General features: G+C 39.9%; 1 protein-coding gene across 2 annotated transcripts; it reads left to right on the top strand.

Annotated features, from left to right (window-relative positions):
• The first annotated feature begins 61324 nt into the window (after positions 1-61324).
• Positions 61325-265622, top strand: MED13L (mediator complex subunit 13L). 2 transcript variants are annotated; one of them, XM_087768384.1, is made up of 31 exons: positions 61325-61457; positions 81459-81696; positions 156973-157057; positions 162016-162099; positions 208272-208417; positions 209807-210001; positions 210387-210578; positions 215560-215722; positions 216541-216645; positions 220066-220794; positions 222053-222275; positions 223275-223380; positions 223795-223919; positions 225334-225433; positions 228989-229209; positions 232473-232678; positions 235105-236051; positions 236708-236887; positions 238548-238771; positions 239384-239576; positions 241544-241988; positions 243455-243674; positions 247082-247270; positions 250131-250354; positions 250812-250954; positions 252686-252844; positions 253864-254040; positions 256312-256466; positions 259768-259929; positions 262047-262159; positions 263425-265622. In XM_087768384.1, the coding sequence occupies exons 1-31, from the start codon at positions 61386-61388 to the stop codon at positions 263555-263557; spliced, it is 6654 nt and encodes a 2217-aa protein (XP_087624510.1). In that variant the 5' UTR covers positions 61325-61385; the 3' UTR covers positions 263558-265622. The 2 variants fall into 2 exon arrangements, with proteins under 2 accessions (XP_087624510.1, XP_087624511.1); XM_087768385.1 differs by lacking the exons at positions 256312-256466; positions 259768-259929; positions 262047-262159; positions 263425-265622 and adding an exon at positions 255718-255918.
• Positions 265623-288358: the final 22736 nt, after the last annotated feature.

Here is a 288358-nt window from a genome sequence, read left to right as displayed (position 1 = left end):
CCGTTAGGCGTGATGGAGCCCGGCTTCCCTGAGAATGGCTGAACACCTGCCTGCCCATGGGAAGGAGGGAATGAATTCCTTGTTTTGCTTTGCTTGTGCGCACGGCTTTTGCTTTACTTATTAAACTGTCTTTATCTCAACCCACAAGTTTTCCCACTTTTACCCTTCCAATTCTCTCCCCCATCGCACTGTGGGGGAGTGAGCAAGCGGCTGGGTGGGGCTTAGTTGCCAGCTGGGGTTAAACCACGGCAATAAGCAAGTTTCTTTTCTGTCTGAAGTTAAATCATTGGTACATTTGCAGAGAACACTAACTATTAGAGCTAATGTCTGGTGGCCAGTACTACAATGAATATTCTGGTATTGTGTTACAGTAGAGAGACATAATTTGAGGGCGTTTATTATTGATTATTATTATTTAAGAACTGTCATTTTTGATCAGGCAAGGCAAAGATAGACAACATGGTGGTGGGTTGCAAAGCGCCAAGGAGGCGACAGTGAGCTGGAGACTCTCAGTACAAAGTGGGGGGACCAGTCCAAGTGGCATGGGCTGGCAGCGTGTCAGGTAATTGCAGGTTGGTTTGCCTCTGAATCTGGGAGAACCCTTAGAGGGGAAGTAGTTTCATTTAAAGAAAGCTGTTGGTAATAAGCAGAATTGGATTTTAATGGGGTTCATACAGATAGAACAGAAATCAAATTTGAGTCTAATTGGCATACACAAGGCGGAAAGAGAAGCGGAAAGCACAGAGCAGCAATGGCTGTCTTGAGCTGAGAGGCTCAGCAAGCAGTGCTTAGGCAGCCGGTCTCCATTAAGATCCTATCCATAATTCATGAGGTTTGGAAACCCAGGGGACTGTCCAACAAAAAGGGAAGAATCCTCCAAACTACCCTTCAGAAAGTGATGGGTACGCTGTCCCAGAAGGGGCCCGTCTAGAGAGCACTTTTAGTAAGTAATGGTTCGCTTTGGCAGTAGAGGTGATAGAGCACTAATGCACGACAAGCCAAGTGCTGGCTTCCCTTCCATCGCACTCAAATGCTCTGCTGTTCAAGGATCGCTGCGGAGAAACAAGGCTTTTTTTATTTCATCAAGATTGCTGTTATTTTTATTTTATTTTGAGCAGGTTGCAGGCAGTAATCCCTGCCTTAAATTTTCTCTCGGATTGGGAATACCAATGTCCTCATGATTACTCAGTTAAACCCTTAAACCTTTAAATGTTAACCCTTTATTACTCTGGTGTGGGTCTAAAAAAGTTAGGTGTCTATTTCAATAATTCTGAGGTTTAGAAGAATTCACATTAAGGATTTTGATTCAAACCATTGAAGTACTAGAACAGAGTGGCTAGTCTGAAAACGTGGATTTGGACTTTTCTTGAGACACTGTGATTTGGTCCTCACAAATTAGCCTGTCTTTTCAGCTGAAGTTATGGGCCAGACCTACTGTCAATCACTGCAGTCCTGTTTCTCATTTCCAATTTGTGGGGCCTACGGTATTATTGAGTGTTCCAGTTATGTTTCGTACCTACATCAGAAAAAATCCTTACATTGAGCATTTCTAACTTCTTTTCAGCACAAATGCAGTATTGAAAAAGCAGAATTATTAACTGAAATTTCTTCCTCCTTTCAGTTAGTTCTGCTAGTTCTAGCTGCAACATGCAGTGATTGGAATGACTGACTAAATGGAGCTTGGTACTGAGAAGGTCTTTCTCAGCTTTCCACGTTTTATTTTCTCTGTGGACTTTATACAGTAACATAGACCTGAGACTGGCCTCCTGGGTCTTCACAAGGACTGTGGTGTATGGCCTTTTCCATCAAAGAGAAGAGGGAGAATCTGTCTGCTCATACATGCCCAATTTATTTGCAGCAAACTACGGAATTGTGGAGAATAAAAAGCCTACGTCCCAGACACCACAAAGTTTCCATCTACGTTACACTTTGGCAGGCAACTGAGGGAACAGCTGAAACAGCGGGGATCAAAGTTGCGGTACCATAAACACCTTTGCCTCCACTGAAATCAAACTCAACAAAGTATAATGGTGAATTCGCTTCTCGGGCCTGAAAGGTATCAATTCCTTCTTCTTTCCCAGTGAGGCCTCCTGCATCCTGCATGGGATTCAATTTGACAAGTAAGATTTGTAGAGATCTTCGTGGTCTTGAGCTGATGGAGTGTGCTCTAGGGTGAGACAAGGAGAAGACACCTGAATGTTCAGTGGAGATTTGTAACTCAATAACTTGAGAGAGACTCTGCAAATAGCGTTGGTCCTTTTTCTGAAGCAAAAGCAGAAATAGAATTCTTTGTCCAGCTACGAAAAGGACCTGATATTAGTCTTTGAGTACATAAAAGGCTGGTGTAAAGAGGGAGGGGATCCATTTTTCTTCAATTCATGGTGGATAGAACAAGAAAAAACAGTCTACAGTTGGGCAAGGAAGCCTCAGACAAGATTTTTAGGAAACCTTTTCTAATGATAATAAAGCACTGAAATAGATTTCTTGGGGAAGTTGAAGGATTTTAGAAGAATTTGTATAAGCACGAATTCATCTTGCTTCAGAGCAGGGAGAAGGACTAGATGACAAGGCTGTGATTGCATGATTTTATACTAGGTTATAGGTCCTGGGCTTGTGGTGCATAATTTGCTCTGCCTCATTTCTATCCATCTACCATTGACAGAGTGGGAGAAGGCCAGGAAAGTTTATTCTTGTGCATCTATCTTTCTTATTCTTGTGCATCTGTCCACTGAGACACAGAGAGTTCTCGCTCCAACCTGGAATCCAAAGCACGACTCAGTGAGATTAAGATGACTGAAATTTAGAAAGGGCTGTTTCTAAACTACTTCGATGACACATTTGGCCTGTTCCCATACTGGCACATGCTTCTGTATGGATCCTGTGAAGCCAAGGTAAATGCTGAGCAAGTCTTTCTCAACCTTTGTGCCAATACACGGGAGTCTGGCAGTAGTCTTCAGTGAAGTACCATCCATTCAAATGTGTTTGATTGGCAGTATATGCCGGGTAGTTCAAGTTGCACTCTACACAGCACTTGTCGAGTGAAGTTAATATGTAAAATAGTGGTGGACTTAATTATACTTCCTTTTAGGTACAATTTATTTCTTAAATGCATGGTTGTCCGTGTCCTAGACTCTAGGGTCTGAAGAATATATGACCTATGGGTTTATGTTTGGCCCATAAGAATGATAGATGCTTTCTACCTGTTTACATACCTGTAGAGTCCCATGTGACATTTGGTTCATCTGGGAGGTAGTTTAATATTTTTTTGCTTCAAGGGGGCTTCATTTAATATGTTATAGGAAAAGCTCCTCAGTCTTTGGTAGTTGCAGCTCTGTCTTTAATGACTTTCTCAGCTGTGCTGTGCACTTTCGCAGAGATCGTGTTACTTCCACTTCACAAGAGCAGGAGGTCACCTTGTAGGAGCAGCCACTGCAGCCTGTGGACACTGACCTACCAGGTGATGTTAATATTAGGGAAGTTAGTAACGTTCCTAAACCATACTCATACTGCATTTAGTTAGTAACATTCCTAAAACATACTCATACTGCATGCATGCCTCTTTTATAAAGCCACTCAAACCAGGGATCAACAACACGGACCATTTTCAGAACATTCCCGGATGTACGTAGAAGCTCACTGAATGTGGATGTCTTTCAGATTATCATTGAGAGACCGGTAGTCAAATTATGTTTGTTTCCTTCAACTTCAAAATATTTTCTAGACTTTCCCAGAAAAGCATCAGAAATCCTGAGGAAAGCTGACTTCTGATGGTATCTGTTAAGGAGATGAAAAAAGCAATTTTAATTTTAAAAGACTCCTTAAAATAATTCAGTTTTTATTTTATATCTTTCCACAATCTTTCAGTAATGCTTCATGCCATCCTTAAAAATGTGCATGTGTCAGGCCTGGATTTTGCTCTGCTCTGAACAGAATGCATTAGGTCTATTTGTCATTATCATAACCTTTGTCTCTAGACGTCTCTTTATGGCACTCAGGTTTTGTAGCTACTGGAAGCTTTTCTGTTATTATTGATTGTTGTAGCTGACCGCTCTTTCAATGTGACATAATAATTTTTCTTTTTACCATCTCTGCATACTGCCATTTGGAAACAGACCACCTAGGAGGAACAGATGCGAGTTTTAAGTGATTTGAAGGTGTTAATTGATTCTTTTTGAGCTTTCCGTTCTCTCTTTTATCCACCACGTTGTCTGTACATTTTGCCATTGATACTGAGAGAACATTGTAACGGGTTTGTGTTCACATCTCTTGATCCAAAGTCTTTTATTCCAGTGTTGCTGATACTGACCTGACAAACCCCGAGGAGGGCTGTCAGTGTCTTCGCAATGTTAGGAAGGTTTCAATAGAAGGTGACCTACTGTGAGACGGAAGGTCAGTGCTTCTTGCATAGTCATGTCAGGAGATTCCCAGACTCCTATGCAGGCAGCCCTGGAAGAATTGGTCTCGCTGTTGGAGATGGCAGTTCTGTGGAGGATCATGAAGAATAGCAGAAATAAAACCAGACTCTTCTCAGCCAGATTCAGGGTGAGTACAGGATCCTTTGAACACTCCAGACATGATTTTGCAGAAAACGCAGTGTTCAGCTTGTTTTGAAAGCAGAGAGATACTTGTCAGCAGTTATTGCTGAGCTAGGGAGAGTACAGTTAAGATAGATAAACTTGTCAGCTGTGTCAACTGTGATGATGGAAGAGCAGAAGGGCCAGCTGTAAGGCTGAAAAAGACCTTTGTATTTTAGATGCAGATAGTGAGGTTGTTCTTGCATAATGCTGCAAAATGGTTGAGAGTGTCCTTGTTTTTGTATGCACTAATTCCACAATTATTACGGAAAAAAGAGCCATGAATGATGGGCTAAGAGGGTTGTATTATCACCAGGAATCATGTTTGCTGTTGGCAACGTTTTTTTGTAGGCCTGCATGACAGACTTTCAATTTGACCTCCCCTTGCTATTCAGAGGATTAATTGGTCTCCTCCTTCTACATGCTTTTGGTTTGCTCATCATCCATCTTTCATACTTATCTCCTTAAAATTGTAACTGTTGCTGATTTTCTCCAAAGGATCTTCATAGTCTTGGCTGACAGCTATGTCAAATGTACTCTTTGTCTTGTAAAAGTCTGATGGTGTAAGATTCTCACTATGACATAAAATTTGAGACCGGCAACGAATACATTGAAGTGTTGATTCTGTTGGGCTGCTAGACTTTGGCTGTCTACATGACTGGTTAGAACCCCTGAAGAGTGACTTGAAAGGCCCAGGGAGACGAAAACGTTCAAACTTGCAAAATGCGTTATTTTTAGATAAAAGTAATAGTAAACACATCTCATTTTTGTAGGACCTAAACAAAATAATACCTTCTGCTCTGATGCCTAAGAGCCAGCAGAGGGAGTGAAAGTTAACTGCTAAACCACCTTGGGCAACGCTGAACTGAGACACCGAGGAAAAACCTTGTGCACAAAAAAAATGGCACATCGTATTCCTTTCAAGTCCCATTAGAAATGAAGACTAAATATCAGTCTGCCAAACAGAAAAATATGATAGTAGTAACAAAAAACATTTTAATTCCATGCTTCTAAGTGGATATTAGCAACAATAACATTAAACAAAATTAAACCATAAAAAAGGTACTCAAGAGTATCGTATTCATAGTCAGCATATAGAACCTGATGAGACTTCTGATATGTTCTCTCCATTATAGATGCTAGCGTGAAGGAAGTGAAAAATCTGTGTGTTGCCCTTGGCTTGTTCAGACTGTTGTTGTGTTTATTTCTATAATATTACCCTCTCTCTCTCCCCCTCCCGCCCCAATAACTTACGGGTTTCAAACACTGTTTTGCTCAGTCACAGTGAAAGATGTTTAATGCATCTTCATTAATATACATGAAATGCTGTTACTGTTTTCTGCTGAGGAGGTGACTGTGGCTTTTTCATCTCAGGTCTCAGCTGTGTGTGCAAGAGTGAGAGAGACAGAGAGAAAAGGGAAGGGGAAGTGGAAAAGAGAGTTGTTTTGTGTACATATGTAGGTAGCTTTAAAAAAAACCCACAATCTTTTTTTTTTCTTGTAGAATACATATTATATGACCAGAAGACACTCAAAGCAGACTCCTGTCAAGCAGGGTGAGAGGGAGAGCTTTTTTCAAATTGTTAACTTTTGAGGCCTATCAGCCACCTTTTAATCAACTTGGTGTATGTCATGTTGGAATGCATGTCATGTTCTGGCTTCTTAATCAGAATTTCGTATTACAGAAAATCAAATGTCTTCTACAGACATGAAACTGGAGTCGTGGCCCTTTTTTCCCCCCCCTCTGTTTGCATGACACAGATCACACTACTACTACACTACTACTACTACACACTACTAGAAATCAGCGAGTGAGGTTCCTGTGTATTAGTATATCAGTAATGATAATAAAGGAGTAACAAAAATAATAGGACATGTACATGTATTATTAATCAATCTTGAAAGTAATTACAGTTCATCAACTGCTTGGCCTTGTCTAGACCATTTCTTATGTTAATAAATGGAAAGATTTTTGCTATCAAAATAAATCCTAGTGTTTTCACTTCTCAAAACAGGAAGGTGAATACACCAGCAGGTTCACTTTGAAATTATAGCGATGTGGTAAGGATAAACTATCTAATGAAAACAGAACATCTTTTTCAGTGGTACAGAGTCAGGAACATTGACTTCTTCTGAAAAAGATTGTATTCCTTTTCATTTGCTCCAGTCAGATCCCGTCCAGTGATTTCCTCCCTAAAATGTATGCATTGTAGTCTGTGTATAAGTTCTAGTATAAGAAAGATTTTTACAAAGTAGAGGAAATTCATATCGGCATCAAATCAAAGGATGAAATATCTGGAGGTTTGGTTCATGAAGGCAAATCAAAAGAGTTTTTTATGTGCAGCTTGGAAGAGAAATGTAGGAGAGAAATGGTCTGATAATTTAAAATGTTTCAGAAAGTCACAAATGCTGTGAGGTTGCAAAATAAAACCCAGAACATGCAGCATAAAACCCTAAGGAAAAACTCTGGGGAAAAACCATTAAAGATGATACAAAGGAGTGTAATTTCTCGAGGTAAAATGAGATGATGAAATTTGTTCTTGACTATGAGTCAGCGTACAGAGGAGCGCATTTCTAAGAAATACGATAGAAGTACAGTCACTGACTAAGACTGAATAACATTCTTAGAATACTCTAATTGCTGCACTGATCAGGATTAGGGACTAGATAGTCTCTTCAGTCTCTAATTTTTGTAATTGTATGGATTTGTTCACTATTTCAGTACATGGCCGATAATAGTATTTCATACTCTTGCAGCGCCTTTCAGCAAATGATTTTAAATAGCTTTAATACTTAAAATTCCCCTTTGTGATCAACAAGTGCTCTGCTTCTTACACACAAACTGATAAAGTGAAATGAGTACGAAATGCAGCTCTGTGCAGATGGGCCTTTGCAAGATCTGTGCATTACTTAGAGTCACTGCTGCCAGAAATGTAAAAACACCTGATCTGTGTAGCTGAGTAGCTCAGCCTGAATTGTATAGATGAACTGTCCACTGAGACCTGTCACCAGATCAAGAATTATCCAGTGAATAAGTTTGCAAATTATTCTGATAAAAATACGTTCAAGAATTTGACATACAATATGTGAAGAAAGTGAAATTAATTGGAAACTTCTGCTGAGCTGTAGTAGACATTTGTTCAGCTGTAGTTGGCAGGGAAGACTTCTTACCAGATGACACCTCATAAGCATTACTGGGTCCTCATTTTATGTACTCCAGGTAAAACCCAGAGTACTGCAGCGAAGAATGCTATGACTTGATACAGAAGCAGAGAATATCAGAACCTGAATCAATGTTTGAAAAGAATCAAAGGCTCTTTTGTCTACTTTGACACCTGATACTCTGCAGCAAAGATTTCCATTTCCACTGAATAAAACTGCCGTAGGCCTTGTTTCCTACTCCAAATATCCAGGGAGTAAATCTTTCAATTGTTCCAAACTGCATCGATATATAGTATCAGGAGGAATGTGCATCAGAATGGTTATAATGTAAAAAATCTACAAGGCTGAAAAGAAAAACTAAACAACCCTCTGATCTGCACGCATAATCCCATGGTGCAGCTGACCCAGAATTGTAATGCAAATATTGTAGTTCAATCAGGCTATTTTAAGACAGGATAGGAATGAGGCTTCTGCTTTCCCCAGAAGGAATGTACATCATTGCCTCTTCTTTAATTTGCTTTTGATTAAAAAAATATTAGACTGTCTGAAGAGTATGTGCTATCTTTTCTGTGTGTTGAGGGAAAGAGAAAAATCAAAAGGAATGAGAAATACAGGTGAACTTGTCAATTCAGGTTCACTGGGAGAAGCTTAGAACTTTTTGTTAGATGCTTTTTATATGATTTAGTTTGACTGATGAGGAAATTCAATTTCTTTCCTCCTTTCTTTCTAAAATTCTGAAATCTACCACTGAGATTCTAGATAAGGAGGGGACAAGGGGATATGAGTTAAGTTTCTGTGCAGTTCTTCCCTCACCAATTGTTCACGGTTTATTTATGTAGCCATTAGTTCAATGGTTAGTGAGATACGAGGTTTTGATACCTGAAGTACGCTGAAGCTGAGCTTTAGCGTTGCCCTATTTATTGCAGCCAACCAAAATATCTGGTGGCAAAACCTTTATTTTTGAACTTGGATTGTTTTTTGAGGTTTGCAAAATATTTGCAAAATGAAAGAAGGTCTTAGAAAATTTCCAAATGGTTTGCTATGTTTTATTTAACTGATTGTGATGGCAATTTTCCACGTATTTTTTGTCCGCTTTTGAGCCAAATGGGTTAGCTTGTTGTGGATGACATGGGACTTTGAGCAGCTGCCAGAGCCTTTGAATGGCTACCGGCTAAACCTATCCAGTCCCAAGAGATTTAGCAGAAACCATTTTTACTGTTTTTCACGTTCTCTAAAAAGTGTTTGGGAAATGTCAGTTGCAGAAAGCATCCTTTAAATGACTATCCCGTATAAGATGGGGAGAGCGGCTTGTCTTGGCAGCATCACGGAGACACCAGAGAACAGAACAATATTTCAACCAAAAAATACTAGATGATAGGTTTCCTATTAAGAAGACAATATCAAAGGAGGTTGAGGAAAGAGAACTGCTGACACAGAGAGAGCGCTATAGGCTTTATCAGGAATATCCTTAAGCAACGGAATGTTGAATTAGTTGAAGCTCTTGAATTTCTGTTTTTGTATCTAGTTTTACTGTCCCACAGCTCGTTTGCATTGTGTAGCTGTCGAATGGCAATGGGAGTGAATATGGTGCTGATGTAATAATTTTCCGTGAAGATTTGCATGTGGTAGATAGTGGAAAATCAGACTCTGCACTGTATGAATATACACATACATACAGGTAAAGTGATGCATAAAACTTTTTTCATCCCTGACTTTAGAGAGCCTTTAAGTTCTGTTGAGGTTTCTTCTCTTTAGTCTCTAATATTATGTAACAGTTGCTATTACTTTGTGTGTTGATCCGTCACTCCCGCACTTCTCTGCTAAAGCCAAAGACGGTTGCCTTGCACATGGAACTTGAAAATGTGAAATGTTAAACTCTTCACCGATTTCAGAAACTGATCTCCCCTCCCAAAGGTGATCATTCCATTTGATACAAGCTATAGAAATTTTCATGGATTTTAAAGCTTTGCAGTATTAATTGGAAGATGGAGGAAATTCTTTATGCAGTTCTGCGTGTGGATGAAGGGAATAAAATCTTTGTTTCAAGAAGTCTAGGTATGCCTAGCTACTGCAGCGCTAGGTGCCACAGAACAGGTTGGCGCAACAATTTACATGAATTTAAGCGACGGTGTCCTGAGTAAGATGACGCTGGTACTTCCAAACAAATAGCCATAAAACTGTGCCTGCATGCTTCACCTTGTGTTTTTTGGTTTTGTCAAGACACTTCCTTTCTTTGGTCTTTTATCATTTTTAAGGCTTTTTTTTTTAGCTTCTTTTTAGCTTCTTCCTCTCTTTTGCAATGCATTAGTTACTATAGTAACTATGCTGTGAATGGTATAGAAAGAGGCTAGTGTACCCTAACAGTGAAGTATAAAGCTACTTTATATAATAGTTTGAAATTTATATCATGGTTTTGAAAATACAGAAGTTTTTGTGGTGGTTTCCATGACCACGTATGTGGTATAAGTATATATAGCACTCTTAGGTCATCACTGGTAATTACCCTCTTCTGCCAACATCCGAAGGATGGTAACAGCCCTGCCTGAAATTCTACTCCACAGACACAGCATTCCGAAATACACATCCGAGCACTTCACCACCATCCGTTTTCACCTCCTGAATATGTTTAGTTATGGAAAAGTAATCTGTACCTGTAGCCATAATGCTATATTATAGTTAAATTAACTTCCACTTACTAAATAGATGGTTGGTGAGGGGTTGTATCTGGGCTAGCCACTATTTGCAGTTGATCGAAATACTTTGCATTACTGTATTACATCCCACTAGTATAAAAGCCATAGTGTTTGTGCCGTGATCCTGTTGTCTCCTAAGCTGCCCTGCTCTGAGTCAGTATTTTCACAGACGAATGCCAAACATTGCAGAAAGCAACGGCAGAGTAGAAAGTATTCCTGAAGCCAGTTCTGACCTGTAGCTTCAGCATAGCTTCGGGAGGCACTGAAGTACAGGGTATCTGTTGATAATGATGTATTACACACCTGGTAACTTTTGCCTCTTCTGGTCATAAGAGACACTTCTTTTTTTTTTTTTTTTTTTTTTTTTTTTTTTAACAGAGAGCATATTTAAGCCCAGCCTGGTGTAAATTCATACTTCAGTAATTGTGTTCTACCTATCCCTGGACTTTTGAGTGAAAGCGTTACCATTCATTACTTCCTGTCCTAAACACAGTGCTGCCAACTCTCATGATTTTATTGAGTCTCAGGATAGTTGTTGTATTTTCAAAAAGTTCCAGCTCCTGAAGTAATGCAAATATGTGAAATCTATTTCATTACATAAAGGGCACACTTCTAGTTTTCTCAGCTGGGGAAAAAGCTTGAACTAGCAACTCAGTGCACTGTTAAGGCTGGGGAAAAAAAAGTAATTTAAAAATATATTCTTTTTAATATAGTCTCTAATTTAAGCAAGTATCTTTTCAAGTTCTTGACTCATAGATTTTGGATGTTTGGACTTGACCATAAGGTATTGTTTGGGATTTTTTTTCCTGCCATGCTCTGCTTGGGAGCTTGAATATATCTCTTACTGGTAGGATGTCCTTTGCATTACCTCATAAAAGAGTGAAGTCTAAACTAGAAACACATTTAAAAATGTTTTGAGATCCGTGGATGGAAGCTGTGAAAAACACATCTGTACTCTTAAATATGCATTAGCATATAAAGCACATTAAAAATTCACTTCTTAAAATCTTATTCACATGACCCGAAAGTCTGCTGATGTCTCTCTCTGACTAGTATGGCAGATTCTTGATGAGCTGGCTAATTCTTTATTTAAACTCCATGAACCATTTAATAGATGCCTGATTCTTAGGGTACAGTGAGTAAAAGACAATAGTTCCAAGAGGAAAATGGCTAGGTTCTGCCAAGGTGTAGAAAAGGAAAAAAACAGTATGTGTATGCATGCATGCGTGTGTGTGCGTGTGTGTGTGTACATACGGTTGCTGGCATAGTGCTTTTGAAAGTCACGTTGACCACTGATCAGGAAAAAACCAGTAAGCAGATGATTTCACGACTACCTGCTCTCTGCAGGTTTTCTTGGCTCTTCCCTTTGAAATGCCTGGAACTGACCACTGACATAACATTTGGCTGACAATCTCATCTCATCTACTCTACTCATCTACCTTGGCAATGTCCTGCATTTCATCATATAGCAGATGCAAGCTTGTATTTCTTCCTTGCAAAGCAAGTTGTTTAAAGTATTCTTCACTGTGTGGTAGTAGGATGTTTGTTTCAATAACACGAACTGTTGGATTTCTGTAACTTGGAGCCTAGAGAAGGGGAAAGAGCAGGAGAGAAACTGGAACGTTTCTGTACAAACCTCTGGCTACGGAGCCCAGTAACCTCTCCAAAGCACTGTCATATTTCAGCCAAGTTATAGAAGGAGTTGGAAGCTTGCTCGAAGCAGGACTAGGAGGAACTTGCATTGTTCACATTATTGCTGGTATTCTCTGTTTGCTGGACAGCAGCCAACAGGAAATTCCTGGGACAAATCTTTCCACTTTTTTTTTTTAAATAAAATATTTAGGGGGGGGAAAAGGAAAGAGAGTGAAATTAAGTCTTATGGAACAAAGAAGCCAATATCAATCTCAAATCACAAATATGTAAAGTTTTGGGCCTCCTTTGTTATTTTATTTTTTCCTCTGAAGGATTTATGACCTCACACGCCTTGTTTCTGTGACATCAGATGGTGTTGCCGTGGGAACCATTTTATTGTCAAAAACAAAAGCATTTTGAAGAGTTCCTTAGCAGCACAGGACACAGAGTGCAGAGTATAAAGAAACTATTTTTATCTAGATGATAAATCTGTTTTATTAGGCCCATGATTTTTCAGCTCTGTCCTGCTAGAAGCAAGAATAAATCTGGCAAAAACAACAACAGTTGCACCTGTTAATCGGGGGCTGAATTTGTCCCTACATGCAAAATCTTGGGATTTTCCTTTCTTGTCTCCCTCCCTCCAAATGACTGATAGTTTCCAAATGCTTTAACATATGAGAAAAAGCAACAATCTGCTCATACGAGCTTTACAGGAGCAAAAGCTTGGTAAGTAACAGGAAGTTTGTATTGCTGTGATTTTGGTTATTTTAAATTGACAACGTACAATACCGAATGCAATTCATGCAGAACGAAGTATTGAGGATTCACATTTTGCTTCCATAAGACCTCCAAAACCAAAGGGCATGAGAGATTTGGTAGTTTATTTTATTAAATACAGAGCGCTCTAGTTTGCACTGAGATATGAGGGTGAGACCTGCTGTCCTTAGCTGGAATGATGGATACTCACCAATGGACCCATACGTAAAAAAAGAACAAAATGTTGTGATTGAGCAGAGTTAAAATGTGGAAGAATGTTCAAACCCTCGCTGAAAACACCACGGGATAAACCTGCTAAAACCGAACTGTTAACATGTAGCGAATGCAGGAGGTTTATGTCCATAAAAATAGCAAGTGTGTGTGATGTAAGTAGGTGCATACCGATAACATGTACTGATAAGTCTTACGATCCAATCTGCATGCGTATCTACACACAGAGTTTATCATATAGTAACAGGGGAACAGCCTAATTTTCCTTAAGAAAAATATCAACATGGGTTCCTGAAGAAAGCTGTTAGAGGAAATTTTAAAAATTCCTTTCACATATGTATCCTGCTCTAGTTAAGATTCTGCAGCTGCTGCATTTAGTGCCCCAGAACTGTTGCTGTATTCCAAAAGACAAGTGATCTCATTGCCATATATTTGCTAGAGTAAAAGTAATATACACAAGGGGATAGGTAGGTTAAACGCCATATGGTTAACCCCAACATTTCTGTTTTAAATGACCAGCATTTCTGTTTTAAATGATTCCCTGCGTTTGGCTTTATATCAGCATTTTGCAGTGTTTTGCTGATCTTTTCTTTTGTAACGAGGTAACCTGGGGAGGGAGAGAATGATAGTAACTGTAATTACTACCGATTTCTATCTGTTGCCTGTCCAATCCACCTCTACAAATGTATTCCTGTAGACCTAAGCAGCTTAGAAGTGGATCTGAGGGAATATCAAGGATGCAGAATCCCAGCATGGGAAGGAGAAGGAAAGTGCTGCTTAAACATTGACACATTGCCAGATGTAGTGCTTTTTAACATTGGTGTGGGCTTGTTCACACTTGTCAAATCATACTGTGCTTGCTAATGTTGCATTTTCATCAAATATATTAGCTTGCTCTCTATTCCCACTCTTCAGCAATCCTTTTCATTTCTCCTTTCGTCCCTTCGTTCCACTGTTCTTTGTTTTCCCTTTTATCCCCTTATCTTACGGTTATTTTCTTTCTTTCTTTCTGCCTGACTCCCCCTCAGCTGAAAAAAAATCAGTCTGACCCAATCTACATTTTTTTTAGCACACGCAGGTTAAGCAGATGCCTGCCTGGAGGAATTTACAGTCTCATCCTGATGTACAACATGCAAGGAATATATAGGCTGATATACAAGAGTGGGAGTAGTTAGTTGTTAATCAGCAACTGAAGGATACATGAAAGAAACATGTTTGGGATTTTCTTAGGGAAAAAAAAGGTATAGCAGTGGATGTCTGCCCTGAAGAAAAGGGATGCTTTTTTTGGTGTACCAGTGGGTAGTGTCAATGAAGCAATGGAGTTCAGACCTGAGGAGCATTTTGTGAGGAACACTAGGATGCACCAGAAATAACAGATTACAGTAGGTGGGAGTTTCTTATAGGTGAAAAAGAGGCTCTTAATTTAGTTGTGGAAAATAGCTGCGGTTTATGAAGGGATTTAAAAAAAATTACATAGAGTAGCAGAACATCCCCTCTTCCCTCTCGTTTTAAATGTACACAACAGAAGAAAGTATTCTCATTCCTTTGCCCCCTTAGCTCTTCCCCATTTCCCTGTGTGATGTGGACGGATAAAAAGATAGAGCATTGAACTCAGAGGGTCTGATTTGGTTGGACAGGAGAAATACTGAAAAGATCTTTGCCGAGGGCAGATCTGTAGACAGCAAACAGGGGTGAGTGGAAAGGAGTTGTCCTGAAAGGCACTTATCTAGGTTCTCATCTCATTTCATCCAAGTGGGGGATGTCTGACAAGTACAGACAGTTAAGCAAGGCCGGTGTTAAACCAGACCGTTCCCTTCAGTGGTTTGAGAGCTGCTGCTGGAGGGAGAATGTTAAGCAGTACAAAATCCTGAAGGATCACTAAGATAGCCTGAACTATGTAGGTTATGCTGTCTAGCTGGTAGTGGATGCTCTCAGGAGCAGGTATCCTGTTATAATCTTCTTTCTTTTTTTACTCTGGGCTGTAAGTCTTCGTATTCTTATGGTGAAAAATGCTAATGGATCTAAATCTTCACATAGACAACCTTTTACAAACCTCAAAAGGAGATTTTGCCAAGGAAGGATTTCCGCTTGTGGTCCCCCAGTTGTGTCTTGTGCAATATAAATATGCACATTTGCCCAAAAAACAGCAAAGGAGTTGCTGAGGAAGCAAAGCCAGCGAGGACTCGGTCCAAGTTGTACCAATGTTTTCGTGGACCTGGCACCTTTGCTGAGTGGGTCACAAACTGGGGTTTGGTCTTTGCTACCTTGCTCAGAGTCTGTATAGGCCAGCTCTTCATGTTGCCATGGGGCAGTTATTCATCATAGTCAGGGACTAAAGGTACTGACTTTGGTAGGATTCACATGGGCACTGCTCTGTTGGAATCCCAGGGAAAATTCTGATCCGATCAGTTATGCCGTAGAAGCAGAGCAAGTTCCTTGATCCGCCAGTATTAATGGAAGAACTACAGATCTGCTCTGCCTTTGCATCTTGTTGTCCTTACAATGGGTAATCGCTGCTTTTGTGCCAGTTTAGTGTGTCGCGACCACACTTGATGCGATATAGATTCCTAAATCCGATAGTTATCAACCACAGCCTAGACTGTGATGTTTTGGAGTCCTCATATCCTATGCATAGCAAGGGACATAACCAAATATTTTTAAAATAGTTCTGTTTCTTCCTGTTGTTCAGGGAAGGGATATGATATGTGCAGACATAGGCTTACCACAAGCCATCCATGTTTCCACTGTATGTAATCTGAGGTTTTTCTGTGTTTGGGGAAAGATTTTTGCGGGACTTAAGTAAATTAAGGATAGTTAGAAGATACAGAGCTGCTGGTATTCATTGTAATGGCTGTAGGTATTATAATGAACCCTTATAAGAATGCCGCTTGCCTGAGATCTTGCATCAACGATTACTTTTCATCTGAAAGAGGCTTTACCTGAATTAGTGTTTTGATTTGGAGCAATAGTGCAGTTTTGAAGTGAGCCCCTTAATCACCTCTACTTCCCATGCTTTGGAATGGTTTTAGAATGCATTACCTAGGTTTCTTTTGGAGGCACTTAAACAAAGAGCCCCGCAACTCCCAGTTGGGATATAAAGATCCAAAACAATGGCTGATCTCATGGATACTCCTGAACCAAATATACGGCAGGGATATTCAGTCCATGGAACCAGGCTAAATCTAGTCCAAAGCAAAACGCCAGGACTGCATTTAGTGTACGCTTTGATCTACTAATGTGCTCCTATTGTACAAAATTACTTGCAGGATGTAGCCAGAAGTGGCTGCAGTTTAAATGTCAGAATTAAATGTAAAGATGAGAAACAGGAGAAACAAGAATTATTCCCATGCCAATACATCAGTTCATCCCAATAGTTCACACTGTGAGCAGCCCTATACCTGCCCCCCAGCTTCACATTAGCATCAGTAGATAGAGCAAGTTCTGGTGGTCTTTGCCTACTAAATCCCTACAGTGAAGTCAACCCCTCTTTCCCCCATATGGGAATATGACTGTCAACAGAAGATTTGTGAAAATTCAGTTATCAGAGAAGGACTAAAGCTAAAACTTACCATCAAGAAGCGAGAAGAGTAAATGGTGTATGGGAAGTCATTAGTATGTCCTACATGCCTACGCATTGCACTGCAGATTGATCTCCCTGTTGTTCAAAGGATAAGGATACCTGAGACAACCTCAGGGAACTTTAATTTTAAATTCCCTCCCTTCCCCACAAAAGTTAGTCTTATGAAGAGGGAAACTGGAGGTAAGTGTTCCTGCTTTTCATCTGTGGGGTGGGGCAGCAATTCTCAGCCCATGGCTGCATGCCATCATTTTTGCGACTATTCTAAAAAGGGAAAGATTTTAAAACTTTCATCTTAGAATTAGAGAACAGCTGGGGTGATTCAAGCACTCTGTGCCCTGTGGCTGTCTGTAATTTCCTCTTTCTTCATGACTAGCACAAGCATAATTGTTTGGTTCTTTGGAGAAGGGAAGGTTGTATTTGTTTCTTTTTAATCGTTAATATGCATCCCTTAGACCCTATATTGGATTTTTGGTTAGAGAGAAGAAAACCACTGTGAATGTGGGTGCAAGAATAAAAGATCAAGGCCTGGTACAGCCCTGAGACACGGAGAGAGATGGGACGCAATGGATTCACGGGCTGAAGCAGTACTGAGGGCAGGAATCCTGTTAGAGGACAGGGGGGTTCTGCCCTATGGAATGGTTCATACGGGGTGAGGAAACAAAGGAATTCTTACAGAAAAGTAGCGCTGACATTGTTTTCAAGTTAAGCTTTTTATTCTCATTAGTCCTATGAAATTTCATGGTGAACCAGGCTAAAGTATTACCTCCTAATGCTATTGTTTCTTGCCTTGTTTTTGTGAGACTGTTATAAATCTTGATTTTTATGGTGCTTTGCTTGATAATGCATGGATGTTTGGCCACATGATTTCCAATGTTAGTTGGTGTGGTTGTTAGTATTATGTTATCTTTGTCTTAGAGCTGGCAATGTAATTAAAATACATTGACTAGGCTTCAGTGTTTCTACGTTCTCAGCTGAGAGTTTGAACTCAATGTGCATAGAAATAGAAAGAAGGAGTTTTATGCACCCTGTGTGCATGTAGGAATGATTTCTGGAAAGTGCTGAACATTTTAGCTTAAAAATTCTACAGGAAAAACCTAGAACATTGCAGTTTCACTCCTTCATAATGCTTTATATGCCAAATCTTTAAAGGAGAGGAAGAACTCCAGCTTCATTTCTTTATATGACTATGGACCGTTCACAGTGTACAAAAGTCATAAAGCAGATCCCAGAAACAAATAGATTGTTCTAGATTCCTTTTACTTGCTGGATGGCCTTTAGGATTCAGTTTTCCAGACTTTTCTACACATTTCAGAAACTATCTTCTAATTGGCAGGGAAGACTGGTATGTAATTTCTTGATTCCAGGAGCTGGGTCTTTGTGAGAAATACAAAATAGTGCAAGACCAGCCCCCCCCCCCCCCCCAAGTGATGTTTGTATATATCTGGGTTATGACCGTCTTGGTTGTTGTAATCTGATGTATTCTGTACCAACTTAAATAGGAATTTTTTCTGTTTGCTGCACCTTGAATTCTTCACTGTGATCTGGTTTTTACACATTCGAAATAATAATTTTTCCTCCAGAAGAGTAATCAGGATGACATAGGTCTGGGGAGGAAAACACAAGGACAATACAACGGAAGTCTTCCCTTAGATTTAATTTGGGTAAAATTAGTTTTGACGTTTTCTTCCCTATCTTATTGCTTCTCTTCTCCTGTGAAAGGGGAATGAACGCTAGGATTTCCAGGTCAGAGCACAGGAACATGAATCAGACCAGAAGACTGTGGGAAGCTTGCCAGTGCCTGCCTACTCTTCACTTTTGTCTGCTACTCTGTAATATATATGATCCCTAAATACTACTCTAAAATAAGGAGAGGAGAAAGACAGGTCTTTCTCAGTGTGGAGAGGGGTAAAATGAGAAAGCAAGTGATAGAAAGCCCTCCCAGACACAATGCTTTAGAGATTCAGATTTGATTGCAGCTACTTGCATTACATTCATTTCAACCCACTGGGCAACATCAGGTTTTTGCCTTAGTCCCTAACTCCATCGAATAATGGATCCGTCCCTTTGTGGGCATTTTCAAGGAATCTGCTCAAGAGCTTTGCAGTGTGTGCAAGAGAAACAATTTTGCAGGCTGACCTGCTCCTCTTTGCTGAATACTACCGTCAGAAGGCCAGAGCTCTCCAACAACTGTCCCCACTGCGCTACCAATCTTGTTCTCTCTCGATTTAAACAGGAATAATTGCATTTGCCTTATAAAGGTGCAATAGCCATTTGAGATGAGCATCAAGTCCGTTTTTTACATTAGCTCTTCCTTCCTCACTTGCTTTTAACAGGAGTTGTGCTGGCAGGTAAACTCATTCATCCTGTATACAAAGAGCTTGACAGCTGATTTTGTGCTCCCTCCGCTTGTGCTGCCATTTCTACACGCATGGCCCTACCGGCAGCCCTGCGTGTCTCCTTAGTTGCAGGTTAGAGGCAGAAAAATGTCCCCTTTCTGTCAGTAAATAGCACTCCTCAGTGTTTCTCAGCTGGTAGCCCCAGTCCCCTGCAGCATTTTCATCGATTTTGCACAGTGCAAGGAGGGTAATTTTTACCTCGGAGAGCGCAAGAGCCACATGGTGTTCCTCCAGCTTGGGAAGGGCCAGCTGCACGTCAGATTCCTGCTACTCGGATCCTTCAAGAGAGGCTGTCGACTTGACTTCAAAACTGCCTCAGTTTAACAAGCCTGTTGTTAGACTGTAAATTCAAATGTAGGCCTTCAATTTTTCTGCTTTTCTGACATGATTCTTTTGTTATATGTATCAATGCAGACTAGAAATGCAAGCAGGTATGTTGCATGTATCATTTGGGGCACAGAAGCTGTACATGATGCCTCTGGGCTTTTCTCAGAGCTCCCATCCACCCACTCCTGCCCTCAATCCGCTGTGGAAATGACCTCTTCAAAAACTGCATGTGCCCGAAGGCATCCTTAAATATCGATGGAACAAGTGCATTAACAAGAGGCTTCTTCTAACTGCCTTCGCTAAAACTCTGGCAGCCCACCCCTGACTCTGGTTATACCAGATATTCAGACTGAGAAATGAAAGCATCAGTTCATTGGAAATGCACAGAAGCAGTTCAGGGGAACATCAGCTTGACTGATGTAAAAGGGCAGGAGATTTTGTTTGTCACCACCGCCTTTTTTGGAAGGAACTCAAGAGGAGGTGACTGGTACAAGGAAATCATTCACTCTGGAAAGGGAGAGAGTGGGGCTGCAGTCTCGGGGCTATAATATCTTCCTGAGAAGGTCTCAGAACTGCTCTAGGGATATGCTGGGAATCCTGTGAAGTCAATATTTACTGTCTTCACTTTGTAAGGGAAGAAACAAAGTCACAGATGGGTTTATCTGTGGCAAACAGACTGTGTTCCACAGGCCCGTGAGGCTGCAACACCTTTCTGCAAGCGAAGGAGAAAGACGTCTGCGGTATTTCATTTTTGTTCTTCCTATCTAAAGAGCACAGTCCATCAGAAAAGAGATCCTACTTCTTTTGAAGAGGAAGGTGAGACTTTGAGAATGTTTGAGGTCACCTTTGTGGTGCCCCATTTACATGCTCACAAACCTAACTGAAGGTTTTTGAGTGCTCGGTTGCACTGAGCTGAAGTCAGTGCGAGTCAATTGTGCTCAGTGTTTCTTAGTTGAGCTGAAGCTGTCACAGAGCCACCCCAGAAGTCTCCCCGGTTTATAGAATTGTTTCTTGCAGGTTTGTCTCTCCCTTGAGAACTAATTCCTGCTATTGTGTATCTCTCCATTCATTGGCATGTTATGTGAAATATGAATTTGTTTTTATATTACACTTCACTGGGCCACCTAAGTTACATAATATTATGTCTGCTTCCCGAGTGATACTTTTTAAATGGGATTATGGCAAGGACATTTAAAAAATGAATTAAAAAACCCCATGGGATTAATGCAACTGCAAGTCTTTTGGTTTTGCTTTTCTCACTGTTCTCCACAACAGGAAAAATCTAAGAAACTTACTTTTTATTTTCCTAAAACAAAGGTTCCAGACAGTCATGTGGCCACAGAAACTAGGGCTTTAAGAAAACATTACAAAACTGTGAGATTCATTACAAAATCTTGAGAGTGGACAAAGCATTAGCACTCACCCACATGCAACAGCTCTTGTGGTAGGCAACAAGAAAAACAAAAAACCCAAATACCACACATCATGAACGCTCGGGAGAAAATTCACCATGTTTTTCACAAAAACCCCACAACACAACAAACAAAAACAAAATGAAAAAAAACCCCAAGTCATTTATTTGCATTATTGTCCTCTGGCTGCTTTCTGACTGGCTAATTTTTCTGAACTGCTTTGAGATCCTAGGGTCAAACACAAAATGCGGAATAAAGTTCAGGGAGTCTAGGAAAAGTGAACTTTACTGTATATGAGAATAATTAATAAAAAATTGTGGCACTAACTGGTTTATCTCTTTCACGGGACTCTTGCTCTTCTTAACATTGTGTCTCTTTTTCTTTTCAGAATCTAAATGTTTTTATTAGAATAAATGATGTGACTCTGAGGATAACCTTGCTCTGTGGCATTATTTATAAGCAAAAAGGAAGAGATTTTTGTCCATTGGATATAAAGTTGCCATGTTTCAGTTTCATCCTAGCTTTATCAAGCTGCTGCAGGTTTCCCAGGAGGCCACATGCACAACCCTTGCTCTGCAGGAGCGTTGGCACCGCACTGTCGCTGAAGCCCTGAGATTTGGGAACTGCTCTTCTCTGCCTCGTAGCAGACTCTTTGCTGGACTGCCCTGGCATTTCTTCTTCCCATGCACTTCATGCTGAGCACGCTGCAGTGAGGTTTATAATTAATCTCATTGTCATTTCAGGTTATGGAGCTCTGATCTTGTGCTGTTCTTTCATAAACATCTGCTCTGCATACTTGCCATTTGCGTTAACCCGCAATTCCATAAATGTTAGAGTAAACAACTGGAGTGGCTGCACCATTGCAATTGTTAGTCTCCTTTTGCGCTGCAGTATACACCCACTGCGTATTGTTATATATTCAGTCCACAATCATAAAACCCATTCAGAGCTTAAGGCATTTTCTTTTCCTAAGACCACCTCAAAACCCCATACAATGAGTTACATGTAAAACTGTTCCATTTTTGGCAACTGATTTTGTTGGCTCTTTCCTTTCCTTTTTGCCTTCTGCTGCATCTCACTCTATTTTTAATATCTTTCCTTGGTTTTGCCTTTTTTCCCAAAGTTGTTCTGTAGAGTGGCATTGTCCTGCAAAACCAGCTTGCTGGTGCACCCTCAAGGTCCCCAGCTATTGTGTGAAGAAAGCTTATGATGTTTTATGTGAATCTTGTAAGTTTGGGAAAGGTCTCCTGTCTGCATCCTGATGTTTTTGCTGTCTGTAACTTTTCAAAAGAAGTTAATGAAAAATGAATCAAGTCCTGAGTCTACCTTCAGCTCTTTGGTTACTACAAGTTAATAACCATCTGCTGACCTTTAACGTGAAGGTGCCAGGTCCTTTGGTGCCTGAAATAGAGCATAAATCTGGGGCTGCTCAATTCAGTTCTGCCCCTTGCTTTGACTGCTGCGGTTTTTCCCTTCTCTTTATGTTTTTCAGTATCTTTTCTGTTTTGGACTTTGAAAATGCTTAGGTCATCAGTGTCTGAAAGCAGAGGATACAAGAGGCTGTCCAAGCTGAAATCTGATTTACGGGGAATTCAGTATCCAGTATAGGATTCACTTGTGACAAGTACTGTGGGAATGTGTTTGCTAACAGCGTACGTGATAATGCAGGTTTCCTGTGGCACCGTGGCCCTGCTCAGGCTCCAGCTAAAGGAGCTTCATAATATTCAGGACTGGGTCTGAAGTGAATGTTTTTTCAGCCAATGGGATTCCTTGAAGTTATTTATTTACTCCAAAAAAGAGGAATAGTCTTCCTGAGGCTGGCTGCTTCCAGGGTTCCGTATAAAAATTGCCTTGTTATTTCAGATTTTGGGGGGAGTCTGTGGGGGTGTCTGTGTGAGGGAGAAACAATGTCCATGTAGCTTTTGTACCGTGTGATGTGGAAGTTGCTCTGGCAACTACACATGGCTTATTGAATGCCAAGGTAAATAATAGCAAAAGACATGCATACACTATTATTCTCATAATTTCCTGCTGCCCTCAGGCAGTAATAACTTACACACCCTATTTTCCAAATGTTTCTAATTTATTTCTCATGAGCAGAATTATCTCATAAGTAAAACGCCTCCCCTTTGCAACCAGTCCTGCCTCTTCTTTTACAATTGCCACAAATGAGGTGACCAGTCAAAAGAAAAGATTACAGTTATCATATTTACTGTTAACTAGCGAAACAGAACGGCTGCAGCACGCTTAAACTCCTCACGTCGTTCTGCTTGTTCATCTGCAGCTCTGAAATTCTCTCTTTTCAAGTATTAATTCTGCATGCGGTGCTGCCTGCAATTCTGCAAACATATTTCATTCCTTATCATCCCAGATGATGGTTCTCATACAGCTTCTGCTTTTATATCTGAATCTTAGACTGTGATATCCTTGTTATTCCAGTCCCACGTCTGTCATGTGCAGCTTGAGCTTGATTTGCAACATGCCTTTTATATCAGCTACTAAGCTTCTCTTGAGAAGAGCAACAGAGGGAGGAAGTAGCCAATTTTGTTGTTGGTTTTTTGGTTTTTTTTTTTTTTTTTTTTTTAAACATTAAGGCAGCAACATAGTTATAGGCCTTCAATTTTCCTGTGTTGAGGGGTATCTTTATTTTTTCAATACTTTTTCCCCTTTATTGCTATTTATATTGACTTTTGAATTGGTTTTGAGAGTGCAGCAAATGATGTGCAGCGATGACTACAAGATAATTGAAAATGTAGTAGAAAACACACCTCAAAATTAGATTTTGAAGATTGGTTAAGCAAATAAAATTACTCAAAAATACCATAAACTATTTCAATGAATGCTTAGGTTAAACTGCAGGTTGAAAAGGATCTCCCTAGACTGGACTGTAAATCCCACTCTGTGACTCCACTCCTGCCTTAACATCCTTTAGTATGAAGCTCAGCAGCAATTTCCAAGCTCGCGAGTGAGAAAATTGATCTTAGGTGACTCTGACTCCTGAAAGTACATATTTAAATTTTTGGTCTTTCTTTTTAATTTTTGGGGGCTCTGAGAATAAACTACTTACGAAATATATTTCACATTTTAGTTTTGTATAGACTCCAGTGAAAAAGCAACATTTCTCCATACGAGAGCACCATGTGTACGTCTCCTCTATTAGTTTGCAGCGATCCTTGAAACAAAAAGGTTATTGTGCTGCCATGCCCAGCCAAAGTTCTTGGAAACTAAAAAGGTACAGTACCCAGAAAGAAAGACGCTGGAAATTTGTAGCCATGCTACAAATTGTTACAAAAATTAATTTGTTCCTACAAATTTATAGCTAATGCAATTTCTCTGTTGTAATCACGTAGTTTAGGCTGTGAACTGGTTAAGGGAACTAGAAAGCAGGATTAGTTGGGGGTTTTTTTGACACATTTTCACTTTCTTAGTCCCATGCACTAATACAATATTATGGTAACTGGATTGCAAAACACATCTGAGATGTTACTTTTCTCAGGAGTAAATGAAGTAAGCAGTTTTTATTAATGTATTGGAAAGTAATCAAGAAAAATAAGTTTTCTTCCTCTTTCTATGCTATTTATTGTGTACCCTACCCCATTCTCCCCCCTTCAGTTTCCTGCGGTGAGAGACGTTACGCTGCCTGGTTCTGCTGCCTTCTCTGCTTACAGCCCAAATAGCTCTGTTTTTTCTCTGTAGCTGACCGGCCAAAATTGGTGGCGGTGGCATGGCGGTATGAGAAGCGGTGAGGGAGAGGGAGGGATGGTGAGGAGCAGGGTGGTTACAGCGTGGGCTCTGTGGTCACGGGAGGCAACCGTGGCAGGCAAAGCTGTTTGCTTCCTGCAGGGCTGCCTGCCCAGTGAATGGCGTTTCAGCGGGGTGGTGGAAATGGTGGCACGGCAAGTGGGATAAATCCGTGAGGGTCACATCCACTATATGGAACTGAGAAGAAAATTTTAATGTATTTTTTTTAAAAAAAAGCCTTTTTCCAGTTCTATTCAGCTTAGGCTTTTATAGGACTCTGTTTTGTGTGTCGTCCCCCCCTTCTTTTTGTGACTAAGTTTTTATCCCGCTTTTTTGAGTGGCCATTTTCAAGGAACTCATTTACAAGGGTTTAATTTTGATCTAAGACAGTTGCTTCTGTGCTAAATAAAGCAGCAATTAATTATTAAAAACATACCTTTTGTGGCTGAACATTCTCCCTCATAGCTGTTAAACTCTAAGACATGTTTTGCTTTTTAATTATTCATTTTTTAAAATTTATTTTGTGAGTATACAGTAAGTGCTTTGCGGGAGACGGGGAGAAGGATGGTCTGGCTGCTGCTTAAGACTGCTGTGTGACCCAGGATCGGTTCCCAGCTCTGATACATGCTTCCTGAATGGCTGAGCACATACCTGGATGTATCATGTACGTCTGCCTCAATGCTTTTGTAAAAACAGCTGTCAGGTTATTAGTGATGAGCTTTAGTACCTCCTCTTACAGGGCTGAGAAGAACATTGCCCATCAGTCTGTTCAGGGAGCTGTCCCAGAGGTCAAAAATGTACTGCAGCGCCAGAATAACTACAGGCCAGTAGGGAACCATATACGCTAATATGGAAAGTTGTATATTCTCCTCCTCTTTCCCCATTGATAACGCACAAATAGGAACAGTACAAACCCAAGATTTTTGTATGAACTGAGCCACCGTAGCTTTGCCCTGAGAAAAACTGGTTCTGTATGACGAGAAGAATGGCAAATTTATTTGCTTAAGGTTTAGAAGATATTTATGAGCTTTGGAAAGGAGGAAATTTCATCTTTGAACAAAGCCTTATGCACTAGATTCTTTGTGAACCGCCTCAAGCCCTTTTCTGTAATTATTCATCTGATCTGTACAGGGTGGATTCGGCACAGCATATTCCTCCTGACAAACTACCTCTGCATGTTACAGCGGTGCTCTTTAAGTCTTTGCCTCTGTGCTGGAAACACCGCAGGAGCCTGCAAAGGGTAGATCTAAACTCAGCTGGTGCCAGTAGTCTGTGCTGTTACAGTGTGGGAGTTACGGTGGCGAAGCAAGAGCATTAGGAAATGTATAATGGGACCAGATAGGCAGCACTTCTCACTGGCGCGTTAGAGCGTCTTGTGCTGCTTTGAAAGGGCCGTATTTTTTCTAATGAGACTTGAAGACTGTAGTTCTGACCTCCCATTGCGTATTAGCACTTTCTGCAAGAGATGAGAAATTTGGTAGCTGGCCAGATTCCAGCCCGCAGTAAGTTCTTATATTTTGCCTGCCGAGATTCCTTCTGCAGTTTCAGGTACACTGAGTGCCCTACTCTCATTGTCCTGAACAGTTTTATCTCTGTTAGCAATGTATGGCAACTTTGTATGACTACCACTTTCCACTGCAGAAAGGACTGTACTGCGGTGGGCAAGTCCTCCCTCACTGAGCGTATACATGTGTAAAAACGATGGATGAAATACTAGAGTTGATGGAGAGGAAAAATTTATCCTTCTCTTCTCCCACAGTAGCTTGGAATCTGAGGGAATGCCTGCTCTTTTGAGGCAAGGATGATAATGGTCCCAAACAAGGAATTATTTTCGTGCAACGTTATTAGGAAGGTGTAATTGTGCCCCTGCAGCCAGCTTTGGATACCATTCCTGTGGAGGGAGATTGTCTCCAGGGTTTTGAGGCCAAATCATTTAATGATTCAGACAGGGTAACTTCCATTTCAGCCCCCAAGTCTATTTAGTGTGAAGAGCCAAGCACTTACGAGGAGATGGTCTGGAGGCTCTGAGTGAACAACTGTCTAAAGATAGCCTAAGGATCAGTAAGTGCAGGCACTTCAGTAAAATAGAGGCTGTGTGAATTTGTTCCTTAGGGCTAGATATGATAATAGATTTTATTCGCTAACTGATTAATATGAACTCGGAGAACAGTCCTGGAAGCAGAGATCAGAGCCCAGAACTCCTTCCAGGTGTGTGTCATAATGACTAGGATGCACAAACAGGCTGTCCCTTTCTAGCCCAAAAAATCTTGGATTATTTCTGCGCAGAGGTACAGCAGAGACAGGCTGCTCTATGGGAGGTACTACCTGTCAGAACTAGTGAGCACTGTTATTAAATAAGAGTCCTCTCTGCTCCATAAGAAAAAAAAAAATGGCCAGAAGAGGGGCTGCCCGGTTACAGGTCCTGGAAGTGCCTTTCCTTAGCTCTGAGCCTGAATCTGGGACATGAGCATCAGAAAAGGGATAGAGTCCATCGCCTTGCTGTTCACTGTTGATTGGCATTAGGCGGCATCTTGTTCTTGGACTGCGGAGGAGGCAAATGCTTGGGTAATTCAGGTTTCTGGCATCCGTCCTGAGCAAAATCCCTGGGCTCCACCTGCAGTCTGGGAAGACTAGAGAGCAATTCCGAAGGCAGAGTCAACCGATCTAACTTAGATGTCTTTCTCGTATCATCCTGACTTATATGTCTGGGCTAGGACAAATTAATCCCACTCTGGAAAGCTGAGACTTAGGGATTTAGGCTGGCTTTTGACACAACAAAGAGAAATGGAGGAAAGATTTATTTTTTTTTATAGTTTTGGAAACCAAGAGTAAATAGGAAAAAATATTTTGCACAGAAGATAATAAAGTGCCAAGGAAGGCACTGAAGCAGAGAAAGCAAGTATCTTCAGGAAATACCTGCTGTAGCTTTTGTTTTTAGGAAATGTATTTAGAAAACGGAGTATGCAAGTAGGGAACCAGGATTAAGAGCAATCAAACTAGGCAGATCTATGGTCGAGGATAGCCAAGCTGTTTTCCTGAAATTTCAAACAGGATTTTTCTGTGTTACTAACATTTGAAGTGCTAAGAATGTATTTAATGAATCAAACATAGTCGTTATTATAATGAAGGGGCCTGAGCAGTCCAAAATTGGGCCCACTGAGTGAAATCAAAATAGTCGATGGTCTCTGTCCAAAGGAACACATAGTGGATAATAAGTCAAAGGGATAAAAGTAAAGTGATGAAGGAAGGCAATGGCAGCAACTCATGCTTGTTTATGTGGGCTTTTTGTTTGTTTGTTTGTTTGTTTGTTTGTTTGGGTTTTTTTGCGTAGAAGATCTCTGGAAGTGAATCAGAGGTAGGAAAAGGCAATTGATAGGAAAGGAAGGCAGGGACAAGTGGGAAATGAGCCTGGGGTGTAAACACTGAAAATCTGGGTGTGAAGAGTGACCAGGCAACACAGCATGAAGGAATGTCTGTCAAACTTTGGGAAATACTATCTGTGTCGGTTTATTGCTGTGTATGCTTTTCCTGCCACTTTTCTACAGGTTCCTCTCTGCAGTTTCTCTCCATGGCTAATGTCTTCCTTCTGTGTTGGTAGTAAGATGTGTACTGTTCATCAGGCAATTTTTTTTAACCATCAGAAATAATAAAACCTCTCCATTCTCTTATCCAGTCCAACAAGGGATCTTTGCTAACAAAGTAGCATACCTGTGTGCTCATCTCCAAGGCCACTTGTCTTGCACACTGGATTAGCAGAGGCATGCTAAAAGCAGCAGACTCAGGACTTCGCTGGAGGTAATTCATTGCATAAGTCCTCTTCTTGTGCCAATATTCAATGAGGCTTGTACATTCGCGGACTCATTAAAGGGTATCCCAATAGAGGCAGAGGAAACATGGGCAGTATGGAGAAAATTCAGGAACTCTTTCATTACCTGATGGCTGATTCAGGATAGTCCTCAATACAAATAAATAATATTAGCGATAATTACTTTTTGGGTTCCTACAGTAACATGAGGGATGGATAGCACTGCCTTTGGCACTGAGGAAGAGTTTACCGTGCAGGTTTCCCTGAGTAGTTATGTCAGTGCGTATCACATTCGACTTGTTACAGCTTCTCTTCCAGGTTTTGGTTTCCAGCTCACGTTTCCAGCTCAGGTCTTCTCTGGAGCAAGATTCTGTCCTTCACCAAAATGGGCTCTTTTCATGAAGTGCACAAGAGAGAGAGCTAGGTGAGACTGCTGCATCCAGTTTTTAGTTCAAATATATAAGATGTGTTACTTGATCTGTTTTTTTTTCTAGTTGTGAAAAGATGAAGAATTAAGTCACAGTGGTGTGGCAGCAGTGGCAGTAGTGACATTATTTCTGGGCCGTGTGCTTTCCGAACAACAAAATGGGCAATCTGTCTTGAAGGTTTTATAATATGAGACAAACAGGCAGGCAGAATAAAGAGAAGGAAGCACAGCGTACAAGTTCAGCAGTCAAACAGATGTCCAGACTCTTGCTAATAATAGGGATATGTAGATTACCTTGGGCTAAGAAATGTTACAAGGAAAACATGATGCTATGGGTGTTAGGAATTTCAGAATGAGGTATCCAGCCCTATGCCATAACTTTTTCATTATTGAACTATTGGGACAAATTTTGTGAAAGTCTTGGGAGCTGGAACTCATCACACTACAGCAGGCCTCTTTTGGTTAGCTAGTTTGCTTTCTCCTTTTCTTAAAAAAATGTCTACTCCTAAGTCTGCTGGGACAGCTACATTGTATCCCAAACCTCCCTTCAGGAGAGCAGTTAAAGATTAGCATGACTTTTCACAGTGCCGACTCTAGCTTTGGGTGCTGGAGACTCTGGTCAGGGTGTACTTGGTTTTTTGTAGCATCCATTTTGCCAATCAGACATGGCCTTCCTGATGCCAGCTGAGCTTGAAGAGCACTAGAGCTTCATGTTGCCAACTCGTCCCACACATCATGTGATGCCAAAATTACAGAATCATCCTGATTTCCAGATCAGCACAGTGACATGAGATAACCCATTTTTTTTTTCAGATTAAATGTTTGATATTCCCATGAGTTCCTCTCCATCCACCCTTTGGTAGAACTGCCTAATGTGACTGAATTTCCATACGTAGGATCTCCTTGGCGTAGGTTCCGTCCATTTAAATGGTTTTATTTCCCTTCTGTGTGTGCCTGATTTTTAAGATCAAGATCTTTCTCCTTGGGAAGACAGAAGACTTTCTTTACATTAATTGGGAAATGCTTTTGAATGTATATTCTGGAAAACAACACGTACCTCTTAGTGTAAATGGTTCTGCTACACTACATCCATTCAGAAGCAGTGTTGTTTCATATTATGGGGGCAAGGGGAGACATGGGGTTTAGTTAAAATAGCACACTGAATTTGGCAGGAACGTACGGTGTAGTGCTGATCAGACTGCTTATGAGAGCAGCAAGTCTGGAATGTATGCTGTGGAAGCAAAGAATAAGAGAGATTTCAGCTGTCTTCAGCCCAAATTAATTAGCATTATGTAAGTGGAGAGAAAAGCAAAAATTTAAAGGGGAGGGAGACATCTGTTATGTCTCTGGGTTTTCAAACTTGCCTGCAAATACAGGTCTCCTGGAAAGACAGAAGTATCTCCATGCTTTTGAAACAGTGAGGGGAGTAAGTGATGAGGAATCACTGGCTAAAATCCAGCAGTGTGGTTATTGTTAATCTTTCTTACAGGGGATGGTTTGCTCTTGCAACTCTTTGTGATTATTTATTATTATGTTATGACAAGGATTATATAGCAGCAAAGTGTGAGGATGAACTGAAACCTCCCCGTCCTCTCCCAGCAAATCTAAGCAGAGTGACAGTGTCTATCAGACTGATGGATAAAATTCCCAAACACTCTTATCTACAGAATAAGGAAGTTTTCTGCAATATCAAGAAATTCTTACTCAGGAATGTGTTCTGTTTGCTCTAAGGTGCTGCTGGCAAAGGCTTAGTGGCTCAAGAGTACTCTTGAATACGTACCAAGCAAAGAACTGATTACAGTGGCGAGGTGGGAGGTAATGTTCCAGCAATTTGGAAATCACTGTCAAGAGTTATAATGTTTAATTAAGGAAACACTTCTCTGAAGTAAGACGTTAAGGCAGACTGACTCCTTCTTCCCCCACTGCTTTCCTCTGGTGGATTCTTTTAAAGTGTCTCGGGAGGAATAAAAGGAGCGAGGTCAGGTCAGACTGTGCGGCAAGGAAGGTCAGACAGGGTTAAGCAGGTCAGGTCACATTTCTGTGTCTTCTGTGGTTCTCCAAGAATTTGGGATCACTGCTTAGAAACTGTGCTATTTGATCAGCTGTTGGTAATTTGAGCATTACACAAGAGCAAGTGGAATCGAAGATGATTCTTGAAGGTGAATGATTGGAAAGAAGGAATGAATGGAACACTCTTACACTGAAAAATTAAATACGCCAATCCTTTATTTTATTCCCATTTAAAATAAGCTGTAATGGTTGGTTGACCTGGAAACAAGTACTGCCTGGCCAAGCAGCCAGAAATGTGTATTTCACTGTGCTTAAGAAATAAATGCAGAAAAGGCCGTGTGTCTGGGAAAGGAGGAGATGCAGCTGAGACATGTGCATAAGGTGGTGTTCTGCTGAGAAAATTGACTTGTCACTTCAAAAGTGGCTGGGCACCAAGCTTGGACAAAAGCTACTTTGAATATCTGGTAAGAGATGGAATCGTGTTGAAGGGCTAAGAATAATCTTTATCCAGTAATTGCAAAGTATTTAATAACTTTTCTTTTTAAAGTATATTATCACGAAGCAGTTTTCATCGCCATTCATCAGACTGGCAAATGGAGACATTCAGAGGTTAAATAACTTGCCTAAGGTCACAGCAGACCAATCGCAGAGCTGGCGGTAGTACCTCGTGCTAAGCCATGCCTGCTGAAATTAGTCTCCAAAAGGAAGTAAATTCAAGGTGGATAAATTAACTTTTCATGAATGATGAAAATGTCAGTAGAATCAAGTAAGAGGAGTAAAAGCCTGGTGTCAGCAGCTTAGAGAAGGTAACTTCAGGATGGATTTTCTGTTCCCAGGGGAATGGAAGAAGATAAAGGAAAACTATGTTTGTTTGGGTTTTTTATTACTTTTTTTTCCAGATCATGTTGTTTGAGTTCTGGATAAGAATTTGGCTCGGGTGTTCCCAAATCTCTCGCTCTTTGTAGGCCAGTCTTCTTATAGAGTAATATTTTCAGGCCTAAAAGTGGCAACATACATAGAAAAACAAATCTGCTGAGACTGTTAGCGTGTTAGTGAGTTCTCCTCTAGCAGTTGCTCTGTGCAATGAGAGATGCGTGTGACTCTCTGTCCCCTGCCATCCTTGTCTTGAATCTCCCTCTCTCGAGTTCCCCAGCCCTGGGAGTGGCTCTCCGGCACACAGAGATAATGCTGAGAAAGAAAATGCCTATCTAGTGGGGAGCAGAGGGAGTACCCCAGGAAAATCTTGTCACCGAAGGAAGAGTTTATTTACAGCCCAGCAAAGGAAAGTGAGTTTCAAGGAGACATATTTTATGGCTGCTTTACGGAAACTATAAAGACTTACATGCACTCACTTGTTGTGTCACTCCAGAATTTTGTAATCCAGCTCAGAGTTCCTACTTCTCCATTTTCCTCTACCCACTCCCGCTTGGCAGTTTTTTCCTCTGAGCATTGGTTTTGGACCCATGACAGATTTCTGAACAAAACAGCAATCTCGCTGCACTGTGATTTCCACAGTGTTCTCTTATGTTCAGATGTACCTGCGCCCCCACAGACTCTGAACATTTCATATCCCTTTCTGCAGAAATGGTTACTTCTGAGTTAAGCTATAGCTGGGGCAGAAGAAGAAAGCCTAGCAAACAGTCATGTCTTTATTGAAGCATTCAATGAACTTATAGTACAAGTTAATTGTGTATAGCATAAAATTGAAATACTGCAATAGTTTTATAGGGATTTAAAATCATTTAAGCCTAAACACATTTAATTGATGACAGATTTTCCAGTTTTTGGGTCCTGAGAATACTACTGTTGTTGTGGAGAGCAAAGAGAGAACCATAGAGATGACACTACGAGAACTTTTTTGACTTCTCATCTGCTACACAACAAGGGAGCAGCCTTGTACGTGTGTGGATATTTGGTGATGGAGGGGCTTGAAAAGCAGGGTTAGAGAAGTAAGACTTTCCAAGAAAGGCAATCCACCACCTTGTCCTAAGCCATAGAGCTCCACCAGGCACTTCTCCATGCTAAGGCAGCCTCTCCAGTCTGCTGTAGTTTGGGGTCTGTGCTCAGACCATGCTCTGCTGCTAGAAAACACCGATGTGAATTCTTTTCTCTGATGTATTTGAGGAAGAACAACACAAGTCAAAAGTTGGTGACTAATTCTGGCGTTTTCTACATGGCAGTAAAACAGCCATTTGAGTATTTTCCTTTGGGTTATGAAAAGCCTGAAACATAGACGCTCCAGTTACGCTACCTTATTTTCAATGGCTTAGGGTCTGGAGCACAAGTCTTATGAGGAGCGGCTGAGGGAGCTGGGGTTGTTTACTTTGGAGAAGAGGAGGCTGAGAAGAGACCTTATTGCTCTCTACAACTACCTGAAAGAAGGCTGTAGCGAGGTGGGGGTTGGTCTCTTCTCCCCAGTAACGAGTGATAGGATGAGAGGAAACGGCCTCAAGCTGCGCCAGGGGAGGTTTAGGTTGGATATGAGGAAAAACTTCTTCACCGAGAGGGTGGTCAAGCACTGGCACAGGCTGCCCAGGGAAGTGGTTGAGTCTCCATCCCTGGAGGTATTTAAAGAACGGATAGATGTGGTGCTCGAGGACATGGTATAGGTGGACCTGGCAGTGTTAGGTTAATGGTTGGACTCGATGATCTTAAGGGTCTTTTCCAACCTTGACAATTCTATGATTCTATGATTAATAATGCGTACATTTAGTTTTCCTCCGTAACACATGACTCCATATCAAGAGCAGCTCATTTAAAACAACGCATGAGCAAATGTATCCTTACTTTTTATAGCAGGAGGGAGAAGGATGAGTGTCAGTCAGTCAAGACTAGTTCCAAATATGTCTCCAACTAGGCCTCCTACAGAATAAGTGATACTGGCCGGGTGCCATCTAGATTACTCAGGGCTATAGCTCTTTAAAGAGTGTTTGTTATGGATTTTTACCAGGGAAGAACAAACAGCTCCTGCTACTGTGTTTCCTTGTGCTTTATAGAAGTGCTCTAAACTGTTTACAATGTTGCCTAATACTGTTTAGATTAGTTTCACTTTCTGGGTGTTGTTTCATCCTGCCCTGTGTTTAGTGTGTGTGGGGATGCAAACTAGCTGCAACAACCCATCTAGTCCCCCTTGGTACACCAGTGTTCCTGCAGAATCTCACAAGGGGCACTCCTCGTAGCACTGGGCCAGGGAGTTAAAGCATCCTGAGGGAGCTGGGGTTGTTCAGTCTGGAGAAGAGGAGGCTGAGGGGAGACCTTATTGCTCTCTACAACTGCCCGAAAGGGGGCTGTAGCCAGGTGGGGGTCGGTCTCTTCTCCCTAGTAACAAGCGATAGGACAAGGGGAAACGGCCTCAAGCTGCGCCAGGGGAGGTTTAGATTGGATATTAGGAAAAATTTCTTCACTGAAAGTGTTGTCAGGCACTGGCACAGGCTGCCCAGGGAAGGGGTTGAGTCCCCACCCCTGGAGGTATTTAAAAGAAGGGGAGACGTGGTGCTTAGGGACATGGTTTAGTGGTGGGCTTGGCAGTGTTAGGTTAACGGTTGAACTTGATGATCTTAAGGGTCTTTTCCAACCTCAACGATTCTGTGATTCTAACTCGCTTCAAAACTGTGACTGTGGAGATGAGCCAGGCTTGGAAGTGCTTTAGCCTGCCCACCCTGCCCACCAATGATTTCATTTTCTGGTTTGGACAAAGCCTGGGAAATTTATCTTCAGGACACAACCATCCTGAAAGCTTTCACGCCTGTTCTTTGGAGCAAGAGTGTTGGGATTTCATTGTACCGTCAGAAGGTGGTATGAATTTCCTGTCCTTGTGCTTGAATGATACAGAAAGCTCAGTGTAAACTAGAGGATGAATTTCACTTGATAGTCATTTTTTTATTTTATCATAACCCCAAGATGTTTGCCTTAATCAGAGATTTCTGGTATAGTTGCTTCTCTTAAGGAATATTCCTTACAACTTTTTCAAGTTTTACATAACTCCGTAGTGCCTCAAGCAATTATTCAACGTAAAACACGAAGGGACAAAAAGTTACTGCCCATTGACAAAACCAAATATTTTAATCATTTATAGTGTTATTTTAAATATGCATATAATTATTCTTTTGGGCATCTCCACGTGACATTTGCCATTTTTAAAGACGCTAGGATGATTTATTCACATATGAAGAGCGACGTAGGGTTTTTTTGGTTCTGAGGGGACAGAGAGATGGAGAGCAGTTGTGGCAGTGGAGGGACGGGAATTGCAGGGACTGAACGTGAGTGGTGTTGCCTGTGGGAAACATGGCAGAAGAAAGCACAGGGGGAAGAGCATGGGCTAAAGGACGAGGGCAGGGGGGTTCAGGCTGGGATGAGAGGGACTGCAAAGGGGTTCAGAAGTCCAGCAGGAGATGCAGGGACCGTATAGTATTAGAGACTGGAGGAGCTTCTGGGGAAGAAAGAGGCATCACGTAAAACAAGATGAAAACTGCGTGACTGGACGCTGTAGCCAGTGAGAAGATGTCCCTGCACAGGGAGTCTTCGGCCTGGCCTGGTGCTCAGTATTTGTTTTTCTTTTCCCTTCTTGTTAATTGTTGAGGCCAATGGCCATTAAGGCAGTGGACCTCCTGCTATTGGGTTTATCACTACTTTTATAGTCCTGTCAAGCAGCAGTAATGTAGATAAGCTGCTAGATGGAAGCCGTTCAGACACTAATTAAAACTATACTGAGAATTACAAGGAAAAACTCAGCTATACTGATACTGAGAAGAAACTTAAAACGGAAGAGATGTCAGTTCAAACCTGCCAGTCAAATGGCAATGCTTAGCTCTGCTGGGTCAGCTCTTGCCTGCCTGACTTAAAGATTTAGACAGACCTATTAAAATATCTAATAAAGATATGGCTGTGTCAAGAAGAATTCACTCGTTGCATAATGTAGTCAAAGCAAGTCCCCATATAAAACAGTGCGTGGCTGATCGTTTCATTCTGTCAATGTAGTTCCACTAATTTCAGCAGGGATATTATTGACTCGAGCATCATGCTTATACAGTGGCACAGACACACGCACTCTCTGTTTTCTAGCCTGCATCATATGTGGCAATGTGTTATGTTGTAAAGCGTCTGTAGCCTTTGTCTGAATCAGAAGAGGCTTCTGTAATCTTTCACTGGAAATTTTGACACAATCTATTATTTACAGTCTGGTTTGTGAAAGGAATTCAAGAGCTGAGGCCAGCAGAAGTAAAGCAATCCAGAAGGGTGAAACTACTACCTTTCTTATGGTGTATCGTACTGGGTAAGTTCAGTCTTACAAAGAGCAAACATACCAGTTTCATACCTATGCCTTGCCAAAGGCAGGACCACAGTGAATGGCAGCACTCATTAGAGCATTAGGTGTCTGAAACGATGAATTTCAGAGGCCAGGGCAATTTGAGGACAGCTGACATTTAAAAAGGTGTATCCATAGACAATGGGAAGAGTTGGAGTTCATCTCTGAACCAGGTAGGACGGAAGATACCTCACTGTAAAGGTAGTCGTTATTCTGGTAGTTGCATGTGATACAGACAGTACCTTGCTGTTCATCAAGGGCAGAACACAGGTTTGCCTCTGGAGAAGGGCATACGCATACTAATCCCACAGGAACAGCTGGTTAATTAATAAAGCCATGAGGAAAATTCTGTTTAGCTTTGTTCTGTCTTTTCTGACTTCAGGGTTGATGAGTCTGAGGAACAGAGAACTACACAAACACTGTTTACTGCAGTGTCTTGGGACCTTCCAGCAGCAGAGAACGTGCTTTTTAATGGCTGTTGGAAATAAGTCGTGCATCTGTACAGAGTTCATGAGCACTGTTCCATTACATGCAAGTTTTAATGTGGCACTTGAACAGTTCCTGCCACATAAAACTACAACACTGAGTAGCACTTGGGCCAGCCATATCACTCTGCAGCAGGAAAACATACTAGAAAGTAGGTCGTGGAAGTAATCCTGCTGGTTCCAGTAATCAGAGTATACAATGGGGTCGAAAGTTCAGAGTGAGCTGGGGAATGCAGTCGGAGAGTTTCTTCTGCCTGAGTGCTGGACATGACGTATTCTCTCTGAGGGCTGCTGGAAGGAGGATTTCTCTTAAGTGGGACGTAGCCATCAGCTGGGCTCGATAAAAAATGCAAAGTTTACAGAACCATTTCTTCCCTGGAACCTGGTGTCTTCCTTCCTCTCTGAAGAATGAAGTTCTTCAGAGCTGAGAGTGGGAAGAAAAAACTTGCTATGTCTCTATATTCAGTTGTGTCAGTTCTACATACTGGAAATGTATTATCTAAGTTTCTGGACGGCTCTGTGATGGTTTGTTCATTCCCACTCAGAGAATTTAGACACAGGATGAGGGAGAAATGGGGAAAACTGATGTGGGTCAAGTTTAAGATTCATTTGGGGTTAGAAACTGTGAATAAAAAAATTATTATTTTTTGGAAAGTGATTAAATTGTCTTGGAATTTCAGACTGATTATTCCTGTGGTATTTTGGCTGCTCCTGCCCCAGGGCCAGGATGCAGAGTCCAAAGCCATGCTGTGGACTTGATTCGGAATCTAGACCTCCTTCTGAGGTTTTCATATAGGGATTTGTATCCATGATTATCCCTCTACTCCTAGGCAAAGTGGGAGCTCTGAAAACGCAGAGCTGCTCACCTGGCTTCTGGGCATGTATGGCACCTGAATAATATGAAAACAGTAACTGTCATTCTGGGTAAACTAGAGCTGTGTATGGGCTGTGCGTAGGATAAAGTCCTACTTTTATATCCTCCTGGCTCCTTGCAATTGGTAGTTTATAGCGTGTCCTTACATGAGGGACACACATAAGCCATCATGTTTAAAAATGATCAGTGCATCAGTCCTCCATGAAATAGTTTAAGCCCTTTCAAATCCTATTGCCTCTACAATGTCCTGCATCAATGAATTCCACAGTTTCAATTATGAAGAAAAATCTTTGTTTGTCTGTTTTTAAACTAATTTATCAGATTTCTTCACTGTGGCTCCTTGATCCTTGTAATGTGAGAAAGAATAAATAATAATATTTCATCCATTTTATCCGTAGCACTCAGGCTTTACATCTCTCTCTCTTCATTCTCTCTTCTCTGAGCTGAAGATAACTAATTAATACAACTTTTGTCACTGCTGCAGAGTCCTTGCGTGGCTCCGCTCTTCAATTTCTGTGCATGTGAAATGAGGACAATACTCCCTACACCGTAAGATACTTGGTGCTTGTAAAGAACTTAAGAACTACTATACAGAAAAGGTATTATCGTAGCGTTCAAAATGCTGTATATAAATTAATTCACATTATGCATACAGGTGATGAGTATAAATTTGGTTGTTCTCATTCACAAATCGCCTTTTTTAAAAAATACAGATATCAATTACAGGCATCAATTTTTGCAAACGTGGCCATTATTTACTAGAAAACACTCCCAAAATTATCTTGGCTCTAAAATATTAATATTGCTATGGAAGAAAGGTGTACAGTGAGCCCATTCAAAACATTAATTGGTATTAACTGAAAGAAGAGTCCCCCACACCTCCTTATTCATTGCCTCTCTCATGAATCACGATTCATGTAATACATCTATCATTCCTGGACTAAATGAGAGATACAAAATCCTATGTAAGTATTTCTTAAGTCATTTTACCATAATTAAATTTTGATTTGTCTCTTTCAAACCTTTTTTTCCTTGCTAAATCTTTGAGAGAGACATTACCTTAAGAGTTTAAATGGCAACTTTTGAAGTTGTTTATAGCTAGTTTCTTAATCTTTAAAGCGTGTTTTTCCCTTTCAGATTGTCTATTCAGATCACTTTGTTTTTCTTAATGTAAATATTCCAGCAAATTTCAGAGCCAAATAGTGATTAGAATCAGAGCTTTGTTAAGTAGTATGAGGAGATCCTTTATTTCAGCAGGGGAGATATATCACCTCTGTTGCAAATTATATCATGCTGACAGAGTGAAATGTACTGTAACCTGATGAAAAAAGAACATGATCTAACTATATTGATACAGGAGGAAAGAAATGCACCCAGTGTTCAAAACAAGTATGTAGGAAGAGTTCGGTTTTTTTCCTTGTTTTCATTTTCTGAAGCAGATAGTGAGGTAATTGTTTCTCTGGACAGAAATGTACAGCCAGTGCCTGGTTGATAGGTGAGTCTTATTCATTTGTTCGTTAATTGACAGTTTATGGTATGTGTAACAGGGACAATCGCAGTAAGAAATGATGAAGAGCCATCTCAAACAGAAAACATTACAGGATCCTGTCTTGTGAAATTGTACACTGAACACTTTTTAAAAACCTTCTTGCAGGGGAACAGATGGATTGTTTACAGGCAATAATTAAGACCATGTCCCTTCCCTAAAATGCTTTTGATGTCAGGGCCAAATTTCATTTACTGTTACATCAAATCTCAGATTAAGTCATTATCTACTTCATCCCAGCCAAAAGAGACAGTCTGGATTAATATAGGGGTTGTTGGGAGGAATATCTACTTAAAGTACATATATAGCAACAGAGAAAGGAAAGCCCAGTGGTGAAAAGCAATATCATTGAGCACTAATGTGAAGCAAAATTATTTGGGTCTGTAGTCTTGTTTGGTTCTTTGCTGGATGCACTGGTTTGCTGAATAGATCTCAGAATAAGTTGCAATTCACAGGCTCAAGTGCCCATATGAAAATCTGTTGAGATTTCTTGAGGTCAGGTAGGGGGGCAGTGTTCATAGATGGCTGCTCACACACAGGGTTTTATAAAGATGTAAATAATATCATTTACCATTGATGCAGGTTACAGGCATCACCATGTTCAAACCAATGAAAAAAGACTGCTTGAAGTGTTGCCTTGTGTACACAAAACCAGGCTGTCCCTTGTCAGTCTTCTCAAAGATTTTTTGATATTGCAGTTGAGGTTAAAGCTCCTCGTATGGACTCACTACATTCAATTTAAAAAAGAAGTTTATCTGCGAAAGCAAGTTCTGAGTCCTGAAGTCATTGACACTGCCAAACCTGTCTGTTTTACTGCTCCATCACTACACTCTTCATTCTAAGCCACTGCTACAAAACATATTTCTACTGAAGAACCCCATTTCCAGCTGAAATACAACACACAGCTTCCACTATACTTACTTTGTAAGCAGAGGTACCTATTTTTCAGATCATCAGGTGCATCAGTAAACGTACCTACTGTTTGTAAGTGTTTGTTAAACCTATACTTAAACTGGGCTTGGAAATGGCAGAAAATTGCGTGTCGGATTTATCATTAAGGGGGGTGGCGGAGGGGACAGAAGGAAAAAGCATTGTCTAGTGTATGAATACAAGAACAAGGAAGCTTTTTATTTTCCCGTCGCTCATTTTTCAAACACCAGAGGTTGCAATAAAGATGGAATGAAATGTCCCATGGCCCCTGTGATGGTCTTGACCGGAATTTGAGTGAGGGACAATGTGCTTACCCACATCTAAATTCTTGTCTATAATTTCAATGTATAAGTTTTATGTGGCATTCTTTTCTTCTCTTTCTAAACTGCCATGAAATGTTGCTAGACTGATATGACTACACACTGTTCCAATCGAAGTAAAATCTCGGCTAACTTAGTTGGTTATCATTTGTTCCTGAATGGTGCTGTCTTTCACCACATCGATACTGAACTCTTGCACATTAGCTTAAGTTTTCCAAGTTGGTTTGAAAATTAGTAAATAAGTAAATATTATAGTAATAATATAGCAAGTAAATAAATAGATATGCCCTACGTTGTTACTGTCAATCTTACAAACACGTGTGGGAACAAAAATGTTTTAAAAAATAACTGGAAAAATTAAATATTTTTAAAATACTTTTCAGAATGGCAGGAAGGTTACTTTTTTTTTTTTTTACTTTTAAACTACTCAGTTCTGTATTACCCAAATGATCATTTTCTGCACTTGTATAAAACAAAAATAGTTTTGCTTTTAAAAGATGAGATTTGGCACTTAGGGCAAAATTTTCCTCTGCAATCTGCAATGCAGATGCCTTCGCCGCAGAGCAGATTTCAACTGCCTTTCTGCATTCATTTCATGCATAAAACTTCCAGTGACGTCTATGGGAGCTCCATGCATGGACTCCGTTCAGACAACACAGAACAGGCCAGAGGGAAGAATATTCCCCTGATTTACCTTGAATGCCCAGGACCAAAACCTAGACAAAGATTGAAGTCGTGCCAGTAGCAAGCATTTTAGGATGGTTCTTACATGGTCAGAAAATTTTCTTGGAACAATTGCGAGCAGGCTGTGGTCTGTTGGAGAAGCTGATATTTTGGCGAGGGTTAGCACAGTTCTGTGACTAGTTTCTCTTTTCTGAGTCGAACAAGAGGTGATAACTTGGCAAACCTACTAGCTAAAATTTGCCATTAAAACCAAATCATTGCAGTCTAGGTTATGTGCAGGGCTGTTACCAGCATGCAGGAAGAATTAATTTCCCTACAGTGCTGCCTTAAAGATATCTGTGTCTCCTTCCATTACCAGGTCCACTGGAGTGGTTGGCTGGTGAATCTAACTACCACTGTCCCTCCACAGCATCCCTTCTGTCACGTGCTTAAGATGATAATGTGCAAAAATTCTACAGGGAGGAGACCCTCGGGATGAAGTGGATATGAATTCTTTCGGTGTTTGTACAGGGGAAGGTTAACTTTTCCTTCCCCTGTGTAGGAAGAATGTGTTAAAGCCAGTACCAATTGCTGTTTCTGTGTGCCTTGAGGCAACGCAAGCAGGATTTTCTCTTTAAATCACTGCTAATTAGAATGAATAAATCTAACGGAATAGCAGCAGTGAATATTAATTGAAATAAACCCCCAAATCTCACCTAGATGTATTTTGAATTTTTCTGTTGTTTTTTTTTCTGTAGAGAGTCATACAAATACATTTATGTATGTGTGTCCACGCTTAAGAAAGTGTGAAAAAGCAAATAAAAAATCACAGGCACCAGTGAAAATGTATTTTGGTAGAAATTTCCAGCAGAAATATTTATTGAGCCATGTTCAAATCTATTTCCTTCTCCTCCCTAAAACACTATATTTGAGAAAAAGAGGGGGAAGACGACAGTCATCTAGTTCAGATTTCCATGCTAGATGTGGCAAATAATATGAGGGTGAAATTGTGAAAAATGCTCTTTGTTAAAATGAGACCTGAGCACCTAGCAGTCCTCCTGAAAATGAGGGGGGCTTGGACACATTCGTCGTTTTTGAAAATGGTATTTTAGTAATTTTGAAATGTTATTTCTCCTGTTGCAAGGACTGAAGTTGGTTCAAGGGAGCTCATGAGACAAATGCACAACACTTAGACTCCTCATGCATTGCAAACAGGAGAAAGGGCTAAATCCCTGTAGTGAACTGGTGCTACAAATGGTTGCTGAGTGCTGCTGTTTGCATTTTTCCAATAACAAGATCTCACCCTTCTGTCAGTCTTGTACACTTTAGTCTCCTTTGATTGCATTGAGGCCATGTACGTGAGCTTATTGTATTTGCAGATCCAAAGATACAGTGATCTTAACGGTAAAATATACAGAACAAAACCAAAACGGATACATTTTACCTGTGTTTAAATGGTGCGATAGAAGATTCTTTCACCTAATTGCAGCAAAGGCAGTTGCACACAGTAATTACACTGGGTGGGATTAAGGAGAATAAAAAATCTTTTTGGAAAACAGATATTATGACATAAACCCATAGAATTTTTGTTCTGTAGGAAGAATAGGAAGACTTTCTTTGCATCTTATTACTGGCTTACTACTTAAATTTCTGGCTGACTACTTAAAATTAATTTCCTTTATAGAACAGAAAATTGAAAACATAGTATCACATACACATTTTTCTGGAATTGGATCTTTGTAAGGATGTTATTTTTAAATTTCTTAGATGGGACGAAAGGCCTTTCAGTTTAAGTGCTTGACTTGGTTCTATGGATTCTGTGTTTGGTTGTTTCTCTCATTCTTTTCATAACCTTGGGCAAGTCACTTCATACCTGCATTTCATTCAAAGCCAGATGGGATGCCAAGAGCTAGAACCTGCCTGCTAACTTTGCCCTCTTCATAGACTTGAAGAGAAGCCTCAGTAAGAAGGAAATCGGAAGATTAATTATTATCACTTGTTTTGGCATTAATCATTCACTCAAAAAATTGTATATAAGATACAATGGGATTAAATGGTCAATGTTGATTTAAATATGTGAAGTGGATTTTTTTAAAAAGAGGAGGTGCTGTCTCAACCTCAGAAAAGGTTCTGAGAGGTATTGCTTTGCTTACATGATGTATATGTATTTTTCAAATGCATTATCGATCTTTTCCGTTCAGTGGAAATGCTGGAAGAATCAAATTACCCTTTTCAATTATAAAATAATACAAAAGGGAACACAATTGTTTTAAACCTTTCCCTTTTTAAGGTGTAATCAACACCAAAACTAGAACACATCTCAGACTGTATACTCTGCGATTTGCAAAATTATCAGTTCCAGTGCCCCCAAGCCAGCTCGGAGCTGTCTTGTCTGATATTCCAGGGCAGCTTATCTCCTGTGTAATAAATTTAGTGAAAATTCTTGCGATCAGTGTCTCTATTAGTGCGTGTTTTCCCATCCCCTGCCTGTTACTGCATTACACAAGAAATCTCCAATTTAGCCTCTAATCCTGGCAAGCATTTCTTGGACCATATCGCTATCCTTTCATGTTGGCCAAGTTTAAAGGGGGAGAAGGAGGAGGAGAAAGATTAGCCAGCTGCTTTTAAAACCCATCAGTCGATACTGTATTTACTGAGATGGGTAATAAAGACAAGCTTTGGTCCTCTTGTTTGCTTTTTGGATAAAGACTGTGTTATGTTTGGGGAACAGAGATCACGTTTTCTTGTGCTTGTGTCTTGTCCTTAGTGTATTGCTTAAAGACTATGAGGAATAAACTTGTGCTCCAAAGGAAGTTGGCAATAAAGTTTACTCTATAAAAAGAAACCTGCAGTTAGGATACAGTTTCCTATTCTGAGTCAAAGCAGGGTGTCGAGTCAGAAATTCCGACCCAGCGGGTCAGGAAGGATTCCAGGACTTCTTGAATCACAACTGAAATGTGTTCCCTTCCTTTCACCCTTTTGGCCCAAGTCCCACTGGGATTACTACTCAGAATTATTTTATTCAATTCACTGTGTGACTGGTGCTTAATGTGAATTCAGACTGTGCCTTCCCCACGCTGTAGCTTCTCTTCCTGTCTTAACTGACCACTCTTGTTTCTCCTCTGCGTACTGTCCGCATGACCAGTTTCCCCCCACCCTATTTAGAAGACTTTTTTATACCTAAAAAACAGGAGATGCTGAACTCTACCCTAAACTGATGAAGGTAACTGCTCTTGCCGTTTCCAGTGTCCTTGCTCATGGTATTTCACCTGTAAAAGAAAAGCACTAATGAACTTATAAGCTATTTGGATAGTGATTTTATTCCATACTTATTTTTTCATTAGAATTATTTTGAGGACACACAACTTTCTAAATGAAGATTTTTTTCTCCTTTAAAAAAAGCTTTGAACATTTGAGCAAAAGCATGCACTTTGTTTCCGTATCATCACATTTACGATGAAGACGCTGCACAAAACATGGCAGTTTGTTCTGTATTGACTGTGGTTTTGTGGACACGTTTGTATTAGGAAATTTTCTCACCTATCTTTCTCTGCTTGTATATATGCTTGGCAACCTAGATGGAGAATAGGAAATATTTCTCATAGTTGTCATTCTCAAGTGGTACTGACTCCCAAATATAAGGTCACAAAAATAGTATAAGAAACCATAAATTATATATACCATGTATAACACGTGGTTCTGTGATACTTTATGATGTGAAGAAGTGAAAATTTCCCATCAGCCTAGAAAGAAGGCAAAATGTAAAATGAGTGAATCTCTTATAATGTAGAATAGCTTAAATTTGATGAAATGGAGCTAGTGGGACATACTTACCTGGATGGTTTTACTGAGTTTGATCATTTATTGTATCCCATCCTCCTGGTTTTCTTCCCCCTAAGGGCACACTAAATGAACTGACGACATGATTTCTTTCTCTCCACCATTATGCAAGCAGCACATACTTGCATGAAATGTTCAGATGTAAAGATAATGCAGTAATTAGCAAAGACAATAGGTACCTAAAAAAGAGAAGAAAATCTAAAAGGTGAAATAACAACATTAGAAGGGAAATTAACTTGTAGGTAAGTGAAATTCATGAGATGAGCAAATTCACTGAAGTTTTAGTGGTTCTGTGGATCAAAGAGCATGCTTTTGCAAAGTGCCTTACGTGATGTCATTAGGTAAAGCAAGTGGTAAAACAAGGCAAAATAAGTCTGTGCCTTAATCATTAGGCTTTAATAATTCTCCTTCTCTTTTGCCCAATGTGTCTTTCACGCTGCTACACACTGGACTATCATCAAAGGGTGGGTGGAGAACACTCCACCTAGAACACCCTGTAATTTAGTAGTTAGGTCATTTTCATGGGAGATGTGGGGTTGAACCTCCGTAGGCAGATGTCTCCCGCTTCCTCGTTTCTGTATGAAAGGGGACATTACCCCAGCATCTTAAGAGAACATTTTCTAGAAGGATGACCTTAGGTACCTAAACTTGAGGAAGATGTTCTCAGCTGGGATCCAGTTCTGTCGGAGGTGAGCAAAGGTGGCCATGAAGGTCAGCAGTTTGTATGTGAGAACCAAGAGGTATAGAGCCTTGCTGAAGGAAGAGACTTCATACATTTGCCTTGCTTCAGTGTTTTCCACTGGCTGGGCTAGGGGCAGCATGTTGTCTTCTGTGACTCTCTTGCTGAGGAAGCAAACTTTCTTCATGAGCATAGGAGCTGAACACCATTCTGGGAGAACGGTGCCTTCCTTCGGACAGGATGATGCGTCAGCCTAAGTCCATTGCAAATCTATCCCTCAATTCTTTTCCTGTCAGATTAACACCTCTGATAGCTCTCAGGTTTAGACCAAACCCACTAAATATGATGTCGAAGTCATGCCTCAAGCTCTTGATCCTTCTCTGCTTTTTAATGGGAAGGTATGAAGTGGTCAGGAATCAAAGACATATTATTCTACGTTGACTTGGCACAAGTATAAAGGACAGAGTGTTTGGATAATGGAGAACCTAGCTCTGATTTTTCCTCAACATGAAAAAGTCTGTATCAAAAATCCAATGCCATGCTGCAAAGACTATCTCAAGTTCCCTTCCCATTCAAGACGGTGGCAGTTGTTTATCTTTCTTATTTCTCCTTTGCTATGCAATAGCCTACAAGGCTTCAAACTGTGAGAGCGAGCATGGAATGGCAGTCTTTACTGCATTTGCTGAAGCACATGCAGGTTATTTTAGATGATGATTCCTTTGCAGGAGAAACAATGAACTGTATGAATCAAACATTTTCACAGCAGTTGAAAACTATAGCTTGGCAACGAAGGGGAGCGGGAAAAGATTAAAGACAATGTGGTAATAACAGACAGGGAAGAAAGAGAGAGATGGGGTAGAAGATAACAGGGTATTGGGTAGAGCACACAAGCTAAACAGGAAAAATGAGATGAGGAAAGGAATGTGAAAAAATGGGGCGGTAAAGATTGAGAAATCTGTCCTGCCAGGTAAGCAAGCTGTGGTGCAGCACTTTGAAAAAAGGGAAGGGTAGAACTGTTGAGTGACCTCCGATGAAATATAGTATGTATTTTCACAACATCTTAATAATAGTAGTAAAGTAATTATATTGCATAATGGTCTGAGAAATGGATACTTCTAACGCTGATTTCTAGCACTCTTACTTGCTACTGTAACTGCCAGGACACCTTACTCCTTCTCGCAGGACAAGCTGATGCTTTGTCTTGCAGGGGTACCGCAAGTGCCATACCTTTGTCTTGCCCAGGGCAGGCCATGCCCGAGCATCAGGTGAAAGAAAAGGTTTGGTGTCCAGCACTTGGAACATAATTGAAATTTCATGGCTTGAGGCTTTCATATAATTTGTTCAAGGAGTTTAAGGCATGTGGCCAAACACACAGCTGATCTGTGTTTTGGTTGTGTAAATGTCCCTGTATTGAAACCTGAAGAGGTTTTTTTTTTCCCTATTCTTATCCTGGAAACTACTCCCAAATCTGTGTCCAACAGGCTTTTGCAACGGCCTCTCTATGTATTCCGAGACAGACTTACAGCTGGTTGTGGGCTGGGCTGACCATCCTGCAAAACCCCGAAACCAACTGCATATTTCCCAAAGGCAAAGCCCGACGACTCACAGTTTGTGGGCCCATTTTTGTGGTGTGCGCCTGTGGTGAAGGATCGGACAGATAGCATTTGCTTCACAAGTGATACCAATGCACATGCCTAAGCACCACCTTTCCCGCTGAGCACTGCTTTCCTTCATGCCTCCTTTACATCACATTTGCCTTTTCTACGTTGTTTATTTGGGCGCAAAGTCTCTTACACATGCAGTCACTTTGTAAGTCCTGCAAAGAATAGCCTTTTTTTCCTCCTGAACCTGAAGGCATAATGTCGCGTTTCACAGCCACAGCCTTACTGATCTGAAAACCTGCTGGTGACACTCACAGGCAGTTTGCCCTGTAGCTGAATTAACCCAGGTCTCGAGGAGAAAACCACAGACCTTGAGCTACTCCGCATTTTCCTTATGTGATACCTAAGCCGCTTTAAAACATGGCAAATTTATAATGTGTGGTGTCATCTCACAGACTCTGCCAATGAATGTAAATGGCATAAAGAGCATGTGGAACAGATGGAATGAGACATGCACGTAAAGAATTAAAGTATTTGTGAGGGAATTTGGCAAGGATATTGGAATGCTTCAAGCACCGTGTACGGGGGTGGAGGGAGGGAGACCGGGATGAGTGGTGGGGGGCTGTATGCTGGTGATCCATTTTCTTCAGAAACAATATGTGACCTATTTCTGTAATCATGCTAAGCACAGCAACAAATATTCCTTTTTTCCCAGCTTCCTTCAGGAAGCTTGACAACTTCTTTAGTTGGAGAAAAATGTTTCCTTGAGGAAGAGCTATGAGTTGTTTCGTTTTTCATTGCAAATATTCGAGCAAATGAAGGATAGCAAAGAGAAAAAAGAAAGCGTGGGTGGGAATGGAGCGACTTGTTGCAGTCAGTAACCGTGCACTTACCTGTGCTCCATGAGACTAAGCAGTGAAGAAAGCATGACACTAATGCAGTTGTTAAATTTACTCATGTGAAATGACTTAGGGTTTTAATTTTAAAATGTCCTTATGTACTGGCTTAGTCTAATTATTTTAAGTGACTTTTTAGGAGATTTTATACACACACACACAGAGTGAGTTTTTTTCAGCGGCTCACCAAATTGGAAATTTTATGTAGAAGTCACCTAAAGAAAAGCCCCTGGAAAATGGAATACAAAGCAGTAGGCTGCCTCATCATGGACTTCTACAGACCCTTAGCTTTTGCAATTCCTCCAAGCAAACTTGGGGACCAACGTTTTTGATCAGCTCACTGCATAGCCTTTTTCTCGGAAGGTACACTTGGAAGTTTGTGATCATAGCTTGGATTTGCTTTGAGTGTAGTCTTGCAGGGAGCTGCTTGATCTGCTGCACGCCACTGGTGCCACATTCACACAGATTATGGTGACATCCCAGTCTTCAATCCAATTTTGTAATCTTCAGTCTTCTTTTCTCGGTGAGGGGTCATAGAAGCCCTAAGTCTGTGGATAAATGTTCTTGTTCACTGCTCAGACAAAACATCTGAATTCATACATGTGAAAGGAAGGTTTCTTCCAGCCACAGGAAAAGCAGATATATTAACTGAAAAGATTTTTGAAAGAAAAAAGTGAGGCTTATTTGAGCAATGCAGACTAGCAGTCTTCGGAAAAGGTAACACCTGATGGTTTTCATTAAATCACTAACATGGCTTCTAGTGGTGCTACTTGACTTTAAAGGAAGCCCCCAGCCAGTTAGTTTGCCGAAAAAGAAATCCTGAAACAACGATGTGAATAGAAGAGACAAGGCAGGTTTCCCCTGATAATCATAAAGGGCTCAAATTACCTTCCTTTCCATCCCCAAAGGGGGCATAAATACTTCATTTATGAGATTGTTTGCGCATGACTAATCTATTTCTACTTGCTAATTGTAATGACTAATGCATCTTACAAGACAAATATTAGCTTGTAATAATACCTGAACAAGAAGATTTATAAGCGTTAAGCAAAAATACAAATAATTAGCAGAAGCTGACTGGTATTATCTTCTAATTAACTGTAAAGACACTTTCTATTTAGAAGAAAAAGTATGAAGATTTCTCAAGAAGCTGTAGAAATAACTAGGCCAAGCTACTGTTCTCTTGAAAAAAAGGCAGTAGTCAAGTAATATTTAATTTTCATGGGAGCTGAATTCAGTCATACTTCCCCCACTGACGTCAGTGCGAGAAAAGCACTTTCGGCCTGTTCCTACCTGCTGGGACCATATGTCCACTGGGAAGAATTTGGCAGACATCGCCAAGTAGAAGTAATTACAAGAGACAGAACGGCCCAGATAGCCCAGTTCAGGAGCTATTTCTGCACTGCCCACCTAACTGACCACCGCTCACAGAAACTGATCGGAAAGAACGCTGTGACCAAATACTAGGCTTGATGCATACAATACTTTTGACTTGGGCTGTTGCGCTTTGTTTAAATAGAACATTAAAACTCTGCAGTGATGTTACACGTCATTTATGAAAAGTGAGTTCTCTTTAAGTGAGGTGGAACATCAGAATCATTATGGGATGTATCTCTGAGTTTTTGCAGTTGATAGGCACACAGAACACCAGAGTGATTTTCTGACTCTTCAGATGTAAAGTTTGTGTACAGGTTAAAGCACCACAGCTCATATTATATTTGAAAGTTGGATTTAAAGGAACTCTGTTGACTTCAGTACCTCCTGAATGCATGCTTGAGTACTCACAGGGTATCGTTACCTCAAAAACGGTATTCTCGAGTAACTTTTTACAATAATAATGTAATCCTTCACTTAAAATCCGTGAGTATTACCTAAAATATTTGACCTGTATTACAGACAGTCATCCAGAAGCCAAGTGGCTTGCCTAACGCCACAAAGTGAACTGAGGATAATGCTAGAAATGTTACCCAGCTCTCATGCTCCCAATTCCTTTCTTCAGTTTTGATATCTTCCCTGTTTTTTAATATTCTGATAAGTGATCATAGTAGTGCACACTGAGAAATAGGATGGGGAGGCTCCCTTTTTGGCAGGCGCTACCAGCAGACGCGAGTGCTGTGCCTAACTTTTCAGTTGCAAATAATTACAAGGCCAAACCATAGACTGGGAATGTGCTCAGCCTGCAACTCAGTGTTGAATCTTCATAAAGATTTAGTGTATTTGCAGTGGTAAACAACAACAAAATAATGATTTATGTGCATTCATACAGTCCATCATACTGGCTTAATATTAAGAGACCAAACCAGAGATTCAGTAGAATTATTACACCGAAGTTTCTCATTTTACTCAAACTACACAGCTATGATTTTAGTTTAGATTTTATATAAAAATATTTCTTCCAAATACAAATTTGGAACACCAACTGTGTTTTGTCAAATACTGTATTAGCTTGGAGTTCTAGAACAGAATTTAGACACTGCAGTGTGCTGTGACTTGTAGCTTTGTCAATCATTTAAAAAAATCTCTGTTAGCAACACTCACTATACTTCTAACTGAAAAAAACTCCACATTTCAGAATAAGTTTGTATCCATAAAGTCCCAACAAATGTGGAATAATCAGCAAGTACAAACACCACTTGTTTCCTAATATAGAAGGGTTTGTTTAAATCAGCAGAGTTGATCTTTGCCCAAGTTAGGTCCATGTGCCAGAAAGCTGAAGGTCATCCCTGATTAGACTAAAACAGGATCAGCTGCGGCTTCAGAAAATACAGTTGCTAATATGAACTCCTGGCTCTTAGTCAAAGTGGGCAGTGGAAGGTAAACCACGAGAAGGCAAGCACAGCCACTTGTTCTGGACCAGAACGCATGCTCCTCTGGTGACCAGGTCACTGTTACTCTTTCCATCAGGCTTTGCAAATCCGTTCCAGTTTTTAATTGCTCTTCTGTATAAAATCTCAGTCAAAGGATTTTCAGCACCAATTCTCAACTGAGTTGATACGTAGGTATTAGTTATGTTGTATGTCTTGCGTGAGGCCAAGAGGCTTCAGTCTCCACATAGAAAAACAATAAACATCACTGTGTAATTAAGTTCATTATTTGTCAAGCAAAGACAACCACTTCAGTTTCTTCCTGAAATGAGTGTCAGAAAAATCCAAAACAGCAATGTTCACTGAGATGCAGAAGAGCAGAAGGATGAACAGATATCTCTAAGCTTGCCTAGCAATCTGAAAGATAAGTTCCCTTTAAATAAACATTTCAAGCCATGGCTAGTTTCTTGAGTGACCAAGAAAGCAGTTGATTAAATTAAAAGCAGTTGAAACATTTTATTATATATGAGTATAACTTCTTACAAGGCTAATATTTTAAATTTTTGGTAGTAGGAGTGGTAGTAAAATAAATAGGATTTGCACCGTAATTCCTTTTTAAATTAGGGCTTGTGAAACCTTAAAATCTCAGAGAAATGAGTTCTTTCATTTAATAGGGCTTGGAAACAGGGATGTCAGCACAGGGCATCCATGTCTCTTAATTCTTTTATTCCTTCTCATAATTTCAGCAAAAGCTTTCAGCATAATGTTTATCTTCAGTTGATGGATCGCTGAACGCTTACAACTGAAGAAAATGAGCATCAAAGATATCCAGTAAATTATCTTTCACAGAGCAAGCTTCACCTTTCGTACGTTTTGTTTTCTAGAAAAATACAGTTTACATATGTTTTAAAGGCAGAATTTAGCCATAGCTTACTATTTGCTCTGATTTACATTTCTTCTAACTGCGCTGTGAGTGAACTTGACAGCTTTGTGGCCAAAGGGAAGTCCTGATACTGAGGTTCCAGAACAAAAGGGCCTTAATGAGGTCAGAGTGGTAACAGAATGTAAACCAGAACATTTCTTACTCAATCTCATTATTACTGATGAGCCTCCAGTGGGTCCTCACTAGTTGCTCAGACTCCCAGTTTGGAATGGGGTGGGGGGAAGGAAAGACAAGAGAGAACAGGCATAAACTGTGAATAAAATAGAAATTATTATAAATATTGAAATGCGTGTGCCTGTTCAGAGTGAAATGCATGGACATAGCCTTTGCATTTTTGTCAGTACACCTGCGACTGACTTGCTTGTTTCGTTTTTAGATGAGTTATTTTTTTTTAGATGGTCAAGTCCATGACAATGGCATCTACTTCAGACTGGTTTCTGTTCATCTCATAAATGCTCAGTGACTGCTTGTTTTGTGTAGGATATGGCAGGAACAGCTGGACACCCCTCTTCAGGTCCAAAACTTGTTTGGTGTTTTGTTCTCGTATCAGTTTGCAACATAACTTTTTAGCCTCAGAAATCTAGAAGTACAAAATTGGGAGTGCAACAATAACATGTACTTTTAATGATAAGAAAAACAAATCTAGAAGAAAGCGGAGAGGGAAAAATTGGCAATTCAAATGTAATAGTGCCTATTAGGACTCGAATGTGAATGATGGGTGTATGTACGATAAAATATTAAAAATTATCCCTTATTTACAAAGAATCTGCACACTGGTTGCTCAAGGCCTGAAGTTCTAGAGCTGTCGTCTCGAAAGAGTTTATCGTACCTTTTCAGGTTGTGGTAACTTTTTCCATATTTCCATATAGAAATGCTCTAGCCAAGGCTTTGATAGCGTGGATTCTCTGTTCTTCTGTCTTCTGAAGGATCCTGTTTTTCTTTCTTCCAACAGTGTGTGAAAGTTTTTGCACCAGAGTACAATCAAAAAAAAGCCAAACAATTACAAGGATGTGTCAAAATCAACTCTCACAGAGCTTTTATTCACTTCTAACTGCAGGATCAGGCCCCAAGAATAATTCCATGTCATCAGTATAAAAGCAAAATAACCTGTAACTGAGAGTTATCAGCTCCTTTTTCCAGATCATAATGGTAACATAACATTTTAAATGCAAACCTATTTGGGTGGTTTTTTTTTTTTAGTTTCTTCATAGTGCTTCACTTTGCAGAAGGATTGTGGTATCCATTAGATGAACTTAAAACTACAGCTGGGAAATTGCACAGTTTGCAGCAAGAGGAACAATAACTCTAGAAAAGAAAGAATGAATATTTGAAGGGGGAAGAGTTGGAAGAGAACAGAAGACAGAGAGCTACATTAGTCCAGGCTCTAATGCAGTCAGTGATCACAGACCATAAGCCATAGTTTTTATTCATCATTTTTTTTTTTGTAATGGAACTTGAGCATGATTTAAAAAAAAGCAAAGATTTCTTAGGGCTTACAACAAAAACTTTATCTTATCTTTTCCCACCAGAGCAAAGCAAAATGATTTTTAAAATTAAAAAAAAATTTTTTTTGAGTGATATACTTAATTTGCCACTTGCCTGTACGTTTACTACACTTTGTCTAGAAAGGCCATACTGTCCCTGGCAGATTTTTTTTCTGTTTTAATTTTAAGCTGCAAAGTAAACCTTGTAAGCTTGGCAGGAGAAGTCCATATATATTTCAGGGCAATATTTTGCAATTCTTGTTTTTACAGCCATAAACACCTTCTAATGCCAAAGGGGAAGAGGACTTTAATCCAGATAAAATAAGATTCTTAAACACTGAAAACTGTACTCAGATTTATGGGCCAATTTTAATATTTGAGCTCCCATGCCAAAAGCTGCACATTCCACATGTGCAGCATGGGGTGTTGCCTGACTGGCTGCTTCCAAGGTCATAGCACATCAAGCTACATCATCCATCCCGAGTTACCCTAAAATCTATTCCAATAAATAAACTTGGAGTTTTGTTCTCAGAATGTGCTTGCCAAATGTTATTTCCATATTTACTTTGCCTTTTACCCTTAAATCTTTTCGTTTTTTTCTCTTGTAGTATTTTTATCCTGTATCTTATTTAACACCTTTTAATAAGCTGAATTCTTACCAAGCGAGCACAACAACATCTGAAAGATGAGATCTATCTCTTTGATGGTATGAAACCATGACCCAACAGGCCCATCCTCTGCCTAGAGGGCTAGTAGGAGCTTCATGTTAGATTATTAAATCCTTCAGAAACTCAGGTATGTTTATTCATAATGCAAGGTATCTAGCCAACATCACAATTCTTTCCTCTTTTGAGTGCAAAAATAATTTACAATTAAAAAGCATTTGCCATTTTGCTCTGCCTAAATCATGCTCCCCTTTTATTCCTGAATAGTTTCAGTTGTCATTTGCTTCTTTCTCTTTTTCCAAATAGCTCATTTGCTTTGGTTCTACAGAATATTTAAATGAGAATTTACTAACTGTGTCTCACAGAAACCAACAGGACATGCTGATGCACAAAACTGTTCCTTACCTCTAACTAAAATGAACACGTTCCTTCGTCTTCCTTTGGTAGCTGTCTTTGCAAGATCTTGCTTGGCCAGTTCGCTCTGCACTGAAACTTAGGCCTCGTACACCTTACGTTCTCAAAGGCCTCTGTGACACACAGAGCGTTCTCATTCTTTTTTTAAGAAAACAAGTGAAAACTTGCTACCACAGCGGTAGTGTTTTGACTGTCAAATGGGACATCATATATGGGACTGCCTAAAGCTTTATTTTTGACTCTTATCTATAACTATTTTCAACAACTTTTAGTTTTAACGTTACATTTTCTTGAAAGTAACGGTTTGCATTTTGCTATTTGCTTCATCCCTACCAGTTAACCTGAAATGTCATCTAAATATTGCCATGATGTGGGAAAGAAATCAGTCTACTTCTCTGCTCCTGAACTGTTTTTATCCTTCCATCCAAAGCCACATTTCTAGAGACCTTCCTTGTCTTTTCTTGAACTGGTTGCTGGCAATTTAAACTTCACACAGCCAAATTTAGCCATCCCTTTTTCCTGCCTCCCTCACACTTCCGTCGCTAGTGAAGGCACCATGCTACTAGCATCAGTCTTTGTAACTAGCCTGGCACCTTTGGTGCCTTCCTTCCTTCCACCGTGCACTGTTCATTCCTCTGTTCATACCGCTCTTCGCTGCTCTCACTCAACTCCTGCTGCTCCTTCATGCGTAACAGTAAGAGATGACCTTTCCTCTTTCCAGACAGTAAAAGACCTTGTCTGGGCTCCTCTTGCCTGCCACGGCTTCCTTTCCTGCCTCTCTTCTATCTTTTACAATCCAGAGAACAAGGAGCTACTAAGATAATTTGCCTGTTTTTTGATAAAAATATAGAAGCACTTACCTTTTAACTCCATGAACAGCTTTACGTCTGCTTCACCAGAGTAAGCTTAAATGTCTCATTCTTGTCATTATGACTCACCTATTCACTTGAACTTTTTCTCTTTTCACTTTCCTAATGAGATGACCTTCAGTTAATCTAAGTCCTCTACAACAGTTTGCAGATTTCTTTCAACGTTATCTTGTAGGTGTGAAAAACTTGCCAAAATTGGCTTTCCAGGTCATTTATCTTTCCTCAAACTGTTCCTTAATAGGTACTGTTAGTATAATATTCATAGGAGCAAATAAAATAATTTTCAGGGAATTTTCATGGGTGTAAGTCTCCAGAGGTGTGTTGAAACACTGACCTCTGCCATGCGTGTGCTTTTCTGAACCCCTCCCAGTCCTGACCCCGAAACAGTTGTGCCTTGTGAGAAGCTTGTTCATGTAAGTAGTCCCAGTGCCATCAACAGATTTAGTCAACTGAAGCTATTTATTTGTGAAAGGCATTTGCAAAATCCCCGCAGTATAACTACTGTGGGGTCTAGCATCGCATCTGGCAGTAGCCTGCATTTGGTCTTGTCTTCATCCTGGAAAAGGAAAAGGAACAGCAACTCTGTGAAGTCCCAGCAGACCATCCCTGCCGCCGTCGATTGCAAAGGACAATGCTTAGGTACCGGTGAACGGTAGCACTACAAAAACCTCAGGCAGCATCAGCTGGGAAGGTTTGGAGTCATATGGAATGTGTTTGACTTGCTTTTGTTCACTATAAAATAATCCACGTAATTCATTTTGATTAAAAATATACTCGGTTTCTATAGCTATTTTCTATAGTTGGGGATGGTTGTCAACGGACTACATAGATCTGTCATGCAGTATTTATTGATAATGATGGTGAGCCAGGATGACTAATTCGAAGACCGCAGTCTAATCGCTACCAGGACTTAAACTATGGGCCTCATGAACAACTTGTCCAGAAACAAAGCTTTTACTTAACGTATTTATTTTCCTCTTATATAGAAGTGCCTATCCCTTCAGAAAATCAAGATCTTGTTTTAAAACTCAGGTAATGGTTTATCTTTACTAGGAATAGATAAACTTACTAATGTAGCCATTCCTGTATCTTAATAAAATTAAAATGAAAATGTTAGTTTACGGGCAATCTGTAGATTATCAGTGTTTAAAAAAAACCCCAACTATTTAGTATGGATTTAATGTGTGAAAATTTTTTATTATTTTTTATATTAAAATTAGATGCTGTTAATTTCTTTATGCCAGTGAACTAGCTTGGTTGTTTTAGGGGTTTTTTCCTCTTAAGTCTTCAATTTGTGGAAGTAAAGGGTTTTTGTTTAAAACCGAAATCATTACGAGGTCTTATTTATAAACACTTGAACAAAAAAGAGTAATTACTGGATAAATTAAGAAACGCTTAAGAAATTAATGCAACCTCATAAAAAGTAGACAATGAGACCACTGGAAACATATCTGAAATTAGGCTGTTCGTCTGCGCTCTATTACAAGAACATGCAATGACAAACTACATAAATCATGTGCAAAGAACTTCTAAAATTCTTTGAGTTTTAGTAATCGTCAATGAAATTACTTACTTGAGTGGAAGAAAATTATTTTCTTTGTTGCTTTTTGATATGTAGAATAGTTAAAGACGATTTGCTTGTATTATATTCATAATTTGAGTCTCATATCGTTCTCCCCCACCCTATCCTTTTCATTACTGGCTATTGTAGGCAACTGGAGAGGAAAATTTAGAAAACAGTAAAAATGACACTTGATTAAAGTAGACGCAAGACAATCATTACTTACACTGCAAAAGCTGAAATTTGTGCTAGTGAATAACCATCATGTCTAACTCAAATATGTGGAAAAATAAGTTTTACCTAGAAATGAGTTGTCTTTGACGTGAAATGTCAAACACTGCATCTTTTTGATGCTGACAAAACTGGGCTGAACTCCAGTTCTGTTACTGGTGTAAGAAGGGCCAAACTCTCCGCACCCAGAGTTGGGAGAGCCCTGTCTGAATCCAGCGCTCAAGCCAATCGTGTTCCTCAAGTAAATATTCTTTTCGTAAATGGGAGGTACTTGAAAGTACAGCAGATCAGACATACTTTAAGACAAAATAAACCCAAGGAACTGCTTGACATTCTAGCTTTGCTTTAGCCTCCTGACAGCTTTGTTTCTTCCTCCATGTTTAGTTTGAAGCATAAGCAACACCTGCTGGTGAAAACAAAGGCTACGGAACTGCTGAGCCGTCCTCCTGGAAGAACAGGTTTGATCATTACTGTAAGCTCTGGGTAAGTTGTTCTGGAATAAAATAAGCTTGCCTATCACTATTTGGATTAATTTTGTAAGGGTAGGTAACGGGCTCCTTCCCAGAGTGCTTCTCAGCTCCGTATGGTGAAGGCTAAGTGTGACCCAGCTGATCTCCAGGAGCCCGGAAACTCCTTTCTGCATCTGAGTTTTGGAATCGCAGCTTGCAAGTTAATGCATTGGCAGAATTAATTAAGAAGTTCCTGTATCTTGCTACTCTGGATAAATGGTTATTTTGTTAAAGCAGAAAATCCAATGCTATCGTTCATGTTCATCGATCAATTTTTAAAAAGAAGGAAAAGAAACGAGGGAATAAAACTTGAGTACCCTGAGTTGGGAAACACGTTCTGCTACATACCATCTACGATAATTATGCATGAGCAAGTGTCACTTGTGTATGATGTCTGTAAGTGGAACAATTTCTGTTTTAAGTAACGCTATTGTCAGAAGACAGCAAGGGAACTTTCCTAGTTTGGTACTGTGAAGTGAATGGTTAGATTGTGATGATTTCTCTTGTCTGTGATCACTGAACAGAATATAAAGCCAAGTAACTGGCAAACTACTTAAAAGAGATGCTATCTTTTTTCAGTTTAAAAACAAAATGAACTTTGCGATGCAGGAATGTGCTCAAAATGTTTGACCGGTAGCCTTTCACAAGTGCGAGCAGCAACTCTTCAACTTCAGAACATTGACCCATTACAGGTAATTTAATTATACTAACAGATTTTTAATTTAAAGAGTAGTTAACGTTCATAAGAATCCTGAAAAATGGCCAAAGCAGCACAGCGTGAGTATATTAACATTTATCCCCGTGAAAATGGATCTCAATCATGTGTTAGACCCCACATTTTCATGAGAAAGTCAAGCATAATAAGTCATCTCTACTTGGAAGATCCAGAAGAGGAATGCTGACAACTGGAAATACCATTTGGAGGGTAAGCAGCATATGGAAGAAACACGAATTCTGCAGTTTCTAATTCTGCACAATATTGTTAGCTTTCTCCGGGATAACTAATAATGTGATTCTCAATTTCAAAATATTTCTATAATAAGAAAATCATTTTTTTATGATAAGGGATGTTCTTTTATTCCAGAAATAGAATGCATACTTCACCAAAGGGTTTGTTGTACCCTAGGCATCATTTAGTGATGGGATGGATAACTGATGCTGCAGTGTATTTACAAAGAGCGGTACTACTATAATGCGGAAGGATGTGTTTTTTGGTTGGTTAATGCATATTGCTTGACATATTTACAAGTGTCAGATTGTGTTCTCTGTTCATAAGACTTGTTGACAAAAGGGAGGGGAGTGATACGGTCCAAAGTACTCCCTTGGGTCTGGGTTGCCAGGCTGTAGCAAGCAATTTCTGGACTACGGCAGTTTGGCTACGTTGTCAGCTTTGCGCCTTACCAGTTCGGGGCTTTTACAGCATCTTTGTGCTGCTTTGATTCTCCTAGGTGAACTGAAGGAGGATGAAAGTCTCTCCCTAGGGTGAGTCTAGGCTTTGTTTGGCTGACTAAGAGGTGTAAAAAAATAAATAAATTGTAACTGAATGTGAATATATGATTTGTGTTTGAAAACACTTTTCCTCTCACTAATATAGGCCCAGTCTTTGCAAGACAGAATTCCTGTCCGGTGTGACAGCGAAGGGAACGGGGCACGATGGATCGGATTTGTCAGGCGAAGAATGCGCATGGTAAGAACACCGGTCTTGGTGGAAATTTTATTTTAGCCTAAATTCTGTCGCACTGTGTATGTAATTTAGCTAAATGGCTGTGATGCTTGTTTGTGTTAGAGATTTGTTACTATGAGGTAAGTCCAAACAGGCTCCATTCGGTCATTAGAATAGATGCTAATCTTAAATTAATACAAAGAAAAGTAAATTGCAAAAAAGATGCCTAAATAATATCACAGTCATGATAAGGAAAGCTGCCATTGAGCACCAAGGGAGAACTTTTTCCACTGAATCAGATCATTGAAAACGTGCTACGTTTCTGTAGTAAACGTTAAGCTGAATTGGTAGTCTTCATCTTTTAAGCAGCAATATTTGCTTTATATCACCTGTGAAACACTCCTGTCAGTGAGAAACTGAGGCAGGCGCGCTTTAATCTGCCTGGGCAGATCAGGCTCCCGCTGGTTGGAATCAAAGGTCATTATGAGCAGTGAAAAAATTATTTGTTACGAATGATATATTTTAAACAAAGTAGTTCATATTTATTATTTTGCGTCTGTCCTTTCTTCTTCTCCAGACCACGGCTGTTACAGGAATGAATTTAATTTGTTTATCTAACTCGGGTATTTTCGAGTTGCTTTTATAAAAAAATAACTACACACGCTGTCTCAAAAGCTGTTTCTAGCGGAACGAACGCGGGGCTGTTCGGGATTCCAGCGCAGTCGTGTTTCATGCGCTCTGCAGAACTTGGGGTTGCACTTGACGTTTGAAGGGGGGCTCTCGGGGGAGGCCCTCACTTACAAAGGCGAACGGAGGCGTTTGGAAGGCAGCTGCAAGCTGCTCGGGAGGTTGGCGGGCGCCCGGGAAGAGCCCGCGGGCCGTCTGGCGGCGGGGCAGCGCGGCGGATCGACCGCCGGGAGCGGAGCGGGAGCGGGCTCGGGCTCGGGCTCGGGCTCGGGCTCGGGCACTGCCCCCGCCCCGAACAACTGCTTTTAAATAACGTTTTCTGGCGGCGAGCGCCCGAGGCGGGGACGGCAGAGCCCCGGGGCCGCCGCAGCGGCAGCGCCAGCCGAGGAGAAAGTTTGTCCGGTCCTCAGAGGCGGCGGGCGGGACCCGCTCCCCGGCAGCGCCGTCTCCGGCGGCACCGGGGAGCGGCGTGGGCAGCCTGGCGCGGACGGCCGTCCGTGGGCAGCCCCCGCCGTGGGCAGCCCGGCCCCGCCGCAGCCTCCCCCGGCCCCGCCGCAGCGCCGCGCCCGGCCCCGCCCCCGCCCCGCTCCCGCGCGCCCCCAGCGGCCCGGCGGGCGCCGCGGCGGCGGAGGGAGGGGCCGGGGGGGAGCCCCAGCGCCGGGCCCCCGCCCTCCGGCGCGCGTCACGTGGGGCGGCGGCGGCCAATGGCGAAGCGAGCTGCGGCTGGCGGCCGCCATTGCTGTCAGAGTGGAGAGAGGCAGAGGCGAGTGTGTGAGGAGGAGCGGGTGAGCGGGGCCGCTGGGCGGGCAGCGCCAGGCGGAGGGGGGCGAGGACGGGCAGGGACAGTGCTCCCTCTCTGGGCCGGGGCTGCCGCCCGCCGCCCGCAGCACCGGGAGCCCCGCACGGAGCGTAAACAAGGCGGCGGCGGCGGCAGGAGGAGGAGGAGGAGGAAAACACCATCCACCCACAGCCAGCGGCGGCAGCAGCGAGGGGCGGCCGGGCGGGGAGGGGAGGGGACACGGCCTCCGCCGGCACGCGAGACAGCGCCCCCCGCCCGCCGCCGCCGCCACTGCCCGGGGCCGGGACCGGGACCGGGACCCTCCCCCGCCCCGCCCGGCCCGTGTCCCGCAGGGGCCGCCGCCGGGCCGCGGGAGGAGACCCGCTCCTCTGCTTCCCCTCCGCCCTTCGTCGCAACGTGTGCCCTGCCCGGGGGGGGGCCAGACCTGGACGCGGAAGGAGGGCCCCGGGCCCCCCCCCCCTTCTTCTCTTCGCCCCGGCGGTTCTGAGGCGGCCTGGAGAACCGGAGGAGGCTTCCCCGCCGCTGCCTGCTGAGGCCCTTGGACCCAGACCCCCCCGCGCCCCGCCGGAGAGGCCCCCCGCCGGACCGGGCCGCGCAGCCTGAGGACTCCCCGGCCGGGGACGGGTAGAGAGGATCGCGCCCGCCCCGTCTTCGGCGCCCTCCCGGCGGCCGGGCCGCCCCCCCCCCGCCCGCGGCGCGCCCCCTGCCGGCCGCGCTCCCCCGGGCCGCCCGCGGCGAGGGGCCGGACGGCGGCTGCCGCCCCGGCCAACGGAGGCGCGGGCCGCAGCGAGGAGTGCCGGCTGCTTCTCCCCCCCCGCCGGGCCCGTCTCCTCAGACATGCCCCGCTCTGGCGGCCGGGCTCGCCGAGGATCATGACTGCAGCGGCGAACTGGGTGGCGAACGGGGCCAGCCTGGAGGACTGTCACTCCAACCTCTTCTCGCTGGTGAGTGCCCGGGGGTGGGGAACGGAGGCGTCAACGGGCGCTCCGCCGCGCAGCGAGTTTGCCGGGTGGGTGCAGCTGCCGGGGGCTTTATAGTCGGGGCCCGTGGGGCTGCTCCTCCGCTGGCCCCTCCCCCGGCCCGGCTCCCCGTGTTTATTTTGCTCTTTAACGTGGTTTGCTGCGAGTGCGTGTGCTGCTCTGGCAGCTGCGCTCCTCCGAATGGGAGAGCGTAGAGGCAACGGGTTGTGTGTCCCCTGCCCTTGCTGCCTGCATGTGCGACCATCTTCTCTGGTAAACAGTCTTTTCTCCCCGCCTCCCTTGGCACTCCGTGCCCTGTGTGCTTTGTGCCTACCAAACTGGGGGGTTTTTCTCTCCTTTCACAATGACAAACGCCATTTCAGCAGCAGCGAACAGTCATGTACTGTGATTGTTTGTCGGACTTAACGCTCTGGGCTCTTGTGACTACATGTCAGCTGTTGTTACGGCGTGGTCTCCTCTTTGCATAGACCGTGCTTGGGGGCAAGAGGTAAAAAAAACCCCAAACCTTTTTCATTTTTTTCTTCTCTGAAGACAAACAGTGGCTGAAAATGTAGTATGCTGGATAGCTTGTTTGCATAGATGCTGTCTACCCATCTTACTGGTAATCGACAACTTCCTACTCGTATTGCATGGTTTAATGTTGCAGAAATGACGGTATCAATTTTGGCTAGCTACAGACTTGTAATTTAAATTTAAAACAAGAAAACAATTTGTGTCTGTGTAAGGGCAAAGTCATTTGCAAATACCTTGCTTTATTTTACCTGACACATACAGAAACATTATCCCTTGTGGCTGGGCAACAGCAGAGTGAGCGAGAGGACTATTTGATCATCAAGAGCCTTCTAGTGCTACCAGGGATAAAGTCGGAGGGAAGGAGGGACTTTTTTAGTGCGTGGTGCAGCTAAAACGAAAACTTGTAATGCAAGTTTGGGGATAGCATGTGTGAAAGATTTCTGGTAGGTACCCCCTCCCTGCATCAGAGCTCTGCCAGAATTGGAGGTGGGTGCATAGGTTGTTCCTTTTGAAATACAAAGAAAGAGATTGTTGTTAGATGTCTTATAGGAATTAAGGGGGAAAAAAGAAAATGGATTAAAAATGCAAATGATCGAGCTCTTTGTTTTATGTTTTTTACCTGCTGTATATTCGTTATTTTGCCTCTGGTTATTTTTTCAATGTGTGTATGTTTGGTTTTTATTTTGCTCATACCTATTAAGAATCTGGGACAAGAGCCGTAGTCGCTTATGCTGCTAGGAAACTCGCCCAGAGATTCTTCCGTGAGAATAAATGCTATTCTTACTTTGGCTTTTTATTGAACTGTTAGGTTATGTAAGTTTGTATCTATGCTTCTGTTTGATAACATTTTCTGATATTTATAAATATATAGCAGTGCTATATGTATCGAGATGCACGAATTGTTATGCTGATCTTGAATACGTTGCTCTTACCCAGTAAGAAAAATAAAACAGTAAGCATGAGGGAGACAATCGTATCTGATTGTAAGAGCAGGGTAGTGAATGATTTGTCCTTTACAGAAGGAGAGTTGTGAAGTCCCCGTTTATTAATGGAGAACTGAGCAGGGTGTTTTTGAGAAGCGTGACTTTTCATGTAGTTGTAATCTGCAAATCTGTCACTGGTAAAAATAATCGTTGGCATGCAATTAGCAAAAATCATAAAGTGAAGTTATTTCATAGTTACTGTGGTTTGGTCTCCCCCCCGCCCCCCCTTCCTAGACTAGGGAAATGTTAAATTTTAAATAGGTGCGTAATATCATTGAAATAAGTTTAGCAAAATTCTTTTGCAAGTGGGTTTAACAATAATAATGAGTTTAATGTGCAACCCTTTAATCTCCCGTGTAATTTTGTGGGAGCTATCCGTACCTTTAATGTGGTGCTATATATGAAACTATAATGGTTTTATTGTTTTCTGGCTCTACTTGCAAAAAAAAAAATCCAATAAAGTAGTTTTTTTTAAAATATAGCGTATATACAAACACACAGTAACTGTAAGGGTGATTTATTTTAAATTGCATTTGTATTTGTTAGGATTTATGTATCAGTGAAAGATATTGAGAAAGGAAATACTGACTAGAAATATGTGGCCAGCACCATTGACCCTTTAACCTCAAATTGTCATATTCATTTCAAAATTTATGAAGTGTTAAAGCTACAGTAATCTGGATTACTAATTAGAGAAACTTTTGCTAATCATTTACTTTTTCAGTGCAACAGAACAAAAACATGCACAGAATAAATCAACTGTTGATGGGAATTCATTCCTTCTTTAGGAGTGAGGTAGATTACAAATCTTTTTTTTAAACTGATTCTGCTATTAGAAGTTGAAAATTAAAATTTTTTTTTATCGCAGGTTTTGTGTTGGGTGTGAATCAAAAAGAAATGTTCTTGACTGGAGAATTACAGTTCTGTGATAGTTATACTCTACTGTGATTATGTTTAATATTTCTTCCCACAAACATTTGTTTTGTTTAAGAAAGAATGCTATCTCGCTACCCCAGAGAAGCCAGAGCTCTGTGGTGAGTCTGTCTGGTTGCTGTAGTAGATTCGGGTTGGTTTAATAGTTCATGATTTCCAGCTTATTTTTCTGTCGACTGTAGACAGTCTTCAGAGGTTAGGTCCTACTGTTTCTTCTGAATCTCTTTGGGGAAACTGTTTTCTGAAAGCTTTTTAGTAACTGATTCTCTTTTATCAGTGATGCCCAGAAAGTATAGAGGCCCTTAGCGTTCTTAGCTCAAAATATTTCGCATGAGGGGAAGGCACAGCCTTAAGGTTTTAAAGTTTGCTTTGAATGCCCAGATGCTGAGTGTGATCTCAGGCTTGCACAGTTGGGTTTCATGAAGTGTCTCAAAGGGCGGTTGTCTGTAATGGGTATCGCTCTCTAACGAAGCGGGAATCCAGTGCTGTTCTAGAAAACGGGTTAACGTTTGTATGCTCTGTCAGGCAAAAAAAACCGCGAACAACCTACACAAAGAAATCTAGAATTTTACTCTAAATGTAAAGCATTTCTGAGTAAGATGATATAAAGGCCAGTTTGCATATTTGTCATCAGAATACACCCCAGATATAAACTTGTATGTACTGGCATACGCAGCAGATTAATAGGCTTGCTCATTAAAAACACACTTTCTGTCTGAAATTGCTGTGTTTCTAGCACAGCGGTAGAAGAAACGATACTTACCCTAACTCTGTTTTTGCAGTAGTCAAAATGTCTGCTGCTGCTTCTGAAAAAGAACGTCTGTTTATCGAAACAGTGTTTAATAAGCAATTGTTAAGGGCCAGTTTATTTAAATACTAATTAAGAGTCGTCTAATAACTATTTGGAGACAAAATGTTCTGAGGTAATATGCTTTGTATTAAAACTTCAGACCAAGCTGGCAAACAGTCTTTCTATGAATAATCCTTAATCATAAAAGTATTCTTACTGAAATGAATTCGATTTTTCCTGTGAGTAAGGGTTAATCATATGACGGTGAGGGCTTGCATGAAATATGAAGATGTTTCCTCAGCCGTCTGGCTTAGCTGCCGTGGTGGATCCAAAGGCACAAGTCAGTCTCTGAAAACTGGGATGAAGTTGCATAACTGGAAAAAGAGTGCCGCGAAGGGTGTCAGGAATGACCTAAAATTGGGAGTAGCTTTCGTGTAGTGAAAGATGAGATACTGCAGGAGTAGGAGTCTTCAGCCTGGAAAAGACAGGATTGTGTTCTTGGAAAGTGAGACCTATTTATAGAGGACTTTATAGAAGCTGGTATGGAGGATGTCGTGAGTACTTGGTTAAATGCATTCTTACAGAAACCTGCTGCTAGAAAGGTCCGGTTAGTAGGATTTGTGTCTTTGTTCCAGCTAATGTTCAAAGGCAAATTTACAAACTGTAAAGGTCATTGCTGCTGTTACTTTTTTCAGTTCACAAACAGGAGCAGAAGTTACTGCCTTCGATCAATGAGTTTTGTTGCCATTTTTCATAATGAAACTGAAAGGAGTCAAGGAAATCTGAGATGGCATTTGAATTATTTTCCTAAAGGTTTTTCATGGCATCAGAAAGCGAAGACCTCGGGAAAGCAAGCATTATGGGTGAGGTTCTCTTGGTGTTGCATAATTGTCAGTAAAGGACTTAATAGTAAATGGTTGATTGCCCAACCGAATCCGTAAGTAGTAGTAAATGAACTGGTAGTCATTCTTGCTTATTGTGTTATCATAACTGCAGTGCTCCAAGCAGTAGGCTGTTATTTTGGTATGCGGGATGTTACATCACTACACGGTAGATAGTTTTCCTTGTTGGAAATTTTATGTAGGTGTGAATTTACATGTATATATATTTAAGAAATGGAATTAACCTCTCAAGTTTTCCAAAACTATTTGATTCTTTAGTTATCTCTATCCTGAATTTTATTAGGTAACAAGATAGAAGTAGAAAAATTACATTGGAAAGCTTGCTCACTTCCTGCTAATAAAAGATTATTTCAGGTTTTAAATCACCTCAGTGGTAGACTTTTATTATGTCCTGTCAGAGTATTCGACAGTTTAATGGTGTCTACTAGGGTGTGAGTTTGAAGAAAATAGACCCAGATTTGCAAGGAGATTGGGATGGAGCGACATTCAGTTAGCTTGCCTGGCTTTGGGAGCGGAATTAATGAGCCTGTGTTAGGTAACTAACCTCTTCCGAATGTTGTACAAAGAAAACCGGCTGCGCAGGAGCAACATTTGCAGTTCGGGACAAAGAGTGCTGAAGAATCCTAAGCTAGCCACTAAGAAATATTTGAGTGAGGTTTTCTTGGATGCCGATTATCTTCTGAACGTGCACACGTACTGGGGCTGTGAATCCTCCTCCAGTGACTGTGTTCTGATTTTGGTGACAACACGGGTCCTTCGGTGAAATGGCTATTGCGAACATCAACGTGATTAAGAAAATACTCAAATATTAGGCTGATGTATTAAAAAAAATCCTAGGTAACTGCATCTTAAGAATCATAATTTTCACTTGCTGTAATACTCTCTGAAAAATACACATTTCTGGATTTTTCTACGTAATTAGCGCAGTATTGACATCATAACCCCAGTTCTCAAAACCCCCTAGATTCATTTGATCTTGAATTCTTTTCCCCTTCTGCTTCTGAGAGCACTTCCTCAGGTGAAAGAGGGTAGAGAAGGAACTCTTTAGTCTTATAGGGAGACCTTTCTTCTATTATTTTCCTTCTTGACAATGCAATTCTGTTGAAAAAATCTAAAGGAACAGAAATTTTTGAACTTCAGTGGAAAAAAAAAATTGTGCTGCGTATGAGATATATCTGCTGAATGTGTTAACTTGATTAACTTTGGTCACTGGATGAAGAAGGAATTTTTATGGATTTTGTTTTCATTTTTTAATCTCTATTCAAACATGTTAGGCCTTGGTAAAGGTGCCTGTGTGTGCAGATGCGCTGCTTTTTAAATACCTAAAAATATTGGTGTTCCTGGAATGTTATTTCTTTGTATTTCAACGTTGTATGAAGTTGAACATCTATGTGTGTTTGAAGCTTTCTGTTTACTGGACAAGAGCACTTAACCTGTCGTTTCCAGTTTTCCTTGATCACTATAGGGAATTACACCCCACCCCACCGCCCCCCCCGCCCAGTCTTCACTTTGACATCCTTAGTTATGGCAGCATCCTTTTGTCGGGGTTTGACTAAAACGTCCCTGCTCATATCAAGAATGCTGCTACAAATTTTCTCTCGCATCCCGTGACTGGGGCCCTGTTGCGCCTTTCTGCATTCTTTCATTCTCTTCCTCTGCTGTTACTTCTCCTCAAAGTTACTGTGCTTTCACTTCCAAAGCCTCAAACCCTATTCCTTCTCTGCCTTTTATTTTTCATTCAGTACTGGCCGACTCCTGACTCTAATACACACCAGGATCATCAAATTATAAATTAGTGGGTTCTTTTGGTTTTTTTTTCTAGTTGTTCCTTTGTATTTGTGGAAGGTTACCACTTGATGTCCACAGACTTACTACATTGCTGTCCTACAAACCCTTTTCCTCATCTTGTTTGTGGGATCCTACAGACAACGTAACAACACTGAATAGGTGGTTGGTCTTTTCAGATTGTTGCCTTTAAGGCTGACAAGTATAGTTTTCCGTTTTTCTAAATCTGTGTGTATTCATTTACTGTTCTGTGGGTGAGCAGTGCACGTTTTTGTGTAGAGTCTAGCACAGTCAGATTTGCGACTTGTTGGTGCCATAGTAACACAAATAATATGAAAAAAATACTGCTCTGACGAGAAGCAAGCTTGTTTTGGTATTATCTTGCCAGTTTTAAAAGTGCACAAGTGTTTTCAACAGAAGATCCCAAATCAAATCCAAAAGATTTGTTTATATGGAATAAGTATTTACATGGGGGCATCCTTCCTCCTCAGACCAAGCTTTTATCCTGCTTTCATTTTAAGCTCTAAGTATTGCTTTAAGAATAGGTCCTCTTTCCCTGAGTTCCCCGATACTGATAGTTTCAAAGAGAAACCAGCTAATAAAAATATTCTGCTCTAACAGACCTCAAAATATTACTAAAACATTGTGTTAGATTCCCTCTGTACACAGTTGTGAAGTATATACCAGAAGGATAACAGGCCTGTGATACTAAGAATGACAGCTTGCGTCGTTTCCTGCTGTGGCTTCAGCTAGTTACGTGGTCTTGCATTAGTATGATCGCTATACGGTAAAACGATAATGACGTCTGAACATAAACCACTTTGGCACCATATAGTAAGTTTAACTTTTCAGATCGGGAGGTTCTTAGCATTTGACTTAGGAAGATGATGCCTGTTTTTTAGTATCTCACAAATCTGAAAGGTTTAAGCAGTCTTTCCTTTGGCTTTTGCTGGGAATTTTGATTAATTTTGATAAATCCTGACTCTCGCTTCCTACCTCAGTCAGTTAAAAAATGTTATTGCTCATCGAGTCACGTGTGGCTTAATTCACTTGCCTGAGCAGAATTGCAATAGTGCATATGGAAATGTGACTTGAGCTTTCAGTGGCATTCTCTCTTTTGTTTCTTTGAGACAGGAAATTTTATTGTGTTGCTGTTGTGTAATGTGCCCCAAGGCAATATTTATGTTTATGTGACTAACACAGATGAGCTCAAACATACACAAAGACCTGGTCCCTATACTAAGGAACGTATTTAATCAGCTTATGAAAATGGAGAAAAATGGACAGTCTTCTAAAACTAATTTTTAGTATAAGATATGACATGCTTATTTCTGTGTCACTTCTCATTAGGCACTTACCTCTGCTTTCTTCAGTCAGGCAGTGTTGCAGTGTAGTGTACTATTCTTGTTTATGAAAAGAAAATAATACTAATTACAGAATAAAAGGTGGGGTTTTTTTTCTCCCTCCCCCTTCACTCTTCTTCCATCCCTTGGTGACCCCAAAAGGATTCATAAGCTTATCTTTAAGCCTGGATCAGGCAACTGACCCAGGGAGAAACTTCTCCCCTTCTCGCTTCTCTGGCCAGTTCTGCGTACCTCTTATTCCTCTCTCTCCCCACCAAGTTTTGGCAGCGGCACGGATTGAAGCAAGATCAAAGTGGCGGAGTAACCGCAATCTGTGTCTTAGAGAAGGGAATTTAAAGCTTGTTCAGTAAAACTTTATTTAATTAATCTTTTAGTTTTAAAAGAGCTATGCTGTGGTCAGTGCCTTGTTGTTGCCTTACAGCTCTATGTTTGCCCATAAAATACAATATTTTGTGAGAACAGAGGATTGAAAACAAAATTTAGAGGAAAACTGCTCTGTACCCACGGACCAGGCATTGGCAACCTTCTGGTTTTTGGTAATGATGCATTCACAGCTAACAGCTATGAGACATAAGTTTCAAAATGTATTGGTTTGTTACAGTATAAAACCATGACTTTTTTTCTTATTGGAGTCTCTGGTTTACTAGGAAGTTTTCATATCTAGTGTAGTGTATCTGCAATCTCTTAGTGTCACGTTTTTGTGAATCTCAGTTTGTGCATGTCCACAACATTACTGAATTAGTAGGCAGTTTTGGATGAGTTATAAAATCCATTCCAGGAACATCTTGTAGTGACTGTGTCAAGTATTTTTATAAAAAAATAATTTATTTGCTGACAGAATAGGTTAATTGGTTAAATTATTCTGAATTTGCTGGTTTCATTTTTAGCCCAGTATTTCTGGTTATTTAATTTTGTGTGTGTATTTTAATAAAATTATGACTTGAGTTCTCTGTGAATTTCCAGAATTTCCTTCTGGCAGGAGTTGCTGGATTCTTGTCTTTGCAGGAATGACAGTAAGAAAGCTGGCAAAATGAATCTACATGACCAGTCATGTAGTGGATTTATTTACTTCTTTCTATATTAAGGAAGATTCATACGAAAGAATTCTTGAGGTGGTGGTTTTTTAAAGGGTTAAGGGATTTTGGCAGACTGCCTAACAACGTGAGCTTTATTTGATGTCACTGGTCGAGACAAGGTTGATGTTAAAGAAGCAGGGCTGTCTGATTGTATTTCTGCACTGTTACTGCCTTCCTAGCCTGGAGCCAGGAATCTGCGCCAGGGTCCATTTGGGCGGGCAACGTAGTTTGCTTCGCAGCTCAGTGACGGACACATGCGTAAAACGACTGTGTGAACGGTGGTTAGTATTCACTAAGCAGTTCTGCTTAGATGTGGTGTGCAAAAATGTTCTAGTTCTGAGCTCTTAAAAACGGGTTTTTTTGTATAAGGGAAGAAAAGGAACTGCATTCTTTAACTCAGTGTGCCAAAGTTTACTCTGCTCGGGTTGTTACTTCCTCCAGCCCGCCCCCCTTTTTTTTTTCCTGCCCATATGTCAGATTACTTGGTTTGGGAAACATCTGATATTCCATTGTATGACTCTGATGTTTGACATTTCCTTCCTCCTTCAGTTTAAAAAAAAAAAAAAAAAAAAAAGTTAAAGTTGGGGGAAGAGAGAAGATTCCTTCATTTACTTGCAGGTTTGCTTTTGACATGTTTTTTCATGTGTTGGACTACTAGGGGATTTTTTTTTTTTTTAATTTGGAAAATGGGCAGTTAGTTCTGATTCTGTCTTTTTGAAGGGGACTTGCAAACCTAATCATTCACCCTGTTTCAGAATGAGGGAGGGATTCTTTGGCTAGCAAGTCGCACATTTGTTTGCTTTCTTTTGTGTGCTATCTGAAATGTGCAGCGGTAGTTTTCATTTTATTATCTGTTCTCAACCACCTACTCAGAAGTTAAAATATAATTGATTCCCTTTTGTAAAGAAACGGGCTGAAGTGTCCTGGCACTCAGAGGCACCTTTTAGCGTGCTCTGTAAAATAGTGTCTGTAACCTGACCTGGAGGGTAGTTCGCTACCTAAACCTGGGGTTTGTTAAAATGAAAAGAATGTATCCAATTCCTTCTGTCTTTTGTCTTGGAGACGGCATTTTGCTTCCAGGCATTGTATGCTTCCATTGCATACAGCCTCCACTGGTATACGTACAGTTCTGACGTGGGTAAACTTCATTCCGCTTCTTCCCCTCTTCCTCATAAAAATGCCCAAAGCAAATCAAAACCCACCACGTCTTGTTTTTAAATGCTTTTGTCTGTCTTGGCTTTACTGGGTAGGTATGTTCTCCAAGTACATGGATAGGTGTTGTGCAGTAGCATCCTCTGAAACCTACTTATTCAGTACCTGTTTTGTTGTTCAGATTAGCCTTTCTGTTTCCCTTTCTCATGCTTGGTGGTGAGACTCTAGCATGACAGCTTCCCATTTCATGTGTCTGTGTTGGTGCAAAAGCCAGTAAGTACGAGTGTGTGGAAGTGCATACCTATGTGAGTTTGAATCACATGCTGGCCTGCGAAGATGTTGCTGCCATCTTTCAGGTTTCTTACATTTTTGTCTTGAATATTTTTGATTTGAAAGCCTATTCTCAAGTCATGGCTGAATCTCAGCCCTTTGGCTCCCAGCCATGCTTATCACGTTATCCTTTTACATCTCTGTCTGATGAACTTAGCTCCAGCCTTTACAGTGGAAGAGAGCTGACGAGCCAGGCGCCGGTTTGGAACCGTGTACTGAGATTTGCAGAGTTAGTTAAGGGACTGGAGATTTGCTAGCCAAAGCCATTCCCCAAAGGTGAAAGATGTTGATGTAACTCGAAGGTCTTCTCTCAGAAATGCCTTCTTTTTTTTTTGTTGTTGTTCTTTTATAATGAATTTTTTTAAGAGTTCCTGGAGTTGGTCCTGAATGACCATTACTGTTTTATTGATGGACGTTTGGTACTGACTCGAGGATGGCAGGTCTGAGAGCTATTTTGAGGGTGATCATTGACGCTGCTCCTCATGTGCTGATAAAGATTTCAAAGATACCAGTATGGTACCTGGCTAAACGACACGGCACGGGCACAGCTCTGTGGCCAGTGGTTGTGTCACCTGCAGGATTTAATGAAGTGGTGTGTTGGTGCTTATCAGTTCAACAGCTGGTATGTTGTCAGTGACAGCAACCTGTGTTACATCGCTTTTTGTATTTGGGAAGTCACCTAGAGGCTTGCTATAGCCACTCATGGCAACGCTGTGATTTTTCTGGGAGAAGAACAGGGGACCCAAAAAATCTGTTTCAAAAGTGCGCTCCCCCCGTAAACATTAGCAGTTACCTGGAGAAGGATATGAGATAGGTCAAGGACATAGTAATACTTCCCTTGAATCATCTCCCAGGATCTATATATATTTGGTTGAGGTATTTCTTGAACCAGGTAGATATTTACTAGACAATTTTTAAACTAGTCCCTAAATTTTTATCCTGACACAAAAAGTTCAGCCATTTCATTTTGGTTTGAGTCTGCATTCTGCTAATTTAATGTGATACCTGGAAGACACAACCAGCAGCTGTTCTCTAGAGACCCTCATAGTTTCCCTTTTTTAGACTTGAACAGTCTTAATCCTTGAATGCTTTTTGCTGTATGGAATATATACTTTTTGACCATTCCTGTGATTTTTCTGTTTTCTCTACTTTTTGATGTGGCAAAACAAGAGCCGCAGTTAGCGATGAAGGTGCAGAGCTACACGTGAGTCGTGATGCGCTAACAATTTCTGTGTCACCTTCTGTTTCTTTCATAAGAATTTGTAACATTTGGTTTTGTTTTGCCAACCTGTTTTTGCAGTGCACTCTAGGAAAGATACTGTTTCTCTTTCAGTATGCCAGCATTCGCTCCTTTTCCTTCCTTCTGCTGTGTTTTATTTCAGTCTTTTACCTTAGTATTTAACCTTGAAATTCTGTGACGGGTGGGATACATATCAGCAATTTGGGCCCTCTTATCAGATTACTCTTTCTCTTATGCTTGCCCCTCAAAATTTCTTTGTTGGTAGCTTCTGCATCTGCCAGAACTGCTGGAATTCAAGCATTAATATTGGAGTCCTTTTGTATTTTCCACTGGGAAAGATGGTACTTAGTTGCCACCTCAAATTTCTTTTGAGACTAGTCTGACTTTTGTTTCTTTGAAACAATCTGTTAATCTTCCTGGCTGCCTCCTCTCCCACATAGGCAGAAATCACACAGACATCTAGGAGAGAGATGTCTGTCAGTACTGTTTACTTTTTAGGCATAACAGCTCATGCTATTAGTTTGTGGCTTTTAATAATGGTATATGTGGACTCAATTATTTTAGAAGTATCTTGGTTTTCTGGTCCTCGGTACTGTGATATAGTATCTCAAAAGTCCCCAGGTACAGAAGTCCATCAGGAAGATATCTGATAATACGATTTTGGTTACAGCTAAATCCTTGCCTGAGACTTGGCAAAGATAAAAGATGACATACGAAAGCCCTGACACTGTTGCTTGTCACAAACAGCTCTGAAGTAGTAGCATTTAGATAATCTGTTCCAGGGGGTACGAAGGAAGAGGACAGCATGGTATGAAGAGATTTATCCCGCAGAAAGCCGTTTTGGGCACCCATGCTGCATGCAGTGGTGTGCTCAGTTTCTTGCTGGTTTTAAGAGCAAATGAACAACAACAAAGAGAAAGGTAATTTTTTTTCATCCTTCATTTTTAAAAGATTGCTAGTGGCCGTCCTTTATCCTTTTTTTCCAGCCACTTGACTCTGTGCTTATACAGGGAAAGGATTAAAGTCAAACATGTCATTCTGCTGTTGATCAGTTCCATATTAAGAAGAATGATGCTCAACTCAGCTGGTCGTTCAGCTCTTTGAAGAACTAAGCATGGCACAGTTTTCCTGTTGGCCATGTGAGTCCCATTTCAGAATTAGATTTTTTAATGTGTTGTGTTTTTTCCATTCTTGAATTCAAAGTATGAAAAAGTTTGAAGGACTTTGTTTATGCAGTTATCGCAGTGCTTGTCTGCCAGTCGCTTTGCCTGACAGAAATGTCACGTTGAAGCTGAGCCGCGGCTCGTTCAGCGCACGGCGAGGCCTCTCTCCACTGCCATATGGTTCCTCCCTTTTTAAGGGACAGACGGGATAGGCCCTGAGGGAAGGGAACACAAACCATTCCCCCCCTTTTTTAAGTGGATAGGATAAAGAGGGGAATGTTAATATGTAGTTTACTAAATGATCTGATTTCGGGAGACTACACAGGGTCGAGTTGGTTTTGGTTTTTTAAACCAAGAGAGTTATAGACCCAGGAGTAAAAGATAAGAGTGAGTGTCTGTGTACAGGTGCTTGCTCTGCTTCTTCAGTCTCACCGTAGAAAGCTGTGCTATCCGAACAGGAATCTTTCTCAGAGTGTAGAAATAAAATATAGCTATGAAGAAAATATTTTTTTTTTTTTCGTTAAGCAGTCTCCTCTGTTCCTTGATGCGTTTTCCTTTTTTTCTTGCCTCTGTTCTTTCAACTCACTTGACAAGGCCTTACGCAGATGTTACTAAATATTTTATTTCAGTGGGAGCGGGGGACAAGAGTTCTTGTCAGCCTCTGTGTCTGCCTCCCCCATAAGCACACGTCGTTACGGAGTATTTTTCAGTCCTCCTGTCTCCATCCTTTTGTCCTTCCTTCCTAGGAGGTGTATCAAGATGACATAATTTTTATCTGGTATTTAAATGTCCTGAGTAGAGTGTGAAATGCTATTTTGTTGCTGTGTGAGGATGATGTAGTGAAATGAAACACTGTAACCAAAACAGATGGTGCTAATCTTGACTCTGTCTGCAAGATCTTACAGCATTTAATTAAAATGGTGGTGTAATTCCCATGACACCTTTAACTACAGTTAAATTCTTGGACTATGAACTAAGGGCTTTCTTATGCAGATTTTTACTCATGTGAGTAGTCCTTAGTATGAGTCTCTAGTGGCTTCAGAATAGCTACTTACTTGAATGAAGCTCTCTAAGATGAGACTCCAATAAAACTGGCATATACATGGCATTTACATTTTTTTATGTTCTAATTTGAAGCATCAATTGTAGACTAAAGACATTTATCAACTACAGTATCCTACATAGAAGCAAAAAAAAAAAAAATCTAGATTAGAGAGATTGTTTAGATTGCGCCTAACTTCAGAGGCTGGTAAATGACAGCGTTTTAAGATACCCAGACAACTTAACATCTTCCCCTGGGTTAGAAAGGCATATGATGAAAGCTGCTTCATTTTTATATTCCCTTTGGTTAACTGAAACTTGTTTGTAGAAGTAGCTGGCTTAAGTGATGCGGTGTGGTTTGGTTTGGTTTTTTACAGTACTTGCTTCTTTTCTTTAGAGAACTAGAGAAGCTTATGTTTGAAGCACTGTGCAGACCTGAAATTGTCTGAGTAGCACCTTTTGGACAGGCAATTGGGAAGTACTCTTATACCTGGCTTTTGTTTTGTTTCAGGTAGGAGAACTGAGAAAGATAAATGACTGGAACAATGCCACGTTGAAAGTCTTTGAGAAAGTCAGGGTTGGAGCTGAGGGCCTGTCTGATGCATATCTAGTTCTTTTGCTCATAAGATCCTTCACGCCTTTTCTGTAGATCTTTGCCTCCTTTTCAAGCATATCCTTCCGATTTTGGAAGTACTGGGGAACTGATTTTCTACGCTGAGGCCTGAATCTGCCTTAGCTTTTCTCACCCTTCTGTACCTGTATGAAGCAGAAAATAACGTGATTATGTAATTTTAGCCATTCTTTTTAATGTAGAGACGTACAATAATACAGAAATAACTCTGCTTTACACTTGGGGTGGCCAAATACAAGAATTTATCACACTTTTGATGCTCTGCCTTTTTCTGTTTCTGCTGTGTCTTTGTGGATTAAAATGGGTGGAATCACTCAAGTCTTCTGGAGAAGTTCATTTAGAATTGGTCTGTCCGTTTCCTGTACAACGTATATAGTACAAAAAGCATTTGATGGAGATGAAGAGCAAAAAAAAAAAAGAGGAGGTGGAAGATGTGTTTTGTTTGTGTTCCATCTGTGAGGACTGCAGAAGAGGAAAATAGTCACAGTGGCTACACAGCACTAATTAAATCTTTAGGGTTGCTGGTAGGATGCCAGAATCAAGTTGTGCAGTGTGAAATGTTACTGGGGAATTGTGATTTTTAGCAGCCTAAGCTCTGCCAGTCTGAATGGAGCGCTGGGAGATCAGCAGAAGACCCTTCCTGCCTGTCTGTTATTCTGATTTAAGCTAGGAGGGGGGAAGAATCAGAGCTTAGGTTTTATCTCTACTAGGAATTTGCAGTTCTGGATGCTGTCCTGGAGTTAAAATGGCTACAGCCCTCAGCTGGTGCAGATAGATGCGAAGGTGTCTGTATTTAGGGCAGCAGACTAATGGTTGTAAGAGAAAGTGCTAATTTGCTTTCTCTGTGTCTTCTGCTTGCTTATGTGTACAGGGGAGATATCAGAGGTTTGAATACTCTTAGTTTGTTTTGTTTTGTTTTTTTTAAGCCGTTTCACTCTGCGGAGTATAGCGGTTAAGATAGTCACCTAGGAGGAGGGAAACCTATGTTTGCACTCCTTTTCAAAGGACTATGTGGGACATTCTTTCTATGGCCATGTTTCTGAAGGAAAGCATTGTCATGGCTGTGTTTTCATTAACGCCTGTTTCTTTGGTATGGTTTGGGTGTGCTTGGATGCCTACATGGAATTTCGGGTTTGAACGCGCTCTTCTACCCTGATGACTGCTTTTGGATACGTCAGAAAAAGATCTTTTTGTGTCTTGGGAATTTTACTGTAAAAAGTTGAATGTTAGTAAAGATTTTGGGTATTACTGTTAGACATAGAGATCCGATTTCTCCATTTCCTTACAGACTTGGCCGAGTGCCTTTAGAGCAGGCGTCTTACAAACACTTTATTCTGTATCCAATTGCAGTTAACTGAATTTAGGAAAAAAAAACTTAAAAAAAGCCCCTGTTATCTGAGAAGTCGAACCCCTAACAGCACAGTCCTCCAAAACATACGTTCCTTTATAAACCAAAGCAAAAAGTCTCTTGCATAATGCATGATTTACTAACAATGTTGGTTAATAGTAAGTATTTGTAAGTTCCTTTATTGTCAGCCTTTTTAGTGTTAAGAACATTGTAGCAACCATAATAAGCCAAGACTACACATATGGGAAAAGATGCAAGAAACACAATAGATTACATCACCTGGCAAGACTTTTGCTTTGTTCTGCCTTCATTTCTAACCGGTTGTGAGTTAAACAGCATGTTCACGGTTTTGTCCTCAGGTTGGCAATCCTGGTTTCTGTCTCCGTGAGTACTTCAGGCTGCTCTAAAACCAGCAGTCTTACTAAAAGGAGCAGCTCTGCCCTCCCTGACCTGCTTTGCTGTCCTCTTACTAGTACAAGCATCTCTGTGGCTATTTAATGAATCAGGTATGGGGACTGATCTGAGTAGAGGAAAAAAACGTTTAATATACTACTTGCGATTTTTAGTCAGTTCACCTCAGTATGAATCTATGCAAACAGCAGCACCGCCGGAAAGCAGAAGTGGTGGTGAAGTCAGGAGCAGATGACTGATGCCGGGAAGGCAGGCCAGTCCAGGGCTGCCTTTGGCACCAGTGCTTGCTTGTGTTGGTTTAAGGTGTACACTAACAACAGCCTCTGTGCGCAGTTTAATGTTCTATTTTATCTGATTGGAGCTGTCACTGAAAGGGGAGATCCCACTCCACTGCTGCTCTCCGCTGTGCGTTCTCCCTCCTGCTCTTCTGTCTGCTCTAGTGATTCGGTGGCTGGAGGGTAAGCTGTCAGTGTGCTGATCTGATAAACGCTTTTCTTTTTGTTTCTCATCTTTAAATTGGTGAACTGATTCCATTCACCCAATGACTGCATGATCACTAGATCTGATGTCAGATTGGGAGATGGAAATGCGTGGCTGGGGATGAAGAAGAGGCTGCCATTTTGGTAGCAGCCCGTGTTCGCTGCTGATTAAACACAAATGAAACCACGTTTAGTTCTTCAATACAGTCACCAGAACCACCGGCCATTGGCTGTCTTGTCTGTAAAAACCCTGCTGCAGATTGAGGCCTTTTAAAACTAGTGATGTTTGTTTGTTTAAATAAATTAATTTAAAAAGAACTCCATGTGGAGGCAGATATTCTCCCTGTAGTGTGTTAAATACTTTATGCAAAACATCTGTAGAGGCGTAGAATATAGGTAAGTGTTCCTGGTGCAATCTCCTCTTGTGTACTACTTCTGGATTCAGATGTTATTTTGAGTTCAGTTTTAATTAACATGAGGACAAAATCTAGAAGTTCTGAGGGATTAGTATTGATGCTTACCTATTAAAAATTTAAACAGAAACAGACATAAAACTAAATGCACTGAACCGCATCTTTGCAACTTTGACTGGGAAATGATGCGTGGGATCTCGTTTTATGCTGCTACTAAGTCCAAAACCCCCAATACTTGTCTCTTCCTTTTCTTGGGAGTCATCATCTGCGTGGGTGGTCACTACTGATCCTGGTTAGCTCTAGTAGTTCATCATTCCTCACAGTCTGTGGAATTAGACACTCCAGAAGTTTGTTAGGGTAGAATTAAATTGGATGCAGCTCTGATTTCTCTATGCTTTTCTTGACTATATTTCATTTGTAATACGGTTGGGATGTTACGGGTTGATACCTCTGAGCTGCCAGAAAGCTGCAAGAGCTTGTCTGCTGTTTCAAACAGCTCTAGTTATTGCTGTGTTGAGTTACTATCCCTAGTTACTGCTGTGTTGATCGAGTGAGCGGTGCTGTTGAGTAACCTTTTTTGTTCCGTTGGGTTTTTTGGTTTTTGTTTTTGTCATCCTCCTTTTCCCTGTTCTTTGTGACTTACCGTATGTTCCTTTTTGATGAGGACGTAAACATTGAATGTGATTTTTTTTTTTTTTTTTTTTTTTTTTGTAGGTTGCCTATGCTGGCGCTAATCTTTGGTGTTTTGTGATTTGTAGTCATATTCATTATACTATTTCAGAAACTGAGCACGTTCCTTTTCCAAGTTATAGATAGAGATCCATGTAGAACAGATGTAGATGTTTTGGAGGAGCGTGTGTAAGTACTTTCTCTTAGAATATTTTGTAATGTGTAAGGTATTCCAGCTCTACACCGCACCCTACTGTGAAAAAACAATTTTTATCCTTCCCTTTTGCCTCTTCTTCCTGCGCTCCCATGCCCTCTTTTGTGCCAAGAATATGGCATATGCACTGTGCACCTGGGCCAGTCTTGATTATCCTTTCCGATTTGCTTTTCTGTAGTTCCCCAACACTTGGCATGGATGATCAGCATTTCTGTCTGAGTGCAAAAGCAATAGTGCTGGCTGTAGAAAGTCTTCAGCAGGGATAATCCAGTACTATCTGCGATTTCACCACCACTGGTATCCTGCTGACATGATACAGGACGGTAGCGTCGCTTCTGCAGTGTGGAGCTGAAGATGGCTGGTGCTTCAGGGGCATGCAAAAAACCAGAAACAATTTCACTGCTGTTCAGTGTTTTGTCAGATTTTTTCCCCTTCCCAGTGGAGGTCTGCTACTGTATTCTTGTGTGCCTGGTGAGGCCTTGTCAGAGGAAAATGAAATAGGCAACAGTAAACTGCATCTGGGTAATTCGGTGTTTGGGGAAGTAGTCCTTGAGGCATAGTCACGGGCCAGAACCCTGCTGTGCTAGGCCATACACAGGCAGAATGAGGTGAAACTGTTTTAGAAGATATATTTATAAGATAAAAGATACAGAAGTATTTTTTGCTTGTGGTGTTGGTATGACGAACGTCACCTTTAGCTCCTCAGCAGTTAAGCAGCTAGCTCTTGAACATTTAACAGCCTATTTCCACTTCTTGTGGTGAAGGAAAGTAAATTTTAGTGTTTAAACTTCCAAATGAACTAAGTTTGTGGACTTGAAAAGGGAGATCCTTCTGTATGTGAATTGTAGCATGGTTTTTGGAGGAGCAACGTAGGCCAATAGGTTAAATGGCCTTGTGCAGGTGATGAAAATGGGAGGAATATATGATCTGCAAGTCTTTTGTTTTCTTTAGGAGCAAAAATTCACCCTTTTTCTTGTTGATATCTTCTATATGTACTGTCCAGAGAAAGGAAAGGAATGTTTACTGTGCGGATACCGCTTAATTTATTACTGGGCGGGGGTTCGGCATTCCTACAGCTAGGGTTTCCACTGCTGCGTCTTTCCTCTGCTCCCGGGCAGTGACTTTTCTTGTCAGAGGTGTAGATGCTGTATTTGAGTGTTTGCAGCTCGTTGCTGTAGACCAGCTGGCTTTTCCTGTAGGACCACTTTAGAGCTGAGCACACCAGCTATTTCTGAGCAGCAAAGTGAAGATGTGAATACTGTAAGTGAAGCAGTAGAGGTAATAACAGCAGAGAGAAGGTGGTAACATGGGTTAGGAACTAGAATACAAGCCCACTGTGAACCCGGAGTATATACATATACATACAGCTTTTTTTATTTGATGATGATACTCCCACTAGCAGACGAAAAGTCAGGCGAGTATTCCCCCGTGTGTCCTGGGCCGGCTCCCAGAGCCAGTGGAGGGTGGAGAGAAGGAGGACACAGCAACAGTCATAGGGCAAACTGGGAGCGGAGGAAAAGCGGGAGGGGGGCCCAGGCAGCAGGCTGGCGAGGGGAGGGAGAGTGTGATGGGAAGGGTAACAGAAGGCGATAAAAAGGTAGCAATCTGGACATTTCAGAGAAGAAGGGAAACTGCATGTGACAGCTGTGAGTATCTGCTGTTAAAGGTGAAAAGAGAACAAAAAATTAGAACCACTGCTCTGCTGACCTGGTTCTAGCTGCCAGCTCTTTCATGGTTTGAGTACTTTGGCGGCTTCTTCCTTGGCAATTGTTTATTCACACTGCTATGCAGTGGGACACCTACATTCCTTCCGATCTTTCAACCTGTGTAGAAGAAAATCTTTCCAAAAGCCTGGGTAGCCATTTTCTTGTACTTTTTATTCTTCCCTGATGGTTAATAAGAAAATTCTGTCTGGTCAAGAGACAGTAAATGGCAACTTTCCTTGTTCTGTTTTTGTTCATTTGAGCAGAATAAAAATAAAAAGCATGTGTGATAAACCTGTAACATCACAATATGAAACTCTATTTCACCATTTTCAATAAGTCACTTGTTTTCTTAAGTCCTGTAGTGCTTTCTGTTTGTGACTTTCAGGTGGTCAACTTTTGGGCTGACACTGCACTCACTTGACCACCAAGCAGCATATAGGGAGTGGGCCTTATTCCTTCTCCCTCTTTGTTTGGCGTTTTGTCTTTTTGGTTTTTTCCCCTTCTAATTTGTAAGATTACAATAAGATAACAGTAAGGTTAAAAATGAATGAATCTGCTGGAAATGAGTCAGGTTGTGGTGAAAAACCTAAATGCAGGGGTAAGCCAGGTTTACTCAGTGCTGTTTCTGAAGTTGTTTTCCTTTTTCCTTGAGGTAGAAAAGAGGAAAATATGGGAATAGAAGGATTTTTTCACTGTGGCTGCTTAGAGCTAAATTCTAGGAATTAAACAATGAAAATGAAACAAACCAGTACTATGAATATAATTAAATGTTGAAATAGAGTGATTTAATGGCTTTTTTTTTCTTCTTTTTTTCCCCCGTAGGCTGAACTTACAGGCATCAAATGGCGTAGGTACAATTTTGAAGGTCATGGGGACTGTGGCCCTATCATTTCAGCCCCAGCACAGGATGATCCAATTCTGCTCAGCTTCATCCGCTGCTTGCAGGCCAATTTGCTTTGTGTGTGGCGCCGTGACGTCAAACCGGATTGTAAGGAACTGTGGATATTCTGGTGGGGAGATGAACCAAATCTTGTAGATGTGATACATCGTGAACTGCACAGTAAGTTATTCTCATTCTTTTTTCTTGATTTATTTATATTTTTTTTTTTCCAGTTAAAAAGGAACTCTGTCGTTAAAGGCTTTAGCTTGGTACCATATGTGATTTTTGTTACAATTTATGTATTAAGACCTAAAGAAAAAAAAAGCTTGTAGATTTGACATTTCTGCTGCAAGCGATCTGCAGATAAATGCAAAATAAAACTTGAAAGAACTTAGGAGACCTATATCCAGCGTCATTACTTAGATGTTTGTGAAATCTCAGATGCGCTGTAAGAGTAAATTCTAGTTCAGAGGATAATAATAAAGAAAAATTCTGGCCTGGGGTAATACCTGACTGCAGTATAGGTGTGTTATTTCATCAGCTAAACTCCATGGCACCACAGGTAAATCTGCAAGGTCAGAACTTGCCATGTTGGTCATGCTACAGGATTTGAGCATAAATGGAGGCAAGTTGCAACAAGTGAATGTAATAAAAGGAAGGAAGGGGAAGGTAGGACAAAAATAATTTCATGTGACTGTAAGTTTTATGCACCTTGATTGTCTTCAGTGCCTCCAGAACGTGTAGCCTCAAAATCATGCAACAAAACTAACTTTATCTGTTGTGATCCTTTTTGGCTGTGACTGTCCACTATATATTAATTCCTTTTCAATGATGTATTGTTGCTTTGAGTAGACCTAGTTTCCCTGAAAACTTTAACGTTTAAAAGGTATTTTATTAGACTGCATGAATACTTGTCTCTTATTTTACCTCTCATGTCTTGGATGAAAACAATGAAAGTTCTCTAATCCTGGAATAATAATAGTAGTAAAAAAAAACCAAACCCAAACCAATAATAAGGATCAGCTCCTTGGTTTTTGCAATAAATTTTCATCCTTTAGACCTTCTGGTTACTTGGTGATAAAATGTGTATGCCAGTTCAAATATATAGAATATTGTATTTGTCAAGTGTGCTTTAGTTGTCCTTTATCTCCCTACCTCTACCACCCACCGTTTTGGTCCTGGGTTATGCTATGTTCATTTTCTTATTGTTACCCTGTTCTAACCACCTATCTTCAGACCATTACAAACTTCATACTTTCATGAATACCAGATTGTTTATTTGGTAATTATAGCCTGTGAAATCACAGATAAGAAACACTGTGTATCTTTAGGCGGATTTCATGCAGGTAGCTATGTGATCATGTATAATTAAAGAGATGGCTCAGAAGTGCTGCACCGAGCCATTCCACTGACATAAATTTTTTATGAGGCACCTGTTTTGAATGAAGGTGTGGGTAATATTTCTACTTACCCAGCAAAGCTTTAATAATATATGCTTTTCTCTTTGTGAAATATAGTTTATTTAATATTTCAAATGCAGTATGTGGGACTTAAGTGTCTTTTTATTTGAGGGGAGTTGCAGGTGATAGCTTCTGTTTCTGTTGTAAATTGATGTAGCTTGTTTATATCTAGCATCTTGGTTACACCATATAATGCTACTTCCAGTGATAATGGTCTGGCGAGGCATTTAAATGTATGAATGGGTGAACCTGCTCGAGTACAGTATGGGGCAGAGTATAGCAAATAGAGAATAGCATCACTTCGATGCTTTTTTTTGCCTGGCCCAAAATTTTATGAAGCATCTGGGCTGGAGCCTTCAGTACAACAATTTTTAAGTGGAATTAAATCTGAAAATTGTCTGCAAGAGCACTGTTTTTTAAATGTCAACAACAGCAGTATCACACTGATAAAAAACAGTCCGAGCGTAGTGGGTTTCCCAACACTGCAGCCAGCTGAACTGAAAAGATAGGTCTGCCCTGGTACAATAGCACTGTCATTGAGTGATCCTTATTTGCAGTGCTCTCTCAAATTAAAGTAAGGAAGTCTGAAAGAAAAAGACTGCGCAGAGGGATGTGAAGAGATGCAAAGTTGAGTTTGGAGATGGAGAAAGGAGGACTGTGCGTAACTCATTTAGGGGAATGAAGTACATGGTAACTGAAGGAAAAAGGGATATGCTCCCGTGAACTGTCAGGACCCTGCAAGAATTTGGGAAGTAATCTCCTTTTCTTCTCCCTTCCACTGCAGGTTTTGGAATTCTTTGTAACGTGTCTAAATCGTATAATGATAGGTTTACTCGTTCCATATTAAAAGCACATTGAAACGCTTGCAGTGACTGATCAGATAATAAAGTGAGAGGTAATTGTAAAAGTGTTATAAAATCTACTGTTGATAGGGTTGTCTTGCTCTCCTCAGTAGTTGTTTTTACAGTTCAAACATCAGTATTGACAAAATATTGAACATCAAATTCTGCCAGAATGAAGCATTTATGTACATTGATTCCTTGAAATACGAGAGGACACTGTGTTCAATGTTTCATGCAACAGCAAGGCAGAAGAAACAAGGTTATTTTGCTTTTTATTGTATAAGCAGACCACAGTACTCAAATATTTGATAATTGAAATTAGTTTCCCGAGTTTACATGCTCTTGAAAATATAAAGGACTTTGCATGTGCGCATACAAACAGAAAATAAGTAAGCTACTGAAGCACAGTAATTTACTTGCCTGCCAGCTGAGCCACCGTAGCACGCTGCTTGTTTTGGTGTAACCTGGTTGTGAAATGAGCTGCGTTGGCTTAAAATCTCGTTCGTAGGGGTTGGATTGTCACTGGGGTCGGTAACTTGGAGTTCAGTGACCAGAGCTTTGCTTTTGCGTTTGTACTCAGGCTTTTAGGAGCGCGAGTCCCAGAAGTCTGACACTGCAAATCCAAGTGGAAGACTAGAGTCCATTCGACACATTTTCAGCTTTACAAATCCTGTCTTTTGAGATGAACTTTAGGAAATAATGGCTGTTAATAAGATCATGAATTCTTACCAAGTATGAAGTTGCTCACAGTGTTTTGGCTTTCTTTTTTCCTGCCTAGGACTTGTGCTTTAAAAGTGAAATTTTCATTAGCATAATAAAAATTTAGTGGCAATTTAAATTTAGGTCTTTATCTTTTATTCATTGAAGTCTAAATTAGAATTATTGATTTTTCTGAATAATGGAGTCACTCAAATAATATTGTATGACATTTAGTACTTTGGTTACCCAAATGAGAAGTCTAGACTGAGACTTTTCTTTCAGAAACACTTTTTAAAGTTTTGCATATGAGCTGTGTGCATTGCCTTATCTTTAAAACATTCAAGGTAGATGATTTCGGAAACAACAATCTGCCTTTAATAAAAGAATTTCAAATAGTCATAGGGAAAACAACTTAGTAGTTATAAACAGGAGGTACTAGGAACAGTTGTTTATGTAGTAGCTTTCCAAAACTGTGTTGATAATTAAATGCTGTCATGGGAGATTAAGTAAAAACAATTATTTGCAGAACAGCTCTAGATCAGTTAAGTAGTTAGATTAGCTAGACAGCTGCGAATTTCATAGGTGTGTCTCTTGCACACACTCCTACATTTCTTTCTCCTGCCAGCCACAGCTGTGGTGTTCTGGTTTTTATTATGATTGGATTTTAAATTTGAAGAAAGGTGGAAGATCTTTATTCTGTCCCAAGTGAAAAAAGCTAATTGGTATGGGGTCACTGAGTGGGAGAAAAAAATTGAGTGATTTTACAAGTTTGAAAAAGCTGGGAGTGTTCTGGTTATGGAAGTTTTGTTTTCTCAAGGATAAGTGCTATTTAATGATATTACTGCCTGAAGAGGTTTGACAAGTGTTACAGCTGCTGTACCTTCTCCCATAAAAATATTTTTTTTGGTAAATTCTACAGAAGCAGCGGAATGGAGAGGAGGTAGTATCTTACTGTTGGCAGGTTTTTTGACAGGAAAGTTGTAGATTTGCAAGTTGCAGTGATCTCATTTGCATTTGGTGACCAAATACCATCTGGAGCACCGCAGAGAATTTGTACTTGACTCTCGGGTTTTTTCTCTTTTCTCCCACCCTACACTTGTACCCTATGCATTCTATGCAGATTATGAGCAGGTGATATCTGTTCCTTAGCTGCCGCCTTTGCTTTTGCAAAGAATACTTATGTCTGACATTTTAAACAACCTTTTTGTCGGACAGTTTTTTCTGTAAACTTGTAATCTGCATATTGAGCTTACGGATATATTCAGCTTTCTCTGTTGCACCTGTGGGACAGAATACTTGAATTATCAGGAATAATGCAGGCATTCTGATGTGCGTTGCTACTGAGAATATCGTCTTGACCCTGGAGGTGGACTCTGGAAGACTGTCAAAATGTTAGACAGCATCTTGAGAATGAGTAACCAAGATTCTGGGCGTTTGATAGAAGGATGCCGTTTCGTTTAAAGAACGATAGACTTGTTTGCCTGAAATTACTGATTCTGGTAGGTATTTGGGATTGCCATCACATTTGTTCCTCTGCGAATCTATGGAGACAAGACAAACGAACATGAGGAACTTAGGGCATCGGTGAGAAACCCCAGACCCCCGTCTGTACCCTCCAGCTGTTATTGTTGGCCTAAGCAATGCATGGCACAGAAGTGAAAACCCTGTATTGTGACAGGTGCTTCATCATGTAGTTTCAAAATAGAAGCTTAACAGTACAAAGCTTGTTGAGAGAAAATAAATACAGTTTTAGCATTTTGCTGCTCTTGGGACGATCATCCTTGAAGTGTTGGTAAAGTTGCAGTTAACTCTTGACTTGCTCTCACTTTAAAATTCACTTAAAGAATTTTTTTCCCCTTAAATAGATTAGATTGACAGTTGTTCCCATGCAACCTTTTTGTTGTAGGGGGAAGGGCTTGTGACGGAAAGGTGGTATATATAATGTTACTATTTTTCTGTGGGTCGAATTCTTTTGAGCCAAAGTCTTTGTTTTTATGTATTGTCTGGTATACTGCACTTGATCCATTAATTTCTGGAGGTGCTTCCCCCAAAAAAGATGCTAATAACCTTTGTACTATACTGGATGTAGAACATCAGGATTTTGATGGAAACTCTTCTGAAGAATAGATTATCTTGTATTAATTCGGTGAATCTTTCCTGAAAGATTATTGTTAAGGATATTCACAGCTTGGTAGGTTTAAAAATGTAGTTAAAATTTGTTCCATGACAGGAAGAACATGGAGCTTCAGTTCATTCCTGTTTATGAATTCCTGGCATGTGGGGCTGATGCAGTTGTAATCCCCAAGTGCTGATAAATGTCGAGGGGAAAAAATGTTAGCTGTAGGAAGGACTTTTTGCAAGGCATCTACGTTAGATCATATAGTTGTGGCCCGGACTTAATTTCTGCTCTTGTTTCTCTACCTGCAAATTGCTGCTGGGTAGATTTTCACGTAGAGGAAAACACAGCATGCCAGCTATGTTTTCAGGCATCTTTCCTGAGAAGAATAACTTGCCAGAGCTCAATTTAGGTAATTTTATTACAACTAAATAGGGTTCTTGATGCTCACTTATTAACTTCCAGATTCTGAATTTTATTTTATCAGTTAAGTCCTCTAAATCAAGTAAACGTTTAACCTATAAATGTTAAGTAGATGGTGCTTTTCAGTATTTATTAGGGATTTATAGAAAAATAATGGCAAACTTCAATTTTGAAAAAAAAAAAGAAAAAAAAATATTTTTTTGTTCTGCTAATGTAAAAGAAGATAAAGAAGGAGTGAAAAGGCTCCTTTCCTTTCCATTTCAATTTAAAGTAGTCTTATTTAAGGTTCTTTCAAGGTACTGTGTTTGATGTACTGTAGTTTTAAGGAATTGGGAACTCTTTCAGGAGATATGAAATATGTTCTTAGCTGCCATGTAGTGAGATATGTTAATTATTGAATGAGAAGCTGTTCCTGTCCGTTGAAATGGACTTTAAGTGTGTGAAGCAATGCGTAAAATCAAGAATAAGCACCCCTCCCTGTGAAACGGGTATACAAATTAATAGTATTGCTTTTAATGAAAGTGCTCTTAAGTCTTTCGTTCTATTATAAGATTATGAAAGTGGGAAAGAAGGGCATGTTTTGCTGCTGAAATTTCATTATGGCTAGCTTTGATACTTTCTTGAAATTACCAAAAGGTTATCTCCTTGTTTCCTGCTTTGACAGGCTTAGTTGAAGGGTGTACAAGCATGGAATGTGCATTACAACAATTTGTTTTATGTACTCTAGGTAACTACATAAAACCCGTAACTGTTGTCATGCTCAGTATTGTTTAGAAAGAGACCAGCTAACATATGGAAAAGCAGTTTACGAACGAGGAATAAAAGGAATCTCACAGGAGCAGAAATGGAAGCATTCTTGAAGGCTTTCAATTTAAAAAGAAGCTACGAATATCAAGCAGCTGAGTACCACTTATTAATAATTTGAAGTGAAATCTGAAAATGGTTAATTGCCAGTTCTTGAGTTAAGAGTGGAATTAGCAAGTAGGTTCACATGACAGAAGACTTTATTGGAATATTAAGTTACTGAAAAGTCTGTTTCTGGGTTGATTACTTTCAATAAGTCAAGTCATTTGCATTTTCTTAATTGCCTAGCATAGATTATTTCCAAAGACATGAAAACAAAGTTAAACTTTTACGTTCTTTTGGAAAAAAGATAGAATTTAAAAGTGAATTCTTACTTTCTCGTCTTGCAGAATTGTTCTGTGACCCTTATATTTGACACCGTTAATTGGTGTCCAGTGATTGCCAGTTGAAGTTCAGCTTAGACAAAATAAACTTTTTCTTTTAAGGAGGCATATTAAATGAGGTTATTATGCCATCATTTGGGATTAAGGAATTGCTTCATGGGAAAATGCCAACTCCTTTTATACACATGAGGTTGACAAGAGCCTTATTGTGTCTGGGCAAGACGTCTTCGTTTTATTTTGTTTTCTTTTTAAAATAAATATTGTTCCCACCATCCCAACTTCTTCCCTCTTTTTACTTTAAAATTGGCTTACGGTTATAGACAACAAGGCTATGAGTTGTTAAAAAATAAAAATCAAATCTGAGTCTCCCTTTTAGAAGCCAGATTGCGCTTACCTTTTCCTTAATTCTTCTTTTCTTCAGTGTTTTTTCTCTCAACCCCAACAGCGAATCTCAGTGTTCAGAGTAGTATCAAATGAGCACCCATGGCATACACGACTTCATTATCAATTCTAGTTAATGACGTACCATTCTAACATACTGCTTTTTCCCCCCTTTTTACAGTCTGTGACATCTAAGTCTAAAAGGTATCAAAAAAAATATAAAATCTACCTGAGGGTCGTATGTAAGATAGCCTAATGCTTGCTTGCTTTTTTTTTTTTTTTTTTTTTTAATCTCCCAAGAATTAAATTAACATTTAAAACCTTATATGTGGAAATTTGGAGGCTTTACTGTTAATTGCAACAAATTACCTTCTGAAAATAGTTTGAAGGAAAGACACTGATGGAAGGTAAAGCCAAGAAATTCTCTACTGAATACCATACTTCTTCCTTTTAATCTTCCTGCTTTCAAAATATTAGCTTAGTTCAATTGAAATAGTTGAAATGTTGAGTAATTGATCTTTAAGTTTTATTGGCTACACAACAGTTACTGTTTTTCTGTTTGTGTTTTTGTGGAAAAATGAATTCATTGTGAAATAGTAATAGCTGCATTCTGTAGTGAGCGTTTAATGATTCTTTTGCAGAACTCTTCCAGTAAGACTCGACTTCATAGCAAACCGCGTACATTTAAGGGCGGAGTAGAATTGGCGCTACAAATGTGGTACTGTACAGAAAGTGTGGAAATCTGAAACAAGGTTATAGTAGCTCAGAGTCCTTTTCAAATAAAAGCTAGAGTGAGGTCTTACTAATGAATTGGAGAGAACTATTGTATAAAATGTGCCTGGAATTAACTAGAGTGTTGAGACCAAACCGAAGTCCAACTTTTGAATGTAAATAAAATTGATGGGTTACCACAGGCAACTCGGTGAACCACGTAATTAGGTTTTTTCCATGAAAAATGAGACATTATACTGCAGCAAAGCAGTATGTAAAGGATTTATATTCTAGTTACATGAAAATTAAACAATCATTAAAAGATTGTATTTTTAAAAGTGCTGCTTGAGGGGGGAAAATGAAAAAATCCAATCAGTAGAATTTATTTTTCAGCAATGTGTTGGGCAATATTATCCACAGTAGTTGATGTTTTTTGCTTCAGGGAATCTTTTTTTTGCAGTGAAATGAACTCACTTAACTGTGTGAAGTAAATCTAAGTTAGCTTGAAGTGAAATCCGCGTTAATAGATCTCATTACTGATGTTTGTATTTTCATGCACTGAGTAATCCTAAGAACACAGGGTAAGCTCTCGTGGTAAATCTCATCTTTTCAAATAGAGGAAATGCCATCTTCAAAAAATAATAATAAAAAATTCACATACAATTGCATTTTGGTAATGCCATATATAGAATAATCAATGAACTTCTAGTGACGTACACATGCTACTGGATTGCAAACAGAAAACACAGAAACATGACTCTTCTAAAGTGAACCCATAGCTTCTCTTTAAGGAGGTATGTTTTCCATTACATAAAAGTTACTTTATTTTAATGCTCCTATTAAAGGTTATAAATCTTGATACAAAATTCTTATACCCCAGTCTGGAGGCTAGTTTCATTTTAAGTGGACTTAATTATACATATGCACTTAGTTATCCAAGGCTTTAACAGTAATCTGTATTACAAGTAGATTGGATACCTAGAAACGTGTACATATGGCAATTTAGAATAAGATTTGATCTATGGTTCAGTGTGTCAGTGATCGGCCGTGACATTTAAGAAGCAATATGGTACACTGAGAACGAAGGTTTTGAAACGTGAAGTCTGTTTCCTAATGTTTATTTGAAACTACAGGGCATGCTGAGGTTGTAAGATGTCATTTCCAAAAGAGGATGCCATAAATATGCAAGCAAAAAAATATTCTTGCATAGAATTAAGAGGAGGAACAAGTGCAAACCAAAATGAGCTGCAGCACGTGGAATAGGTTAAGAATGAGGTTGAATTCTTACCTTTGCTCTTTGCCCATGGGAATTGTGGGTTTCAAAAGGAAGAGTGTGGAGTTTTGCTGTTAGTTAAATATTAGTTCCTTGTTTAAAAAAACAAACGGCTGTGTGTTGCAGTCACTCATATAATGACAACTAGAACTTGAACTTCCAGTGAAGCAGTGTTAGATTGATTTATCAATACGTAACATTTAAGTAGTTTGAAGGAAAAGTATACGCTAGAGGAAAGGCACGCTACTGAAAAGTTTTTGTATTCTCGTGATCTAAATCACACTTTAAATTTTTTCTCGTTCAACTGAGCAGTGTAAGCATAACTTGTAACGGATCTACCTGGGCCCAGTTTGTCCAATATCAGAAAATTGACTGTCGTGTTCCCTTTAGCCATAAAAATGCACTTCAGTTGTCTTCGTATTCTCTTAGTTCAGGTACAGGCTGGCGTGAGACAAGTCCCTGTTTCAGGTTCTGTTACGGCCGATGACAAGGTTTGGAGCATCGCAGCCCCCAGCTCGCTTAGTTTGCTTCTGCCTTTTACCATCTGTAATTTTGACTTGGAATGAGACCACTGCTGCTTCTGTGATCTAGCACAGTTAAACGCAGGTGCCCCTCGTGGCCCATTGCTGCAGGTTGAAGTACCTGCCTCTGCGTGAAAAAGCCGTGGCCTGAAAACAGCCCTTCTTGCTAAAAGACCTTTGCAGTCCTAATTTTTGTTTTCTACTGGTACAGTATTTGCCAGTCTTTTCCTGGATTTTCAGAAAATCTTGGGGCATTTTGTGCTTTGGAATGGTCGGTGGGACAAAGGGGTCAAGCGGAAGTGCTACAAATTCGTATAAGAAATTGATGGGTGGATAGTAACAAATAACCGGGCAAAGTTAGCGCCTCAAATTTCTGGAGAAATTTAAGTGTGACATTTCTATATTACGGAGCGTATAGTGATAAACTTGGTCTCAGAAGGAAGAATTGAAGATGGCAGGTATGGCAGTTTCTAAGCAGGACTCCAGGAAATAAACCTCTCTTTCAAGAAAACTTTCCTTTTTTTTTTTTATAGTTCAGCTTGTTCCATGACATTCTAGTTGCTCTGTCTTTTCCGTAATACCTTTTCTACAGCCAAGGGAAACTTCAAATCATAGGTGATGAAAGTATCGTTGTACAGTGGTTTGGTTTTCTTTTTTTTTTTTTTACCTGAACAGCTTTAAGAATTTCATATGTATTCTTTAATGCTCTCTAAAGAGATGAGAAGTATGAAAATCATTATTGTGTCTACAGGGGGAACAGGAGGGCTTATAGTCTTATGTGTTTATGGTTCTGGAGAGTTGGTTAACCAATTGGGGCATGAAAGTTAAATCTCTTGGCCCCTTCGGAGTTCAGTAAAATTTATTCTGTGCAGTATTTTGCAACAGATGTCAACAAAATTCACTGGAATCTGTTCTCTAAGGCAAATGAGGGGGGAAGTGTGTGTGGGTTTTGTCTCCTGTGTCTTTCCCCGCCACTCCCCCCCCCCCCGAAAAGGATGCTATTTCTGCTAATACCAGGGTAATAAGCAGTGTGATTATAAAGCGCATATGGCTTCTGTATTTGATTGACGTTCTCCGCTCTGGTTACGCAATGGATATGATGTCGGACTATGTTGGGTCAGGATAGAATGACGAAAGGCTTAACTGAAAATCCTGCTCTTTCCGATGATTCCTGAATGTGCCTGGGAATTCTGCCACTTTAAAAGGCTGCTTATCAAGAGGAATATGTGCTTCTGACAAAAGTTTTATAGGTTTGCTTTAACGTGCAATTGGCTTATTGAAAGATAACATTTTATTTTGTACTAGCGTTATATTTTGAATAACTTAAAAATAACTTAAGGATTCTGTTGCCGTCCTTAGCAGCCCTCGATTAGTAGTCCAATTCAGAATTTCTTTAAAAAGCAAAGTAAGATTTTTTTCATTGCTGCAACATAATAAGAGCAATTATGAAGACAAGAGGTTTTTTTTCATTGTTGCAAAAGAAACAGATGCAGCTAATTCAACACCTGGAATGTAAAGGTGGTTCTTCTTTCCTTGTTTGTTGCAGTAATAAATGGAAAGAATATAAATAACTAAAACTAAAACTGTGAAGTGGTATCAGCAATCGCTGCTGCTTCTTTTCTGCTGGCTTGCTGGTGCTTCCAGCTTTAAGGTCCCCTGATCCTCTGTCTTAGACTCTGCACAAACTCAGAGCTAGAGTTTATACCCAGAAGAGTTTTGCAATCCAAATGGAGGAGTTCCCACTCGTCTGTTCCCTTTCCCATTCTATGGGAAATAATTTCTTCAGGAGCTAATCAGCAGATGAGGTAAAGCTGAGAGTAATAAACAGCAATGTGTTTGAGGTCTCTCTAGAGAGACTTTGTACCTGGAGAAGCTATCCATTGAAATGTATAACTTCTAGACAGATACACGCTGTCCCAGATGTATGTAGAATTATTGCTCGGTCCCCCCCCGCCCCTGAGCCCTTTTCCTAAACTAAACCAGATTGTAGTAAGCATTATTTTATTCATTATTATTTCTTTTGCTGTAAACCACAGTTAAGGCATGGAAAGTGGGAAGAAAAATGTTTTGCCTGCGAGACTGTCACTGCTTAGCTTCAAAAGAAAGACACTATGGCACTCAAATTCCTAACGCCTCCCTTTTTGGTGTATGGGTTCCTGCCTGGCCTTGTCCTGGAAGTTTCTCAGTAAGCCCGAAAAACGTGTATAATTGGTGAGCAAACATTACACATAAGCGCTCTTCGTTGTTTACTTGCATGGCCTGTCCTAGACGGCTGTCTAAACTTGGTGCCACAGAGAGATGCTCAGCTTTTAGTATGGCTGATCCTGTGTTTTAGCAACTTGTCAAATTAAAGTGCTCAGATTATTGTGTGTTAACAATCTAACCAAAAGATCGTAATGCTTATAGATTCATTAAATATATATGTATAAAAACCCCATTACTATCCTTGAGGAGGTAACTTTTGAATTGAATGGGAATCTACATGAGTTCAGTTCTCTCTGTGGTTTTACAATTATTTTACATTTTTATTTATTTATTCCCCAGTAGTAAACTTAGCAGCAAACGTGTTATATATCCTCTAGGAAAAGATGTTTGTTTGCTTTTTCTTTCCTTCTTCAGTAAGTGAGTACAGTTTACATCTTGTCTGTTAACATAATGCACTGAATGGGAGTTAAATAAGTTTCTGAACTCAAAACTGGCCAAAATACAAAATCTGTAGGAGGGCCATGGTAGATATATTAAAAGAAAAAACCAAACCCAGATTACCACTTGCTATCTCTGTAGGCCTCCTGCTTATGCTCCCCTATCCTTCCCAAATGTCGGGAGAAGCAACTGACTTTTTAGGATTTTCATCTGAATTTAATTGCTTAGTTTAATTGGCATGTAATCACTGAAAAAGTAGAGACCTTGGATTACTCATACATTGGAAAATCTATGGTAGCTATTCATTATTAAAGATACCATTTTATATAGCTGAATGGTATATACAAGAAACATGATGCTGATGAGGCTGAAATAACAGAGGGATGTGGAAGGAGCTGCACACTGATAAGGCTGCGTGATTCATTATGATGTTAGTTCAGAATCTTTCATTGCTCAAACTGCTGAGCTCTGTAGTTTTGTACTGTCATTTGTCTTTGTTTTAATGGGATTAAGTAATTATGTGTGCATTTTCTTTCAACTAACTAGCCCGATAAAAGCATGCAAAACTGAATAGCCTATAAATTGTCAGCTCTTCTGTTCTAGAAAAAGTGCTTTGATTGCACTGCAGTTTTTAAATCTTGGTGCATATATTTAGATGACCTACTGAGGTGGGTAAGACTATAGAAGTAGTTTATGTAACTAATGGGCTGAGGGTCTCCCCTTGGGACTGTGGCTAGGGGAAAGCAGATCTCAGCCTCCAGAACAGAAATTTTAAGAGAACAACCCACAGCATTTTAAAGCAGAAATAAGGGATAGGTAACCTAAGGCAGCGTCGTAAGTCACTGTCACTTCAGCTGTCCTCCCAAACAATGGAATAACTCTTCATTGGAATGAATCATGGGTGGTATTGACATTCACACTTTGGCTATATCAGTAGTAGTTTCAAGTACAAATTTTCCTGCTGCTTTGCAAAATCTCTGCCTCTGTCCTGCAACTCTTAAAGACTTCCACTAGTTTTTTGTTAGCTTGATATCCGTCCGATTTTCTCAAATATTAACTGCTCGTCACATATCACGTCATATGAAAAGGGGAGTGTTTGTGTTTAATGAAATCGTCAGGTGTTCGGTATGTGATATCATCAACCCACTTAATGCTTTTTATAACTTTATGCTTTCTGTATGGCACGTTTATACAGTCAATTTTATCTTTACTATTAATTCAAATTAAGTCTTGTTCTGAGAGTTTAGGTAATCACTTTAATGAAGCGGTTGTGTTTGCTTGCTGCTTCTTCTTTATTTTAAATATTGGTCTGGGGAACTAAAGGTTTTAATGTATTCAAAGTGATAACTAGTAGTAACTACGCAATAGTCCTCTGTTAATTCATTTTTAAGTGATTCACATATAAGAAGATTTTTGTACTATTATGCTGTCTCATAATTTCATGCTAGAACAAACTGCAGTTAATTGGCATTAGTGCTAGTCCATATGTGTCAGAGCTATAGTTTTTCATTCCTCTTCTGGCTTGAAGTTATGTTGTCAGCAGATCCATTTCTTCTTTTCTGGAGTTTGCATATTACACGTGACAGTACAGTGTCTGAATTTTGTGGAACTGTGAACACTTAGTCCCAGGTAGCCATTTAAATTAACCTGTTATGATGAATAATGAATGACTGTAGCCGAAAAATGATGTTTCTTGTTATCTGTACAATTTGTCGAAAGGCTTTCTGTGATTGTTTGTATCAGCATTGCACATATTAAGCAGTCTTGGCTTAAGAACAGTAACTTGTAGGACCCGTGATAGAAATGGACAACTTTCCCAACACCGGTCTTCTGAGATCTGTGGAGGAAAATAAACCAGTTCAGGCCACCTTGTTTGCCTGTTTGAAAATGGAATTGTTTGTATCCTGTTTTCCTAATGGAATGGATAAGTGCTACCTGAATGCTGAATCTCTCATATCCTTATACTGGCTCTCATCTGGCTGTTTACAGTGGTTTGTAAACTCTTCAGTAGGTTGCTGTGAGACTAGACGATACTCTTGCTTTGGGATTTTTAGCTGCCGAGCTGGTTGTAACCAGGAACTGCTTTTGTATTTAGCATTTCCCCCTTGGCCACCCCATCTAAGTTGCCTCAGCACTTTAATTTGTGAAGTTATCCTGGATGTGTATCCAGGACGTCAGACCGAGGAGGAGGGATTCTGGTCCGTGATTGCTTTTATGTGCTATGATAAACAAGTAGGCAATGCAGATGGTAAATGAAAGTTAAGGCTTGCTTGCTTATCGCTTCACCTTGTCTTGCTGTGTTCTGGTAGCAGGGGCAAATTGGGAAAAGGCATTGTTTAAAAATAGCAGGTATCCAGTATTGGTGTTTTGCTGCTCACACTACTGCCAGCTAAGTCTTCATGCTGACGTTCATGTGATTAAGAATGTTGGATGATGACACAAAGAACTCTAAAAAGTAATGCTTAAGGAAGATATCCTGCTGTGTGCATTTGATGCCCCATCTGGGATGAGATTATAAATTAAAAAAAGAAAATACAACCCTGAAACCCCATGAACTGTAACATTTTAAAAGCCTTTGAATATATAGAGCTTGAAGAAAATTGAAGGAGTTAAGGTGTTTTGTTTACATACATCAGAAAAGAATAGAGAGTGCTTTCAGAGTACAAAGACTCAACTTTTATTTGCCAATATGTAGCAAACCAGCAAGTATTGCCTCAGTCTGTCACTGTAACATGTTGAGCATTTGCAGTTGTAAATCCCTGTCATTGTCAGAAATACAAAATTTTGCAACCAAAAATTTGCAACCAAAAAAAAAAAACGCATACAGAAACTTTGGATACACAAAACTTTATGCCATCTACCCTAACTTTGGTTGTCGCTTCTGTTCAGTGTTGCAGCTGGCCAATGTATAAAGGGAGTTTTCAAAAATGTATGTACTGTGAAAATGTAGCTATGTTTATGCAATGATAGTTTATTTAATGGAAGCTTTGCAAAGAATTTGACTGCCCTGTGCAGTGTCCAAGTTAAGAGGGTGAGACACAGGAGAAGTGTTAGGGCACAATCATCTTAAACAGAAATTACATTATCAGATTTTTGTGAAAGTAGATTAAGTTTTTCAGAGGTGATGTCTATATTAGTAAGTGATTCAGCAAAATAAAAGCAATTCAGTAGATCGAAGCAGTTGGTTTGAAGGTCCTGTACCCCACACTATATGAAATCCAGGGGTTTGTTTCGGCTGGACCAGAAGCCCTCACCATGCATGGCTTTGAATTAGTTTAAACAATCAACCTTCAGTTCAGACCCTGTTGTCCCCTTTTGGGGTTGGGGTGTATTTCCGCATGTATGTGGAACAGAGATCCAGCTTCATTGCTGCCAAAAGGAATCTGGTTTGCATATACCAGAACTGGCGGAGCGATAGATCACAGGTGATCAGAGTTGCCCCATATTTATGCTTTTGTTTGTTATTTGTCTCCAGCAGGTGTATTGCATGGATGGCATTAGTTCCTAGTGACTTTTTCCCTCAAGAGACACCATTTGTCATGACGACATGTATTTGTGTTTGGTTTGAGTGTGTAAGAGATTTGCTGCATCTTGGACTTTGTGTGCAAGTAGAGAAAGTCTGTTCGACACGTGTACAATAAACCTGATGAAGCCAGGGCGCGTCGAATTGGTTGTATACGTGTTACTCTGCTGCTCTGCTGCAGTGTTGGCTTATGGGGGTCATTCATGTCGACTGCCAAATGTCTGGAAATTATACACAAATGTTGAAAGTCCTGTGTTTCAGGTGCAGTTTCTAGGTATGAAGAGACAATGCAGCCACTGGAGGTGTGCAGATTGTTGTTGTGGATTTACGTTTCCCTCGTGATGCCACGCAAGCTTTCCTACTCTGAACGTCAGTATTGTGCTTGTATGTGAGGAGGGCCGGTGTTCCCGGCCCTTTCGTTAAACTGTAAGGTCAACTACCCTTCTCTTTTAAAGTTACTAAATATTTTAACATTTCATCAATATTTATTAAATATTAAAAAAAATGGGCACCACTACTGAACTAAGATCCAAAAGCCCCTTTACATTTTATCTGGTCAATTGAAATAGAGTTGGGAAAAGACAAGAAGCCTTTACTCTACTGGCTCTTGGATTTCTCTTGGATTTAGTCTTGTAAGTAATGTGGTAATGGCTGGTTTCATGTTGTTCTGGATTAAAACTAAAACATCAGAGTATATGATTTACATAGTTTAAAGTATTTTGCTATTATTATATTTACATTAGTCTTTCCTTGTATTTTTGTTACGCAAATTAATTTCTTGTTAAATATTTGTGAAGCGAATTTCAAAATACTGTGATTAGTTCTTTTATTTTGAAAGAAATAGTTAACAAATAGGAAAATGCTTTTGGAGTGCTGAATTTCTGGCAAGTACCATTGGTACAGAGTGTACTGAACTGTAAATGTTGCAGAGTTAGCACAAACTGTCTGATATAAAAAGCACGTTTTTGTTATAAACACTGGCTGGTTAACAGAGTTGTTGGTCTTACAGAACAGCTTTAAACAGTGACTGTTGCTTTTGAGTAATATTAAATATTTGTCTTTTGGTGAATGTTGTCTTAGGAAAAATCACTGTAGCTAACAAATAAACCAATCCTTTTATTATGCACTATAAGTGCATTTGAACTTTCTTGATTTTATCCAGACTGTTTCAGTTTAATTTATATGTTTTGGGGAGGTTATTCTTCACTGGAAAAAGTTTCGGGTTTTTTTCTTCAAAAAACCCTATTTGTACAGGTGTCTTCTGGCTTCAGAATTGGCTATGTTCTTTCTAAGCTTTCTCTTGTTTTCCTTCTGGCTTTGTACCGACGCTTTAGGGTGTCTGTTATTGTAGTGTTTCAAGTGACAGGGGTTGCAACCGTAATGGAAAATATCAACTGAAGCAAACATTTTCAGGAAGTATAAAGCGGTGCGAATGTGTAAACCTTTCTGAGCTTAAACTCCGTAAAAACGTTCTCTAGAGTTCTACCCTGAGAATGACGGGCTTGTAGTTTTATTTTCTGTGGCTCTTTTTAATATTAAATGCTATGAACATATGGCATGCAAAGTGTCTCTAGACACTGTGCTTTGTGAATGATCTGGAGTGTATTAACTTATAACCAGGATCAACTGCCCTTTTTATTATACGGTGTGAGTTGTATATTCTGAATTCTAGGCTTTACGTCACCATTCCTTACTTGATCCTGTAGCGTATATCTTTTTTTTTTCCAGCTGCCTCTGTGAACTCAGTTGCGGGAGGTGATGCTTTCTTTTTGTGTGTGTTTGAGGACAAAACGTTAATTTGACTTACTTATCTTTTTAAAATAAAAATACCCATTGTTTAATTTGGCTTGTCACTTGAAGTGCATGCTTGTTATTGTACCAAAATTTTTTTTTTTAGAGCTGTGGATGGCCCAATTTAATCTTACGTGTGTTTGCTAGACCTAACGGAATGGATATCTTCTGGGATCTTTGGGAGAAAGAAAACAAAGCTAAAAACCTCTTACCATTCTGTATAAAGCATTTATATACCTTTGTTAGTAGAGCAATATTCTTTGATTTATAGTCATCTTCAATAGAAGGACACTCTTCACAGGCCTGCTAGATGCTTGCCTATACCTTAAAGCATCTCAATACCTCTTAAAATTGGCTTTTAATGCAGCAACTCATCTTTTGAGTCTCATACAATACTAAAGGCTTGGCTTGAAAGTCATGAAGGTGTGCACTGAATGGCATTTTAAATACCTGGAATGTTACATGTTCAAAACTCCCACCCTGAGACTTGGTGATTCAATAATGAAAACAGGGCTCTGATGAGGAGCAAAAAGGCTTATTACCCTTTATCTGATGACTGTTTTTCCCTTTTGTTCTAGCAGCTATGTTTAATATTTTAGGAAGATAAATTATCGTAGAATTATACAGTAGTTGAGGTTGGAAGGGACCTCTGGGTATTTAGTGCAACCCTCCTGCTCAAAGCAGGGTCAAGTAGAGCAGGTGGCCCAGAATGACATCCAGTCATGTTTTCAATATCTCTGAGGGCAGACAAAAAAGTAAAAAAAGGTAAAAAAAAAAGGTAAAAAAAGGTAAAAAAAAGTGATTTCCATTTGTGCCCATTACCTCTTATCCCATCACTGGCTCATATTGAGGAGTCTGGTTCCATCTTCTTTACTCCTTCTCATCAGATATTTAAACACAACAGAAGATGCCCCGAGACTTCTCTTCTCAGGGCTAAACAGTCCCAGCTCTCTCAGCCTCTCCTTGTATGACAGGTACTCCCGTCGCTTAATCGTCATCATGGCCCTTTGCTGGACTCGGTCCAGTTTGTTCATGTGAGTCTTGTACTGGGGAGCCCAGAACTGGACACAGTACTCCCAGTGTGCTCTCTCTGGTACTGAATAAAGGGCAATCATGAAGGAATCGCCCGTGTAATCAGCTGTAGTTCCTTGCAATAGCTGGGAACCATGTAAGAGACATTTAGGTCGCAAGCGTCCAGAGAATATCCACCATTCACTTATCTTACACCACAAGTCTGGAAGTGCTCTTAACACAGTGTACCGTACTTAAGCTGTAGAAATCAAAAGACCACAACCTGCAAAAACTGCAATGTCGCAAAAATCAGGCAAGAGATCAAGAACGGCACCAATGTCTTGGGTTTTTGTGATTGCTGAGAATTTTCTAGGTGGAATAAGCTCAGATGATCCTAGGAAGGGAGAGTTCAAGCATTATAGGAGGCCAAAGTAAAATATAATTTTCCCTTTTTAGGTACTATTTGTGTGTTTTGTGCAAACTTAGTTTCTTAACTTGGTTTTATCATCTTTGTAGCAAATTTAGTCTGCTGTATTAACCAGAATCCCCTGTCGATTTGGGCACTCCAGAGTAAATAAGGAAGTGCATCATCGCTATTGGATTTTGAACCGTAGCAGTCCCTTTGTCTTCATACACGATAGTTGTTTCTTCTCGTCTTGAAGAGGCTGATGAGAGGCGCGGGAGGTTAATGTTGTTGCTGCTGTTGGCATGCTGATTCTTTAGATTTTATTCTTGCTGTCCTTCATCCTCAATGAAATGTAGGTCTGTTGTGTAATTCATTAGGAATATATCATGTTTTGTCATCCTGCCCCCCCCCCCTTTTTTTTTTTACTGTGTTTATCTTAATCTAAGCTTGGAAATTCCTGGGGGACAGTAGGTGCCTCTATCCCTTTTCTGGTCTTTAAAGATGAGCCCGGCGCCAGTCGAAGCTGCGTAGGGAACGAGTGATGGGGACAGGCCCTCTTCAGTCAGCAGGAGAGGAGGAGCTGCTTGTGTTCACGCCATTGCTGAGCATGAAAGAAACTAATAACAAGTAACCCATTTTTTTTGTATCAGTCATCTCCTAGTGTCCACTTAGAAGAAACACTTTGGTGGGTAAGGGCGGGGGGGGGGGGGCAGATTTGGTTTTAGATCATAAATGAGCAACCTGTTTATCCCTTTTTTAACAACAAGGAAAATCTAATTAATGCTTAACGAACGAGCCAAAGCAAAACCTTAATCCAGTCTGTTTCTCTTTAACAAATTAAGTGTGCATGTCATTATTTAAATATCTAATGAGATTCTGGAAAATTTGATTAAACCTACTAAGAAAACATTGTGAAATGCAGCAGAGATGAAGTAAGAATTATACTGCAATTGAGCGTAAATAATTAGTTTTACCGATCTGATGGTGTCTATAGCAGTGCTCACTAATGGTGTATATGATTTTTTTTTTTCTTTTATTTTCTTCTTTGTTTGCTTGTTTTGCTGTGGGATTTTTTCTTGGTTTTTTTTTGTTTTGCTTTGTTGTTGTTGTTTTTTTTTTTTCCCCCCTTCTGTAAGCGTCGGTCTCCTGCTGTCTGTTCTGGGAATTCTGTTGTAGTGGGGTGCTGTGCAGCCAAACGCTTTTAGAGTAAGGAAAGCAGGAACTTGTTTCTTGCTGATAACCTGTCCAGACATCAAGGGATGAAAGTATCAAAAGGAAACTTTTTTTGAGCTGAACAAATTTTGATTGGAAATGCAAGATTTGGAAATACAAGACCGGTTTGAAAGGAAGTTGGAAACTTGACAACCTTCCTGTAAAATATGGGCTTTTTCTCTTTGCATGCTAAATTTTGTGAACCTACAAATCTTGCTTGTTTTTCCTTGCGTCCTTATCGTGCATAGATTCATATGCTTATAAAACAACTGAACTTGCTTTGTCACTGGGTAAATGATTAGCAATGGAAGAATGTTAAACAAGAAATACTTTGGAATGTTAATTGTAAATCTAATGACTTCCTTTTAAAATGAACCTGAAGCAAAATTCTAGTAACTGTTATTAGGAGGGAAGAAATGTGGGAGTATAAACTAGATGAGGCTTGCAATAATTGAAAGGGGATCTGGCAATTTGGGCATAAAGGGGACTTTCCACTGGCATTTCCAACACATTTGGGTGATATTTTGCAGCTTGTAATGGAACTGCTGCATGGGATCAGGTTGTGAAGCCGATGCATTTCTCCTCAGAAAGAGTTTTAATTTCAAGGCTTGAACTTTGGATAAAAATATCTGTTAGGAGAAATAAAGCAAATTCAGTTTTGGATTACTGAGTCTTAGTAAGAGAACATGCTGGCAGCAGTACCTCTTGTATGTAAGTGGTTATTTAGGTGGTTTAGAACTTAGTTACGTCTTACAACACCGAGTTAAAAAAACAAAACACAAAAAGCTCACAAAATGAACAGCAACCCCCTCCCAAGTCACACCTGGCTTTAAGTTTTCAGCTCCTATCTTTTTTTAATTTAAGTATCTTCAAATTTAAGGCCACCGTAATATAATTTCAACACTAACTGTGATTCCGTGTGTGACTGTAAGAAATGGCTCCCAAAAGAACTGAGGGAAACTATAAAGTTAATAACAAAAGTGAAAACCAAAAATTTCAAGCGATGTGTTCTGTCAAGAAGCAAAAATGTGGGTATCTCTTACTGCAAGTTCTCTTGTTTTGCTACTAATTGGGAGTCTCATTTGCTGTTTTCTAAAATGGATGAGAAATTATACAAGTAAGGACTTTGCAAAACAGATGTGCTATTCTGCCAAAACATAAACAATTGCTTATTTATTTGCCTGTAAGTGTGTCCGCAGAATTGGGAAGTGAGGATTATTCTTCCTATTTAAAGTAGGGCATAAAACTTACACTACTGGCAAAACTGCTGGATCATTCTTGGTGCGAGTGGCACGGTGCAATGTGGGGAGCTGTGCCGCAGCCTGCAGTATCTGCTGAATTCTTCCTTGAGGATCTGGAGCTCCCTGTATGGCGGTGAAGGCGTACGGCAAGAAGTACTGATGGTAACGGAGAGGAAGAAAGATTTTCTTAATCCCTCCCACCCCCTTTCAGTATTTGGTATATAAAGAGAATATGGTAGAAGATCTCTTCACTCATTCTGCCACAACAGACCACAAGAAAAGAAGTTGTTTAAGCTAGATGACATATTTAGTAGTTGCCTTGCCAAAAAAACTTCTTCCTTCCAAACTGTAAATAGTTTTTTCGTTCTGAAATAATGATCTTTTTATCTGCATTGCAATTTTTCTCTACAGCTAGTCCCTTATTCGTAGAAGTTTATTTTTGTAAGGGTTTTCCAGATTTGGGAACTGCATTTGATGACTCATAGTATTATTTTTTTTTTTTTCCTTTGCCTTATGCCAGGTAGGAGCAGCTGTGTACTTGATAATTAGCTTACTCTCTGCCTTTGCTTAAACACTGCATTCTTTTCAGGGTGTTCTGGCTGAGGGGGGAAGAATGCTGAATTTTTCTCCTGTTTGCTTTTTGTGTCCAGCCTACAAAAGCCAGTTTTACTAGGCTGTTGAAGCAGCCAGAATATTTAAATAGAGCATCTAAGTAAAAGGAGGACTATAGAACTGCTGTAAATAATCCTTTTTTCCCCTCCATGTTCACTTTCTCTGAACACCATGATTCTGGATAGTATTGTAAAAGTACAGAGGCAACAAAAAGCAGATGGTTTCTGTGAATGAAGGCACAGTCTTACTTGGCTGAAGGTATTTTCTAATTTCTGTCATCTTGCCTGACATTCATGAAAGGCTTTTATAAGCGCATTGAAGTAGTGACTATTTTCATATATCATTTGATCTTTTTTACCTATAAAAGCAGAAGTACTATCTCTGATGTTTTTAAGTACATCCTTATGCTAACGGTTTTATTGCCGCTATGGTTTACTCGTAACTGCCTTCAGTTCTCTTGAATAGCAGAACTAGTTTCATTACGCTGTGTCAGTCGCCGTCCTCCTAAAGTAAATACCTCCCCCATGGGATAAAAGACAGCTATAACTTCAGGCGGAATTTTATTCACCTGAACTTCAAAAAAAACCAAGCAGCAGCCATAGCTTCCACGTACCGAGTTGAGGTTAGGCTATGGGAAATCATCACAATTAGAACTGCGGAGAAAGTGATTAGACGACGTTTTTCTGAATCTGCACTATCTGTATGTATGTCTGTGGTCATCTAATAGATGGCGTTGATAGATGTTACGCGTGAACCCGTGTTATGATAAAATAGACACGTCAAAATATGAAAGGGATTCAGTTTGCCGTTACTTTATTAAACGAGCATCTGCCCCGTGAAAGTCTCTTTATTTTTAAGCTGATGTTACAGTGGCTAAATCTGAATTTTCTTTGCAAATTGTGTAAAACAAAACCGTGTCCTTGTCTATATGTGGATTCTTCTGTTGCGAGATCTTAATGTCTTTTGTGTAAAACTTGCTCTGCGCTGCCCAAATGCCTTGTCAGGTCTGTGACAGCCGATTCAGTAGCTAAATGTTAGCTGTGATCCCCAACAAAATTCCTGTCACTTAATGAGTTCAGGGAGGAAAAATTACTCAGCAATAGCCTGATGGCACCCCCGCCCCCACCAGCATGAAGAACTCTTAGAAACTTCTGCCAAATAGAAATTGCAATATATAGGCTTTGCAATATCAAGAACATTTTTTTGCTTGATATTTAACATTGGAGATTGAAATAAGTAGGAAAACTTTTTTTCGGAGGAGAGCTTAAGAGTTAACATAAGCATCCTCAAGTGGGTCTGTGCATATTGCTATTGTTAGATGCACGTGGACACGCGTTGTTCTAATTTCTGTTGTTGCTGTTGAGCAGAGTTTGACAGAAATTATCTATATTGGTGTGCCTTGTAGGTAAGCGCGTGCATGCAAGTACATTTACTAGTGTGGAGGAAGACTATTAAAAATTATAGCTTCCATTGTGGTGATCTATTTTTTGATTTAAATTCCATGAGAGCTTCATGAAGCGTGCATGACTTTCTGAGAACGAAGTACAAGAAAAGTTTTGTGCTTTAGGTTTGTTAAATTTTTTTCCGTAAATTGGACTTTGTAGATGTCGTGCTGCTTTTGCACACCCTGGGCCTCTGTGCCCGTTTCTAAACGTCTTGTCAGGAGTTTGGCATCAAGGGGTAAACAAAAAAGACATTTTACATGGTTTTTGACTTCTCTGAAGGTGTGGGTATTAGGAGGAGATTTTGGGGGGTTGGTTGGTTTGTTTGTTTTCTTCCCCCCCCCCCCCCCCCCCCCCCCCGACACTTATCTTCTCATTGCCTAATAGCTACCCTCTTACTAAAGAATTTACAACAGAGCTTTCTGACCCCTGGCCTGCCAGCCCACAGCACGTTCTGTAAGACAATATCTAGTGCAACATTTTATGCGCTGCATAGTGTTGTAGTAACCGGTAGGCTCTTGTGAAAGAGGACTTTTGTGCGGAAGCCATACTCAAGATAAAAAATATTTTTCAAGTTTAGAAAAGCTTTCATTATAAGTTCAGGTGTTTTAATCAGAAATGACATTTCCTAAGGGATCACTGAATTGTTTCCTCTCTGGAATTGCTGAGATTAAGCTCATGACTTAAATACTTACATTTGGGGAACCAGAAACCCTCTGGCTGATCTTTTTTTAGTTACTTTGGGTAACTGAAGAGTGAGTGTATGTATACACACAAATATATATACACGCAATACATATGAAAAACAGCATTTGAATGCAATACTAAGCATCTTTTGTGCTTCAAATTCAATTAGCAACTCAACATCTTCATAAAGATACTCAGGACTGTTGACATTTAATGTGTATTTAATTTTATTAAGGTGCACACAGGGGGTGTAGGTGTGGGCCTGTGAATCAGGAACATACTTGGAGTTAGCTAATTGCACCCTATTCATACTATATTATAAAGTAGCGATCTTAGTATTTCTCTGTATTGTGCATCGTGACTTTGGCATTTGTGAGGTGCTCGTTTTGGCAGCATGACAGTTTTCATAATTTTTTTCAGTATTTGAATTGGCATGTAGAACCAGAGAGGAGTAAACAATCCCAACTATTTTAAACTACAGTTAACATTTGTTTTTTAAGACTGGATAAAATTTCAGCTTAAACCTCCTTTGTGCCAGCATTAGAATAGCAAGTAAGAAAATAATTACCATTTAAAAAAAAGTGAATGTGAAGAATCCACAAGTGATTTTTTTTTTTGATGTATTGATACCACCTTGAGCTGATTGCAGTTGGTTGGTTTGTTTGTTTGGGTTTTTTTTTGGTTTTGGTAAAATTTATCCCTTATTTTAAGGAATAGATTTTTCCTTGGTAGGTGTTACTGTGACTGTTAGTAGTATTTTTTGCTTCAGAGAATTGTCAGTTGTGTTGTCTTTCATGCACTCTGTAAAATGCCTGCATAATTTAGCGTTAATCCACCTTGATTTTTTTATTTTCTTACTCCTATAAGAAAAGATTAAGCAACTAGAATAGTAATTAACATAGGACAAGTTGCTGCTCCATAGGAAAATGCAAGCTGGGAGCAGAGAATCACAGCAGGACGGGCAGAGGCAGTGGCCTCACCAACAAGGTCACAGTATCGCAGTACTGGATCAAGAAGAACTGGCGGACCATGAGGTGGTGACCAGCCAACAGCCCAGACCACCAGACAAGTCCATAGTGATGAAGCAGGTCCGATGTCAAACCAGAAAGCCACATCAGTGGCTCGGGATCAGAGTCGGAGAGGTACAATACCAGGCACAGGTAGGCATAGACCTACCTGTAGCTTAAGCTTAGGCTCCCACCCTTAAGCTCTGCCTGAGCTGCAAGCAGCAGAAGGGGGACAAGCCCCTGCTGAGGCTTCTTGTAGCTCTTGGTTTCATGCTTGGATGGCTGCACTGTCAGAGTTGGCCTGAGCACAAGTATTTGAGCCCCCAGGAGTGGGGAGATTTGTTCAGGGATCTGACAGAATTAGGTCAGAGCAAAGATCCATTTAGTATCCTGCAACTGATAATGACCTAGCAAACGTCTGGGGAAAGGATGCAAGAGGAGAGGAAGAACACAGTGCCGTGTCCTCCAGTTTGTCTCCAAAGTTCCGGCAACCTCCCGCTTAATGATGTTTCTTAGCCAGAGGCTGTTTCTTTGTATCTCAAGTCCTTGCTTGTTCTGCCCCCCAAAATTTGTCAGACCTACTTCTTGAGACCCCATTAATTGCTGACATTAACAGTTTCCTGTTGTGAGGTGTTCCCCGTTTGAACTCACTCACGAAACCAGCTTCTCTTTGAGCATGCTGCCTGTAGATTTTGCCAGGGTCCCCCTAATCCAAGGTGGTCTCAGTCACAGCTAATTCTGTAGGGAAGAGAAGGTTCTGCCCCTAAGCCGCTTGTCGCTTTGTGCTAGCGAAAATATTTTGTAGTTGTCTGTTGAACTGGACTGAGGAACTGGCTGGGTTAAAATGGGAGGAGAGGAACTGAGAAACTGGTTGGGGACCAGTTCTTGGGAAGAGATGCTGTATTTTATATTCTTGCTTAATGTATGATTTGAATGATGCAACTTATCAGTTGTGGACTTGGAGTTTGTAAAGGCAGAACAGACAGAAGGCAAAACTGAGGAAGGCTTAGAGAGGTGAACTGATTCCATACAAGATGGAAACTACCACTTCTAACTGAAAATTAATCAGTTAATAGAAAATCTTGCTTTTAAGTCTTGTTTAAGCTTGTTGGTTGTTTTTTGTTGTTGTTGTTTGGTGGTGGTGTGGTTTTTTTTTTTTCTTCTTCCTCCCTGCTAAATACAACTGAACCTTGGACAGAGAGGTTGTGTGCAACCAAATCCACCACCCTCTAACCAGGAAAACACAGCTTTCTTTTTTTTTTCTTTTTTTCTTTCTTTTTTTTTTTAATTTTATTTTATAGAGGTAGCTCTATCACCTGACATTTCCTTACTTAGATTACTTTTTCATATCTTTTGGCTATCAAGAAAGGTTGCACTTATTTCCTAGATTAATAATTCTTCCTTTGGTTTATGTCTGTTTTCACTTGGCTAAAATTTAAGTTAAAGATGTGAAACAAAATTTGTAGTCCTACAACTAATTCTATCCTAAATATGTTAAGGACTTACAAACTAGATCAAGTTAATCTCAGCGTCTCCTGCCTTGAGACTTTACCAGGTGCACTTTTAAAATTTCCCTGTTTCTGGCAGTCATGCCTTAGCACTGTCAATCTACAAGTGTCTTTTATTTTGCATCTAATAATTTATTTGATGAATAAGTATTTATGAGCACATTGATTGTTTACTTTCCTCTTCTGATAGAGTGGATAAATTGAAAGAAAGCAGGCATCTTGTCTGAGACACTGAAGGCATTACAGGAGCGATGGAAAGAGAGCCATAAAAGCTGCAGCTATGAAAGCCAATAGAGAACACTTTTTTGGGGATGTAGAGAATCAGTGTTCAAGTCAAAGGCTGGAGTGGCAAGAAGACGTGGGGAGAACAACCGATGCTTCTGAATTAGGGAACGGAGAAGAACCTGGTGCATCGTAGGTAAAAACCTACAGAGATTTTGGTGGTTGTCTTGAATTTTCCACCCACCCCTTCCTCTATCTCTCAAAATTTGGTTTTAATAAATGCCTTTTACAGCTTTGGCTAGAAGCCAGGTGGACACTTCTAAGAGAAACTAGTGCCAGAACAGGAAAATCTCACCAAGGATTACTACTTGTAGTTAAAAGGTTGGTTGGACTTAAACACTGAGAAGGCTTTGTGCAATCTGTTGTGAGGAAAATGAATGATTCAACAGTGTTTCCATTTAAGAAAGTTATTAACTATTTCGGGCCTCATCCCTTCATCTTCAAGGAGCAGCTGTTCAAATCAAAACAGGCAAAACTTTAGCAGCTTATCTAAACCAGGTGACATAAAAGTAACTTCAATCTGTAGAAGAAAATAAGTTTTGTCTCTAGGCAAACAGATTGTTGCCGACTTTATCTGTGACTATGTTCCTGTAGACACTGATATCAGACAGGTTCACGCGTTATGGTAACTATCAAAGAAAGTTGGAACAGAGTCAAGAAGCCCGTTAATTACCCAAAATAACAACATAATGCTTTATCCCAGATGAAAATTTATGATACGGCTTTTGAACAATAGACCTCAATAATTCTGCTTTAGCAACAGCCCTTTCTTTTAAAGGAATCATAAGTCGTTGATATTCAGAATTTGTTCTTTTACTTTAGAGATGTTCAGACTTTATTCCTGGCAGACTGGGGTAGGGTGGAGCAGGGAAGGCTAATGTGACTATGGCTGTGTAATGCTCTATGTGAACTATTATTAAACCTTGCCAGCCTGGCTCAGATCTGTACACCCCAGCCCTAACACACAGAAATGAATCAAATTTGTTTAGTCTGCTTGAGCAACTAGCATTCCTGGGGTCAAATAAAAATTCTCCATGCAGCAGATCGAGCAGTTCAACCACTAATTGGCCATCTTTCTTTTGATTTCTACAGTTAACTTTTTTGTGCAACATTGCTGTAGTTAAAAAAAAAAATGCAAAAGAGAAAAGGAAATTAATAGGTATTAATCTAGATTCATAAACAAGATAATGAAATAACACTGTTTTGTTCAATATCGTGATATTCCTGATACCCAGAAGGAAAAAGAATATTAAGGAAAAGTCTAAGATCTGCAGGAGCTTCAGCTTTTTTTGTACTTAGTTATGCAGTGGATACGTCCAAACCCTAAACATCTTAATCTCTTACAGGGTGACACAGGGGTTTTCCTATTGTTAAAGCCTGGAAGGCCTTGATGTTTATGAACTTAAGGGGGAGTAATTGCAAGGCACTGTACTGTATGTATATTGGTCTTTTAATAAGTAATAAAAATAGAGATGGACCCTGATATGGAAATAACTTGCTGCAGGAAAAATTCCTCAGGATACCTGATTATTCCCAATATCTACTGCTGTAATTTAGTAAGGAAAACTGTCCAACAAGCAATGTCTGATGTTAAGGTTGTGCTCTCTTCCTGAGTCTACTCTTTAAAGATCTGTGATTGAAAAAAATGAAATAATTTTTAAAAGCTGTTTTGCTTACCATTTCAGAGGAAGCTTAAAATTGATAAGGGATTGGGGTGATTAGGAGGCTGTCATTACCTGTAATTTTCAGAGTGTTTATTTGAAAAAAGCATTTTGTGGCATAATCTCTTTTTTTTTTCCTTAATGTTTAAATTTTATTCAGAAAGGTTTTAGAAAGTGAGTAATACTAGGTGTACTTTTCTGATGACTTCTCATGTTCATCTAATAAGTGCTAGAAAAATCACTTCAGTATCCGAATATAAATTAAAAAGCAAAATAACTAGGCGTCTGTCCTCCTGTTTACAGCTGAAATTCTAAAGTAGTATGACTTCTTGAACAGTCACTACAAAAATAAAAGGTTTGGTTTTATGTGTTACCCAAGAATTTTCAAAAGTTCAGTTTTTAGCACGGCAAAATACTTTTCATAGAAAAGTCGGTTGTACGCTTCTGGAACTATGTTGGGGTTTGTATTTCTGCTTTAAAACGCGACAGCAGTACTTTGTTCTTCTCGGTAACAGTCTCATCTCCAAGAGGCACGGCCAGATCGAAGATAAGCATCTCCACTTACCGTATTTCTGAACCCTTGGCGTTACCTCATTAGTACTGCCTGCATTTCGCATTGAATTTAATGGCTGCTGCCTTTTGTAATAATAATGATAAACTACCCTTTTGGTTTTCTGTTGTTTTTTAGATTTCTGTGAATCCATCATTTCTGAATGGGTTTTACATCTTAATCTAATTATCTTTACTGTTGCTTGCTGAAGTCATTTGAACAAATAGAGCTGAACAATTTATGAAAATTATCAAAAACCGGTTCATTTATGATATTTTTGACCTTATTATTTTTCCTGAACTTATACTTTCTTTAATGAAAATGTGTATGAAGCATTCATAAATAAATGTAAAATATAGATTGACCTGCTTAAAATTCTGGATCGCCAAAATAGCATTAGACTTTCAAAATAGACTTTGCAGTCAGAAGAGCGCTGTCTCCTAGTGAGCTTATTATTTAAGATCTTTTCGCCACCTAGGGCAGCACAAGTCATTTTCTCTTACAGGGAAAGACAAAAAAAAAAAAAAATTATTTAAGAAAAAACCCTGTTGTTGAAGCCCAAAAGTTACCTTGTTAAGAAGTGCATTTTTCAAAAAGCTGTAATAGTGAAAACCAATTTCCTTTACCTTTGGTTCCATTAGATGGAAGTCTTTGGTTCAGCCCCGGTTTTCCTGCTGTGTTATTCTGTGTTCTCTGTTCTTCAAAGTATTGTAGGTAAATGGTGTTCTGTGCTCACATGTGAGGATTAAGCTGATAGAGGAGGTGTTTGGGACTTCAGTGTTCATAGTGGAACTTTTTTTCCGTAACAGAATTATTGGCCACCCCTGAATGCCTCTTTCACAGCTCACTAGAAACTTCTATCAGTCAACAGCCAGAATGTGAGCATTAAAATATTTCCACTTTTATGGAGTGGACTAATGGATGTTTCCTCATCCCACACCAAAAGAGAGATGGTGGTTGGATATTGTTTGAGAAGTTGCTTTCAAGTATTGAGCCTGGCAGGAGATTATTTACAGTGAGAAGCTGGTAGCAATAAATTCCCCGATGCATTCCCACTGGTCTTTTTTATTTGTGTTTGTGTGTTTGAACATTGTTCGGCTTTCTTGACGCTTCTGAAATGAAAAGAAATTCCTAGGGCAGCATAAATATTGACCTCTCTCAGGATAAAATACCGTTACGTAAATTGGTTTTCCAGCTGATCCATACGGCGCTTATGGTAGATACCCTGGCGCGTGGGTAACCCTTCCTCCTCCTCCGCAGCCGCTGTCCCGTTGTGCTTCAGCCGCATCTGTTGCTGTAGAGGGAGCAGTCGGAGGCTGCTGCGGGGATCTGGGTTGCTAATAAATATTATAGCAGCACTGTCTGATGGTGCTGTGGTCTCAATGAATGCGCTGGCAGTCTTCCCCATCCCGATGAGCATTTTTTTTTCCTTCAATAAATTCTATCAACCTTTTAAACTGCTTTAGAAAGAGTCTTCCCAGTCATTTTATTGCTTCGAATCTCTTTTTCTTAAATCTGTATTTTGTCAGGCCATTGTTCCCTCTTTGCTTTTCTTATGAGGGTGAAAGTACAGGACAGTAGATATCCTCACAGCTCTAACCCTGCTGTTGGATTGCTCTTTTTATTTTCCAGTACTGATGAAGGCAGGTTACAGAGTTAGAAGAGCAGCCCTGGTGACCTTTTGTTTCCTTTTAACCAGAGTTTACAGGTTCTCCCATCAGTAACAGGGGATACACTCCAAAGCTAAATTTATATTTGTTGTTTCAGGAATTTGAGCAGATAATGCTTAAACATGGATTGCTTTTGTAGATTTGTTTGTGTAGGTTAAGTTTACTCTGGGGTGGGATTCTGTTGGCTATTGGTGCTGCTTACCTAATCCAAGTAACAGTTGATGCTTTTTTCTGTCTATTTTTTGACTGTTTGCTTATTTGTTCTCCCTGTCCACTTCAGTTCTCATGTTGAGTGAGGAAAGAACTCTGTCAGCTGTAAAAATATTTTACTGTACTTTGAGAATATGTTTATTTGTGGAAACTAAGAAATACTGTGACTAGAAAAAAAATGGAGTGGAAGCTGATGAGCATGAGTGATAGATTGTGGTGTTTAGTCACATTAGGGGGCTTTATTTGTGGTAGGTGAGACCAAAATTTTAAATTATGTAGTTTATGTGGTTTGTAGATCCTATTACAGGAACTGCTTTATTTTAGCCCTTTAATTTGGAAACAAGTTATGTTAGTGTTGATAATAAGATAAATGTATTTAACTGTCTAGCCTAAGTTGTAGGGTAACATTTATTGCAAGGAGGCTGGGGTTTGTTTCTTTGTTTCGAGCAGAAAAATAAAAAGATTTGTAGGTTTTGTTGGGGTCCCTTCTTTCCTGTGCAATTGCTTAATTTTGATTCTGAATCCCCTCGCTACAGAGCCACGTAGAATTGATTTCATTTCTGGCAGCAGTGAGACTTGTGACTCTCAGTGTGATGGAGCTGAAGTGAAACTGCTGCTGCGTAGCAAAACTGCTGTAATGCACTGGAGGTGCGTGCCTGTGTACGGACATGTCTGTATTATTGCAGGTATGAGTTCTGGACGGGGGAGCGCTGGGGTTTTTTTGACTGCGTACTTGGTCTTTGTTTAATCCAGGCTCGCTGAACTGCTGCCGTTCTCTGCTGCAGGTAAGCAGTATGGATCCTGGACCGTGGACGGAGGTTCCCTATCCTCTGTAATGTCTTCCAGGGAGGAACTGGCACTCCTCTCGAAGTGAACCAAAACTGAAATAGTAGCGTCATTATTTGCATTCTTAGTTATTTGTAATAATCTCTGGATTATGTGATCACCATATTCGTCTTAAGTGCACTCAGCTTTCAGTATCTATTGGTAACTTCTGGCAAGTAATTAAAACCCTGAATCTACTGAGTGTTAGGGATTCCTTACTCCCTTCTCTCCATTCCCTCTCCCACTTTAAAGGAGAAAAGTAAGATAACTGATTCTATACGTAATGTCAGTCTTCACAGGTTTCCTGCTGTAGTTGGCACTTGCTAGTCTCCTAGGGCTCCTGGATTTTATGTATTAATTTTCTGTTAACCAGTGCTGTCTGTATATACATATATAGCTGTCCTTCATTACGTAACGAAGACTGTTACCTGGGTGAGATGGCTGATGTGCTTAAAATGCCAACAGGCGGAGGTTTATACAAATCTGTGTTTAAAAAAAAAAAAAGGTAATAAATAAGAAACCCATTAGATGCCAGGAACAGAAATTCTTAATCATACTAATTGTTCGAGGTTACTCCTAGTTACAGCCCAGATGTATAAATCCAGAGATATTATGTAAGGGAAAACTTGGTATGACAACTCGCTACTTAAAACGGGAAAAATAGGTTGTTACTTAGATTCTAATAGCACTTGTGAGTTCTGCTCCTGAAATAAAGCCTCATGGATGGCGTAAGGCACTCTACCAAAAAAAAAAAAAAAAAAAAAAAAAAATTAAAACAATCTTTGTACTGAATAGTAGTTTCTAGAATTGCATTAAAGAGTTACTTCTGTAATCTACATAATTCTTGTGTTAAATCTAACACTTCATCTTTTAAAAAGAATTAATGAAAGTGATTTGAAGGGATTCACTCAATATAATGGATACCTGATAGTGGTGGGAATAGGGAAGCATTGTGATTTGCAAGCATTCTCACCACCGGCAGAAATAGATGACCGTGCATTTAGGACATGTGAGGAACAAGGCACCAGGGGGAAAAAATACTTCTAAATCAGACTTGGAGTTGTCTTTTTTCCCTCTAGGAAAACACAGATTTGTGGGTTGCTACTGCTGTGAACTTTAAATTCTGAAATGCATCTTGTCCGAAAGGCACTATGTAAACACTAAGACAAGACATTGAAGTAAATAACCATTTCTTGACATAAAACGCACTTATTTGAAATTCAGTTCAAAGGATGCCTGTAAAGGGTATTACTAAAATGGCCAGGAAAGTATTATGTTATTGTTTTATGAAACTGTATTTATTTATTGAATAAGTATTTATTACCTGCTTTTCAATAGGTATTCTAAGTGTTATTGCTTTCAAACTATTACGAAAATAAGGTGCAGAAAAAGTCGTGGCTTAAGTACCTCCGAGGAATCCCTTTATTAGCTCAGACCAAGTAATGTCGTCTTACATGGGATGAATTTGGCTTGTAATTTTAAACGAAATTACTGAAGTTTTGGAGTGTTTTGTCCAAGGGCAATAAAGGTGAAAACCAGATTTGATCACCACACCTGTTCAAGGACATATCTTGCAGACAGTAAGCAATTGTTCGATTTAATGGGATCTCTTTAGTAGAGAGAACAGTAAGTGCAAACATATGGAACTTATTCCCTTGACAGGCCATGCCAGGTTTATTTGTATACATAATGAGCTGTGCGTAGGTTTTGAATTGCTTGCATTGTAACCATTGCTGTGACTTTGCTTCTTTTTTTTCTTCTTTTGCTTTTTCTTTTCTTTTTTTTTTTTATTTGGAGCCAGATGTGGGCTTAGATAGCTCAATAAAATACGTGTATCAAAGTTGTGTGGAACATTTTTAGATTACTGAACGTCCTGAAGGGCCGTAAAGCTGACTCTTTGTTGATCACTTGAAACATGACGATTTTCTTACAGTTCGAATGTGGTGTGCGTACTTCCCCACAGGCCTAAGGCTCAGTATTACACACGATATACTAGTTTATAAATATCTGTGTAGTTTAGGAAGATACATTAAAAAAGCAGAATTATTTATTTTCAAATTAATTACAGAAGTGTTCTTTTCCTCTTCCATACCTATGGGATGGTATAGTCTAATGATATTTTCATTCATGAGAAGAGGTATTTCTAGAAGCCGTCATGAGTCAAATATTTTTGATGCAAAAAAACCCGTTGACCTTTCTCAAAAATCAGTCTTTGCGGAGACAGAGTAGGTGTTGGTGAAAGATTTTTTTTTTTTTTTTAATAGGACAGCTTAACAATCAAGAAACCAGAATATTTTTAAGGGATGATAGATTTCTTCATTCCAAGTATCTGAGATCATAAATAACCTCAGAGATAATCTTTATATTTTTGATTTCCTGAACTAAAAAATCTGATTTGGTTGCAAAAACGAAAGACACTTGTGTGTTTTCTCCCTAGTCCCCTTTCCACTTGCATTTTTTGAGAATTTGCAAAACCTTAAACAATTTAAAGATACGCAGTCACATTTAGGGGTGATTCAATCCAGTACTAAATCAGAGCTCCTGACAATTTTCGGTGCCTAAAACCCTTCCAGACTTTGCAGCGTCTTTACTACGGACGTCGTATCCCCTGTCTGAGTTTGAAGAGTGCTGTGCTAGTAAGTTTGCTAATCTTGTAGAGACACTTCAACTGAAATCATACTTAATGAAGCTTTTTATATATTGATGTTGGCAGTAGTAATACTAACGCTGAGCTTAATATTAACCTATGTTTGGGCTGGCTTTAGAGGCAATGATCTGCCTTTGGCCTCCGTGCCAGAAAGACTTGCCATCGCAAGGCTGGAGAATGCCAGCAGGCTTTCTAGGCAGGTAGGAGGTCTAGGCAGATACACTTTTTTTTTTTAAAGTGGTCAATTGATTTGAAAGCCTTCCGAGTTCCTGAATACAGACTGGTTTCAGAATAATGCAAGGTTTCAGCTCACATGTGTCGGTGTTAAGGAGGGGTGAATCCCGTCATTGGGGAAACCACTTGGGAAATGCACTGCTTTCCTGCTGTAACTTCACTAGGTAACTCGGTAAATACCCTCTTTGCCTTCTGTTCTGAAGGTGACTGAAAGTTAAAGCAAATTATTGTGCTTTTTGTTTTTAACGTACTGATTTTAATTCCCCCCCTCCGTGCTCTTTAATTTCATGCTGATCATACCATTCTCAAGTCAGTCTTCAACTAGTCTGAAGCGTCCTCTAGAATTTCTGCAACTTCTCGTAACAGAAATCTTACATCGATAAGGCTCTCCTCTGCCAGGCTGTCCTTCCACAGCGGACTTCTCGCCTTTTAATTGTTGCTGCCATGAACCTGCATTTTAAGAACGAAAAGGAGGCTTTCACTGTAGAAGAAATTCAGTTTTGCGCTACTGGAATGGCAATCCAGGGCTTCAATGAAAGAATTTGACGAGATTAAACACTGCTGGCTAAGGTGCAAATTCATTAGGTAAACTACCCTTAGTGTTACATAGAATAACCGCTTTAATGCAGTCTTGGCAATACTGTTCTTTGGGAGCTGTTTCTTTATTTTTATTGCATTGAACTAATGTTGTCTGGTAAGCATTTCTTAAGGATTTTAAGCATAGTAAATTGCTTTCCTGGCCCCGAGAGCAGTATACAGATACTGCTACTGAGTTCCCTGTCATTATTTCTTGAAGCTCAGAAATTCTGCTGCCATTATTTAGCTGCAAAAAAAAATCCTGGAGATAGAGGAGTACAGCGCTAACTTTCACTATAGGTTTTCAGGAGAAGCCACATACTAAACTATCGTATTATTTCTGTTGTACATTGCTCGGGATTTGTGAAACGAGTGCAGAAGTGCTAGTATCACTGTTGGATTTGACCCTCTCCTTAGCTTCCATAAACGGAATGCTTCATGGCTCTGAAGCGAAATCCCTAATGAGTTTTCAGTACGTTGTTCTTACAGAAGTTAAAATTTGGGTAGGTAATATTTGTATAAAATAATGGTTGAAAAATAAAGCAAGCATACATATTTGAGATTGCATAAATCAAATTGAAGTGGCCAACAGTTAACTTCATGCTGTTAGGTCACCTGCTTCAGATGGTCAGAAATAGCTCTGAATGACCTGAACCTACAGGGTGGTTTTGGTACGTCTGGTTTTAAAGATGATTTTTAGCACTAGGACAAAGATGGCAGTAAAATACTTCTTAGTCGTGTTGGAAGCTGTTGAACTTTAGGTTTGGAGATAGGAGCATAAATCAGTTCTAGATTGGGTAATTGATGGAAAAGTACAGAGGTGGAAATGCCTTCATAAACAGCTGGTCTAGAGAGAGTTTTCTGACAGCTATGGGTTTAGGTGGGAGAGTATTGGATAAAAGGGTAAGAACTAACACGTGATAAAATAGAAGAGCACATAAAAAAGGAATAGGGTATCTTCTGCACTTCAAACAGTGGAAGTGCATCAGCAACCTTTATTTAATTTTTTACCATCCGTTGGCACATCACAGTTAATCTAAACTTGTGTGGGTTTAGGGTTAACGAGAGGAAAGTGTTTATAGAAACATCGTTTGTCTCAAAGGTGCCTGTGTATTCTCGAGCTGTTGATTGAATAATGTTTGTAGAAAAAATTGGAGCGGGTTACCTGTAATAAATACAGTGATATAATTTACTAGGAATTTTTTAAGTGTTGCTCAGTGTTAAAATTGAAAAGATGAGTTTGAACAGGCATGGACTTGATTAAAGCAGTTGGATCATCTTTCAGAGTTAGCAGATATTGGTCATGTGTAGGTGGACTCTTTAAAATGTAAATCAGGATAAAATGAGCTGTTAAAAGCATACTGTGAGTAGGTTTTGTTGGATTTGTTTGTGATCAAATAATGCCAGCAGGGTTTTGTGAAACATAAGAAGCAAAAATTCCTTCTTTATGGATAGTTTTTGATAAGCAACCAAAAAAGCAATATCTACTCTAAACCTTCCCCTCCTGTAGCTTTTAATATTGCACACCTGTAGTTCAGTCATAGTTGTAATCCAGCGCAGGTATCCATATGGATAGCAAATCTTTTTTTAAAGGCTGAGAGGGAACAAAAACAGTTTTCCATTTATCTTTATGAAAAGTCAAGTATTGTGCTTGATGATCCCGCCGTTACGAAAATTAACTGCAACCAGATGGGTTTTGCATTTTATAGTAAAGCTGTTTAATTATCTGACTTTCTCCTGCCTTTCCCGGCTCAAAATGTGAGCGTTTTAAGGCATTAAGTATTTTATTAGACTGACTGTCATTATTAGTGGCATTACATGTCAGTTGGTGCTTTTAAATCAAACCTGCTGGTTTCACAGTAGTTGTGCTTAATGCTTTAGAAGAGAGGAATGAGGTGAAACTAAGGATAAAACCTACTGCTTTTAGTAGTTTTAGAAACAGTATCCTTGGTTGGGTAAGAAATAGGAAGGCGTAGTAAGCTTGACATTCACGTACTGTTGAAAATCCTATGCGTTGTGCTAAGCAATAAACCAAATATGTTTGCTGTGGTATTAACTACTACAAGGAGACTTGAGTGTTCTTAAGAGTGGTGTACGTCTGTGCTGATACAGCAACTGATGTGACTCGATTGCTCTATATGGAGTTGAAACAACTACGCTTTTCAGTGCTTTGTCTTACAAGATGTATGCAGTTGTTACTTTTTAAAGGTTTTACAGTGCTCTCACCTGTGTGGCTGAGAAGGAATTTTAATTTGTGACATTTTGTTATTATAAGGATTCTATTTTTTCATCAAAAATAGTCTAATTTCGGTGAATGTCAGAAGTTAACGGTCACCTGTGTTGCTGTTTCTATTGGTGAATCTGTGTTTACAGAGACTCTTTATTTGATTCTTTTTAGAACACGCTTTCACAGCATTTCAACGACTTTCTTGCCAAAATCGGACCCATCTTCTGCACTGCTGTACAATGTTACTTGCATTTATTTAGACATCCTTGGCTGCTTCTGTTGCGAGTTAACTTATCAAAGTTTATATCTGCCACAGTGTGTTTGGAAATAATGGTATGTGTTGAACAAACACGATAACTGCATTGTGTAGTGGGTTTTTGACAGGACTCCACATGAAACAATTGAGGAATAAGTTAAAGTTGGAATATTAATAGTGTCCAGAGCAAGCAGTTGCCTGTGAATTGCAATTTAATGTAAATGGTGTCTGAATTCCATGAACTGTTTTGATAGATTCACCTAAAAATCTCTTCAAGCCTATAATAATATAATAGTAATGGTAAAGTACAGTATAATTATTTCGTTTTTATTTAAATTGTGTATTGCAGGTGTTGCTTCGTGCACAAGATTAATTGCTTCATAGCGATAATTTTCTCTAGCTTTAATGTTCTCCTGATAAAGAGACTTTTTATAGGTGCACCAACCAAACTCTTTGCTCTTGGGTTATGTCTGCTTTGAGGCTGGATGCACTTGCTGTTTGTTGTGGATTGGACGAGCGGGAATGGGTAGGTGATCGGCGCACCCGCCATTTCGGCAGGAGTACCTTTTTTTTTGGAGGCTATTTCACTTCTGCTTTAGCTCATACTTTCATGTTTCACAGTTTCAGAACTGTTGTTGACTCCCTGACAAAATAATCGAGGCATGAGTAGTTGCATTTTCTACTTCAACAAAAACTGCAAACAGGTATGAAAATATTAAATGCCTCTCTTGCTTGCAGGGAAGGCTATGTGGAAGTACTTGAAACTCTGCATTTCCTACCAGGGGTGGTTTGTGTACAGTTTCTATCCATGACCTAGAAGATAAAGTAGTTCACGAATTGTCCAAAGTGTAGTCATTCTCCTGGCTTTGTGCTTCTGTGCACCAAATGCTTCCTTTTCATATAGCTGCAGCAGAGCCTTTGGAGGAGTTAGTTGCCAGGTCAACTTTCCTGTTTGCTGCTGCCTGTTCTGGGATCCAGAGTCTGAACTCATGAAGAAAGCAACTTATATTCCCTTACGGAGATCTTAGCAGAGATGTAGCCTTCATCGTGCTTGATGGTCGAGGTTCATCTGCCTCCTTTAGGCAGCGGCTGACAGTTTTAGGGAATATGTATTTGGATCAGTCAAGGCTGAGTTTCTTCTCCAGCGATCCCTGGAATTTAAGTCATTCATTTCTAGAGTAGCAGAAATTGTATGGTATAGCACACTTTGCAGTCCTTGTTCTGTATGTAATTATTGGTTTAAATATTTCCTCCCTGAAAGCTGAAAACTCCATGTTAAGTAAGATGACATCTGTGAAATTCAGTCGGTTGATAGCACGGTGCTAATGAAACTTCTGAAGCTATGGGCTTCCCCATTTCGAGCTGTCCTTTCTCAGTTCCATCAGCTGCTACAGATTCTGAGCTTAACTGATGAGGTTTTAATATGTACATCAGACTAATTTGCCTCAACTGTCATGTAGGACTGATGAAAATTATTTCTAATGTTTTAGCTGTCATACTATGCTGTTCTTCTTTAGGGTAAAGCTGTAGCAGGCAGTTTTTTAGTATAAGCACGATTCCTTCCAGTAAACTGGTCTGCTGTAACCCCACTTCCACATTTTTTTGTTGGTGTCCTTAGAGAGAATGACAAAGGAGATGCCTGGAGTGCCATGCAAACAACATAAGACCCTGAAGGCATTCATTTATTCATTCATGATTTATGGGCTTGGAAACAAAGGTCTTATCTTTCTGCAGAAGTAAAAGAAAACAAAATGAACAGAAGTTCCAGAAAATAAACAGTAGCATATTTCTGGTTTTAAATCAAGTTACAAATCGAGAAAACAAAACATTTAACACTAATCTAGAAAATGGAGTTTCAGTCACTCTTAGATTCCTCATTTATTATGCTTCTGTTATTATTATTATGCTCTTATTATTCCTCATTTATTATGCTCCATAAAACAGCTGAAAAAACTATTTTCTCTATGTGGATTTTTTGATTAAGCTCTTTTAACCTATTTTTTTCTTTTGCTTCCAAAACTTTACAATTACTTTTTATAAGAAAGAGACTTTCTTAACTGCTGCTGGTTTGGTTGTGTTTTAGCTTATTTTGTGATATAAATATACCAGCCTTTCCAGTCCTCTTTGTACTTATTTTTCTTTAGGCAGTGCTTAAAAAAGTAAAAATGTTATTGTTTGAAGTGTTTCAGCTAGGAAGAGTTATTTCTGGCAGAGAATGTGCCTTCTCTCAGCCAGCCTGCATCTGCTGTTCGGTAACCGTTTCCTGCCAGGAGGCCGGATCCACGAGCTTCTTCCTCCCCGGGCAGGTAGGGAATTAGGGTGAACGAGAACTATCCCCAGGATCCGCACGACAGGTAACGTGGAGTAAATGAATCGGTTCGTGGGTTTGTTTAAGTAGTACTTCCACCTCGCTTAAGCGCCACCCTTGTGGAAACTTGAGCATGAGGTCCAAGGCAGGTGAATGACCTCATCACCGGGAAAAAAGGGCAAATTGTGCGTTCCCACTTCTGTTAGCTCCACAAATTTGGAAAGCTTGGTTGCAGCACTAGGCGTAGTTCACTTCAGGTATTGAATTTGTAGTATTTATGTGTATACAACGTAGGTATTAAACTGTTTTAATAGGCTTTGGTAATCTGGCGCAGAGCGTTGGAAGTGAGTACGTGGGAGCTCCACCGGCAGGTCTGAACCAGTCCTCGTTCTCGTGCTTGTAATTGTGAGAAGCAGCCGAGGACAGTGACCTCTGGCACAACTGCATGGACGTATATCCACAGCGACAGTGAGAAATACGAGGGGTTTTTTAAAGCAGCCAGAATAGAAAAATATATGAAATTATCTCATTATCAAAGTATTTGGAGAATTTTCAAATTGCTTTACCTTCAAATTGTGTTACCTTCAGTATTGAACACCACTTTCGTACCTATGTTTTTTTAATGGATCTTGCAGATTTTTTTTCTCTTCCAAGTCAGGCTTTCCTTTCTTCTGCAGGAACATGTGTTTTTAATATAATGAAGTGTTCAGCTTTATTCTTCTTCAGAGCCATACTCTATTACAAATATCTTAAGATATTTTCTACTGTTCTGTAAGAAAAAGTTTGTTGCGTTTTATAGAAAAATTCCTCTGCAAGTTTCGTTTAATCAAATCCTGAAAGCTTTATCTGACAGCCATGATATTCAGTCATTTTCTATTTGAGCTATTTTTATTGGTTATTCTTTCAAGAATTAGGCAATGGTTACTACTCATTATGGGAGGTTTTTTGCATAACATACAGAAATTATAGTATGTACTTTTACTGCAATTCAGAGAAGATAAACCTCTTCCCAGACTTTTTTTTGCTTAAATTCCGATTAATTGGCCGTGGTAGTAGTTGTTCTTTTAATGATTTCTAACAAGGTCATATATTGAACAATAACATCTATAAAAGGTTGCAGCAGCCTTCTGAGATGGTGTACTTCTGTAAGGTAAGCATTTTGTGTGAAAGGTAATACACTGGAGACAGCAGTGTTGTACATCATTCTAGGCATGAAAAAGCTATTAAATACATTGAGTGAATGAGAAATGTGGCGCTGTTGTTGGCACTCTCCTGTTCTGCAGACTTGCATGTAGGCAGGGCAGACTCTTTTCTTGCTGTTTTCAAGAGGCCATTTGCTGGTTTTTGTCAAAAAGAAAAGCCTCCCTCCCTCCTTCCCTTTTTCTTTTTTCTTTTTTTTTTCTTTTTTCTTTTTTTTTTTTTTTTTAAGCAAAAGCTCTCCAGGCCCTGTGAATTATTAAGATCTGTTAGCACAGTTGCTCTTTCTTTGGGAAATTGGCTGTCAGAAGTAGCAAGAGAGCTCTTAGGAGTCTCTTTGCTTTTGATTAAGTGGAACAGTTGGATCGGTAACAGATTCCAGATTTTATATGACAGTTACTCATTTCTACGCAACCTGTGCGATTAGAGCGAATTCTCCGAAATGTGCATGTGTAGCTCCATGCATATGCATATGTAAATATAAGAATTTGCCCTAATCATAGGCACTGTGTGTATATATGCACACAAACAGAAAACGTGACGTGCTTTAGATTAGCATAGCATTCTCTTTGCTTTTCTTTGACCACAAAATGTTCAAAATGTATATGGAGATGGATATCACACTGGCTGTTTTCTGCTAAGTAGAATCTACAGCGATATCATAAATATTGTGTAACTCACAGCGTAACATAATTTGTATTTGCCACCTATTAATAACATTACAGTACAAATTCTTTAAAATTCTGAAGTTTTGATTTTGAAAATAATCTTTGGAAGAATCAAAATACTCAGCTTTCCATCTTTCTAGAGCCAGGGAGGCTGGCAGTGTATAATATTTCTGGTGCAGTCTGTCTGTTTTCTTTATCTTCTTTAAGGAGAAGAGGATTTCTCCTGAACAAGTCCGTCTTGTCCATCAATTATGGACAAATGGATGCACTTGATTCAGTGTTCTCTTGAGCCCATTTGCAATGTACTGTGCTGTGGTACGTTCATGTCTGGGAGGGTAATGAATATGTATTTCAATGGAAAGCTTTTTTGATAAATGTTTTGAAGTTTACCTCTTCTTGAAACAGGTTTTCAGCTCTGAGGATTAGCTTACTGAACTGTTAGCATATATTAGCATATATAACTTTCTGTATGGTGGAAGGAGATTTGTTTGTGGCACTAACATCATATGAAATATGTTTGCATCGTTTAAAAGGAATATTTTGCTCTTACCAGCCAATTCTGGCCTGGGCCGGTTTAAAAAGCTGGAAAGACCACAGAGTGAGCCTTCTAAAGGGGCAACAGGATTTAGAGAACTTTGAATTTTCTGATTTCAGTGCCATCTTCTGGACTCTACTTGGACAAACTTATGCCTGCTATTTGAATATTTTTGATCTCTGTAGTGGAGAACTGGCTGAGCTGAAATGGTTAGTGGTTCAAGGTCCAACTGGCATTCTAGGTTAGCAATGCTGTTTCTCGAGAGTTAATACGGGATTTGATGCAAAAAGTTGCACCTGAGAATGAAATAAAATCATGCACTGACCATTACAGCCTGGGGCCAACAAAGCAGCTTTGTAGAAAATGATCTGGGGTCCTGGTGGGCAACAAGTTGAATATGAATTAGTAGCAGTGCCCTTACGGATAATGGCTTACTACTCTGGGAATTGATTATTCCTTCCTATTAGGCACTGGTGAGCCTGCCTCTGGAGTACTGGGTTCAATTTTGAGCTCCTCAGATGGGCAGACTGGGGTGAGGCCTGCGGGAGGCAGCCAGAGCACGTGCGCCAGCGGGAGGCTGGGGCCGTGTTCTCTGCAGTCTGGAGAGGAGAAGGTGAAAGCAGGACCCGACGGCTGTTGCTGGCTAGCTGCTGGGTGGCTCTGCAGGGGGAGGAAGCAGACTCTGTCTCTGTATGTACCCCAAAAAATGAAAAACAACAGAAACAAGTTACTGCAAACGGGCAGAAAATTCAATGAGGTATCAGAAATTTTTTTTCTGGAACAAGTTGTCCAGAGAGGTGGTGGAATCTTCATCATTGGAGATACTCCAAACTCGTCCGGGAGCAGCGTTACCTAACTTATGATTTGGTCCTGTTATGACCAGGGAGGTTACAGGGGTTGGCCTCAAGAGGTTTTCAGTCTAAATTATTCTCTGACAGGGGAGAGAAAATATAACAAAAGGCTCGTGGGTCGAGGTAAGGGCAGGGAGAGATCATTCACCAATTACTGTCACAGGCAAAACAGACCTGACCTGGGGAAATTAGTTTAATTTATTACCAATCAAATCAGAGAAGGGTAATGAGAAATAAAACCAAATCTTAAAACCACCTTCCCCCCTCCCTTCTTTCCAGGATAACTCCCGATTTCTCTACCTCCTCCCCACCAGCGGCGCAGGAGGATGGGGAACAGGGCTTGTGGTCAGTTCATCCCCCACTGTCTCTGCTGCTCCTTCCTCCTCAGGGGAGGGCTCCTCACACTCTTCCCTTGCTCCAGCATGGGCTCCCTCCCAGGGCAGACAGTCCTCCACGAACTTCTCTATCATGAGTCCTTCCCATGGGCTGCAGTTCTTCATGAACTGCTCCAGCGTGGGTCCCTTCCACAGGTGCAGTCCTTCAGGAACAGACTGCTCCAGCGTGGGTCCCTTGTGGGGTCAGAAGTCCTGCCAGCAAACCTGCTCCAGCCTGGGCTCCTCTCCACAGGTCCCGCCAGGAGCCTGCTCCGGTGTGGGCTTCTCACGGGGCCACAGCCTCCTTTGGGCATCCACCTGCTCCAGTGTGGGGTCCTCCACGGGCTGCAGGTGGATCTCTGCTCCGGCGCCTGGAGCACCTCCTGCCCCTCCTTCTTCACTGACCTCGGTGCCTGCAGGGTTGTTTCTCTCATATATTCTCACTCCTCTCTCTGGCTGCAATTGCACAGGATTTTCCCCCCCCCCCCCCCTTCTTAAATATGTTATCACAGAGGTGCTACCACCATCACTGATGGGCTTGGCTTTGGCCAGCAGCAAATCCATCTTGGAGCTGGCTGGCATTGTCTCTGTTGGACACACGGGAAGCTTCTAGTAGCTTCTCACAGAATCCACCGCTGTGGCCCCCCTGCTACCAAAACCTTGCCACGCAAACCCAATACACCTGAAAAGCACGTGGTCACCATTCTGTAATACAGCCTTAAAAGAAGCATACAGCGCTTGCCACCTCTCTATCCTGTCACACTTGTTTTCTTCCTTTTTAATGGGCCAGAGTTGCTTTCTGTTTGAAATATAGCAGTCAAGACTCCAGATGATGTAAATTGAACAAAAAGAGTATTTTATGCCGAGTTGTAGAAAAGACATCGAAACTAAAAGACTGGGGGCATTGACAAACCTGTGTTACACATGCGTGAGCCAGTCCTAGGCTGTCTTGTGGATTTTACTTGGTCATCCGCCTGTCAGGGATGCGTGCACTTTGTTAGATCTTCTTTTTCTCTATGAGAATGTATGGTGTAGCTGCATTTAACTACCTCCTACCTTCCTCTTCTGTATTGTAATTTGAACATCAGAATATTCGGTGACTTTCTAATGGAACATATTTAATAAGAAAGATATTTTGAGGGGACCTTATTCTTAATGAAGGCGTGCTGTTTTGGCAGCGGGGAGGAGTTTGCCTGTGTGAGATCCTGGGTGCCTGACACGCTGAGTAATCCGCTCTCCACCTAGAAATTACACTTTAGAAAATTAGAGGAAGTTGGTAAGAGGGAGTGAATAATTTGTGAGATATAATCAAGCTATTTTCTTTAGCATGTTATCTGCTTCCTCTTTTAGGAAAATATTTCCTCCAAACTATCATCATATAAAGGTCCATCGTGCGACTTTATACTCTGAAACCAAAGGCTGCTGTTGGGGAAGTTGCTAATTAGGCAGAAATGAGATTTAACCTGTCTTATCTTTAAAGGCCAGTTCATCCTGTCAGATCTACCTTCACTCGTGAAAGCCCAAGCGTAGTATCTTTTTAATACACAAAGTCAAATCCTGACTTTGTTGTGTTGAACAACATTTTCACTAATTTCTATGGGCCAGAACTTGTTCCTTGTTTTCAGACACATTATCGAGTATCTGAGGAAAACTGGTTTGCTAGCTACGGTATGATTACTTGGCACACGTCTTTGTGTTGACAAGTTATTGAAATTGGTAAGGAGTGGGGCTGGGTTTATGTAATAGCAGCCGCAGAGTTTAAGTGAAGGCAAGATTAAATAAAACCATATTTATGTAGTAATAAAACTGGATCTACACATACCCAAATCATAAAGATTTTGGTAAGGCTGAGCAAAAGCTACACCAAGCAAGGTGAAAGATTTCCCATGAAGTAACATTGCAATTGCAAAAGCCGGCGTACTGATTAGTGACTCGGGTGTTTATTTTAGAGAAGCAGGAGAAACTATCAAAGAAGTTGGGGCAGGAAAACTGGAGCCATGATCAGAATAAGCTTTGGAATGGAGCCGTAGGAAAACCTCAGAAACTGTTTAGATCATTTGTTGTGTAGAAGGAAAGTTGGAGCTGCGGCCAGAATTGCTATTTCTTGCTGTTTGATTTCAGCTCTGTTCCAAGTAACTGGAAAGAATCTAAGCGTGGAGCCTTAATCTCTTCTTCTGTGATTAAAATCTTCTCAAGATGGTGTGCCTAGATTTGAGTCTGGCTTTCTAGGGGCAAAACGTACAAATAAAGCCGGACTCAAGTTTGAATCCCTATTGCTATGATAAATAGATAACATCGTTTAGGAAAGCTTTTGTTAAAATTTGCGGTTACTTGTATATCCTTTTGTGCCTTGGAGGAAGTTGGAATGGTTTGTTGGGTAAAGCACAAGACTGAAAACTAAAGAAACGTTGGATTTCATTGTTAGCCAGCTTCCAGTAGGAGCTATGGCGTCTCCTTCTTCTTTTTATGTTCTTCCTCACAATTAAAAAAATAAAAAAAGACAAGATACCACCTCCCTTACAGGAGTGCTGTGTTTCAAACCTTTCCTGCCTGCAAGCTATTTGAAGGACTGTGTGTTTGAAAATATTATTACTAATAACACGCATATAAACTATTTAAAAAAAATCAGTATACTTTACATAGGTATAGTGCATTCAACTTCAAATTAAATTACTTAATAATTAGGTAAGGGTAACAAAATTCAAAAAAAGGTATTTTACTTTGTTGGTGTGACTCACACAACAGCTCCAAACAGTTCTGAAACCTTCAGAATTATTACAAGCTGATTTAAAACAAACAAACCAACCAACCGCTACCCCTTTACTTTTATGAATGTGTTTGGCTTCCTAAAAAAACACGTAGAGGTGATACTGTGAATAGTGTTTAAAGTGGAGTTTCCATTCCAAAAGCATAGAACATAGTAAGCACACATAATATTTATACGAGGGCTTAGACCATTTCTCTTTCTCCCTCTGTTTCAGCTTTTTTACCAATTTTGTTTCCTGGAATCAGTTTTTCATTATAGCTGTAATGTGGCATTGCGAAACTCCACTGAAAATACAGTAAAATGTGAGCGGTGTGCCTGGTTTTTTTGGAACCTAAGGTAGGGGAAAGCTGAAAATGTAACTTTGAGTAATGGTGCCTCTCAGTCTCACACTTACAGGAATTTTGGATGTACACAGCGGCATGAGATAGTGGTGATGATTTACTGTTTGTTTATTTATCTCTTTTCTGTAGGTAAGCTTTAGATGAGATATGTAGGGAATGTTTCTTCTGTGGATTGAGACACTGGTTGCACTTGTTTTATGACCCATGGGGGGTGTCTACAGTATCTTTTGATTACAGAAAAGGCTGTAAAGAATTTAATGAATTAAGATAAGGAGTAGAAAACACAAAGTAAATACGATGGCGAAACTTCAAAATAATCCATGAATAACCTATAAATTTAAACTAATGTGAATAGTACGTGCCTACATGAATGGTAGGTTTGAATTGCAGCACTAGTGAAAGGGTAAAGGTATAAATACATGAGCCATTTTTTTCTTGCTCTAATTTAACATCCCCCGAAACTTGCCTAAAACTTTGATTAATGGCGCCTGGTTGTATAGCTGGCTGCAAGAGGTAAGGAGGCTTTTGGTGTGATTGCAGATGGAATTGTTGCACGTTTGCCTGACAACCACCAAAATTAATTTAATAACTAAAAATAATTTAATAGTTAAATTTATTGTTTCGGTGGAAGAACACTTCTAAGTCATTATGGAGTTGAAGAGTTCAGTATATCTGGAATTTATGAATTGCTTCTGAGCTTATAGGTATTCCACTTTTTCAGTGGTACAGATGTAGGTTAAATGACAACTTAAGACATGTTTCAGATCTCACTAATAATGCAATTATTCCTATAAGAAAATGCAAGGCAGCCACAATTAAATGAAAAGTTTACTTTTTTGCTCTCCAGCAAAGAGAGTGTACACCAGCTAATGGCTGTCAACTCTTCTAAGCTTTTGGATGTGTGGAGTGGTTCTGAATGATCTTTATCATTGAAATCAGGTTAGCCCTTGGGATGGAAGGCTGTTACAGAAGGAGAATAAATAATTAGAAATTATGTTTTGGTTTTCAGCAAATAAGACATGCGTAAGAAAAAACACAAAGGCTAACCTAATAAAACATTTAAGATCTCTTTCCTCATTAGACGAAATGAATTTGAACAGCTGCAAAAAATCAGCACTATCTACCCAGTTGATACTGTATTCAGTTAAAAAATTATAAAGACAAATCTGTAATTTTCATTAATTTTTGTTTGCACGCGCGTTGCAAGAGGTACGCTGTGCTCCTTCATTTTAAGCAACTAGTATTTTCCTAAGGTTCAAAAACCAAAAAGCATGGTTAAAGAGGTGAAACCAAAATGTGGGATGCAGTTACATTTTAAAAATATCGCCGACAGTAACTGGAATGCTGACAGTTCTCGGGCGGAATATGAGAATTACGAAGACTACGCTCTTGTGGTTTTATCAATTTAGCTTTTGATTTGCACACAGTTGTGAAGTGACATCTCTCTTGCTGTGTGCTTTCTATGTCGATGTCTCCATTTTCATGTTTTTAGTAGCGAGAGAAACATTATTTTATCAGTGTCTTCTTTAAGCTACAAATTAGTGTAAATTAATCACAGTTAGTGGTTGTTTCTGAAAGAATCCCTTCTAGGATGGATGGCTATTGTGTGCGTTTAATATGTTGATACTCCTTGTCGAATAGGCTTTCTCATTCTGAGTGTTCTCTGAGTAATGGAAGATGAGAGGGTAAGGGAATTAAATCCCCATTTATTCAGTGGCTTAATTGTTTCCCTATTTCATCCCTGAAAACCTCTGAAAGATTAATTAATGGATGACAAACATCTCGGCTTCAGATATCCATCTGAAATACATGATGTATCTTATAGCTTATAATAAATTTATTATTACATTAGCAGTAAAAAGATATGAAATCATGCAAAATTGACAGAAACCCCAAAATCTCTAGCCTAATGCTGATAAAGGGACAAAGAATTGTTCCAAAGTTGTGATATTCCTTTGCCGATCAAGAGCATTTGGCTCTTACTCGCCGTCATCGCAGCACCCTCTGTGCAATGTGCCGTGTTTTCCAGGAGGGAGGCAGAGCAAACAAGCGAGGGGGAGGCTGGCCTGCTGCTTAATTTTGTTCTCCTTGTAACAGGTGAAGTATGAAGTTTGTTCTTACAAAGCACTACAAAATGTCATAACACAAAATGCCCTTTTTAGGCCTCTGTGGATGCTATGAAGAAAAGTCATTTATGCGTCGCAGCTTTTTGCCACCAAAACAGGATTACAATATTTTAGATATTCATGCAGTTGTTTTTAAGCCCTTTAGGCTATACAGAAACACAACCTTGTATTTGTAATTACTCTGTGTGTTACACCTGTAGCTTGTTTAGATGTTTTAGACAGGGACATGTTGTTTACAGCATGTGAACCCTAGTGTACAGTCATGTATATTGCAGAAATTCTGTTTAAACATGCAATTTATTTTCTATTTCCAGAAGATTATTTCCCCATAAGCCTATATTTTGAGTGATATTGGAAATCTTAGGTGCTCTTGCCTCTAGAAGGAGATGCTTTCAGCTATGTTTTCGGAATTGCCTTAATTTGAATCTGATCTGCTTCCAAAAGAAACAGCTAATTCCTTCCCCCTTGCCTCCAGATGTGCTTTTCTGCCCCCATCCTCGTCACTGTTAGTGATCGCAAGTCACAAGAGGTCTGCGTGCTTGCAAGTTCTGATAGAAGCTGAAAAATAGTTTGAGGGAAAAGTGGGGATGACAGAATGGAAGAGAAATAGGAGGGCGAAAAAATGACAGAGAGAGGGGTCAGGCTGTAGAAGCCAGGGAGCAAAAGTCACATGCGATGACAGAATACACATCCAGCCTGTGTTGTGACATGGATGTTGAGCTGTGAAGTTGTAGACCTTGAAACACCCTGAGGGGCCTTCAGTGTAGCAGCCTCTAAGCTAAGAAGAGTGGAGACTCAAGTGCTTATACAAAGTTCAAACAAAAACTCTTCACTGGTTTTTCTAATGCTACGCCCGAAATGTGTTTCAGTACCTTTATTACTCTTGAATCAAAGTTTTCTGTGCTCTCGGAGGAAAACTATCTTAGATGGGAATTGTTAAAAATATCTAGTGTGAAATTCTGGGAGGTCCTGAAAAAAATACTTGGCTTTAAGTGTAAGTAGGGGTCTAAGCTTGTCGTATGTGACCCTTGGGATCAATCTGCGTGGCCTTCTTCAGGTAGCAGCCCGGGAGCAGTGCCTGTGTTCCCGGAGAGCTGGATGCTGTGTGGCTGCACTGAGCCCAGCAGCAGTCCTGGCTGCGGAGGGGCTCTGGGCTCTTGCCTTAAGCGTTGCGTAAGTGTGACTTGGTCACATTTCCTTGTGTGCGAAGCTTATGCGTGTCTGAAATTTTCAGTCATAATTTTAGCAGACCTGCACGCCAATTAAATCAACAGCAAATTACAGTCCACGCCTCTGACAAGGTAGGTAATTCCACCTGCGCTTGCAGGGTGGCGGGCACAGCAGCCATTATCAGATTGCGTGCGCGCACATAAATACGTAGATGATTTCTGCCGACAGAGAATTTTTTTATTGCTCCTGATCCAGAAGCTATCTGTAGTTGCTTTTCTTTAACTGCCTCTAGAAGAGAGCCTGAACAGGCATGGCTGACGTCTGAGTCCGTGGTCATGCTGTCGAACATTGGCTTTCTGTCTCATTTGTCAGATGGTACAGCTAGAGCGTAGCTAGATTTAGGGTGTGTCTGAAATTCGTGTAGGGAATTTAGTACAGTAAATGTAAATCACTTTGCCTGATGATAGGACATGTTTTAGAGTATTTTCATAAGAGTAACTATTTTCCTTTCTCTGACATAAGCGGATTTAAAAAAAAGAATTAGAAAGGAAAGGAGACCTAAATCTTCTAATTTTTTTTTGAAGGTTTATTTTAATTTTCATTCCATCCAAAGTCTGCAATAATTGGTGGTGTTTTGTGCAGAAGTGTTCCTTACTGCAGGTCTCCCAAATTGCTCTAAACTGAGTTTTTGGGCGCCTTTGTGTTTCACTGAACGAGGACTGTTTTTTTGCTTAACAGAAAGCCCCTCTGCTCTAGCAATAACTACACGTGTACACTTGGCTTTGAGTTGGCTGAAAATTGCTGCAGAAATCTTCACCGTAAATTCAGACGGCTGTCCAGCCTAGCCGCTCACTTATCCATTGCTTCCTGTCATTTTTTTTATCTTTTAAAGGAATAAGTCTTGTATAACAAGCTTTGCTCTTTACATTTTGATGATTTCCTTTAACAAATACCCTAAGTAGTAAATATTCCATTGCTTTATTAAAAACAAAAAAAACACCACCAAAAACCCCACCTAAAGAGAAAACCCCAAAACCAAACCCACACAAAAAACTCCCACAAATGCAAGGCAAACCCAAGCAAACCTGTTTTTATTTGAAGCATTAGTTTCTGTTGCCTTGTGGCTCTCGCTTAAAGACATAGATAGATTGGGATAGCCAGTGTGGTTTTGGGGAACTGACAGAATAAAATTTCCCAGTATTTTCTTTGAAACCATATTTTCTGTTCATAAATGTTACAATATTTAAAACATATTTAATTTACTCTTTCTTTTCAGATGTGGATATTGTGCTGCATAGTAAATGCAGCTATGTATAAAAAAAACCAACACCCTGATTTTGAATTCTAAAAAGTTAAAAAGGTCTTGTTTTTCAACAACCAAACCATTCCAGATCAGTTTTAACCTAGATATTTCAAACATGATTTGGTTTGAGAGAAACAGTTCTGTGAATGCTAACTAGAAAATATATCATCCCTCTGGGCAGATGCCATTAAATAAACATGTGTTCACTACTACATAAGAATATTATTTTTTCTAATGTGGCATATGCATGACAAGCACAGAAGGCTTAACTGTCAAACTTGAAAAAATATCTGTATAGCTAATTCTGTGCTTGCTCTTAAACTAGCTTTTGCATATGCTGTAAGTGTTGTTTTTCTGCATAAAATTCTTACTTTTGCTTTTAAATATCCATTATAATATGGGGACTATAATAAGCCATGTAGTAATGGAACATCACTGAACCCCTTTCAGGGAAATAATTTAAAGGATGCTGATATAAGTTAGATGGTATTAAAACACCTGACATACATTCATGGTTAATTTGATTTGATTGAATAATTTTGGAGAACTTTCTCCTCTTTAGACATTCGGAATGGGCTGAACAGAGTGACATTAAAAAAATCCCACCTGCTTCTCTGCAAATGAGATCAGTTGCACTACATTTTGGGAAATGTGAATTCTGTTCTTTGCAACCCCTCTTTCAAGGGAAGTTCTGCAGGTAGTTACCACAAATCCACTTTACTGGACATCATGCTCATTGAATTGGGGGGGGGGGAATCTGTCTTTTAAAATGAAACCTTCAGATTTCTTGCTTTTATAGATCTTCTGGCCTGAATAAACCAGAAATGCAAGGTTTGCTGGATAGAAAGCTATCATGTTCTAATACCTAATGAAAACACCTTTAACTCTAAACCCAAGATATTTAATTATCCTCTATTAATACTATCAACAACCTGCCAGAGTGAGAACAGTGCAGAAGTCCTCGGTGGTTGAATAATCAGATTCTCTTGTTTTAACTTTTGAAAACGGGCTGCTCCTAAATCAAAGTTACTGGATTATGATGTTGTGTTCTGCATGCTGATGGATATATGTGGTAGTACTCTCTTGGGATGTTATAATGTTAATTTTTCAAAAGTGTTGTGATTTACATTGAAATTAATGAGATTTTAAAAAAAAACCCCACATTTATTTCAACTACTTGTATATGGGCAATTATAGATGGTGGTTTTCTTCTGTTAGATATTGTTCTGTTCTGGAGTTTTCCTTATTTGGTTCTTGAGGGAAGTGAGAGATTTTTGTCTTTCTCCTCCTTCTCTGACTGCCCTGAGTCAAAACGCGGGTTACCGTAGAAGATGGGAAGGTTTGAGCGTGGCGTGCCTGTGGGACGATGTTGGGATGCTGAAGCTGGGGGCTTATAGAATCATAGAATCGTTAAGGTTGGAAAAGACCCTTAAGATCGAGTCCAACCGTTAACCCAGCACTGCCAAGCCCACCACTAAACCATGTCCTCGAGCACCACGTCTACCCTTCTTTTAAATACCTCCAGGGATGGAGACTCAACCACTTCCCTGGGCAGCCTGTGCCAGTGCCTGACAACCCTTTCGGTGAAGAAGTTGTTCCTAATATCCAACCTAAACCTCCCCTGGCGCAGCTTGAAGCCGTTTCCTCTCGTCCCATCGCTTGTTACTGGGGAGAAGAGACCGACCCCCACCTGGCTACAGCCTCCTTTCAGGTAGTTGTAGAGAGCAATAAGGTCTCCCCTCAGCCTCCTCTTTTCCAGGCTGAACAACCCCAGCTCCCCCAGCCGCTCCTCATAAGACTTGTGCTCCAGACCCTTCACCAACTTGTTGCCCTTCTCTGGCCACGCTCCAGCCCCTCGATGTCCTTCTTGGGGTGAGGGGCCCAACACTGAACACAGTACCCGAGGTGCGGCCTCACCAGTGCTGAGGGGGGAGCAGGGAGGGGATGAAGGAGCCCTGTGAAAACTGCATTCTGCATTTGTGCCTCCTTCCTCACCTCCTCTTTCCATCACCTTAAAACTTAATTTCTCTTGTGTAGCCAAATGTAACGTTTACTTTGGGCCAGTGGGAATAAGAGCCCTTACTATGATATTAAAGGATAGGGAATAGGTTGACAGGAGTTTCTGTAAACCATTAGAAGCTGGTAGGTATGTCAGTACTTGAGACAAGCTAAGGGGAGAGAAGTGGTTCTAGAAGAAAGGAAGAAATTCTGGATAAGAAGTAAAAAATGTTGGTGAAGGTGATCTTTGGCATTTCCAGACCTTTTCTCTATTAATTCTTTTTTTGTCATCTAGACTGTAGTTTACTTTGTATCCTTGGACTAGCAAACTCTTGACTACAAAGTTCAGCAGCAAATAGTAGTTGTATCTGGTTTTTGGAAGGAAAAGAGGATGTGTGGTTGCGGTGTGTCCTGAGAAATGATCCGGATTAGTTTACGAAATTAGCCAGGCTGAAGACCTCGGAAAGATGGGCTTGGTTCAGCACGTCCTCTTTCTGTTGACCACTTGCCTATTAACGTCTTCCCTTCTCTCTAGGCAAAGGTCTGTGCGAGTGGGGTACGCAGCACGGAGAGCCTCTCCTCCGGGGCAGCTTTCTGTGAATAGCTGCTTCTGAGACTGTATGGCATGAGCAAAATGAAATGATTGCTTTTAAAAGGTCCATTGTAAACTTAAATATAATTGTCAACAGAGATTACGTTATTAGCAATGTCTTCCTTTCCCAGATGCTGTACAAACATTATCTAATTAATTAAATATATCTGGAGAGTCAAAATAAACAATCCTGCAGTGATGCATGTCTGTGGAGAGCAGGAGAAAATGAAGTTATTTTCTGTGGACTGGGAGTCACGCTGGGGGTTCGTCACTGGGACGGACTCGGGCCTTCTTCACGGCTGCAGGAATGGACTCGTCAGACGGTTTCTTGTAAGGCTCCAGACGAAATTTTTTTTGGTCACGAATTCAGCTGTGACTTACCATTTGTCCATTTTACAGAGCCAAAATGTGGTCCAGTGAAACTGAATTGTTTGAAAGTTTTAGGCAGGAGGCAGACAACAAAACTAAGCTTAGAGCAGCTCACAGTTAAGGTGACCTGTCACAAACACGTGTATCACCTATCAGCCATGTATCTATAAAAGATTGCTAGTTTCTGACTTTGAAGTCCCCAAACCTACTGAAAGTGATGTGCAAAAATAAATACAGCACATTGCACCTCTGTTCGGTTACTTGTTGTGAGTCCTACTTACATAATCCGTTGCATCTTTTAATAAATTTTGAGAAATCAGGGCTTACTGACATTCTAGACACAGTCAATTACTTCTTAAGGTTTAAAAAAATGGAAGTTTAATAATCATAATACTGAGAATTGTCTGAGAATCTGTATGTTGTAGGTTTTTTCTAAGCAGTAATCCCAGGGCCTACTTAACTAACTCCATATGGCCAAAAGCATGTAGTCAGCCTTTAAGTGGGACAAAGAGTGTTGGAGTCTTAATGAAATATGCAGTAATCATCAGGGCTGTGTTAGCTCTTTACATTATTTCACACTGCTGCTTCGAAACAAAGAACAGGATGTGGCACATTTAATGCTTTCCCCTTGAGAATCAGTTGGAGTAAAGTTCAATTTTTAATTCAAAAGGCAAGGGAAGCTGTTACGGAATTAAAGATGTGGATGCTGCCCAGATGAGCTATAAATAACTGATCCATGAACAGCAAAACCTCTCTAATAGTCGTGAAAAGATAAATGTACGCCCCTACCACAGCATACTCATCCTAAACCTCTTCTCTCAGATTCAGTTAGTTTTTTTCGTTTTGTTTTTTTTTTTTTTTTCCTGCTGAGTAATTTAGCTATAAAAAATGGCAACCAGTTAAACTGAATTAAACCGGGAGATGCAAGTAAGAATTATACCTTGCAAATACAATTGCGAGTGCCTTCGTTTCATTGGTACGTGAATCTCTTCTCACTGTTTATTTTGCTCTTTGCCTTGTGTGATCTTGTGTGGACAAAAGACTTAAGCACACCCCAACAGGCACAAGCATTACAACCTGCGCTGCTGGGTCTTCTGAGGCACGAAGGATGGAGTGGCAGCAATCTTGAGTCACTTGGCTCCCATCATTATTTTTTCGATTGACTGTCTCTGTCCAATTTACTGCTTAGCTTCTGGTGCCAAGTTTGTATAGCCAATGGTTTCGATCGATTTTTAAGTAATATGAAAGAGGTGTTGAAATTTCTTCTGTGTCTAGCTGACTAGCGTACCAAACTATCACACACACTAAGGCTTCACAACTTAGTGTCAGAATTTACTCTGCTTGTTTCAGGATTCTAAAAGTCTGAAATAAGTGAGCTAGCAAGGAGGACTGTATTCTTGGATGGTAATTCTTGGGTCATATGCCAAGATCAAGAGAAGAATATTCCAATACCTTTTTGACTGGCGAATCTGTAGTTCTTTACCAGTAGCATCATGGAAGGGTGCTTCTTGTCAGCAAGCTGCCGTGGCATCCTTCTGACACGTATCTGTGGTTCTTGCAGACATTGAATACTACCTTGTATTTCTAGCTGCTGAAAAGATGGCTAGCATAGATAAGGTAGGTGTACTCCTTGGTGTACAGGGGCTTCTTGGTTAAAAATAAGATACCAAAGATCAGTAGTTACTGTAGGGTAACTATTCTTTTTTGGCAGAACTCCGAAAGTGAAAATGTTGTTATTGTATTGAGGTAATATTTCAATCTTGATAGATTTGATATTGCTTTTGAGCTTCCTCCCTCCCATTCTGTTGTTTGGATTAGAATGTATTCTGGTATCCACTGGGCAGCCAGCCAGTACTAAATTAACAGCTTCCACTGAAAAGCCTTTATGTGTTTCAAGGTTTTAGCGTGCACTTGTTTGACATGAATATCTCAGAGTTTGGAAGGTATCATTCCTAGGCATTATGAGTACGTAATACATTATGTACTCTTTTTTTTTTTTTTTTTTTTTTTATTCTATGTTTAAAAGTATCTGTGGAGCTTTCTGTAATATTTTCTTGAATAATGAATTTATTCGAAAATTGATTTAATGTTTTTAAAGGGTGGTGAAGAGTATAAGACCCTTTTTATTTTATATATGTATATACACACACATCTTCCTTTGATACGCAAAAGTAAGAGTTTATTAGAGAGCTACAGGATGATGCCTGTCACTGCCCCTTCTCTTTCTTAATTTGTAGTTTAAAAATGAGCCTAATGAAAAGTTAATTCATTTTTTTTCCTCTTAGTTAAGCTTGTGTTTATTTGATTCTGTAAGTTCTACCAAAATTAGCTCATTTACAAATACTTGTTTGCACACTATAGCATCTCCTGTATTTCTTTAACCTCTACTTTCAAAATATTCTCCTAGTACATTCAGCAAAGCATGTAAGAAATCCTGTTCTTTGGCATGTCACTTAAGGGCGTACTTAAATCCTTTTCTCATTTACTGTATCATTTCATAATGGTTTGTAAGGGGGTCGGTCATCTCAAAAATACTTCTGGTGTCCTGTAGGCAGTACTGGGCTGCGGCTGCTACGGGAAGGAGTCACTGTTGCTTTGACGTGGTTTTACCTCTTGTAAATAAATTGCTGAGAGTTAAACAAGCAGTAAGTTCAAAGGAATTTGCATTAATCTTGCCAGCACTTTAATTTTGTCATCTTATTTACTTATCTGGTTTGGTGTTAGAGAGCAGTGTCTCTTACTAGCAGACCCAGTGACACCGTGTGCTGTTCTGAATGAAACTTCAGCCGTAAAGCCTGAACCTGGCCTCCTGGCACACAGGAATGGTGTGGAGGGGGTGCGTCTGTCTGTCTTGAAAGACCCAAATGGTGATTTAATCTATTTGTATTTCATGAACATCTGCCTGTAGTATAATCTTTTTAATATTATTGTTCATATGTTGTGTGATTTTTTTCCTAAACCTCTCTGATGTAAATTAATATCTGTACAGTAACGTTGTTGATTTAAGGTATCCTTGGCTGAGGATACAGGACGGGGAGAGGGCAGAGTCATCTCGATAGTTCTGTGCTGCTGTAATGGTTGGAGTAAGGAGAAGCTGTCAGTTAATACTGTAATTAGGATCTTAGCATTTCCAACGTAATAGAGTCTGAGTATGAGGACAGCTTACAAGGTTGCTGTACGCGTGTAAGTGCTAAGTATTGTCCTTAACCTTAGAATCGTAGAATCACAGAATCGTTAAGGTTGGAAAAGACCCTTAAGATCATCGAGTCCAACCACTAACCTGTCCCTGCCAAGTCCACCACTAAACCATGTCCTCGAGCACCGCATCTAACCGGCTTTTAAATACCTCCAGGGATGGGGACTCAACCCCTTCCCTGGGCAGCCTGTGCCAGTGCCTGACAGCCCTTTCGGTGAAGTTGTTTTTCCTCATATCCAACCTAAACCTCCCCTGGTGCAGCTTGAGGCCGTTTCCTCTCGTCCCATCGCTTGTTACTGGGGAGAAGAGACCGACCCGCACCTCGCTACAACCTCCTTTCAGGTAGTTGTAGAGAGCAGAGTTGTAGAGAGACCTTGTCCTGGAAGCCGCTGTTGGCATCAATGGATGCAGTAGTACCGAGTCTGTGATAGACATTTTGTACTAATGCTGGCAGTATGCAGCGAAAAAGAGCAAATGATGCAGTAACTTTAAGTCTTTCGGAGGAATTTGTGTCTGATGACATGTCTGATGTCATGTTAAAAGGCATTTTAAAATATATCATAGAATCGTTGAGGTTGGAAAAGACCTTTAAGATCATCGAGTCCAACTGTTAACCTGTCACTGCCAAGTCCACCACTAAACCATGTCCTCCTATATAGTGAGCAAGAGGAAGTTGAGTGGGGTAGACTTGGTTTTTTTTTTTTTTTTGAAATGCAGAATAAATATAGCATTCCAACAGTGACATCTTGTCAAAAGAAAAGACATTCAAAACAGTTCCTGTGAAATGCAAAAAATGACAGTAGTGAGAACATCGAGTATATATTGCCTTACAGATTTGCTGACAATTCATTGGGAATGAGAAGAATTTTAGGTATAAAACGCTGCTTTATCAAACTTGTTTTCTCATTGCCGTATGAATCTCTCACTTTATGCTGAAAGATATCCTGGTGGAAATGAACTACTCGTTAAATAATTCGTCTGTCTCTTACTGTTCTGTCTTGAAAAAGATTGTCATTTGTCGTGAAATTATTTCTCATGCTTAAAGGTAGGAACTTTATGCTTTTTCTACCAAGGTTCTGGTAGTTTCTCATAACTTGATTGATTTAAATCTTGCATGAATGAAAAATACCAATAATTTTCCAGAATTACCCCCACTGACCTAATTTTTATTCCTTTCTGAAGTTGCAGGTAAAGCCCTCCACTTTTATGGCTGAAAGTAAGTTTTGAAGAGAGAGGCTAAATGCTAGCAGTAATGACCTTTATTTTTAACTAAAACAGAGGTGGTGCAATTACTGTAGACCTTAAATCCTCTCTAATAATTCTTATTGGAAAGAAGATAGATATTGACAATTTGAATGTGCTAATGCTTCAATGTAATAAATAAGGAAAAAAAGCACCACAGAGCAGAGATATTTGGTTATTGCTTGGGAAATCAAGACGTATTTTGCTTCTCGTGTGATGCTTTCTGCAAAATACTAGGGCAATCTTCATGTGTCTGTAGAATTCAGTTTATGGGAAACAATCACTGCCATGATTATGTTGAAAGCTGATTGAAGGAGGTGCACAACCGATGTCGTACTGATGGTGGTGGATTGAATAGTCAAGTACAGTTGGGTCAGGAGATGCAGCTGTAGAGAAAGCTGTGATCGGAAGGTAAGGACCATGAAGGTTGACACAGAGGATGATTTTTATTTAAGACGGCTTAAGATGGTAGCTCAGAAGAATTACATCTAGAGTTATTAAACTGGGATTATCTCCCTATTTGCTACCCTGTTTAAACAACCTAGATATGTTTTGAAGAAATTAAAATGTATTATATCTGGAGTCTTATGCCAGCAAAATAATATCTGGAGTAATCATAATATTTTGTGCTTAAAGGCAAAGGCCTCTTACAGGCTATATGGGTATTGAATAAACAAGGAGGAAAGAATAAAAGAAAATAAATGAAATTGTCGGTAGCGTCAGTCATTGATCTGTTGGTTATGTTTGATAATTGCTTTTTATCAGGAGAAAGAATATATAATTTAGTAAATTTCCAACAGGATATGTTTCCAGTTGTTTTATATTCTACTGGGGGGGGGGGGTAAGCAAAACCCAGCCTTGTAGTAATTTTCAGTTGGAAGCCTCATTTGCTGTCAGATTATGTTTAAATGTTACAAGCTAGTGAAATTCTTTGGCCAAGAGAGATCAAGCTGAGCAGGGCTGCCAACTTGATGTGATATTTCAGATGGGGATTTTTCCTTGTTAATTTGCAGTTTAAACTCGAGCGCTGTGATTTTTATTTAGCGATGTAGGAGTGTGTATGTGGTTTGCAGTAGTTAAGAGTTGCTTTTTACGTCCATAGCATGACAAAGTCAATTAATTAAGTATGGCTTTTCTGCTTCTGTTGTAAGTAGGTGAGAATTTGTGTATGGTTGTAGGCGTTGTGAAGTGAAAGATTTATCATATATTATCAGTTTATTTTTGCTTACATGAAGGTCAGCCACCGTTCTTGCAGGCAGTCTTTTAGGTATATAGTTGTATATGTACTTTTTCGATATTAAAATTGTTGACAGAAGGGAAAATTACGATGTCCATTACAGTATCTAAATGTCAGTTAAAACAGCCTGACAACAGATTTCTTTTTTTTTTTTTCTCCTCTTTTTTTCTTCCCCCCCCCCCTCTGTATTTGGTTATGATCCCACAGATTCCCTGTCATATTCAGTCAGTATCCTGAATTTCCTTGTTAAATTTCTGGAGTGTCCAGTGGAGTTGGTTTGATGTACGTGAGAGGAGGCTGTGGCCTAAGGCAAGCACAAAAGGACGAAACACTTCACTGCTGTGCAAGCGTTATCTGAAGCTAATGCGCGGTGACGTGGGCTGCATGGTCAGCCAGAACAGAGCTTCGGCTTAGGGCATGCGAAGATTGCTGGGATCACAGTGTCAGCTCTGATTTCAATTAAGTCTTTGCAAGGAGTTCTGCGCGTAGGTCCTTCTGCTTGACAGCTAAGGTCTGTCTTTTAGGATGCATAAATATACGGTTGTTATTTGCCGAAATATTAGGAAAAAATTAAGTAGACTGAACTATAATCTTCTTATAGCTGTGTTTTTAAACAGGATTACATTTTTGAATAAAATGAAAATTCATGTTTTAATTTTTTTTTTTTTTTTTTAGACATAGCCTTTTGTGTTCTTATGTACAGCGAACCCCTGGACTAGATGCACAGAAACATTTTGAGGCTAGAAAGAAGCTGCATGGCTGTGTGTGCATAGCACTGTCCTTGAGTGAATTTGCCTAACTCGTTGCTGGATGCCGGCCCGTGAGCGCGCAGTACTGCTCTGTGTGGATTGATGAGAGCACATTTCTGCCAGCCAGGGGATCTCTGCCCTTCATATTGCATCCTGCAGCCATTCCTCAAACGCTTGTGCTGCTCTTGCTTGTGTTTGGTTCCATTTGATGGTTTTGATCTTTCAGCACGGTGCTATAGCGTGTGTTCAAGGCTGTCTTGTAGGCTTGTCTACTTTTTATTGCCCTTTGACCCTGGACTTTCTTAAGTATGTAGAATTATAGGAGGAATATCCTTCAAGGAAGATAAATTCTTAATATTATTCCTCGTACAGTAGCTATTGCTTAACTGTTCAGAGCTTGTCTACGCGGCTGAGCTGCTGCTGGCCTGCCTGTGTTGGTTGCCCCCTGGCCCCCGCAGTGGAGATGTATTATTCCTAGAATAGGGACCTACAGGGCCTGGCAATCCAGTTAAACGGTCCCAATCAAGAAATGTTTTGAAAGTGAGCAATTAATATTTCTCTAAATGGGAATGGGGAACAAGTAAAATACCAGTACAAAGAAGAGAAAGTCAAGACAGGCCATGGGTGGCACTCCTCCTCGTTACTTTGGGTTACACTTCAGAAACAAATCCGTGTGTGTGGCAAAATTGTCCGTCCTTTGAGTTGCCTTAGCTCTTAAACTAACCCTCACTTGATACTTAAAGGTGGAGGATAAGATGCCACGGCCTGCCCCCTCTTCCCCAATTACGTTCTTGCATATGATGCTTTTTCTGTGTCTTGTTTCCAATATCCAGAAGCAGACAACATTGACCAGGGTGATATCAGTTTGTGCCGTTTTGCCCTTTAAGCTGAATTAAACTGAATTAAAAATAGGAGTGGAAGCACAGTGTCTAGGTGACCCTTTGTTAACAGAGTTGTTCATATTATTCCAAAACACCCGATGCACATGTGCACCTGCCGTAGAAGTGATGCTAATGGTAACATCGCAAAGAAATAGAGCTTGGTGTGAGGGGCTCTGCTTTCTGCTTAATTGGGAGGGTTACTGTTCATTGCGTATTTTATTAGTGGTAGCTGATCTCATAAGCAAGTAAATTAAACAGGTTAAGACAAGGAGGCAGAACATCTTCCCAGTCCGGTAAAGCTGCAGTTAGAGAATACCTCTCTTTTAAAAAGACATCAGGAAACTATTTTTATTTTCTATTTGTTCAGCTATTCAGTAGCCATTTGAGTTTCAGAGAGATTGGAATGGCAAGCACTTCTTTTTATATATATTTCTGCTCTTTCTGCACACTCCTTCCCCCCAGATGGGTGGGGGCATAGGAACAAAAAGGTATTTAATGAATTACGATGGAGAGCTAAGTAGTGAGAGACTTTGAGGAAAAGGTTAGGATTCCTCACTGGATTGAATGGGGAAGTGGAAGCCACAGATAAAACCAGGGAAAAATAATCTTAGATTGTGGAAGGTGAGATCTGTTCTGTTGTCTGAACTTGTGTAAATGTTGGGTGGCCGATTTGAATGGAAGGGCTTGGACTTTTTTCCATTTCATATGCAATTCAAGTAAGTTTGAAATGGGGAAGAACACTTTACATACCATTGTAAGTAGATGAACATCATTGAACCAGTAGATGTGGATAAAAGTGCCCCAGGACCTCAGAAACGCAGGCCAGTTTTGAGGCTTTCTCCCCTCTTTGAGCTGACAAAGGAAATCCTCAGAAGTTGAGGAGGAGCGACTGGGTTGGGGAGGATCTGGAGGAGGAGCTGGGGAGCATGGCAGTGGTAGAGTGGGTTGGACAGCACAAGAATTCTCCTTACGAAACCGCTGCCTCCGCCCTCGGGTGGATCTTTGGTGTCTGGGTGCCCGGGGTGGCACTAAATGGGGGTGCGTTGGTCCCCACCTCATGGGAACGGCCTAACGCGTAGGTAGTTCATTGCTTGGCAGGTCAGCAGGTCTGAGTAGGCAGAAATGCCCATTCATCCCCAGTTGCTGTGTGCCTTTTGACTTAATTAAATCCACTTTTAGAAAAGCTAAACTGTTTGGGAAAAAGATTAAACAAGATTGAAAACAAGAGAAATCCTGGATTCTCTTAATTCTAAAAGATGTAAATTGACTGTGAACATTGGGTGTGCTTTATATTGTATTATACTTTTCCCTAAGCTAAATTATTCATTCCTTCTTTCTTTGTGTACATCTACAGATAAAGTCGATTAACGCATCATAAACGTAACTACTGTTTCAATAAGGCAAAGGCAAATTTTGGTACTGTTTTTATTCCTAGAGTCCTTGGGAAGCAAAACTTTAGGAGTATGTGTAGGTAATAATTTTTAAGGGCAATCCACAACCCTGATTTTTCAGAAATTAAGTACTTGCAATTGCCGTGGCTCAGATGCAATAAATGTACTCGGTTAGTCAAAAAGTAGCTGGAATCAAAGGAAAAGGAGTCGTCAGTCACGTGGGCATTGCTGGGATGGTTAGCCACTGCCTGCTGTCTAAGGTGAGGGTTCAGAAACAACTAAGATGTTTTCAGCCATGGCGACAAGCTAAATTACAGAAGTACTGTTATATTTGTTGCCGGGGAGGTCCCGCTGTGCAGGGAACAGTCCAATAAAACTAAAGAGTAAAATTAAATAGGTGATTTGTAATCTTCTAGGTAGGTCTTACGTAGAGAAACATTCTAAATTAAAATACAAATTTGTGTGTCTCTTTTCTGTTTGTGATTTATACAACAGTTGCTTATTCTTAAATATGCTTTCTTAGATGAGTTCTTCTCCTGCTCACAAGCCCTTTCATTTTGTTTCTGCAATGAAGATGTAACAATTTATGACATCACATTAATATCCATGGCAACAGACTGTAAAGTGAACAACATATTACATTTGCATTGCAGAATCAGCGGTGAGGGAGATGGCTCCTGTTGAAACACGGATATCTGAGATAACTCCAGCAGTGAATACAGGAGATGCCTGTGGAGGGGAATTTTTTTGCAGATGTGTTTTCTCAAATTTTATAAAGCTGGTCTTTAAAAGGAGTTCCAAGTACAAACGAGTCAGAAGTTGCATGACTTTTTTGGTAGAATAGAAAGTCGCCTTTCCTTCCTGGGCCATTGCTCTCAGCGCCTGCTTATCGTCAGGGGAGTCGTTCTCAGTTGTGTCTGCTGTTTGCAGTAACTCTCTTTATAGAAGACATCTTTATAGAACAGGACTGGCTTTAAATTAATAATTGCTATATATATTCAGCCTTAATGATTATGAGAAAAGGTGCATATTTGATGGTCTCAGGAAGTCTCTAAAAATCTTGATGCTTAGTTTGTTATTATGCACAATACCAAGGATTCACGTATTTCCAGAATGGCTCTCCCGTCTTCAGTAATTTGTTTTTTTCCATCCCTAATACTGTATGCCATGTTGTGTCATCTTCATTATTTTTTTTCTGCAATAGCTTCTGTTTTATAAATAAGAATAAATAAATATATTCTTATAAATAAGAATATGCTGATTAAGAAATTGTTCTTCTGTCCCCATCTGAAAGAGCATCTGTAGTATTCCCTGCTTGAAAAGGCAGCTTGGAATAGATGGGGATCGGCAGGGAGAGGGTTGATTTCCAGTAGTGAGTTTGGAGTACTTGTGGTTTGGGGCAGCCCTGTGGTTGTCCCTCTTGCTTCGGCTGGCCAGCCTTACGAACAGCCGGCTGTCGCGCTTGTCTGATTGCCATTTTGATGTTTCTGTGAAGGGGGAGGAAGAATCCGAGCACATCTCCATTGATTGATTTTATAGTTGAAGTTTCCTGTGTTGAAAGGTGCTGCCAACATAGCAATTGTAATAATAGGTAGCGTTAGTGAAGCTCAGCATTATAAAAACGCTACCTGAGCGTAGCACAGTCCCTAACCATTGCGGCAGCCTGGATAAGTACGAACTTAAAAACTCAGAAATTCTGAAACTTCCCAGGAAAGACCAAATGTGTGCAACAATATCAGTTAAAAATCAGAGATGCCTGAAAACCATGTAAGTATCTGTTCAACCAACGGAAGTAATGGACACACGGACTTTCAAAGATCTCGTTTAGCCTTTCTCAAGGGATCGTTATACAGATTTGATACGGGGCACTTTGACTAGATTATTTTTCAAGGAAGTTACTCTGCTTTTAAAGCTGTTTCATATGGAGGGTTTTATTTTAAAAGTAGCAACTAAACTGTTCCTGCTCAAAGTCTGCCCTCTTCCAATATGTTTACTATTGAATGTGGTCTTTTTTTTTCAGAAGTTTTATTTTTAGCATGTATGATCTCGTATCCTTTTCTTAATCTGAAAAACAGATCCGACGTGAAGAGTCCAGGAACTGATTACATGCAGCTCCCTCTGCTGTCTCTTTGTCAGAACATGACAAAAACATATTTAAAAACCTCCTTGACATTCTGCTGCCTAAATACTGGACCGCTTTGTTGGTAGGACTCAATACACGGTGGTGTTGCACAAAAGCTGTTATTTCACTTTTACTTCAGTTTGAACAGTGGCAAACTACAGTAAACATTTGCTCACAGAAGAGCACAAAATATTTTGGCATGCTGCTTGGGGAGCGCTAAAATCCAGTAAAGAACAAACAAAATGACAAAAATATGTTTGTCTTGTCTCTGAAGTCTTTTCTAGCTTTTTGTTCTGTGCCTGTGGTTTTGAAAGTCTGCTGTTCTCTCAAAAAAGACGCGTATACGAGGGCAACGCTTTGCACTGTCACATTGTTCAAAAAAGACTTCATTTCAACCACTTCTGCTGTTCTTAATACCTAAACTTAAGATGCATTTTCACTTTTTTTCAAAAAATAGTAGCAAACCTGAGAGTCTGGAAACTTACCTTTTCTTTTGAAAATACAGTGCTTCATTTACAAGCGTCAAGTCTGACCATGAACGTTTTTGCAATGACGTTAGGTTATTGCTGAAGCCTGACCCTCTGCTTCTAAAGTATGTATAAACATCAGAAGCTGAAATCTATTGCTTAACTTTGCTGCTCAAAAAATCTGCCAGCAATATTAAATTTGTGGTTGCCTATTGCTATTACTTTCTATTTGTATATTTGGTGATTGATGGGTGGGGTTTGGGTTTCTTGAAATTGCTTCAGCTTCTGCTTCGGCAAGTTTTTAAGTAAACAAATTGCAAAGCCAATTTTGTAGTTCACTCCTGTGTAAAGTATTATAATGAATTCCAGTAGGGAGGTACGAAAACAAGTAGTAAAATAAGCTTTAAAACATTATTTTCAAGTGATGTATAAACTAGAAGCAAATGTGTTTGCTCAACTCTTTTTTTCGAGTTCTCAAAAAGTAACGTGAAGAGGACTTATCTAATATGTTCCACATATAATGGAATTAGTGTTGTAGTTCACACTTACAACCTTCAGGCGTTATGTGTCTGTGGGACATGATGGATGTTTAAAATGGGAGGCTGCTATAAAAATATTTTCCAATATTCCTTAGTCAAGTCAAAGTCTTGTTTTCTCACAATATACTGTTACAAGTAAGTTAAGGAAAAGAAGACTTTCTAATGAAAACTGTTGTTTCTAATAGCCATTAGGTTGAAAAAAATAAAAGAAGAAAATAGTCGTCTGGAGGCTATAAGTAACAATGTGGTACCAAGAGGAAGTGTGAACTGAGAAAAAATGAGTACGATTCTTAATTTTTATGCAGAAAAGTAAACTCAAATTTTAGCTAATGGAAAATCAAATATTTACTCGGTTAAATAAGCATACAACTGAGACAGAAATATGATAGTTTTTTGTTCCACAACGTACAGCCTAGCTGGGTGGAGGGCAGATAGCCATGATCACGGAGAGACTGGGCAACATCGCACCCTTGGATTCTCATTTATATGTGTCTTTGGATGGGCTGGAGATCTTGCCTTTCTTACATTTATAATCTTAACATACCGATTAAAAACTGCGGCAGCCTGCAAGCATACTGTAAAGCAGCAAATAATAATGAAAAAAAGCTGGCTTTCGTAAAGGTGATTATATTTTTTCCTGTCTGTAAATGTGCTCGTTGTGTAACGCGAATGCATTAGCCTTCCCGAAATGTAAGAAATGAAAGGCAGCAAGAAGCGGTTCCATTGTTATCACTCCAGGCATGTCTAATGAATCGTGTTTCCATGTTCTCTTGGTCACGCTGCAGAGTGCCCTCAGCCAGGGCTAAGCCTCCCGTAAAATGCTCTTTAGGGCGACGGTAGCGAGCGCAGAAAGGCCGGCTGCGGGGGGGCGGGGAGGGAGCGCTGCCGAGCGCCCCGCTTTCCCCTGCAGCTGCAGGGATTACTCACCAGCGCTGGCGCGGGAGCCACGGCCAACTGTTCCAGTGGCGAGTGGAAGGCTTTTCGGGGACTTGGCTCCTCAGAAGTGCAGTTTAAAATGGACTCGTCTGTCTTGAGTTCTGCAATTGTTTTTAAGGCAAACCTGTGCTCAAGAAGAGGGAAGAAAGCATCCCGGTACCGTTTTCCAAAATGATCTGTCTGTATTTCAAGAATGACGTCCTGCATACTTTATAAATGAGAAAAGACTTTTGGTTCCTTTCTCTTTCCAAGTATGGATTAATACAAACTGTATTTTTCCTAAGAACAAGCCTTGTGTTACTCTGGCGATGGCTGAACTCGCTCTAATTTCTCTTTAGAGACTCGCTGCTCTCGTACATTCTGTTACCTCCAACAGAGCGCCTCGACGGTAGGGGATGGGGAAGTACGTTCAGCGTGTTACCAAGGAGAAACAACATTTATGCTTAGAGAAGAAAAATAAAAGTCCACGTTCTCATTGCATTGTCGGTGCAGAGAGGAAGACCTTACTGATGCAGATATAATTAGTGGTTTTATTTTCTGTGAACCTAGAAAGATGAAAAGGCAGAAGTGGGGGGTTTGCAGCTGGTGTGTGGAAGGGGGGTTGCTCTGGCTGTAAGTCCGAGGTGGTCAGTGAAAAAGGGAGGAAATGAAGAAAGCTTGGAGATTTGGAAGGGGAAAGAAAAGAGCAAACCAAGTTTGGAGAGTAGAGATTGTTTCCTGGGATTAGGAAAGCATAGTAATACTTTTTAAAAAGAATCATTTTCCTTCAAGTGTTTTGGATTACTTTTTATGTTCTTTTGAGAAACGATATTTTAGTGCCCTTATACCAAAGAGCTGAAGAGGGAAATGAGATGTAACGGAAAGTGAAAAGTTCAGAAATGTGGGAGGAAATGCTAGAAACTCCCAGGAGTAAACTTCAGAAAGTACTTCTTTCTTCGTGGCATCCTTAGCCCTGAACGCTTCAGAGGAACGCGGTGAGAATCTCTCCAAACTTTTGGTCCATTTTCACTATGGTCAGGTTAATGCTTTTCATCTGTAGGAAATACCTCTGCAAGAAAATACAAAGTAGCTTGAAAATAAAACTGGGTAACACAAATACAGAATCAGTGTAAATCAGGGATTTGGGGAGAATTTTCTGGTGCGTGAGAGCAGGTTTCACACGGCAAACAACTTCCCGCTTTACTTTAGGAAGCAGTGTAAACCGCATAAAAATTGTGCTATGTTTATGTTCATTTTACTCTTTCTTGGGACAGAGCTGGTGATTGTAAAATGCATTCAAAGCAAAACCACACAGCAAACTTCGCTATTTTATTTGGAGTCTCTTACATCTCTGAAGCGAGCTGCTCAGCGCTCTGGCAGAGATGATTTTGCATTCCTACATAGAAAGCAGACTTGAGCTATAATTACACAGAAATGTTTATACTGATTTCATAGGTAATAATTTTGGTTTTGGAGAAGTTAGATGTTACCCCTGGATTTGTGGAATGTTTTGAAGTGAACTTCTGAAGACCCAGCAGTGATTACATATTTCGTGTGACCCATTTGTTCCCGGTGCCCTTCGCAACGTTGCGCCGTTAACCGTGATGCTGAGAAAATGTCGCTGTGAAGATCTGCATTGTGGTGCTTGCAATGGAAAGGCAAAAGAGATTGTGCAGGGGTGGAGGAATGTGAGACTATGGGACAGGAAGAGGGAGGGAATGTAGCATTTAACGTATATTTTATAAAAACAATTTTGTACCTATGGGGAGTGAGGAAGCAATAAAAGTAATGCTTTAAGTAGTGCTAACATAATCTAAGTGCAGATAGTTACCTACCATCTGTTTTTCAATAAATAGCTATTATGCTAATTTCTGTTTCAATGCGCAACAATTAAAGCGTCCTGGTATTCCTGTGATATTCAACAGCTGTTGCCTTTGAAGGTTTTATTTATCTTTCTGAAGTGCAACAACTTCAGTTTCATAGTCAACTCTGCTTGAAAGCGTTAGTTTTTACGTAGAAGATTGTGGTGCATCAAAATGCAAACTTGGGTCGTGCCTGAACAGCAATCTTCAGCGATCGTCTTCATTAATACTCTGACTTCCCTGGAAGCGTGGTGCAGAAATCACGCTGTTAAGGATCCCTCGGTAGGCCATCGATCGTAAACGCTTCTGTGCGCGTACAGCGCGTCGTCTCGGCGCTTCACATAAGCTCTGTTTGCAAATAGACTAACACAAAGGGATCATTCTGGTGAGCGTTTCTTCTGTGTTGGCTCTTTGTTGGCTGATGAGTTGACTTGGGAGACAGAGCGCCAAGATGAATTCTCAGCCCTGTAAGAGTAAGCAGTACAATTTCCCTACAATCATAACCAGTGCAAGGAAATTAGATCTCTAAGTGGGTTGAATCTGATTTAGTAATAAGTCAATTTAATCACTAATGACTTCAAACGCAGATTTTACAAGGTGATCAATGGCAGTATAACAATGATCGATGAATAGCATTGCGTTTAATTGGATTTTTATGGGTATAATATAGTTTTTCAGAGTTAATGTACCATTGCATTGCTTTGTTACTCTTTTAACTCAAATTTTTAGAAGAAATGATGCTTCAAAATGCTAGTTGGTCTTTGAAATAATGTTGTCAGGGCACGTTAATAAAAATTAAAATGAAAAAGTAAATGCTTGCTTTTAGTAATTGAGTTTCTGATTTTGTTGGAGTTATTTGGCCATGTGTTTTTAAAAACTGTTTCTACACGGAGAAAAACCCACATTCTTCATGTTTCATGGTAACGAGAAGACAAAATATCAAAGAGTAAGAAGGAAGGTATACTGCTCTGAATACGAATCCCGCGTAGCTGAGTAACTCCCCTTCCTCAGCAGTTTGACATAGTAATCTTCCCTCGAAGTAATCTCCTTGTCCCACGTGTCCTGCTTTAATCTATCGGTATTTCTGCAGTGTGCCGCAAGAAATTGATTTTCGGTAATTTTAATGGCTGAATAACTGGTCCTGTCCCAGAGTGTTTTTTCATATTTGCAGTGGCCAATGTGGTAACTGAAGTCAGTGTTCTGGATAATAGGTTTCATTAGTTTTGATGCCTGAGGTAAAAAAGCAGTAGGTGGGAATAAAGACTGTTTTTGATGTCTAGACGTTCATTTCAGCTGTTGCTGCAATATGATACATTAAAAGGAAATATGTAACATAGCTCTGAGGAAATATGTATTCTTTGAATCTAATTCTACTTTTAAACTGCATAAGGCAGTGTGACCTGAATTATTAAAATGTGGGTGGCTGAATTTCTTAAAGGTATAACTATCTCTGCAATGCTGACACAGTCTCAACTTGCTTTCTCTCCTTCCTTCCTATATTTCTTTTAAGTAAAATATGTCAGTTTGGTCACTGAAGCAGAACAGAGATCTTATTATCTTTTCGCTATCTCTGCTGGGAGACCTAAAATTATTGAAGTATTTGCTTTGATATTTTGCTGTGACTTCTCTCCTTGAAATTTTTATAATGGTTCTTTTTCTTTGAGAACATGGCTGCCTTCATAAAAATTGTCGGACACTTTGAAGACCTTAATATCTCTGACTTGAGAATAAAAAAGACCCCAAGCCAACTGAGCTGCTCATTAATGCATGTTTAAATTATAAATTTCCAGTGTAAGTCTAAATTATTGTAGTTGCTTTTAATTCTTTTAACATCTGATCTGCAAGGATAAACTTACAAATCAGCACAAATGTTCTATTCATTTTTTGAACCTATGAAAACAAAATGATAACAAACATTTTAAAACTTCATATGGGAAGGCTACCTATTAATTCCCATTCTGTATGGAGATTAGCAGTGAGATTTAGCACCTCAATCATAATCCATTATGATAAGTGTCAAATACATTTTTTTTCTTTTTGGATTTTCTGCTAACATTATCTTGGCAACAAGAAAATAAAAAGTATTTTCTCTGTGGAAGGTTTGTTTGCAACTGAAAAACACTGTGTTCTATTCTTTTTCAGGTGTTAGAACCAAAACGTTTTTTACCTTATTCCTGTGCACACTTGTACGTTGGATAATGGTAACAGGCAGGTCCTCAGCTGTAACAGTAACTTTGGGTTTTACTACACAGTGCCCTGTCAGCTTACACAGACTTATTTTTTGCCATTGTATCTGTTAAAACATTGCTTTGGTGTTTTATTAGCTTTCCTTGAAAATTTTAATGACTGCTTATATTTTCACTTTCTTAAGTCTTATAGATTGAAACAATGATGCCTCTTCAGATAAATCAATTAGCCAGTTTTGTACAAGAATATTCTCTCTCAAGTCTGCCCCCCCCTTTGAAAGATACTGAAAATTGCACGCTTCTTTTTGGATCCATATGCTTCTTTAGTGCTCTCTATCTCCACTGGATTTAGAGAGCATATACTGAGAATGATACAGTAAGGGCGGTTAGACTGACTATCTCAGCTAAGCAGTTTATAGAATTACAGTTAATGGCAGAGATGATGTGACCTTCTTGATTTTTTTCCAAGGATCCACATTTTTAGAGATGGAGTATTAATAGGATTAGTTGTTTATTTTGAGAGGTCATTTCATTAAAAAAACCCCTAACAACACATGTAGTAGTTGCTTATTTTGGTGAGAAATGTAGTGGTAAAGTTACCCCTCTGTTGCCGGACGAACAGCAAGAAGGGGATGAACTGCCTGTTTTACAAGAAAGTAAATGCTACTCCCAGCTGTTATCCTTGACTACTCTTGAATGTCCACATACTTAGATAAGGTAGTTAGCATATACAGATAAATATAAATATACACACACACGGACAGAGATCTAGGTATCTATCTATATAAACCTGTCACAGTAGATGATCAGTAGATCTGACAGATCACACAGGTGAGAAGGAGCTTGGACTCCAGGAGGTCATCCAGTCTGACGTCCTAGTCAAAATGGGATTGCTGCAAACAACGGATCGGATTAGCGATGGCTTTGTCCACCCAGGTCCGGGGAAGTGGTGACCCACAGTTTTGTCCCATCTGCTTTGTTGCCTCTCATAAACTCTTGTCTCCTCTCTGACTTCCACAGAGGAAAAAGTAGGTACCTCCTCTGTCATGCTCTTTCTCTTCCTAAAATTCAATCTTTACTTGATTCTTCCCCTAGAAGTTTTCTTTTTTGAAGATGGCTTTCACAGCTGTTGTATAGTGTCAAATTTGTGGCCTCTAAAGAGAAATATTTCAACTAGAGTAACAGAAAATACCTTCAGGACAGGATATAGGTGCTTGGCATAAGCATGTTTCTGAGCCTGTGCAGCACCTGCTTTCTGTTAGCTGTGTGCCTGAAAATGCTGTCGGGCAGCACTGGAAGGCTGAGGAGGGCTTGAGCTGCAAGCACTGAGTGTTAAAAGCATTACAAATCATTGTATGGACAGACAGAGACCAACAATTATTTCCTATTCTTCAGTCTTCTATAAGGAATTGAAAATATTCTTCAAAATCTAAAATCTAGTTACAGTGTGAGAAACTTCGCAGTTTACAGGGATGGTCTAATCTCTGGTGTTTTGCCAAGTTTTGTTACCGGTCACTATTTGCATCTTGAAGTTGAAACTTGCTCCAGTTACTTAAGCTCTTTTCTTTTGGAGACTGGATCAGGAAGCCAGAGAGCAGAGAGGAAGCGAAATGCTGCCGTTGTAATTTTTTCTTCCCATTTTTATTGCAAGAGGCATATGTACATACTTTCAGTTGTGAGATGGACATTTTTAGTAGGATAAAGAAGTATTAGAAGTAATTACAGTAAGTATAGTACATTAGTATATCTGGGAATCAAAGGCATTATTTATTGTAGGAAAATGGTTATGAAGATGTCTTATTATATGCTTAGAGTTAAATTTAATAGGGAAATAATTATCTTTCCATTCCGTATATAACTTATGTGAATGCTGAGGAATAAAAAAGCCAATTTGGAAAATGAGAATATTGAGGGAGGACACCGCTTCTGACTTTCCCCTTTTCCCTGTCCCCCTCAGTTGCAGCTCCTCAGCCAGTCCGATCTCCTTGCCAGGCCTGACCCTGGGGACTTGCCTACAAGAACCTCCACCACGAGGTTAACGTCGCTTTTTTCCTGCTTTTCCTAGCCTCTGGGACACATTCCCTTGTGTAGCCGTTCCTTCCCCTGAGTGCAGGATAACCATGAATACAGCTGTGGTGTCGTGCAGAGAGGGAGGGTGCTGCCGATTTCCATTCCCTCGTTTTCGGTCCCTTCTGCTGGGATATGTAGGCCTTTCATGTCACGCCGCTCCTGTGGAGAGGGGTCTGCCTTTATATATATTTTTATATATATATATACACACGCACACACAATATATATGTGTATATACTATTCTTGGGAGTAGACAGCGAGTTATGATTGAGAACATCAGAGCTGGCTGTGAGAAGTGTCCTGTACAATTATGGAACAGATTCTTGTCTCTCCCATTTTGCATGAAGTTCTTACTGCGGGGACAATTCTGGCATGGGTGCTCCGACAGGATTAGGGTGAAACTCCAGAAGAGCTCGGTGCTGTGTAATAGTGAATTTCTTTTGACTTCTGCAGGTTCTGTGAATTTCATGACACTGTCTGAAAATTTGAATTTTTATTTAACTATGGAGTTTTCCTAGAGGTGAACTCAGGTGTGATCTCTCTCATACTGCAATATGTAACTGTTTATGTATTTGAGAATTGTGTAGTTTTTAAGTCTTGTGGTTTCTGAGGCTTCAGTAGTTCTGAACTATATAGAATTTATACATCAGTAGTTCTGAAAATGCATGGAGATTCTGAAGTTTCTGAAGAATACTGTTGTAAACGTGAAAGCTGAGGCCACGTGAAGTTCTAGCTAGTAAACACCTATAGCGCATTATGTACTCAGTGTCAGTAAGGTTTTGCAAGCATTAAAGGGGCCTTTAATGGTTTTACAGGGGAAGATACTTGGCTCACGCTTGTGCCCAAAAGCACAAGTCTGCCTTTTTGTTCTTCCGAGGAAGTAACGGTGCTATTCGATAAGGTGATTTAGGTACTAAAGCCCCGACTGTTTCATTCTGTAAAAGGAGAGAGACTCTGTTACCGGTATTAGCATATCACAACATTACACGTTCAAAAACGTGCCTCGTCTTGTTTGAGGTTATATGACTTACGGTTACTGGGAGAAGCAGCAGAATAATGAACAATGCTGGGTTTTGAGGCTTTGAAGCTGTAAATGAAGACTGCTGGCAATATTAGGATTTTTCATACAGCAGAAACTCCTTAGAAGCTTTACTTTAAACATGATTGTAGAGTAAACTACAATAAAAATAGTAAACTTAGATAATAATCTCTGCATGACAGACGTGCTGTTGGAAGGTTTCATCCTTTAAATTGGCCAAGGAGGGGTGTTAAGTATTCAGTTCTTAGCATGCTGTAGAATTTTATGTTTGCATTTCTAAAGAACTGCAGAGTATTCCTGCAAAATTGAAATGACAGACAATTAACAAATTCTTACTCCTTGACAAAGTTATTTAATCATCTGTTTTTACTCTGCAGCTGAGATTGCATCTTCTGGCTGAGTAAGATTTAGAATCTACCAAAAATAGTTTTCCTCTTGGTAGTTTTAGCATCCAAAAGCAATGGAGAAAGGACAGCAGATATTCTTGAGGTTTGTACATCCTTCAGGTACTCATTCAGGTGCCTAGTTCATGCTGCACTCCGCTGTGAGAGATTAATAGATTTTTATTTTTTTTTTTAAAGTCTCTCAAATCTCTGCAGTTTGGTACTGAGTTTACGGTTTTTATTTTGGAATAAAAACTGCTGTGTATTTCATATATTTGCTGTGCATTGCTGGAACTGCAATAGTTTAAGTCAGTACAATGGAGGAATTTCACTTGAGTGACAGTGAGAGGTTCGGGATATTTGTTTAATGTTGTTTAAGTTTATGTAAATTGATTTTACACCTTTAATGATTCACTTTGTTTCTTGATTGTCTGCATCTGCGGTCAAGTTCTAAAGGATCTCTGCAGTCATGGCAAGGAATGATCATGAATTCCTCACCCCTCTGCTTTAATATTGAGTGCTACAAACAAATGTGTTTTGCTTTTAAGCTTTTGTGTTTTGGTTGTTTTTTTAATTCAAAGTTGGTGTCTTCAGCAAGTAAAGATTAAAGCTGCCTTGGCAATATAGGTAATAGTTAAAACAGTGTCATGAAACATGCTGAAAACTAAAGCTGTTGGAGTTATGTTTTGTATAAATGTTTGTATTTCCCTATTCTGAGCATGTTGATATTTTATGTTTTTGTAGTGGTGGAAGAAGGATTGTGGGAGAATGGACTTTCCTATGAGTGTAGGACCCTGCTCTTCAAAGCAATTCATAATCTTCTGGAAAGGTAAGAAAAACTATTGCACTCAAATATTTCATTTTGATATTTAAAATAATGCAGGATACCCACAGACCATTTATATTATTGCTGATCTTAAACCACATTTTTTAGAGGTAGAACTTTAGTGCAAGAGATGCAGGGTAGAGATGGATCTCCTTAGTCGTTGACTCTGGTAATGTATCATAAAACGCTCTGTAGACTAATTAAACGCTCATACAAAGAAGAATGTTGATACATATTGCATTCTTGTTGGGGAGCTGTTCCAAAAGCAAGCGAAAAAAAGTTTTCACCTTCTTGAGGTGCTTACAGAGAATAATTGTATCTGACCTCCAACCCCTTTGATGAGGTTAAATAGTACGTATCTTAACAGAGAACGTAAAAAGATCTTAGATCAGTTCTTCCAATCATCCTAGTTACGTGCATGTTACAACTTGACTAAATTTGTGCACAATATTCAGGGTGAAGTTTAGCAGTTCCTGGCTCTGACAGGCCTAATGTATCCTAGAATTGCTTTCTTTTGTCTTGATTATATATATATAAGACTTGACTACAAAGTTATTCTGTGATTAGTTAATACCTTTATGGCTTTTTCTTCTTAATCCGGCTATCAACTCTTAAGCTTACTGAAGATTATCTTGTTACTAGGCCTTCAGTGTATGACATCGTATCTTGGACTGTTCCATTTTATTCCTTCTCTATTACTGCAGTTCTTCAGGTCATCATCACCTTCCTGTATTCTGTTTCAGTTCTTCTTTTTACAAAGTTGGAGATCTTCTCAGAACTAAGTGTCATTAGGCTACTCCCACTTTTTCTGAATTTATGATAATAGCAAGAAAATACGATGCACCTCTCCTGTACCTTTGTGTTACAGTGATTTTGCAGAATGTAGCATTGAATATTTTTTCTTTCAGAAAATAAGCTAATTGAAAATACATTAATCTTGTCTCATTTAGTATCCTATTTGCTTTGATGTAGATTTACTAGTAATCATGTTTGCATTATGTTCCTGAGCTTCTGTTTCCATGGGTGTAGTAACCGTACCCTTGACTGTTAGTTACCTGTCCAGATCTGCTAGCAAGTGAAGTCTGAATGGTTGACTCTGTGCACGTACAGGCGCACAAGGATGAGTTGTTGTATTTCCTATTTTCGATCTCATTAGTCTTTTTAGGGGATTTTTACATAAGTAATAGACTACTTAGAGTGAATAAAAGCGTAAAAAAAGAAATTCCCAGTCTAGAATGTTCGCTAGTTCTCTTGTAGCTTTGCAGTATAAAAGGGAAAAATAATTTTATGAGTGTTTATTAGTCTGTGGTACTTTTAAGTATGACTCCTAGTGGATATTTTTATTCATTGGATCTTTAAACTTGCGAAGTAAATTTTTAATAATTTTTTTTTAAATAACTTAATTGAAATCAGTTGGCAGAGTTAGCAGAATTATTCTGTCCAGCTGTGACTGAAAAGTCTTCAGAGCTCTTTTTCTTTCAGCAATAGTCTTTGAAGTACAGTTGGTCAACACACATCAAATATTTGCCGAAAGCCTCATTTCGTGTCACCGTAAGCTGCTCTGACACGTGCCACAGTCTCGGCCACTCGCCCTTGGGGATGAGAGTCCCATCGCTCTCTTGCCGCGGGCCGACAGCAGCTCCGAGGTGGCCGAGGCGGTGGGGCTGGCCACCTTGCTCTGGAGCTGGGCAACTGTCCTAACCTGCTCTTCGGCTGGAGCTGCCATGGAGGCACGCCGTCAGGAACACCCTCGTTTTAGAAGTTTTTTTAATAAAATAGTTGTCAAGGTGACTTAGGATGATGGTTTACCACGCATCTATCCAATTAGCTACCTCATTTTTACAGTTTCATAGCTGTGTTTATTTTAAGTTATACACTTTGGGGTTTTTTTTTTTGTTTGCCGTACCAAATCTTAAGTTAACATCGCAATTTTTTTATTTAAAGTAATAGCAATAAGTGTGTAGACTTTATTAAAAAGAGGAATAACACTTTAACTTTTAAAGGTCCATTTTATCCTCTGTTTAAGAAAAGCTCGATTAATAAAAAAAGTCTTGAGTTTCTTTTTGATCTTATCAAAAAGCGATAGGGCTGTTGCCTGTGCTTGAAGTTTTGTGGGTTTATTTTGGTTTATTTTCTAGAGAGTGAAGGACAGATTTCCTTCTCTCGGAAACCTCTCGTGTCCCACCAAGATGTAATATTCTTAGCAGGGCCGTTTGGTCTTTCTGACTAGCTACGGCCGTGGGGATTTCGGCTCGTACAAGGAGCGCCGGCCTCTGCCGGAGGAGGCCACCAGCTGCCACGTGCCGCGCAGAACCGGTTCCAGCCGGCTCTGTCACACAGCAGATCTCCCGCCGGCCGGCGGAGCCCGCAGCGCCACGGCTCAGCCACCTTCGAGGCAGAAAGCGGCCGCTGCTGGAGAAGGGGTGTGAAAAACTGGTGTGGCAGGAAAACCTGGCGGCGGGAAGCAAATGGCGGCAGGAAGAACCCTGGTGTAGGTGACCCCCGCCGCCTCACCGAGGAGCTGGGAGGGACGGAGTGAAACCTGCACTGAAAATACGGGATGCTGTGACTAGGAAGAAGGGAGGAGAGGTGTTTCTTTTAAGTTACCCTTTCTTGCCCTTCCCAGGGTTATTTATGCAACTGTTCATGTTCTTGTTTTTGGGGGTTTTTTGGGGGTTTTTTGTTTTTTTTTCCTCAGTACCCAAATTACTGATCAGAAGTTTATGTTAATAGGCAATTTAGAAAACGTTAGGTCATCTGAGGGAAGTAGTACTCAAAATATTATGGTATTATTTCATAATCATTGGTGTGCCCTTGTCAGGTCATTTTTTTTCATATAAAAATCAGAAATATGAGAGGTCAAGTGACAGTGAAATGCTCTGACAGCTGTACTGCTAAGGAAGAAAATATCACTCACCCTTAACTAGAGAAATGAGCCAAGGAGTTCAGAGTATTTTATGTCCTTATTTCATATGATTAAATAACTGCTTTTAAATGTATACTCATTTGGGATTTTATGACCAGTTTTGTTTTTTTTTTTAATACAAGTTCATTGTTACGGCTTGCTCTTAAAGACTAGTTACCATTGAGTGCTTATACAGCAAAAATAATGCCGTACTGTCATTAATTGTTCACTCGGCCGAATCTCTGAGGTCCACGCTTCTGCAGTCATGTTTCCCATTTCATACGGGATTATACCTTAAATAACCTATGATTTAGTTTAGCCTGTGAGGGTTGGCTGATTTTTAAGGCCAAGTCTACCCATGAAGACTTTTTTCTAGGAAAGTAGCATTAGTTTGAGGCAGTTAAACCTGCCATCATGAGACATGATGCCGTGGCATTAAAGTGTGTGTGATGGGGGAGAGTTTATTATATTTTTTTGCAAGTACAGATTATTTTCTTTAGGGATCTGATGTAAACTTCACAGATTTCCTTTTGTTTGTATGAAGTGCGCTGACACTGTCAGATTTTCTCTGATCGCAGATATTTCCTAGGGAAGCAGTTGCAGAAGCATACTTTTTCTTCCCACCAGCACAAGAGCAGTCTTTAGATCTCTGCTGGTTTAGCTTTCGTATTCAGTTCAAGATATTGGTATATTCAACTGAGCTGGATTCTTTTTGCTTTAATTGAGAAAGTGCTGTTAGGATTTTCTTCGGCCTAGCTTTAACTTGGGAAAACCCTGCCAAGTTTATACAGAAGAATTAGGAGCATATTAGTATCTACATTGTCTGTCGTCCATTTTCTATCTATGTCTTCTAGCTATGCTTTTGAAGTTTACATCACTCAGTTTTTCTAAACCTTGCAGAATGTAATTTCCCAGAAGGTTTCACGTGATGTTTAATTTTTTTGTTTTGTTTTGGCTAATCTCTAGCAACTGCTATAGAAATAAACTATCGGAAAACTTTGGAGGAGTATAGTTCTTCCATCTAAATAAAGAAATACTGATCAGACATGAAATACATAGGGAAAGCTCATATATTGCTTGTAATCGTAAATAAACCACCAATTTTTTGTGAATTTTTGAAACATAAATATTTACCTTACTGAAAAATACACCTTCATAGCAAATGTCTGTATGTGATCCCTTGGGCAGTATGTTCAACTGCATGTTTAATGTATGAAGCATACTTGAATTGAGTTGGTATATTGCTAGTGTGATTCGTCTGTACAGGTGGACTTAGAAAGGCATCGAGCACTCCTTAACTTGCCAACCTAAATTGGTTATTGATCACTTTGCATCCTCACTGTTTGTTTTTTGTTTGGTTTTGTTTTGGGTTTTTTTTTTTCAAATCACAGAATATACAGTTTCTAGAAAGAAATTGTGCACTTCTGAAGGGACCACAGAAAATGGGTAACTTATTGCTCTAAATTTAGTGACATGGGAGTACGTTTGTTGGAGTGAGGTTTTCTGAGAGAGGGAACAGTAATTATGGAAGTTTCAACACCTGAAATCATGCTGTGGATTATGTGAAGGAAAAACGGTTCATTGTTAATATTTAGTTAACACAATTTCCTGTCATTCATATACTATACTGTGCCATTTACGTGCCACAAATACAGGAATGCGTATTCTTTATCATGAAGTCTGAGAGAAAAGAATATAGAAAAGAATCACTGCTATGAATTGTCTTTGTTCAAGAAGAGGAGTTTGAAAAATAGGATGATAGATCATTCAGCAAAAAGAGTAGCCTGGAGCGGAAAAGGTCCTGTCAGAGATGAGGGGAAAATGCATATGTGTAGATCAGCATCAGCGACAGCATCATGAGATGGGACTGTGATTCTCTGTGAGTAGCGTGGGAAAATAGAAAGTGGCAAAGTTACATGGAACCCAAAAGCTGCAAAGTTTACTTCAATATGATGGAAATTCAGCTGCTTAATCCCTTAGATTTACTGTCTTCAAAGACTGCTTTTAATTACATCTTAAATTGTAACTAGTAATTGTTGCTGTAATTATTTTCTAGGTGCTTGATGGATAAAAACTTTGTGAGAATTGGAAAATGGTTCATAAGACCCTATGACAAGGATGAGAAGCCTGTTAATAAAAGGTAAGGTGATCTACATATCAAGTATTGTTCCTGTCGATGTTGAGTATTACATGATGGTAATTTGATGTTGCATTTTGGTGGTAGTTTTTGCACTTCTTTTACCATGTAACAAGTAAAAACACAGACGCTATTTATTCGCGTCAGTAATACACACAAAGCAATTAAGTAATTTTTCAGGTTTTGTTATGATAATTTAAGATAAGAAGGTGAGGTTGGTATTTATCCCTTAACTGCACAAATATCACATTTTTTTTATATCTTTTGAATAGCATCTGCCTGTTTCTCTCATTAATACAACAGAATTCCAGGTAGTTATAAGAAATTATTTGAATTTCTGGACACTTAACCCCAACCTGACATTTTAAGCAGTAAAATAAGTAGCATATAGCTTTCCTTACCTATTTTCTTTAAAGATGCCAGCCTTGATATACAGCTTTCACTGATTAGGCAGGCTGACAAATCAGACCTATATGTCTGATTAACGCGCTTCTCTTGCAGCAACATAACCATGGAAGAGGGCTAGCTGTCTCCACTTGCTCATTGCTATTTCCTCTCTTAGCTCTAAAGGTTACAGTGTTCTCAGATCTTCTGGTACTTGCATTTATAGTCATCTGCTAAACAAGTTCTGTCAAAAATAATCTGAGTTAAGCTGAAACACAGATTTTCTAACGGGAATCATTTTGACAGAACTGGGTTAGGAAGTGACTGAACATGCAGTTATGGTGGAAGATTTGAAGGTAATGAGCAAGCGGAGTGGCAACTTCTTCATCCAGCATAGCTACAGTCACAACAGCGTGTCTGATGGCAGCTGTAGGCACAGGTGGAAATCGTTCTGTAGATCATACATACCTTCTCCCTCTCATCTCTTTATCTCACTGCATTGTCTTACAAGAGAAATGTCTTATCTCTGTTACAGTGTAATACTACAAACGGTTGGCTTCATTCTGTAACAGACTTTGTGTTAATCGGGTACTTCCAAACAGCAGTTGTTTTTAAGATACAATGCAGTAATTAAACATGGATTTGTCTCCTTTCTAAAAACAGAAAGCATTAACTTAGCATGGGGATATCTCTTTTCTTGCTCTTTACTCTTTGTGGCGAAGCAGACTTACACTGTGTATGTGTAACCTTTGATTTCACATCAATCTAATGGCAAGAAGCCATTGAAAGGTCCAGGTTTTTTCATGTGTTTTTCTGTCCTGGCTGTACATAACCACCTTCCTCCCTCATGTTTTCTCTGCTGCTTTTCCGATCGCACCAAGATCTAGTTTAATTTTCCGGGAGATTAGTTCCCTGAAGTGACACAAGAAGTAGTGTCTTTTCCAGCTTCTGGAAAAGGGAGACAGCTCCTTTCAGCAAAAGCTATTTGTTTTATCAACTTTCCTGCAGCTTTAGTGCTCAGATGAAATGTATTTGCGACTCTCATGTCTGTTCCTGGTGTGTATCAATTTAAGAAGTGAAGCATCTGATACAGTAGACGGTGTCTGTCAAAAACAGCAGCAGCACTGGCATTGCTGCTTTAGAATTCTGGCAGATTAGTAAGAGTAAGTCCTGTGTCTTATTTACACGTGCGTAACACAGAAATGCTTGTACAGTGAGGTGATCTGTAGAGGATAATTACATTTGGAAATATATGTACAGTATGCACATAAATAACTGGTCTGGAACATGTTACAAAAAATGAATTCATGTTGAACTTAAATTGTATTTGAAGTATTCCTGTATATAAAACTGACATTTTTATAGAGCATTTTAGGGTTAAAGGGTAGGCTCTTGATTTGAAGAAGATAATGTTGTTTGTTGGTTTGTGTGGGTTGTTGGTTGGCTTGGTTTTTTTTTTAATAAAGTACTTGTCACTATAGATCCTATGCATATACGCCATTTTAAAAGCATTTATTTAGCAATAATAACTAAGGCCTAATTTGAGATAGGTTTTGTGTTGTTTCAAGTGGTTGAATTTTCTGCTATAAATATATCTTTGGAGTTAACAAATTGTGCTGAAAGATGGTAGTAAAGACTGCAAAAGTTGACGGTAGAGTCAACTGTGGACAGTAGCAGCAAATAGCAGGAGGCTTTGGGGACTAATTTGTCCAGACATTTTTTTATTTAATCTTCTAGGCTTTCTTTCTCAGTATAGCACAAAAAGCTATCTTCACAGAAATTAAGTGATTCACATTAATTCCATATAAATTTGTTGTGCAACTCTTGCTCTAAGCAGTTGCTTGCTGTAGATAAAGCAGTAAGGAGCAGTTGCAGGAAGAAGAGGCCAACTGAGAGTGTTTAGGTATTTTAGGACTGTGGGTAATGCCTTCATAACCAAAAAAAAGTGGTATTTTAGAAAATAGCAGCTAAATGCATGTTAATAGATAAAATACTAGAAATAAGTTGCAGGTATGTACGGTGATTAGGTTGAAGTCTGGGAACAGGTAATCCCTGTTGAAAATGCATGCACTATTCTCCTTGAATGGGGAGAGAGAAATCTATGTAGATGTATACCCCCCTTGAATGGAGAAAAACTGAGCAGGTGTCATTCTGGCAAAGAAGTACAAATGGTTCCAAAGCCTGCTTTTATACTTCTACTTGTGGCAAAGTTAGTCATCTCAAATTCCCAACATCCTGAGTTACTAACTTCATTTCAGGAATATACTGAGAAGTCTCGGACTGGGTATAAATAAACAGGGAAGAAGTTAAAACTCATGCGGCTGGCTTTCAAGGAGTGAATTCATTCAGGCCCTGTGATTTTTGTGAATGGCATGAAAGGAGAAGGGCGGGGAGGTCTGTGATTTCAGAATGAAGTCAGAGATGAAGTGGAGCATGGCAGTGGCCGTGACCTAGTTAGTCCCGAGCTGTGAAAAGGAGGTCTAAGAACAATAGGTGACCTTCTGAGGCAGTAGCAGAAACAGTATGCAGGATGAGCTTTTCTGGTCTTTTCAGGAGGAGTGAGGGAGGAGCAGAGGGAGTTACAGACGGACCCGTATGCGGTTTTGGTTCGCTTACAGTGCGAACCAGATGCTTTTGACAGGAAGTTTAGCACAGAACTTGTGGGTTTTCTTTCCCGAGTATCTTTAACGCTATGTGTCACTAAATAATTCTTCATGTTTAACTGTCTGTTCTACAGCAGTGCGTGTCTAAAATATGTTTTCACGCTACTTCTGGAAAATGGCAAACTTGCTTATTTATCTACACAACTTCCTAAAGGAGATCTGTATGTTTGGAGTTTACAGAATTTGTCTGATACGAAGCATTGATAGTGCCTTCCACTGTGTGGTGAAAATTCATCTTCACAGTCTATTCAGAATCAGTTTCCAAGTTTTGTATGGGGTTTTTTTGGTTTTGGAAAGCACCACCATAAAATGTTAAACATCTTACCGACAAAAAAAAATTTATGACCATCTTATGCAAGAATCTTTGCTAATTATTTCATGATTGTTACCTTGGTGTAGTACGAAAATGGGGGGACAAAATCAGTTTGTTTTGAACTGTATGAGCAACTTAACATCAGTTGTTAAGCTGTTTTTAATTCGCTTAAATGTAAAGAACATGTGAAAAAAATTGTTGCTTTTTGTAGCTTAAATAACTGATGGGACATCCTCTCTTCCAAAAGTCTGTTAGGTTTTTTGGCCGTAAGAAGAAAAAAAGTTCCATCAGTGAGTAGAGTAGAGTTTGTTTCTTTTTTTGTTACTAGGTGAGAAGACTGAAAGATAGGAATGATACCTAGGTAGCCACGTTACCCTCTGTGCGCTTGAAACAGTGCAGATGGAAGAGTGGAATTACAGTTAGGCTGCAATGAAATACAGTTCTTTAATTTCAGTTTCCAAGCAGATTTCTGTTTGTTACTGTCCCATAAGGCAGATGAATATGACAACCTCATGTGATGCTGATAAAATATAGAAATTTCTGAGTTACGAGTGCATGGGCTGTGTCTTAATAAATACAGTATCCTAAGCATTCTTCATGTGTCAACTCTCCCCCCCAGATCTAATCCATGAATTTTTACCGCTGTAACAGGGTTCGGTCAGTACATCCATATCCAGGTTTGCTCAAGAGCTGTGTTCATTTCTTTGCAAGCATCAAAATTGGGCATTAATCAGTGCCATCAAAACCTGAAGACTGCAGACGCTTTAAGCACTGCTTCCTCTTTGAGATCCTGGAAATTATCATTGCCTTCAGTTTCCTGGGAGCAGTCATAGGACTTATCCAAGGAGTATCTAGATCAGTGATACCAAAATTGACATTCAGCATTGTTGCAAGCAACGTTGCATGCTGCATTCACTTTCTGCCGTGCTAGGAACTCCTGGCAGTCGGTATCTTCATGTGAAAACGTCAGGTTTAGTGAGCCCTAGAGAAGAACTGCGGTGCTGTGCCAGGAGGAATTGGAAACGAGTGGAACTAGTGCCTAAGGCTGGAGCACCTTGTCTGAATGTGATACGGAGGTTTGGTCCTGGCACACGACATTGCACAGATAATGTCTTTTGGCAAATGGTATTAAGGTGTTTCATTAAATGATGATATAATTCAGTAAAAGCATGGTAAAACAAGTTTAAGTGATCTATTTAAATTTTTAATAAGATTTGAATTCCTCAGCTGAGAAATGGTAACTGATTGATTGTGCATGTACAGTTCGCTGCAATGCAGTGAGAATGTCCCAGTTTAAAACGGGAGGTTTTTATTTTCTTGAATTTGAGGAAAAACGAGCCATATAAATTGTTTTAATTCTGCAAGTTGGTGTACTTGTGTTTTAACCATGTTTTTAAAAATTTATTAATGTGATCATATGTTTCTTGAGAAGGCTGTATAGTGATACCATATATGTACAGTGTTGCCAACTAACACCATCATAAATGAGGAAAGACTAGGAAAAAAAATACTAAAAATCAATCTGATTTAAATAATGTGTGCTTATTCCTGACTTGTCAAATAAATGTGATAGAAATACCGAGTAATAAGAAATACTGTGTATTTTTCAATAATTCTTCCTACCCCTGTAAAAATAAGCTTTTCTATTTCAGTTTAAGAGGCTCAGTTTCCAGACAAATATTTTCATGTTTTTGAGGTTTAAAGTCTGAAATGTTATGTTCATATTTGCTGAGTTTCTTCTCAGTCTTACGGCTTCAGTAAAATCATACACCAAGCTAGTGTATTATATCTGTGGTTGGGTTTTTTGTTTGGTTTTTTTTTTTGGGGGGGGTGGGGGTGGGTGTTGGTTTGTTTGTTTTTTAATTGGTAATCTTGTGTGTGCTAAAGCTGAATTAATTCTTACCTTCTCTGAAATATTGGCTAGTGTACCCAGTGGAATATGGTCTGCATTCATATTTTAGCAGAAAGAATAGATATAAAATATGGATTACAAAATAAGTGTTTTCACATGCATTTTTCAGCAAAAGCTGTTATCATTGATATCAGTATGCTCATATTTAAATATAATTGTTTTAAGGTAATTAATATAATTATATTCAAGTATATTAATCTAATACCATTGGTAAATATAATGCATTTTTATGTTATGTAGACAGAAGACGGTAAAACATTATTAACAACTTAAGGTTACTTAAGGACACTTGAGATGGCTTGGGAAAATGCTAATCAAGCACTACCCTTTTAATTACTATTATCCATTGCGGATATATGCTATTGGTACTCTTGGGTTATTTTGTTTGTGTTATATTCCATATCTTGTATGTAAAATTCTTGATTGAAAACATTGGCACGCTGTGCAGGAAAAAAAGCATTTTGGACTCAAGTCTTAATGTTCATATGCTTTATTACCAAAGTAACTTTCTAGATAAGCTATAAATTAAGGAGTATTCTGTATTCAGTTATCTGATGTTTTTCATTTAATAATGAAAATAATAAAACTATTCTATAAGAGATGGTAAGAACTCTCACAGAGCATACTGTAAAATTTTCATTGAATGTATTAAGTATATGACCCAGTTTGCATTACTTCTGCACAGCTCTACATTATGGTATGTAGGTACAGCCGTTATTTTTTATGAGTGTCCTTCAATAAATGAAACAGGAAGGTAGGTTGGTGTACTTGTAGCAGCTACCGCTGAGGACTACTTTCTTCATGATAATGACCCAACCTTTTCATCTTCCTTTCCTGGGGTAAGAGCATTAAAAAGACAGTGGCAAAGCAACCCCAGGCACCGATTCTTCAGATTCCTTGACCCTTGCCAATCAAGATAAAGTCCTGGGAACAACAGAAAGACTCCCTACGTGGGGTCATTGGTAAGATGTCACTGGAGCAGCGCTTCTCGTGTGCTGCATATACCCGGTTCAGCTGATTGAAAGGATGCTGTAGAGTATCTTACACAGCTGTTTGCTGAATGCATGGAACTGAGCCAGACAGCTCAGATAAAACATAAGGGATGTTGATAGGTGTGCCATTGGTTATTCAGTCCTGTGATACTTTGCATTTTGTTGATAGAAGACATGAGTTTGAAATTCCTTCTTTGCAAGTATCCCCTTGTCTTGATAACAGGGGTTATATTATTGCAGTGACCCCTCTCTATGGATGCAGCATTATCTCAAAACGGGACTGCTGCTAATGAAATTTATGGTGGTGCTTGTGGTGTGTGTCTTGGAGTGCCTGTGCGTCTCTGGCAGCCCCAATGTAGATCGTGGGTCCCTCATTTCATACAGAAATTCCAAAACATGGGCAGGGTGGTGTGAGGCAGGAGGGTATGCAGCAGAACTGGCAAAGGTGGGTAATCTGGCGTGGCAGAATCTTGTAAAAAGGTGTTTGTAAGCTCCAGTTGTTTGGCTTCTAGTGAGCTTCCAACACAGAAGCAAGATACTACTGACCAACCTCTCCCAGTCTGAGATGAATCGTTAGCAGAATTCTTATCCCATTCTGTCTTCAGAAAGGAAAATACTGTCTGGCCTGCTGCCTTTAAAGGTAGCCTGTTTTCCTATGCTGTACTTGAGCCAGTAAAAATATTCAAGGTGCTGTCACAGTATCATAGAGCTTTCACAGATTTGATTTTGGTGAGGTGCCTGAGACTTTGGATTGCCTTCTTCCGTCTGAAATACTCTGAATCCATCTATTTTCAGCGTATGTTTATAACTGCCATTTCCTTGTAGGATTCTGAGGAAGCCAGGATATACGGGATATGTGTGTTGGGATATATGTTTCCACGTGCAGCCAGTTACACAGTTCAGGTCACCTCTTTCACCATTTTGGGGGGTATGGTGGCATATACTTTTGTGGATTCCAGTTTATAATGCAGATCAGTTCTCTCTGGAATTTTGAAGTTAAGGATCTTTTTACTGATTTAATGAAGGTAAATGAACAAATATATAAAGCTGCTCTTGTCATCTTTAACTTCTGGATTTGTAAAACCTGCTCTTGTAGTTATTATTTTCTGGCAACATTTATTGTACATACAAATATTTTTGTATATAAGGTTACTGGAATGCCTACGTATGTTCCAAATATTTGCATTATTTAATGTAATTGAGACACTACATTATTTTTCACACTTTTGTAACTTTTTTAAAAGATAGTTATTTAAACGGTTGAAATATTTTGAACTAGAGGTATACAAATGGCAAGTAGTTCAAGAAAATCAGTCGTGTATTTCTGTTGTCCGTTTCTTTTCTTTTTTGTGCCTTATTTTTATTTATGTAGTTTAGAAGTGACTTGGTATCTTCCTTAAGTGCTTTTGGATACACTTGTGTCAGACACTTGAACTTCAATAATTATATATGAAGCCTGGCTTAATCAGGACTTGGTGACCAATTAGTGAAGTCCCACTAATGTTTAAGCTCCTTTTCTCATTATACACTCACTATTGGCACTGTATATAAAGGATAAACTAAGTGCCCCTGATGTGCTGTTAATTAGATTTGTCAGGACTCCCAGTTGCACTGTCTGCCAAACACAAGTGTTGTCACTTACTGTATCAGTAATGAATTGACTTAAGGGCTTTTGTAGATATTTAGAGGGCCTTAGTATTGAATACTTAAATCTGTTGCAACTATAATTGTAGTTACAGTTGTAGCTCTGCTTACTGTACTGCAAGAACGTCCACAAACAGGAGAGATCGGCTTTCTTGAATTTCTGAAAATCAAGCTGGATTTTGTGCTTAAACTGATTTAAAATCCTTGTAGGCAGTATGTGGTCTTTTGAGTTCTGCAAAACCAGTGGCACTATAGGATTTGTTTTCAGTCCAATTCAGAAGTAAATACACTTCCTCATATTCCCAAATAAAATTGGTGCCTAAAGCCAAAATATTCTTCAATCTCTCTCCAAAAATAGGAAAGAAAACTTCAGTTGAAAGCAATTCCACTGAATTATTTCAGTCAACAGTAATACCTTTTTCATTTATTTTTCTGACACTTTTATACCTCTTTAAAATAACTTAATCTTGAAATACAACTTTGTTTCAGAACAGAGTTACCTAGGTTGTTCATTGTGAAAGTCTGTTTTCTGAGATTTATGTTCACTTAAAAAAATTTTGCTAACCCTTATTTTCTGAAGACTTGGACTAAAATGGGATTGTACTGCAGTATGTTTGATGGATTCCCCCCATCCCCGCCTCTTTTAGGCAGTATGGAACCATTTCATTCTTGGTTAATCTGTCTGCTAGCACACCTTCAAGCATTAATGCCATTTTTGCAATCTTGGTCATTCTAACCGGTTGAAATAATGATTTCAGACTCTTTTCTCCATTCAGCCCCCCCAAATCTTTCTTTCCCAGTTTTTGTTTTCTTCTGAATCAGTTTGGTTGCGTATACCTTTAGTGAGTTCTCTCGAACGTGAGCTGTAGCAGGCAGTATGCCAGCAGGGAGTTCTGGGCAGCTCAGTCGTCTGTAGAACAAGTATTTTAAAATATTGCAAAAGAATGTCGTCTTTGTGCAATTTTATGCTATCCGTTAGGCATTGTGCAATCAGGTTGCTTGTTTAAGAAATCATCAGATGATGGACTATTCTGTGACTGATGTATCAAAAAAGTTATGGAAATGCTTACTTCTAAAAGGTAATTGGACGGAACCATTTATAAAGTCGAAGAGAAAGCTGAATTAGTCTTCTGAGTTTTTAGTGTTTTGGCTTATTAAATTTTCAGATTCAGGATAGTAACACAATTTTAAAGTAGCTTGTCTTTGGTATTAATTTACTGCTAGTTTAGAAGATAGCGAACTTGAATGAACACTGGGTATATCGTACATAATCTAAATAAGGCTATATAAACCAGTTCTTCTGTGTAGGACTAAAACAAACCTATGTTCTTGTTTCTGATAACGAACCGGTGAGCTGTCGGCCATCCTCTTCATGACTAAAATGAACATTGCAGAGGACCAATCTGCTGATGTACAGTAATTACAGAGTGGATACATCTTAAAATATATCATCATGAATGAACTCTGTTAGGTTCCATTTACTTGGCAACTGAGTAAAGCAAAGTAAGTTCTAAAGTGTGGTTCCAGTCCGTTGTCGGAAGTACAGAAGTAATGCTCACTGAGGTTTTCGAGTTACTTCTTCCCACCTTTCTCCCTTCTGTTTGCTTCTGACGGTTTGTTCTTTTCTCCTACATAATTACTGTAACTAAACTCTGGTCTGAACTCAGTAATATTTATTTTTAAGCCTTATTTTTAATGGGAGGCGCTGCAGTTAGAGCAGGTATGTTTGGTGGTACAAACTGGATAGAGTTTGATTAGTAAAGTGTATTAAGAAGCCACTGGTTGTTACTTCGGGATGCTTTCTCTGAGTGCATTGTAGCAGGAAGTATTGACTTGTGACTAGACTTTTACTTCTCATCTTTGAAAAATCTCATATTGGAAAAAGTAGCTTTGTCATTGAAAAGAGTGGGGCAGGATGGGGAGGGAGGAAGAGGTTCTGACAACAGATGTGTGATCAGCTGCCTGCATACCTCCCTCGAACTGAGATTTTGGGCGAATTGTTGAGGAATTTTGCCCTTTGAGGGCAAAACCTCAGGAAGAAGCCTCTTGTCCTCCTGCTCGAAGTTGCACAGTACACCTTGTTCCTTCAGTCTGAACTTCAGACAAGTTATATGTGGTCTGAGCCTGAGGCAGGGTGAAGAGCGTGTGTGGAGCAGGTCATTTCTCAATCGCAACTGTTGGGCAACTTTCAAGTGCTCTTAGTTTGACAGGGAAGTGACTTCATATGTTCTGAGTGTATGCACTTACGAAGTTGAGAAATCCTGGGCAAGGGAGCAAACACTGGATAAAATTTTGAAAAAAAACTGGAGCCCCTCCCTGTGTCTGGGTCTGAGCAGCCTAGCTTCACTTTTGGTTGGATATATCCATCTGGATGGCTCTCTTGCTTCTGACTTGCGGTGTAGGCAGTCCTCTTTTTCATTGTCAGTCATAGCAGACATTATGTTGAAGTTTTCTCTCTAAAAGATCAGTAAACATAAAAAATACCCGTAATAAATCAGACTGCATTTAGTCTCTCTAGACTTTATCCTGATAATAAAGCTAAGACAGAGTAATTACTAAGGAGTAGACCTGTTTTCCAGGTGCCCAGCAAAGAGCTCGTCTCTTCGAGTATTGACAAACTAATCTTCTTTCCCAATAATATGCTTCACACTGCCATCTACTGACATCGCGTTTTGTCATTGCAGCAGGGGATCAAATGATGGCTTGCCTCTGTGGTAAAACATGTGGTCCAAACTGCTTTGTTATAATTATAGCTCGGCAGATTTGCCATTATCATACTTGGATGTGGATACTGTTCTTCAGGATTTAAAGTACTACTTTTGGATTAGCTTATGTCTGTTACAAGACTTTTGATTACATGGGAAAAAAGCACTCTAAATCTTGAAACTGTTTGTGTAGAATTCCTTCAGTCAATATTTTGGTCAGGGTTCATCTACCTAGGGAACTGCAGATCACGTGTGCTCTGATCTCAAATGACTCGTGTGGCAACGCCTTTTGATCCTTGGTGATCTGTAAGAAAAAAACCAATCGTTCCTCATGCATCACTGGATTTCGCAGTGTCTATGTGAACCTCTTCTGTGTGTGACTTTCAAGATATTTTCTTCCTACTTGAAGAGACTTCCCTCTTTTCTCTCCACCCTTTCTTCTTGGCTTGTCGGTCAAGTTTTCTGTGGATTTCTGAGAACCAGTTCAGCTTTAGACTGAAAAGCAGTTTTCTTAAGGTGTATTGTGCAATGATTGCCATCTTTAAGTTCAGCGGCGCATTACTAGACACCAGAATATCTGGGAAAATTGGAACTTGCATGGAGAACAATTGCCCTCCGATGATTTTCATTTTTTTTAATCGGTCTGAATGTTATGGTGACAATTCTTCTTTTGGAATTTGCTCTTGGGAGAAGTGGGAGGAGCCACCACCTTGTAGGTAGCTATATGAATCATTCAAGGACTTCCAAAATACAGCCGTGTGGTTCGCGACTTGACATGGGAGAGGGAGAGATGGATCCTAATGGCCGCTCTGAGTGCAGTCATGACAGGACTGTTAGGAGAAGAATCTTAGAAGGACAAGATAGTAATTCAGGGGTAGATTGTATTTCCCACCAGAGAAGGGAATTTTGTGTCTTCTTGGAGGAAAGCAAGCTGCAAAAATTACTTTGAGGGATCTCATCTCTTCATGCTACCAGCTGTTAAAGACATGGGGAACAGCAAGTGTTTTTTGGATGATGATATCAGTACATTTAATTATATAATTTCCATCTGCTGACTGGAAAGCTGATGGAGAAGATCTGAAGGAAGAACATTAAAATACCTTCTCCCCCCCTGCCCCCCCCCCCCCCCCCGAAGGATCCAGCAGTCTAATTTATGGAACTGGATGTCTAATGTGGGGAATTATCTTTTTACTGGTCTTCAGATTACGTAGATGATGTGTGCACACACAGTGTTGCTTAAACCACATTTATGATCTGATGTTTGGAAGAACAGTTCCCTAGCACAGGGACATATAGTGAAATTATTTACTGTCCCACCCAATTCCTAGAAAAAGATTTAATTTAGGAAGGAGCGGAAATGTTGCCTGAAGAGTTTCAGATCCTGCCTACTTCGGACACAGCCATGAGACAGATGTGGCATTTAACCAAATAAGAATAAAAACAGTGTAATGTAGTCACTCTGGATGTTTCAAGAAGCTGTCTGCTATTATGTGCTTCTAGTTTCTTAAAAAGAAATATACCCAGATACTCTTCTTAAATAATCCCTTAATGTAAAAATTGTCTCCAGCAGTGGTCAAAAGTGGAACAGCTTAGGGAGGACTATTAGGTCATGCCAAGAATACAGTTATTTTTCTGTACACTCGGTCAGCTTCCTGCTGGGTTTGGCAATACAACTTGACATATTTTTGTGTTTAACAACTGTTGATGAATTTTTCTTTTGTGAGTTTAATTGAGTTTGAACCCACACAGAATTTCAGCATGCACAAATACTTGTTGGTAATTAATACCATAGCTCATCTATGCAACGGGTGGAAAAAAGTCTGGGGCTTTTGTTTTAATTTTTTCATTCATTAATGTAGTGTTAGGTCTTTTACTCCCTGTATGAAGGAGAGAATGTAACTATATCTTTTTTTTTTTTTTTGTCTCAATCTTTTTCATTTTAGTACGTCTGCTCTCTCCCTGTTCAGTTAAATCTCCTTCACAATGAAGGCTCCTTATATATTTAGTTGTTCTTTGTATGGAAACTATTCCGTATTTTTTACCTTTCTTGTTACCTCCTTGTGCGTCTCATTTCTACTGTCATTCCTTTAGATTGAGGAGATTCAGAATGGCACCTGTTTTTATATGAATACTTCATGGTTTTCTGGGCTGTGGCAATGGTATCTTCTGTTTGTTCTGCATCCCTTTCCAAATTCTGAACATTGTTGTGGTTTTTGTTTGGGATTTTTTTGTTATTTCTGAACTGATGTATCTCTGTAGAAATGTCTACTATAGATTCAAGAAGTGCTTTCCTGGCCAGTATCATATTTTTCAAAGTCAGAATCCCTAAGAAAGAAAATTATTTTTTTTTTTCCCCCTCCTGCAATTTTTCTGTATGTTTATCTATATTGGGTTTCATTTGTGTTTGTTTGTTTTTTTTTTCCTTATCCATTCACTAACTCTTGTGAAGTTGTACTGCAGTTCTTTGCCTTGAGTTCTGGCTTTCATATTTTTTCGGTATCGTAGTAGTAGCAGAATTTGTTACTGTGCTGTTCTCCCTCTTCTTCTAGTTCTCATTATTTAGCCTTAATTGTGATGTTTCTTTTAAATGCAAAGTTAAGTCAAGGACTGTGTCTCAATACTGTGAAGAAATCAAAGGAGGCTAAGTGATCTCAGGAGAGGTACTTAAGTAGCTGCAGTGTTTGTATAAATGAGAGAACTAAAAGAACTAATTAAAGTAAGCTGGAGCAATGTATAAACTACCCGCACAGACCCATTTAATACAATTGAATCCAAACCTGCAGGACCTTTATTGTATTAATCGTAAAAATCAATAGAGAAATAAATATGTTACTGATGGAAGCTACCATAGGAAAAGCTATTCTGAATGCAGGAATTAAGTATTGTAAAACAGTTGACTGAGAAATTCTACTAGCCAATGGGTTTAATTATCCATTCCCCCACCCCGTGCATCGCATTTCAATTTTATTTACAGGAGATAACACTAATGGGGCTAAATCTCTCTTCTTCTATTATAGTGAATGTTTTCTTAATATGGAATAAAGCATGCGGTATAGCAGGATTTTCTGTTGTACTTCATTTTTCTTAAGGCCGCTATTCTTGCAAAAACGTGAATGTTCACAATCGTGTCACACACACACTGGTAATTTCAGCTGTGTTCTCATTTTCCCTTTATGTAGCATTTATGATCTCTGAAGATTCATTTTGGATGTAAATGAGTAGTGCAGGAGTATAAAAAGAAAAATCTATTTAATGTTCCAAATTCGAATGACTGTTTTGTGTGAGTGGAGATGATTTACTTTGAGTTGAAAAATAAACTAGTCAATCCTTTTACAATATACTGTCATAACAGAGATCTGGGAATAAGAGTGTTCGTTTGGTGATTTTTGTTTTGTTCAAGTTGAAAACTGTAAACCAGTGTTTTGAGACTGGACTGACTTTGTTTCATGGCGTATTTTTTGTGAAAGTTCTTTGGGATTATATATTTATTTCTAAGAACAGCTTCATATACTGCAGCTTTGTTGTTTGTGTGGTATTACAGAAAAATCCAACTCTCCTGGAGAACAGATGGACCAATAAACTGTTCACCAAACATCCATCCTTATTTTAGAATCTATTTCTGGTACAGTGCAATCAACAGCAACAAAAAATTAAAAATAGCATTGCTTTATTTGAGACTGTTATAATGGCTTTCTGCTTTCTGACAGCGTGCTATATATTACTTATGCGCTCATATGACCTGTCTGCTACTTGGAGGTGTGCTTTTTTTTTTTTCCCCCCCGCTGCCTGTTCTGTTGTGGACTGCTTTAATAAAGCTGAGCATACAATTTCCTTGATGTAAAACTCGAGAGATTCAACTAAGAATACTTGGCTTCCACCACCTTGGAGCCAGGGGGATGTTGTTCCTTCTTCGCTGGTCCTGTTACAAGAAGCTTTGAGATACAGTTGTTTCACGCTTTAAAAATTTCGCAATTCTTTTAACAGGGTTAAGCATTACTCTCTAAATGACAAAGTTTATAATTTGAAGAAATAATCTGGACCAAAGTCTTTCAAAAATAATGATGCTTTCTATAAATGTTAATAAACAATTAGAATCACAGTTGAAATCAAGTGCTTACGCAGTTGGCAATGTTACAGCAATTTCACCTGTCTTTACACTTCGCAGATGCATACTTCACTGAAATTCCACTGCTTTGTTTTGCAAAGTACTAAGCTGACTTTATTGATGTGATTTGACTGTTAAGCTTTTAAATATTATTACTTTTTATAAAGGTCTCTATAAAAGCCAGTCAAATGGATTTTTACATACTGCGTTGGTAGCATATTAAAGCAAATAAATAGATTAAAGCAATTTATAGCAAGAAGTACACTGGAAATGTAAACATATATTAAGCAAGAAAAAGATGTGGTTAGCTACACACACAAAACCAGTAGAAGATCAGAGAGAGTCAGCCTTATTTATTAAACAGTCTGATGGCACTGCAAAATAAGATCAATGTCATTCTGCCAAAAGCAAGCAGATCGCCAGCTGAACTGTGTAAAGGACTCATCTCTCTTCTGTTGTTCCTAACTCTGTAAGATAATTTTTCATTGTAGTTAAAAATCTTGAGAAACTTGTTTTTGGGGGCAGTTAATAGCATCTGTGTGATTTAATATGCAGGTAGCTACTTGTAAGCTTTTCAGACGTGTTTAGGCGCCTACTTCGTGTGTATGTCAGTTGGAGTTGGGCATTATTTGTTTTAAGATCCTGCTTGGTGTCTTGTCTGACAGCAACCAATTGCTTTTAAAATCTAGCTCCAAAGTTAGTTGGTGACGCAAGTCCTGTGTTCAGGAGTGAGCAAAGAATACTAAATCCAACTGAGGGTTTGTGAGATGCAGTATTTAAAATGCCTGAGTGTTTTTTGAAAAAGGACTTAAAACTTTTTTGGAAAGTTCTATGTGAAAGCTTTAGTCACTTACTCCTGTTAGCTTTCTTTCACAGTCAGCTTCTCAAGCTATATCTGTTAAACGAGGAAAGCTTTTCCAACTGTTTTTGAGACTGGCAATAGAAATACATATTTGTTAAAACGTTTAGTTATGGATAGAATTATTTAACTTTGCATTCATAGGGCTGTGTGTGCGCATATGTGCACATAATCGCAAAATATAATTTTTAAGCACGTAGTTTCTGTCAGCATGGTAGAGAATATAGTTCAGGAGCAAAAAAACCCTCAGCTGACACACTGCTCTTCTGGCTTTCTTTGTTTTGAAACAATTCTGGAGCATCTGTCATTGTTTCACACAATTTCCTGTAAAGCTGCCTGTGGCAGTTGCACTCATTCTTTATTACCCAAGGGCTTTGCTAGCTATAAAATAATGTATCTGACTACCTAATAGCCTAATATTCAGCCTTCCCTGGAGAAGTGGGAGTGGAAAGCTGTTTTTACTTTCTTTTTTGCTGACCGTGCAAACCTAACCCTATCTGAGAAGCTTTTATCTGTATTGTCAATGCAGTAGAAGGGATTTCCTTTTCTAGCTACTAGATGGCCCCTTCTATGTACCAAAGAACGACACTGATGAAATTATATTAAAGTTCTGCCTTAATACAGATGACACATCTGTTTGTGATTATCTCTTTAACAACCCCTTGGTTTTTTGCTTTGTTTGTTTATTAGTTTAGAGGCCCCTTATACTGAAATAAACTGTAAAGGCGGCACAAAAATATGATGCCTACAGATGCCTAGGCTCTGCTTGTAGGACCATTACGGCGTACGCACACACTTTGCATCTTCTGTACACATGTATAGATAGATACGCAGTGCGGCTGTTCTTTTAAACTAGATTTTTTGGTAAGGAAAACAATTCTCAGATATTTTTAGTGAAAACCTGAAACGCATATACAGAGCTGCTCTTCTGTTTTGTGGTTGAACAAATGAATGGTTTTTTTATAGAAATTTTTCTATGGAAACCTAAATAACAGCAGTTAGAATTAATTTAAAATTCCTAAGCCAAGTGGTATTGCTTAAAGATCAAGATGTGGTAAACACTTCACTGTTCGTTAATTTTGCATGTGAACATTGGGATTACTTATAAAACCTTATAAAGGTATGTTTGAGGAATTAAATTATGCTCATATGTATCGGTGCTGGAAAACCCCAGCCATGGACGTACTGTACTAGTATGCCCTATGACTTGATGTTATTAAAAACAAACAAGCAAACAAAACCCAAGCACAAAAAAAAACCCCTGTCCTAAAAACTTACAAATCTTAGAGCAAATGAATACTTAACTACTGTTTAGTTCTTTTTCTTTCAAATGAGTTACTTGCAAATAAAAAAATGTTAATATAGGTTTGACTTACCATGAGGTAGGCCTCATGAGTAATGAAAAGTAAAATAAACTGATGAGAGTAATGGTCAGAAACATGGTTTTCTGGGTGAATTTCTCACAGTGAGCATAAACTCTATATACGTCTGTATTGTAGAAGGCAGAAGCGCAGTGTGTTCTGAACTCGGGTAAATAATAAGATGACAAATGCATTTTGAATGTTTCAGTTACAACGTCATGTAAAAAAATATCGTATACGATGCGTGCTGGTTTTAATAGTACTCCGACTCCTTCATCGGCAGTTTGATTACTTCAAGTTCTTATTTAAAAAACACTTGAGCCGCACATAATTTCAGAATATCGCATTCCATTGAAGCCATTGTAGCTACATGATTGTTTAAAGTTATGTCCTTACTTCCTTGTCTGGCTGAATTAGGATACAGTCTTCATTTGTACATTCCAAACTCATGAGCAGCTTCAAAGAGATTCTTTTCCCAGCCAAATAGCTTGCCAGGGATACTTCAGCTTTCTGATCCGAATGTGGAATCAAAATCTCCATTTTAAATTGAGCAACTTTTTTGGACTGTTTCCTAAAGTAGGTATTAGCTATGTTTGGAATATAAGATTGTGTGATACGCTGTAAAGGCTTAACTAGCGTATAAGCTGCCTAATTCACTTCTGGACTTTCCACTTGCAAAGCAGTTCAGCAATCCTGAACGTGTGTTAATAAAACCTCTCTGTATGTACCAACACATGGAAAAACAAGAACCGTGTATTCGTGTTATACTCTCTTATGCTAGATAATTATTAGTCGCGTTTTTGTGATTAATTCCTTAATTGTATACCAGTCATGTACCTATACAATCTTAAAACTTTCCCAGCGTGACATTAGGTTCCGTATGTTTGGCTATAGTTACTCACGGGATGAAGGGAGTTAGCTTCTCCCTCCCTCCTCCCTGTATGACCTTTAGATTTTGTACAGGTGATTGTTGGAGATCGGTAGTATATGGGTGTATGTGTATCTCTGTATGCGTGTTTAGAAATATCATGATCTCCTCATCACTGTTGTGTTTATTTCTTTTTTCTAATTGAAATTTGATTTCATGGGATTATTTTGTTGGCAGAATGCACGCAATATAGCTTGTATGTCAAGAAGCATTTCAAAAAGGTAGTTGTATTTTTAGGAGCTTAATTTTAGATGTGAATTTTGTGGCCAGGTAACTTAAAATTTAAGTCAATATCTAATTTTTTTTGTTTGCCACTTGCTCTGACCTACTCTCTTCATAGTAGATAGTAGCATTTTAAGAATCTTAACAAAATCTTTTTGATTAAGATTTTGCCTTTCAACAGTAGCATTATGAAAGCATTTGCTAATAGTTGAAAATTGTTAGCTGAGCCGTTGCACCCGGGTCATTTTAATATTGGGAGAGTGTTTGTTGTTGCAAGTCAGAAAGGAATGCAGGTAGTCTGATTCTTTTCCGAGGGAATACATTATTCTAACGTAGAGTTCATATTTTATATCTGCGTCTTCAAAAGCAGATATACTCTAGTTGTATTTTAGCATTTGTCAAAATCCCATTGTGCTAGGCTAATCAATGAAAACACAGCACCCACCTTACCATCGAAGTCTAAAATGACACGAGAGGAACAGCTGAAGGAATGTAAGAAAACTGTGACACAGGATTGACCTCCATAATAGGTGGCAATTTGACCACCTCCAAGCAGTAGCATAACACTTGCTAGGATCATCCGTGTAATAATTTGCCACTAGGTGTTAAACTGCGAACTGAAAGACTAATACAGGCAGACAAGATTAACAAGGATGAGGCAAAATTAACATGGACTTTGTTTTCTTCTCTTCTCTTTGTAGTTCACTCTCTAGCCTTTACTAGCTCACTCGTGATACGTTGAATAGCTCACCCTGCGTAGAAGCCAGCGCTGTGAAACACTGCCATACTCAATAGCTGGAGCTGGTTGGTTCAGTTAGTGATGAAAAGATCTAGTGCCGGATTCTGGCAAGGTGTATTTGTGGCTAGAATTTTTTACCCCCTCTGTCAAGAGGAGCTTGCTATAGAAAACTCGCCTGAAAGAAAAGAGCAGCCACAATTCGGTTCCATTGCAAGGAACAGAAACTTTCTTCCAGAGTGGGGTGGCAGGCTTTGCAACCCACCCAAGTGCCTCGAGTTAGAAATGGTGTGTCTCGCAGCAGGTTCTAGTATATATAGTCATACATAGTCATCTGGGATTGCAGCAATTAGTGAGGTTTATGTTCTCTTGTCCACTGTTGTCAATGAAGCCAGCCAAATCCCAGGAAGTGGTTGAACTCAAATTTTTTTTTTTTAATGTATGTCTGGTTTTACTTAAATTTTTCCTTTATTGTGCTGAGAATCTACTTAAAATGTTGAGATTGAAGGTAGACACTAACAAAAGAATTACTCGTTCCTCAGGTTTATACCGTTTTTTACTGTTGGCTTAAAAAAGAACATGAATGACCCTGCCCTGAGGTGCAGGGTGGGAATGCATGAAGGGTAATCCTAAATCTTTTTCTGACTACTCCTAACGCTTTTATGTTGCTATCCTTTTTTAACCCAGGCCGCTTAATTCCATATGAGAAGGGTTGGCTCTTATTTGTGTGTTACAGACAGAGAATACAAAGGTGTAGCACAAAGTCGTCTTAAATAGACTAACAGAACTAAAGGTAAGCCTTTTTTTCATCCTGCTCTCTGGCAGAAAAGGATCAAATCGTGTTAATGGTCAAACCAAGCTAATACTACTGCAGAGTAGTAACTCTCCCTAGGAGTCTAGAGCTCACACACAGGCTCATGGTTTATATGTGCCTCCATGGTGCCAAATTTGGTTTCTTCGGCTCAATGGTTGCAAGTCTGTGCTTCTAGAGGGAAAGAAATCATAGAGGAATCTGTTTCTTCAGGTGACCTAAATAATTCTCCTTATTCCTGAACTCAACTATGTGTTACTCTTTGCGCATGCAACATTAATAGGATCAGATAATATCGAAGACTTGTGGTTTTTTTCATAATTATCTGTTTAACCTTGTGATTGAGGGTAATGTATCTTCTCCATCTGTTACTAATTCAGCTGAAGTAAAACTAGTTTGTCTGCTTGGAGGCCGTTGCCTTAAATGCTGATGAATAACAGTGAGAAGCCATGAATAATGTCATTAACTGACTTTGTATCATTTTTTAAAGGTAAAAATGGTTATTGATGCAGGCCACCAGCATGAATTCTAGGTCAAAAAATTTCAAAGCTATGTTAATTCTGATGGATGTTTTGCAATCATTGTGTGAAGGAATTTTGTAGATGCTGTTTCAACTTCCATGTTCTGAAACTCATCACCGCACTTCACACTAATGAGCAGACTGGGGAACGAAGCCAAGAAATTAATGGACCATAGAAACTAAATTACCCTTTCAACCCTGAAGGAAGTCTTCCCTCGTGCTCAACTCATGAATTGATCCTAACACAAGGAAAACAGAACCTGCTAAAGTCATTTGACGGCAGTGTCTTGCCTTGGTATTAAATCTGCATAGTTTTTACAAAACCAGACTGTGTCTTGCTTCTAAATAGTTTTCCTAGATTTAGATTTCTTTCGAACTTCCACATGTAACAAAATCTGGCATCTAACTGAAGCAATTTTCTTTTTTTCCCCCTCTGCTCCTTTGAATTCCCATGGCAGCTGGAAAATTGAAATTCTTTCTGGTTTATGAAGAGAGGTTTAAAAATGGAAATTCTAGGGCTAGCTTGGATTGGTATTGCACTACTTACTATCAGCCTTTGTTATGTTATAGAAGAACAAATTGTGAGGAAAAACGTAGTTAACTACAAAGTTCTTGAGACGCATGTCTTTAGGTACTTTAAGAACCTTGGTATTGTTTGCTTAAGAAAAAATAAGGCCGTACGGAATCCAGTCTGTAATTAGTTTCATATGGTTTAATTCTTTGGCAACAGTTGTAGTGTACATACTGTACCCACCCAGGGCTGTATACTAGTCCGTATGTAGGCATGAGTAGTTAGCTGCAATACTAGCTGTTACTTGCAGCGAGGCAGTGTTGTTAGAGTCATTGCCAATTTTCCCAGTACCGGTCACTTCTTTAAACCATTTTATGTCTTACTCCAGTAATTTTGTACTGCAAAAAGTATCGAAATCCAGACAGACACAGTATTTTAGAGCCAGTTACGTGTTTGTTTTTTCACTTAGTTGACCTTATTCTTAGAGTTCACATGTGTTCTATAGGATCATTATACGGATACTTTTACAGACAAGTTTTATAAAAGATTAATATGGATGCCTTGTTTTCAGGAGTTACTATGAATTTGTAATGATAAAGATGGATTTTCAATACGTGTACTTCACCATTCCCACCTCTAAATGTTGACTGCACCGACTCAACAACTAGGACTACTGAAACAATCTTTCTCTACTTAGAGTTTGTGCAGAAATGAACCACCAAACCTGTCTAATGCTGGTATAGCTTAAATTTGCAAGAATTATTGTATTCAAACAGTTTATAGAATCATAGAATGGTTTGGGTTGGAAGCGACCTTAAAGATCATCTGGTTCCAACCCCCTGCCGTGGGCAGAGACACCTTCCACTAGCCCCGGTTGCTGAAAGCCCCATCCAGCCTGTTGGATGTGCTGTAGATCCAGCATGCAGCTCCTGGGGTAACCACGCTAAAGATCATAGGTTCACTGCAGCGTTATTGGTGTTGGTTCGTATTGTTGGAAAGTATCCGTTTACTCTGCAGGGGGATTTTAAAATAAGTTTTGAGTAAGCACACATTCTTCTTGTGATGTTTAAAGCAGTTCTCGAGAAATTGTACTAGCAAAAGGTAACTCTTTGGTCATACAGGTTCATCTCCAGTAGGGCTTTTGCCAGCACCGTTTTGTCTGTGAGGAGTGGAGGGGCTTGGAGCTTTCCTCTTTATGCCAGCAAATGTTTTGAAGCGTTGGCTGTGTTTCATTTAGGATTTTGACACCAGAAAGTCATCTCTAAGTGTTCCATGCTCTTTTCAGCTTAAGTGATCGTATTTGGTCTCTTGGTAGTTTTTTTTTTCCCAAGAAGAAATCAGTGAAATAGGTCAGGAGAACTGACTAGATGTCTTGAACGAGTCGAGCTGTTCTAATTCTCTTAACTCTTTCCAAGATATTCTTAAGAGTACCAGAAAGAACAGCTTCCCTTTGGTGGAGGACTAGTTGCGTGATTGAAATAAGAAGAATATCATGTTCCATCACTATATACTAAAACTTCGTTGTAGAAGGATATGTGCAACATTTAGTTGGCAGTTGCTAGCCATTACATGGTTGCCAACCTCTCAGACTTAGGCAGTACTTCTACTGGGATGGAACAGCAGTAGATTCGTGCAGGATTTTTGATACAGGTCTCACTTGGAAACTAACTACTTGCGTGACAAAAATAATTTTTATATATGAATATGTAAATATATTTTCACAAACATATAATTTCGTTTTTGTCATTGAAATGTTTCTTCCTCTAAGCCGATACTTGTTGAAAGTTATATTTATGTAAAATACAAATGTGTAGCTTTTTACATAATGTTAGAAATTTCTGTATAATGCATACACACAGACAGAAGCAAATTGTCTCATTACTGATACTTGTTGCAAGTTGCTGGCTGTCTAAACATAAAATGTTCACAGCTTCTGTCACTTATGTATTATTGGCCAGTGTAACAAAAAACTTAACACTTTGAACATTAATTTTACACTTAATTTTTACACAAGGACTGTGTAAAATTCTGTATTCCAGGGAAGCTTTTACTTTTGCTCTGAAAGCCTGTCTTAACTAACCGTGTCTTAGAGAGGGAAGAAATAGTCTACAGAATGCGTAAGACATGTAGGCACTTTGATCCTTAGAGACCACTGAAGTACCAAGAAAGTAGGAAATCGCTCATGCTCCTGTTACTTCAGCTGGGCGTTTTTTGTGTTGGGGGGAATGGGGCTTTTTTTTTCTTTCTGAATTTTGATTGATTCCTATCGAATTGTGTTGCTGATGGTTGGAGCGGAATAACATTTAATAACTCAAAACTGTTGGACTACTGCTTCTGGTGGTTTGGGCTTTGGTCAGGAGGTAAGACATGGTGTATGCTCTTTTGCTCCTTCAAGATCATAACTGTTCTGCTCCTTGGTTTGTTTTTTTCTTCATTTGAATTCTCAATAGGCTTTATGAAGTTGCCTAATAAACTTCAGTTCATTGAGAAATGGAGATGTAGTTGGGTTGTGTACTTAAGTCTAAGTGATGGGGTTTGACCAAAAGTTACAGCGATGAGATGAGAATATAAACCAGTTTCTTTTCCCTGCCCCAGTCTTTTAATTGTATTGTCGTCCAGCATGCCCTTCAAGGCTCTCTTATTTCTCTCATTAAAGTGCCCATCCTCTGTTTTTGCAGAAATTCTTTGAATTCATTCATTCATATATTCAGCATTTTCTCTTTCATGGGTAGAAATTTGATTCTCGTGGTATCCTGCTCTGATTAGAAGTGAATGCTAAGAGTCATTACACAGGTGCAACACAGTCCCCAGCAGTTGCAGTGCTGTGCTGGGCACGCAGGCAGAGTCGGTTTTAGCCTTTTCTGCACGGCGTGGTCTGAGGTGGCCCAGTGGTTGTCACCTGCCTGGCTGTGCCTCGGGGACCTGCGGGGGCTGGGGCCAGTAGGTCTGCTTCCATTTATTCCAGAAACTGGAACAGTGTACAAAACCAGATAAAACACTTTTTAATTATGTAGCAGTATAGTACTAGCATGTGAAGCTTTATTATGAATACCAATAAATACTGACCTTAAATTAAATCTTAACTGAATAAAATTCCAGATATTTGCTTGATGTTGACAAATGCGGATAACAAAACAGCTTTTTTTTTTTTTTTTTTTTCCCCAACACTTAAGTCTCCCTTAAGTACTAAGAGCACAGGCACCTGATAAGAGACCTACTTCTCTTGTCAGCTCCTCACTATTGGCAGCTCCTACTGCAACGGGAATGAAGTTGAAGCAAAATCTTGCATTCGGTTGTTTACTGCTTGTCTGCATTCCCATCTGCAGTGTTTGCCAAATCTTAAAGAAATTCCTACACCGATGGCATTATTTTTGCCTTTGTGCGGTTAGACTAAATGAATGGAACCTCATGGATGTATCTAAGGAATGATTTTTTTTTTTTTACATCTGCTTTTTGATTTTGTTCTTGAAGCGGACTGAGTATAAGAAGAAACAAGAAAACATGTTCTTCAGTGTGGATATTTTGCTTAATCACTTACTGTAGTGTCTTAGTTTAATGAGCAATTTTAGAGCCTTGTATTTGTTTTGCCTTTTTCAGTCTTAAGTGGTAGTAATTGTGTTGAACTGTCGAATAATGGCATAGGCTTCACTTTTTTTTTCCTTTGCTGAAACAGGATATATTGTTTATTAGAAAACATTTCTTAAGCCAGTTGTTCAGGTGCTTTCTTAAAACCGATTGGCCCCTAGCTTCTCTTAATCTAGTATTATTTTTCCTTATGTTTCCATTCTGTGGATTTATTACAGTGTATAGGAAGTTGCAGAGTACTAAGAGTTGGAAGTGGCAGTTCTCTGCTCTGTGTAGGTGTGAGAAGAGTATTTTACTGCTAAATACTGATTTAGGGCACTCAAAATCTTTTCTTTAAGCTAATGATGGGCTTCCTGGGGGTACGATGTTATTTTCAGAGCAGTTTTAATTTCTTTTACTCCAGTGTTGTTTCAAGTACAGAAAGGTAATTTCTTCAGTCACATAAGAGGTACTACAGTGGGATTCTTTATTTCGTCGTCTCTGTCGAAGAGGAAGGTACTGTTACCAGGAGTGTGCTTCATTTAGTCTGCTCTTACTAGAGAGTAACAAAATAAGACATAAATGTATGAATGCTGTGTCTAACAAGCAGTGTTCTCAGCAGGAATGCAGCAAAATCCTCTATAGCTTCTGACATGTTTTCTGTTTTCTGCTCCTGGACATAAGAGTACCCATGTGATTTTCTTTGCAAATACATTACCAATAAACAGTAGACTTACTTTGAATTTACATTCATAGTACTCATACCTAAAGTTGTTATCCAAAAGCATGCCTACCGGTGTTATCCTGTGATAAAAGACAGTAGATTTTTTTTTTTTAATCACAAAATGCTATAGAAATTCATGAAGCTATAAAAATGCTAGTCTAATTGCAGAGGGCTTACAGCCCATTCCTGAAATACAGATAACATGTAGGCACAGGCTTACTCATCTATCTGCATACATTTTGCAGCTGTCTATCAAATTGTGCGTACTTGATATATACATACATCGATTTGAAGACCTGTGCTCCCCACACTTCTGTATCCGCTGTGTCCCTGGCCTCATCGGGCATCTGTTGTTTTGCATAACTTTGCTGTTGTGTGTTCATGTTGCTGCTTCGCTGGCGCGATAGAGACTTGGGGAAGATGGAGATGGGGTTTTGCCTCATCCACCAAAAAGGGGCTACACCCCACAACCAAGCACTTTTGCCAGCCGTTGTTTCAGTTAAGATGGAGGAGCTTGGAGTCGTAGGGGGGGAGAAGTGAGGGAGACTAGCAAAGTCCATTCATTTTGCATGAAGAGGAGAGATGGTCCAATCTGAGATGATGCAGCATTTGAAGTTTATTTTTCCCTGTTTTGTACCCGGTGTTATTGAGGTGGGGAGTAGGGAAAGAACATAGGAAGACGATGATCATGAACAGTAATTGTATGTGATTCTGACAGTGGGAAGAGTCTGCTGTGTTATGAAATGAAAATGTAATAACAATATTTTACATTTTGATCCAGAGATTAAAGGTATTTAAAGATATTTAAGCCTGATAGTGTCTATTTGTGCTCTGCTTTTGTATTTAAAAAAAAAAAAAAAAAGATTATTTTAAGAAATTTAAGATAGTGGGACCTCTGCACAATGTAAGTCCAACTTGTGCTCCATGTTTGACCGTGCAACTGAACTATTAGGTCTCCTTCTAGTCTTTTTTTCTGTACAAGGGAATTCTATATTTCTCGCGTGCACCGAGAAATGTTAAGAAACATAGAATCTGTTGGATTTGTTCTGACAAGGTTAACAATAAAGATGACAAATGGGAAGAGAGGTTTGGGGCTTCAAGAAGTAACACTCTAGTAAGGTCTGCCAGGCTAGGCTTAGAGTCAAGGTCTCTAAAAAAACCCAACAACCCAACCCACTCCCCTTTCCAAAAAAAAAAACCAAAAAAACCAACAAAAAAAACCAGAACAAAACCCCCAAAACACCAAACACAACAAAACCCCACGAACAAAACTACTCACTGTCCACTATACTCCACTTTCCAAAATAAGTAACTTGATTTTTCCCTCACTAAAAAGAAGGAAGAAGCATGTTTTACAAGCTTAATATTTTTTTTCTTCTGTGTCTCCATACTTGGTAGCCTATTTTACCGTTCGTACCTTCTGCCTGCTGAAAAAAGTGAAATCCATTCAGAATTTTGTTCTTAGCTGGACTACTAAGAGAATCTTCTCTTTCTGACTAATTCCTTTTTAAAAAAAAAAATCAATGCTGAGAAAATACTCTCTCCTTTGAGAGTGATGTTTGTAGCACTTTTAAGCATTCTTGTTGCATTTTGGCCATTTTGAAGTTTGCTGTTCTATTAAATCTGCTGTTTCTTCCCAATAGTTATTTTTTGAAGGAAAATAAAGCCACGACTTTATGAAGTAAATACTATTATTATTAATGTAGTAGTAAAACTAAAGCATCAAAAAAGATGAGTCTTTTAATTGTGTGCAGAAGACAAATGTCTGTAGCCTGATTCTCAAAAACACCTAGCATAAGGATTTCCAAAAATTTTAGCCTCAATAAAAATGCCCACTGTCCTAGTACAAAGAGTTTGTAAATCTGAAAGTAATTTCTTGAATCTGATTCAGAATCACTTGTAGAAGATGAGGACACCCATGAAAATTTTTTCAGGTCATCCCTACTGCATTTCCTTCATGTGTCAATCATAAAATGACATGCTTTAAAATTAAAGCACATACACAGATTTCGTATTTAATATCTGAGTCACTTCACGAGAAAACAAAAGAGTAGACAGCTACAGTTTGCTGAATATTTTCTACTCACTGCTTACATCTCTGGACTAAATGTTCCTCAGAGTTCTGTACCTCTGTATTCAATATACTCTCGTGTAGTTTTCATTTGTCATGAAAAAAATGGAAAACCAAAAGAATTCATTTATTAAGAAATTCTCAAAGCCTTTTCTACACATGGAGGATTTTAGATTTTCCCCAAATTGCACTGCATGTCACCACAGCGAGGTCTTACCAGTAGCGCTGCTTTCCAAGCTTTGGATTGTCTCAAAGGAACAGTAGACACCCTGCCTAAAAATAAAGCCGCATCCATCTGCACCCATTTTGCTCTTCATCTAGTGTAGGCTGTGATCGCAAATACTAGCACATGCTCTGAAATTCAGTTGTGCGTACTGGGAGGTGTGTATAAGGCCACGGTAACAAAACAAAGCACTCGGAGGGAGTAAAGGGCCTTTGTTTTAACCCTTGTGAAATAAGACTTTTTTTTCTCATTCTCTCTCTCTCTCTCTCTAAGTATATAGTTGTTTGGGTTGTGAAACACGCCATTTCCAGTTAGTGATTGTGTGGTGACACTGAGACCGTAGCAGTTGCTATGGTAACAGGGTTTAAGTAGTAAAGATGCAGGTGTGATGTCACCAGGGCAGCGTTGCCTCTTCCCCCCCAGGCTGAGAACAGAGGGAGTTTACAGATCTTTTTAAACAACGTTTTGTGACTCCGTTCTGTACCGATTTGGTGCAGTTACCTCTCGTATTTTAAAAGACTTACATTCTGGAATAAAATGCAAGTGTGGACTTAACCATTTTGCCAAACTATTGGTCAGGGCATTTCCATAGGCTGGTTCTGGCATTTCCGTGATGGTAAGGTCAGAAAAGTTTTTAAGACAGAATAAAGGAACTCAGTAGTACCTTTTTGTGCAATGTATCTATTGCCATCTGTAAAAAAAATGGTATCTCTGATTGTCAAGACCTTCTGTAACACCTGCAAACAGTCTCATTTTACAGTGGAATTTTTTAATAGGTCACTAAGCATCAACAAAGCAGGCTTGTGTTTTTCCGATAGTTCAATTGGGTGGGTAGCCTGTGTATTGAGGAAATCATATGCCCTAAAGGAAAAAGTGAAATAATTTGCATGTTCTCTATTCCTTTCATTCATTTGTAATCTTAGTATTACCACCCTGTTCCACACAAAAGACCAGACATTATAACCTTCGCTCTGACTTTCCTCTTTGCTCTTCTGCTCACATGCATTTATGTGTCCTTTTTTCTAGAAGAGTTGAATGTATCTCATGCAGTAATTGATTGTGCTAAAACAAAGGAGCTTGATAAAGGTCTGTGTGCAGACAGCTATTTCAGTGCGTGATGGAAGCCTGACATCTCTGTGGGAACAGTGTTAAGATTATGCAGCCTATTGTACTCGCATCTTCAAAAACCTTCTCGTGTTTCCTGATAGAAATCAGACTGGTGAACAATCCCAGCATTTACCAGCATATTTTCAAAAGGAAGCGACTTCCCCCTCCATAGGGCACGTAAACACAATATTGTGAAGACTCTGCCTGTCTTCAGATGCCAGGGGTGAAAAAAGAGCAGTTCGGTGTTACCAAGAAATTTCTATTTTCTGCTCTTATCTCTCTTCCCTTTGGAGCAGAGGGATACCAGGACAGAACATATGCTGTAACTGCTGGGATGTGGTGGATCCAGACAGCTCGGGGTTGATAGATAGCTCTAGAGAGCAGACTGAGTACTGGGTGAGGCTGCACATTGCATGAAACAATTGTCCACGCTCCAGTGGGAAGGATGGGCCTATAGGGACCAACATTTGAAGAGCCAACCGGGATTCTTGCTCATGTTGTGCAAGAATTTCCTGGTAGGGATGATCTTCGACCATTCCTTTCAGTATCTTGGGTTATTTCCAATTGTCTGCCCTTTACAACAGCACTTGTTCTTTTCCGTGGTAATAAAGGTGCTGGGAAGACTCGCAGGAGCGATTCCTGAACCATTCCAGGAATTCCAAACTGCCAACAAAGAAAAATATTCTTGGGCTGCCTTGCTCGTTCTGAGCTCCAGTGAAATAGCAAGTCACACTAGTATAAAGCCGAACGTGTCGGCCGTCAGTTGAGGATGTGCATCTAAACGAACAACCTTGCATTAGACAAAGTTATGGTAGGTTCTTTCAGAGGGGCAATGTGGATCAGTGGAAGTTGATTCCTTAGGAGTGAAGATTTTTTTATCTGTTAAAATAGCTTCTAAATAAACTGTGTGCGTGCTTTATAGCTGATGAGGCATTGCTTAATATGACTTGCAAAAGTGAGAAGCTTAAAAAACTAGAGTAAATTGATGTACAACTCCTTTTCTTTTGGTTCCACTTTATTAATTATGGTATGAGACATTTTCTGTAGGCTAGACTGAAAAAAGCTGGATCCTGAAGCTGCAGACTATACTGAGGGATAGCAATGTGATTTCAGTCTAACTCATCTCCCTTCTCCCACGTTTACTGGTAACACCTGTGTCCTCTGTTTCTGGATTCTGCAGGAATAGGACGGTAATGGTAATAGCTGTAGCACGGACTTGAGTTTAAATGTTCAGAAATTTTGGCAGGCTGTCAAGTTACTGGGCGAGGGGGAGGAGGAACCAGAATTGGGAAGTGGTTATTTATTTTTTCTTCACCCTATAATTCAGTCAAAATTTAACAGTATTTAATTGGAAGTATGGAGAGAATGTTTCTGACCTTGCGGAAAATCCTGCCAAATCTCAGTGACCTGTTAGAAATAATGAAATCTTAGGTGTTTTCTGAAAAGTTTCGTGAACCTTGTACAATCTAAACACTTCAGAGGTATGTGGAAGTATGGCTGCTTTACCTTATAATAGCTTGCACGTACAGTTTATGGAGTTCAGCTTTTCCTTTCGTTTAGATTCTCTTTCAGTACTTCATCTGGTGAGGCTGATTTGAAGATCAGGGCAAACTGCACCTTTTTTCCCCGCATGCTACTTTACACGTGGGTTTGCATTGTCCACTGAAGCTCAGAATTGCATGTATGTACATCTCTGCACACATGCAAGAGCAGTGCGCTTTCTGCATGGTAATTAATAGACTAAGGTAGCTCTTAGAGTAATTTCTTTAATTTTGTTTCCATTTTTGGATTGTAGTCACTTTGAACGGTGTTGTTTCTCACTTGCAAACAAACCTGTGCCACCACAGTAGCTAGCATCACAGAACTAGCCTAAAGTTTCAACCATTTCATCTCTCTCCGTGGGTGAGAATTCAGTGCAAAATTGATGGTTGCAGCACATTCCTGCCTAAGGAATTGTTTGAACTGGCAGAGATCCTGAGTCAGCAGTATAGATGGCAATATAGGCCAAGACACAGGCACTGGATTTTAAAGAGACTAAGCCTACTTAGGGTTTGCACAAAGTTCTCATGTGTTTCAGAATGGAGAAATCAGTAACTGCTTATCGCAGCTAAAGAGTGCGGATGCATAAATGATGCTGCTTCTCCTGTCTCTGGTGGTCATGAGCGTCCCGGTGTGAATGGGTGCTGTTCACGAGCGCTTGCTCTTTGGTTAAACATACTCAGCAGCAGTATTTGTAGTTTCGTTCTTGCAAAGGCAGATAATTGGTATGCCAGGCATTTATATAAAATACTTCTCACCACAGAAATGTTTTTGTGTGTGGTGGTGGTGTTTTTTTTTTTTCTCGTTTAAGCAGCAGTTTCAGACAGAAACTTGTTCTTAATTCAAGGGAAAAACTAAGGAGGAAATAATTCATATTGTAAGATTACATTGTGGAACTGAAAACAAGAAGTCTTGCATTTAGTATGACAGAATAATTATTTTCCCTTCTCATGTGATTTTCTTGTGTTCTTGGAACATACTTTCTTTAGTTTTCAGATAATTTGTTTATCATATGTTTATGTAAATGTTTAAAATACAACAAGTCTTGGGCTGATGTACAGAAATGATATTTTCCTTTAATTTCTATTCATTTGAGCTTCATATGGTTTCAGGAGGTGTTTTTAACTACAGGTTATTTGAAATAATTTTTCTTTTTAAACGTCTTGCTTGATTGGGCAGCTTATAGAAATAAAGGTGAACGCCTTCACTCATTTTCAAATTTACCTTTTTGTTTAAATAGAGAAATCCCATCATTCTGATACCCTTCAGTGTGTTATTTTGTGGGAAAGTAAAATGTCCTATCCAATTCTAATATTGGTGAGATTGTGAGTGGTTTTAATAGGCAAAAAAACTCAATTATTATTCTTTTTTTCCCCTCCTAAGATTGTGTTCCTGGAGCTTACTGGGTTGGGATGATGTCAGATACCTCCGTTACCCATCCGAGTAATGATTTCCTTGGCTGACAGATCCAGCTCTCCCTATCTTTGCTACCAAATTATTTTCCAGTACCTCATAAAGAAATGAAGTTACGGTCTTCATGAAGTGATAGGAAGCGATACAGTGTGACTAAATTCGTTAAACTAGGTATGTGTGCTTGGCGAGAAGAAATGAAATCCTGCTTACAGACGAGTAATCCTAGAAGGAAGATGGTTATTACAGAACCTGAAATTTTGGACTTTCAAGGCAAGAAATGAGAGGGTAAACAAGACGTTATCTTCCAGAATTAATCCGGGCCAATTTAGCATTAACTTGCATATACAAAAGACAAAAGAGCAGAAGACTAAGGTGACATAGAGAGAAGCCTGTAGAACTGTATTGAGAGAAGGGAGGAGCAGATGAGGACTAGAAAGTAACGAAAATTAAAATTGTTATCTGCGACCTACAATTGTCATTTTAAAAAAAGAAAACATTCAGGGTATGATTGGGAGCTGGAGCACTAGAGAATAGAGGGGGAATGTGGTTGACTGAATTGTGAGTCTTTATTTTTAATACTTCATCTCCCTGCTAATGCAGTTCTCTCTCTGTTACTAAACGTGATTTGTGTGCCACCTGTTTCAACTGCATTCACTCTCCAGGGACATCAAATGGGCGTCAGCATGTAGAAGCTAAATTATTTGGAGAGGATTCAGTGATTGACTTAAATGTAAAGGGATTAATTGGTCTCTAAACTAGTCAATTAAACTGTACTTGGAAAGTGGAAAGATCACAAATGCATGGCAATGAATAAATTAATGCATTTTTCATGGTTTTAGTATTTTTTACATGTTGCTTAATATTGTTTTGGATCATAAAATTTATTCCGTGAATTGTGATCATACCGCATAATGGACACACGTGAAATAATTTTGTGCAGCCATCCCCCTAAAGGACAGCTGGTAGCAGGCTTACAGCGCGAATTTGTATGTGTATTAGTAGGTATTTACATCTTTTGCAGTCTTTTACAGACAATACAGCAAAGGATAACAAATTTTCTCGGAAACCATGCTGTAAAATGAATGGGCTTCAGGTCTGTCCTTAAAAATTTGGGTCCATTCTCTGTAACTCATTAAACCTTGTGCTCTTTAATAGAAGTGTGAAGGACATGGCGTACGTAGTCCTTGGTACTTGAGCAAGGTGTGCAGTACAAAGAAATGTAGAGAGATTTAGATACTTTGCTTTGCTTTGCTTTGTGGTTTTGGGGTTTTTTGTGTTTGGTTTTTGGGGGTTTTTTGGTTCAGTTGAGGTACAGTTGAGGTTTTTTTCCTTTTAGGGGACAAAAAAGGCATTAATTTTACAGTAGTGCTGTCCTCTTGCCAAGAGTTTAGCTGCAAGTCCTAGGAATATTAAAGCTCTCCATCAAGATTCATCTCTCTTCATGTTCTGTAATTTAAATCCAGGGTTATTATCATAGGTTTATGTTCATGTAAAGGTATGAGAAGATTTATTTTGGGGGAGAAATGGACATAGAGGGGAATCAAGTCTTCCAGCACTTGCAAATCCTGTGTCCAGTTGTCATTTTTAAATTGATCTAAGATGGTCAGAAGTTACCTAGCTTACATGTTCTAAGAGCATGGCAGCTTCTTCACGGGAGACCTCCAATGCTGAAGTTTAAGAAGAAAAACTAAAAATTGGCTCATACTGGAAAATGGGAACATGAGTTTAATACCTGATGACTTTGGATTTTTTTTAAGGTTGTGTCAATCTGTGACATAAAACTCATGATATAATGTTTTTACTTCTACTTTTCCCTTGAGGTGCCCAAGGCAAGCAGCTGTTTGAAAGCCTAAATCAAAACGACATCAATCGTTCTTAGATTTTGAGAATAATATTTTTTTTTCTGTGCTGAAGAAATGAAGTAATCACATTTCCCCCTCTTGATGTACTTGCTTTGTGAATGAAACTGATAAATGTAATTTCATCTTCAGTGAAATTAATGACAACAAAGTATGGGCTTATGTCCCTTCTTCCCCTTCAGTTCGCTGTATTTTTTCAAGAATATCCTTTCTGAATGGCCTTAATCTAATATAATGCTACTTTGGATAATAGCGCGCAGCTTTCATGGGGTGAAGGGAAGAAGGGTGCATTAACCTACATTAGCAGACAGCAAAAATAAGCGTGTGCTCAGAGGCCTTGCTAAGAAGAGGAGTGGCATTTGATATGCCGTGTTTTTATTTTTATAACTTATACGTCAAAAGTATGCTATGTATTTGTGGTCTGGTATCTTCACTGTGGTGACAGAGCCTGCGTGCATGTCTGGAGAGCATCTTTGTGACTGAGCGAACAAGTAATTTAAATTGAGATACAGCAAATTAATTGTAGTGTCTATTAACTTGTGAATGACTATGGATTGATGTTACCATGCCAGTGCTGCTTAAATTAGTCAAAAAGCAATGAAAAAGAAGACTGCATGCTTTTTAGAAAATTAGGTTCTATTATCATAAGAAACATTTGTCTTGTCTTTTATGAGATCTCAGTTTTCATTATTTCTGAGTCCCATTTTTAGGATTTATGTACAACGATCTTATAATCTTTGAAGATTTTGGACAAAATAATGTTAAAGCTGCACACAGCCCCTCCCTGTATTTAAACGCGTGGCGCAAGCAGGCGTGTGTAAGTGGCACTGTCTTACTACCTGCTTCCCTTTCTGTCCTCGTGCTGTTAGCAATCTGAGAATCATCTTATGTTCACGTATTATTTCCCCTTATACTTTATATCTTCTAGTTAGGGATGTTGTAGAGCAGTTGTCAGCTGACTTTGTTCTCATATTTTTTTAATTTTTTAGGTCTCTCTAGCCTTGTTTGAACAGTACTGTGGTAGTTGTTTCAACTAGGTGTTCCCACACTGAGAAAATGTTTTGTTGGTTACTGAAAAATTCAGAGCTATGTTATTTGTACAAAGAAGGCCACATATATAAACAAATAATGTGGTATTTCAGACTTTGCATACGTAATTATACATTAACCCTGTAAAAATACATACAGTAATGCTTATCTGCTTCACAGTATTCTTTCAAGTTACCGGGGTATTGAGAGTAATCATTTCTAACAAATTGCTGTTGAGATCAAAGCCATTTCAAGGCAAAACAGATTATCAAACATCTTAAATTTTTAGCTTTCAGAGCTAATCGTGACGTAACCATCAAGGCAGCATTTAGGTAATTTTTGAAACTTTGTTGTAAAAGAAATTCTTTGTTATCCCATGTTAACAGTCTTTTCAAAAATGTGCAGTTTTGAATCTAGTAGAATACAGAGCAGAGATGTGGTGACAAACTTATTTGTGGCTTTGAGTGAATCTGTGCAACAGGGACATATAAAATAAAAGAATTGTTGAACACGATTACTGAGGGACTGATAATGACTTGTGGCTTTCCTCCTGGAGTAGTATTAATTAATGAAAATTAAGCTTCTGATGTAAATGTGGTTTGGTACTCCTATGGACTTGTGTGTTAAATATTCTTTTGGTTCATAAGCTGAACACGATTGCATCACTAACTTGACTTATCATACAACTAGTGCAATCAGGGTGTAACGTTGAAAACTACGCTAACTTAATTTGAAAAAAGTCATCTTATTCTCATCATCCAGACTCTACAGACTGACTTGTTCAATATGTGCCAGCGCCTGTCACATATCAAATGTCAAACCTCTCAGCGTTTCCCTTGCCCTGTCCCCCTTTCTCCGGAGGGGTAGGAGGACTCTGCTTCCATGGGAAAGCTGTCCGGCAGAGCGCAGACGGCCGGGCTGGCTGGCAGAATAGGTGCCTGGTATCGGACATTTCAGTGGCCCACCGATCGCCAGCATGCAACAGCTGCTAATTCTAGAGCAGCATGACACAAATATTAATGGAAAGGATGATTATTTTTACCCCCCTTATGACTGCGGAAAGCATCTTTATGGGGGGTAAGGGGAAGCCTTCTTTTTCCAAAGCTTCAGCTGTATGTGGGTCTGTGACCCACAAATGAATCGTTGCGCAGCCGTGCCAGTCAGGGATTCCAATACAGCTCCCTTTGTGAGACGAAGTAATTGATAGCTGTATTATCTGTGATAAAATTACCAAGGAAAACTTAAATTTAAGGAGACCCAGGGTTTAAACTTTGCAGTACTGAGCTGTTAAGAAAAGGTCAGTTTATGCCTTAGGCTGGAAAAATGGAATAGTTGGTTGGCGAACCTCCATCAGTGCTAGTCAGGCTCGTTCTTGAGTTTTAGGTTATTAATATTCAAAAGGATTTTTTTCAGTCCTGATCTCCTGAGCACAACTGCTCATGACAGTTCTGAGGTGATTTTATGCCTGTATGGTATTTAATAAAATGCGAAGACTAACAGCACAAAAAGAGGGATTTTTTGGAGATACGACATGTAACTTAACATGTGACACGTGCAAGTGGCACATGTATGTGTCACTTTGAAGGTATGTGCTTATCTGGCTGCATTCCTGTTTTCAAGAGTATTAGATCTTCTATGGAAATGAATTTTCCAAAGGAGCCCATTTCAAACACTGTGTGAAAACGCAGTGATTCAGACAGGGAGAGAGAGATGTCAGAAGGGTGATAACAGCAGTGGTTTTAGAAGTTTTGTATGCAGTTTTTCCCGATGTTGGTATTTTGAGTACGCTAAAGCAAGAAAGATTGCATCTATTCTGACAATTTTCTAGTTAATGATAATTCATTGTGTAGTTATTACCAGCTGGTGCTGTTGGTTTTGGAATAACTGGTAATACTGGTACAGATATGAGCAAATTCCTGATTTTTGTTAAGGACAGATATCTGAAGAAGCTCAGAATTTCCAGTGAAAAATGTGTGTTTATTTCAGCATTAACCTGAATGTACCTTTAATTACCTTCATCTTTCTTTTTTTTTGTACGCTTTTATATTTTATTGTAAAGCCTATATCCTGTTTTACAACAGAAATACGGTCACAACAACTTCTGTGTTTCCTAAACAGGGCAGGAGCCAGTGTTTTATCACAATGAATTTATATTCATAATGAATACAACAAGCTTGCAGAATCATTGAAATAAAATTTTTGCATTGAAATCACAACCAACATTCTTCCCTTAGCAGCAGGTAAGTGATGTAGTCAGCACTATACCACAACGTATAGCTCGAGGCACTAGTGATTATTGAATGCTTTTTTTTTTAACATTTGTGTTACACTTCAGAATAGTGCTGATTTAGAACTACAACTATTTTGAATTATTTAAAATGTCAATACCAAAAAATGATTCTGCAAGTTTGTTGTATTCATTATGAATATAAATAATAATTCATATAAATAATAAGTCCATGAGACTTGTTTTTGGGTTTTTTTGTCAGTTTTATCTGGTATTGACTAGATTAGTAAAAACTGGATTTTATTAAAAAATCATAATTTAGCACATAAAATTTTTAAGTGATCTGAATTTCTGTTAGAGAGAAACTGTTTCTCTGTTTATCTGTTTAATCTTGTCTGCAGACAGTATATTTTCTAACCTCAAGTGCCTTAAATGTTCATAAGTTTTAAGTATTAGTAGGAAGATGCACGTAATCTTCACCTATTCAGTAGCACTCTTTGGATTCCTGTAGTTCGATGTTCAGGGGGCATCCTGTTAGAGATGGATCACGTCCCATTTGCAGAGCAGGAATCAGGTGAAGTTGTTCTGAGTGGGTTGTGCTTCTAGTCATGGAGTGTTAACTAAAAAACCCTGCATTGCCATACTCTGATTTTAACTGGTTAATTTTTACATTAGATGTATCAACCAACCTTTTCGTGTTGTCTGTCATCGTCCCGTATTTCCGCATATATGGTACGAGGATGAACGTTATCCTTGATCCAGGGGCTTTCAGCCTTTCCTCTTACTCCATGTTGCCTTTGGTATTAACTGATACGAAGAGCGGGATTTGTCCCTGGATATAGAGAAAAAATACATAGCAGTGGTCATGGCAGCCTGCTGCCTAACTTAATTATTCAGGGATGTGGTGTTATTTTGGATTATTTCTTCAGTAACCATCAACAGTCTAAGAATTACTTCAGTTCATCTTAAAAATAATGATAAGCAAATTTTAGATCAGAACAGCATATTTTGACAAGCTACATTATATACACATGTGCAGCTAGTAATAAATCAATAAATTTCCATGTTGAACATGCAACACATTTAATATAGAAAAATAAGGGTTCTATTGTGAATATTTATGAGAGATTTTCACCTGTTATGGTGCAGCATTTCATTGAGGATCACAGGAATAAAACTGCTACTTCAGTTGTACATGGAAGAAAATCTCACAATGCCAGTACGCTGGAGGAGCTACTTATACATTTTAAATAATCCATTAATAAAACCCAAACTAAATACTAAACACTGCTTTAATGTATTGTAAAAATATGCTCATTTCTATATAGGTATAGATTTCAGGGAAAAAGAGTGAGATGGCTGTTGCTGTAGAACACGTTCCTCCCTGCAGAACTCGTGTGACAAAAACTCGGTGATCTTCTTTCCTAAAGGGAAAACTTCTCTCCTCCTAAGCTTGCGCGCTCTCAGTATAATTTCCTTACAGCATGTAAGCCCTGTTGTGGTGTTCTGTATATAGTCCAGTCCATCTTTATTAAGGTCATTAAAAAAAAAAACACGTGGAATTACCTTGATCTAAGACATCGTAAACAGCCAGTGCAGAAAATGCAGAGCAGTTTGTACTGTGTTCGTATTAAAGGTTATATACGTTGTACGTGACCTTTCCTTCAGCAAAGGCTTGAAGTAGGTCTTGTACTTAGAGAGACTACAATATAATTACTCCTCAAAATGTTAGCTAATGTGATGTGCAGCAGTTTCCCCTTGACTTCTTGGAGGTGTTCGTACTGCTCTTAGCCCTGTCATGCTGCAGATTGATGTGTCCATTTGAAGTATCAGCTCCGGTATCCCTCCAGGCTAGCAGGTCATCTTGTGCATACATTTATACAGAGAAAAGAATAGAAGGTTGTTAGAGATGGGATCGGGGAGAGAATCTCGATAGTGAGGCATATATTAGCCTTGGCAAGAGGTTTTGTTGGTGACAACTGAGGAAGTGTTGAGATAATCAGTCTGTAACACAGAAAGTGTTTAGATAAACGTTACCTAAATGCTTGCTCGCTGTGAAACTGTTACCTTAGTACTTTACTCCACCACTGGAAAAACACTGAAGGTAATTAATATTTACACCAAGTTTCTGTGTGCGCATCTCATACATTAAAAAAAAACAAAGTCCAACAGAACATGTGAGACAACATATTGACTTATAAAACCCAAACATTAGAAGACCTGGGTAGTTCTGGGAACTGATGTTCTCTTCCCCCCCTCTTTTTTTTTGCGGGGAGGAGGGGCAGAGAGAAGAAGAGACAAAAGAAAGAAAAGGAGTAGCTGCCAAAGCAATATGATTTAATCTGCAACTTGGTCTCCTGTATTCTTATTCTCTGCCATACAAAACTTTCTGACTTTGGGCAGGAACAGCTACAGAAACACAGATTGTTTTCCCTGTGTAACCAGGTTTCTCCCAGTCTGGGTTTCCGTTGTTCTTGAGACAACGGTGTGTGTGTCACGTGAAGAAAAGATGTCTCAAGTCCTGTGATAGAGTGAAATGGCTGCAACACATGGTTTCAGCAGGGTCTTCATTGGCCTTCAAACCAGCTCCTGCGGAAGGGACTGCTGCAGTTCAGTGCCACAGCCCTCGCTCCAGCTCTAACGCGCAGCATATGTTGGATGCAGCTGGGCAGCAAGTATTCGATTCCCAGTGGTTAATATATGGAGTTATAGAGCACGAAATAGGCTCTAGGTTGCTGTTTCACATATTTGAGTATGGGCCTGCATCTGAGGCCGTAGCATAGAGAAACCAGCTACGGGAGTTTCATGCCTAGTACAGAAATGTGGTCAGCTTTGTGCTGCCTGCCATTTCTTGGAAGGCTGTTGTATCCAGAAAACTCTGGAATTGTCTCATGTCTGGAAATGCTTTCCGTTTTGGTTTAGTTGTGGTTTCTGCAAAAACTGTAACTAATTATGCCGTGTTTCTTGAACCTATATTGCGAACTACTGAAGTTGTACTTCTGAATAACTTTGTCTTATTTCAGCTTGGGCAGGGTTCAAAGTCCATCTGGTAGGCAGAGTGTATGTTGTGGGTTACTCGCAAGCGTGAGAAATGCCACATAAATGTTTTGCCTCTCAGACTGTATCTACGCTACTTATTAGACCAGATAGGTCATGATCTCAAGAGCTGGCGTGCTATCCTCCAGGCTGCTTTACTGTTGCATGCTCCCTACTTGGCTTTGAGCAGTGGCAGCTAGCGCTCTTCCAAGGCAATGCCCGGGAGAGGTTCTGGGGATAGCACAGCCAAGACCATTTCCAGTAAATCAGCGTGGACAATGCCTCCCTTTTGGGGATGAAGAGGTTTTACCGTACGAACATGCTGTTTCCCCTAAGGGCCAGAAAAGGTGCCCTGGCCTTTTCTGCTATTTGCTGCTATTCGTGAAGTCTCAGTTTCAGGTCCTCTTCTGCTCTCTCGGTATATGTGAAGAAGCTTCCTCTGCTAACACAGCTGCCTGGCAGGTCCCTGTAGTTCCTAAATTGGACCGTCGTATGTCCTGGAGAAATGTACTGGACATCTGGGCACTATGAGAGTGCATCATTTCTCTCCTTTAGGGAGAGTGCATATGCCAGTGTGCGTTGGAACAGAAGGTCTGACTTCTCTAAAATCAAAGCAGAAGGCCTTTCTTCTCTCTTCCCGTTACGTTCAGTCTGTGGTTCTTGTGGGAGCTTGTTCAAATTCAAACTTCACTGAGGATATTTATTGCCAGATTATTTAAAAAGTGGTAATTTTCATACTGGGCTATTAATTTACTCTCACCTGTTCAAGAGTGTTATTGACTGTAGGTGTGTCCAGGTGCTGCCATCTCCTGTCCAGAGCACCGCTGTGACCTGCTAATAACTGTCCTATTGCTTTAGACAAATTTAAAGGAAATTATTTTATTATGCTCTCACATACTCTTATGTCCCAGATCTGTGCAGAGCCTTTTCATGCTCCCGTTTTTTATAGTCCACATCCAACAAGGGATTAGTTTCGCTGGTATGACTGCTGCCTCTTTTCTGAGATCAGACTTGATCAAGCTATTTTGGGGTAGCTGTGAGTTGAGGGCTTCCAGATCCCAATTCTAATTTTGAGGGGCATTAGAACAGCAATACAATTTATTGGTCATAATATACAATTAATTGTACACAGTCAGGGGCTTTATGGACAACTGCCTATAAACTAAAGGAGAGAAAGAAGAGATTGCCAGCACCCTGCTGGCAGGGAAAGGGAGCTCAAGCTCATCTGTAGAAAAATAAGTATTTAAAAAATTCTCATCCTTGAAATTCTTCTAAAAACAGGACGAATGTTTACAAATACAGGACTCTCAAATTTTTACCACATTCTTCTAAATAACCTTTATTATTATGGCAGTATTGCCATTTGTTTCCCATTGCGCTTTCTGGGTGCGTAAGCAGGTTGCAGTGTTTGGGACGAAACCTTGCTTAGAAACTGTACGCTGCACAGCAGCCAGTGTTTCTCAAAATATAAAAGCACTTTTCAGTGAATGATTTCAAATCATTGAAATAATAATGATAAAATGTATGTCATAAAACTATTTTTGGAATATCTCTCTAATAACGAAAAAAAAATTGTGATGTTATTTTGTAGGTTCTTCTTTGTGCCCCCCCCCCCCCCCCCCCCAGTAATTTGTTATTGGCATTTTTTTATTATTTTCCTGAAGGAAATGATTTCCATATTTGTCATCCAAAATGAGGTATTTTGAAGTCTGTTATGAGGTGCAGTTTGACTTTGTTACACAGACGTACATTTAATGCACATACATTCAGAACTCAGTTATGAATTGCAATACCTTGGCATTTTTTTCGCTGAGATTATTTGTATGGAAATAATCTCTTTAAAGTTTGAACGCAGGCTAGCGCAGTTTCCATTCAGTATTTATATAAACCTACTAACAAATGGAAAGAGTACGTAAATCCATCAGATGTTCTCCTTTCTCTGCCAATGTTGTGTGGTTTAAACATAGTTATGTTTTCATAATCCTCATCTGATTTTTACATATAAGTAAGTTTAACGTAATGTTATTTCCTTTAAGTCATCTGTAGTAACTGTGGGATTGGCATTCATAAGGATTATGGGAGGTCCTAAATATTACATTGACAAGGTATTCAGCTACATTTTTAGGCATCTGAAAGGTTATTTAAGGTAATGAAGATCCCAGAGGAAACATCTGAAAGACAGTTGTTGTCAGTTGCAGGTGATTAGGTGCCAAATTGAAGGTTTGATTCATGTAAATACTCTTGATTTGAAGATTTTTCTGTGTTATGGGGAAAAAAAATATCTGCAATACTTAGAAGAAGGACATTGATCTTTTGTTACAAAAAAATCATACGGCATCGCTGTTTTTTTTTTTTTTTCAGGCTTTTCCTCATCGATTTCCTTGCTGATAAAAGGCAGGGATCTAAACACCAAGAACAGATTCAAAATAAAATTAAGGGAAATGGCACAGAATATGTGTCACTGTGTAATGGGGAGTGATTTTGTTGTTGTTGTTTTCTTTCTATTTCTATTAATAGAAGCCTTTTAGTTAAACAATTCTTTTAATTTTAGCACATAAGTCTCTCTCAGTGAATGTAGTGGAAATATTCTTGAAAGTATATGCTCGAGTGTTTTGCTGGCTCAAGACCACAGTGCTCAGCATTTTTCAGCCCTCGGCCTTAATGCAGCTATAGTTGGAAGTAACATATATTCTGTATATGTTCTATATATTCTATTTGGGAAGATGGCATCCTAACTGAGGCAGCCATCAGTCACCTGTAAAGGAAAGAAAGTTTCTGAAAAGGTACCTGTAAAAAAAAGACAACAATTCCTGCGTAGTGCGATAAGAGTACCGTTACAGATTTGCATTCTTTTTAAATGTTTCTAATTTTTATAGAATAGGATTGAAAGAATAGGCCTTACTTAAGTTTGTGTTGAAATTTTCTGATGGAAAACTGCTGCAGCTACCACTGTCTCTGGTGGCACTGTTTGCCTGAAAAAACCCAAGGAAAGGAAGAAATTAAAAACCTCAAACCCTAAATGGTAGGTAGCTGAATTAATCCATCTGAAGTATATTTCATGGGTAGATGGCTAAGCATTTTCACTTTATACAACACCCAAGACATCAATAATTTTAAATGCCCCCAAGGTTGTTTGTTTGTTTGTTTGTTTTTTCAGTGCATTAGATGCTTCAGTCCGATTCAGGTTTCTGATTCGGAACTTCTTCTAGGGAATACATGGCACGTTGTGCTCCCCTGGTAAGGCTCAGGAATGGCTGGGGGCTTGCTCAGGATGGTCACCTTGCTGTCACCTAAAGAGCCTTTGTCCCCGCTTCCTTTCCTCTGGGTAGCAGTATAGGCTCAAAAACGTGATTCTGAAGGTAGTTTTGTTCCTGTGTAATTCGTTAATCCGTGCAGAGTAAATGTATAATGCAGCTATTTACAATTGGTAGTGGTTTTAGTGTTGTACTTGTTCTGAACAGGTATAAGCTGACAGCTCAAGGTGTTCCCACAGACTTTGTAGAGTAGGGGAGATAGTTGGGAAGCCATTTCACATGCCTCTGGTGGTTTCTGATATTTTGAATGTCGGGGAGATAAGAAAGAGTACAGAAATGAGTAGGTTTAAAAACCTAGAGAGAGAGCAGAGTGGATTCTCAAAAGCCTGTCAGCTTCAGTTTTTGAACTAGGTTGAAATAAATTTAAATAAAATAAAAAAAATCAGTCTGAACATGGTGCTGAACGTCTTTAGAAACTCCAGTCTGGTCTGCATTTTGTATTTAGCTTTCTTATGGTGCCTTTGTTAGCACAAAGAGTAGTAGATCTGTTAAGAAAACTGGGTGTTGATAAAACACGGTTGGAAGACTCTAGTGAGGACCTGAACAATTTATGTATTTTAGAGCTTTAGTTTGAAATATGGAGGTCTTGATGTACGCTGTAGAGCTAGAGCTAAACGGTTATTAAAAGTAAAGCCTCAGTACTCAGTCTGCTTCTGAAGGCTGGCTGTTTTTAGCTTGGTAAGTTTTCTTCTACTTGAATTTTATTCGGAGATCTGTCTCACATTTGTAGCGAGAGTGATTTCTGCAGCTTGGTATTTAAGGAATTGTGTGAAATGTACTAAAGACAGGAATGTCAGGAGGCTGGGATGTACATGCCTGAGCGGAATACATCATAGAATGCGCTGACGCTATTTTCTTGAAATAAAATTCATATTTGTTACTAAAGTAAACATTTTGCTCGGAATCTGCCAGAAGCTTATTAGGAATGTAGGAAGACCCCAGGCCTTGATCCTTATTATTTTTGGTCTTGAAAGCTGAGCTTATAGCAAACGACTCTGGCACCAGAGGGAGCATAAAATTTATGTAAGTGTTTCTTCGCTTGCAAAGCGCGGCGAGGCCGCCCTCAGGAGGGGAGCGGGAGGGAAGGCTGGATGCTGGGCGCGCGCAGGCCCTCGGGGGCTTGCTTGCTCGGCAGAGTGTGCTTCGTGCCGTAAGGACTTGGTAGCTGTGGTCTGAAGAAAAGGAGTACTTGACTGAAGGAGATTTGTCGGTTCTCCTTCTATAGCTGAGCATGATTTACTTTGGATGCAGTGCAAGAAATGATCCATCTTTGGCTAATGATGTATTTATTGCTGGTCATGAGTAGTAATAGTCATTACTATTATTCTTCAATCTGTCATATTTGCAGGAAAGTAAAATGGCCTAATACTATATTTGTCTATCTTTTCTCCTGTAATTAGTTGTATACAGTTTTAATTAGTTGTATACAGTTTTAATCCGAGGCTATTGAATTTTCTGAACTTAGTGATTAGCTTTGGTGTTAGCTGATTCCCCATTGAAAAAGTTAGTGGCGTGCAATCCCTTCCCTGCGAAAACAAACGAATCTTTCGTCTTTTGAACTCTGATTTTGTCTATTTCTTATTCTCACAGTGTTTATGGATGGTTGTGAACGTTGCATAAGATTGCACGTGATTTGTTCACGCCAGACCACTTTGCCAGAGACTTGAAAGAGTCCCTGTGTGGTCCCAGAAGGCTATTTTTTTTCTTCAGTTCAATAGAAAACAAGCAAGACTTTCACAGTCAAACACTGTAGGAAGCTGGCGGAATCGGGAGGATTTCTGTGTAATATCCCAACGAGAGGAGTTGAAAACGACTACTTTACAAAGAGCTTTGCTCTCTGCTTTAGAAAGGCTGACCTGCTGCATGCTGAACTCTTTGCAGAGATTATCGACGCTTGATCTTAGACCAGATTTCTCATCTTTTTTTATTTGTTAAGAACTTTTTTTATACTAAGGGCTGTCATCCTATGTAAGGAAACTAATGGGTTTTGATTAAATAATTGGGCTTTGCTTTTATTTTTGTATTTCTTGTATGTGCAGGAATCCATTGTTCAGGTTTTTTTACATAAATTGGTTGTTTTTTTTTTTTTCCTTCCTGGGACAAGATAGCTGGATAGAAGTACCTGGAATTTATGATCCCTTGTGACCCATGTCCTGTTCCCTCCCTCCCGCCGCCATGTAAATTAATGATCAATTTACTTCTGCAACACTGATGACAGTGAAATTTCTTTCCCTTGTGAAAATGGAAATCTAATGAAACCTTTTATTTCATGGAATTATACGATTGCTACAAAGTACTTCTGAGTACAGGATGATAGCACCAAGGAAGTTCAGTTGTTATCGGTAGTAACCTTGTCTCTCCAGATTTTTCTCAGCTGGCCATTTTCTTCGGGTTTTTTGTGGTAGTACTTGAGGCTCACAGAAGAGTGACTTGTAGTACAGGACAAAAAGTTGTTCTACGTGATGCGTAGAATCAGTCAGAGATTTAGTGAGATTAAAACGGCTTCCTATTCTAGACCATCAGTGCCTTTCTTTAAAAGTAGCCGACAGTAGGAGAGCCGTTGGTTGACTTAAATACTACAGTGAAATGGCTGTAGTTGCCTGTGTTATTTCTTTTTGGTGAAGGTACTTAAGAGCTGTCTTTAAAGTACTGGTTACCTGATGGCTCGCCCAGTGTCAAAGCCAACAGTTAAAACTATGTGCAGCTATTGTATTGGACAGAAAAATTACTGCATAATTACCACTTCAGCTTTGTAAATTTTTAGTTGATTAAAATGATGATAAAAAGCATGACATGTGTTTTGTTTTCTTGTGGCTTTGTGGTAAGGAATATTTAAGCAAATAGTTAGCTATGATGGGAGGTCATTCTATGGGTAGAATAAAGTGGGAACATTTTAAATACCATTCATTTCAAATTAAGTTTAATCATCAGTGGCAAATCCATGGTTCATCTTAGACCACTGTCAACTTTTTGTAATATTCCTGTGCTTTTATTTCTTTAATGGAGATTCTCCTGAGGTGTTAGACAAACATCTTTCCTATTCCTTATTTGTTCCTTTTCAGCTAGAACCCATTGCAGAGTGAATTTTGAAGAATTCCTGTTTCTTTCTGAAGACGCTTATTTTTACTACTTGAATCCTGGTTCAAATGTAATGTTTGTAATGATCTTATTAATTGAAACAAGTAGGAAAACAATCCTTGAGATAGGTGCCAACACTGTCAGCTGGCTAGTGACAGGTCATTTTGTCACATATGGTTATCAGTGAGTCAATGAACCTGTACTTGGTAGCCACAAGTGACAGAAGAGTATAGATTTGGCCTCTAAGGCTATGGAATCGCTACCTCCTCTGAGTTCATTAACATGCTAATAAATCTGTTTCTCGTTTGTCTCTCCCCTCCTCCAGTGAACACTTGTCGTGTGCCTTCACGTTCTTTCTTCATGGGGAAAGCAATGTGTGCACAAGTGTGGAGATTGCTCAACACCAGCCGATCTACCTGATCAACGAAGAGCATATCCAGATGGCCCAGTCCTCACCGTCGCCGTTTCAAGGTAAGTGAGCTGGATTTGGAACTTTGTGTGCTTAACCTCACTGCTGTGGGGCAGGGGCTTCACTCCTGGTGATGTTATCTTCAGAGCTGAATAAAGTAAGATTCAGTAACTCTTCGAACAGGTTACATTTTCATTCAGGAAGTTGTGGGCATAAGGGAAAATGTTGCTAGGACTTCAGCGCTACAGCCAGCCATAAAGAGTATGGGGATTTTCCAGAGCTTTCTGTTCATTAACGTTGTTTTTAAAGGTACATGCATATAGTAAATAAAATAAAGAAATTCCTCATTTTTGTTTAAAAAGACTTGTTATTTAAGAAAGTGAGTGCACTGATTTGATTTTCTTACGTGGTATCTAGGTCAGGGGGCTCAAATCTGTAACTTCAGTGCTACGTGAATACAAACACTAAGCTTACCTGATCCAGGAGTACTTTTCATGCATAGATTGTCAACTTTTTTTTTAAAGGGGGGAAGGGTGAAAACGTGTCAGAAACAATGAAAAACTTGAAGTATCTGTGGCTATTTACTTGCCAATGTAAGAAATTGGGGGTTTACAGAATTAAGTTAATGGCTTATTAAATTCATGATGCAATTGTAGTGCAATGCTCTACATCAAAAGTATTTAAGAATATTTGAGTCATTGAGTTATACTGTCTTTCCTACAGCCCGAAATTGTAATTTCAAAGCAATTAAAGCAAGAGGTCTTTATAAAATTAAGCATACAGTAAAAAAACACCCAGAGACTTACAAAATGAGCATTTATAGAGATGTTAATTTATAGAAGCTTTATTGAAAAACATTTTGTTTCTAAATGTAAAGTTTTGACAGAGGCTCAGACACTTAAATCATAGGTGGTTTTATTTCAGTGAGCTAAATTCATTACTCTCTCAAATCAAATATGACTAAAAGCACAATGGAGTCTGACTGGAAATACCTGTTATTGAGCAACTAGATCTCCTTATTTGTCATGACTGTAGTCATCTTCATACAGTTATCTCTGTCCTTTTTAATGCTGAGAAGTCTCCAGTACCGTGTGTTCCTGGTAAAAACCCCGTTGTTGAATCTCTGTCCTCTCTTACTTCCATGTGTGGCCATCCCTTTGCCATAGCGAGTGCTGTTTCAGTACACTTAGATTAGTTCATTGTGGAAATTATGAAACTAAACTGCAAAAAGGTCCATTTTTAGCTCAATAAGGGCGGTGTACAGGAAGCTAGCGCAGCGTAACGTAGCTTTAAATTCACACCCTTACCTGATTTTGTAGTCGCTTTCCCCTGAAGACAGATCCTTAACTCAGCATGCGAATGGACCAGTGACTCCAGGGAGAGAGGCAGAGGCTGGCTGATACGTAGTTGAAGTGTACCTACTGTAGGGACTGTCGTTTCTTCCTTTGCAGTGTTGGTGAGCCCTTATGGTTTAAATGGTACGCTCACGGGCCAGTCGTATAAGATGTCAGACCCAGCAACTCGTAAATTGATGGAGGAATGGCAGTATTTTTACCCTATGGTGCTGAAGAAAAAAGAAGGCATGAAAGAGGAGGAAGAGTTGGGATATGACAACGATTTCCCCGTGGCGGTTGAAGTCATTGTCGGTAAGTTTCAGTATTCTGCCTGAAGGATTATTTTCCTCCACATGATTTAAAAGAAAAAAAAAATCTAATTAATCAGAAACAGCCATTATAATTTTCCTATCTTCTCTTGTAGCTCTCTTGACACTGGAGCATCTGACTAGTTATCTTGCCTCAAGCTTCTGTACTCCCTGTATCCCACATGCTATTATTCACAGTATCAAGCTACTTGTTTCAGCTCTGTACTGGTTACAGAGGGTTAGATGTATATTAGTATGTGAAATTCCTTAGCTCTTTCTATTTCGGATAATAAGTTTTGTCTAATTGACGTTGAAAACAAGTCAAAGTAGCTAGGGCTGCTGAATATTATCGGGTATATTTAAGACTTTTTTTTCCCATTTCTTTGTAGGTGGTGTAAGGATGGTATATCCTTCAGCCTTTGTTCTCATCTCCCAGAGTGACATCCCCATGTCACAGAACGCTGCCAATACTGGAGGCCATATAAATGTGGGACAGCAGGGGCTTGGAAGCGTGAAAGATCCTGCTAGTACCTGTGGGATGCCGCTCACTCCACCCACTTCTCCAGAGCAGGCCGTTATGGGTAAGCACTAAAGTTAGGAGGCTGGAGTCAGTCTTTCATTTTTGCGTAGCTCATGGTAAGTGAGGATAAGTACACGAACAGCAGCAGATTTAAGACAGGCAATAGACTGAAGGTTAGGAGAGGACTTTTTCTGTAGGTCTGTGGTAAATGAAAGCCAATGCTTTAAGCATCCCTGAAGACGACACATCTTTAAACAAAACTTTGTGAATTCAGTTGAGCTCCATTTTCTATAACTGTATTATCTTCGTGCAGTGGTGCAAACACCTGAGAGACTAGGTTCTGACAGTGTTTTAGACAGATTTTGCCAGTGTTTATGAAGTGTTGGTTTTCCTGTGTTGGGATGGGAGGAGGGTGTTGATTCGTTGTGGTACAAGAGTACAGTGAACGTACAAGAGTCTGTAGCTCTTTTTGTAAAAAGCTAGAAATACAGCACTTAACTAAGCATTCATGTTGGTATAATAAAAATTTGCAAACGCTAGCTACTCTTTTTGCCCAACACAGTTGGGTTTTAATTTAGGGCCATTCAAAAGAAATGCATAAGTCTCTGGAACTGGTAAAAAGGAGCTGGGCTTCCCAAACGCGGTTTGACATAGGCTCGCACCATATGCAGTTGGCAGAGTGCTGTGTAGTATTTGCAAGTGAGTTACATGTTTTGCCTGGATAGAGTACGCCCATTTCAAGTATTTGGATCCATAGTAGTTCTGATCTCAGAAGACATCCAAATGCTTGGTATGTGGGGTACTAGATCTTTAATATCTTGCTTCGTTGAAATGAATATGTAAATCCTGTTGCTCCTCAGAAATGAAAATAAATATCTATAACCTGTCATCATCTGGAATACAGGGAAGACCTTAAGATGAATTGCTGTCAGTGTGGTTATGCTGTAACAAATTCAGGACTGTAATTTCAAATGAGAACTAAGGAACGCAAGAGTCAAACGTCTGTTTGAGTGCAAACTTCTAAGATAATAAAGGGGGAAAAAAAGAAAATATCTGATCTAGAAAAAAAGAAATTCAGTGATTTTTTTTTTTTTTCCATCAAAAAGTATTTCAAAGGCATGTTTACTACTAATGATTTTTTTCCTGAGTAGATTGCCTTCTGAACTTGCTCTTCACAGACTTGGCAGTTACAAACAGAATTACAAGATAGTTGAGGTTGGAAGGGAGCTCCGGAGATTGTCTTATCCAGCCCTTCTGCTCAAAGCAGGTCAGGTAGAGCAGGTTGCTCAGGACGTTGTCAGGTTTTGAATATCTCCAAGGACAGAGACTTCACAACCTCTCTGGGCAACCGGTTCCAGTGGCTGACCCCCTTCACAGTAAAAACTTCTTTCTTCTGTTTAAACGGAATTTCCTGTATTTCAGTCTATGCCCATTGCCTCTTATCCTTTCACTGGATACCACTGGTTATATCTTCTCTTTTCTCCCTGTCAAGTATTTGTATACATTGGTAAGATTCCTCCCCCAGCTTTCTCAGCCTCTCCTTGTAACTTTTATTCATAAAAATTTCACAAGTACTGGCATGGTTTATGCTTTGCAAATGACTATTATTTGGAATTGAGTTCTCAGTTCGCAGAAGGTTCTCTGACTTGAGTCACATTAGCAAAATCATGAGAGACCACTCACCACTGAGCAACCTTCTTCTGCTTGAACTTGTACTTTTTTTGATCTTGTTGATTAGTGCTTACCAGATTTTGCAGAGCAATAGAAGTGTTGCAGACATGAAGTTCCTACAAGTTTCTGTGAGACTATGCGGCCAGATGGGGATAACGAATGCTTGTTATACCCTCGCTGAGGTCTAAGGAGCTACCAAGCTAGCTTAGCCTTTATTAGATAGTTCTTTCACATCCAGAGGATCGATCTTGATGCAAAGCCAAAGAAAACTAAGCATCATTGGCTTCATTGCCATGGAAATACTTGTCTGGATTTACTTGTCCATGAGCAGTGCCTGTATATGAAGACAATAAAAGCATTTAGTATTTACTGCTAATAATGTAGAATGTGAGATTTAAATTCACTTTGAATAGTGTTTTTCAAGGCAACCGATAGTTAAAATAAGCAAAAAGCTTATTAGTAACTAATTGAAACAAGACAATCAACTTCTACATAACAATCTCTATTGAAGTATTGGTGCATATTTTAATGTGTTCTTGTATTTTAAAATTTTTCAGATCCCTGTTAAACTTGTACAATATCACAAGGGGATATTCTATTTTAGAATATTTATAAACGATTAATATCTAAAAAGTGTTCATATTGTCCAATCTGGCAGTCTCCGTTTCTGTTTGATCTCTGCTATTTTTTGAGGGCAATATGAAATTGTATTAGCGGGGTGCCTCTCCAGCGAACAATGAAAGGATTCCTTTATATTCTCTCATACACCATTTTAAAAGACCTGGAAAAACTGGAGAAATGGATTGGAAAAGCGTGCCATGCAGTTCAGAATCAGTAAATGGGATACATAAACTGGATTAGTCTGAGGCACATGAATACTTCAGTTCTGCCCCGTACTAGTAAAAATGTGGTTTTAGCACCATGTCCAGTTTTGAACACTTAAAGATGTGGACAGATTGGATGGGGTCCAGAAAAGCGCAGTGAGAATGATTATAGATTTTGCAAACAGGACCTACAGGAAAGGATGGAAAAAATTGAGGTTGTTTAGTCTAGAGAAGAGCCATTTGAAGGAGAGACGGTGTTAACAGTCTTCAGAGACATAAAAGGAGAAAAAGAATCCTCGCTTCTCTGCAACCAATATGTAAGGAACCTAAACTGGAGCAAAGCAAAACTAGGTTAAACACGAGGAAAAACTTTCTCTGAGGAAGGATAATGAAGTGTTAGAATAAATTGGCTGCTGGGAAGCTACAGAATTTCCATTAGCAGAGAGGTGGGTGGGTTGTTGGGGTTTGGGGGGTTTTGATGGTGGTGGTGGGGTGTTTTTAAAGAACAGATTAGTCAAATACGTTCATCCAGCTGTGAAGCACGGGATGGACCGGATGATCTCTTCAGGTCTCTTTCAACCATCTTTTCCACGATTGTGTCTAAAGTACGTATCGAAACAGATTGTTACTGAAACTAGGGAATGGCATTTTTCATGTGCAGGAACAGACTGCACTGTAGGGATGGTGAAGTAACCTCTGGTTGTGTCCTCCAGTATTTATACCATTATATGACATAGTTATTTGGGTGCGTTCCAGTATTTTGTCATAATTTTCATGGATAAAAATTAGTGTCAGTGTCTGAGAACAAAATGGTTTTGCCTGCTGCAAAGTCCTGTTTCATGTTATGCCATGTATTGCTGTACTGTGTAGTATAAAAATATTACAGTATTTTGGAAAACAATAATTGATGCAGCCAAATGTAACTTGAAAGCCCGGGTAGCTCCTCGGTTATCCTCTCATACCTCCTGTCCTTCCCTTTCCATCATACTTCTTTTTTTCCTGGCAGTTGTAACTGTCCTGCTATTGATGTATGTGATGTATATGTGTACATGTTTGTTCATACGCACACATTCCTTCGTCTGTCCCCCCCCAAAGGAGAACAGATTTGCTAATGCTGAAGTTTTGACCTGTTTTTTTGATCATCTGTCAAGTTCACGATGTTGTAGAACATTTGAAAGCCAGTGAAATAAATTGAGAGCCACAAGCCTCAGTATGCCTAGGGATTTATGGTTTTGACTGCCTCTTTTGTTTCTAAGTAGAATTCTTTACAAAAAGAGAATCAGGGAAGGTCTAACTGGAGAAAAAATGTATAAGCCTGGAGAATCGAAGAAGATACAGGGTTAGGCAGCTTGTGCACAATTTTAAAAGTTGTGTTTTGAAAGTCACCTAGTAGAAATCAGCAGAATTACCTTGTTAGCTGCAGTGATGTATAGCAGTGAATCCTTTCAGCATTTCATTCTTAAGGCTTCTTAAACTGCGTCAGGCAGGAGGACGAAGTGTTCTGTACGCTGATTTGACCTTGTTAAAATGCGGCATATCCTTGCTTACTTTTCCATCCAGAGCACAGAGCGGTGTTACTCGGTCCCCAGGCCAAGTGAACCTAAAGCTCCCTCTACTGTTGCAGTTTGTGTTTGTGAAGATGACTGTGTTAGACTTCAGTTCATCTGAAACAAAACCGTATTTCATAGCCGAAAAAGAAACATCTGCTTATACAATAGCTGGTAGCGTTTCTGCATCGCAGACAGAAAGAAATGAAGTGCAGTATGTAAATCGGAGTTTTCAGGCTATTAACATGTTGAAGTAATATCTTCATTTGTTATCTCTTTGATAATCATACAGTATTACTGAGAAGCACACATATTATGTTAATAGTATATACGAATGATCAACTGTTGAACAATTTCTGTGGTAGTATACATCTCAACTGTAAGATTTTACCAAAGCAAGTTTTGATTCTGATACTGCAATTCAAGCATGTTATAAAGAAATAGCATCACACTAATCCACTCACTTCTTCAGTGAGGTTTTATGTTGAGTATAAAGAACTGATTCTTGCTTTGAAATAGTCTACATAAATTATTGGTTGTCTTAATAGATGCTTTTAGATCCATCCATATTATAATAAATACAGTCTTGAAAGCAACTCACCCAAAGACTATATAAATTCAAGTTTAACATCCAGGATAATTGGGAAAAAACTCTGTCTGCACCATTTCTTAGGATTCAATATAAGGCTGTAGGGGGCTATCGAAACGACCTCCACCTAAGCGGCAGAGTATATTACCTCGCGTGAGGTGCAGTACTCGCACGACTGTATTGCACCGGTACCTGGCATAGCCCAGTGCCATCTTCGTTACCCCAAAGGCAAGTGTTGCTTGGAAATGTGGATTAGTCAGTCTTTTGTAATGATGCTTTATGTATTTTCTAGTGAATGTGAACATCTGTGTAGTCAGCAGCCTTGTAAGAGGGAAAGTCTCTTTTCAGGAGAAAGTATCAAATGTGAATATTAAGAACGGCTGTAACTTTAATGCTTAATTTCTATTGCAGGAGAAAGTGGGTGCTCTCAGAGCAGTGTCGGCCATTCAGCTGCACAGGAGGGGACAGTCAGTGTACACAGCCCAAAGAAATCAGGCAAGATTACTCCAAAATTTCACAATCATATGGTTCACCGTGTCTGGAAGGAATGCATTCTCAACAGGTCACAGTCCAAGTAAGGCAGCAGTCCTGATGGTTTTGTTTGTTAATAACGTATAATATATAGTTAAAATTGTAATTGTTTTGCCTTAGATAATGTTATTCCTCACAGAATTCTTTTGCCACTAACCAAAGCTAATGGTGCAGAACAGCATTATCAAAATTTGTTACTGTGTTCAGCTGAAAACTCCTAACACTTAGCATTGTATTTGCAGTTGTGTGTCTTAATTGTGACAGTCTTTGAGGTTACAAATCTATAACATGTGCCTTCAGCTAGATGCTTTCGGATTTATTGATTGCCGTTTCTAGCTCCAGTTGTAGTTACTAGACTGAAAGTTGGGTGCCTGAAGAACAAATAGTATCTATTTGATATTTAGAACTCTAAGGGTAATATTTGTAAAGCAGTACGTTACATGTGTTGGACTAAAATTCCAATCGACAAGGATAGGGTAAAGCCTTGTTATTAGTATCATAGGTCTTTATTACTGGAGATTTAGCATATTCGTGGCACGGTGTGCCCTGAAATCTTTATTTTTCACTATTCCCATGCCATTTCCTCATTGGATATGTCAGAAGAATTTCCAGATTCAGTTTAAATTGCTTGCCCCTTCCTTCTTGTGTTCCAACTCCAGACAGAGCTATCCGACGTGGAGCTGGTACCACCCTCCGACGTAACTGTTAACTCCATACTGTTAAATACAGAATTCTGTTTCAAAGGTGAAGTAGAAGGAAGTAATTTATTTGAGGGGAACATATGTGAATTTATACTTATGCACTTCTAAAATTTTATTTTGCAAAAGGTGATAACTACTAAAATAATTTTATCTTCTTCAGGAGGAATCAAATTACAACTGCAAATTTGGAAGAGGAAGTTCCTAACAACGCTGTTTCTTGGGATTTTGTGGATCCAGTCCAAAGAGTCAGTTGTTCTTGTTCCAGGTGAGCTTTGAAGAGAGTAAGGATTTATCATATTGGAAGAGCCCTGTCTAATTCAGACAGAGGTACACGTACAAAAGGGAGTTGTGTTTTAGATGAGAGAAGAGGAAACTGATATCAAAACTGCGATCATCACTCATATTCAGGTGATGAATATGCATCTCGTATCGTCGTCACTTGCACTAGTCAGCTTGAGTGAAAAATGATCCTAGACTAGAGAATGGGGGCTAGAATAACTCAAACGTTTCTGCTTCGTAATGAACTCATCCTTCAGGCTTTTCAGAGACATGAGCTTTAGAGTCTTAAGACTCATGATGAAGAGGGACAGAAGGTATTATTATTAAATTATTATTATTAAATTACCTAAGTTTCAGAGCATCCTGATTGAGGGATAGTGCTACTGTCCCTGTTTGGAGGAAGAGGAAAAATATCCCTAAGAAACACTTCGCTCCACGTACCTCTAGTCAGTCTGCCATGACTCATCGGACGCCAAAAAGCACACAAGAATATAAAACATGTGCAGGATGGTCGTCCACTGTCAACTGATCAAAAAGAAATCACAGCTCACTTACACAAACACTCTAAGAGTTTATTAAATTATCTGTCATCTTTGATGAATGCCTAAAGTCCCAGTACAAGTCACTGAGGAAGGGCAAAACAGCACCACCGATTCTGCTTAACATTCTTAACATTATCAGAGAGATGCTACAGGACTAGAAAAGAACAGTTTCCAGTGAAATCGTCCTGTGCAACGGCTTCTACTGAAATTTTTAATTCCTAAGGTCACCATGTACTTCTAAGATTGGTAAAGATGTTTTTATGACCTAAAGAAGTCATTCCTTAAGTATGCACAGATGAAAACGTCATTCGTATGATCAAACAGAAATGCTGATCGTGCTATGCTAATCCCTTTGGTATATATATATTTTTTTTCTTCCCTGTCTTGTCCCCCACCCCTCCCCAACTGCAATAAGGGTCTTTGCCAAAATAATAATCAATACAACGGCCAGTGATGTGGCCAGAATGGTTCTCTGCTTTTCATCTGGTTGAGGCATAGCTGTTTTTTCTTTTAACTTCTTTATTTTTCTTTTAACTTCTTTATTTTTCTTTTAACAGCGAGGCAAACTCAAGAATAATGCTGCTGTTAATAGCAGTAAAATTAATATATTGTCTAACCAAATCCTTGAATGTGTTACCCGCCACAGCAGTCTCTGCAGTGCTTTCTGTATGGATCTGGCTGTACAGAGACACGTAGGAACGTAGCGTTCTCACAGTCCCTGAAGGGTTGTTGATTAGAAATTTCCATTGTCCAAAATTGAGTGAAGCGAGATTGTGTCCGTGTACCTTTTGTGTTTGACTGCTCGTGAAGCCAGTTCTTCTCTGTGTGTTTCGTAGAAGAGATAAAGGGGCGCAGAGGAATTGTGCATCACACAGAGGGCAGAGGTTCGACCTGGAGACTCTGCTGCATCCGAAGTGACAGTGCTGCTCTTCTGCAGCCTTGCGCTTTACCCCCAATTATTTGTTGCTTGTATGTATACACTCAAGAAGGTGGAACAGATAAATGTTTTGTCAGCAAGCCAAGTGTTTCCTATGGAAAACTGAGGTCCTGCCTCACCTGGAAAGCGTGAGGAATCAATACTGGACAATGGAAACCTGAATCTATGGATAGGTTCAGCTGCATTTGCAATTTCACGCTGTCTTTTAATACCTCCAGTGATAACTACATCATGCCAGAGTTGGTAAACACAGCAACTGGGAAATTAAAATGTTATCCTTAAAATGAAGGTGGTACCTGATTTCCAACAGCAATAAAAATTTTCTGTGTAGCTACAGAAACTGGACAGCTACTGTCCTGTAGATGTTGGTTTAGTCATTACTGTGCCTGTTCTATGTATTGTATAAATGGGAGTATAAATGTGAAGATATGATCTTAAATATGGAGTCTTAAAGGGTTGTCTGGTACTCGGCATCAAATTCAGTCTTCTGTAGACCCAGCTTTCTGTGTTGGAACAACAGGCTGTCTAAAATAATTTTCTGCGGTCAGTTAAAATAGGGTGAGTGATGGAGAATTAAGCCAATGAAACATTACAAGCACATGCTTAAGGCAAATCCGCAGTTACTAGGGCATTAGCTCCACGTTCTGGGCGACTGCAGCCAAAGACCATCTGCTGCGGCAGAGAATTTGCAGCATGTCCTGGTAACAGCAAAGCCCACAAAGACAGCCAGGACGCCGCCACGCAGCACGGAGGGCTACGGGCGAAGGACGGGGCAAGTCCAAGAAGTTGTATTTGTACCGTCTGACAGTGCTGTGTACTATCAAACTTGAATGTTTTCATAGCTAAGTCATAAAAGCAGAATTGGTTTTCCTCAATCTCATAGTCCACTTTACTCGGAGTAATGTAGTTTATCTTTGTGAGTAAGAAGCATATTATATGTTGTGAAATGTTTTGTTGCTGTCCTAGATGTTGTTGTTTATAAACAAAAATAGGGATGGAGTGATTTATTTTGAAATGGTATTTAACTTTAAACAGGTATAAATATTAAGCACAATACATCTTTCAATTTGTGCTTAGCTTAAAAAACCCAGCCAAACAAAAAACCGCAAACAACAAAAAAGGCCAATAAAAATACGGGCAGTTAGATGTGCCTGTTGTAACATCCTTGGGGACCATCGGCTATAGGATGAAAATACTGGTTAGCAGTACCTGAAATACTGAAATCCGTCCTGTGCTTCCCAGTCTCAGAGATACTGGGTACAAATTGAAAAAGCCGTATTAAAATATGAAGCCCATAATAAGTTTGTATGTTACTGCATTTTTTGTTTTGAATATTGTAAAGTACTTACTCATGCTTTCTTCATCAGTTGGTAGTTGCTTTTTTCTTTTTGGTCTTGTTTTGTTTTGTTTTTTGACTAGAGTTGTACTTACTTTTTCTTACCTGGTATGGAGGAGGCAGCTGCTGCGAAAGCATCCTGCCATGTACTGCGTCTGTGAACGTAACTAAATCAATGCCGAGCTGCGTCTTCTGTAACAGATGCTCAGGAGTGTGCAAGAGTAGTGGTGTAGTTCCACAGCGGTCATTTTGTTTGAAAAGCTCTTTCTTTAGGGTAATGAAAACAACAGTAGCTTGGATTTTTGTGTTATATTACCTTCCATCTGAGCAGTACTAAGCTTTTATAAACATTAAATCTTTCCTTTGAATGCGATTTTCTGGAGACTGTCATTTTGCATTGTATAGGTCAGGGAAACTGCAGCTGAGTTGGCTTGAAAGACCTGGTCCGGATCACGTGGCCACTCCAGAATCCGTTAAAAGATCAGGAATAGACAGAAGATTTCTCAGTGCTGTTCTTTGGGGTTTTTTTTCTCCATTAGATCAGATAACCGTATAAACCATGCAGTGACTTGTTTCTGCCTCTGCTTTCAGGCACAAGGTTTTCAAACAGCGTTGTGCTGCTGGCTCCAGCCGTCCCCCAACGATAAATCAGCCAGGATTCAGCGTGGGAACGTCATCATCTTCATCATTGCCACCTCCCGCCTCTTCAAAGCACAAAACAACAGAGAGACAGGAAAAAGGAGATAAACTGCAAAAAAGGCCTATGATGCCATTTCACCATCGGCCCTCTGTGACTGAAGAGCTATGCATGGAGCAGGACACGTCAGGGCAGAAACTGGGATTAGCAGGAATGGAGCCCTCTTTAGAAGTCCCTAACTCCAGAAAATACGAGAAGCCGCTATCTATACCTGCTAGAAATCCAAGCAAGCAAATGAATATGAATCCTATGGATTCACCCCACTCCCCTACTTCCCCTCTGCCTCCCACACTTAGCCCCCAGCCCAGAGGTCAGGAAGCAGAGAATCTGGACCCCCCTTCCGTACCTGTCAACCCAGCACTCTATGGCAGCGGGCTGGAGCTCCAGCCGCTGCCCAGCTTAGACGACAGGACAGTCCTTGTTGGACAGAGGTTGCCTCTGATGGCAGAGGTCAGTGAGACGGCATTATACTGCGGGATAATTCCGAACAATGAGTCCCTGGATATGTGGAGGACCTATAGCGTCCCATCAAGTGACGATCCAGAGTTCAGGCCGCCGGATCTTCCGTGTGAGAGATACGATGCCAAGATGGAAGTCAACTCGGACAGCACTGCACTGAAAAGGTAAGAGTGCAAATTGATCTGAGCGGCAGTTTTATTAAATTGGGAGCATTACCAAACTCTGTTCGCAGTTGAAACTGAAACAAGTAGAAGGCTTCACGGTGACATCAAAGATGATGTACGCTGGAGATGCCGTTAGATAGTTAAATACGAATACGCTATTGCAGCACGCTTGCTTATTTCTTGTCTGGCTTTCTGTTGGACACTGTAAGAATCTTTCTTTGTAACCTATATCACAGTAATTTGAGCAAATGTAAGAGTTTCATTAAGCTTATGTCTTCGGATCTTTTTAAAAAAGAAAATCTGTGTTTAGTTATGCAACCTTCCAGCTACATAAATGCTTGCTTTGAGTGAAATTGTGTTTATGGCACTGCAGAGGCACTTCAGTGTAGTTTGTCCAATTGTGTGGGTTTGGAATTGCACTGTACCACGCTTTCTGTGAGCAGCAGCTGATACTGTGTTAGGGAATAATACTGCTGTTTTGTAAACCCACTGTCAGATCTCTGAAACTGATGGAAGCTTTGCTGTCAACTTCAGTCTCTGTAGGCTTGAGACTGAAAACCCTAAGAGTCTCTCTGGTCTGCACCCAGGGAAGAGCAAATGCTGATCTCTTGGAAATGCTACTTTAGAAAAACTACCATTAACATACAGTGTCTTCCTTGGTGAAGAACATGAACTACCTAAATCTTAAGGAGTTTTTAGCTGTCTCTTTCTTTTTTAATTTTTTTAAACATGAATTTTCTTTTATGCAAATTTATTTATTTATTTATTTTTAACTTTAGCATGAGGATTTGAATTAATTTTATGCCAGCCTAAAAATTACTTTTGCTTTCTGGCAAGGCACAGAAAAAGTGTACCAAAGAGAGCAGTTAATGAAAACACGTAAGCTAAAATTAAATGAGGAAGAATTTTTGAGTTATGACAGCATTGATTTTGGTAATTACAATGGAGTTCGCCAGGATGAAAAGGTTATGTGTACTTCGAAGTGTTTTGGTTTATATAGTGACAAGATTAATTCTTTTTTCGTTGTCCCAAAGTAGTTCTTAATGCAGTAAGATGTTCAATACTAAATGTAGGCAGATGGATCCTGTATTTGAGGAAAAAACATATTTCTGCTAGATCAAGGAGGATGGAGTGAGACACGGGCTGTATTTGTGTGCGCCAGCTGCAGATCTTAAGAGCTGTTATTTTTCTTTGCTGTAAAAGGTATGTTCGTTTTGTTTCATGATGGCTTTGTTTGCTTGTTTATTTTTACTTTCAGGCTCTTAGCACAACCTAATAAACGGTTTAAAATTTTGGAAGAGCAAAAACCAGTGCAGACACTGAACTATCTTGACCCCTTGCCTCTAATACAACAACCCGGAGAAGGCTTGGGAGACGCTAGTGATCCTTACACTTTTGAAGATGGTGATATAAAGTACAGCTTCACTGGCAATAAAAAATGCAAACTTGGGGCTGAGAAGGATCCTTTGAAAAAGAACAAGGTAACGTGTAATTCCAGAGCCTTTATCATTAACGTTCTTCTCGGACTTAGAGTACTGCAGCACAGAATTTGCTCTGCAGCTCTCGGGGAGACACAAGCCTGTTCCACAGATCAAAATTGGAGAGATGATGTGTTTCTTTCCTGCACCGGCTCACAGCAAAAACTTCATTTCACTATGGTATTTTTGAACTGGTATTTGCTGGCATCCCTCTGAACCTGCTTGCGTATGAAAACACTGCCGTTGCAAGGAATACTTGCTGCTTCTGTATATGCAGCTTGACCAGCAGCAGGTTCCAGGTTTAAGTTAAGAAATTAAATATTTTGAGCCTGATATTCACTTGTAGAGATGCAAGAATTTGCTGGGCTTTTTTTTTTTTTTTTTTTTCCCCTTGCTTGCTTCAGCTTGACATATCACCTCACTGCAAAGCTCAGGTCTCTCCAGCCCAAGTTTATTTTTCTTCCCTTGGGCAAAATTAATGTAGCCTTCTGCTGGGAGGATTTGTGGCAGGGAGGCTAGATTGGTTCGGACATTTCCTCAGAGCTGTTCCTCCATATGTGAAAGGAAACAATTTGATCACTGTTCTTTGGTCGTCACCTGCCCTGTATGCGTGATACTTCATTCTCATCCATTATGGAGCTGTTTCGTTGTCTGGCTGCTCACCCATTTGTTCTTGTGTGGGGAGCCACCACGCTTAAAATTCTAGAAGATGTGTTTTCTGGAGAAATTGAGGTGGCTCATTATCTGGCTATTACTTGCGAATTACTGGCTATCAAAGTTAACTGATGTGTATGGAATCCTTTGTAAATCATACACAATGTTCCTTTATGTTTTTCCTGATAAACAGCAGACAACTGTGTTCTTTTCCCTTCTTAATTTTTTTTTTTATTGCTTCTTGAAGCATTTAATCCAGAGCCCTGAGTTTGGCTTGACATAGGAAAAGAGTTGTTCTTACGTAGCTTACATGAATATCCGTTAAAAACTCTTGGGTTTTTTGTATAGTCAGAAGATGGAATTGCCACCAAGGAAATCCCCACAACGGGTCATTCTACACCAGTTCCTGATGGAAAAGATGCCATGTCTATTTTCAGTTCTGCTCCTAAGACTGGTGAGTAAAAGCTCTTTAATTCGCTCTGCAAAGCAAAAATACTCAAAGCTATGCAATAAAATCTGAAAGGAAAAATCACATACTGAACATTTTACTGTAACATGAGAGCTATAGACAGCTCCTGAGATGGAAAAAACTTGATTCTGCTTGTCCTTTTTATAGTAACAAAATTAATTAATTTTTTTTAGAATATTTAAGTTGAGCAGTAGCTACCTTAATTCTTTCTCTGTTGACCTTTGGCACTTGCTTGAAACTTGACTGCAAGGCTATTTCTAAGCTACATCATAGAAAAGGGGCCTCAGCAATTCTTCTTTGTCCCCTGTTTAGAGTGAGAAGTAAAACTGAAAAAAGGCAATTTTGTGTTTCCTAACTTTGCTCCCGTTTTTCATGTGTTTTTCCCTTTCTTTTTGATAGATACCCGGCAAGACAATGCTGCAGGCCGCGTAGGCTCTGGTAGCCTCACACAGGTGATGGATCTGGCTCCATCGCTTCATGATCTAGATAATATCTTTGATAATTCAGATGAAGATGAGCTTGGCGTAAGTCTTTGTGGGACTGAGTGTTCTGTAGGCTTAAACTGTGGCCAAAAAAAGAGGAGGAGGAGGATGGAATCCTAGTGGGGAGCGATTATCCCCAGTAGATAGGAGAAGGAGTGTCCGGGTAGGCAGGCTTGGATTTTAACTAGGAGGAATTGCTAGCAAAGAGAGGTTTCAGGAGATCCATCAAGAGAGAAATCATGACTGTGTGTAATTCAGGAACATTAGGAGATCACTTAGGTGACGTCAAAGCTTGCGTCGTTTTTCAGTCGTGAGGGGAACCTGTACACAACTAACCTGCTGACTCAGCCATTGCATAGACAGGCTACACGAATACTTACATAGGTAAAGCAACGTAGTTGCTTTGTAAGTGTATTGCATCCAGTTTCGTGTCCTTTGCTTTTGTCATTGTTTTGTGTTTGTCTGAGAGTTATGGAAGAGCCTAGTTCCATTAACTGCTGGTTTGTTCTTTTACCTTGTCTAAGAAGCTGCCGAAAGAAAAATAAATTCAGCGTTTCTGAATTTCAGTAATTCTCTGAAGCATGTTTCTTTCTATTCCTACAAGCAGTTTATTTCAGTGCAAATAGGAATAGTTGCTGAATATTGGGAAATACCAAAGGAAAAGCAGATTTACATCAATTACCGGGAAAAAACAATTGAGCCACATGGAAAGGCAAAGATTTGAATTATTACTATTTTTAAGCTTAATCTAATATAGCCATAATGATACAGAAGGTGATCCCAAACTGACTGATAGCAGACAATAGCATTTCAAAGTCTCGTGTCTGGTTCTTGGCAGTACGTTTCAAGTACACCAGTTTATTTACCGCTTCTCCCTGTCCTGTGGTTCCACGCAAACTGCACTTAAGATGTCGCAGTTAATACACAGATCTACTAGAGAACCGTTCAGCCAAAATGAAAAAATGACCTCCTCCTGTGAGGCTGGCCTGGACAGACCTAATGTTCGCCCTGTCTTAAACGTGCACGTGTTGAGCTGTCCCCTGCGGTCGTCTGCTGATGGCGTTCTTACTCTGCGTTGTATTCTCGTGATCATCTTGGAGTAGTCCAAATGTGGAAGCAAGTAGAGCAGCCACATTAATTTCAAGATCAGTGTTTGTGATAACATTTTCAATATAATTTGTGTGTATATAGATACATATGCTTGTATTTATGTATCTGCATATGGGGGGGTGCATAGACAGGCAAATATTTCAGAGGCTTTGTTTTGTTTTGTTTTAATGTTGAAAGAGAGGGAAAAAATGCAGACTCCTTGGGGGGAGTGGATGGGAGAGTAGAAAAGTACACTTTTTTCTTTCTTGTGAAATCGCATTCAGAGAGTTTTCAGAATTTTTAATAGCTTATGAATTCTAGTATTTTGTATATTTTTTAATATAGTGTGTGATTATTCTGCTTTTAGGCTGTATCACCAGCTCTTCGGTCATCAAAAATGCCTGCAGTGGGGTCTGAGGAGCGCCCTGTAGGGAAGGATGGCAGAACAGCAGTACCTTACCCCCCAAGTAAGTAGCAACAACTGATTACCACTTTGTTGACAGTCAAAATCTCCTTACAGCTGCCATACTGCCTTTTTGTAGGAGGCTTATAATGTCACTTTTTCAGGCCTAAGAGGTAGTGTGCTTATTTCGTTCTGTAATTACCAGATGCCAATATTAAAGAGGATAAGCAGATTTTAATGAGAATATTGGATGGTAATACAGACATATATTTTTAATGGGCCTACTGAGATTGGAGATACTCTGCTTTTGACGTTATCGTCTTAGACTGGAAGTATGGGAGGGGTTTGTTACAAATCTTCATTTAGAAGCTATCCCCTCTATTCTCAATTCAGTATTTAATCTCAGTTTGTCACTTACACCATTACCATATACCTCTTTAAGTATAAATCATTCTTCTTTTTAAAGAATTCAAAGAATTTAATGCTGTGACTTACCAATTGGCCATTATGGTGCAACCTGTCTTGGAAGCAAATTGCATTCAGCATTCAACAAATTGAGACTAAAATCACCTTCGGGGTTTAATCTAGATGTGGAAGTGCATGATTAAAGTCCGAGAAGTAGGTTCTAACTGAAGACACATTGTAGACCTTTTACAGATGGTTCTGGTAGAAGTGATGCTTGTGCAGGCACTACACGCGTACAAGGAAGGCTCTAGGAGTGCAGGAAAGTTAGAAATTAAATTTAGTATGCTGAAAATGTAGGAAACGTAGATTAAAACAATAGGGCTTTTTTGTAAGTTTTTGTGCCAACAAGTGTGGGGAATGATAACTTCTGCTGTCCGAGATGTATGGGCTTTCTTGCATTTCTCTTCTACCCAGTAACAAGCGATGGGCTGAGAGGAAGTGGCCTCAAGCTGCGCCAGGGGAGGTTTAGGTTGGGTATTAGGAAAAATTTCTTCCCCGAAAGGGCTGTCAGGCCCTGGCCCAGGCTGCCCAGGGCAGGGGCTGAGTCCCCATCCCTGAAGGGATTTAAAAGCGGTGCAGACGTGGTGCTTAGGGACATGGTTTAGTGGTGGGCTTGGCAGTGGTGGGGTAACGGTTGGACTTGATGATCTTAAGGGTCTTCTTCACCCTAACCGACTCTATGATTCTATGTATATAGGTGGCATTTCTCTTGAGATGAAAGAGAAATGTGTATAAGTATGTGTGAGAGGAGGAAGGTGAGAATTTTTGGTATAATACTAACCAATCAAATTATGAATTACAAATTACTTAGTGGTGAGGAGGAAGAATGTTTGATTTTTGTGGCCGCTATAAGCAGAAATCGGATCCCTCTGCAAATCATTCTTTAATGTCTTCTCATTAACTTTAGCTGGTAATGAGAACAAATTGAGGAGAAGAAAAAAAACAGTCTGAAGGAGATGAGTCAGAGTTTTATGGACCCATAAAAGCTGTGCTGATTTACTCAAATGTGGAAGTCTGAAGTATACAGAGATTGGGTTTTGACAGGTTTAGTTGATCCATAGCTTTTTAAAATATGCAAAGCTTTTTCAAGCGTGACACACATGAAAATGAATAATGATAGTTAGCCTGTTGCTCTAGGGTTGGGGGATTTTTTGTAATTAAACTTTTTTATGAATCTGCACTGCAGAATTTTGCTAACTGGAGTGAGCTTCAGTGTGAGAAAATGATATACTGTGGAGCTGTACAGAATAAATAAGTTAAATAGATACACTCCGCTTCTGTTTTGTAGCTGTCCCCTTGACACCAGCTGTCGAGGCATAACAGTATCTGCAGGGACCCGAAACGCCTTGTACATCATCGTAACGCCCCACTGACCACATCTCATTGTAACCTTCCTTCCTGTCCCCCTCTCTCCGATTTCTAAAGCCCGCTTCTCTTTCGTGAAAAACAGAGGCAGTAGCTAATCCAGCTGCCATCCTGAAGATGATATTTCATACTAGCATTGGGTGGAAAATAGGTTTTTCCATTCTACTGAACCTGTTTTCAACATTAATTTATCCTATACCAGGACAAGACTAACGCCTTTTAAATGCAAAGACTGAGAAAGGGAAATAAAAAAAAAGCTGAGTGGGAATAATTCATAGCCCGTTATTTACTCTACTGCTCCAGGCTGTGAAACACTTGGGGTTCAGCTTTGACTGTTATTACCCACAGAACTCCGTTTTGAGAGGAATTCACCTATTTGAGTTGTTCCACTTTGTCTAAAGAATTAAATAGACTGCTTGTCTTATCTCTGTGCACAAAAGAACGCAATTCAGGTTTTCGCTTTAAGGCAGAGTGGAGACGCATCTTGAGATTGCAGCGTCCTACAAAAATGTACTGTTAGCGTAGGTATTTGCATACTGCACATAATTTTAATTCCATCACTTATTTCTGTCTTTTTCAATCAGTTTTTGAGAGTAGCACTATGTTTCACCAGTTTGGATGTCCACAACACAGCGTTTACCAGTCAGAAATCCATCTGTATTTATTTGCGAATTTTCCATAATCTTTAGGCTGCAAAAGTTATCGAATACAAGTATGTCCTTGTGCCCTGTCAGCTTGGGTTGGGTGTGTGCACAGGAATGGAAGGGGGTTGGGCATTTAGTCTGTCAGAAAAGGTATTTAAGAAGAGACACCTATGGGAATGGTCCCTTCTCTAATTTGAGTATTTTAACACTGAATTCACTGGAGTGATGGTTATGTCCAGAGAATATCTGTGCTAATTCAAGTCAGGAAAAGATAGCATATATTCTGAATTTTAAGCAAAATAAATATGGAAGCGGGTAGCTGGGAGGAGAAAGAATGTAGCTGGGGAGAAAATACAAGACTTTATTCTGATTTTTGTTTGACTGCATTACACTTTATGTAGCATTTTGGTTGGGGTTGGTTGGTTGTTTGTTTTGCTTAAAGAAGAAAAATATACGATGGATGATTACATTACGGTCATTTACTGAGAAGTCATTTGGGGATTTTCCTGGCTTAATGTCTTGTGATGCAAAATTATAATTTTGTGGCTTCCTCTGACACTTGTCGCTTTTGGGTGCCTGGCAGTCTGATTCTTAGGCAAAATTACCCGTGTTTGTGTTAGCGAGAGTAGCCTGTCTTACCTCCAGGTGTTATGTCGCCGTGGACCAAATGAGACTGCAATGGCTGGATGTCAGTGGGAAAATGCAGCTAAGTGCACGCTAATTCCAAAAGCGTCCCGTTTTGGGCTCGGTATCAGCTCTAAAAGAAGGGAAGAAACATCAAGTATCTCCTCAGTAACAGTTGCTGGGGTGAACTTCGCATTAATGTCAATTAATCCCTTTTATTATGAAATATTTCTTTGTTGCTGTTAAAATTGTACATAGAATTTGTGTACCTACCAGTTTGTTGCTTCTGCTGAACAACGGGCTTGCAAAGTATCCCTAGGAATATTTGGAATTTATCCCTAGGAGTTAACTTTTCGTCTAGATTTGTACTGGCGTGAGAACTGTAGCAAGTCTGTAGAATCTTTGCTGGGTTTTAACTGATGAAATAAGAGCTAGTATTGAGTCAGTCCCTTCTGTTTTATTGCATTTCCTTGAGAATTTGTATTTTAATGACTAACAGCGCGTTATTTCATCATATTCAGCTGTGGCAGATCTCCAAAGGATGTTCCCAACACCACCTTCTTTAGAACAACACCCTGCCTTCTCCCCGGTAATGAGTTATAAAGATGGAATAAGTTCAGAGACTGTGACTACCTTGGGAATGATGGAAAGTCCTATGGTCAACATGGTTCCAACACAGCTTGCCGAGTTTAAAATGGAGGTGGAGGATGGGTTAGGTAGCCCTAAGCCTGAAGAAATTAAGGTAACGTGCCAAAGATGGGGTATTTTTGTAATCTCATCTATGTATGTTTTGATTTTTATAAACAAGTCCCATGTAGCGTAGTGCGCGTAGCAGACTGCTGTAACAAACGTGAACTGGATCCATGTAAAGTACATATCGGTCTTTAGTTGGAAAAAAAGTTCTTCTCTAGTAAAGGAGCTTTTTAATTGTTGCCCTGATTTGAACTATAGGTATTTTTCTTCTCGTAATTTTATGTTTGTAATGTTTCTGGGTGCTCTCAGGAAACAAACAGTATTGTATGTGAAATGAGCCCTATGCCTAACAGAAAGAATGTACATATATGAAAAAGCATCATGCTTGTGACTAAGTAGCTGTTAAATGATTGATTTCTTCAGCTAATTTTTCTGTAGCACCTTTTATGTATAGCCACTCCTTGCTGCCAGTCTCTGGGGATGCAGCTAGGATAAAGTCATGCATGTAGAAAGGCTGCCTTTTTCTCTCTGAAATGTTGCCTTTTTTGGTTAGGGTTGAAAATCTCTGAGAAAGCCCAGGGGTTGAACTTGCTCTGTTTCTTCTTCAGCTGATGTTACTTCACAAGTTTTAAGGCCAGATGGGACCATTCTTATCTGACTTTCTGTATAACACAGGTCAGGTAATGTCACATAGTTACTCCTATATTGAGTCCTATAGTGTATCTGAGTAAAGAACTATTTTTAAATGGGGACTCTGCTGCTGGGTACTAGTACTCACCTCCCCGACTTTACATATCAAGACGTATCCATTTTTCCATAGCATCGCATAAAAGGACTTAACATAAGCACCTAGTGTACATCGGTTTGTATTTCATTGTTCCATCTGTAGCACAGGTTAAGAGGTAGGATAAAATCATTCTGCCTGCTTGTGTGTATTCTGCATTACTTAACTTTTGGGCCAATTTTGTCACTTTTGTCAGAAGTTATCGTTACCATATTTCCATGCATATAGCCTGAGGGGTTTTTTTTATTTAAAAATGCACATTTCCCTGTAGAAATACACATCGCCTTGTTCTGCAGCAAGCTCATTTGTACGCAGGTAATAAACAGGGAGATACCCACTGTAACTCTGCCTTCCTGGTAGTCCCCAACCCTTGATTTTACAGCCTAATTCTTCCCCTTCAGGCCTGCCCTGCCCCTAATCTGCCACAGCCGGTTCCTTCTCTTTCAGCAGTCGTTTTCCTCCCCAACACCACCTCCTTCCCTCTCATTTTGTGCTCCTCTGAACGTTTGAATTAACCGAAAGCTTATTTTTAAGCATCTGCATTGCTGAGAGCGCTATACGTGGCAAGATACAGCACTTGCAGTTGCATGGACAAGAAGTGGCTATATATCAATATAAGAATACCGATATATAAATTTCTCTTAGTAAAAATGATTTAGTCAGCTATGAATTAGTAAATTTTCCTGCATGGCAGTAATAGTATACCTTAGGCAGCCTGAAAGTAAAGCACAGGCAACCCATAGGGTGACTTTCTCCGTGAGAGCATTCGGTTTTGTCCCTGGGCCAGGAGGAGGCTCTGTCCCTGGCAGGAGGTAAGGCGGCTTGTTGCGTTCAGGGATTCTGTCTCCACGTTACGATAAAGCGCGCCTAGTCGGAGCCGGGAGGTGCCAGCTCACGGGCTGCAAATTAAGCTGGCGCCTGTGAAGGGGCTGAGCTGATAGGGAGCTTTACAAACAATTCTGTTGAGAAAGAGAGGCTTTGCAAAAGCGCAAGGGAGTTAGTTATCGGCGTGCCCCTCGTGAAGACGGTTAACCACCTGGAAAGCTAGGCGTACGTAGCAAGGCTGCTTTGTTATTGCAGGAGCTCTGCTTCCTTCTGTCCTAACTTCGTAACTTGAAGGCATGATGAGAAAAGGCATCTTCTTAGCGGCTTTGCTGAAGTACAGCTGTCCATTTGCCTTGTCTGGTTTGCGTACCTAGCAATTTTTACATCATTATAGAAGTCTGAAATAAGGTTTTAGAAGGTTTGTAAGACTTTGCCTTGCTATGGACCTCGCTGGTTTTTTTCTTCTGTTTGTACAGTCAACTGTTTGCTTAAGACTAGGACAGTTTGGGCCTGGAAAGAAAATCTGTGCTGGAATTTGTTGAGCTGAAAGTTTTTGAGTGGGAACAGACTTTAGGGTGTCACCAATACTGAAGATATTTTAATCTCCCTCACAGCCATTTTAGGAGTATTAAAATACATATTTTAATTCTGCCTGATAACATTTCCAACAGCACAGTTTACTTGCTTTTAAGTGTGTCACACCTGCTCATATACACCAGTGGGGGAAACAAGCACCTAAACCCATTGCTGATCATTTTGAGAACATGGAAGTAGAGTTCTTGCGCTGAGTATTCAGCAGCTGAAGATAGCAATCCACACATTTGTCATCTCTCAACGCTTTACAAGGTGCAAGGGCAAAAATGCAAAGATCTAATGAGATGTTAAATACTGAAATTCTGAGAGAGACTACTGTTACCATTTTAGTAATGATTTTTACTTTGCAGTAGTGCCTCAAAAGGACTAGCTCTTTTCTTCTGAAAGGAACTTGGAATAGCTCTAGAAACTCTGGCTGAAGTTCTTGTCATCATTCTCTGCCAACAACCATGACAGTCAATGAAAGTCCAGTTTGACTGGACTATTTATATTTATATTTATATTTATATTTATATTTATATTTATATTTATATTTATATTTATATTTAATATTCTGTTTACTAGATTGCTTATATATTTATAATTAAGACTATATTTATATTTGATATTTGGAAAGGGTGAAGTGTCCATTGTTACTACTTGGAGTATATTCATCCCAGCATGGGGGTTATTCAGAGAGGCTGACTTACGGCGCCTAAGGTTCCTTCACACTGTGACTCAGCCTCTCTCTCCATTGTCAGTACAGAAGTCCTGCAAAGATCAATCTCTCGAGTGCCTAAATTAGGTGCTTAAAGTTAGGTAGCATGAAAATTTCATAGTACACTACTCACTTTTCAGACGTAGCTTGTCTTAAATGAGTCTAATCTAATTGTGAAATCCACTGACATTAAAGTTGCACAGCATCTCAGTGTAACAAGGAGCCTCAGCTGAGTTTCCTTGAAGGCACTGCTCTTGAATGTTTTGTAGAATGAATAAATATACGTAATTTTGGAAAAAATGCAGTTGTAGAGGGTTCAAACAGTACAATAGGTTTTAATTAAAAATAAATATCTAACTATAAAGAGCAACCTTAACATATTGTTGTAAACAACGTCCCTTGGATGTTACAGGATTTTTCGTACGTGCACAAAGTTCCATCATTTCAACCTTTTGTGGGCTCCTCCGTATTTGCTCCGCTGAAGATACTGCCAAGCCAGTGCCTCCTACCTCTGAAGATACCAGATGCCTGCATTTTCAGGCCTTCTTGGGCTGTTCCTCCTAAAATTGAACAACTTCCTTTGCCGCCTGCAGCCACCTTCATTAGAGATGGCTACAAGTAAGTACAGTCTTGTAGGAAATTAGTTTGTCATGCCCATCCCTAAAACGGCTCGTTCGTTAAAATTTTGCATACATTAACAGTGCTTTACTATGCAGCAGAACCATAAAATGTCCTGCAAATGTATTTTAAACCTTTTCAAATTGTCATTGTCTTAGACCAAAAAAGTTCCAATAGTGGGAACATCAGAATTAAAAACAGCTTTTGGAAATTGGCGTTGTTACAGTATGTGTCCGCTACACGCTTAGTGCTTTTAACAGATCAGGAACAGGCGGTACTTGAATTAATTGCCATTTCTGATACAGGAAAATATTGTAATTCAACATAAAACACAAGTGTTAGGGAATAAAATTCATGCACTTAACCTCTCACCTCTCTTTCTTCCCATTTCAGCGCCCAGTTCTGTGGCCTACAGTCGGGTGCCCCTCCTGCCTGTACTCGGGTATTCCGTCTGAGCTTCAGTCTGATGAGAGCTGGTCCTGACGATAGCAGTTTGCCTTCTGAGGGCTCTTAAAATTTTGAGTAGGCCCGTGACAGCTCTCTTCTCCGTGGTCTCATGTTAGCTCTTCTGCGTTCTTGTGATTTAACTTGAACGGGTCGCAGACGGAGCTGCTAATCAGACAGATGCTGATGGGATGTACGCTATCCTCCCCGTCCGAAATACTAATAGAAACGATGCCAAGTCGCTCTTGAGTACGAGAGTGCTGTGACCTATAAGCAAAGACTGCCATGAAATTGAAAAGCTTGCATTCCTTACTCAGGTCTCAGAAATTAGCAATGTTTATGGAAGAAATTCGTTGCTGGAGATTTTGAAAGCTATCAAGAATTTGCACCATGAAATTCATAAAACCTCTTACTAGGTATAATAGCAGTACAAAGGTCTCCTGCTGCACTGCGTTCATTTCTGGAGGAAGTAGCCTGTATCTTTAAATCAGTCTGTAAATCCTTTAAATCAGTCCTTTTCCAGCTCCAAAGGATCCTTCAGTGTTCTCAGAAGAATTGCAAAAAAGAAATTGTAAACCCTTGATAGCGCCTAGAGAGCAATTTAATTCTCAGGCTTTTTCATAATAGTAACTGATTCACCAGGCCTGAGCTGATTATTAATTTCAGGTATTTGTTGGGGAAAAAAACCCTTTCATTTTCGATATAATCCAATTAGAGTGAAGATTATTACTGCAGGCTTCCAACAGAGTGGTGATTGCCAATCAAGGTTTCTAGGTCACCTTTTCTTATTAGTCTGAGGCACCCAGTATGCTTCAGATTCAGAACTCCTACAAACCTTTGTTCATTTTTTTTCCCCTCTCGCTTTGAGTTGGACATACATCGGTTCAAGGTAATAAGATGAGTCTAAGGAATAAGGTCTTCATTATTTTCCTTTTCAAGTCCCTAATGATATGTGAGCATTAAAAGAGTATTCCTTCTAAATAACACACAAAATACACACTAAGGCAGACAAACATGAAGAAAACCTGTTTCCCCTCCTTTATCAAGAGACTCATCGAGGTCTTACAGTTTTTCCTTGCCCTAATATGTAATGAACACATTTCAAGAAAAGTGAGCAGCTTATTACCAACTTGAAAGAGAAAAGTGAAGTAAAGATCTCATGCTTTTGATTGGCCCCATATTACCCATTTCTTGATACAATGAGTCATTCCAGAGAGAAGATCGATCCCACAGGAACGTACAGACTGGTCTTCGGTCACTTAAAATGACAAAAACAGAGTAATAAAATCAGTCATGACAGGAGATGACCCAAACATGATTCTTAGCTTTGCTGGACTAAGAGTTTGTAATGGAATGTGTCGCGTTGTGCTCCAGACTCTAATCCTAAATGAGCAGTGGCATTTGCAGTATCCTGAATACCATTAGCAGTTGCATACCACCATGAGGCAGTATCATATACAAGTGCCACATGCGTGACTTCTGACAGCTATTTAAAGTGTTAATTTCTAAAATAAAGTAAGATTCCTGTGCCTCTGAAATATTTTATTCATTTCCACTAACGTATATCTCTTACAGGTAATTGTGTTTAAAACAACAACTACGGTTCTTTCTCTTTTCTCTGAGAGAGTTACAAATATCCTAAAATCTTAACTTGATAATACATCTAGAGTCTTCTCAAGAGCATTTGAGTTTTAGGCCATGGGAATAATCTTTAAGAGGGCTAAGTGCCTGAGATGATGATACCTTTTTATTATACTGATAAGAAACAACGCTGTTCAGGATGAGAATTACAATTTTAGTTGCGAGACATCAGCAGGTTATGAGCAGAACGCCTGAAGGTGTTCCTTCTTTACTGCAGTTACAATGAATCCTTTCATTTTTCACCGTCTCCTTGTACTTACAAATGTTTTGACAAAATCAGGCTTGACAACCAGCCAGTTGGTGATGGCATCTGACTCTGTGTTTTCATATGTTTCTTGTAGCAATGTGCCTAGTGTTGGGAGTTTGGCCGACCAAGACTATCTTCAGATGAACACTCCTCAGATGAACACACCCGTGACGCTAAATAGCGCCGCTCCGGCCAGCAACAGTGGGGCAGGAGTTCTGCCGTCACCAGCAACTCCCCGCTTCTCTGTCCCTACCCCACGCACCCCCAGGACCCCAAGGACTCCTAGAGGCGGGGGTACTGCGAGCGGTCAAGGATCTGTAAAATACGACAGCACAGATCAAGGTTCACCTGCTTCTACCCCTTCTACAACACGACCGCTTAATTCTGTGGAGCCGGCCACTGTGCAGCCGATCCCAGAAGCCCACAGCCTGTACGTCACCTTAATTCTTTCAGACTCTGTGTTGAACATCTTCAAAGACCGTAACTTTGATAGTTGTTGTATATGCGCCTGTAATATGAATATTAAAGGTGCAGATGTTGGATTATACATCCCAGATTCATCTAATGAGGATCAGTACCGTTGCACCTGTGGCTTCAGCGCTATTATGAACCGCAAATTAGGTTACAACTCTGGGCTCTTCATTGAGGATGAGCTGGATATTTTTGGCAAGACCTCAGACATTGGCCAGGCTGCAGAAAGGCGACTGATGATATGTCAAAGCAACTTGATCTCTCAGATGGGAGAGGGAGCTAGAAGGACCCAGGAACCTCCAATGAGCCTCCTCCTCCTCCTCCAGAATCAGCACACACAGCCTTTCACGTCTCTGAGCTGCTTGGATTATATGTCCTCCAATAATCGTCAGACGCTCCCATGTATGAACTGGAGTTACGACAGACTGCAGGCAGACAGTAACGACTCCTGGGTGGAATGCTTCAACGCCCTGGAGCAAGGCAGGCAGTATGTGGACAACCCCACTGGGGGAAAAGTGGACGAAGCCCTAGTGAGAAGCGCCACTGTACATTCTTGGCCTCACAGCAATGGTACGGGTCAGAGCAGATTGGTTTTTTTTCTTTGACTGTTTTTGTGACCTCTATAAATTTGTTTGAAACTTGCCAGTCGTGAGCCACGTAATCTTTATGTGGGAAATGATAAGCATAAAAATATTCTAGAAATAAAGTAGATTTCTGAAAGCTTTATAAATGACTTCTAAAGTCCCAATAATCCAGTTGTCCTTAGGCTTTGTGGTCTAAATTGTGTAAGAATCTGTGGAAGTTCACAAATCTGAAGCAGAGATGCAAAACAAATTCAAGTAGTGAGGGGAGGGCAGAATTAGGGCCCCTTTTTTTTGGAGAAGGGTATAAGCAGTCAGCAGAAAAGAACTGCTCTGTATGAAAGTGTCACCAAGGGAGAAAAAAAGTGATTTTATAATCAAATATTACCTGTTTATATGCTGAAGATGCTCTGACTTCTTATGAACTGAGCTGGACAACAGTAACATTGCAAGGTACGTGAAAAGGACCATGATGACAGCTTTATTTCAGTAATGTTTTTGTAAAGTACCACATAGAGTTGTACAAACGTAATGGGCACTGTGAAGAGCAGTGCGAAGGAACAATAAAGTAAAAAATGTTGCCACCTCAACCTAATTCTTCCTGTTCCTCACTGAAAATGATGGATGCTCCTTTGTCGTTTGCAGTGTTGGATATCAGCATGCTCTCCTCCCAGGACGTGGTGCGCATGCTGCTGTCGCTGCAGCCCTTCCTCCAGGACGCCATCCAGAAGAAGCGAACAGGAAGGACCTGGGAGAACATCCAGCACGTGCAGGGACCACTCACCTGGCAGCAGTTCCATAAGATGGCAGGCCGGGGAACCTACGGTACATCTATTGCGTTATATGCCGACAGTTAAAATGAAAGCATAGTTCTCTAGAAATGTGCTCTTTCTTCTGGAAATACGTTAGAACGAATGGGCTCTTTAGAGAGCTTTTTTATTCTTTTTTTTTTCCTTTTGGGCTCTTCCGATAGCTTTTTTTCCAAATGCCTTAAAAGTCATTTGAAGCACATGCTTGCCTACTGTAGTGGAGGCTTTACCCTTCCAGATCGATGAAGATTTACAGAGTGCAGAAATGCTGGGTGAGGATCAAACTCCCTGTCTGAATCTGTGCTTTGGCTGGTATATAAACAACAGGAAGAGAGGAAGCCGTTAGAATTGTACCAAACGGTAATGGGGAAGAGGGGCTTTCTGAGCCGTACAAATATGCAAAAAGGGGGTATGCTTTCTCCACAGAGAGGTTTGCTTGTTGTTAGGTTTCCCATAGTCTTAATAAGAAGTTTCAGTTTAAGTATCTCCTGGTTATAAGTGACACTTCTGGAAAACACAAATTACAAAACAGATTTTTGTATGTGCACATTTGCAAAATAATGACTGGCCTTTAAATACGTAGTTCTCGCCTGCAACTTATTTTGGTCTTAACTGATGCAGACTTGCTTAGTTTTTTCCCTACAGTTCCATCGCACTTTGCTTTATTTTCTCTCTGTTGGTATTTAATATATTGCTGCTTTCCTTTGCGGCTGGGACAACTTGTGGTAACGACAGTTCCTGTCTAAAGCTCTTGTGCTTCACGAGGAGTCCTTCTAATCTAATAATTTTTCCAGCATTTGTAACTTTAAGAATTAGGATTTGGCAATTGTTACCAGAGAATAAGACCGAAATTACCAGTAAGTAGCAGAGCCTTTGATACAGATTCAGTAATTTTTACTGAATGTTGACTTTTAATAAAGTTGGATTATATTCTGCAGAAACTACTGGGTATATTTTCATTTGAAATTTTCAACAATATTTCTTGTCATGAGCGCAGTGTCTGGGAGATACCACGTTAAACCGGAAGGTAATCCTCTCAGTTGTGACAGCAAGTGCTCCGGAGCACTTCCTATGGAGAGCAGCAGGAGGCAGTTTTTACAATTATGATAACTTTGCTTAGTATTATAAACCTGGGAATAAGTTTGCCTAACCATTTGACTTGGTAATTATGCACAACCAGGTGGAGGTAGATGAAGAGCTGTAAAATCAGATTTTATGTATTCATGTTCTTAGGAACTCGTGAGACGTGGTTATGGTTATGACAAAGTAAAACCACGAGATTAAACCTCAGGAAGGGCAGGACATGTATTTACAGTACACTGAAAGATGTTTTATTGCAACTTTCTAGGAAAGCTTAAATGGTGCTTGGATCAGCTCCCTCTACTTTGGCTGACTGAACTTTGATTTTATGACATTTCTTAAGTACGATATAAATCTTTCTTTATTAAATATTTTTTCCAAGGAAAAAGACTGTGGGAGAACATGGTTTATCAGGCATGACGCAGCCTCGGTATACGTTTCCGCACTACGGTCAAACTTCTAGGAAACTCAGGACGGCAAGGGATTAGTTACTTCCAGTATCCCTGTACCAGAACCCACCTCCTGGTACATCAAAGAACCCACTGCAGTTAAACCAGTTCTTTTAACATTTTTTCTTTCTCTTTTTCTCTTTGAAGGCTCTGAGGAATCTCCTGAGCCTCTTCCGATCCCGACTTTACTCGTGGGTTATGACAAGGACTTCCTGACAATCTCTCCGTTCTCCTTGCCGTTCTGGGAGAGGCTGTTGCTAGACCCATATGGGGGCCATCGGGATGTTGCCTATATCGTGGTGTGTCCAGAAAATGAGGCCTTGCTCGATGGAGCCAAAACTTTCTTCAGGGACTTGAGTGCTGTATACGAGGTCGGAAAGAGGAACCACACTGAATTATTTCTTCTTAAGTGTCACTTCTGCTCTACTGCATGTTCATTGGGAGAAAGCCATGGGTTTTAAAGTTACAATTATTTGAATAAGGATATCTTTCATTTTGAGGACTTTCTGCACTTTCAGAGTCCAAGAATACTGTCTAATTGAGTTATACTGGGATTCTCTGTGCATTTCGGGGTATTTGTTGCCATCTGCTCTTTGCAGCACACATTCTCTTAATTTACAGAGGATGTAACACTGGTATTAATACAGTCACAACCTAACACATGAAGGCCCAACCAAACCTAAAGAGCAAAGAGCAGATGAATTAAACTGTTGCTTTCTTGTAACTGCTCGGCTGGAGATAAAACCATTTCCTTTTTCTAGCATGCACATTGTGTACTACTGGATATGTAAGATTACTTTCTAACCTTACTTTTGCTCTAAGTGCAATTCAAGTCAGCAGATAAACGTAGCCTTTTGTTTTTATATTTATTAAGAAGCCACCAGATGTGTGCAGGTAATAAAGGGTTTACGCTGCAAACCAGTCTGCCTAACTTTTTCAGGTGCTTGGCATCTAGTTACAAGCATTTCTTCTTTCCTCACCAGATGTGTAGACTTGGCCAGCACAAACCAATCTGCAAAGTGTTACGTGATGGGATTATGCGGGTGGGAAAGACTGTGGCACAAAAGCTAACGGATGAGCTCGTGAGCGAATGGTTTAACCAGCCTTGGGGCACTGAGGAATGCGACAATCATTCCAGACTCAAACTTTACGCGCAAGTTTGCCGGCATCACCTAGGTAAGTCTACCGTGGCGCTAGCAAGGCTGTTTCATTTTCTGTAGGTGTTTTAGAGGTTATCTGCAGTAGGTGAAAACAGAGGGCTTTTTCTTAAGGTATGGATGGTGATCTGTTTAAAAATAAAAAAGGTATTATGAGGCTTTGCCCTGATGTCTTAATCCTTCCATGTTAAATTTGCCTACTTTAGAAAGCTTTGTTGTTGTTCATCAGTCTGCTGATCATGTCAGAGATTCAAAAGCCAATTCTTATCTTTTTAGACAAGTCAGGTTGGTATAAGATGTTTGTATGTCTCAAAGATGTTCCACACAAGACTGAATGTATAAATTGATCTGGTTTATTTGCTACTGATATGCATCATCACGCCAGTGCGACAGCATGATGTGCGTGGTGCCTTCAAGCATAACATTTATTTTTTGTAAGAGACGGGTTCGCTAAAACTCTGCAAAAGAAGAATGAGTTAACACAGGTGAAAAAGAGACAGTAACAGTATCCGTGGTGACTGGGGCCTCCAGCTACTGGGTGTGGATACTAGGAACCACATTACCCTGAAGGCACGGTCTCCTCTGGACCTCATATAGGCTTATCTACGTCCTGAAACAGTGACACATTTTAAAAGATTAGTCTTTTATTTGTTGGTTTGGGTTTTGGGTTTTGGTTGTTGTGGGGTTTTTTTGTTATGGCAACCTGCCATATTTGTTCTTTTGTACCATAATGTCGGGTGTGCTTGTTTCATGAAGGAGTGTAGAACCTGAGAGTATGGAAGGGTAGGAAGTTTCCTGGGGTGCTATTAGAAGACCGGTCCTGGCTGAGCCTGGATGAGTCCCTGGACCCATCTGACATCGCTCCCAGATGTCATCTGGGGAGAGACATGGTTGTTCCATTCCAGAATGGATCCAGAGGCAACATAACATGAGACAGTGCTGGTCAGCAAGACAGGCAGGGATCGTGGAACACCAGCCACGTAAACGTCCAGTGCTTGAGCTGAAATGCGCGAACTATTTTTTTGTTTAAAAATAGCCAGGAACTTTAAAGTGGTTTCTTGAAATGCGCTTACTCCCTTTGCTCTGAAAAACACGTGACAATTCTGAAGTCTGCTTACTTTGAGAACTGGTGATCTGGTTTTGGAAAAAAGTTTAAGCAAACGTATCAGTTAGCCGGGCGGTTCTACAGTCTGCCGAATGCTCGCCCCATCCTTTGGGGAAAGTTTGGCAGAACAGGCCAGGACTTACCTATCTCAAATGACCCTGTTGCCTCATTGAGTCTGCTTTTAGTTTTAATGTACCACACAACTGGGAGAGAGGAATTATTACAAAACTGCTTAACATAAATACCCCAGGCTTACATGCAGAAATATGTAGCGTGTGCACAGCCAGTTGAGGAACTGGGCTGTTCAGTTCACACCTGAGGCATCTGGCAGGGGCAGTGTTGGAAACTTCCCCTGCTGGTGATTTACCACCTCTGAGAGTAAATAAATATTTATTTACTTATTTTTTATTCATTTATTCCTTTAAAATAATCACTGTGATATCTCTTTTTCTGATACTGAGGAGCAGAAATAATCATATTCAAGTTTGCCATTATTGTAACTCAGGTAAAAAGGACTTTTAGATTTTCAGTCTGACAAAGATAACTGGTAGTAGATTGCAGAGCTGAACATTATATAAAGCCGTTACCGCAACACAATCTAGGCAGAGGTAATGACATGCCAGTACCAACTTTGATTCACAAAGCTCCGCAAAGTCAGTCTTGTTCTTAAAGACATTTGATTCATATCAGTTAGAACTGAAACCCTGAAGAATGGACTCCAAGGTAAATATTTATAATGGAGATTATATTCACTTAGCGTTTGATTACTCTTAGAATATTCTAAAAGTGCAGAAAATATTGTATGACTTCATGGTTAATGCAGTTCACTTGGATCTGACAGAGTGTCATTAATCTCCTTTCCTATCTATATGCTATTCCAGCACCTTACTTAGCCACTCTGCAGCTTGACAGCAGCCTGTTGCTACCACCCAAGTACCAAACCCCAGCGCCAGCCAGCCAGACACAAACAGTACCTGGGAACACTGGACCTGCACCCTCAAATTCAGCGTGTCTTTCCGCTGCTGGGGCACCACCAACGGGCAATTCTTTTAACTCCACACCCAGCGGTGGGACCAGTACCCTGCCAGCAGGAAGCAGCTCATCCTCCGGATCCTCTGTGCCACAGCTGTCAGCATCTTCGGCAACACCCGGCGTTAACCAGATGACCACTACCTCTACTCCAGGGTTTAGTGGGAACATTGGTTCAGGGCAAAACACCAGCACTGGGGGAAACACAGCAGACCGCCCGCAGGGAAGCACAGGTCCTGGAGGAGAGACAGAATCAGGTCAAAACTTACCACAACAGCAACAAGAAGGACAGGAAGGGTAAGTTACTTAAGAGCTCAAACGACTCAAAATACTTCTAATTAAATCCACTGTTCTCCTGTTTTCATACAACACATAACCTTTAAGCCTGATGTACACAGGACCCTCTGACACGTGCAGTACTACTGACCAGTTGTAAATAGAGCAGGGCCCGTTATTATTTGTTCGTAGTAGTTACTGATAAAGGAGAGTTGGAAAAAACAAACCTCCCCTTTTTCATTACAAGAAACAAAGCTTGATTCAGCTGTGTGAACATGGGTGTTGTAGTGCTGTTTGAGATGCCTTAGGGTACCCCATTGGCCTGCATCTGCACGACAAGAAAAAAGAAACAAAACAAACTCACAGGTTCTGCGCCATATCTGCCAGCTCAGTCTCAGGTGTGGTGGGTACTGCAGGATACCTCACGTGGGACTGAACGCCTCTTAATGTGGGCCACGCCATCATGCCTGTAAAGTTAACAGATACAAAACGCAATCCAGGGATTTTTTCCTAATTTTCTGGATTGCAAATGTTGTTTTGCAAGCAGGTATACTGTGAGGTCAGGAAACAGGATTATATTGCTGTTACTTTAAAATAAATTTTAGCAGCACAACTTTTTTAAAGACTTCATTATAAATAGTCATCCATCAAACATAAAAATTAGGAAAAGGTTTTTTAACATCTTATGTAAGTGACTTCCTGAGTGAACATGTTTTTCATTACTCTCATAATAATGCATATTACTAACAGGCATGATATATGTTATGGAGTTCCTGTATCTTAAGTGAAAAGCCCACATCCTGTTGTAGTTCGGGTTATCCTTAAGACATCTGTTCACTGGATCTCTGCAAAATACCATTTTATCAACTGCAGCATGGTTTCTGACCAAGTACGTCTGCGCTGCTTTTTATCACTTACAGATGTTGAGCCTCCCATTCATGGTTGAGGCATGGAGGAGCGTTTTACCAAGTAAAAAATGTTCAGTTGCTCCTTCCGTTACCAGTGGAACCTTTTCTGTAACTAACTAGAGGACTTCAGTCTCCATGAATATTACTGTGGCACTTGTCCTCAGTTCTCAGTTCCTTTTCTTCCCCTTCCTTCCCACCTCTCCCAAAAGAAAACCCTAAACAGCACCAAAAACCAGGCATGCACAAACATAAAAAGAAAACTCACGGAGCTAATAGTAGTCAACTTTTCCATATTCTTCAGATGTAATCTATTCTGATTGCATTAAATGAGATTATGTTAGACTTTATGGTAAGTATCTTTAATGCATAATTAATAGCAGGTATTTTGGATTAAGAACTGCTGCGAGTAAAAGCCACCTCTCCTCAGTCGCTGTTGTCATGTTTTTTAGTTTTGCTTCTGAGCATAAGAATCACTTAGCACTCCCCTTCTTCCTCCTCTGCTTCAGCCTTGCACACCTTTACAGAAACACAGTAACAGCTGTAACGGGCCTTTGAATTTAACAACGTGTATGTCTCTAGTGTTACAGAGAGGGAGAGAATAGGGATTCCCACTGAACCGGAGTCTGCGGACAGCAATGCCTATCCTCCAGCAGTCGTCATCTACATGGTGGATCCTTTTACCTACACTGCAGATGAAGAATCTGCCTCAACCAACTTTTGGCTGTTAAGTTTGATGAGATGCTACACAGAAATGTTGGATAACTTGCCTGAGAATATGAGGAATTCTTTCATTCTCCAGGTAATTCTGCCTTCCTTTGTATCTTCACACTGGAGAGTCATTCTATCCCAGCATACTTTTGATACGTACGCTGTACTAAAAGATACAAAATGGAAGATAACATATAAAATATAGGTGGCATTTACAAATTATTTTGTTGACACTACAAGGCTATATATTAAAAAAACCACTTGCTTTTGTTTTGATGAGGAAATTAATTTAAGGCAGCCACAGTATCCTTGCATCAAATCTGTTGCATGGTTCTAGCCATCATATACGCTAGATGCTTCCTGAAGAGGGCTTTCAATTCTTTAAGTCGCAGCTTGGGTTGCCATTGCCAGAAACGTCCAGTTGCTCCTTTGATGATTGCTTTGCATGTTGAGTTGTTTGCTTTTTATATTCTCTTGATTTATACTGTTTAATCCAAAAGAAGTATGTGAAACCAGACATTTAATGTATAATTTAACTCTTGTATTGTTATTATCTGCTTCTTAAAAATAATTTACCATGTAACTTGGCATATAATAATAGTTACTTACTATGGAATTACTTAAGAATTGAATTTGTGTAGTCAGAAGCAGAGCTTGGCCTCTTGCCCAGACTGCCTGCATTTTGCCATGCCTCCTCTTTCACAGTGGCTCAGTCTAAATAAATGGGGGGGAGAACGGGAGGCCAGAGATTACAGGCTACGCGTGTACGTGTGCAACACATGCAAGAAGCAGCACGTGAATGGTTTCTGTGTACCTTATTCACGTATGCTCGGCTTGGCTTAAAAGTATTTTCACTTACATGATCAAAACAGAATTAGAAGTTATAATAGCATCTCAAAGTGGGCACGGAAAACATTTGTCATTTTTGGTAATCTTGACCTCCTCTTTCCCTGAAATGACGGGGAAACTGTCACCAAAATATTTTAGGTGCGGGGATGAACTGAAAATCAGATTCACATCTTCATATCGTGGTAGACTGCGTGCAATTTAATTGATTCAGACCTGAAGACACTAAAAATAAAATAGCCACTGATATCGCAATGTCTGAAATACAAGAACATGTAAACTCTGTATTGAAATTGTATCTTAGTCTGTATAAGACAACTAATGGGCTTACCGTCTCTTTGTAAGTACTGCTTATTTTCTGGGCACTTACCAATTGTTTCTCAAAATATGTGGCATTTTGCTGGTTCAAGTCAAAAGAGTAGACAATTTTCTCTAAGTAAAGGGTAACAGGATATAGTCACCAGCACAATATTCTCACAGCTGTACCACAGTATACACAAATATTTCAAAACAAATCAAACCCAAATGTTTACAGATTTATTACAATTCATATATAGAATGGGAAAGCCCAGCTCCTGAAATTCTTGGATAAAGAAGTTGTCTGTTAAAAACACGCAGTCGCATTTACTAAGTAGAATATGCTACCAAAGTAACTATGGTTCAAGCAAGAACCACAGAGCAGTGAAAGTTTTGTGATACTTAAGTTTTATTACTACTGAAAATATTTGTTAAAAGAATCCGCTTGGGTCTCATAGTGTTCGATACAACATAAATGTTTTGTATTGACAGTTTGTGCTCCAAAGATCTCACTGTTCAAAAGAAAATATGTTTACACAGCCATGTGTAGGACATTGTATTTCTCAACAGTACATTAAAAAAATGAGTTTACAGGGTTTTAATTCTGATTTTAGAAAGGATTTGAACTGAAAATATTATCTTTGTTGTGCTTTGTTTACTTCTGAAGGAATGTTGTGCCATTTCTCCTTCCTGTTCTTGTTGTGCAGACGGGTCTTAGCCATCAAACTCAAAGCCCATAGGCAAATCTTACTGTAGCTCCATTTCGTGCTGGTTGAAGATGTAAATTTAAGTGTCTTGCTTCACATTACTTTCTGAAACAAATAAAACTGAACAGCAGCATAAGATTGCTGAGGTTCTGCTGTTTACTAAATTGAAAAGGAGGAACAACCACACAAATCACTATAATAGAATCTTAATTCTGCTTTCTATAATCTACTTTAAGAATGACACCGCAGTGCTGATTCCCACATGAACAGCAAACAAATACTAATTCTAACTACAAACTGTGGAACCAAACCTGCCTAAACGCAAAGTTGAGAATACTGAGATTATCTAGTAAAGGCTACATGCAAATGAACATGTTGATCAGAAAAACAGTTTTAAAAAAATTAAAGGTGTTTGAATATCGGTGTTTAGTTTTGGACTGAGGATTAAAAAATTAAATCTTAAAACTACCCCCAAGTTTTAGGGTACTGCTTTTAAAAGCCACTAGTAGTTACTACTTGTTGGATATACTTTGTGTCGCAGTTTAACCCCAGCCGGCAACTGAGCCCCACCCAGCTGCTCGCTCACTCCCCCCGCCCCAGTGGGATGGGGGAGAGAATCGGAAGGGTGAAAGTGAGAAAACTCGTGGGTTGAGATAAGAACAGTTTAATAATTGAAGTAAAATGAAACAGAATAGTAGTAATAATAATAATACAATAATAATATACAAAGCAAGTGATACACGATACAACTGCTCACCACCCACCGACCGCTGCCCAGCCCATCCCCGTGCAGTGATCGCTGCCCCCCGGCCAACTCCCCCCAGTTTCCATACTGGGCATGACGCCATACGGTGTGGGATAGCCCTTGGGCCAGTCGGGGTCAGCTGTCCTGGCTGTGCCCCCTCCCAGCTCCTTGTGCACCGGGCAGAGCCGGGGAAGCTAAAAAGTCCTTGACCAGTGTAAGCACTGCTTAGCAACAACTAAACCATCAGTGTGTTATCAACATTATTCTCATCCTAAATCCAAACCACAGCACTATCGCAGCTACTAGGAAGAAAAATCAACTCTATCCCAGCTGAAACCAGGACACTTTGATAAATGTTTGACATGTAATTAATTACGTGCCCTTCCCAAACTGCAGTATGAATGAGAAAGTGGACTTCAGAAAACTAAGACTTGACTGGGGAAAATAATCAGTTCTGTCGGCGTAGTTGATTGGGTTTCTCATTTAATGATGTTTATATCACAGAAAGCAAAATTCCTTTAGAGTTTCTAGTAAGCTGTGTTTGTCAGCTGTTATAGCCGTATTATAGTAGTACTCAGTTATTGTTGCCCTATAAGAAGACTCTTCCATTATATTGGACAGTAGGAGTCTTAGCTTTCTGAGAGATTTTGCAACCTCAAATATATCCTTAGAATGGAAACAGCAGGTTTGTGTCAGGGAATATCGTTGCTGAATGTCGCAGCCGTTCCTGCAAAAGGGCAGTAGCCCTGATGGGAAGAGATGCTGTAATGCAGATATGTGAATACCACATACAAAGTGTCATGGTTGTTAAACGACTAATGAATGTGTGAACCTGGTTTGATATTAACGAACAGCTCTTTGAAGACTTTCAATCGTGTTTTGTTGTTTATACGCATTACACAGATTGTGCCTTGCCAGTACATGCTGCAGACAATGAAGGATGAACAGGTTTTCTACATTCAGCACTTGAAGTCTTTGGCATTTTCAGTGTACTGCCAATGCAGGAGGCCACTGCCCACCCAGATTCACATCAAGTCTCTCACAGGCTTTGGGCCAGCTGCCAGCATTGAGATGACCCTCAAAAACCCTGAGGTTAGTATTGGTGTCAAGAAAATGAAAGCCCGCTAATGAACTGCACCCGCTTCTCAAGTAGCAAAAAAAGAGTAGAGAAAATACTTTTAGGAGTATTTTTTCAAGGTATAGAAGACAGTGACAATATAAAGGGAAAAGGTAAGCTAATACTAAACAGAAAATAGGAAGAAAAATGTCAGACTACTTGCTTTCAAAACATTTTAAGCTTCTGGTTTTGAGTCATAAAGTAAAAGGTTAAAGTTTAGTGTGAAAGAAGAGAAAATGTATGCTGTTACTTGGGATTCTGAGACGTTTTGTAGTTTTAGTCTATGGTACTCCTGCAAGAAAGTGTTTATGTCCAACCTTTATTTATATACATATATATATACATATATATGAAATAAGTTCCTGTGCCTAATTACAGATACTATATTCGTTCCCTGAGGTAATGGAGAAATCCCCCTATTTCAGGGGGCTTATCTTTCATCTGTTTTGTAAACTGTAAATATTCAAGCCCTGTTTCTGGAATTTCAGGGATTTCAAAAGAAGAATAATCCATCCTACTTTCCATGAATGTTTTTCATTCTTTGAAAGATAACAATGACTGTTTTATTTAGGTTTAATGGACCAACGAAACACTTAAACACTTACCTTGGGATCAAGACATGCTTGTTAGGGTTTAAAAACCTAGTTTCAAAATCACCATAAAACCAACCTATCAGCACATTTCATTACTTGGGTAAAACCATAAGCTCTCACTGAAGATTTCTAAAAGCAGTATCACCCCAGGCGTCTCCTCTTCACATTCTCTCCTCATGCTTCCCTCAGAAAGGTATCTCTTCGGCAGGATGGATTTTGTAGCAAGTTACAACAGTCGTACTTCAAGCTATTTAGGTGTAAGGGGAAGAGCAATAAACTTGCAAGACCCCTGCAAGCGTCTCCCTCCCTTTAATTAACGTTCCTGCACTGTTGCCAGGGTGGTATACTTCTAGAAAGTGGCCTAAGCAGAAACACGATACCCCTTAACGTCTCTAAGAAAACACCGTAACTTACTTTTCCTCTAAGCTGATTAACTTGCACTTCGCATTTCATGTTTAATTTCCTGAAGATACAAAAGACACCAAAAAAGGGGCAAACGTTTTCATGAGCAGCTTGCATTTAGCATACTTAATTAATCAGGCGTCTGCTTTTTCCATGTTACATTAGTTTGCTCTCAGTCTGCACTGCAGACTTCCAAACTTTGCCTGAAAAATTAAGAAAATACCCTGACCATTTCTAAATTATTGAGCGTGTCTGGTCAGGCCCATAATGTTTTTTCTTCAGAGAGGAGTTATAAAGCAAAGACGGGTTTGGGACCGACCATCTGGAAGGCAGCTTTGCAGAAGGCCTGGAGGTCCTGTTGGACAAGATGAACGCGAGCCAGCAAGGAAAGCCAACAGCAGGCAGGGCTGCGTTAGGAAGGGTGCTGACAGCAGAGCAAGGGAGGTGACTGTTTTCTTCTCCTCGGCACTGGTGAGGCTTCACCTGGAACGTACCGTGGCTGGTTCCGGGCTCCTCGGTACAAGAGACACAGACGTACCAGATCCGGCAAATCCAGCAAAGGGCCACAAAGTTGATGAAGGGACGGGAGCACCTGACAACTGAGGAGACGCCGAGAGAGCTGCAGTTGTCTAGCCAGCAGGGCTCTGATAAATGTGCATAAATACCTGATGGGAGGGAGTAGAGAAGATGGAGCCAGGCTCTTCTCGGTGGTATCCAGTGGTGGGACGGAGGCAGTGGGCACAAACAGAAATACAAGAAATTCTGTTTAAATGAGAAAACACAGAAAACTTTTTTTTTCTGTAGGGGTGACTGAACACTGGAACTAGTTGCCCAGGCAGGGTGAACATCTCCATCACTGGAGATGGCATCCAATACCTGTATGTCCAGTGATGGGGATGTGGAGAGTCCCGCGCAGCCTGCTCTAACTGACCGTGCTTTGAGCAGGAGGATTGGACGAGATAATTTTTTTATTATTATTTTTAAGTAACAGATGGATTTAATAACATTACTGTCAGGCTCTGCAGGAGGACTGCACGTGTATTATTTACAATAGTAATTTGCTTCCACTTATCGTTAAATGGTGCTGAATGGCCTTGATTTCTTATAAGCTTTTACAGGTTGGTTTTCCGAGGGGTAAGGAGTAGCTTGTTTCTTAAAGAGAAGCACTGTCACACGTACAGCAGATCTGATGAATTATAGAGTCAAAGAATCATTCATGTTGGAAAAGACTCCTAACATCATCGAGTCCAACCGATGTTCCGTTCTGATTTGAAAACCAAAGTGTTTCTGAAATTAAACTGTGAGCTATAAGACTTAAAAGAACTTCCGACATCGTGCCTGATGTTCATGGAAGTATGTTATACCTCGTGCCTAGATAGAAAATTGTACGTGAAGTCTGAGCTCTGCCCGAGTCCTGGGTACCTCACATCAGATCGTGCTGTCCATTGTTCTGCAGGTAGAATGTGAATAGACGGAGGTGAGCAGATGCCATCAATTTTAGCAAAAGGATATACAGAATAACAGGTTTAAACTCCTGACTGCTTCAGAGATTGGTATCATCACCCTGTCCAAAGACTGTTTTCATACCTAAGTTTCCCTGTATATAAAAAGAAATCTTTAGATAAGGTTTGAAGTGTGTCAGTCTTAACTAGCAGAAATGAATTGTCCATAACCACCCTTTTCCCAATATCTCTCTTGACTATGAATGCCTCGAATTTTCAGTCTGTTTATTGTTTTAAACTCGCATTTTTCTGTACTCACGGCCAATCTGTGTTTATGTGTTTCTTGCATTAAATAGCTTTTGATATATCTGCTGATGATTGCGTTGACTTTATTGCAGAGGCCCAGCCCAATCCAGCTGTACTCTCCTCCCTTCATATTGGCACCCATCAAAGACAAACAGACAGAGCTGGGAGAAACATTTGGAGAGGCCAGTCAGAAATACAACGTGCTTTTTGTTGGATATTGTTTGTCTCACGATCAGCGTTGGCTTCTGGCATCCTGCACTGACCTTCATGGTGAACTGCTGGAAACCTGCATAGTTAATATTGATTTACCAAACAGGTAAAAACCTTTGGTTTTTTACATTGTATCTAGGTCTATGGTTGGCATCCCTCACTCTCACTAGTTTCTTGCACATCCCTTCTAATCATATTTCCTGCTAATGGGATTATGATAATGCTACAGTGATTTCCATTGGCACTTTTATAACCTATGAACTGCAGAGGAGAAAAGTTACTGTGTTACACTTGTTTTACAAATGCTACCTACGAATCTTGCCTTCAAGAACAACCGGTACGTTGCTCAGCATATTGACACCTCTCACATGTCACTGCAGTAATAGTACTGAAAGCAGACACATACTTTCTCTGCATGTTGTTAGTAAAAGGTAAGTCAGGCACTCCACAGTGCAAGAACTCCTATAGAGGGTAAGCAGTGAAATAATTACATAGACAAGAAATCTGAATATCATCCTTGATTCTCTTCTTACTTTTTTTTTTTTTTCTTCTTTAACCTCCAGGTCAAGGAGGAGCAAGTTGTCTGCACGTAAAATTGGTCTGCAGAAGCTATGGGAATGGTGCATTGGTATTGTACAGATGACATCACTGCCTTGGAGAGTTGTCATCGGGCGGCTCGGCCGCCTAGGCCACGGGGAGTTAAAAGGTATGAGATGTCGGTGCTGTCACTGCCTGGGGCTTTGGAGTGAAGGCACGGCCTTAGTGTGCAGGGCAGAATGACTTACAGAATTGATCACGAACCTTTAAAACCAGAAACCCGAGAGTGATAATCCTACGCTGGCACTGCATTTTTTGATTGGTTTGCATAAACAATTTGCTTGTTTGCACGCTGGGTTTGACATGGCTCCCTCGTGTCTTGTAGATGTTGTGTAGATTAACTAGTATTTGCACAGTGTATTTCCAAGTGGAAGTCATGGGTTTCATCACGTGTTAGAAAAAGATCTGAACAATAGTTATCCTGTCCCAGAAATAGAAACAGGGTTCAATTCTGATTCCTAAACTTAAACTAAACAAACCAAAATATTCTTGTAAAAAAAGGTACTGAACAAAAAAAAATGCATTTTTTCTGTGGTATACAAAACTAACTGATGATCAGTGTTAACCAGCAATAAGGTACCCTCTGCAGCCTGCAGAGAGCTCCCAAGATGGAGCATTCCTAGCAGCTCTGTGGGAACTTACGGGAGCTCTGGAGTGCTTTAGGTATAGGTGCCCTAATCCAACATGGGCAGGGACTGCCTTGCTTCACTTCAACACTGATTCCTCTCACGAATTTAAATACATGCCTTCATCATCTGCCATTTCTAATGGCTGTGGGCACTGCTCAGGTTTTGTTTAGTAACTGATTGGAAGAAAATGGGATTCTGAGAGGGAGCTCTCAGTCTTCTCCCATCTCCTGAGTTGGAAAATGAAGATAAATTAGACAGAAGGATAAAGATATTTCATGAGTGTTTGTCCTTTTACATTAATAACTGAAGGAGATGTGAATTCCTCTGGTTAGCTTCTTGTAAGACATTCTGTATTTCATGCGATGGGAAAAAATTGAAAAACAAAAAACAGTGCGCAATAAATAACAATTCAGTCTGAAAGCACAAAGAAATACTCGGGGGGGGGAAGCAGTAATTAAATGCCTTCTCCCATATAGTACATGCAGGGAAGAAGAGCTGTTGCCTGCCCCAGTAGGGGAATCACACAGGAGATAAATGGAACGAAGGCAGGAAAACAGATTAAGAATTTAGTCAGCCTTCCTCTGTTTGGACACATAATGTCACTTAAATGGCTAAAAGTAGTTTCTTGAATGTATATCTGCACGTCCACTGAAATTTGCTTTATTTAGTGTATTTTATTCATAACAAAGTTTAACAAAATTTCTCTGATGTTGAGTGTGTGAATTCATATGTCTTGGCTTATGTTTCAAGTATTTCAATTATGCAGCACGTTAGATGAAAACAGACGTCCTTTTTGAAAAACGAATCAGTGCAGTTCAGGAAAAGATTTGTATGTAAATAAAAAACATTAAAAAATCTTAAAAAAAGAATCCTTATATGTTGCCTTGTTTCACATCAGATAAGTACCCCCTCTACCTTACAGGTAGAATGAAAGACTCCTCCTTAAGGCAAGACATCATCTTCAGTCAGTTGTCAGAGGAATGCAGTTAGCGCGTAGGAAAACCAACATACTACCACAGAATAAAATACGCTGCAGTAACAGCTTGAACCCTCAGCCTGCGGAGCCATACACCTTGTTTACACGGGGAGGCAGTCCAGAGTAGCACAGTGTTAAAGAAATGCAAAGTGTTATGAATATTTTGCTATTTTTGAGCAAGTGCTGGCTATTTCAGAGCTCCTTTCTGTTCTATCATAATGCTTATTCATTTCAGACTGGAGTATCCTCCTTGGGGAATGTTCCCTGCAGACAATCAGCAAACAACTAAAGGAGGTGTGCCGCATGTGTGGCATCTCATCAGCGGACTCTCCTTCTATCCTCAGTGCCTGCTTAGTTGCCATGGAGCCACAGGGGTCATTTGTTGTGATGCCGGGTAAATTTTATCCAACTATTTAAATGCTAATGCAACTCTTCTTCTTTTATCATACTTATCACATAAGCACATTGATTTGGGGAGACTTTCGAGTCCAACAAGAAAACTAGCACATCTAAATGTGGTAGAAAATAGGTTGAGCCACAGAATTCCCCAAAATACCCTGAAGAGATGGGACTGTAGGCCCTAGGGGGCGAGATTGCTGTATGCCACTGTCAGACGGCTGCCCTTTGCCTTGGGGAGGCCGTGTGTTCAGGTAGGTCAGTTCTCATCAGCTGGACGGTGATGTTGTAGATGCCCTCGTGCACGGAGGGCTGCAGACACTCTAAGAGTTGACGGAGTGAGAGAGTAGGAGTCTTTGTAAATGGGAGTAAGGGTAAACCTGCTTGCCTTTTCATCTGCTTCAGTTATTTAGGGAGTTCTATTATAAGCAGCAGTCCACAGAGTTAAGTTGAAATAAAATTCAATTTTGAGGTGCCCTTTACTTATTTGCTGTATTACATCAGCATGTACTTTCTAATGTACGTGGTGACGTATCCTTACCAACTACTCTGGTTTTTTAGTTTAGAAATACAAGATTAGTACATGGCACAGAATTAAACGAGCTTGACAATTACTCGTCAAGCTGAATAATTTTCAAAGCAGAGTTTTTGTAACACGAGAAAATAGATGGCAAGTTGTGCTTTTTTCATGTCAACCAAAGTGGGGTATACTGCATAATTATACAGCTGTGTGTGTCAAAAATAAATTTAACATGTTCATTTAACAAGTAAATCTTTGATTAAGGGGCAGCAGAATGAAAGGAAAGGTGGGCATTGTATGGCAATTCACATAGCTAAACCTTATCTACAACTTGTGATCTTAATTTCAAGCTCTTCTAGTAATTTATTCTTTTTAAGATAAGAACCTTTAAACACTTGTATGAGCTTGCAAACCCAGTTAGAAATTAATTGAACACAGAACATATGTTTTGAAGATGATGCAAATTAACGTCTCTGCTGTTGCTTCTGTTCTGGAAGATGCTGTCACTATGGGATCAGTGTTTGGCCGGAGCACTGCGCTGAATCTGCAGTCATCTCAGCTGAACACCCCTCAGGATGCCTCCTGTACACACATCCTGGTTTTCCCAACCTCTGCTACTATCCAGGTAGCACCAGCAAATTACCCCAACGAGGATGGATTCAGCCCTACTAACGGTGAGTACGCACGTGTCTAGTGTGAGAGGGGAAATCCTTGCGACGGCTCAGTGGCCCATTCACAACATCAGCAGAGCTGCACCCGTGACGAATAAAAACTGAGTGGGCCAATGTTCTCCCACGGACCCCCTGCCAGCCTAATTTAATTTAAAGAGAACACCACCGTACTTCATCGTTAGAGGATAATATACTATGTTTATCTGGAGTCTGTTTTCAGATAATCATACTGATTTATTCCAAAAGTGATAGTGACCAACCAATATGCGAAATGGCACAGACTACGAAACGCTTATTCTTCTTGTTGTGACTTGATCAGGCCAACTGTTTATAGCAGCGGTTTGCTTCATGCCCTGTTGCGTACGAAGCTTTTGAGGAAGGAGGTACTTGGTTTGGAATTTTAATCTTCCTGTACAGTACGCAAAAAAAGACCAACCTGAGAATTCTTTATGTTGGCAGTGTGCTTTTTCAAGCATATTTAACCCTATAGTTTGTGTAGCAAGACTCTGGTTAATACTTTATATCTAATAAGTATTTTCCTAACTGTTTTGCCATAAATCCTTAAAAATGATTGTAAAATAATTTAAACCAAGAGTAACTACAAGCATTTACAATACAAGTATTTTATGAAGAGGGAAGTTACAGGATAGAGAGGCAGAAAGGCCCACTATTTTCAATGAAAGGGTCTGCTTTGATCTCTTCCTCCTGGAATTTCAGTGGGCCTCACAGAAGGGAAGTTACCCCTCTTAATACTTAAGCAGCTGTCCTTTCAAGGCCCCAGAATCCTGACTGAATGCTGTGCTGACAAATATTTAACCTGCATTAACCTGCCCTTTAGTGCTTAGGATGCTAATTAGAATCAGGTACAAGAACTGGCGTTTTCCAAAATGGTGTTAAATTTAATTTTCTTAACTCTGTTCTACTTAATGATTAAACTGCTTCCTATGCTATTAGCCATCTCATTTATGCTTTGGAGGCTAAGCAGAGCATGACATTAGTTCTGTTTTGTTTACTGAGGTTGTAGGACAGAAGTTAATAAACTAAGTTAATTCATTGCTCTTGCAATCCAGTATTTCTCTTCAGAAGATGAAGAAAAACAACCACCTGCCTATTTCAAGACTAGGACTTCAGGTGAAATTAGTTCAAGATGCACACATTCTTTTCCTTTTTCATGTGGAGTAAATTCTTCTTTTTCAAGATAAATTATTTATTAGAATATGTAGAAACGCATGCTCTTGTTTAGGGCTCCATCTGTTTTACTATAGATTTGGCTGCAATTCCCAGTGATGCAGTTAATTCAGACAGGTCCCACTGTCCCTTTCTGTCCCCTAAAATGTACTTTAAATGTCATTATATCGTTTAAACGTCTATGCCTGCTGAGAAATCTGGATAAGGACAAAAGCCCTATAAACCATATTGTGATGCTTGTAATTTTTTGCTGTGTGTTTATAATGTCTTAGCTTTCCATCATGTAAATTACTCATCATATCGTAACCTGTGTTTCCAGTGACAGAGTAACGGAATGTACTCATAGAATGCAAACACATTTTCACTGTATCTTTACGCCCTTCATATTAAAATAAACTATATTAAAGTAAACCAATTTAAAACAGCAAGTTACGATAATAGAACTGTATTTCATTTCTGAGATGAAAGTAAAATATTAAAGCTGCATTGCAGGAAACCCTGGTGCAGTATTTGAAATAATCGTGGCAGTACGTTGCGCGCGAGCGTGGAGCAGGCCTTGCTGCCCCCGTCGTTCTGTGAGCAGTTTCCTCGGAGCTGCCAGGGCTGCTCCCAGAACATTTTGAGCAAACGTGCCAAAGCGCTGGTGTGCAGCACTAGAAGCCTGAAGAGCAGCACCTGCTGAGAGTAACGTGCGTAGGTTTGTTTAATGTATTTCAAGTATTTTGTTAATGGATTTCTGTCACCAACTGCAGAGAGGTGTCATTTTTTCTGTTACAAAGTTCAATTTGGATTTTTATTAAGCTGGTATGACAGGGCTTTTGTTCACTCTATGACCAATGTTAAAAGTCATGATTTTAATAGATGTCTGCCAACTTTTCCTTTCAAGTCTGTGTGGTTGCAGTCAAAGGTACTAAGAAGGATTGAACAGTAAAGTGTTTATCTCTGCTTTCATCTGTCTCAAGAGTATGTAAAAAAAAAAAAAGGAATGATAATAAATTAAAGGGAATGGTAATAAATTACAAAAATTTCTTGCCACAAATGAGTACAGCACATTGGAAATTATTTTTTCTTTCTTTTCCTTTTCAGATGACATGTTCGACCTCCCGTTCCCAGATGACATGGACAATGACATTAGAATTTTAATAACAGGGAATCTTCACTCGTCACCAAATTCCTCCCCAGTTCCTTCCCCTGGATCACCCTCTGGCATTGGAGTGGGATCTCACTTCCAGCATAGCAGGGTAAGGCTGTAGCACTTTAGGGCATATGCTACTTAAAATAAAAGACAAAAAAGACCCAAATCCTCCAACAAAATCTTTTTTCCCTGTAGATTCTCAAATATCATTAGGTCAACAGCAAGCAGAAATTAACGTTAAAATGGAAGGTGCTGGTTAAATACTATGGTAGAAGATGCCTCTGCCTTGACTATTTACATCTCTGAAGTTAATTGTTAGTGTACAAGATAAATGAGAGGAAGAGAGAAGGAGGAGAGAGAAGTTTTATTTTTGTATGGCAGAGCCATATCTAATGACTCTGTATGAATTTAATCTCTACTTATCCATTTTTTTTTCTGGAAAATCCTATGGCATGTCCCTGGCACAAAGTGACAAGTATGTGAGAGACAGGAAGCTATGACAGCTCTGTGCACATGAATTTCTAGGGCAGGCAAGAAGGGAGATCATTCTCCTAATAATAAAACCGTACCCATAGAAACTCCACAGGTGCTGGATGTTTATGCAAATGTTGTTTCCTTAGTAAAAATTAGCCCAGAGCACATAGTGTTTGTAAGTTATTTTTGTTTGAAGTGGCTTTTATAAAGTTGGTTCCAACACCAGTGATTACTTAGAATGCAAATTATTTTTGGTAATTCAAGGTACTTTTTTGAATCAGCTTTAGCATGATTTGGATCATGTTTGATGGAACTCTTTTACTCATACATTTAACTGTGTAAGAGACTTAGCTGTACTCTTAAAATGGTTTCCATCACAAGTATGTAGAAGTTTGATGCTTCATAATTTCCTGTGGAGAAGTTTTATTCTAGAAATAGTGCATTTGAAGGAATAGCATATTCCTTCTTTACTAAATAATACAGTATTTTACTAAAGAAACAGGCTGACTTTTATAAAAGAAACAGACAACCCCCTGCATTTAAAAGTTCTGGTTTAGTGATCTGTAATAATTTAAGTAACTGGATCTGGATCTGTGACTATCACTGGTGGCTTTAAACAGTCTCATCAAGAGAACTATAAATCTGGTATGTAAGTACAGAACAGGTACTTAGAGGAGGTATACGTACAGCTAGGGTATTTGCCCATGAATGATGCTGCTCCTTCAGCCTCTGTAACAAAGCGGTGTCTTTTTCTAAATGTAAATACGATATCTTAAGAAAAGAATTCTCACTCCCTGAAAATGACTGACTAAATGGTGTTAGTTTCACCACCTGGAACGAAAAAGTCCTGCCTGTATTTTCCTTGCGCCCTCTGCCAAAATGCTTCAATGGTTAGCTTAATGCAGTCTGAGAGAGAAAAATTACTTCTGCATCAGCCACAGAAATGCTAATACTGTATTTTGTGATCTCAGTACACAGCCACCTTACCTTATGTTAATACTCCAATGCGCTTTTCAAAGGCTAAATAATTGCACATTACTGTCGCTTGGCTTTTTCAAACTGGTATGTGGGCAAATTAAAAGTTTTAAATTCTGTTACTAAACCCCCCAGCCATAAATCACAACTCATCACTCATTACTGTTTCTCTCTCCTATTTAGTTCACCCAGCAATCTCTATTCTGTACCACTTTTAGAAATGCGTTTACAAAACTTATTCTCAATGGAACTCCATCCAAGTGGCTTAAGAACAGCACTGAAAGGTTAATGACCAGAGAGCTTAGAGACCTGGACAAGCCACTTCTAGATGAACCTGTCATAGTAATTCAGTTTAACCATTAACAAGGGCCTAGTAATTGAAGTGTAATTTTTGGTTTTAAAAAAGCAACAGCGTGTGATCATTACCTTGTGGGTCGGGGAGGGTCAACCCTTCGTCCATGTAACCTGTAATTGATTGCTGCAGTTTAGCAGTGTAAGTCCTGATTGCTCAGCAGCCAGTTTCAAGGTTTGCTGTTAGGCTTTCTGAGTGCCCACAGCCAGGTGAGCTGCAGCCTTCTCCAAGCTTTATGGAGTGTTTAACTTTCTTTGATTCCCGATCAAGATATTACCGTTGGAGAAAGACCTGCTCGAAGGACTAGCAGTGAAGGCTTTGTGATTAAGCCAGTTTCTGTGCAGTGGAATCTTTTTTTTTTTTTTTTTTTTCTTTTTTACCTGTTGACTTAAAAGACGTTTATGGATTAAATGAACTGCTGTCCCAGTTCTGGGAGAAGCTGCAAGCTAAAATAGTTTGTAGGCATCTCTTGGGTTTTTCCTCTATGAAATAAAAGTAAAAGCAAAATGATGAAGGGTGTTTCCAAAAAAACCCGAACGTATTTAAACTAGGAATGTACTCTCTAATGGAATGGATGGCAGTTGCCCTTTCCGATACCCAAGGAGACCCTTGTAGGTTTGGTAACGTGGTTCATGATAGATAAGGACGTGTATATACACACAAACAGGATGAGGTAAGCAAGCTCACACCAAGTGTTCCTATCCAACAGCCTCGGGTATGGAAGGTTCCTCTAGGTTTTACTCTACAGAAATAAAATCACAAACATACATGCCAACAGACAGCGACTCAAAGTCTGATGAAATGAGTTTTACAGCTGGTTTCTCGTTGTTTAACTCTCTCCTCTCCAAATAACTCTTTGGTCCATATATAAGAACTAATAAGTAACTAATACTGCAAAAATACAGTATATAAATAAATGAATAATGGATATAAATGGAAAAGCAGGACAGCTGTTTCTTTTTCCCCACTCTTCTCCTCTGCTTGGTAGTACAAATGCAAACAAAGCATAGTGTCTTCTGCCCAAGTGTCCGTAGCAAGAAATAGCAAGTGTAGCATTTTTTTCTAAGCTATCAGTGTAACTCACCGAAAAAGCAGGCACAACCAAGCTTATAAAGATGCAGATACTCTCTGTTCTTCCATGTTTGAGTGCGTAACACATCCTTCCGCTAGCTGAAGTCAGGAAGATCTGCAGTGCAAACTGCTCTTTTTGATATGTACAGGAAAAGCCTATGAGGCTTTATAAACTTAAATTCAACACTGGTCTATTCTCTGTATGCACACAAGATTGACAGCCAGAGCCCAGTACCTCTAAGTTACTCTGTAACATCAAATTCCAGGGGTACTTGGGTCAATTTAGGAGGTCAACATTGCTGGCTGGGAATCTACAGTGACTCTGGAACATAAGCCTGGAGAACCCAACTACAGGGGAAAAAAAGGAAGGGATTGGGTAACTTTGACTAAGATTCACGAATGACTAAAGGATAGCTCATTGATAACAAGACAAAACTGGATTAAAGACTGAGAAATTAGTAAACAAAACCAATGCTACTGGAGTGGGATGTAATGACATAAACCAACAAGCCTGCCTTTTCAACTCTTCTTTCAGAGCCAAGGAGAACGTCTCCTTTCCAGAGAAGCCCCTGAAGAACTGAAGCAGCAACCTCTTGCTCTTGGATACTTCGTGTCAACTGCCAAAGCTGAGAATCTTCCGCAGTGGTTCTGGTCATCCTGTCCTCAGGCACAAAACCAGTGTCCCCTCTTCCTGAAGGTCTGTCTGGGCGTCCTTTCACAGGGGAAGGAGAAGAATTGTATTTATATCCTATGAACTTTCTTTGAAAATGTTGGCTTTGCATGTTACCAACTGTGACAGTACTGGAAACGGCAATGCAATCTGAAGCTTAAATTTACTTAAGATAGCTGGCTATTAAAACTTAATTCTCTCTTCCTAAAGCCCTTACCTGAAAATGAAATAGTTTGGCAGCTTCTAAATACAGAATCATCAAAGCTGTATTTGGTATTACAGAAGTGTCCCAGGTTTCATTTTCAGTCAGCCTAAGACAGGAGGCACATACCTTCTATTCTGCCGTAATCCAGTTATGACACATAGATTAAAAGTTAGAAAGGAAAGTAGCACCTCCAGATAGAGCATTTACTATCCAGTTCTATTTCTCTAGTTGTCAAAGTTGCACAGTGGAGTCTGTAGTGTCAGAGAGAACCTGACACCTTCCATTCCAGAATTGCAAGTGCTTGCAAGATGTATACAGCAGGATTGGTTCAACTACCCGAGATTCACTGACCCCTGCAGAGTGTCATGCAGCTTCTTATTTGAATGAATCAAAAAAATGTGAACTAATGAGCATGGAAGGAAGGTGAAAAATCTGCCTTGAATAGCATCATGTAACTATTTGAGCAAACAATGTATAGAATAATGAAGATAGTACCACTTACTTTATCCGTTCCCAGCTTAATTTATAAATACTAAATATTTTTGCAAGTCTCTCAACTAAATTCCCTCGTCCATGTCTATCAGGCAGTTATCAGAGTAAAGGTGTTCAGTATTTCTCAATTCTTCCCTCATGCAAAAAAAAGCAGTTTTAGGACTGACGCTAACAATGACTTGCAGTCAGCATGGCAGGCGCCGTATTCAGTATAGCACCTCCACCAGCAAAGTACCGAACCTTATTCCTTACACTCTGTGCTTTTCACGGATCGATTTCCCTGAAGTACATGCTTTTCTTTAAACCTACAGAATGGCAATCTCAAAATATGAAAAAGGAACTGCCATGTTTCAGGAGCTAGAGATGAAGTTTTATGCTAAACTTAAAACTACCGTTTTTTTTTGTGAATGAGTAATCCAAAGACTCTGTTTCAGTTCCAGCAGTAAAAACAGAGTCAGCAGAGCTCCAGGCAACTTCATGAATTCCTTCCGTAAGCTTATACTAGATCTGTACTAGAGAGAAGGAGCCACCACCCTTCCCTACACCACCACCCCCCAGCCCAACACAATTGCTCTCTCAGATCTAGGCTGAATTAAATGTTTAATTTGACTTGGAACATACTGTTTTGGTTTGGACAATTTTTAATAAAAGCAAGGGGCTGAATTCATGCAGTAACTTGTTCACCATTCAGTGAGCAGGTGGTGCTGTCTCCTTTATGCTGCACAGCGCTGCAATTAGGAAACTTGTATGGCATGTGAGGCGTACAGATTCGAGTCATCTTTGTCTGATTTGGATTAAGGATTTTTGAGCTAAAGTATTTCACCTCTAATGTGCCTGCCATAATTGGAGGAGTATAAATTACAGGTTTTGCCTCGGCAGGCTGTGTGGTGTATTAGGCTACCCACTTGAAAGGCTGACACGGTTGCTCTACCCCCGGCACGTGATCAGTATGAAATCCCTTTCCTACTCCTGTATAAACTAACGCACAAGCCTCACTCCAGAAGGAAAGATGAGACAGATTGAGAAAGCGTAAGCGCAGAGAGGAGGACAAAGCTGCGCTGAGCATTCTGGTTGGCCACCCCACCCCTGTGATGGGTCTCCTGCTGGGAGAGTTTGAAGAATCAGAATGGTTTGTTCCCGAAATACCAAAAGAACCACTGACACATCCCAAGTGTTTCCCCTCATCACTTCTTCCCTGACTAAAATTAAGAACAGAATTCAGCATTCTTTTTTAAGATCCCTGGTTCCAGTCAAAAAGAGAAGTCGGTTTATTCAAAAATGTAATCATTATGGAACTTGGAAATACACATGGTCATGGTGGGTTCAACAAGGACTTGCCAGCTTTCCGTGCTGTCCTGAGACAATTCAGAATGTGTTTCCTCACTGTGAATCTTTAAGAAGTACTTGCTGTGTGAAGAGTTAATTTGTGCCTTTTTCCTTTACGCAGGCCTCATTACATCACCATATCTCTGTAGCGCAGACGGATGAGCTTCTACCTGCCAGAAATTCTCAGCGAGTTCCTCACCCCCTTGACTCTAAAACTACATCAGATGTCTTGAGGTAATGCCTTTTAGGTTCTGCATTTCCTCCCTCAGCTGAAGGGGACTGAGCTCTGAAATTTCAGAGGGACCTTTTCTTTTCAACCTGGCAAAATTATTTCTTAGCTTTATCAACAGCCTCTAACTCTGCTGTGCCCTACATGTGTGTCTGAGAGCAGTGGGCAACTCTCGCTACAGCTGCTACCTCCACCACCAAAGAGCAGGGCTTTGAGGGTTACTTCCTCATCTTCCATACTTCTGTAGGAAACTATGTAAAGAAACCTTACAAACGGCTCTGCCTTACCAAGTGGACGCCTTGGTTTGCCTCCCAAAGACTGTTCTGTTTAGCTGGTGGTCTAATCTGGACTGTGTCAATAATTACCTTTACTCACCAAACCAAAGTGATTTATAGACGGATATAAAAGTACTCTCCTGATACCAGTATCTTAGGAATTGGGATATAAAGGAGACTTTCTTCCTGAATTAATACAGGGTTGTGTATCGTATGGTACAAAGGTAACCAGAGGACTGTTTGCCTCCATCCCACCTGTTGGGGACTGAAAGAAGATCTGTTTTATGAGACAGCATACAGGGTGGAACACACCAGTGAACAAACATGTACGTGTCACCAAGCAGAGGGTGTCGGCAGGAAGCCTGAAGAATAATCTAAGAAAATTGGTGGTGCTTGTAGTATTCTAGAAGATCTGAATTTGCATCCTCTTAGAGGACTGAGCTATCACAGCTGTCCGGAGGTACTACTGCCTTCGTTTTGAGTAAAAGGATGATCCAATGCACAGGGAAAGAATGAGATACAACAGACACAAGTTACAACATGAGAAATTCTAATCAGATGCAGGGTCACACAAAAAGTGTGATCAAGTACTGGCACAGGTTGCCCAGAGAGGCTGTGGAACCTCCATCCTTAGAGGTGTTCAAGACTCAAGGCTTTGAATACAGTGGTGGACTAAACCTCCAGAGGTTCCTTCCAGCCTAAATTACTCTACAGTTCCATAATCTCTACTGTGTCTTGGGGAGGGCTTACATTCAGATAGCTTAGTTCAAGTTCAAACATATTAAAACTAAAAATTAGTGCTTCCGCCTGCCACCCCTTTTCAGTGAGCTTCCTACTTTGCCAACACCACCAGCGTTAATACAGCCAGGCAGTCCTCATGCCATTGTATCTCCAGGAGAAACCGGAGATAAGTTTAAGTAAATCCTCTAGAAAAGAGAAGAAGGAAAGGAGTAAACAATTCCTGTTTCATTTCTCTCTCTGTTTCTCTTCTGCAGGTTCGTTTTGGAGCAGTACAATGCATTGTCCTGGCTTACGTGTAACCCTGCCACTCAGGATCGCAGCTCCTGCCTTCCTGTCCACTTTGTGGTGCTCACTCAGTTGTACAATGCCATCATGAATATACTTTAATAGATAGAAAAGCACTTGTTCTTCTGGCTTATTCTCCCCTCAACCTGAGAAACGTGCCACAGTCTGCAAAGATCACAATTTTGCTTCTCTTCAGACCAGTCCTGTGCTGTGCTTCTGTTCCTCCAAAAGCACATGTGAATTCTGCAGTGTTCAAAACTAAACTACCCATTAACATCTCTGGCAGCTTCAGTCCGAAATCTGGGAACATCCAAGAACAGTGAACGCAGTAACCTCGAGCCAGTGTTAGTTTGGTTGCCCAGTAACTACTGGTCAGTGTGATTATTTTTTTTAATATTTTATTTTTTTAAGGAAGACTACAGTATCTTTTTGCATTAGGAACTCTGATAAGCAACCAAGAGCAGTTTCAGCCCTGCAAGTAAAAATACCTTGTAGTGACCAGTTTGGGTTGTCCAAAACTTATTTTGTTGCTTGATCATCGTAAACTGGGACTTTGCAGGAGAAAAAAAACAAAACAAACCACCACACAGTTGTAGTCTCGTATAAATATTGGAGTTTTCTGTCTACCTGGAGTTCCTGTCAGAGTGGATTGGGATGAATGCATGCATTTGTTACCTGTCCATGTAGATATGAATGGTCTGGAGATACTTTATTTATTTTTAGGTTTGGGGAGGGGAGGGATTAAATTATAAAGGACCAGGAACAGTAGAATATCTTAAAAATCCAGCTCCGTTCCACTGTAGGGTTATTTATCTACATACCTCTCACTCTTCTGACCTAGAAATCAAAAGTGAAGCTAATAACAATCAAAGTCCAAGCTGGGAAGGGAAGCGTGTTCTGGTAAGGATATACTTGTATTTTAAGGAATTCTCACCTGCATTTAGCCTGGTTAAAGCAAGAAATGGCCAGTGTTTAATGAAGGATAACACTACCTAATGGAAGAAGAGTGAGTGAGAGGTAGGGAGGAAAAATACTTTAAAGCCCAGTGTAAGGGCAAATGGAAAGTGGTAAATTAATCTATTGTAGAGCTATGATTGAAATATATTTCCAGTAAATTTAGTGATGCTAGAAAACTATTTACTGAAACCCAAGTCGCCCTTTAATTCTGGGCAGACTCGTCCATGTACATATCCAAAAATATGGTTTTTGTTTACACTAAATCAGTTACAAATCTGGTGTATTTTTTCTGACTATAGGAATATTATTTCAAAGAAATAATTTTTAAAAATTATATCATTAAATTAGTACTTGAAGTTATACCACTGTGGTGGAAAAGTTACTTTGTTTAGTAAAATGATTGCCATTTTAAAGGTTAATGGCTAATTGAAGTATTTTTATGACTCCTTCATTCCAGGCTTCAAGGGGTTTATATTTAAACTCCATTTTCTAATGTTTGTTGTTGCACTGTGCAGCAGGCATGGACTGCCTTATGTGAGGGGTCGGGCACTTTGATCAGGCTGTGTGACCTACTTATCTATCTGTGGAGAAAAACCTACAAATTTTAAAGTTCTTCCAAAAGACTTTCATGTTCTGGTTAAAAAAAATGAAATTCTATGATTTTAAAAAGTATTTTTCTTGAGATAATGTAACATTTAAAACAAATTATATAAAATAAAAAAAAAAAAAGGAATTGCTTGTGTAATGAGAAGGTGAAGGCAGAGAAGTAACCTGTAAATGGATTATTTCATTCTCTGCACCAAACCTCCCATGTGGGTATCCTCTTTGCAATGTATAGGTTAAAAAAAAAAAAAAATCTGATATCAAACCATTTGTATCTAATGTGTACAGTGTAAAATTGACTTTAAAAATATTGCAGTACTATTTTTTCTTAATCAGAAAAGAAAATTCTCAAGGCCTTTTGAAGAGCGTAAAAAGATGAAGATTGTAAACTTGTATAAAAAAATTTAACTTGGGGAGGAAAAAATGTAAAGTAGACATTTGTAATCTTTTACCATTTGGGGGTTATTTGTTCCCAGGATTCATCTGAACTTTGGATTATTATTTTGTTTGTTCTTTTTAAATGGGCCGTTTTTATCCAGGGGCGTTTCTTCCCCAGAAACCTGGTTCTAAGCAAAAAGTAAAAATAAAAAAAGGGCAGCAAGGAGTAGTTTTCATCTGGTGTCTTTTATTTAATTTTTTTAAGTTAAGAGAAGCTGGTGACATATTTATACGTTTTTGTGCAAAATAAATGAATGGCAATAGATTTTAAAGAAAAATCTTATGTACTTCAGTGTGAAAAGTTCTGTATAATATTTCCCTTAAATATGCATTATTTTACTTGTGAGTTTTTTACTGAATTAATCTGAAATGTACAAGCCCTGGCTTTCCTACAGAGTGAAGAAAGTTATTTTATTTTTTTTTTTATTTCTAACTTTGGAAATTCATGCCTAAATCAGAATTATTATTACAGTTGTTTGAGCTAAAGGGAGAGGGAGGGGGTGGGGAATGTCCAGCATGCTTGTATGTATATTTCAGAACCTTTTTTAAATGTAAAAGCTGTACATTTCTGGGGAGTTCTGAATTTCTTTTTGTTTTTTGGTTTTTTTTTTTTCCTCTGAGCATTTTGCAGTGAGCTTCTTTTATATATAGCCGACAATTTGAAAGAAAACAAAAAAAAAAATGTGAAGTTCATTTTAAATCTACAGTATATCGCTGGTACAATACACTAAAAAAAGACTTTGATAAAAAGAAACAATAATAATAAAGACCTCCATTTTAAATGTCATTCATATATACCTTGTGGATGAGAGCTATATACTTTTACACACTTTTTTAGATGAATAAATTATTGAATTACTGAAACTGTTGGTGGAGTTTTATTCTTATGAGTATTTTCTTTAACTCTTAAGTTTTAGCATTCCTAGTGAAGGAGGGCTGGCATTACAAGGTATAGATTCTGTGTGATATGAATGGAACTGAAATTAATTTAAAGGCTCTTTAATATTTATTTACTTTAGAGACAGCGACTGCTGCCTTACCTGAATTAACCCAGTGCCTGCCTGTCTTTCAGATTTGCTGCATGCTGATAAAGCCATAGATTTGTCAGACTCCCTTTCAGAGTATTAAGGCTCATTAAAATGTATAAAGGTTCACACTGCAACAGTACTTCTCTTTAAAATTGAAATCAAAGCAAAATAGAATAGTCATTCTATTTAAAATCATGTCTGTTGTGAGAGGAAATTCGGTGCCGCTGATGTAAATGCCAAGATGAACAGATTTAAAATTCTGCCACGTGGGGTGGGTGGAAGCAACCTGGGATAATCTGGTGACACATGAGCAGCAGTTGCTTTACATTAGCAACTCTAATCACAAGAGCCTCATCAACTACAGATGAAATTTCTTTGCATGCACCAGGGAACTCTTTAATAGGAGATGTCAATGGCATAGCAAAGTCTTGTAACCTCCTCCCCGCTGCAGCAGGATTACAGATAACTGAAGTGCAGCCAGCCCCAGGTTAAAGAGGAACACGAAACTGGATCTGCCGCTTCAGGTTGCTCAGAGCAGCTGTAGAATCTCCATCCCGGACCAGCTGAAGACTCAGCTGGACATGTCCTCGGGCAGCCTGATCGAGTTATACCGCCTTTGACCAGGGGCTTGGTTGGACTGTTAGGCTCCAGGAGGTCCCCTCCAAACTGAGATATTCTGTATTCAGTGGTTCATTCTAAGCACAGACATGCAAAAAAAAATGATAAATTAACAACTAGACCCCAAACCCTTTCACAGCGCTGCACCTTAACAAGACCAGAGGTCTGTTTTGCATTCATCTCCCATAAGAATAGTTCTGAAAAAACTTAGAACAGGATCTTCAGATAATATATAATTTTCTGTACTTAAAGAGGTGACAAATCTGTGACCTCCCTAAGTATATTTTAAATACCATATCCCTTGCTTTACTCTTAAACAAGAAAAAACAAAAGCAACCTACAACCTGCCCCTTCCTTTTTTTCCAGTTGTAACTACACCCTCAGCTATGGCTCACCTGTGCTGTGGAGGGAGCCATCTATTTGCAGCAGTGGTGACTGTCAAAATCAGCGTTTCTGCAGACCCAAAATGCTTTTAGAACTGATCGTTGTAGCTCGCTCTCTTGCAAAGTGTACTAAAAGAACTCATTTTCCACAAAGAGATGGAGCCCACGTTTGCATCCAGTCACAGCTCCTATGACTGTATCAAGGAATTGCCGCTCAGTTTCGTGGCTGGTTTAATGGCCACTTGGGATTTCCTCAGTAGCTGTTATTTCTAGCCCACTTTAGTTTTGGTGCATCTTATTTCTAAATTAAAAGTGTTATAGTTACAAAAATAGTCCCTAAGATTTTGCCTTTTTTTATTTTTAAACTTTCAGGTTTGTATCTTTTAGTTCACTTTACTATTGGTAAATTCTTAATAAATAACATTGTACAATTAACTTGTACAAGTTCTTACAGAACAGTTATGCTTCAGCGTACCATTGTGAGTGCTGTAAGTACTCACAATGTAAGAGCAATATTTTTTAAATGGAGATTACTTTGTGGCTAATTCATTGGCTTTAACGACACAAACTGGCAATTAAATATTCTGCTCCATGAGGACTGCAAGGAAAACTTGAATGAAAACACTAAAATCTCAGTTGATTTGTAACAATAATGTAATATTTATGACAAATGGGTACAGTACTGTGGTGATGGTCTCTTTACTGCCACTGAAGAAAACATTTTTAAAGATTAGGCTGACATTAAACTACTTTTCTTTTTCCAACGGCCATTTCTATTTTTGGCAAAACATCGTGGCCACCTGAAAACAGTTTAAGCACATGTAGAAAGCATCAGAAGTCATGAAAGTAAACATCAGGTTTATGGTCAAGTCTCTCACCATTTATAGTGGAAATAGAAACAGCCCTGAGATCCCCAAACAGGACGTCTTTGGTCTCTAACAACAAAGCAGTATTTACAAAATTACGCTGCTTCCACTTCCCTATTTTGAAACTGAACCGTAACACTCTAACAAATGTTTATGTGGGCAGAGCCTGTTTTATGCCTAACTGACTGTTCCTCTACCAGGTATCAAAGCAGCAGTCCCATAGAGATTTCCAGGGGATATCTAAACTTCAGTGCTATTTTAATGAAACCTGAAATACTCTTCAAAAACCTGAAACAAGAGGACACCAACTTCTGTGAGAGGCCAGCTCCGAACGCAGACTGCCCTCGGCTGTCACTGACCGAGATCCAGCTCACCGCCTCACTCTGCTCCAGTCAGCGTGCAGGCTCCAGTCCCGAGAGCACTCGGGACGCGTCAGCTCTCGCGCTGGTTCTACACTGGCACTTGTCGGCCAACTGGCAGTCTAACCATGCTATAAGCATATATAATATAGCTTATATAAGCTATAAACGTATAATACATCTGCATAAGCATTAGCTTTTTTGCCTGTAAGAACTGCTTAGTAAAGCCTTTCAGAATTATGATACCATTAAAAACCCAAAACCAAACAAAAAGATGCTTAGCATCCAGGCCCCTTCCGGGAAGCCAGCATGGACACTGTAATTGCTAGAACTTCCTACAAGAATGTCTTTCGTGGTCCTGCAACAAGAATCAAGGCCAATACCTGCCAGAATTCACTGGCTTCCTCTGCTTGCTCCGCAGAGTGTGCCCACCAGGCCCCGGGAATGGTTTAATTACAGAAGGCGTTACCAGACTCCAACATGGACGTGAGGACACTACAACAGCCTCTGCTGTTAACACCTTCCCTGCTCCCAAAAGCCATGTCTCATTTTCCAGTTCTTAACCAACCTTCTGGTACCCAGCCACCTCCTCTACCTTTACATCCCAGGAACGTGGTCCCTGTCCTACCGCGCATGCACCATTTTCTGCTTGACAGACGTTTCATTTCAGAAATACCTGCTTCTGCAAGATATTTGTCGTCTCCACATCAACATCACGTAACTTCACAAGCAGTGATACTCGCTCCAGCTGGTTCATTTTAAGACACAGACATGCCAGAAGACAGAACACTGATTCAGTCCACGTGGCAAATATAGCAGGCCTAGGTCCTTCACAAATGGGATTTATTTTCCTTACACAGTAAATTAGACATATGTTTAAAAAAGCCCTACCAGCCTGACACTCTCTTTGTTTTTATTTAAATATTATGCCATTTTGAAAATGTCAAACTGTGGTCTAAATCTAGGAACAAACGACATTCTGAAACGCATTGCTGCTACCTCGAGTTTTTTGAGAACTTCCTGCCAACAGATTCCAATATCCACAATCCCAATTAAAAAAGGAATACGCACCCCTGCACAAAAAGCTCACAGGTTCCTGCAATTCTGTAAAATCTAATCCCACAGATGAGGAAAAAAAAAATGTTTTTAACTTTGCAGGTGGGTGAATACTTTAAAAAGTCTTTTTAAGCCAACCATTTTTTAGGTATCTGTGATTTCCTGCAATCAGCGATAGCTGTGATGTGTCACGTTAATCCCATCTGTTATATTCTCTGTGCCGGGGTTGTATACTGTATCAACAGGCAAAGTCATGTCCCTTGTATTCCAGCAGGGGTCACGTTTTGATGGCAAATGAAACTACAGAGTCCTCATAGAACGGGCTTTAAAAAACCAAATTAAACTACACCCATCTACAGAGCTCGATCATTAAAGGTCAACCACGCGAACGGGTCTGGGTTCATTGGTCAAAGCACTCCACCCCTACTTGTAACCAGTTTCAGCGGTAATTTCATTAGTGCCTGGGGAAAAGACAAGAGACGCAGGTGATGGGGTAAGGTGCGTATGGCAGGGAAAGAGAGGCTGTTAATCCCAGCAGTGTAATGGCCCATGGAAGTGCTAAAAGAAAGGTGCTGCGAGCAACTCTCCTAGCTGCTGGGTTAAGCAGCATTTTAGAGTTAAAAGTAATTGCCCTTGCATTTCTTTCCCTGTGCAAAAGCCGGGAGCGTGTGGAGGAGGTGTCTGCTGCAATGACACACACTAGTGCACAATTGGATTGTCAAGCAATGGACAAGAGAGAGAGAAGAAACCTGAATGGGAACACGGAATAAGCAGCGTTCAAGCCTGGTCTCAGGGTGACCTTAGACATAAATAACAGGGAGTCCAAGTGGAAAACAACACATACTTCAGAGCGGGCCTGTCTCATCGAGATCCATGTTGTTCTCTATTGCAGCAGAATGACAGAGGGAGACAGGACACCCCTCCTTTCCTGCTAGCAGTGGAATTGGAGATTTTCCCCCCCCATCATTTGTTTGCCCTTCTCTTAGCACTTTATGTTGCTGACTTGTTTTTTGATGTTGGACCTTTTTAGCTAGTGAAATGTTGCTTCTATTTAAAAGAATCATTCTTCCTCTAGCATACTTGAGCGAACGTACAACACTCTTCCCACAAGTGCATTTTTGCACTGAGGTGGCAAAACCTTCCCTCCCTAAACAATTTTTAGTGAGAAGCAGAGAGAACATAGAGAGGGAGAAAGACAAGCAAGGGAGAAGCGTGAATTAAAATGTTTCAACAACTAACCTGAGAACACGTATGTGTAGAAAGTGGCTCCATTCTACCAACGGTGGGAGCTAGGCTTCATTTCCCCAGAATACCTCTGCTTTTGTTAAGTTATTAAGGCAACTGAGATCGCTGAGTCTTCTGTCCATACAGGCAGCACAACGCCTTTGTCGCAGTCTACAGATTCCTGATCAGGGAACGGGACTTAAGGTGGCCTCCATTATATTTGCAAGATTCTCATCTGTAGGGTCTTCTACCGCAATTAACTTTCTTGTTACTTTTGACACTTGCTGATTTATGTTCTTTCTAAATACCACAGTGTAAGAACCAAGGCCCAACTTAGGAGTCTGCACTCCCTTTTGCTTAAAAAACAAGAATGGAAAAAAGTTTCTATCCAATGTCATTGCAAAGGAAAACCGGAAAGCAAAATCTCAGTGCAACTGAGAAACTTGGAAACGTGTTTTTCTTCTTTTATACAGCTTGAAAACAGCGGTGCAGTTCAGACTGGGGATCATACAGGTGCTTGCACACCCTTAACAGTGCACAGATGTACCCATGCAGGCAGAGAGCTGGATGGAAGGTCTTGTTCCCTCTGCTGAACCCAGTTAGTCCTCTGCCCGCTCCCGCCTCCCTCCTTCCCGCTGACATTGAGCAAACAGCAGGGGAGTATTATGCTGTCTCAGTTTCAGAGGCATTACCACCACATCAGCTAACAGGGCAAGCAGACAGCAGCCCACGCTACCTAGGGAGGTGAGGGGCGCTGGCGCTAAGCATTAATGCATAATCTCAGTATGCCTGAGGCCAAGCAGTTACGGACTGGAACTGCTGTTCCAAGTTTGTGTGCAACTACTATCCACCAGTTCAGCCTCCTAAACAATGTATTTCCAGTTATTAAGTCTACAGTTATACAAAAGAACGGCTCCAGATTTAATAAGCAAATAAGGGAGGCATGCTAAAAGGATTGGGTGGAGAGGAAAGATCTAAACTCTAATTCGAAACCTGCCAAAATTGATGTGTGATGCTGGGCAAAGTGTTGACTTTGTTACTCCTTGTCTGTCTAACAGCCATAGTGATACTGATACACCTGTCTGGATCTCCGGTTCATTTTAAGTGAAAGACCCTCCGACAGAAGAATGCAGAGCATTAGTCTGCAAACTTCAGTCAATATAGTAAGTTGATATAAAATTATTCAGGACAATGGAAACTAAAACTTCTTGCAAAGACTTACAGACAGATCCCAGAACGTTGAGCATTCCCTCTCCTCTGCTCTGGACCTCTTTGCAGCTCCTGATGTCAAATCCCCTCCAGAACCCACAGAACAAGCTGCCGCTCGCACACCGCCCAGCCCAGGCCGAGCAGGGCAGTGTGCCAAATGGGAAGCTCGGCCATTCGAGATGGTGAGCACTTTCCTGCCAAAAACGGCTTCATCCTGGGCCTTGATTCAAGCTCAAGTCTAGTGAAATACGGAGATCCACTGTTGCTTCAGTAGGTTGGTAACGGGCAGGTACTGCACCTTCACTTCCTTCCTTCAGGTGTATTGATAACCCCTCTGGCTGCCCCACAGGTAAAAGTGCCTGGTTTACATCAGGTTTTTATTAAAGAACTACTCTCCCCATTCCCTACCCAGCATGTCTAAGAAGCTTGGCTGAAATTTTAGCATCATTAACACCCCATCAATGCTGCGTGAAACATGCCTGTAGGCCAACACTGGGGAAGCGTCCATCTGGAATCCATCCCTGGCATGGATCAAAGCCACATGAGAGCCTGGACTCGGACATTCAGGAGACTCTGCTGCAGGGAGAGGAGGCCTGTGGTAGTCCTGAGCATTTGAGACTTCTGATCAGGTCTAGCTGTCAGTAGCTCAAACTCTCTGCCCAAGAATTATGCTCTCGCTGGCGTACAGGACGTAGAGAAGAATATCCTGTGGCAAAGGGAGCTTGCTCATCTTTGACCAGAATGAGCCAGGTGAACCCTCATTGCTTTGCATGATGAGACAAAGCTGAAGCTTCCAGCAAGGAGCAAGTACCAGCTGAAAAGTTTGAACTCTTGCAATTAATCTGAGGAGGAAGCAGAAGAGCAGGCATTCAGCAGCTGGCCGAACTAAGGACCAAATCAGTGCAGAGATGGGACAGGGAAAGATCTTCATATACAAAAGGTCTGCTCTCATACTTTGTGTCAAGGAATCAGAGAAGGAATGGTAAAATCTAGGACAACTTTTTTCAGAGCCCCATGCCCTGCTTGACTGATAGAAAAAAATGCAGGCCAATAATGTCTTACATTCATAATAGACATCTGCAGTGCATTCAGGGCCTACACAAAAGTGAACATTTATCCAGCTGGGAACATAGCTGCTGTGGACAGTTTTCCTTATGGGCCTGGACCAAATTCTGAACATCTCCAAAGAGAGATGTGGAGTTTCCACTGACCAGAGCAGCACAGGGGAAGGGAGTTTCTTTTGAGACAGTGCCTGATAGGTTCAGCAAGCTGGCTGAAGTTTAAATTATCTACTTCAGAGCAGTGAAGGACTGATGTGCTTGAACTCTGTACGGTTTGAATTACTCAAACACCTCCTCTGACTTCAAGACCTTGGAAATAAATCAGAAGGGGGCTGATTAATGCCAAGCTCACACCCTGCTCCCCCTAAAGGCTCAAGGATGCAGGCATGGCACCTTTGGTCCAAAAGAAGACCTTGCAGTTGTGTCTGTTGCGCCTGTCCTGCAACAAATGACCCCCTTTTCCCAGAGATTTTCACGCTGGCAGCACTTGGCCCTCAACACATATCAATTGATATATAGTGCTTGTCTGGACACATTTGGACCAGTTCTGATTCTCTGCCCCTTTCTTCTCTCCCCTGCTTTCCAAATAGCCATCCACGACTGTTTACTTTGGCAACGCCTGCAAAAAAAAAATAGTCTCAATGAAAAGGAAAAATCCATTAGGAAAAGCCAGCTGAGTGCTAAAAGGCCCCTAATCAGTGGAAAGTTTAAAGAGCACCGCTCCGAGAGAGGCTGCGGTGCCTTTCCAACACCTTCACAGCAATGTGTGAGGCTATGACATGTCAAAGTGAAGGCCCAAACACAGGCACTGTGCCAAAAGAACTGGTTTCGTTAGGGCTGAGGAGAGCGTGTATGTCCGGGTGGGTGGTGGGGAGGGAGTTGCTTATGTAGAAACAACTGCATCAGAGCAAATAACTGCAATCGTATGAATAAGATTTCCTCTAGCTGGTTACAGCACACAGTCTTGTCAGTCAAAAGTGAAATGAGAGAGGTTTATCTGCAGCTCAGAATTACACCTTGACCAAAGCAGGAACTTAAATTTTAAGGCCCAACACAGGTCAAAGTAAGGGGATCTCAGGAAAGCCAGCTGGGGCAGAAAGGCAGCGCTAGAAGAGTATCATCTGGTGCTGTGGAGAAAGAAATGCCCTCAGAATGGTTGTCTGTCTTGATGTCTGAAACAATAAATTCAGCCAACAGCTGGAGAAAGCTGTGAATAGAGTTCAAGCTAAAATGCAGCTGCCCAAGAAACACCTCTCAGCTACTGATCCCAAAGTGAGAAATGACTGTTCACTTAAGTTACGTGACGTATCTAATGCTCCTGTCTCTGAGCAGACTGACTTGCTTTGGGTTGCAGAACCCTCCATATTTCAGACCACCATCATCTAACATTTCACAAGTCCCCCAAATTACAGATTTCAAAGCATCATACAGAAGTCAACGAACTGCTCCTTTCAGTTCCCCTATGAAGAAGAAAGATGCATGTTTTTCTTTCAGGGAGCAATCAAAGTATTTGTAATGAATCTGTTGCTCTATGAACCGTTTTTTTAAAGCTTGATAGAAACAGTCAGGATTAGGTTTAGTCCCTTCTCCTTCATCTTCTATAGTTTTTAATCCAGCATATAAGGAAACTTGGGCACAATTTAGCCTCTAGAAAGTGTATGCCATTAAAGTATGTGTACACTGCAGTCCAAAGGTAAGCTTACAGATCAGGAAAACTTACTCAAGCTAATTGTATATTGCCAGCTCAGCTGTACAAGTTTGTCCTCAACTCCAGGTAATCACGCTGTATCTACAGCCTAAATCACTGCCGTGACATCTTTCAGAATCTGTGCTATCTAGATGAAGATAGCTCAGTATATCTACATAATAGCCAAACATGGACAATAATACAGACCGGCCCTTATTTGCATGCCATAGCAAGCACAGCAGTTTCAAATTGCTGCAGGTGGAATATACTCTTGGAAGGTGCTTTGATTATTGAAATGAAGACCTTTAGCTTTCCACAGAAGAGAAGAAGGATGGGATGAGGGGCTGGGACTGGTGGTACAGTGTATTGTTACAGTAAATGTGATCTCTTCTGCTGCTCAGGATGAAGAACAGGCAACCAAATTTGACTACTTGAGGCAGAGGCAAAATGAAGACACGAAAGAGAAGGGCATTTGATACAACACTTTGAGCTATTCTTTATCTTTCACATAAGCTACGTAGACCCCCCCTACTCTATACGAAATTCTAAGACCTGCCTAAAAATGTGTCACTAATTTAAATTATGTTGGGCTACATACAAAGCCATACAAGAGGTAGAAGTCCCATTATGTAAGAGGCTTTCAAAGTCCGGGGTTGTTCTGAATGGGAACAAACTTGCTTCCTTCCCTGATCTATTTGGAAACTTTCAATGAAGGAAACTTAGAAGTCCCATACGGTTTGGGGATATTCAAAATGTCTTAAGTGTTGACTTTTACGAATTTTGCATTTATACAGAAAAGCAAAAAGGTATTTTTGGTGCTCTTAGAAGTCTTCCCATAACTCCAGTTTTATTACAGAATAAAATTGTAGTGAAACATCCTAAACTGAGAAAGCCATGGAATTTCAGAGAAATATCTATCACACGATGAAAATTTAATCACCAAAGCCTAGATGAGATCCATACAGCCAGGAATTATTCAAGTACAACAACTGTACCATAAACTGAGCTTCTCTTCTAGCAATTAGGAAATAAACTGATATGGAAGAATAAAAACAGCTGTGTCCTGAACCTTTTATCATCTATAACAGACAGCTGTAGAAAGACCCATTACCCTCAAATGGGCAGAAGCAGCAGGTAGAGATGAATGTCTTTGAATTAAGGGATTATACTTTTTGGAACAGCCTCCCTCCCAGCAACAAAATCTGGAAATATCCAGCATGCCTGCTGGAGCAGAAATGGCATGCAGTCTGGGCTTTCCCAAGAAATACTGTACGACTGACAACATGTAGATATGTTGCTGTAGTAAAACATCCCTATCCAGGCAAGGCTCAACCCACTTCAGTTATCTTCTTGTTAGAGGACTTGATTAATTCAGTATTTTCACCTGTCTCTGCTGTCAGCCAATCCTAAATTCCCATCTCTCCCTCTTGCTGGCTAATCCCATTCAGCCTTTCAGGTACACACAGACAGATACCTATGCATACAGCTGCCCCCTGCCTCCCCCAGCTGTAGAAGCCTTATATGAGGCCTTCATGTTTAGGCTGGGGGATCTTTTGTTTTGTTTTTTAAAAAGCTGGTTGGGGTTTCTAAGCAGTCTGTGTTTAAGAAACTGTTACTAGTTTCTGGACTAAGTTTCCAGCTATAGTAGCCTACAAGGTAAGAATAATTCTCTTGCGCTGCTAAACTTTTCATGTATGTGTTGTTATGTTAGGATTTTTCTGCTGTTCTGCATGGTGATTTGGTTGGTGTTTTGTGGGGTTTTTTGGGGGTTTTTTTGTTTGTTTGGAAGGACACATGCTAGACAAGGATGTAGCAGGCTTGCTTTCTCGCAAGGAGCTGTACAAGGATTGTAGAACTATACCTGGCTGCCAATAGCTTGTTGTTTCCTAGTTAGGAAACTGGTTTGGTTTGGACCGCTACTGTGTACTTTGTAGCCTAAGACTCTTTTTCTGATGTAAAACCACACGTCTGAAGGGCAAGCCTTAAGCTTGTGTGGGCTTATAGAAAGTCTTTGCTCATGAATATGTGGAAGTAAACAGTCCCTGTGCCCTCCATATTGTTTTGCCTACAAAGGTATTATTACAAGTACTTGAGAATCTCATGGGCTCATAGTCTTGGAAACCTCTCCCTGAATTCTGATGGAGGAATTGAGAATAAAATCTAAGCTAGGGCACTGTACTGCCTTATACTAAGTAATCTGATTTGCTGACTGGTCTTTTTGTCTAGATCCCCGCCTAAGAGACATCTTGCATATCCTTGACACACTCTGCTCTTCCTGTGTATTCTCTCTCTGTTAGCAGTGAATCCCTGTATCTTCTGTTTAGCTGCCATAAATGCACTGCTTCTCCTTCCCCAAACTGACAACAAGCTGCCTGTTTACCAGCTGCCACCCTTGTACTTCAGTGCTATTACGGAAAAGTTGGGGGTTTTTTCACGCTTTCTGCCTGGGATTGTGGCTGCTGTTCCTAAATGTCCAAAGCACGAAATGAAAGGTTACAGGAACAGTAGGGAGTATGTACAGGGTATGCCCCAACTCCTGGTGAGTGGTCCTGACACCTTACGTTTGCAAGCTCTTTCTTCTTTTCCACCTCGGGTGGAAAACAAGGGCTGGTGGAGGCTGGTCACTGGGGCTACCCAAAGAAGAGTGTTTGGGGCTATCTCCTGGAAAGCTAATGGTTTTTTGCTTTGTGTTGCCTGTTTGTAGGACACACGCTTGTTCCAGCTGGGTTGCAGTTCTTTGACTGACTATGTAGGTTAGGTTTGAATTTGACTGCAAATGTGGTCAGGTTTCAGGCTGTGTTAGATTATTTTTTTTTTTATAACAGGCTGTAGTAGCTGCTTATATTCCTCCAAAAGGAACTTAAAAATATTTCATATTGTCTGTACTCTGCTCTTACGATCAACAGCAGATATTACTCTGATTTCCATATGGAAAAATAATCAGGTCCCCTAATTGGACCCCTTAAGAATGGGAAATGTCTTGGATCACACAGTAGGCATCTAACCTCTAAATGACAAGCATTTCACAGTCCTTTATAGTGCTTTCTAGTCAGGGTCCTGAAAGCAATCTAAGATCAGAACTGAAATGCGTGATCACTGTTCTCTAATACAGCAGTAATCTTAACCTGTCTCTAAAAGAGAAACTGAGGCCCAGAAAATGGAACTGACTCGTCAAGAGTTGCTCAGGAAGTCTGGAAAGCCTAACCAGCAGTGCTGACCTAAACTTTGATTCACAGGCCTATGCTGTTGGGTACCCTTCCCTGCCCTCTCTTTTTTTTTTTTACCTTCACCAGTAAGAAAATCAGCCCTGGGGTTAAGTATTTGTTCTTCATCTTCCATGGATTGAAATTTCAGTCCAGTAAAAAAACTTGCTGCCAAGAAACACTTGCTAAAGAACTGGTAATGCTCTTAATGACAGCAGTGCTACCTGGATGGCAGGCAGGCAGGAGTGAGAGAGGCCAACCATAAGTTCCATGACCGGAAGCCTTCTGTCCTGTTTGAGATCCATTCTGTAGTCCTACCTTGCTTTCAAGTGCCAAGTACCTCCCCTCTAATAACCAGAAATCTGTGAAGCACTTGGCATTCTGAAATGCTTTATAGATGCACTGAAAAACCATATAAAGGGATGTATAAAAGGAGACATAAATAGATCTTATGCAGAATTGATGGGGGTGAAGTTTAGGCAGGAAAAAAGCCAGAAAAGTGTGTGCTTTCATTTTCTTTTTTTTCTCCAATTTGTCCATCTTGAAGTCTCGGTGTTGTTAGACTCATGACTTGTCTCTGACCAGGACCAAGGTTTTGCTTTTCCTCACTAGCTGGGAGTGGGTAGTCAGTGTTATAACCACCATCCCCGCAGCAAGCAGCTCTCCCAGCCAAGTTCAGATGAGAATCTGTCACTTTGCAGAAGGCATCTCCTGCCTCTTGGGCAGCAAGAGTCTGGGAGACTGAACAATTTGTGGCTCACGTACGTCTTTGGAAGACCGAGGGTCATAAAAGCCATTCTAAATGGGCACTTTACTGACAGCGCTCACCTTTAATGGCCTTTTTGTGAAGTTACAGCTTGGCTTTTAGGCCCTTTTTGCAATTCATCACTTAATCCATACAGGCTACCTTGGCCAAGAGTCGGACAATGGGGCCCACTGTGTCTGGTTTTGTTATGGAGCAGCCAGAGTGGCTTTTAACTAAAACAATGTATCTGAAGGAGAAAAATGTAATCACCTTGAATTCCCAACTGATTCAACTTACTTAAGGCAGCTTTGCAGACACTGGTGTGTGCAATCAATGAAATCAAAACTGAAGCCACATAAGTATGGCAGAAAGGAGTAAGAGCGTACATGCCTTTGCATGTATAAAATACAGGGGGAGAAAATGTGCAGGGAAGAACGGAACAGCTATACATGCAGCTGGGTCTGGAAAAAGACCGTTTTTCGATGATATGAAATCTCTCATGATTAAATACAAGGGTATATTGGATTGGCAAGGAAGTACTGTTACACAGCCCTGAAATCAGCTGGAGGCCCTTCTAAAGGGCCTTTCAAAAATCATGTGTCTTCTGGGACATATCAATCCTGTAATCCATTTGTCAGTTCCTTTTAGGAACTGCAGGTGAAAAGAGGGTAAAACTGATCCCCCCTGCCAGTCTTCTAATGCTGCTGCACAAAGGATGCATGGCTCGCCCTGGAACTTGTAAGCCCAAGGTGCCTTGGTCGCCAAAAAAGGAGCAGTCCAAACCCTGCTGAGACTTGGAATACATTGAACTAATGTGCTTAACTCTCCTACTAAAACACTCTTGGATACAAATGGAAGGGGTGTATGCGCACCCTTATTTGGGGGGAAGGACTCTTCCTCTAGGTCCCAAGGAAATAAGTAACTTGCCTTCTGGCACTACTGTCAGTCTGGACAGAGCTCCTTACCTACAGGAGGGAGTACCTCACCGAGATCTGCTTGTGATCCCACACATGCTTCCTCTTTCCAGGGTGCTGACTACTGTGAATCCAGTGGGAGCAGGGACACCTGGTAGAGGGAAGGATTGGACTTCAGTTGTTTGTGGGTTTCAGTGTGGTGGAGGAGTATCAACATTATCATCTTTTGGCTCAGGAAGCCTAGTAACTTGCCCTTTCAAGGTGGGGCACTCAAACAAGACCACCTCTGGCAAGGGGTAATCTTTGTTTTTGCAAAATTTGAGCTGTCAAATTAAGATTTTTGGTTTTTCTTTTCTTTAAATGATACCACATTTTGGCTTAGGTTCCAGTTAGGCTAATGTGGAAAGCTACACATCTCTGGAGGCTTCTAGAAGCAATTCAAAAGACAAAAGTAAAGTCTCTAGAAAGCAGGGAACACTATACCCTTCTGTGAAATTTATCCGACTTTAAGTTGGCTCTAGGTACCTAAAGTAAAGCCATAAATTTGGCAACCAAATAAGTGGGTGGCCAGTCCAATACTTTATAGAGTAGCAACCATTGACCTCAGTTAATTTTCTTTCAACAGTTGATCCATTTCTACACTTCGTCATTCCACCCACATCCTGGTCTTATCAGGCCTTCGGTCTTCCAAAGGACCTCCCCCCAAAAGGGAAATAGGGCACACTTCCCCCCCTTAACTTAAATGTGTCACAGAAACCAAAGCAGGCAACAAGAAGTGGGCAACAGTGGCGCTTGCCTGTTGAGACTGAAGCTTGAATGACTGTGTGCAGTAGGCCTGTTAAAGCATTAGCTCCATTTGCTTTTTGCCCCACACCTGCCTGCCATTTAGCTGCCTCTGAAGGCCGGCCAAGGGACATCAGATCAAATAATAAAAGCCACATTGAAGCAGTGTTTCAGCTGAAACAGTATGAGTGGAGGCGAGATGGGGATTGGAAACGGCTCCCTATAAAAGAGCCCACACATACATGCGAGAAGGTCATTAACTTGTGCCTTGTGCTATCTTTGCAGTCTCCGCTCCCTCTCTCTCAATTATTACATCAGAAGGAAATGAGAGAGCACTTTGCCAAATACTAATGGACTTGATGTTTTCATAATCTCAAGTGCACAACAATCAGAGCTGTTTATTTTCCAAAGAAGATGGGAACCAGGGGAGGAGGCTGAAGACTGCGAAGAGGTTCCAGAAAGCTCGAGCCAGTTCTATATTCATCTCTTGCTCCATCTTTAGCTGCCAGGCTGATATTTATCTGAATCACTCACTAGATGAGGCCTTGTGCTTCCTTAGGAACGTGTCAAAAGCCTGTAGAATTGCAAAGAGGCCTCGAAGAAACTGTAATATTGTTCTTCTGTTAAGTCATTTGTGCCATTCTGTTAAGGAGGCGAAAAAACCCTTACAGAGAAGGGCTGAGGCTGAAAAACAAGCATCTACAAATACTCTTGCAGTTACAACTCTAACACTCATTTCTGGGGAGTAGCTAGATACTGTGCTGTAGCCAGTGTTCCTGTGCTGTTCACTATATAGCAACTGACAGCATGTGTCCAAGTTTACAAAACACTCTAGAATCCCACTTCAGCTTGAATTAAGAAGCTTTAGTCTGCTTTCTGTATGTCTGAATGTAATGATACTGCTTCTGGAGAGTAGTAAGAACCATTCCTGGATGAAATGTGGGACATGAGAGGCTATGACTGAGCTGACAGGAGGGGTCTCTGCAGTGGCATGAAGAAGTCAATTCTGTTTCCTGTTGTCAGTATCCAGTTTCCCCCCAACTTGAGAGATGAAGCCTGCATGAAATCCCAGGCCTTGTTTACAGAGGGAGCTTAGCAGGATACTTGCGCATCCTTAGATCTGTGCTGGCGTACAAATATTGAAGCTCCCCCAAAAAGCCAGCTAGGACTGTGAGGCTTCTGAGCCACTGTAGTCACCAGGGTGTTGTACCTGGTGGACTTGTGTAGAGAATTCTAGTCCCGTTGGTGGTGTGTGACTCAGGGAAGCTATGGAAGGCCTTTGCGTTTACTAAGTGAAGCCCAAGTCATCACTAGAAGATAAAGATGTTTTGTGCTCTTCCTTGCTGCTCAGACTTTGCAAGGTTCTGCCTTTGACAGGGGTCTTAAATTCTCAGTCCCCAACAGACACCAGTAATGCGAATGTGTACACAGGGGCTGATACGGAAATTACTTATCCAGTCACACTAAAAGAGAAAAGATCTCCAAACAACATCTTACATTTTCTCATACATCATCTTTCAAAGTTCATAACCAGAACAAAGGCTTTGCATGATCTAGGAGAGGCTTTGGGACTTAACAACTTTCCTAGTGTGTGCATGAACTTATTGATACCTATGGTCAACTCCCAGGAACTGCCTGGGTTCATCTACGCAGGTATATGTTCTGGGCCTTTGGCAATTCTGCACTGGGTCAAGAAGCGATAGGGCTCTTCATTACCACTGTTCAAGCATTCTTCCCCACAATCTTAGCAGTTAGACTCCAGCTGTCTTGTATAGAAAAGAGCTTACAATCTTGCCTCCTACAAACTTAATATCAGAGTTGTATGCAAGATCAGAAAGGTTTCCTGACAGTAAAACAAAGGATTGCCTGGTCTGCTTCTCTGAAGAATAATACAAATGCCAAGTAGGAACGAAGTTCCTGGACCCCATATTAACATCTAACATCAAAAGGATATTTATAAATGGCGAATTTGAGCATTGGACAAAAGACAGTCGCGGCAGAGGAAAGGAAGCTTGTGCCATTCCTCAGGCACAGCAGCCCTGCGACAGTGGCTGCTCCGGGGTCGCTCCCGGCAGCACCGGGAGGTGTCGCCGCAGCCCCAGGCTGGCGAGCGCCGGGGAGCAGGGAGGCGAGCGCCTGGCCCGCCGCCTCCGACCGTCGCGGTGTAACACGGGCCTCTGCACCCACCTCGGTGGGTGTCTTTTGCCCACACTGGAGCAACTGGTTTCTAAAAAGCAGCCTGTGGGACAACTGAATTTCAAATGCTAGAACCAGACTAGCTGGAGTGCCTCCTCTGTGATGCTCTCTGACAGCAGGAGGTTGAAGTTCCCTGTGCAAATCTTTCACATGCATGTTCAAAGTTGTCAGTGCTTCTGATGCACACGCAGGATCTTACCTGCAAGCCTGTAGGGCAGGGCTGGAGGTGTGGGTCTCTACCTACCTGCTGAACCTGCTGCCAGATGAGATGGACACATCCTTTGAATTAAAGCCTAATAAATGTTCAAATACAGAGGGAGCTTGGACTCAGGCTGACAAAATATTGAGATTTTGTGTATGGAAGAGATCTGATAAAGATCTGTTTTACTTGTATTAAAGCAGGCACAAAATTAAAGAACACTTCCATTGAGGATGTAGTTGTCTTGGAATCATGGGACTGTAAGAGTCATGGCGTCATGGGAGTGGAAGGCAGTATTGGGCATCTTGTGGACCATGTCAGTAACACCATGATTTTCAGGTGTCGTGAGTGCCATTACACTTTAAGAAACCTATGGCGCACTTGTGTTTGTTGCTATCGATGCTATCGTTTTGTTGTAGTTGAAAATACAGCACCCAGTACAACAGATTCTCAGGACTCGCTGGTCTTGTGGCATTTTTGAAGTACAAACTGGGCAACAGTGGATAATCTAGGGTGGTGATTTAGATCTACACACAGCAGATTGGGAGGTTTTCCATATGCCTCTTTGATGCAGGTGTCACAATGGTGAAGCAGACAATGAATATTCTGGCATCAAGCTTTAAACATGTTTTACACCCTGAACAGTAATTATAAGCTGCTGGTATACGGGAAGAGACAAATGTAGTTGAGATCGGAAGTGATGATTAACCCCTGCATAATGTTAAACGGTATCTAGGAATACTGAATGTGGATGAACTGCCTGTGTCACTGTCAGGAAACATTCCAGACTGCAGAGACTACACTTGGAGGAAAGGAGACTTGAGAGAGAAGGGGAAGAAAAAAAAAAAACAACAACCCAAACAAAACAAACAAAAAAACCCAAAACAAAACCAAAACAAAATCACCACCAAAAACCCACTAAAAAACGAAAACATGGAGCAATCACTCTAATCCTTTGGAGCTGATAGTTGGAAATGTACCCAAACCACATCATGAGTAGAAAGTCCATCCTCCAGGAGAAAACAAATGGGGATGCTTTGTGGCCAATGTGGATTCTCCCTGTGTATTCACTGATGCACTACTCATTAGAATCTCATGGAAATCTCTAATGCAGCGAAATCAACCTTCTCCCACTCCTTGGTGGAATGTTCCTTCAATCAGAACCAAAGGTCTCTTAATTCCCACAAAAAATGTGTGTTAATGAAAAGGACAGGCAGATGGCAACGTGGGCAGCAGCTATACAAGCAGGTATGCTCACATATACCTGCGCAGCTGATCCCGCACAGCACCCATTCCTGATCTGCAGCACTGTTGTACTGTTCTCTCCCTTGTTCTTGTCTCAAGCAACCCAGCGAGGTTATATACGTTTTTTTCCCATCACTCTTTAACAATGCATTTCAGTTCTTGACATCCACTGGTGGCTTCACTTAGACATTGAAGCACCTTGTTTACTGTTTTCAGATTCCTTCTCCTAAGTAGTTCTGGATGCAACATTCAGGAGTTCTCCTAGGAGTTTTGCTTGCGTTTTAGCTCTCTGAGATTTCTATTAACTTTGCTCCCCTTCTGTCCTCTCTTAAGAATTTAAGTACGTAGCTCAGGCAGGTACTTGCCTCCCTTTAAGCAGTGGCCATGGGCTATTTAATGATTTGGGTTTATACAAATCACACTGCCTGCCTAAGGAACTAAGTACCTGTGATACATGGTAAAAGCACAAATTCTTCTGTTAGAAACAGGTTTGTGTTTAAAACAAACAAACGTACACCCAGATGGGTGTACGTTTCCTCAGCGATGGCCAGATGAAAGCTGTCTAGCCCAAACGAGCCAGCTCCCAGCTGTCAAAACTTTCCTTCTCCTTTGGACAACTGTCAGTGGGGAGAGTGTGGAGTGTTAGTTTCTGGTTTAACATTGTTTTCTGAATCAACAGGGAGGGAGAGGAGTAGTTGTGGTTCCAAGCTTTTTTGTCTTTAGCTACTTTAGATCAGAATGGGGTTTTCTACATGTTAGAATTTTCCTACTAAAGCTTCTCATGGTTGGAGTACCTGAATTCCTGAAATAGTACTGAGTGATTACTGCCCCTCACTCAGGACAGTTATGTAGCCCCTCAAAACCTTGCTTGCAGGTTTTTTTTTATATTGCATCCTCTCCATTATAACTGGGGGGGGGGGAGAAGATGCCCTAGAAATTGACCAAGTACTTAGGTTTCAATGCTGGTGACAAAAGGAGGTTAATGTTTTCAAGCAACCAATGTAATTTCTCTTGGCATTAAATGATTTTCTCACCACTCAGACGGTCAAGTATCTACACTGATAAAAGCTTCTGGTTTTACCATATTGTTAGGCATTGCAGGATTCTTCTGTTTAGCATGTATGTACCTCAGAGTTAGAAGTGCCCAATCTGCTTGCTAGGGCTCAGCATGCTGTCTCCTGTAGTTCCACCTGTGGTCGTCCGGCATCATAGGACTAGATATAAGCCTGAGTCTGTGGGGAGCCCTGGGGAGAGAAGGTAAGGGTTCATCCAGTTGTGGGACATTGAATTTGTTCTCATGGGCTACTCCTGACTGGAAAACTGAAGGTATGGTGCCTTAGAACAGGAATGGCCTATTAGCAAATCTTAGTCTCATGAGAGGGGAAAAAAAATGTTTTAAAAAGTCATCCCTCCCCCTGCAAACTTTGGGGCTTGATGGTTTTTAATTCAATTATTTTTAATGAAGCTATAATTCTGGGTTAATAAGACCCACAGAAAGACTGTGGCTCCATTTAAAAAGTGCAAGTACAACAGTGGAGATCTGGTAGAGGGGTGTTGATAGCTAAACGTTTAAAAGAAAAATGCGTAATGGAAGACACGTAGGTAAATACTCTGCAGCCTTTACAGAGCTTTGGAACAGCGTTGTCCAGCTGCAGCATCACCCAACAGAAAAAATATCTGAAGGTCACATTTTCAGCTTCCCGGCGCACTTGAATCTAGGGCAAGTGTTACGGGGACAGATCCAGGTCTGCTACTCTGCATGGCATTCTTCCTTTTGTGCATCACCATGGTAAACAGTTAGGGTTGCCAGGAGCTTGGATGCATTGTTTGTCTCACTCCCTCATCCGCTCTCCCCCTCCTTCACCAAATGCTTTCTCGGTGATTAGTTACTGAGTAGAAGGGGCTCCAGTTACCATGCAGCCTGCCATCTCTCCTCATTTTATTGGAACTAATATCCCACCTGCGATGATAAGGTTTAAACTTGTTTAATCTCCCAGCTTAGCTGTGGCGTTTTAATATTTTTAAAATGGTTGTTTCAGAAAAAGGGGGATTTAAACAGGTTTTGAATAAATAATAAAAGCCCTTCTCACAGGTTGCAATGCAGGCCGGGAGGCATGAACCATTTTCATCAGGTCAGATTTCACGTTGGGTTATCCCAAGGTGGCCTGACTTTGTGGCTACGGATTTACAATGAAACAGTCAGATGCAAAGCAGTTTATGGAGGAGAAACTGCTTTAATAATGCATTTCCTGCTCAGCAAACAGCAGATACAATGACATTCATAGGGAATGGGAAAGGGAACAAAACCTCGCAGAAAAGGAACCGGTTTCTCCCTGGAGTTTAATAACTTTTTTGCTCCAACCACATATTTGGGGAGATAAAGGCTGACCTGAGAGACATCAGAATGCACAGCTTTCAGGTGAGAAATAAGAGACAGGTTCGTAACATCTTGGGCCTGATAAACTGAAGCCCCACCTGCATTGCTTCAAATTTAAGGGAAGGGAAATAGCTTCTCATTTCATGGTGAAATTTCACTGGCATAAACGTAAGACTCTCCCTCTGGAATAAGCTGGATAAAGTGCATTGTGCTGATGTGTAGAACACCTTAGTCTGTCTCCCACTCCTTGCTCCCTGGACTGGGAATGCTGTGTTCAGCCTCAAGAGGAGGACTGCTCCTGACCTCTCTGAGCCAAATCAAAGCCATAATACCAGATGTTCAGAAGAGTCTTGTCCTCTTGGTCCAAGCCATTAGTACATGCTACAGGCTTACAGGAGCACGTGTGCATGATTGGGGTTGTAAAGCCTGTAAAACTAGGCAAGACTTTTATAGCTTTTGTTCAAGACAGTTCTCACTTCTCCTGCATGCTTAGGCACAATTTGTGTTGAAATTTGAGTAAAGCAAAGCACAGTGAATAAAGTAGAGGTGGCCTACCTTTTTTTTTTTTTTTTTTTTTTTTTGAAGGCAAAAATCTGCCAGAAAGCAGTCAACTCATCTATGGCTCCGTTTCGGAAGAGCCCAAGCAGCACCAACTGGATGACCTTAGCGCTGTGCAATTCTTTTCTTACGATCCCAGAAAAGATAAGGTGGGCATAGAGCTGTTATACAAATACTGTTTGTATTACTTCTGTTCTGGGGAAAAGCCCTGTCAAGCACAGTAATTCTGTGTCCTGTCTCTAAGTCATACCAGAAGGGAACTTGGCTGCAGTCAGCTTCAAGTGAAGGGGAGAGCCATCATGTCTCAAAGATGGATCTTGCCAAGCTCTGAGCTTATGCTTGCACAGATGAATTTGGAGCATAACTCATATAAACAAAACTAGCAATAACTCTGAGTTAGCTGTGTCACCCTGGATGGCCTCCTCACTAACCTTGTTGAGAAGAAGAGGTAGACACGTAAGTCACTTTGGGGTAGCAATAAGGACAGCAAAGAGGATAAAATTTTCATTGGTGCATAAAACCTTCTCTCACATAGCTAAAATTACCTTTGCGCTCCTCCAGGAAGCTTTTATGGACAAACCAGCAAATAAGAGCAATTTACTTCACAGCATATAATCATATTTCCAGTATTCCTACCTATTCAACATAAATAACCGCAGGGCAAAAACACGTAAAAGCCAAATGAGATTGGGTAAATAGATAACACTAACAAATCACTGCCTCCATTGCACCTTCTGTCTGATGGAAAAGGGGCTGTTTCAGCACAATTTCAAAAGCACTATAGTTTTGCACCACCTTGAAATAGTGAAGTATTATCCCTATCTTTTTTTTAGCAATGCCACAGAAGTCAAGTACTGACTTGCTACATTTACTGTTAACTTTGTGAAAAGCCCTGTGGGCAGAACCTGAATACCCTGAACTGCAGTTGTCTGCCTCAACATAAAAGCATCCTTCCTCACCAAAACCAAACAAAATCCACACCTAAATTCTTTATGGAAAAGATGTGGTATTGCAGGCTGAAGGGGATGTATAAAACAGGAAAGATTTTTTTTTTTTTTTTTTAAAGGAAGAGTGGGATAACGGTGAAACTGGGACCCATTTGCCTACTAAAATGAAGGTAGGGAAAAGAAGAGCTGAATAGAATATGTCGATGAAAAGATAGGCAGTTCACTTTAAGGATCGTAAAGGGGATGA

Source organism: Nipponia nippon, unplaced genomic scaffold, assembly GCF_047370975.1.
Source record: "Nipponia nippon isolate SJK-2023a ecotype South Korea unplaced genomic scaffold, ASM4737097v1 scaffold_30, whole genome shotgun sequence".
NCBI classification, from domain to species: Eukaryota; Metazoa; Chordata; class Aves; order Pelecaniformes; family Threskiornithidae; genus Nipponia; species Nipponia nippon.
The sequence above is the reverse complement of the archived record's forward strand: the minus strand, read 5'-3'. Positions and strand labels throughout refer to the sequence as shown.

Excerpts from the sequence above, each read along its gene's own strand:
- MED13L (XM_087768384.1), top strand. The coding sequence starts at position 61,386 with ATGACTGCAGCGGCGAACTGGGTGGCGAACGGGGCCAGCCTGGAGGAC. Across the intron at positions 236,888-238,547 it reads GGCAGGCCGGGGAACCTACG|GCTCTGAGGAATCTCCTGAG; the intron begins GTACATCTATTG and ends TTCTCTTTGAAG. Across the intron at positions 239,577-241,543 it reads AGTTTGCCGGCATCACCTAG|CACCTTACTTAGCCACTCTG; the intron begins GTAAGTCTACCG and ends ATGCTATTCCAG.